The sequence below is a fragment of the Chelonoidis abingdonii genome, chromosome 6 (genome assembly GCF_003597395.2).
Source record: "Chelonoidis abingdonii isolate Lonesome George chromosome 6, CheloAbing_2.0, whole genome shotgun sequence".
Taxonomy (NCBI): domain Eukaryota; kingdom Metazoa; phylum Chordata; order Testudines; family Testudinidae; genus Chelonoidis; species Chelonoidis abingdonii.
Window position 1 is genome coordinate 31,203,615 of NC_133774.1, and position 218,033 is coordinate 31,421,647.

Sequence of the window (218,033 nt, forward strand, 5' to 3'; positions counted from 1 at the left end):
AAAGAGAAGAGACTGCAGCAGACATCGGAGCACCCTCGCAGAGTGAATGGCTCCTTCCATACGCTGCCATCAATCTTTCTGCCAGTCGTAACAGGAGCATTTATGAGCTGTAGAGCTAGATGCTGTGGTAGCTTGCTGGCCTGAAGAAAACAGCATGACATAATGAGCCTATTCAGCTTCATGCTCCCATTCTAGTTTCCTTCCAGCACACACAAGCAGATAAAGAGCAGTTCAGAAATAGCAAGTCGAACGCTTCTATATCGAGTATCCTTAGGCATATCTCTTTAATGTCTCCCCAGTCCACTTGGTAACGCTGGTCTGAGCAAAAAATCCCCAAGCCTCATCAGCTGGGGTTTTGAACTAGTTTAAACGCTGCATTTCTCGAATCGCGCAGTCAGCAAAGAAACAACAGAACACCGATTCCGCTGATCTGCCTCACTCGCGCGGTCTCTGCCGCACTTCCTGTCAGGACTTGCTGGCTTAAAGCGCAGGCCGAACTAAACATGTGTTTGGAACTGACTGCTGTTCATCAATTAAAAACGAACAGTGGGAGTAAACCTCACAGCTGTTTGCGCGGTACAATTACCAGCATCCAAAGCGAGATATACCACAAAACTACAGTACATTCAGAATCACATTAAAACTTTATTAACGAGTAAATTAACAATAAATAGCTTTATATTTTTCCTTAATTCCAAAAGATCCCAAAGTCTTGATCCTGCACCCCATAGGAAGTTAATCATAAAACACCATTGATTTTAAGTCAAACCTGGTCCCAAAGTGATTACAATCAAATATATAAATCGTCAGAGGGACGTTAGGCTCTTCTGCATACTGAATGTTGGTTGGGTCCTGCAGCCCTTTATCAGGGAACAAACGCCCTGTGTCAGTAAGTAAGTGGAGATTTGCTTAGTGAAGGCTGCAGGTTGCGTCCAAACTCGTGAGTCAAGGAACTAAATTCAGCCGCAAGTTTAACATCACAGGCTCCATTGATTCAATGGTGGTGCCATCTCCTCTACAAACCCAGGGACTGGACTTGGTCCCTGGAATGTCCAGTCGATGAAAATTTGACTTTTGGAAAAAAAAAAATTCACTTCGAATTGTGATGAAGCCAAAACGTCTGTGAACAAAAATTATGAAAAACTTAATCCAAATTTTTCAGAAGCATTTCAAGTTTGATAAAAAAAAGTGTTGTTTTGCTACGTAATAAATGTCTTCTATCAGAAGTTGTATCCAGTGTTTATGTAACTGTGTTTGTCCCAGGATATTAGAGAAACCAGATAAGCGGAGGTGCTTCTTTCATTGGACAACTTCTGTTGGTTGAAGAGACTAGCTTTTGAGCTCCACAGAACTTCTTCCGCTTGGGGCTGGGAAATGTAACTGCCAGAGTATCACCACAGCTCAATAACAAGGTTGAACAGATGGTTTTGGCATAAGTAGTAGCACGTACAGTAGAACCTCAGAGTTACGAACCACCCTCTGGAATGGAGGTTGGTTTAATTCAGAAACTGTTGTCAACTGAACAAAAAGTTATGGTTGTCTTTCAGTTACAACTGAGTAGATTGATTTAACACAGTTTTGAAACTTTACTATGCAAAAGAACAATGCTGCTTTTTAGCCATCTTAATTTAAATAAACAAGCCACAGAACAAATTTCTTTATTTGTCAAATTTTTTCAACAACTTTTCCTTTACTTTTTAATAATTTACATACATTTAACTGTACTTTGCTTGGGGCTGGCAGCGAGGGTTTCTCTGCTGCTCCTGATTGCATATTTCCAGTCCCAATAGGTGTGTGGTTGACTCGGTAGTTCGTAACTCTGCTGTCATCAACTTGAGCGTTCTAACTCATATTCTAAGGCGATCCCCATTCAAGGTACAATGGCCCGTTAACCTACTGTAGTCCTAGCACAAAAAAGGAACAGATATCCGACGTAATAGAGTAATTGTAATAAGCATAAATCCAGTGTCTTTATTAAGACCAATCGATTCTTAGTGTCTAGCAAAGTCCATTATTCTAAGCCTAACAGGCCATGACTTTTGAAAGTGTTGTGCACGATTCCTCGTGAATCAGATTAGAACAATTGCTTTGTCCAAAATTACTTCACTGACACCGTGAATAAGATGGTTTTTGTTTTTATCATGTCGCTGCTGTGCAGCTTCAACTCCTGCAGGCACCCTATGCATTGCTCGTTTCACTCGACATAGTTGTTATGAGGGCACTCAGATGGCACTGGATAATGGTAATACACCATGTTTCGCGATAGGCATGTCTCTCTTCTTTCACTGTTACTTATCTTGAATCATCTTAGGTTGAATGTTATATCTAATAAATAAGCAAACATGTGAAATATGATATTAATAATTTCATAACTGTAAAAGTCAAAGGAATGGAATCAAAATGATAAAAAATAAAACAAACCAATGTTGCTTTATTGAGCACAAAACGAGCAGTGAAACAATTGTTATCACCTTCCTCTCCCATCACAACTGTTCGTCAGAATTGACACACACGCACAAAACTTCCTAGGTGAAAGAGCATTTTCAAAATAGAAAACCTGGTCAGTTCCATTTTTTCAGTCGTTATAGCAGAACCCACGTGCCAGCAACGCAAATATCAGGAGAAGTTTTTGTAATCAGGGCATTCCAGATGCACCTGCCACACTTGCAGAGATGCGTACATTGTGTTTAGATAGAAGGGACGCTATGTTCAACTTTGGGTTTTGTTAGTGCATTAACTATATGTACGTAAAAAACACTGGTTACCTGTGTGCCACTGCCATTCATTGACACGATCACACTGAAGAAAGTAGCGAGTAAGATAAAACAGCATGCTAACAATACATAGACACGCACGTAAAGGCCCAATTAACTAAAGTGTGCAGTGTTGCCAGAAAATCTAGGGAGGAGTTTAGCAAGTCCTCGCATAGTCACTTTACTGACTTCAGTGAAATTATCAGAGGGAATTTTACGTGTGGATTTAAGTGCTCTCTTACATGAAAATCGTAACCCCCTGACTCCAGTTGGAGTGCAAGAGCTCCTATTCTGAAAATTACACCAGGCATGCTCAAGTTGTGCATGCATAATCAGTGGTCACGTTTGGACCTTATCTTGCACTGTAACTCAGTTTCCCCATTGTAAAACGAAATATCATATTTTCCACTGCACTCAAAGGTGTGTGAAGCTAACATGCACAAACGTGTTGTGAGGTAAGTCCAGGTATTATGTGTATTGAGGAACTATAGAGAAACACCTACAAATGAGTACAAAAATCAACAAGGTAATTAGATGTTTGCATTTAAACAAGGTTAATGCAGGTACAGGTCTGAATGCTGTGGCAAGAAGGCAACATTAAGGCAACGAAGGAAGGGAAGAGAACAAAACAAAGGGATCAAGGGAGCAGGACAGGATTAATGCAAGTGAAGAGATAAGGGACACAAACAAAAAAACATCGTCTTGCAACAGGTGAGCAAAGCCACCCGAGGGATAGAACCTCACTGGATTATAATTTATAATACCTATCGACTTAATTTTCTAAAAGTGCACCAAAAACACAGTCAATAACAGCCATGTGTATGAAGAAGGGACGATCAGTGGTAAAGCACAACATTGGCACTCTTAAGGAAGGTTCATTGTAAGCTCTGCCCTGACTTATGAATTGACTAGGCGGCAATTAACCCCACCCTAGAACAAAAGAGTAACACCACTTCAGAAGGTGGGATTTGGCTTAAAATTTATGTTTGTAAAAGCACTAAGCATTTCTCTAGAGTTTTCCATAGAGATCTTAAATATTAATAATTAAAATAAAAAGTTTAAAAATTAGAATAATACTCGAGGCAAAGCTTAGAAACTGCACACAAGCCTGGTACATGGGCGTGTGTAGAAGTGACCCCAGGGGAAGAATCCTGCCCTCCAGGCTTGTGAGCAGCAGTGTGTAATGGGACATATGTCGCAGGCTGCAATTAAAACCCACAGCTAGCCCATGGCCAAGCAGACTTGAGTTGCAATGCCAGGCTAAGGGTGATTTAACTGAGGTGTGATGTTTGGGCTCCAGGCTTTTTAGACCTGCGAGGGGGGAGGGTCCCGAGAGCTGGGTGACCGTGAGCAGAAGGTTAGCTGCATGGGCAACAGCCGCGTGTAATTGCATGTTTAACATATCCAGGAAGTCCTGACATGTCTGAGGTTGTTATTGCAAGTCAGTGAACCAAACACTTTCCCTTCCCTGGTTCTTCAATCCTTCTATTACTGGAGTGCAGGCAGGTGCCTGAGGAGGCTGTGCTCTGCAGACGGCATTGGGTGCAGTCCCATTAGGACTCCAACATCTGCTTCAACACCAGAGTGAAGTTTGAACAGCTTCCGAGGGAAGTAAGTGGGAAAAGACTACGGATCTTAAGACTAAGCATTGATAAGTATATGAGGGGATGAATATGATGGGATAGTTAATTTGGGGCAATTGATCTGGATTATCAGCAGATAAGTCTGCTTAATGGTCTGTGACGGGGCATGTTGGATGGATGGCGATCTGAGTTAAGCCAGAGAAGTCTTCCTGGTTGCTGGCTGGTGAGTCCTTGCCCACATGCTCAGGGTTTTAGCTGATCACCATATTTGGGTCGGAAAGGAAATTTTTTTCCTCCGGGCGCATGCAGGGGCCCTGGAGGTTTTTCCGCCTCCTCTGCAGCGTGGGCATGGGTCCTTGCTGGTGGATTCTCTGCAGCCTTGAGGTCTTCAACACAATTTTTATGAGGACTCCATAACTTATCAGTCATAGGGTTAGGGGTTGTTATAAAAGTGGATGGGTAAGGGTTCTGTGGCACCTGCTTGTGGCAGGAGGTCAAGACTAGATGATCAATGTCCTTCTGGATCTACGAGCTATGATCATCCAGGGCTCTCCACACACACAAAGTTTGTGGGCAAAAATTTGGCTCATATATGGACCTAATCAGTCACTTATTATGACAAATCCACATCTTGCAATGAGAAACTCATTAAATATTAGGTCTGGGCCCTGCAAAGTTCAGATATAATGATTCATGCAACTCGCGGTTAAAGCCGCACCACACCCACAACCCTTGGGTATGAAGAATATTTCAGCTCTGTCTCCCAGCTCCGCCACCTCTATCCCCAGGACCCAGGAAATGAAAAGTTGTTTTTTCTATGCTCAAAGCTGCTTTTCAACTCCAGCAGCACTAGCCTGGCTGAAAGGTAACTGTTCCACGCTCATAGTGAAGAGGCAACAGTGAAGGCCAATCTACAAATTTCAGTCAAGGTGCGAAAATATGTCACTTGCTTAGAAACAATTATTTCATCAACATATTCCTCACCTTTTGGCATATGTCTCATTTTCCCACTTTGCTTTTATTCTAAAAGTGGCAATACAAAGGTATATTAATTAAATGTAACAGGAAAGATTTTCTCAACTATGTCCAGTATTGTTCTCCAAAAGGATTTCTAACCTTCACATCCATGAGCATTTTGTTTATAAATATAAAATTCAATAAAATTGAGAGAAACGTTATACAATAATACATATGGATTATAGAGGGGGTTTTCATCCTGAATCGTGGTTCTGTTGAATTCGCTGTCAAAGCGGGCATTGGTTAAAATGTTTATTGTTTTGATGGCACTGCCAGTGAAAATTGTCTAGATCTAGTGTAAATAGGTTCTTGGGAGCTGAGCCCTGAGCCACATCTGCTCCCAATCCCCTCATGGACAACACCCTCAAACACTGGCAGAGAGCAGGAGAAACTCCACATCCCCATTACAACCGCAAAGCAGTGCTCTGGGCACGACTCTCGTGGAAACCAGTGGAGAGGAAAGTGTGAGCTGCCCAAGGTAAAGGCAGAAGCATGGCAGTGCATCACCAGCACAGATCCACCTGCCTAAGCCTTACATGTGTGGGAGGAGCTGGAACATCAAACAGCTCAAACGTACTGTGGTACAGAGCAAAACTCGACTCTACTTGAAGACTTTGAACTGGGTGCTGTGATAGGGAGTTCTGACAAAAGAACGGACCGATACCAGTCAGAACAAAGGTCCATCAGGTACGTCTACCGACAGTGGGCCATGCCACGGTGCCTATACCAGAGGGAGGAACCTAATGGGGCAATGATCAAGTGATCTTCTCTCCTGCAATCCATCTCCATCCTCGACAAGACAGAGTCTAGGGACAATCCATTCCCTTACCCATCGTGGCTAATAGCCATTAATGAACTGTAACCTCCATGAAATTTAATCCAGTTCGCTTTAACACTGTTAAGTCAGCCTTCATACACCTCCTCAGTAAGGAGTTCCACAAGTTGACTGTGCCTGCGTAGAACTTCTTTTATCGTTTTAAACCTGCTGCCTATAATTCATTTGGTACCCCTAGTTCTTGTATTATGAGAAATAAGTAAATACTTTTCCTTATCCACTTCTCTCCAACATCACTCATGATTTTATATAACTCTATGCATTATCCCCCTTAGTCTCATTCTTTGTCCAAGCCTGAAGAGTCCTATGCCTCTTTAACTTTCCTCATATGGAGACTCTTCTCCAAACCCTAATCATTTTAGCTGCCTTTCTGAACCTTCTCTAGTGCCAGCATATCTTTTCCTGAAAGAAGGAGACCACATCTGTACGCAGTATCGAGATGTGGGCATACCATGGATTTACATAAGGGCAATAATATATCTCCTGTCATGTCTCTAATCCCCTTTTTAATGATTCCTAACATCCTGTTTGCTTTTTTGACGCTCTGCACACTACTGGACATTTTCAAGAGAACTATCCAACGATGAGTCAAGATCTTTTTCCTGACTCATTGTAGCTAAATTAGCCCCCGATCATATTGTATGTTATAGTTGAGTATTTTTCCAATGTGCATATTTAACATTTATCCACAAAAATTAAATTTCATTTGCCAATTTTGTTGCCCGATCACTTAGTTTTTGTGAGATCTTTTTAAGTTTCTTCACAGTCGCCTGGTCTTAAACTATCCTTGAGCAGTTTAGTATCATCTGCAAACTTGCCACCTCACTGTTACCCCTTTCTCAGATCATTATGAAATAAATTGAATAGAATTGGTCCAGGCCGACCTTTGGGGGAACAGCCACTAGTTACCCTCATTCTGAGAATTTAACATTAATTCCTACCTTTTGTTCCCTGTCTTTTGTAATCAGTTCTCATCCATGAAGGGACCTTCACTTTTATCCATGACCTTAATTTACATAAGAACTGTTGTGAGGACCTTGTCAAGGCTTCCTGGAAATCTAAGTACATTACGTCCCACTGATCTCCCATTGTCCAGTTTGTTGACCCTTCAAAGACTCTAATAGATTAGTAAACACGAATTTCCCTTTACAGAAACCTGTTGACTGATTGCTCAACAGTTTGTTTTCTGTGTCTGAACAATTTTATTCTTAACTCTTGTTTTCAAACTAATTTGCCTGTACGCGACGTTAAAGAAAAAAAGCTTACCTGGTCGTAATTGGCAGGACCACGTCTAGAGCCCTTTTTAAATATTGGTGTACAGTTAGCTAACTTCAGTCATAGCTAACTTCTGGATTGTCTTGAGCTGTATATATCTAACTTATTAATTGCAAGCCACATCTACTTGTGAAATCTACCTCTGTTGGCCTGTCCTCCCCATGTTGGATTCTCAGGTTCCAACCGTGCAACAGTTCATCTCTGACAGTCATTTAAAAAAATGTAGCACGTCAGACTTTCTCTCTACCTGTTGATATTAATCCATAGGCCAATGAGTTCTAGTTAACAGATGAGTCACATGGCTGAGAAAAAGGCTGGGATTTAAGATTAACTATTATGTGCTCTGCATGTATGTAGTGGGGTGAGCACCTGCTCAGCCCTGAAGGGGTTGGAAATAGCCAGGGCCAGCTCTAGGCCACTCAGCGCTCCAAGCATTGCTGGGGGCAGCAGCTGTCCAAGGGGCGCACTGACAGCTCTATTATTTTTTTTTTTGTGCTTGGGGCCCCAAAAAGCGGAACCAGCCCTGAGCAGAGGAGCTGCAGGGTGGGGGCGCGGGGAGGCCGCAGAAATAACCAGGAGGGCGCAGGAAATACTGCTCCACTGCTGCCCCATGCTCCTAAGCGCCTGGCTGCCTGGCTTCCCCCGTCCCGCCCCGGCTTGCTGTGATCAGGAAGGCTGTTTAGGGCGCAAACTGGGAGGAAGGTGGGAAGCGGAGAGTGGGTTGACGGCGGGCCAGGGGAAGACAGGCAGAGCGGAGGGAGCGCTTGCGGCGGTGGCGGATTGCAGGGAAGGCCAAAAGTAACGTTGGGGGGGGGGGGCAGAGGAACCATTCCCCGCCCTCCAGCTCACCATCAACGCCTCCTCCCTGAGGAGCCATGCCACCGCTCCGCTTCTCCCCGCTCCCTCCCAGGCTTTCCTTGGAGGGACGGAGTGGTAAGAGGGGAAATGCGGCACGCCTGCCAGGACTAAAATGGTTCAAAAAAGAACTAGATAAGTTCGTGGAGGATAGGTCTGTGATGGGCTGTCATCCCGGGATGCAGTCTGAGAGCTGTGGAAACCGCTGGGCCCATCTAACCACTCAGCTGGGTTGGCCCTGCTCATGCTACTTTGGGGACACAGCCAGCCTAACCCAGGCCGTTATCACCCAACATGACAGCAGGTGGCGTCACACATCCAAACTGAGCTACCTGAGAGAGCTGCTTCACCCAAGCCACTCAAATACATGCAACAGACAGCAGCCAATTTCCCAGCTTTCCAGACTCACACCCCCCGCTGGAGTATAAACCCAAAATTATACCCTCTTGCATTGCACAGGGAACTGTACAGCACAAGGTCACAAAATTTCCTCCCTCCCTCAATGTGAAGAGGAATATGCAACAGCCTTTGCCCTTGCGTTATGATTCCCACAAATTTCACTCCAACTCACTGGTTAAAATAAAGCACAAACTAGTTTACTAACTACAAAAGATGGATTTTAAGTGATTGTAAGTGATATTAAATAGATCAAAGGAGATTACCTAGCAATAAACAAAAAATGCAAACTAAGCTTAATATATTAGATTGGATATGAACAGCAGATTCTCACCCTGAGAGATGCTACAAGCAGGCAAGAAATTCTTAAGGGGCCAGCTGCACTTGCTTTACAGCTTAGAATCCCCAGGTGTTTGATTCACAGGCTAGGAATCCCTCTAGCTTTGGTCCAGCACTTCCCCCAGTTCAGTGTTTGTTCCTCAGGTATTTCCAGGAATCTTTTTGAGTGGAGACTGAAGAACACCAGATGATGTCACTCCCTGCCTTATATAGCTTTAGCATATGGTGGGAACCCTTTGTTCCAAAGCTTTGTTCCCAAACCAGTCTGTGGAAAAATACTAAAGTGACCAGATGTCCTGATGTCATAGGGACAGTCCCAATATTTGGAGCTTTGTCTTATATAGGTGCCAATTACTCCTCAACCCCCGACCTGATTTTTCACACTTGCTGTCTGGGCACCCTAAAAAATATTGACATGCCAAGATAGAGTCCAGAGACGTGTGGTCGCATCACATGACTTTGTACAGTCAGAGCAGCCATTACTCACAGACTGTCTGGAGCGTTCTCAGGAAGCCGTCCCAGGTGGGAGATAAGCTTCTCCTGAGGCCTATTGTTTTTTTCTATTGGCCCATTGCCTTGAATAGGCCCTTCTCCACCCACTATCTAGACTGAAAGCATCTTGTCTAGTGGGCATTACCCAGGTGTAACTACATTTGAACTACAGACACATAGTCACTATTCATAACTTCAGATACAAAAAATATACCTGGCATACAAATAGGATAATCATATTCAGCAAATCATAAATCACCAGACTTGCATAAAATACATTATAAATATAACATAAGCATATAATCATAATATCACTGCGAAGAATATGGGGTGCGGTGTCACAAGGTCCATCAATGGCTATTAGCTAGGATGGGAAGGGATGGTGTCCCTAGCCTCTGTTTGCCAGAAGCTGGGAATGGGTGACAGGGGATAGATCACTTGATTACCTGTTCTGTTCATTCCCTCTGGGATCCCTGGCATTGGTCACTGTTGGAAGACAGGATACTGGACTAGATGGGCCTTTGGTCTGACCCAGTATGGCCGTTCTTATGTTCTAAAGGAATTCAGTAAAAATACTGGGCAGGTCTAAAGATAACCCACCACAGATAGTTAAAAATTGATTAGCCACCAATAAATAAAATAACTGTTATGTAACTCAAAGATAGTAAAGTGGATATAGCTTCAACCTCATCCGTTATACTCACTGCAAAAGACAAGTGCCATCTGTGATATTCCAGATAATAGCAAGGAAACATTTTTGGAGGACAATGGGGAGTATTGTGGGAGATGGCAGCTGGGTGGCCTCTGATTGCCAGACAGCACATCTTGAGAGAGGTCTGTCAGGTCCTAGCCCCGCTCTCATTCTCTTAAATTAAATTCTATCTTGTGGGTGGACTGGTATAAACATCCAACATCCAGCTGTCCCAAAATGGGGCAACTAGGAGGGTAAAGCAGGAGGTGAGAAGGAAAGAAACAACATCTACGAAAGATGGGGAGTAAGAGAAAAAGATAGGAGGACAGACAAAAACATGGACTAATAAATATCAAACAAACCTACCAAGATAGGGAGAAGGGGATGAGCTTACACTTGTTGTGGGAATGGTCAGTACTTCCTAATTGTTATACAGCATTTTGAGCCCACAGTATTAGGTGTCTTAGTTGTATTTCAGTCAGCTTGATTACATGCCATTCAGAATTCTGTTCTTTCAATAAGACTTAGACTCATCCTGAAACTGAACAAACCTTTAGCTGCATTATTGTAAAAACAAATGAGTGCTATCATGAAAGGACTAATGCAATTCAGTAAATCAGAAAACAAGAAGGGGATGGTAGACAACTTCTAGCCCTTCTAGTCTAACCAGATCCATTAACAAGATATTATTGAATTTTATTGCACCAGGAAATCCGCTGTGCAGTAAGTGAGGAAACAGAAGGAACATAAATTTGATTTTGAATCACAGTGGATCCAGGATATCTCTGGATCAAGAACTGAAACTGGCAGTAATAATGAAAATAACTTTATGAAACAAGCTCAGCTGGAGTTTTGGTTTGGTTTCAAGTTGTAGCAGGGAAAAGGACAAATGATGAAGAAAAGGAAGAGGGTAAAAAATTAAAATTTCTTGGCTGAAGAGATGTAACTGCTCAACAGAGATACTTGGCCAAATCTATAGAGTATGTAAATTGACATAGCTCCAGTAACTCAAATAAAATTATGCCAGTTTACACCAGCTGTTTCCCTATTACCACATTTGAAAAATTAATTAGTCAGAGTTTGATTCTTCACTGCTTTCCACCTTGTCAGGTCATTTATACCTATGACAAGTGAGTGCCCAAAGGGTGTAAAATACTCCACAGTGAGAACTGCATGGACACTGGTGATGATACTGCACCAGCATAAACAGGAGTAATTCCACTGAAGCCAATGACAATGGTGTTAAATGTATCTGGTGAAATGATGTTAGATCAGAATCTGGCTGTGGTGGAAGTGACATGCTCTATAATAATTTATGATTACTGTACAGTGACCAGGTTATTGTGGTGTTTACTGTATGGATTATGATGATTTAACTGACTGTTGGGAAAACAAGCAGGAAATGGGAAAATGGCTTGAGAGATGCCCATCTGCCAAAACTTAAGGGACAATGCAAGAGCTATTCGTTTTTATGTTCTGCCTCTGATCTTCTGCAGAGCTCACCTATCTGGTTTTGGGCAGCAGAGTCCAATCCTGGGAAAGTAAGAAGACAAAGGATTTCTGAGTACTGTATCAACAGACACAGGAAGGTAAATGGGGGAAAAGCAAATACATTTATTTAGCTGCTGTATTTTATGTCATTTATAATTACTCAAGAAAGCAACTATATATGTTAAGTCATTTCCAAAAGACTGAATTGTTTTTGCTTGTTTGTCCGTGTATGTGTAAAATGTGGAAACTACATATACAAAATAAATGGGGTGCTTTTCAAGACTGAATCCTACTTTATGAGGCGTTATTTTTAAAGTACCAGTGTCAATGCAGTTGCAGTCACAAATTGTATACAATAATTTGGTCATCAGGAAATTATCAGAGCCATAAAATCATTTCCTTATGGTTGAACTATTGCTGGTTTTACATTTTTCCCAGTACAGTACCAAGAACTGCATCTCTCCCACTGAAGGTTATTAATTTGACATTCAATTACAATTTAGTTGGCACAAATAAAGCTATGGCAACCATTCTGTGTTTTTATGTTATGAACAAACAGGCTATTGGACAGCTGCTGGAAGCTTTGAATACCTAGGAATGCAGGTTTTGCCAAGGACTATTTAAAAATGTTCAGTTGAATTTCACTGAATTTTCATTTTGTTTGATGTTAGTAGGATTTGTTCACTAACTTAACACACTTAAAGTACAAGCAAATATTCCATCTGAGAACGGGAAGCAGAGCCCCAAACTAAGGGAGCCCAGGCAGCTACGGCCCTTGGGAAAGGAGCAACAGCCAAATGGCCATTAAAGATGAGCTCATTAACATCAATTTTGCAAGTGAGAACATACAAACTTGTCATAACAGCCCAAAGTCTGTTGGAATACTTATGAATGTGCTACTTTTCTGTTAATAGCCTAGATGTCCAGCCTTAATACCTAGCTTCACGTTGCTAGGATTGTGACAGAGTGTGGAATGGTCGGTTGATTGTCGTTTATAGTGCCTGTGATATTGCAATACTGTGCAGTAGCTTCAGGGACCACTGTGGTATATTTATGAATTATTTATATATGACTGTGTTCTACTCCATGGGGGAGGATTACCGCAACTCCACAGAGATTATTAAACAACAGGGATTACCAAAGGGATTATTAAACAACTCCAGAGAAGCACCACCTTTTGGTGTAGTTTATATAGAATCATAGAATATCAGAGTTGGAAGCGACCTCAGGAGGCCATCTAGTCCAACCCCCTGCTCAAAGCAGGACCAATCCCCAGCTAAATCATTTTATATATATAAAATCTATATCTATAGAGAGAGAGAGAGAGATACACACACACACACACACAGGTACTGGTTCGGACTGGGTTTTCCAAAACTAGGAAACAAAAAAAAAAAAAGGTTTTTGGTATAAAAGGATGACCTGGAACTGACTTGCGGTCTTTCTTTGATTCAGGAGACAGGACCTTTGGTCCTAAACCGACCTCAACTCTGAAGAGCTCGAAGGGGTGTTGGCCTCCCAGATTCCCCACGTGCAAGTTGGGTGATTTCTGGTACGTTCAGCAAGAGTGCAAGAACTTTTTATTGTATTTTTGTTTTCTCTGTAATGCTTTTGTCCTATGAATAAATATACTTTGCTTTGGAAGAACTGTGTGGTAACTTGTAATGTCTGACCAACACTGGTCATTGTGCTCAGAGAAAGCACAGCCCAGAGTTGGTCTTTAGCAAATTGGCTTGCTGGGGCTATCACAGTGTATGGGAGAGGGCTGTGCAGCCCTTAAACCCCAGTCAGAAAGGACTGGAACACAGGGCTCTGCCCAGAGACAGGTGACTGCTGGAGGCTTGAGACCTGGCTGGGCACTCCTGGAGGGAGAAATGGGAATACTCCTGGGCATTGAAATGTTATGTCCTTCTGAGTCATCTAAGGCCTAGTCTATAGTAGGAAATTAGGTTGATATAAGTACATCACTCGGGGTGTAAAAATCCACACATCTGAGCCATACAGTTAAAGCAGCCTAACACCAGGCACAGACAGCACTAGGTTGACAGTAGAGTTCTCCTGTAGACCAAGCTCCCACTTCTCATGGGGATAAAGTACCTACACTGACAGGAGAAACTCCCTCATCGTTGTAGGTAGCGTCTGCACAGAAGCTGTGCAGCTGCACTGCTGCAGCATTTTAAGTGTAGACAAGCTGTCAACAAGGCTTATAGCTACTGGAAGATGCACCTCGTCTCTAATCTCCGTCTCCTGGAGGAATAATGTGCTGTTTAATAGATGTGGTGCTACAGGGGAGAGGGTTAGGCACAGATGCCAATGTTGGCAGCAGGCTCACGGGCGGCCAGTGAACTTGGGGAGGCTGGCTCCCTACCCTTGGCAAAACAAAATTAAAGTTAAAAAAAACAGAGCAGGAAACTTCAAACAAGCTGGAAATACTTTATCACGGGGAAGGTTTTCGGCGGTGTAATGCCTGCGACTCGGGCACCGCTCAGCCAGACGGGCAGCGATGGGCTGGTGGAGCGGGACGAGAACGGGGACTGTGCCCTGTCATGAGACACGTGGACCTTCGCCAGGGAACAGCAGCCTCTGGGGCACATCTACCCGCCGTCCCGCTTCCATAAAGCAGAGTCCGCCGACACGAACAAGGGAACTGACCTGGCAAGGCGGGCGGACGACCCCGCTGTGAACCCCGCTTCTCCTCCGACATCCCGCAGCTCCCAGAATGCAACCCGCCACACCATTCCTGGCGGCAGACTACAACTCCCAGCGTTCCCCGAGTCAGCTAGTCCCAAGCGTCCTGTTGCGCTAAAGGTCATCTCTTCGTCACTTCCGGTTCGCGGTGCAAGCCGGGAATGCGAGGCGCGATTGGTCGGCGCCAGCCCCGGTTTTCGGCGAGCTGGGGGAGCAGGAAGCGGCAGAGCCGGCGAGACGGGGCGAGGGGCTCCTCGCGGTGAGTACCAGGCGGAGCGCTCATCCCCCTTCGGGGCGCGCGCGTCTCCAGGGTGCGACCCCGGCCGGGAGAGGGATTGAAAAGGGATCGATTTAATGCGCGCTTTGATGACGTAATAACGACTACACGGTCCGAGGTGCCGCCAAGTGCCTGGTTCGGGGTGTTCCTTCCGCCCGCATCGCAGTGGGGGCCCGGCTGCACCCAGTTCCCCCTCGTAGTAGCCTGGTAGCCCGTCGTTTCTCGCCGACTTATCCGCCACCCGGACGCTCTCCACACGCCTAGGCCTTCCGCCTTCCCCAGTGTCTGGCTCTTAGCGAACGCCCATTGGGTCTGTGTCCTGCCGTGGTATCACCCACATCCCTGTGATTGGCTGGATTGTATTTGATTGGCAGCAAGATTTCCCTATTGGGGGCGGGAGGCCATGTGACCAGCACTGGGCTGGGGCGCTGAGGTTCGAACCTTGTGAAGCTGTGGTCTTTGGGCACGTGGCAGCCCCGCCTTGCCCTGCTGGGCGTGAGGCAGGGGTGACACGTGCCCTCCCTGACAGTGCTCATATTACTGGGGGCGCAGAGGGGACGAGACGCTCCCCTCCCAACTGTGCTTCTGCGCGGGGGGGGGGGGTTCACGACATGGAGGGCGGGAGATGTGTCCTGTCCCACTGTGCTCCGTTCCTGCTGGGCAGTCACAACAGAGAGGGGATGTGACCTGTTCCCGCTACCCTTACCGTACTGCATCCCTGCTGCAGGGTCACAACGTGATGGGGACCTAACACATCCCACCTTGCCTTATGCTCCATCCCTGCTGTGACATTGCCACACAGAATAGGACATAATGTGCTTCACCATGCTCTGTCCCTGCTGCAAGGGGCATAGTCAATTACCTCCTGCCTCACCCAGCTCCTGCCTGAGGGGAGATGATGCAGAAGGAGTATGACACCCATCTCCCCTCTGTATTGCCCCCCCCCTTAGGGAATGAAGTGAAATATAGAAAGCTCTGTTCTTCCCTGATTTAGAGAATTTACCTTCAGAACAATGAGCTGGGAATAAGCCCAGTTTGGAAAGTTTTGGGGGGCTTTCAGACCGTTTTGAAGATAGGAAGCATTCTACCTCTTACCCCCCATTATGGAGATCACTTAATGTTCTTTGTTTCTGGGGATACTTTACATATGTTCTGCATTTTTGCACTTTGGTATCGCTTGGGGATATTTGGCATATAGTTTGAACTTCCACAAGAGAGAAACCTGGTGTACCATGTAATGGACAAGAACCTTCCAAAGCATGCAGTGAAGCATGGTTTCTTTGAGGTAAATTCACTGGTGATGTAGGTTGGTGAAACTCCATTAGTTTCAGTGGAGTTGAGACTGCTTATGACAAAAATTAATTTGTTCCCATTGCTGCATTTTTTTCAGTTTGTAAATCTCTGCTGACCTGCAGCTATAAAGATAAGAAAAATAGTAATCAAATACAAAAAAAAACCCCAAATCCAAATGTTATAATAGTGATCTGATGCCATGTGAGGAAAAGAACATTGTCATTACTGTCCACTCAGGCCAAACATGATGAGGCAGCGGTAGGTAACCTATGGCACGGGTGCTGAAGGCAGCATGTGAGCTGATTTTCAATGGCATTCACACTGCCCGGTCCTGGCCACCAGTCCAGGGAGCTCTGCATTTTAATTTAATTTTAAATGAAGCTTCTCAAACATTTTAAAAACCTTATTTACTTTACATACAACAATAGTTTAGTTATATATTATAGACTTATAGAAAGAGACCTTCTAAAAACGTTAAAATGCATTACTGGCATGTGAAACCTTAAATTAGAGTGATTAAATGAAGATTCGGCACACTATGGTTGCCGACCCCCGTTATAAGGCATTACTATTGTGTTCTATCGAAGTGGTAAAATATGCACAGAAATAAGGGGACAATGGTGTTAAAAAGGGGCTTTATTATTTGTTATCTGAGTACAGCAAAGGAACCGTTTCTTCTTCACTTATCAAGCTGTCAGCTCCCTCCTCCGATTGACCCATGATGCCAGCCTATATTGCCCACTTGCTAAATTTTCAAACAAGAATTTCTGTGCTTTCTCCCATGCTGCCCCTTACACTTGAAGGAGTTTCCCATATACATGTGCAAAGTTACTTCGTTGTCCTTCTTCAAAACCCTCCTTGTATCTCTCCTTTTCCATGATGCCTGTGGGTATGAGACCCATCTATCACGCTGACCAATATTGTTTCCTTCTATTTCCCCATCTGTCTGCATCCATCTTTTGGCTCTTCTTTTAAACTTAGATTGAACTCTTTGGGGCAGGAATTGTCTGTTTTGTTTGTACTGCACCTAGCACAATGAGGTCCTGGTCCATGACTAGAGTTTCTAGTAGTAGTAATAATAATAATAATAATAAAAAGTGTTATAAATTTACACCAGCACATACATATTTGACAGTAAGTGTTTACTTAAGTTATTCTGAGGTGGATTTGAACTACAAATTACTACAAAAGATCTTCAGTCGGACTACTTTGTGGTGAGGTTTGATCAGATCATACAAGTTAAGCACTAGTAAGTAGGTACTTGTTTGGGAGACTTCCTAGCAAAACCTGGGTAGGGCGACAGAGAGTTGACACTGATTTTGGAGTCAGTACTCAACACCATGCAGCTTTGTTGAGGAGATACTGCACTGCTGGAGATGGTTCTGCAGATGACAGAGAAAAGTCATTAAAGATTCCATCATGTGTTTTGTAGCATGAAGCACTGATGCGCACCATATATCAAATAGACTAATTCAAATCCTTATTAGCTGCATATGTAGTGCAATGTATAAGGCCCAAGGAGACTCCTGGTAGTTTGTGTGAGGACCTGCAAGCTTCAAAGTCTTGTAGCAGCAGCCTCGCTAACTTGAACTAATTTCCATTTCTGAGATAAGAGTAGGTGTAATCCCTGTGTAATACACTGCTGCATTTTAATAAACAGTGAGAGAGAATCTTAAGCACTTGAGTCATAGAACTAGAGATGCAACTGCAGCTGGTAGGAAGACCGCTGCGCCCTAGAATAATCTCCACTTACTGCATAGACACCTCAAATTGTATAGAAATAGGATATTTTTAGCGCCATTACTTAGTTTTTATAGATTTTCCATTGTCTCCTTTGAGTCTGGGAAATATTTGTGTCAGAAAAACCACTGTCACAATTGGCACTAGTTGGCACTGTTACTGGCAGTGTCATCAGTTTGTAAGGATTGAATGAGCATGGAGAATGGATTAATCTCTTACTCTGAGAGGTAGTCCGCCTGATGTGAGGGGTAGCTTTCACTCCCACTATGTTTACTGGACGTGCTCTTTGGATAAATCAATGGCTTTTGGCTTCCAGGGCTATTGGCCTGACACCTCTCACATAAACTAAAATCACACTTTTTTTTCTTTTTTTATTATGTATGAGCTGAGTTTTGCAGATTATCTGTACTTCCTTTCACAGGAGTGGTGATAAAGAGCATAGTTTTAGCTTTAGTTAGCATTTTATCTGTATATTTCCACGCTTCCACCTTGGAAAATGAATAATAATTTCACCCTGTCAGTTAATTCCATTTCTATTAGACTGTGGTCTAACAAGAAAAACTGCTGTTTGGAGAATAAATGTGATATCCTTGGTGTCCTGTCAAAATTTCTGCTTTGATCTTTCATGTTGTCTACCTAAATTCAATTTTCCCCCTATTGGTACACTGAATACTTCACTTAGTATTCCAAAGTTTTGCTGTGTGCTTGTTATACTGTTGCTGTGCTTCAACTCAGAGGTTGCATTTCACTGGTATCATTTGGGATTTGGGCTCTTTCAGGAAGAAGGTCACTATCAGTTTACCTATCTGCTGTGTTCTTGAGTTTACCTGTGAGAGACACAATGATTTATGAAAGCCACGACAGACATGTTATTAACGAGGATTAGGAATAATGCAAGTCTTTTCCAAAATAATTTCAAAGCATTGTATTACTTTATGATAAATTATCACTTGCTATCAAATGCATTTCAACCTATGGAAATAAATCCTTCATAAGGTGTGAGTGTGATCACCTGGCTTATGTAATTCACAGGAATTGGGGTACTCCTGACAACTCTGAGAACTAGTAATGGAAACATGGAGCTTACTTGTCAGACTGATTCTTAACCGGTGAGGCTTGTACTATTACTCCATGAATGAGGAAAAGATACAAAAAGTTTGGAAAAAGCAATTTCTGGAGGTTAAACTGCTTTTGAATATATGGAAGTTATAAGAGCTGGGATTTGAGTTTGTTTCCTGTGGTTTTACATTAGCAGAATCCTTGTGGCATTTTACCATTCCAAGTTGCCTGTCTATTATGTATCTTAGTTTCTACTACTTATAATAGACATAGTGATAGCAAACAGAAATAGATTTATTTAAGCAAACATTTTTATTTTTTTCTGTTTTGAGTTGGACATATTCTAAATAGGGCATTTTCCTTAAACAAACAAACAAACAAAACCAAGGAGGGATCTGTCCTATGGAGAAATAGGATAGCAACAGCTTTCCACCAACTTGGCATCTGCAAAGCCTAATCCTATGCCTTGAGACAAAATGTTTCCTTATCATAACAATAGAGTTTTGTCCTCAGGCTTCCACTACACTTTTTTATTTCCATCCAACTCCTCTCCAAGACACAAGCACGTTAAATACTTCCTCACCTCCAGCAGCCATGTATGAGGTCTTGTCTACACTTGAAATGCTACAGCACTTCAGTGTAGATGCTACCTATACCAATGGGAGGGGTTTTTCTGTTGCAATAGGTCTCAAACTGGGGGTCACAAGGTTATTACGTAGGGGATCGCAAGCTGTCAGTCCTCAGCCCCTCATTTATAATAGTGCTAAATATTTTTTTTTACGTATTTTTGATTTATAAGGAGGGGTCACACACAGAGGCTTGCTGTGTGAAAGGGCTCACCAGTACAAAAGTTTGAGAACCACTGCAACAGGTAATTTACCTCACTGAGAAGCATTAGTTAGGTCAATGGAAAAAAAATTCTGTTGATCTAGTGCTGTGTACAAGGGGGGTTAGGTTGGCTTAACTGTGTAACTTGAGTATAAATTTTTCACACCCCTAAGTGATGTAGCTGAGCTGACCTACCTTCTTAGTGTAGATCAGGCCTGAGAGTTAGCAAGCTTGGTAATGTCAGATGGATAGTAGTGGGTAGGCTCAAGGAATCGGCTCATGTTCAAAGGAGGAGGCCCTCTGATTCTGGTTGAGGAAAACTACGCATTTAGATTAATTATGAAGACTTTCTTCTAATCTTTCATGGAACTCTGGGGAGCTCCACTTTGTGCACCCACACCATATGCTTCTGTCACAGCAGCCACCATGATACTGGAGCAGGCAATGCATCTCTAGTTTAATGTAACATACTCTTCCTTCTGTTGTTGTCCCACATGCTATTCCCCCAGGTACTTAACACCTAAGTACAAATTAATCACAAACTATAGATATGAAGTTTCATGAAGGAAACATCTTTGATGTGACTATTGCCTGGCATCCTATCCCCAAGCAGGAGAAAAGGTACAAAGACTCCATGAAGACACATTCAAACTTGGTATCTTTGTCTTCTGTCTGGAACCAATTGTTCTTTGAGCTGAATTAAATTCACTCTAAAGACATTAAGTTCCTGCATTGGTTCAGATTTGCTTCTGAAGAAAGTTTGGGGCTGCAGCAGAGAGCTTTCCTTTCGACGCCCTTCAGTAGTGGGAGTCTTCTTGAGAACTCATTTTATACAGTTCCACAACTCAGAAAAGCCCTAGGTTAGGTGCAGAGACTTATTCCGAATTTCTTTGCTGCTGTACCCCACAGAATATTTCTGCTTAAATAGAGTCTTAAAGGACTTAAGAAGGAGATCCTCCTCTCAGATTCACGTGGTTGAATTGAGCAGAATGATTTTATACTTCTAACATATGGAGAGCTCCCATGGACCTCTGTGTGAGAGCCACATCTGTAGGGGGAATAGAACATCACAGATGGGTACTGCCATGCAGATCTGAAAGAAGAATTTTGCCTAAAGTTATTTGGTTGAAATGCTTGCAGTTGTAATTATCTGGACTGTCTCTCCAAAGATAGTAACACACACCCAGCGGATTAACATCCATTGTCCATGTTTTAGGGTAGATTTTCATGATCTTTTCTGGTTGGTGACCCCTTAAAAGTCAAAAACTTTCACAGCCCTCTTCCACTTACTGTAAAAGTATCAGATAAGCCTGTATGACTTATTTGTGTGTATATTTTGAGAGGTTGACAGAGAATAGTAGATCCTGAACGGTAGGGTTGTGCGGGAAGTGGGAGAGTGAGATTTTCTTTGCTTTAGATAGTAACCAAATTTTCAATTCTTTGCAACTCCCCTGAACTCATAGGTGAAGAAACATTTCCTTAATGGATACCTACTTCCTTCATTCCTCTACCTTCTTTAAACATCTTCTCTTCACTGAATAGAAAATTAACTTAATCTGTGAGAGTATTGAAGAGCCATTCTGCCATCAAATGGGTTAGCAGAGTTCCTCAAAGTAACTGTATCAAGATGCTGGTATTATCTTGCCAAATTTTTGCTGAAATTGTGATAATCAGTTATGCCCCCGCCCCTTCTGATTGCTTTCAGGGAGGCAGATTTCTTTCCAATTTATAGAATGAAGAAGTAGACTTGCAAAAGTTTTAGTCTCTAATGTCTATAATAAAGCCCTGTTTCTTTTTTGTTTACCGTAGTACCTCCTATCTGCTAGCTAAATTGCGGTACACCTATTGTTGATCTAATCTGGTAATTATTAACAATCGTATAACTCTATTTCATGGCCCTTTTTTAAGCACTGAATTTAATTCAAGCATTATGCTAATTAGTTCATGTTTGTATGACACATTGAAGATGTAAAACATTGAGTACTGCAATATTCTTACTTCATTAATAATCTTTTGTAGACTAGTCCATTCACTATGGAAGCCGAAGAAACGATGGAATGCATTCAAGAATTCCCAGAACATTATAAAGTTATTTTGGACAGACTGAATGAACAGCGTGAGCAGGATCAGTTTACAGACATTACTCTGATTGTAGATGGTACGTACGATCATACTGAATCTGCTGATATGCAGATACTTTGGAATTCTTCATTTTGATTGCCATAGATCAGACAATTGAAAATAAAGCATCAATGTATTTTATTCTCAGCCTTCACTGAACACAAACTAATGTCTTCCAGTTTTATATAGCAGTACTACAAACTGCAAGTAGACTTTCATCCTGAATGATGTAGAAGATGGATTCTTTCCCTAATTTTCAGATGTTATGCTGAAATAATCAGCAGCATTGCATAATAGTGGTGTTTGTTTACTAGTGTTCATAGCAAAACAGAAATTCAAAATTGGATTTCTTAATGCTTTGTCTAAACCAGCCTAGGCAGCAACACTTACGCCCACCATCAGCAGGTGTAGATAGAAGTGGGGGGAATAGCAAAACTCTTGTAACCTCATTTCCCGTCTTTAAAAGGACAGTCTGGTTGAACTCAGTTCTTTTCCTGTCCCTACCAGGTGGAGATAATTCTCTGTTACCAAAGAACTAAGATTTTTGTTTTGTTTTTCTATCATCTTTCTTTTGGTGAATTCCCTGCCTATAACCCAGTCCTTTTCTATCAGGATTAGTGTTTTACAGTAGAGTATTTAGTTTAGGGTTTTTTCCTTCCCTTTTCACTCATCTGAGCTCTCTGAAGAGAGGAGACCGCCTAGCTTTGGTGTGTTTGGCCTCTTAAGCAAAAATGGTCCCACATGTAAACAGTCCTTTGATTTTGATGTATCCTAATAGTCATCATTTGGTCATCAATACCTACATATTCTGGTAATTGGAACCTTCTCTTTGTTACATGGAAGAAGTTGAAGCTCCGACTTTGGGTGAACAGACCCTTCTATCCTTAGAACTAATGGAAATAAAGTGTGACTGATGTCTTATGAACCATTCTTATTAATCTGAGTTAATAGAGCTTGTTTTCCAAACAAGGAGTTGGATATATATTGATAGAAACTATTTTGGAATAATAGTCCTGTTTGTCAATTGTGTTTTATTAATTATTTCCAAATAGGTGTTAAAGATTCTGTTGTGGAGGGGGTTGTGTTTATGTTTGTTGAGACTTTCATACCCTGGAACTGGAGGACTCTTGCATAACTCAGCCTGAGGAGAAGCAATTAAACATGCTGAAAACTATATGGGTCAGTGAAGGCCCAGGAAAATGTCTGCAGTAGCATGCCATGCAACAAACGGCATGCTCAGATTGCAGTCTGCTACAGTGTCTTCACATACTGAATTCTGCAGCTTCCTTTATTCTGAACCCATTAGCATCTAGCATGAATGCATGTATGTTGACTCAAAACATTTGATTTTTATCCATTTCCTTTTAGGTCACCATTTCAAAGCTCATAAGGCTGTCCTTGCGGCCTGCAGCCAGTTCTTCTACAAATTCTTCCAAGATTTCACTCAGGAGCCTTTGGTAGAGATAGAAGGTAACCTGTTGATATGACTTGTATGACCAAAATACTTATAGTTCTGTAATGTTAGTGATACAGACTAATGTGCAGGCTTTAGTGGTACTAATCATCGTGTGAAGACGTAGCTCCATGGTGGTTGTGAGGTAGCTAATGCCACCAGAAGGCAGCTTCTTTCAAAGATAACATCTGAAGGAACAATTTTGAGGAGAGGCTTTTTTCAGTGGCAGTAGACACACGATGGAGACTGCTGTCTCTCTAAACTTCAGTGCTAGCCACTTTAGTAGAAGGGGACTAGCAACCTTTCCAATGAGGAAGATAATGATATGTTTTACTTTATGGCACCCATAGTTCTACTGTTAAACATGGCACAAACCTGAAGAAGCTGCGTCAGACTCCATTGCATGTAGCTGTAGACTTTCTGAAGCCTATGAGAACATCTCATGAAGTTGATCTGCAAAACCCAATAAGCAGGACATTGTGAACAAAAATCTAGATGGTGAAAGATTTGTTAGCAAAATTTACTGCTTATCCATGTGAAATGTAACAACTAAAATCTGAAGAATTGCAAAAAAACAATATATATTTACTTCTAAACAGGTGTAAGTAACATGGCATTTCGACATTTAATTGAGTTCACCTACACAGCAAAATTAATGGTCCAAGGTGAAGAAGAAGCAAATGATGTTTGGAAAGCAGCTGAGTATCTACAGATGTTAGAAGCTATTAAAGCACTTGAAATCAGGTAAGCGTGTAGTTTTTCCATTCATATTCTAGAAACATGGAATACAATATCTGAGGAAGATTCTTGGCAGGGTTGGTTGCCAATATTGTGCGGCACTGTTTCTTCTCCTCCTGGAACCTGAGTAGTAGCTATAGAGTCCTCATCCACCTCTTCTTCCCAAAGTCTGTAGCCTCCTCCTATGAGGGTGGGATGGAAACCATAAAGGGTAAAACTGAGCCTCAAACTCTGTGAGCTGGAACTTAGTGTCAGGGGACATGGCTCGCAAAGCCTGAGAAGGTGTGGGGAAAACAAAGTACAGCCCTTGGGTGCCCTTCCCTTCTCACTGCTCTCCAGAGGACCTTCTCTGCCTTCCCATTCTTGGAGTTCTGCTGTAATCTTCCCTTTGGCTATATGCAGTGTTCCTCTCTGTATGAGAAGTAAGCCCATGACAGCCACCCCTACTTCCCATTCTGGAATTCACACAGGAGTTTCTGCAAGCTTGAGGAACATAAGAAGGAAACAGCAGCTTCCCTTTATCCCACCACAAGGGTCTTTTCCCCACCAGATAACATTTCATTAACATTCAGCATAGTGGAGAGCATAGGCCTATAGTTCCTGCAGTATTAGTATTTACACTTACTGTATTACTTTGCTTTATAAATAAATAAAGCTTGGTCACACTGCAGACTAGAAGCAGGGTTTTCAACGTCAATATTTATTTTAAAATATTTGTCCTGTGCTTAAACTTTGCTGCCAATAAATATAGGGAAGAAGTATGGTCTTGTGGCAATAGCTGAGATTGGAATCAAGACTGCACAACTTCACTCTTGGATTGAAAAGACACTATCAGGATAAAAATGCATATAAAAAAAGGGCAAAAAAGTTACTTATATTGCAAATAGCTAATATGACTACAGTAGAACCTCAGAGTTACAAACACCAGAGTTACGAACTGACCAGTCAACCACACACCTCATTTGCAACCAGAAATATGCAATCAGACAGCAGCAGAGACCAAAAAAAAGAAAAAAAAATCAAATACAGAAATAAAGGGAAAGTAGCATTTTTGTTTTTTATAGTAAAGTTTCAAAGCGGCATTAAGTCAATGTTCAGTTGTAAACTTTTGAAAGAACCTCCATAACGTTCTGGTCAGTTACAAATGTTTCAGAGTTATGAACAGCCTCCATTCCCAAGATGTTTGTCACTCTGAGGTTCTACTGTATTTACAGTTCCTTTACTTAGTACAATTCTCTCAGCTTGGAAAATAGAGAGAGTGTAGTAGAGTTTTATTTAGGGCCAGTTTCAGGATCTAAGGCAATAATGTATATGTTACAATAAAGTTGCAGTAAAGAATAAAGTTGCAAGGAAATAACTATTTGCTTTAAAAAAACAAAAAAACTTGTTGAGTAGTTTTAGGAATATTTTAATCTTGGATTTAGTTTGTTCAGAAATAAGCTTTTTACAACATTTTGGCGCCAAATTTAACTGGACACTATCTAGTTAATTTCACTGTTTATCCATCTCTAAACAAAGTGTTAAGGCAAAAATAATAATTTATAATGTTACTAAAGCGGGGCAGAATTTTTCAGATGAAACTTTTTTCACTGAAAAATATAGCTAATGGGTTGATTAAAGCATTTTGAAAATTCATATAAATTTTGGCAAATTGTTCCAGCAAAAATAAAAAAAAATTGGGAATGTTGAAACAAACCATTTCAACATCAAAAAGGAACATTTTGATTTTTCAGGCTACATTCACAAAGGGATTTGGGCCCATTGATGGAGGTGACATTGTCCTCCTTATGCCATATATTCATTGGAGCAGGCATGGCACATGGATATTCCCCCTCCTCCCAGGTGAGTGCCCTAACCACAGGCCACCACCATCACCACCTCCTCTGTTTTTTGAATTCCTTTGCTTTTTATTAAAAGGCCCAAACAAAATGTTTCTGACTTCCAATTCACTGAAAATTCTGGAAACCTGAACTGATTTTTTTTTGTTCTGAATTTTCAGAATTGCCAAAAATCCATTATTTGCACAGCTCTAATGTTACTATGAGCTAAAGTCCTTTGGCTTAAATGGGAGGGGAGTGTGGAGAAGGGATGCGTTGTGAGTTCCTTACCTCACAGATCTGCTAGAACTTGCATTTATTGAGCTTCAAGTGATACTAAAAAGCTCCTCTTTCCTCAGGCATTTTTAAGATACTGTTTTCAATTTTATATGGATTTTATTAGTTAAATGTTATATCAAATAAAGCAAAGTACATTTAGATTCTCAAATGAAATGTGATGCATTTATATCACACATTTATGGTTTAAGGCCTCATTAACATTTTATATAAAGGGGAAAGGGATAGGTTGGCCTTCGCTCTTTGCTACTCTGTAAGAGAGCTGGATGCTCTTCCTTATCCTGGCTTCTTACTTGCAGGCTGGGCTGTCAGGAATTAGGGTTGTGGTAAGGAAGTGCCACTTTAACACTCCACCATGCCAGCACTTACCCCTATGTTATCATTCTGTGGACTTGGAACCAGGACTTAACCCCTCTCCTCCTGCCGCAACCAAAATAGTTGAATTGGTATACAACTGAGTGTGGACCAGTTCTAGACACCACATAAATCCCACCCGGTTGCTATTTTGAGAACTAAAGTCCTCGAGGTGGCCCTTCGCATAGGGGTGAGTTTCACATTTAGTGCTGGGAGGCTTCGGTGCGCCGGTACAGTATGATGGATTTTGCGCCTCAGGCCTTGCAAACCAAATCCCACCACCACCATCTCCTGCTGGGTCCTTTTGGCTTCTCCACTTGTGTTCATCTACAGCAGCCTGATGTTCCTGGGATCCAACACCTTTGCTCATGGCCCTGGACTGAGGAGAGGTGTAGTTTTCACAGACATCTTACCAGTTGCAGTGTTTTCTTCTCCTTTGGGACAGAATGCATAAAATATGTGCACAACAGTAGTTCTCTTTAAAAGATGACTTATTAAAATAGAGAAAAAAAGTGGAATTACACTGTTTACTCAATATCTCTAGATTAACACTTCACATAACCTAAACTGGATGAAGCATTCTGAGCTCAGTTACAGAGGTGATGGACAATCTTTTATGTTTAAAGACAGCTCTCTTCTTTTACCACCCTGTCAGAGATTCAACCCCACACTCTCTCCTAAGAGAGACAGAGTGAGTTCCCTCTCCTCTCTTCTTTTTGACGTATGTGGTCCTGGGATTGGTTCATTACCATATCATGTGAGGTAGTCACCTTTTTCCCATTTCCCCCATTGGAGTTTCTCTCCACTGAAGCCTCGTGTAGCATTTTCTAGGGCCTGAGAGTTTTTGTCTAACCGCTGAGACTGATTGGTTTCTGATGGGCCTGTCCATTCATTGTTCTTGTGGATGGGTATTAGATCAGTCCAGAGTGGGTGGAGTATTTAAAATCTAAAACAAAACCTTGGTCATCTCACTTAGTTATCTGGACCATTGTCCCTATTTTATCCTCCATCACAGGCCACACTCCATTAGCCCTGATGGTTCAGCAGTAGAGATTATGGATTAAGGATTAGTGCATTCCTGAATCTACAGTGTAACCATCTGCATGGTGTTTCACAACATGCATTCTCTTCAAACACTTTATTACTGATTTATTACATATTTTGAATAATCTCGTGTAATTTCAGTATATTGCAGAAATTATTATGTAGGTGGTTTTGGATCCTTACTATATTATATTACACACACTTTACAGGAACAAAGAAAATTCATCACCACTAGAATCAAATTCAACACAAGGTAAAAATAAAACCAAAAAGAGGAAGATAGCTGAAACCTCCAATGTCATCACAGAAACATTGCCATCTGCAGAATCAGAGCCTGTTGAAATTGAAGTGGAGATTGCTGAAGGGACAATTGAAGTGGAAGATGATAGCATTGAAACCCTGGAAGAAGTAGCTTCTGCAGAACAGTCTATAAAGTATATACAGACTACTGGTACATCAGACGAGTCTGCTTTGGCTCTTTTGGCAGATATCACCAGCAAATACCGTCAGGGGGAAAGAAAATGCCAGATCCAAGAAGAAGTTGACAATGCAACTGATCCTACATGCAAACAGGTAGAAGGTATTGAAATTGTGGAACTTCAGCTGTCACACATGAACAATTTATTCCACTGTGAGAAATGTAACCGTTCATTTAAATTGTTTTACCATTTTAAGGAACACATGAAAACACACTCCACTGAGAGTTACAAATGTGACATATGCAATAAAAGGTACCTACGAGAGAGTGCATTGAAACAGCACCTCACCTGTTACCACCTTGATGAAGGTGGAGCCAGCAAGAAGCAAAGACCTGGCAAAAAAATACACGTATGCCAGTACTGTGATAAACAGTTTGACCACTTTGGACATTTTAAAGAGCACCTTCGGAAACACACAGGTAACATTTCTGTATTTCTAGTATACATCTATTCCTTTGGGTTTGGGTTTGCCTGTTTTGTGGGACTGGTGGAAATAAGAGGGGAGCGTGTGCAAGATTTTTTTACAAATATTTTTCTAATGCTATATACAATCATGAGACTGAATAATGCTAGAAATACTGAGCTTCTACGCGTGAGCAATCTATTTACATAGCAGTGAATGTAGATCTTAATGAATGCAACTTACTTAAAATATTGACTCACAAATTTCACTTAGCCACCTGCTGAAAAATAAACCTCCTAAAGAAATAAATGTGTTCTTAAATTTAGTATATTGTATTTGTTTCAAAGAAACAACATGCAAAGAGTGACGCTCCTCTGAAAAAACAAGTATCCAATTCAGGAATAAACTTGTGGAAACAAATTAACTTCCAGTTCATCAAAAAAAAGTGATATTCAGTAGAAAATTCATCTGAAAAAAATAAGTCCACTAAGCAAACCTACTGCACTGTATCATAAACCTGCAAAAAATTCTTAACAAATGCCTATTAATATAGTAGTTTGGGTAAGAAAGTTATGCAAATATAGAAAACACAGTAGAAAATTAACTCTTTTTTGACACTTGGTATGTGATTACTTAACCCAGTGGAGTTACACAGATTTAAAAAAGTCCTGTGTGACTGAGATCAGAATGTTACCTTTAGACCACAGTGGGTCATTACAGGAGGTAACTTTTGCTTTTTAAATTACTGCTTCATTCCCCCTCCCTCCCTGTACAGAGATTAAGTGCCTCTGCCATGCTGCCTGTGGTCCTGCTGTTAAAAGAGTTACATTTTTATTACTTTACCATATTTGCAGTATTGAGTACCATACAAATACTTTATTAGCGCTGAGAACGTGTGACAATTTGCATGGGCCTTGGTCCTTCAAACACTTAAGCATATTTGTAACTTTACCCAAATGAGTAGTCCAGTAACACGTTAGTGGGTAGATGTGGGGTAGCAGAACAGGTCTTCCAATGCTGTTATTCTAAGTTCTGACCTAGAACTTCTTTACACCCTTATGTGAGATTCCTGGCCACTGGAGTAGTGGCTGCACTCCTGTCTACTTACAACTAATGTAGAAAGGTTTTGAAAAAAAACCTCTTCCAATTCCAAGCAGTATGGAGAGTGCTTCCATTGAACACAACTCCATCTACACTCTTTTTGCCACCACGCACTGCTGAGCAGAGACATCAGTGGGCTTGTGTACACCCTTCTATAGTGTGGTAGATTTCATCCATTATGACCAAGCTGTGTATAAACTGATTATAGGTTTCTCTCTTGGAAAATGTTCATTACAGCTTTAAGGACAATATTTGGTCAAATTGCCAAAGTAGCAGGTATGTTGTTACACCTAGGCCTGGTCTACACTGGGGTGGTGGTCGATCTAAGATGCAACTTCAGCTTTGAGAATAGTGTAGCTGAAGTCGACGTATCTTAGATCGAATTAAAATTACTTACTTTGCGTCCTCACGGCACTAGATTGATGGCTGCGGCTCCCGGATCGATGGCTGCGGCTCCCCCATCGACTTTGCTTCCGCCTCTCACGCTGCTGGAGTTCAGCAGTCAACGGGAGGGCGATTGGGGATCGATTTATCACGTTTACACAACATGCAATAAATCGATTCCCGATAAATCAATTGCTACCCGCTGATCCAGCGGGTAGTATAGACGTACCCTTAGTTTGGTGTTCTAACAAAAGGGCTTAGTTTAATGCTATTATACAGCAAGTATGTAGAAGGCATTTCCCATTTATTCATTACTGCCATATCTTTCTGAATTTTTACATTAACAAAATAATTATTAGAAGGAAAGCAAAGTTGGAATGTAAAAAAGAGGCAAAGTAAAAGCAGTTAAACCTTTATGTACGTTGTGCTCAACTGGATAGTAGCACTCCACTATTGTCCATTGAGATCCGTAGAAAGACTCTAGTTGATTTCAGTCATCTTTGGATCAGGCCTAGTATTTGGAGAGTAGAGTGTGGCACATAGTATAAAAACTGAATTTGAAGCAGAAGATGTAATTTTATCCCCAAGGTATTTAACACTAATGTCATGCATTAACGGTGACAAGATAAAGCATATATAATGAAGTGACAAATTGACTTCAGCTGCTACAAATTAACAAATTTCCAATTAGTGCTAAAAACTGCGTACAACTTAATTGTGGAAAAAGCATTTCCTTTCTAGGTGAAGTTATAAGGTCAGCCATCAGCTGTCCTTGTCATAAGCTTCTAGAATGTGCTCTATGTATCTCTAAACCTAAACTGTTTTTGTTTAGATTAATCCTGTAATGCACTAACTTCCAAAATTGTCATGGTAACTTACCAGACCAGGAAAAAGAATCCACTCACTCATCTCCTCTTTTATCATGATTTCTGATAAAGAGAAAATAATGAAATTTCAGTTGCCCATCATAAATTGCAATGGAGTAGACTTTTACTGAGCTAAATTAAAGCAATGTATGTATGTATAGTAGGGCTAATTTGGTACGACTCAGAATAAGAACAGTAGTTATTTATTTGAATGAAAAAATGTGGCTTTTGTACCCAAGAGCAATTAACTCATTATTTTTGCCTAAGCATGATCTTGCTGCAAAACATTGGGGTCAGCTGACAAAAAGAGGGCCTGAACACCTACAACTCCCATTGCCTTTACTGGGAATTATGGATGCTCAGTGTCTCTCAGCATTGGGATCTTCCTGAATTATTAAAATAAATAAAATTGATGGGGGTCTCTAAATCAGTTTTGTCACTTGATTAACAAATGAGAGTTAACATAGTCAGATGCACTGTAACTAGGATTGAAAACTTTTTCGAGAGTTTTTGTTTGTTTGGGGTTTTTTTAGGACTATTTGAAAAATACTAAAAGATTTTTTTTAAATGACCCTATTCATATCCTGTATTTATGTATAATAGCCTTCTAAAAGAATTTTGTATATAAAAAACTCCATAATTTCTAATGCTAATAATTGGGTAGGGCAAAAAAGATAATGCACAAAATTGGGAGGAAAGACAGGTAATGAACAAAAGGAGGAAATGAGATTTAGAGAAGCTTTATAAATTTCTAATCATGGTGAAAATATTAAAGACAAAAAATAGTTCCTGCAACCTGCAGCCAACGGGCCGAACACAGTTCGTCAGGGTAATCCGCTGATGGGCCGCGAGAGAGTGTTTACATTGACCGTCCACACACACGGCTGCCTGCAGCTCCCAGTGGCCACGGTTCGCCGTTACTGGGCAATAGCAGTTGTGGGAAGTGGTGGCCAGCACATGCCTGCAGCCCACACCACTTCCGACAGCTCCCATTGGCCGGGAACAGCGAACTGTGCCCACTGGCAGCTGCAGGCGGCCATGCCTGCAGACAGTCAATGTAAACAGTGTCCTGCAGCCCGCCAGCAGATTACCCTGATGGGCCGCAGGTTCCCCACCACTGCTTTTTGTGGAAATAGATCATATCCAGGGAAAGCTGGTGGAGAGGGCTAATGATACGGTAACAAAGATTAGACTTCTTGAAGTACAATAATCAGTTTCTGTTTCTACTTCAATAGTGAATCTATATAGTAGTCATAGCACAACGAGTACTCTGTCAAACTTGGATAAGATTGTCCATAAAAGCATGTGGGGAAAACCTAACAATTTGTGAAAACTTCAATTAATATTCCTAGAAACTCTACTTTATAAATAGTGTCACATATGTTTCTGAGAAATCCAAAATAACTGGGTTCACCACTGTAACTTTCCACTAACTAGACCTAATTTAAATATTAATGCAGTAACAATGAGCAAGAGCATAGTTCTAGTTTGACTTGACAAGCAGGTTGCAAACTTTTTTGGGGGGACTGAGGGGCCATCAGACTTCGCCACAGTTGTTCATGATGTTGTCATCTTGAGATTATTACTGCAGTGTGCTGTACATAAGAATATACTTGAAGACTGTTAAAGAACTTCAGATATAATAGAATGAGACTGCCCACTTATTGAGCGGTGGTTTGCTCCGGGCGCACGTGTAAATGAGTCCTGGATTTGATTGGATTACAGATGAAGTTCAAAGTGTGGATTTGGCCTGATTTGATTTTGGTCTTGGTTTCCACTCTGGAACTTACTTTTCTTTCCTACATATCCTCCTGACATTGCTTCTGCAAAGTCCAGAATTGTTGACCTGCAAGACTGATGGCAATTTGCTGCCAGGGGACTGCAGCGGAACAGAGGTCCCCTGGTGTAGTCTTGGCACAGGGCCTAGGCATAGGTTATCCCTGACCCCCAACACATCCCCTGCAATCCATATAACTTTTGGGGCTGAGGATGAATAATGTGCAGATAGTTGGGGTCAATTCCTTGTTTCTCTGGGGTTTCCAGTCCTCCTACATAAGAGACTATTTGGGCTAAAGTTCGTATGCCCAACTCTGTGTCCACTGCCATTCTTGTCTGATTAGAGATCCTGGGATTTTGATTGTATGTTGATCGTGAACAGATTCCAACAGTTCCTGTGAACATTAAGATTTTACTCTTTAATAATTCACTATTTTTACGTAATGGTTTCCTTCTGATTATTCTTACTTTTACTGTGGTTCTCAGTCCCATTTTTAAAAGTGATTTAGGCACTCCCTGGGACTAGCACTCATAAGTCACATAGGCACTTTTGAAAATTTTTGCCAAGTGATTGACGGCCATTTAAATTTCAGTCCTAGCTACAGTAACTGCAAATGCTGTTTTACATGTAAATGTCTTATCTTCTTTGGAATTTTACTGAACAATTTGTTTCAGATATTCTAGAATCATAGAAATGTAAGGCTGGCAGGGACCTTGAGAGGATATCTAGTCCAGGGGTCCTCACACAAATATTTTGGGGGCCCTAGAGTGTGGCCACCAGCTCCTGCTGGTGCCTGCTCCAACAATTAAGTATTTTAGGAAAAACTTTAGGGAAAACAAATAAATATCCACATATACCTGTCCAAATCGTTGTGATTTATTTGTGTGTGGTGGTTGGTTGGTTGGTTGTTTTTTTTTTTTGTTTTTTTTTTGAAGACTCAGTAATAACAGCAATGTGCAGTTGCCTCTATTCTTTACTGGATCTAAACAGAATAGAAACACAAATAAGGTGGTTTTTCTTTTTGTTGTTGCTTTTTTTGGTTGCTTATTATTTTTAGATTTGCTAGCTAGTAAGTCTGCTGCTGTGAAAAGTGATACTTTTATGTTAATATTACTTTTCACAGCTTCCTAGCAAGCTATTAAGTCTGTTGTGAAAAGTGATATTAACAACCATACAAATCTAACATTTCACAGCAGATTTACTCAGCCCAGGCAAGCCTGGGGACAAATTAAGCCCCGGATGGGTAGGTGGGTAGGGAAGTATTGGGGGTCGGGGCAATGGTGGAATAGATGGGAGGATGGGGGAGGCAGCAGGTGTCAGGGCCAATGGAAGGGTGAGCCGTTGGCAAGCAACCACTGCCATGGGGCCGGGGTCGGGGGCCGAGCCCAAAATCCCGTGGCCAGTTCCTGAAGCTCCGCAGCTAGATCCAGGGCTGAGCCCAAAGCCCTGTGGCTAGACCCCAGAGCTGAGGCCGAGCCCGAAGCCCTGCAGTCAGGAGACAGAGCCTGCCACCACATGGCTGAAGCCCGAGGACAGAGCAGGCAGCAGAGGCCAGATGAGATGGGGGAGGGGTGGTGAGCCCAGGGTTGGAGCCCACCACCACGTGGGCGAGGGATGGAATCTGAAACCGCACAGATGGAATCTTGGCCTGCAGCAAAGTCCGAGGTCCCTGGCCCAGACAGCGAGTTCCACATCTGGGAAGACCGGGAACTCACCATCTGCCTGCTCCTCCAGAGTTTGTGTCTCCGGGAGAAGGGCAGGGTCCAAAGTCCTGCTGGGAGGCCTGGGGGGAGGGGCCACTGCTCCCCCCCCCACCCTCCAGTCACCATCCAGGAGGCTTTGGCCACAAGAAAAACCCCTGGTGGCCACATGCAGTGGTCATATTTGAGAAATACTCTAGTTCATCCTCTAGCACTGAGGCAGGACCAAGTTAAACCTAAACCATCCTTGACAGATGTTTGCCTAACCTGTTCTTAAATACTTCCAGTACAAAGATTCCACAATCTCCCTTGGAAGCCAGAATTTAACTATCCTTGTAGTGAGAAATTTTTTTCCTAATATCTATCCTAAATCTCCCTTGCTGCAGATAAAGCCCATTACTTCTCCAGATCCACTAAAGATAGGACAAGAACAATTGATCACTGTCCTCTATATCAATGTTTGTCAATGACCAGTCTGTGGACCGGCACTGGTCCCTGAGATTTCCCTGACACAGTTTAGGAAGGCAGTAAGCCAGTGCTTGGTATAAAAATGTTATACAGAGCACTGTTTTTCAACAGCTGTCAACTTATTTGAAGACTGTTATCAGGTTCTCAGTCTTCTTTTCTCAAGTCTAAACATGCTCAGTTATTTTAGCCTTTCCTCATAGGTTAGGTTTTCTAAACCTTTTATCATTTTTGTTGCCCTCCTCTGGGTTCTCTCCAGTTTGTTCACATCTTTCCTGAAGGGTGGTGCCCAGAACAGGACACACTACTCCAGCTGAGGCCTCAGCAGTGCTGAGTAGAGTGAAATAATTACTTCCCATGTCTTAGGTATGACTCTCCTATTCATACACCCCAGAATGATATTAGTCTTCTTCCAGCTGCATCACATTGTTGGCTCCTATTCAATTTGTATGCCACCATAAACCCCAGCTCCTTTTTAGCAGTACTGCTGCTAGTTAATTATTCCCCATTTGTATTTGTGCATTTGATTTTTCCTTCTAAGTGCAGTAATTTGCACACCTCTTTATTGAATTTCATTTTGTTGATTTCATACCAATTCTCTATTTGTTAGGGTCTTTTAAATTCTAATCCCATTCTCCAAAGAGCTAGCAACCCCTCTCATCTTGGTGTCATCTGCAGATTTTATAAACATACTCTCCACACCATTATCCAACTCACAAATGAAAATAGTGAATAGTCCTACCCCCAGGATAGACTCCGGCAAGACCCCACTAGATACATCCTTCCAGTTTGACAGTGAACCATTGAAAACTAGACTTTTGTCAGCAAGTTTCATGGGTGGATTATCTATTGAGTTTCAGAAAATACCTTCTTATTTTAATTTTAAAATTTTCCACTTTTTAACTTCATTGCATGCATATAATTTCACTTCTGTGTGATGAGAGAGACAAATAGGAGCTCCTGATGTCTACCTTCATTGAGACTGATGTTCTTTATGTACCTCAATCCTAGCTTCTCTAATTTTTTTTATCCTTTTCATGCTAAGTAACAGCCATCTTTTGAATCTCTCTTGCTGTGCAAGTCTCTAATCACGTTTTTAGTCACTGCTTCTCACTGGATTTTTTCTGCTGTATCTGGTTGAAAATGAGCCGATCAAACTGTACGTAGCTGTCATAAACAGATAGCTAAGGGTTAATATTTCTTTTACCTGTAAAGGGTTAACAAAGGGAACCAAACACCTGACCAGAGGACCAATCAGGAAACAGGATTTTTTGAAAGCTCAGGGAGGGAAGTTTTTGGGTGTGGGTTCTTTGTTCTGTCTGTGCTCTCTCGGCTCTGAGAGAGGATCTCTCTACCTTCAGATTTTCTAATCTTCTGTTTCCAAGTGTAAGTACAAAGGTGGTAGACCATAGGTTTTTATATTGTTTTTGTATTTACATGTGTATAGTTTGCTGGAATGGTTTAAATTGTATTTCTTTTTTAATAAGGCTGTTTATTCATGTTTTCTTTTAAGCCAGTAACCTTGTATTATTGCCACCTTGATACAGAAAATATTTTTATGTCTTTTTCTTTCTTTTTATAACCTCTTGGATTTTTTCCTAGTTGGAACTCACCAGGGAATTGGTGGGGAGGAAGGAAACAGGGGGGAAGGGAAAATCTCTTGGTGTTAGAGTTGCAAAGCTTGCATTTGCAGGGACTCTGAGTGAGGGTGAAAAAAACTTGATCTCTCTGTTTTGCAATTCAAGGAATTGAAATAGGGTGATCGTCCAGGGCCATCCAGGGAGGGGAAGCCTGGGGAGGAAAAAAAGAGGAGACAAGGGGAGGGGGTTATTTCCCTTTGTTGTAGACTCAGGGCATCTGAGTCTTGGGGTCCCCCAGGGAAGGTTTTGGGGAGACCAGAGTGTGCCAGACACTGGCAATCTGGCTGGTGGCAGCGCTATCAGATCCAAGCTGGTAATTAAGCTTGGAGGTTTCATGCAGGCACCCACATTTTGGACGCTAAGGTTCAAAATTGGGACTTATGCTTATAACAGTAGCATTGAAGGTTAGGATAACTCGTGGAATTTGTTGCTCTTGTTGTTTTCTCCCCCTCTTCCGAAATGGTCTCTGCTGCCTGCTCAATGTATCTTATGGTCTTATTTTCTGATTATCGCTGCATATTGGGAGATGTCACTCAATGAACTACCCATAACAGCACCTAGATCTCTTTCCTGGAAGGTTTCAACCAATTTGTTAAGAGGAGCCATACTGACTTCATGTAACTCTAAAACAAAAAATAGTCTTCACAGTTCTTGGTACATGATGAATATTTCTGTATGTTAAACTGGACGTGAATGAGTAATGCAGAGTTCTGTAGGGTTATTAGTTCCAGTCAGTGCTTGTATTTCATCTCAGCAAATCAAGATAATACTTGAATGTAACCAAGCTCTTATCAAAAAATTAGCTTTTCATAAATCTAAAGATTCCATTTAAAATGTAATCAGCAGTTATGTCAAATTCATCACAGCTCCCAGCTGTGGAAAAATTAATCTACTCAACTATTGTTTTCTTTGCCCTTGTGGTTTCTGTATAAAATGCATTAAATGAAGTGGCAGTTTCTATTAGAACAATCCCAGTGACTGCCTCTGATACCTTTAAAAGATTATATTCAAATCTTTAAATTATATTTACCAAGTTACTAAAATCTATCTACACACACACAAAAAAAAAACCTAGCTCCAATAGAATTGATCTGTTTTCCTATACCTCTATAAATTCTTATCTGTCTTAACAGGTGAAAAACCATTTGAATGTCCAAATTGCCATGAACGTTTTGCTAGAAATAGCACACTCAAATGTCATTTGACAGCCTGCCAATCCGGTGCTGGAGCTAAAAAGGGAAGAAAGAAGCTGTATGAATGTCAGGTATGTAATGGAAGCAACAGGAGGAGAGAGTCTTGGTGGAGGAGAGGGGAAATTTAAACTGTTGGATGCCAAATAATTTTATTTTTAAAACTACTGCAGTTGTTTAGATTAGAGAAGTAAGAAATGTAGGCATTGTTTCTCTTACTGCCAGCACAAGGGTGTGGCTCCCACTGTTTAGTCATAGTGTTTATGTACTGTAGTGGATACCATTGTTAAGACCAAGACAAGTCATCACAATTATTAACCATGGCTCTTTTATTATTAAAGAAAGGAAAAGAAAACATTAAGTAACTCACATGACCGAACAGAAGTGATAAACTAGTTATTTCCATCACAAGGTCTACAGTATGTCTCTCTGTAGAGACCTTTTAACAGAGATTATGTTCTTGAGAGTGAACCACTTCTGGAGGGTGCTTTTTCTCTTGGTAAGTTAAGACTCAAGTATGTTGTTTCCCAGAACTGTTTTAAATCCATTCGCTAGCATATCCTTAGATAGGCAAAATAATTTTATTTCAGGGCTGGCGGATTTTTTGATAAATAACCAGTCCATTCATAATTGGAAAAGTAAGCAATCTTAACTACCATATATACTTGATCATAAGCCGGTTCGTTTTTATAAGCCGACCCCCCCCCCCCCCCCGATGGAAAATGGAAAATTTTTGTAAACCATTCATAAGCCAACCCTATAATTCAGGGGTCAGCAAACTTTGGCTCCTGGGCCATCAGGATAAGCCACTAGCGGGCTGAGATGGTTTGTTTACCTCAAGCCTCCCGGCACACCAGCAGCTTATCCTGATGGGCCAGGACAGCAACTGGTGGGGAAATTTTGGGGGGGAGGAGAAGCTGGGAGTCAGGGGAGTAACCCCAGCGACCAACCCCCAAATGACCCCACCCGTAGCCCAGGACCCCCACACTCTCTCCATCCCTTCCCACCTTATCTGGGGAGGGCCAGGGGAGGATGTCTCTGACCTGGCTGGAGCTGCTCTGGCAAGCTGGGCAGCACAGCTGCAGCCTGCTCTGGTGGGCCAGACTGGGCAGCGCGGCTGCAGCATCTTTCAGCAGGCTGGGCCGGGTGGCATGGCTGCAGTGTGCTCCGGCGGTATGGCTGCAGCCTGCTCTGGGGGGGCGGGGCCAAGCGACACAGCTGCAGCCTGCCAGCCCCGGAGTAGAGCAGTGTGGCCAGAAGAGGAGAGACTGGCCCCGCCTCTTCCCTTCTGGCTCTGCTGCCTCTCCTTGCTCCCCCTGTTGGGGGGAGGGGCTGTGTCCCACCTCTCTCTCTATATATACTCTTTCATAAGCCAACTCCCTTCTCTGGTGCTTCCCTTCTTTACTAAAAAAAAATTCGGCTTATGAATGAGTATATATGGTACATCCTAGGAAATAAACAAAAATATTTAAATTAGTTACTTTGTATAAGCCATTTAAGGAGTTATTTGAAAACAAGCCAATTATGAACATTAATAATCCTAAATCCAATTGAATCCAACTGTTTCGTCTCCTATTCAGGAGTACGTGGTATAAACTTGATTAATGTGAGAAACTACTAGTATTGTAAGTTACAACAGCATTTCAGTATTCCAACAAAGTCATCACAAAAGAGTTTTAAATTAAACCCTTTGACAGTGTCTTAGTTAACTTCCTCTCACCAACCCACATTGAATTCTTGGGGAGCTTTTCCTTGGGTTAGTTTCATCTTTACTCCTGAAGACATTCTGCACCAAAAAATTAAAAATTCTGCCCACAATATTTTAAAATTCTGCAAATTTTGTCAAATAAATGTGGAGGCTTCAGCATGGCATTGGGAAGCATAGGCCACTGTCTGCACAGAGATGGGAGATCACCCTGCATCATTCCCCTGGGATGCCTACTCAGCAGCGAGGCAGCACCCAACCCTGACACAGCGCAAGTACTGGGCCTGCTCCGGAAACACCCCAGGGCCCTGCCCTTCTGTGCCACGTGTACGAGGTGTGGGCAGGCAGGTTCAGCAAGGCAGGATCCAAATGTGGAGGAGCTTAGTGTGCAGAGATCCAGGTGTGGGTTGAGAAGGTTCTGTGTGTAGCAATCTGAGTGCAGGCAGCTCAGTGATATGGGGGAAATCTGGATACACAGGGGCTTGTTGAGGGGTTCTGGATGCAATGGTAATGGGACTCTGCCAGGGGGTCCTAGTGAAGCTGGTTTGGGCTCAGCGAGGGGGGTCTGGGTGTGAGGGGGATGGACCTCGGCAGAGAGTCTTGGTGTGGTGGGCTCAGTGGGATGGTTCCAGATTCAGGGGAAGAGGGGCTTCCTGGGATGGGTATCCAGGTGCAGCTGGTTGGGACTTGTTGGGGTGGGGATCCGGGTCCAGGTGCAGGAGAGTGGGGCTCATCAGGGGGGTTCTAAGTGCGGGGGGGGGGGGGTTTGAGCCTCAGCAGGAGCGTTTGGGTATAAGGGTGGATGGGGGAGCATCTCCCTGTATGGGCACCCTGCAGCTGAGGAGCAATGGGCACAGGAAGCGGGCAGGGGGAGTTTTCAGAACTTCCTGCTGCTGGCGGAGAAATCTAGGGGTGGGTCTGACCCGGCCCCAGATGCCGTGCAGGGGAAGAGGAAGTCCTGTCCTCCCCAGCCCTGCTCGGAATAGTAGCTGAGCCCAGCGCAGGGTAGGAGCCAGCAGCTGGGTCTTCCCCAGTCCTGGCCCCAGCCCCGCAGTGATTTATCTCCCTGCCATCTGCCCTAGACACCCGGAACATGCTGCTGGGGAGGGTTGCATGATTGCTCTTGTGGCTTCCCTTTGCTTCCCCAACAGAAAGTCATTTTTCTGTGGGGAAGCAAATAAATCAGCAGGGGACATAAATTCTGCACATGCGCAGTGGTGCAGAATTCCTCCAGGAGTATGTCTTCAATCTTCTCTGTTTTTCTTATCTGTGGGTGGTAGCTAGCTTGTGGAGTATGGTGCTGTGCTTGAGTAGGGTAACCGGGGAGCAGGGGTGAGGGCAGCTCACTTCTGAGTGTTTGGAGCACTTTGGAGTGCTCTTCTTCCTATTTCTACAAAATTATAGTAGAAAACTCCTCTTTGGGTCTTGTTTAGATTCAGGGTTGGTTGCTGTCACCCTTTGATTAGCTTGATGCATTCATTAATGGCTTAGGTGGCACATTCAGCTCCTGAATATGCTTGTGCACTGCCATAAATTAATTCCCTAATATAAAAATTCTATACTTAAATGGTTTCTTACATTAGCAATGAATTTAGCATCACATAACCTTGCTTTATTCTATATAAAACATCTTACTATTCTACTCCTGGTGGAATTCTGTGCCAAAAAAATTAAATTCTGTGCACAATATTTTAAAATTCTGCATATTTTATTTGTCAAAATAATACAATGTAATCGTGCCAGTTTCAATTATTTTTGGTCATTTCAAAGTATCTGTGAGCAAGTATGTCTGCAACAATACAGACAACAACAAAAATTCAGGAAATGTTTTTTGACAAATAGATTCCTTACTAGCCATATGAACTCTGAGTAATAATTTATTTAAACTACAATACAGAGCCAGGTTTCCCACACCCCTCAGAAGCAGTGCAAAGGTTTGGGGGAGTCAAGGGTAATGGAGGGAAGTAAATTGCTGGGAAGGAGCCTTGGTGTGAACTTGGAGGGCTGTTGGGTATGGATGGGAAAAGTATGGAATGGGTGTTTTGGGGGGATGGGGAGAGATTTAGGGAGCTTCCCCTATGCAGACCCTGGCTGACCGCTAACCTCTCCCATTCAGTCAGGCACATCTGCTCCATCCTCATGTGTCTCTGTGCCCTCACCCAGCCACTCCCCTGTCTCTATGTAGCTCTGTACCCCTCCCCCCTCACCATGTGTCTGTGCCCTCACCCAGCCCCCCATCCCTATGTGTCCCTGTACCCTTCCCCCAAGCCCATGTGTCTCTGTGCCCTCACCCAGCCACTCCCCCATCCCTATGTAGCTCTGCCCCACCTCCACCTGTCCCCACATCTCCCTCCTCCCGTGGCCCTTTGCCTCCGCTCTCATTCAGCCCCTGCCTGCGTCTGTCCTCCCCCACTAGCCCTTTTCCTGACCTGGCCTGACAAGCGCTGCAAAGGTAGCTCGCTCTCTTCCCTCGCTGGCGCTGCAACTTTGTTCTATCCCCACAGCACCCTCTGGTGGGCAAAAGGTGGAACTGCAGCAACATTCTGGCAGAAGCTTTTTTCTGTGCAAAAAATTAGAAATCTGCAGGGCTCATTAAATGTGCGCACGCACAGTGGCGCAGATTTCCCCCAGGAGTACTATTCATATAACAATGATATCAGGCAGTTATGTATGAAAACTTTCATTTAAATAAAAAAGATGCTTTCATCTTTTTAAGTGGAATGATGAGTTGGAAGTATTCAGTATTTTCTGTAAAACACTTCCTACTATACATGTTCTCCAGGTTTAAAGAGTGGAGAATTCAGTGCGTTTACAAAAGAAATCAGTTTCAGTAAGTTTGAGGTGAGTTTAAACTCAGGTTTTTCTTAGAAAAAAGAGGTGGGGATTGCTGGTATGGGCTCATTTTACAACCTAGATTTATGGCTCTTAATAACACACTTTACATTCCTTTTTACAATTAGGTTTCTTCCTAAAAGTGTTTTTGAGGTTTGTCTGCTTGATGTTTGCTTGTCCTTAAGAGAGAGAAGCAGAAACCTTCTTCTGGAATTTCTTTGATTAAGTTTAGGTTTAACATTTGGTAATATGCCTACCTAAATGTATGCATTTGTTGTATTTCCAATCATCCTGGCTGTAACATTCTAGTAGCTATAGTTTAATCTTCAGTAAATGTGCAAACCAACTTTGTAACAACCTAATACAAATAAGTTTTATAATTTTTTATTAATATTTTTGCATCAACATTGAGTTCTCTTCCCCCCAATCCAAAAATGGTCACCTGGTTCGTGAGTTGACTGAGCTCAGAAGGTGGGGAAGGAAATGAGAGAGGGGTAGTATATCTCAAAGAAGTACTGCAAATAATATGGATACAGGTGTCATGTTCAGAGTTCTGTCATGATATTCAGACAAGAAATGTCTAGATCCATAATAGTGTCGTTTTAAAACAAGAGTACTAATAAGGATCTTCATAAACATTTATTAATCATCACAACTCTCCTGAGAGGTAGGCTAAGCATTATCCTTTTACTGAAGAAGAAGCAAAGGGAACCAGGCCCTCTCCAGTTAAGCACATGCCTCACTAAGTACTCGTAGAGTCCTGTTTAAACTCATGAGATATTACTGAACTTTTGTTGCTGTCCTCTTTAAACGTGCAGTTTACTTATTCTTTGTTTACTAAGTCTTACCTATGTCACATAAACTTACAATAACCTCATATGCTATGTATGTAGCATAGGTAAAAATGCTGTCATATATGCTCAAGGGTCTTAGCTACCCATCTGTATTACATATGAAAAAAACATGATAAAGCACTCAAAAATTAGGAAATGCCAGCATTAAGGTTGCCTATGCTATCTTAATTGACGCCATCTGCATTATGATGGTCTTGAATTACATGGTCACATCATTTTTCCATAGGACCCCTGCCTCGTTCAGGGCATAAAATGATTGCTGCTCGTTTCATGAGAAGCTGTTCAATATTTAGTCTTCTTGTTATCAGTGTGTGATACTAGGCCTTATTTGCTGCACACTATTCAAACAAACCCTACTCTGAATATGGAATTAATACATTTCTTCATGGGGTTTTCTGCAGTGTTCACTACAGTATCTGAGTGCTTCCCAAATATGAATCTATTACATCACCCCTGTGAGGTGAGGGGTTGTATTATCCCTGTTTTACAGATGGGGAGCTGAGGCAAAGAAATAAAGGCCTAAAATATCATATCCATTAATTTTGGATGCTCAATATGAGACTAGGAGGATCTCGCTTTTCAGAGTATTTTAGTGTTATACAGCACTTTACATGTTCAAAGCACAGCTCCCACTGACTTCAGTTGTAGTTCTGTGTGCTCAGCACTTCTGCAATCAATCTCCAGGATATCAAGCTGGGCACCCAGAAAATGAGGAACACAGTGACCACTCGTGAATAGTCTGGTTTAAGTGGCATGACCAGCATTTCATAAAACTCTGGTGTAGTCAGGGATAGGATCCAGTTCACAAAGGCAACATTAAACTGCCTTACCCATAAGACCATCTTTTCTTTTACTGCAACTCCTGTCTCATTCCGTATACACCTTCCAGCTTCTGTAACAAATAAGCTAGAGAGGTCCTACACACAACATTCTCCTACACTATACAACCCTGATTCATCCCCAAACCAAGTCCATCCTTTGCATTAAATGAGGTTGGAGTCCTGTTGTAAAAATAGTATGTGATGTAATTAAAGACCATGTCATAATACATTTGAACAAAGGAGCTGAATTAAGATTGCTTGGGTGATCTTAATTGTGGCATTTCTTAACTTTTGAGTACTTGACTTTTTTGAATAGTCAATTGCTTGACCACTCTTTAGTTTGTTATTAAATATATTCAAGAGACCAAATAACCAATATCAGTCAGGTTTATTGCTAATAGTTAATCAGAGTCTAGTCAGGAAAAAGTTTCTGTACAATGCCAGTCTCCAGGAAGCTATCTTGTGCAGCATTGTTATATTCATCTTGCACAGAAAGTGTGCTCCCAGTGTTACACTCCTAAAGCTATCTTTTTATACCCTACATGGTTACAAGTAAAAGGTACTGTGTACGTCAATGTTGAGCAACCTGCAGGCCGCATGCAGCCCATCAGGGTAAGCTGCTTGCAGGCCATCAGGCATTTTGCTGACATTGACCGTCCACAGGCACAGGCCTCTTCAGCTTCCAGTGACCATGGTTCGCTGTTCCTGGCCAATGGGAGCTGCGGGAACTGGTGGGCCACAGGGACATGCTGGCTGCCGCTTCCCGCAGCTCCTATTGGCTGAGAACGGCAAGCCGTGGCCACTGGGAGCTGTGGGGGGGCCGTGCCTGTGGACAGTCAACATCAGCAAAACGTCTCGCAGTCCGCAATCAGCTTAACCTGATGAGTCGCAGGTTGCCCACCACTGATGTACATCATCTGAAATGAGATTTAACCAATCAACTTTCAACCAAGTTTTTTCTGATACTGTGGTCTGCCTCTTAGTTCTTTGTTCTAAACATAGGCATTCCAAGTATCAATGGGCATGATAGCACCTCCTAGGTTTGTACTAGGGTAGAACAATCACATGTCTTGTCCTCTTCCATTGGGGCATTCCAGTAGTGGCCTGTGAGAATATGTCCTCCTCCTGACAACTTTCCTATCTACTTAAGCCAAAGCTTAGTTCAGCTAATACAAGGTGTTATGGGATAATTTAGGCTATATAATTGTTATACAATCTGTGCTTAATGTTATTTGTGCTTAATGAATGTTAATTGTATAAGTGCAGATATAATACACATTCATAATATGACATACATGTGTATGCTAACCAGCATATATTGGTCAACACTTTACAATATTCTTTTAGCATAGTTTTTGTGTATATTTTCCTGTTTTGTAAACTAACTGAAAAAAACAAAAAATCCACTATATAGCATCAGTTGACACTCGAATGATTCATCAGTAGAGTTTGAAACCTTTAGATTTACTGCACAGACCTCTGCCTCTTGAAGAAATGGAATAACTGATAGCAGAAGTAGTAGGTTGTCATCCTGTCATATAGACCAGCATGAGATAGGAATGGGCCACTTTGCCAGTGTGTTTCACAGATATTTGCTGATAGCAGGGGAATGGTGAGACTCAAGAATCTTGAATTTCTTTCCAGGCTCTGGAGGGGAGTATGTTCTGACATGCACAGATTCTTGTGCCTGTTCCCCTCCCCAAACGTGACATCTTTTCCATCTCTTCCTCACTTCTGGCTCCTGTCTCATTCTCTTTCCCTACCTAGTACCAGTCTCTGCCTCTTGGACTTATCCTCCTAGTTTCCTTGCTCGTCCAGTCCCAGCTGAGAGGATAGAGCATGCTCAGACGCCCTGGTGATGGTGCATGTGCAATCTGGTCAGTTTTAGCCGCTGTGAGAGGCTTGCATGTGCTCAGTGAGGATAGAATCTTCTTTGATTTTAGCCATTAAAATGAAGCCTCTACTGACCATTGGTGAACTGTGACTTTTTCCCCCACTCTTACAACTTGGCCAAATTTGGGCAGATTTTCATGAGGATGACAAAAGGCACATCTTGGACACACAAGCCACCCCCTGCCAAATTTCAGGTCCCTGCTCCAAAGCCTGGGGTGATAGAACTTCACAAAGAAAAAGTCATTAGAATTTTTAAACCTGGACAAACGATGTACTATTCCCTAGCTGGATTCTTGGAAACAGCTGAACCACTTTGGCTGAAATTTTCCAAAAAAGTCAACCAGCGACAGCGGCCCGCCATGGAAAATTTCAACCCAAATGGCTAAAGTTTGGCAAAGTTATGAGCAACTGAAAACAGGATCTTATGATGCAAAGCATTGGACAACCGTAATAACGCTGCCAGCCCTGCCTGTAATATCATTTTAGAAAAAGTGCAACATGCTCGGTCTATCTGTTTGATAACTTTCTCACATAACATTTGTACGTATCATTTCTTCATGCAGTATTATAAACCAGATAGCCAGAGCTCTAACATAAGATCTTTAAAGGGGGAGGTGGGATTCAATATCAGAATTGTATATTTTTGTTAAACTGGGGAACATTAAAAACGCAGCACCAATCCGTAATGCCATGGTTGTCTGCATCTTTATGTATATGCACAAGGCCAGAACTAGAGAGGCACTGTCAACTTGAAATATAACCCCGAGTTCTGCTGGTTTTTAACAACCTGGATTTTTTTGGCTGATGTCCATGTAACTTGTTCAATCATAGTAGCAAGAAACTACATGGTAACAGTCCTTAAGCTTGATCCAGAATATACAATGTACTTTGCTTTATCAGGTTTTTGTTAGCATTATTTAACATATTACATCTTGTTGTTTCAGGTATGTAATAGTGTATTTAACAGCTGGGATCAATTTAAAGATCACTTGGTAATACACACAGGTGACAAACCCAACCATTGTACCTTATGTGATTTGTGGTTCATGCAAGGCAGCGAACTGAGACGGCATCTCAGAGACATTCATAACATTTCAGAACGAATAGTGACAGAGGAGGTTCTTCCAGTGGAAGCCTTGGAAACTGAACCAGTGACATCAATGACTATTATAGAACAAGTGGAGCAAGTCCATGTACTACCAGTAATTCAGGTACAAGTGGATCCAGCACAAGTAACTGTGGAACAGATCCATCCAGATCTGATTCAAGATAATCACATGAAAAGCGAACAGATGGACAATCTACAAGAACAGGTACAGATCAGTTATGTAGAAGTGGAACACATTCAGACTGAACAAGGTGCTGATGTACAGATGGAAGAGCTACATGTTGAACATGTAAATCAGATACAAATGGAAGAGGTACAGGCAGAACTTATAGATGAAACAGATCTAGAACAAGTGGAGTCTGAAAACATTGATCAGGGAGAGTTGGAGAGCGAAACTGGTGAAATAGGTGATGTGGAGACAGTTAAAGAAGATCATGAACAAGCTGAAGATTTAAAAACTCAACGAATAGTGGACACACAAGATGAGCAAGTGGATGATTAGGACAAATGACTGTACTGTGCAGGTTTAAGGATGAAATACCAAATTATTTTTGTTAATTTCTACATTGATTTTTGTACCAACAGTGGTCGGCTCTCCAGCTCTCCATCGCTGTCCTTAGGAAACCAGAAGGTGGACCAAATGTAGGATATTTCATATACAATTAAAATCATCCTATTGTACTTTAAAAAGAACTTTTTCCCTTTTCATGTAATGCCACGAGAGCAAAAACTATCCCAGAGATTGGCAGCTTTATGAGAAGTGTAATAGTCTGTTGAATAGACTGTCATTTGCCCCATATGCATGCAGTTGTTGTCAGTGAGAGACTTCACCCCTCCCATTTACAAGCCCTTGATAATATACTTGCAGAGGAAGAGAGTGTGTGTGTGTGTGTGTGTGTGTGTGTGTGTGTGTGTGTGTGTGTGTGTGTGTGTGTGTGTGTGTGTGTGTGTGTGTGTGTGAGAGAGAGAGATGGCAAAATGCTAGAATATGGGGATTCTAATGTATGCATGGATATTTAAGGACAGATGATTGACCCACTTAGAAAACACACAGATGTTTGTCATCCAGCAGCAATAGCAGCAATTCTCAATATACTTTTTTCTAATATCAACAGCCTTCTTTCAGTCCAGTTTGAAAATGCCAGACTGATGGTAACAAGTGTTGTCACTAAAGTTCTTGGAATGCAAAAAGTCTTGTGCCTTTTCAGAATTGACTAAACTTCCACAAAGCTCCTAGAATGTTTGAGAAGCTAGACAGTAAAAGGCAATGTAGATAATGCTATAGTGCTTTATATTTTTCTTATAATTGTCAGCTACCAGCTCTTGCTTTAAATTTAGATGGGGGTAGAATGGAGCAAATTACACATTGTGACGATTGTTGAAAGGGCCATTTACAATAGGAAAAAATCAGCTGAATCCATGGTAAATGGAGCGGCTGAAAGATTGTACCATCTTACCACTTCAGATTAAAAATGAATGCATTTAAAAACAGAGAAAATGTGTGTATGATATATCAGGTTCCTGTTTTGAAATGAAATTTTCTCTGACACTTGACATAAAGATCTTGTGCTAAAAAAAGAATTTAAAGCCATAGGTATGAGTGCTAAACTGTGGATTTAAAAGTAGGAGTGTAAATATTTTAATCAGTATTATTGAACAATAAAACAATACCAACCATGAAAACTGTGACATTACTTGCTTCCGTCACTATATTAGGAAACAAGTGTTTTAGTTTGAGTACTTGTACTGTACAATATACACAGCAGGTAACAATGTAATTCAGTTTAGTTCTAATGTAAAACATTCCTACTCTTTGCAGTGTAATAAATAACTGTTGGCTAGATTGTGATCTTGGTAATGGCAGTGGAGTTAGTGCAGATCCACTTTGACAGAATAACCCATTACTACATGCAGAACTTCATTAAAGGATGTTGGCTTGACTTTTCAAAGGTGGTGGGTACTTTCAGCTACCAATGACTTTAGTGGGATTTGGCACTTTTGAAAATCAGACCACTTTTTCCTCGTATCTGAAAAGGAAAACTTATACAGATGATTTCTCACAGAATTCTAGCAATCCTGCAGACCCCAGACCTATCTTGTTCATTTTCCTGAAAGTGCAGAATTATTCCCTCTAGTATGCTCTCAAGTGCTTTATCTAGTCTCAGTCTAATGCTTGCTATCTGCCACCATTTCCCTTGAGCAAATATTCCACACTAAACAGGATATATGTAAGGTTCTGAAAGATAACATGGCACAACATATAGTGGGTGCGCTCTTTCTATTTATGCTGCTTTACACCCATAACATTATAATTATCTCTTTTTTAAAAGAGGGGATAATCAGTGGGGTTGTGTAGATACAACTGAGGGCAGAACTTGGCTTATTGCTTTTCACAAAAGAGTAGAAAAAGGAGTCAATCAAATCTCCAGTTTAGGGTTTCTGTCAAATCACTGTAACCAGCTTCCATTAATTTTTAACTGAAAGTAAGTCACTAATTTTTCTAATGTAAATGTTAGGAATATTAAATCTTAGAAACATTAAATAGGTAAGCAGTTAAAACAATCTTCAGAAGTAATCTTTTTGTCAGGATTTGTTAAAATACATTGGTGCAGGAGCTTTTAAAATTGTTTTCTAGTAACCACCAGAAAAAAAAAAAAAACAGTAGAGACAAAAATGAATATTTATAATGGCAGCCTAAATATTGATTTGTTTTGTAGATATTTATGTGCTAGTGCCAATGACTGTGTAAAAATGGCAAAGTGTTATATATGATCAGCATGTGCAATGTAAGGAGTCTCCTACTACTGCTAACATGAATTGTGTGTTTTTAATTAAAGACTGTAGTGGAGAAGTTTGAAATGAAACTAAAATGAATTCAGGTAAATTGTTGGTCCAGTGTAGAATCAAAATGTGTACAGTATCCAGCAGTGAATTTTGGAGAAAGAGCCTACACAGGTAAGAGTTGTGGAGAGGGGTTTGTCATGCACAGAAAGCAACACGAAGTCCAGAGGTAAATTCTTCGAGAGAGTGTAGTGTGTATTTACCCTGTAGCAGGCATCCGCTGAACACCCACCGGCAGCAGATAGTTTACTAATTTATAGAAACCAAAGGCTGGTCTTGCATGAGTTTGTAGGATGTGTAAAAATGACCAGGGCTGCTATCACTTCCCTAGGTCATATGATGCCACCTACCTATATCCTTCAGTCACTCCTGCTCTCTAGACACACATTGCTCACATTCCTGTTTATCCCCCAGCATATGCTCTTTGCTAATCAACATGCTCCTCCACAGGGTAAGGAGCAGATCTCCAGTGGGACACCATGAAATACCTGATTCAGTGGTGGTGAAGCAGTGCTCTAGCAATAGAGGCAAGAATCAGAGGGGGGAAAAGAAAGGGATTGGTTTGGATGGGGGAAATTTGAGTGGATAAATGTACAGAACAAAGGGTACTCCTACTTACATTTTTTCATAATGTAAGAACCAAGAAGACACATGAAATAAAGGCAGCTAATTTTCAAATTAAGGAAAGGAAATACACTTATGTAATGCATAATCAGTATGGGGAATGGATTAGCACTAGAGCTGAGTTAAAGAACCTAGTAGAATTCAAGAAAAAATTGACATTAATTTGGAATAACAGACCACAGTCATATTAGGCTAAAACAAAAACTGATAATTGAGGGGAGTAGGCAAAAGTTCACTTGAGGGAAGGTAATCCATCACATCCCTCTGTCAGATTTCTTGTATCCTCCTGCAAAGTTACAAAATATCTGTACTGACCGCTTTCAGAAATAGGGTACTCAACTGGATGGACTACAGTGTGACCCAGTATGGCAATTTGTGTTACTATGTAGGGACAAAGGAAGATGGGAGAAGAGAGAGATGTCAAGAAAAAATCTGCAGAGGCATCTACCTCAGCTTGAAACTCCAGTGATTTCCCCCACTCCCCTCAAACAAACTTAACATAGATACAACAGAAAGAAGGGGTGGAGAATATATGTAATTAAAGATTATTGTAATGCAGAAGCACAAGGACTCTGAATGAAGATTGCGCAGGCAACCTTAATTCTGGTATTTTTTAATTTTTGGGGGCTTGACTTTGCATCCTTGATGTTCTTTTAATGTAAGGTTTCAGGTTGGTGGGGGGTTTTTTGTTTTGTTTTATGTAACTTCCTGGGTTTTTAACGAAGCAAATAGAAATTCCATCATAGTAACACCCGTATGATTCTGTGGCAGGGTTGGAACCTTGAGTTCCACAGTACAGACCACTGCTTGATGAAATAAGAGTAATGCTAGCAGCAGTAGGCTATTATCCTCAGTGTGGGCCAGTCACTAGAGGGCAATGAGAGCAACATTTTTCCACCAAGTTTCACAGTTGTTTAGTGACAGCAAAGGAATGTTGAGACTCAGGAAAGCTGAGGTCCAGTCCAGTTCTGAAGGCAGTGTGTTCTAGTGGTTACTGACTCTTCTGCCCCTGTCCCTCCAGCCTGTCCTTCCTACACCCAGAGCTGTCCCTTGGGTAGGGCAAATCGGGGCAACTGCTCTAGGCCCCTTGCTTTGGGTGGCCCCACGGGCCAGTGCAATGGGCCAGCGCAGTGGGTCCTGGAAGAAATGAATCCATAACTTCTGCCCCAGGCTCTGCACTCCCCTAGGGCTGGCCCTTCCTAGCTTTTTGGCCCAGCCTTCCCCATGACCCTACTCCTAGGAATGGCTCCTCACAGCTCTGAATTCTGGTCAGGCTGTTTCCTTGCTGCCTGGCCTCAGCAGATTGGCAATGGGAGCACAGGAGAAAGAGAATTTCTCTGCTTTCAGTTCTTGTGCCTAGTGCTATAGCAGTGCTTGGCTGTTAGGAGGAGCAATTCCAGGCTAACTCCTGCTTGGCTCCTGCAGGATGCAGTAAACTGAGCATAGATGGAATCCTCTGAGTATTTACAGGGCCGGTGCAAGAATGTTTCACATCCTAGGCAAAACTTCCACCTTGGGCCCTCCCTCCCCCGGTGCCCCTGCCGTGAAGCACCCCCTCCCTGTGGCAGCTCCCCACCCTCTGCCCTGAGGCACCCCCTTGCCCCAGCTCACCCCTGCTCCATGCACGAGCATGAGCACCCCGAGCACACCGTCGCTGCTTCACTTCTCCCATTTCCCAGGCTTGCAGCGCCTAAGCTGATTGGCGTTGCAAGCCTGGGAGGCGGGAGAAGTGAAACAGCCATGGCGTGCTTGGGGAGGAGGTGGGGCAGGGGTGAGCTGGGGCCGGGAGTTCCCCTGCGTGCTGCCCCCGGCCCCCACTTGCTGCAGGCAGCCCTCCCCACGCTCTCCTGCTCTATCTTCCTTCGCCTATATGCCGGCAGCAACTGGGGTAGCCAAAGATCCGGCCGCCGTGGTTGTGGCCAAAGAAAATGGTGCCCCCCCCCCCAATCCTAGTGCCCCAGGCGACCGCCTAGGTCGCCGAAATGGTTGCACCGGCCCTAAGTATTTAGCTGCCAAACTTTTAAGTCTGAGCATGTGTGAATTGAAATTTTCACAGGGTCATAACTTGGCCTGGTGTACTGTTCTTTTCTTTTAACCCCAAAGTTTAATACATTTACGAGCAACTGAAAACAAGGTCTGAGAAGGTGTTGGACAACTTTAACTGAAAGCATCACTAACTGCTTCATCTATAAAATATACACTACCACCATTTATAGAGCCTCAGCAAGCAATCTGGACTTAAAACTTCAGCAGATACTTGTTACCAGAACTCCTGAAGCTATTTGGGGTAGGAATCAGAAAAGAATGGTAGACTTACAAGACTTCTGCAACATAAAACAATCACTCTTTTGTGGATGCCGTCTAAACCCTCTATTGTATTGTAAATACAAAGTGAACTACATGCACCTGTAACTATGTGATTTGTAGCCCTACTCAGTAGTGCAAGAATCCTGATTCTGCATACAATGCAAGTGTGAATGCCAATTTTGTAAACTCAAGTTGAACCCATGAAAACGAGGCCACAATTTGGAAAAAAAATTCTCTTTGCCTGAGTTTCCTTATCTATAAAATGGGGCTAATACCTATTTATCCAGGTTAAGGGATTGTTGCCAGGATGAATTATGTTTTTTTAATGAAAAGTATTATTTATTATTAGACTGTTGTGTTTTGGGTTCCCCGAATCAATGCTGATCTTCAGTCCTAGTCTCTGAAACTCCTGATGAAGCCCACTGAGTTAAGTGATTGCAGGACCATGACCACCGTGTTACCCCTTGCCTAGAAAGCGTTGCCTGTGTAACGTAAAGCGAGCGAGCGGAGCTGTCCAAGGTTGTAGAGGAAAACAGCGGCTCGCTGGCTAATTGCATTGTAGTTTCTTAAAGCACCTATTCCCCCACCCTGAGTAGCTCTGCCCTAGAAAAAGATGCCCCTGATCTTGGTCCTCCTTGATCCAACGCGTTTCACCAGCTGCCACCCTGGGCTTCCCGCGCGGCGAGCGCACCGCAGCCCTGCGGTAGCCAGGCTGGCTGTGCGGTACGCTCCTCACCCGGGCCGCCTCCCCCAGCCCGGGGGCCGCCTCCCGCTGCCGCCAATCAAAGCCGAAGGGCGCTTCCCACGGCGGAGCGGGTGCACAGGCGGCTGGCTCCCCGCGGTGCTGCTGCACGGGGCCTCCCCGGGCTCCGCTTCGCCATGCCCCGCGCGCGGCCCTCGGCCTTCCCCGGGGGCTGCTGCTCTAGTAGCTAGCTCGGCCTTCCGCTGCCCGGCGGCCTGCCCTGCCCAGGGCCTGCCCCCTGCCGCCCGCCCTCCGTCCCTCGCATCCCCCTGACAGCTCTGCTTCCCTCTTCCCCGCGGCCTGCGAGCCAGCCTGGTGTCCCCGGCCGGCAGGGGGCGGCAATGAGTGGGCGCTGAACCGGCCTGGGGCAACCCTGCAGCCTCTCTGCGCAGGTAAGGGGGGAGCAGCGCTCCATTAGCCTGGGATGCGAAGTGAGGATGGGGGGAGCAGCCCCCCAAGTGGAGGGAAGGTGAGGAGGAGGGCGGCTGGAACGGAATGGGTGTGTAGGAGAGGTGCTAGGGGGTGTGGGTGTAAATGGAGGGGCTGGATATGTTTGGAGTAGAGGCAGCAGAGGCTGTGGGGGAGCAAAGGGGATGCATGGGAAGATGTTGGGATCTAGGAGTTGTCAAGGATTTGGAAGGATGTGGGGCGAGACTGAATGGAGAGTTTATGCTGCACCCTGCAAAACTTTCAGATGTATTTCAAACAATCCATTGTTTTATGTTAGCATATTGAGATGTAATTAATTAAAATAAAAAGTTTGATGCCCAAACATCCCAATATTAGGGGCTTTGTCTTATATAGGCAGCTGTACCCCGCAAAAAACAAAATGTCCTGCTTTTTCACACTTGCTATCTGGTCACCCTAGCTGCCCTTTCAGGGCTTACTGAGGTCATTGCCTCTAGCATCCCTGGCTGCAGCATGTTCCACAGCCTGTATACCAAGCCAAGTGTTCCTAGTGCTTGTCAAGTCAGAGGGAGACAAGGTAACCTCTTTCATTGGACCACTTTCTGTTGGTGAGAGAGACAAGCTTTCGAGCATACACAGAGCTCTTCTTCAGGTCATTTCTGAAGTCATGTTTTTCCTATGGAAAACTTAAAGGAGACTGTTGGCCGTTTTAGTTCTGCAAAGCATTTTTGAGATGTTCAGTCATCTGCAGTCGAGGGCCCACTTGCTGTGGTGGAGTGTGACAGCTGCTTTGCACTGTCCCACTGGTACAAAGCAGCCTAAAGCTGGCAAAACCAACCCAGGTGGGAGGGTGGAATATCTCCCTAGCATAGGGGGAATTATCTGATGGCATAGAGCTGGCATAGTTGCTTCTGTCCTGTCCTTCTTCCCTGATGCTGACTTCAAGAGTATGATCAAGGTTTTCTGGGATCTGTAGAGTAGTTATGGACTCCCCCAATTGATAACAAAAGGTCTGAACCGGCACACAGCGAGCCTAGTATTGGAGGACCGCAAAGGCCACCTTTTGCATGTCCTCTTCCTGAGCTGAGCTGTGTGTCCCTCAGACATAGTTGAGGATCTGGGCCTATAAATGTATCAAAGAAGAAAAGTTTGCTTATGTTGTAGCAGCGGGTGACTGCAGTGATTATAGTAGAGTTATTTAATAGTTTCCATTCTGAACCTCTTTCTTCATCTTACACCTTTCTGTAAATTCCACCTTTTGGGCTGAAATATCAGGGCATTGCCTCTGCCCCCCATTGATTTTCTGTGCAAAATATTTGAGCAAAAACTGTTCAACTGTATTTGAAAATGAGAATGAAAATACTACTTTCCTCACTATTAAAATGGAACAGTACCACATTTGGAATCTGAACCTGAAATGTGACATGCAAATAAACCCACTTGAGGAGAAATGCCTTTGAGTGTTCCTGGGAAATTTGGTTTTGATCAAAAATTGTTTTTTCATGTGGCTGAGTTAAAACTCTTAAGGTCACATCCTGCTCAGCCACACATTGACTGTTTCTTGGGTATTGACATAGAGCAGGATTATGAGAATGAAGCTAATGAAAGAAGAATGAAAAACAATTGCAAGATAATATCTGTGAGAATCTACAGTTGGAGGGGAAATGGCACTGTATATTGTCTGTGATGCAGTATATGATTTAATTAAGGATTATACTGTAATACATACAAGGGGGGGAGTAACTTTAGAGTGCTTAATCATGAATCTTTAATGGTCTAATGTGGTATTTTTTGTATGTAATAGCAATCCTTCCCCCTATGTTTCTATTTTAATTTTCTTAGTCATGTAAAATAACTTAGGGGGTGAACCAAAGCTCCTTGAAATGATTGGAAAGATTCCCACTCACTTCAATAGGCATTGGATCAACTTCCTTTTGTCTGTTCATCTGGAGACTCTTGACCATGGAAATACTTTGTTGTTTTAGTAGTTGTTTGGTGTTGTCATGAAAAAAAAGAAAGATCTGGAGTAAAACCTTTTTTCTAAAGGGTGCCTAACAATTTTATATCAAATTTCTAATGACTCACATAAGACTAATACCTTACTCCACAAGTAGTCCTGCTGATTAAATGAAACTATTTTATGCAATAAGATGGCACTCTAGTTCTCAGATTTTTCTTTCACAACTCTGAGGTTGTGTTATGAATCCTCCTCGTTAGGCAGAGCAGGATTAAAAGTAAATATTGTCTACAACAAACTGACAAAAATATTTTTCCCTTTGCTCTATGCCAACCTGAGTTTTAAAAAAAAACGCTGCAAAGAATCTAACCATGGGTACTTAAAAAAATCTGTACAGTATATTCCCACATGCTGTGCTTAACTTTAGAATCTAGTACTATAATCTATAATAAACACATTTCTAGGCTGCTCAGTTTTCATCTACAATCTAAGTACTTTGGGGTAGCATTCCTTTATCTTTTATAGAATTACTGATCTTTTTGGCCCCTGTAAACCAGATAAAATTATTGTTCCCCTGACAAGATTTGCCTCTTCTGTTTCTGCAAGGTGACTGGTATATACATTTCCTTTGTATTACAGTACATGATATCATAATGAAATATTTCTACATTATCCATTTGTATCCACATTTATCCATTTATAATAGATATACTGTCTGTGCTTGAGTCTTTATTCAGCACTTTCATTCCCTTGCTCCTTCCTTGCCCCTGACATTTTCTGAGTTACAGAACAATTTAGGAGACTGGCCAATTGCATTCAGAGCAATCCTCATTCTGAAGAGACATCTAAGCAGCTTTCTTTGTTTGTTGCTTATACTTTGTTTTTACTGCTGTTCATATGGAGAAAAAGAAAGTGCACCCCAATCTCTTCAAGCTATCTGTGATGTAATGTTCCAGAGAGTTGACAGAATTTCAGGATTTGTCATACAAGTACAGTGTTCTGACGTTTGAAAAGAAACCCTGCTATTAAAAGTGAAGATAAAGGGCCAATGTCAAGATGGTGTGTATTAAAAATTATTTCTTAAACCACTGCAGATTATTAAAGCTGAATTTTTTTTAAATTGAAATTGTAAATCAGAAGTAACTGCATTGAAGTTAATCAAGTTATATTTGCATAAAAATGATGTAAATGAGGCAAAATAGGGCCCCTAATTTATGCGTTTAGGCCCTAAGCCATCAAAGTATCTATGCACATGCTCAGCTTTAATGATGTGAGTAGTTCCATATATGTTAATGAGACTAAGAACATGCTTAAAGTTAAGCACATGGTTAAATGCTATGCTGGCTTGGGGCATTATTAAAATTTTATATATGTAATTGGTGTATATGGCAGCATCTGATTGATGCAGTTATTTACAAGAAAATAGCATATCCCCGCCCAAGAGATTTAAAATCTAAGGCTCTGATCCTGCAAAGACGTACACAGAAGTTTAACTTCACACACTGTGTGTAGACTCATTGAAGTTGTGTGTGTGTGTGTTTAATAATTTAATTTTCCCAAGGGTAAGAGGGAGGATAGAAGAGGGTACAATATTATATTAATACTATACAAAATTATATTCTTTGTATGTCTATAATGTAACAAACATTATTCAATCAAATAAAATTTACTTTTAGTCATACATACGTACATCCTCCCGCACTTCCTATCAGTACCAATTCACTGGCACACTTCCAAAAAGCAAGACCTGGTTTCTTGATTTGTTTACAAAATATATTTTTATCACTTTTCTTAAATGATATTTTTAATCTTAAATAGTTTATCGTCTAACATTTTCTGAGATTCAGAACAGTTTCAGAGACTGATCAAGCCAACTGCTAAAGTTGGAAGAGTGTAATTTTCCACTATTTATTTACCCTGACATTTGTATATAGTATGGGCCAAACTCTGGTAGCTTTTCTCCCATTGAGAGTTCTTCAGTAAGGAAGACTTTACTTAAAAATAGTCCCACTGACTTCAAGCAACACACATGATGATGCCAGTCAATTAGACTATTTGGGGAAGAAGGTAATATTCATTGTAAGGGTATCAGAAAATGGGTTTATATAAAAAAGGTCTCATGAAGGCTGCTATTTCTAGATTTTCATGTACTAGTTTAGGAATTGTGAGTTTGGAATCTTATTGTATCGTGTTTAAAAACTGCAGAAGTAATCTTAAAGTTTTCTTTAAATTATAACATCTTTGGGGCAAGGACTATCTTTTTGTTGTGTGTTTGTACAGCATCTAGAACAGTGGGGCCCTGATCCATGATTTGGGCCTCAGCGTGATACTGCAGTGCAAATAAATAATTATGATAAACTATGATGAAGGCAGTTAAATTACACCAGGCATGAATCTACCCCGCTTAATGTGGCGGCATCACAATAAACAGAGTGTATATCCTTTTGCTTCTAAGGTCAGGTTTTCCTGTGGGCACTATTCCCCCCATAGTAGAGTTTTCTGGACTTTGAAATAACATGTCCTCTTGAACAAGTATGTCAGCACAGGCACAGGCATAATCAGATGTGACATATCATCCTGGGTGAAGTGCTGAGCCAGCAGGAAATAAAAACAAAACAGTGGATTATTCTGAGCTATGTTTTAAAAATGTTTGTTTTTCATTGGAGCAAATATGAACATGAGCGTATAAATTGTAGCCATACTAATAGGGAATAGAGGAGAGTCCCATACAGCTGGGAACAGCACACACAGCATCTGCATGTACAGCCTTGGCCTCTGGCAAACTACTAAAATTAAAAAATTTGGGGAATTGACCCCCCCACACCTTTTGCATTTTTAGAAGGGACCTAAACCATATCCTTGATGCTCGCCTCCAATAATGGAATTATCTTGTAGAAATCCTATGGGGAGAAACTTACAATTTCTCATTCCCTAGGTGGGTTTTCAGTGTGTAGGACCAGAATATTCCTTAGTGCTTGTATTATGCTTTAGTATTTCAAAGCATTGTACAAACATTAATGAATTCAGTTTCTCAACACCAATGTGAACTAGGTAAATATTTATTATCTTATACCAATGTGATAACTGAGGCACAGACATATTCAATGATAAAGGTTATATTAAAGCTCTACAGGGAGTCAGTGGTGGAACTGGGAATAGAACCAGGCATCCTGACTCCCTTTCTATGGCTTATGAACAAAACCCTTTTTACCTTCGATGAAGCCAGGATATTGGAAGAATTAGAACTCTGCTCTCTAGTTCTCTGAGTGGGAAATAGATACCCCTGTCCCTTGGTTGAACAAGCAAGGTGCACCTCTTTCCTCATAATTTATGTCAGGAGTACTGTATTATTTCTAGGATTGTCAATTAATCACAGTTAACTCAAGCAATTAATGCAAAACAAATTAAATAGTTAAAAAAAGTCATGATTAACTGCAGTTTTAACCACACTGCTAAATGGTAATTAGAATACCTATTTAAATTTATTATAAATATTTTTGTATGTTTTTCTACATTTTCAAATATTGATTTAAATTACAACACAGAATACAAAGTGTACAGTGCTCACTTCATAGTATTATTTCTGATTACAAATATTTGCACTGTAAAAAAGATAAAAGAAATAGTATTTTTCAATTCACCTCATACAAGTAATGTAGTGTGCTCTCTTGTATCATGGAAGTGCAACTTACAGATGTAGAATTACTATTATTATTATTATTATTACAAAGCTGCACTTAGAAACAAAACAATGTAAATCTTTAGAGCCTACAAGTCCACTCAGTCCTACTTCTTGTTCAACCAATCGCTAAGACAGACAAGTTTGTTTACATTTATGGGAGATAATGCTGCCCGCTTCTTATTGACAATGTCACCTGAAAGTGAGATCAGGCATTCACATGACACTGTTGTAGCGGGTGTTGCCAAGTATTTGTTTGCCAGATATGCTAAACATTTGGATGCCCCTTGATGCTTCAACTTGTAGGCTCTAAAGTTTTACATTGTTTTGTTTTCGAGTGCAGTTATGTAACCAAAAAAGTCCTACATTTGTAAATTGCATTTTCATGATAAAGTACTTGTATGACATGAATTGAAAAATACTATTTGTTTTGTTGATCTTTTTTTAGTGCACATATTTGTAATCTGAAATAATAATATAAAATGAGCACTGAACACTTTGTATTCTGTGTTGTAACTGAAATCAATACATTTGAAAAGTAGAAAAACATTCTGATTAGATTTATAAAATAAGAGCCTGTCTGAATGCTCTATTTCAAAATACGAATAATCTCATGGAAGTGAATTATAAATATACATATCAAATAATAACCAAAGATCTCTCTTTCCTTCCAATGTTGCTCTTCTCACCAATTGTTAATTGCAATGCATTTGCAAGTACTTTGCTATTTATTAAGGTCTAAAGGGAGCTAGAGATTATACCTATCTAGATATCTGAAATAATATACCTATCTAGGTATCTGAAATAAAATCATCCTAAGTATGTCAGTGCTGGTGAGAAATCCTGTTAAAGATACATGGAGACAGACTTGTTGAGAGATGATTGGCAGGATACATTGTCTATTGGTTGTCGTGACAACCATGACTCCATGCAGCTGTAAAGCGGCATTTTAATCCATGCAGGTTAATCTAGTTTCAAGATTAGCTCATCAATATCAAGCCACTAAATAACAGGTGGGTTAAATGCCTTTTATTCTTTTTCTTAAAAAAAAACAACCGAAAAACCTATACAAATAACAAATAAATTATATGACCCAAGAAGGTATTTACACTTTGAATTAATTTGTTAATCCAAATTATTATTATTATTAATTACAGCAGTAACCAAAATGTGCTAGGTATTGTACTTATATATGTGAAGGCAGAGTTCTCCCTCGCCCCAAAGAGTTTAATATATAGAATGTCTAGGGCTGGGGATATGCATAAAATCTACTAGAAACATGGTGAGAGAAATGATGACTGGTTTATGTCTTCTTACTACCATGGTTGCCTGTTGTTTGTTTTGTTCAGTTATTAGATTTTTCATACATGAAGGTCTGGCTCATTTCTTATAGATGTCATGGCAGAAGTGGATGTTGAAAAACAATTTGATATCCTGATACAGCACAGCACATAACCATATGTTTAACTTCAAATTTGTGAACAGTTTATTTCAGTGGGACTACCCACATGCATAAAAGTAAGCATATATTTAAGTGCTTTTTCAAGGATAGAATGAGGAATGGCCTGGTGTATAAGCTCAGGAAGAGTGCTCTGTTCATAGTGCTAGTAGAGAAAAAGGGGTGGCAGGCAACATAACAGATACCATCTAATCAATAGGGTGGAGCAGAGTTATGTAGCACCTGGAAGGCCAGGACAAAAAACTTCAAGTCAAGCGGCTCAATTTATGTGATGAAAATTGAAAATGAAGCACTTTGTTTCCATGTGAAGCAAAAGAAAATAGGAGGGTAAGAAAAGCTTCTTAGACTCATTAGTCTGGTGGTTTGGCAAAGCTGCAGACTTTGGTAAAGTTAGAACAGCCATCTAGGAATCTAGATTCTTGGGTTTATTCCTGTCTCGGTCACTGGCTTGCTTTTTATCCTTGAACACATCACTTAGGCCTTGTCTACATTACGGGTGCTACAGCGGCACAGCTCTGGCACCGTACCTGTGCCACTATGCACTGTATTGTAAATGCACACTACAGCGATGGAAGGGATTTTCCCGTTTCTGTAGTAACTCCACCTCACCTGTGGGTCAGCTGAAGTATTATTCCATTAACGTAACCATGTTTACACTGTGGATTCAGGGGCTTTATCTATGGTGCTCTGGGGGTGTGGATTTTTCACACCGCTGAGCATGGTACCTATGTCAATCTGAACTTTTCAGCATAGACCGGGCCTTAGTAGCTCAATTTCCTCATATGCAAAGTGGGTATATTAATACTTACTGTACCTCACAGGAGTGTTTTAAGGCTTTATTAATGTTTACAAAGCTCTTTGCAATCCTTTGGTATAAAAGACCCTGCAGATATGTACGTCGTTGTTCTTTGTTATGTTTATTTTATTAGTTAATAGTCTGATATAACACTGGCACTACTTAAAAATGATCTGAGCTATCAGCATGGTCTTGACTATAATCAAAACAATTGAATATAATAAGCATTAATAATTTAGGCTAAATACAACCTAATTTTCTGAAATGTAGAATACGTATGAGTTTTTCAATGAGATAAAATGTATAAAAAGTTTGAAGAGTCTTCTATTCTTTTATTCAAATCATTCAAGTCAATGAGTGCTGATTCTTTTTTTAATATTTTTAAATGTTTATCATGGAAAAGTAAGAAAGTTTGTCATCCAGAAAATGAATTAGAAAATTCAGTTGTCCTTGGAGGCGCGATTATAACAAATTTCCTATGAAATTCATTAATTAAACTATAAAGTATGGACATTTTAGTCTTGTTTTAAGTAGAAATCTCAACTCAGCCTTAACTGTTTTCTTTTTCTTTTTAAATCTAGCTTCATGAAGAAGAGGAAGACAAGGGCCTATATTTTGTGTGGCAAAACGGCCACTTTATGCCACCCCATTGGTGTAAAGAAGCCATGAGGGACCCCCACAGAATACATAATTAAAGCCATAGAGCAGTTCTCCATAACAACTCTATGCCAGCCCTTCTCCAGTGCTGCTCTATATTGTCCATCTGGTAACTGCCCTCTGTGGCTTGTTCTGCCAGCATAGAAAAGGTGGATCATATTGCATTCCAGTCACACTTCAGCCTCCTTCTACACTGGCGGTGGGGGACAGCGTAGAGTCACTGTGCCAGCTATATGCTATATTGAGAACCACCTTTCAGTGGAGGGATTCTGCAAGGACCATTTAAGCCCTCCGGTTATGGCCACTTTATACGGTGGAGTGTCTGTTTTGCCATATTGAAACTGAGCCCTTGTTTTCCTGTCTTCAGACAAAAAAAATCATTTAACTGAAGACAAGGTTAAAAGTATTGTCAGTCCAGGAGGTGCAAAAGTAGGAACAGAGCACTGAGGAATTTAGAACAAGGTCCCAGCTTGAAGGGGACAACTCACTGTGGATAAGGGTGGCACAACTGCGTCCATGGCATGTAGATCATTTTGCAACATCAGTTACATTAATTGTTAGCTTTTTTAACCCAAGTAGGTGTTCCGGGTTAGTACTGTTAGGTGGAGAAATTGATGATGGAGTCAGGTATTTCTTTGGTACAATCCTGTTTATTTACAATGTATGTACAAAGTCCTGTTTCCCTGAACAAATCAAATGGCAGGAGACTGTTTCTTTGCTCACACTTCCAAGCCTCTTTCAATCAGCACTCTACCCAAAAGCTCTCTCTCTCTTAGCTTCTTCTCAGGTTCATGGTGCAAGTGCTTCTCCAGGGCTTCCTTTCTTCCTTCTCTGTGTGCTTCTGTGTTGTTTCTGCTGCTTTTCTCCACACACATCCAGCCACTCTGCATTTGCATTCACCCCCAGTGAAACCCGTTTGCCTGCATAGCTGAGATTCTTCGCCACCCTTGCATGTGGCCTGTATTTTGTGAGAGGGCTCCCATTATCTCAACTGTCTGTTCCATGAAGGAGCTTAATTGTATTTTTACATTTATCCTGAATAACAAATGATTGTCACACACCCCAGCTTCAGCAAGGTTTCACCCAGCCTGCAACGCAGGAACATAAGAATGGCCATACTGGATCAGACCAAAGTCTATCTGGGCCAGTATCCTGCCTTCCAACAGTGGCCAATGTCAGGTGCCCCAGAGGGAATGAACAGAACAGGTAATCATCAAGAGATCCATCTCCTGTTACTCATTCCCAGCTTCTGGCAAACAGAGGCTAGGGAATCCATCGCTGCCCATCCTGGCAAGTACCCATTGGTGGGCACAGCAATATATTTCCCAAGGCACATAATTTAGAGCCATAGAGTGAAATGGGAGTTTTTTCCTTGACCTCAATAGGGCCAGGATTTCATCCATAATTTCTTTTTTGCCATAAGAAAAGTTTTGTTTTTGAATGGTTTATGTTGTCATAATCCAACAGTATTGTGGAGTCATTTTACAAACAGTACAGTTCAAACTATATTACTCTTTATGTTTCAGACATGTTAGTGTAGAATGTCTTAATTTTCCATCCATTTTACTTGAACAGAATTGATGCTCAATGCAGGTTTTAATGATAGGTTTGATCTCTTATAAGGTACCTCCTCTGCTAAGTGACTGTACCCCACTGGATTTGTGATGTGCTGGTCAGTGTAATGACCAGCCCCTGTGCTTGTGTGCAAGCTAGAAATCCTGCCCTTATGCTGTACTCTTCTCCCTATAACCCCTGTCCTGAACGGGGTAGGTTTTAATCCTAGGACTCTTGTGTTCTTGTTACAATTAAAGCAAATGTGACTTAGGCCACGTCTACACTACGGGATAATATCGAATTAGCTAAAATCGGTTTCATAAAACTGATATTATAAAGTCGATTGTGTGCGTCCACACTAGGTACATTAATTTGATGGTGTGCGTCCATGGTCCAAGGCTAGCGTCGATTTCTGGAGCGGTGCACTGTGGGTAGCTGTTCAGTAGCTATCCCATAGTTCCCTCAGTCTCCCCCACCCCTTGGAATTCGTGGGTTGAGAGCCCAGTGCCTGATGGGCGCAAAAATCATTTTCGCGGGTGGTTCTGGTACAGCCTCCACCCTCCCTTTGTAAAAGCAGCAGACAACCGTTTCGCGCCTTTTTCCTGGGTGAACTGAACAAACCGCATAAGCACAGCAAGCATGGACCCGCTTCAGATCAGTACGCTAGTGTGACGTTAACACCCGCGATTCTCGTGCTGTCTATGGGAACCATGAACTGCAAAGGCAGGAAGGAGGAGACAGCTACGCCAGCTACGGTAGCACGGCGACCGAGAGCGATGAGGACATGGACACTGAATTCTCACTAACCGCGGGCCCTGCGTTTGGAGCTAGTGCTGGAATGGGGCAGGTTCAACCATTGAACGCCAATTTGGGCCCGGGAACAAGCACGACTGGTGGGACCGCATAGTTTTGCAGGTGTGGACGATCGCAGTGGCTGCAAAACTTCGCATGCGAAGGGCACTTCTTGAAATTTGTGACTTGCTTTCCCTGCCTGAAATGCATAATACTAAGATGAGAGCAGCCCCCCAGTGAGAACGAGTGGAAATAGCCCTCTGGAATCTTGCAACGCCAGACAGCTACCGGTCAGTCGGGAATCATTGGAGTGGCAAATCTACTGTGGGGCTGCTGTGATGCAAGTAGCCAAGCAATCGTTAAGCTGCTGCTATGAAGGTTGTGATTCTGGGAAACGTGCAGGTCATAGGGATGGCTTTGCTGAAATGGATTCCCTAACTGTTAGGCCATTAGATGAACCATATCCTATCTGGCCCGAGACCAGCGGCACCCATTACAAACTGCAAAGGGTCTTTCAATGCGTGCTGCAAGCATGTGGATCACAAGGACGTTTCACCAACATCCACGTGGATGCCGAGAAGGGTATGACGCCATGTCTTCAAAAGCACAACTCATTTAAATGGCTTAGCAGGGAATATTCCCAGACCAAAAAAACAGTTGGAATGTTGAGATGACTGTCCGTTATCCTGGGTGACCCAGCCTACCTTGATGCCATGGCTCATGAAGCCATAACACAGGCAGCCTGGACAGTGGTCAGAGCTGTTTAACACAACTGAGCAGTGCAGGATGGGTAATGGCGAATTGCCGTTTAAAGGGCGTGGCAATACTATTACTCGCTCAGACTCAGCCCAAACCAAGTCCGTTTGTTATTGGCTGCTTCTGTGTCCACAATCTCGTGGAGTAAGGGGAGACAATGCCGGGGGGGAGCCTGAGGCAAACACTGGCCCGCTGATTAAGACAGCCAACACAGGGCGATAGAAAGGCACACCAGGAGGCGGTGCACATCAGAGAGCCTTGAAAACGAGTTCAGCACGGGCCAGGTACGGTTGACTGCTGTGTTTCCCCTGTGAACCCTCCCCCTTGAATGACTCATCCTGTAGCAACCCCCCCTTCCCTTAACTTATAGCTTGCTGAAGGAAAAAGTCAGTATGGTTAAAAATCATGTATTCCTTTATTAAAAGTAATTATAAAAAGAGGCAGGAATACACGATCCCTGCCTGCTGTGGTGGAGGGAGGATAGGAGGGAAGAAAAGGCTATAAGCACATTTCAAATGTAAGCAGCTTTGTGGACGTCCATGGGGGTGGAGTGGGCGGGTGCATAAAGCTTCCCCCACGCCGTTTTTACATCGTCTGGGTGAGGAGCATAGAACATGGGAGGGTTGAGGGTGGTTCACAGGGGCGCGGCAGCGCACTCGTGACCCGCTGCTCTTCCGAAGATCCACCATGCGTCGGAGGATATATCATATGAAGCAGCAGCTCAGCGTTGCATCCCGCCACCGCTAATCTTCCTGCCTACACCTCGATCTTCCTGCCGCCACCTCTCACCTCGAGCGTCTCTCATCCTCCCGTTCTGGCACTTTCCTGTACTTTCTAGCACATCCCTTCCACTCATCCTGATGACTCTTTCACTGCCAGGTTACTTCCAGTATGATTTTCAAGAGAATTCATCTCGCGGTTCCTCTTCCCTCCTCTCGCCTTAATCTGTGAGGCTAGCCTGGGATGGTAGGGAGGCGGAACAACTGTTGCAGCCTGCATGGGGGAGAAAAACTCAGGGAGAAAGGAAGTAATGTTAAAGAAGATACATTTTACGAAACAATCTTGTAACCTTCACAGTGAAATAATACTATCCACCTTACATTAGCACATGTGAATTACATCCACAAGGTCCGCATTTGGCCATCGACTTAAGTATATTGAGTGTCGTGGCCTCTGGGTTTGCAAGCAATGCTCACAAAAGCCAGGTCCAGGCCATCATAATTCAGCTTCCATGCGGCCATGTATAAGTTGCTTTCTGTTTGATCTCGAAGCCTTATATACACAGTGTCCCACTACGATCCCCCTTGTTCCTGTTAAGAGGAAACGCAAGACAGCCACCCCCTCCTTTACTCTACCACCCACCCACAGGCAAGCACATAACATCTATGACATGGCAACTATGTAATCACAGTAATCATCCCTCCTTCTTTCCCTTCCCCCGCTCGCATCCGCCAGGAATCCGCCAGCCGTGGGTAGCTGGGAAGAATTCTGTTCGCCAAACGCAGAAAAAACTCAGACGCTAAATCGCTTCCACTCCCTCCCCCCAACTTTGCTATACGTGCACGGAAAAAGATTTGATTTAAGTCGTGATGCCACAGTAGGGTAGAGGAATGCGCCCATGTATGAATTGCCCCTCAATTAAATTCCTGAAATTTCAATCCATGGTTAATCAATGACATGATATATAATCTGCTCCTGAGAATCAACGAGTGAATAGAGTGCAGAACCGCTATCGTTCGCAATGCCGCAAGTCAACTATGCAAACATGACGCACAGGGCTGCCTCTTGATGAAGCACATGATACCCGAATACTCCCTATAGACAACTTATCTATGAGTACATAGTACGAGAAACACAGTGTCCACAACGGGACCTGGATAAGGCTCCTTGCCCAGGAACTGCTGCCACAAGGCTTTCTGAGTACCCAAAGAGCGATTCATGGAGATTGTTTGAGAGATTTCACTCCATCCCCCAACATGTTAACGAACTTCACCTGTAACTTGACTGGCTGCGAATGCATCACAAGCCCGATGGCAAATCAACATTAAAAAAAACACTTGTTTTAAAACCATTTTGATATTCAAAAGGTACACTCACCAGAGGTCGCTTCCATGGCTTCACTGTCTGGCTAGTGGCTTGGGTTGGTGGAGGTAATTCTGGGTCACAAAAAGCTCCTGGCTTTGCGGCTAACGGAGTGCTGTGTGGCTCTCAGCAAGCCTCTTCCTCCTCTTCCTCTTCCTCCTCATCTTCCCCCTCCGCAGAATTCCCAGCAGGTTGATATTACAACCCCACCTCACTGAATCCACGCCCAGGGGTGGGGTACTGGTGCCGCACCCCCTAAAATGTGCATGCAACTCACAAAATAGAAGTGGCAGTTTTCAGCCCTGACCCAGACTTCCGTTTGCTTCTGCTGGTTTCTGGTACGCCCCTGTCTGAGCTCCTTAACTTTACTCTGCACTGCATTGAGTCCGCTGCGGCCTTTCCCGGTCATAGACTTTGAAATTCTTCAATATATTTTTTCATTTCGTCTTGTCGAACCGGAGTCTGTTAGCACTGAAGTCCTCTCCCCATATAGCGATCAAGATCGAGTAACCTCTTGTGCGGCTCCATGCTGGAGCTCTTTTCGATTCTCAGGAGACTGCATTGTTACCTGTGCTGATGAGCTTAAGCGTGGTCACCTGTGCGCGGTGAGTCTCTCCAATGCTGGCCAAACAAGAAATTGAAATTCCAAAATGTTCTGGGCTTTCCCTGTTTACTCCGCCAGTGCCTCTGAGTTCTGATTGCTGTCCAGAGTGGTCAGTGGTGCACTGTGGGACACCTCCTGGAGGCCAATGACGTCGATTTCCGTCCACACTAACACTATTCCGAATTAGTAATATCGATTTTAGGGTTACTCCTCTCATTTTGTAGGAGTGCAGAAATCGATTTAAAGAGCCCTTTAAATCGATTTAAAGAACAATGTAGTGTGGACGGGTGCAGCGTTAAATCGCTGTTTAAATCGATTTAACGGCGTAGTGTAGACCAGGCCTTAAAGGGGTGACTATATTACTACTTATATCTCTTTCCAGATGCTGTAGGTTATTAAAATTTCATGCCTTGGTGCCCAATTTTATGATTGCTTGTTTATTGTTTCATGTAGCACCCTTTGGTGAGAACTCTGCATGCCTAATTGCTTAAAGAGCAGGTAATTTGGGCAATAGTTTTCTTTTCTTTAAGGCACTGTATTTATTAATGATTTAATCCATTTCTGAGTATCTATTCTGCCATGAGTGCAGGGGACTGGACTAGATGACCTCTCAAGGTCCCTTCCCGTTCTACGATTCTATTGCTAATGAAGTAATTGTGTTCACATTATATAGATGCATGCGCACAGACACCATAATCCTTTCTTTTTTTATGTTTTGTATTTATGACATTTTAAAATATACTAAACACAATCCAGAGTCTAGTAATCGAGAAGATGTTTTCTCCCACACACTCTCTATGCCTCAAAAAAAGTAATAATGAAAAGATACAACTATCCATTGCTTAATGACTTCAGTGTGCAGAGATAGGAGTTCAGGAAAGAAAAGGTTTACCTTTTAGAACAGAGAGCAAGGAGTGGAAGGAAGAGGTCTATATCAAGTTTAATCTGGGCCTATTTTATACTCTTCAGTAATGCATATAGCCCGGTTGGATAGAAAAGCTATTCTTCAGTGTCAATGGGCAAGTACCTCCTCCTCTCTTTTTACATTACTCTGTTGAGTCACCTGCAATATGTTCTCTCAGGAAGCATGGACTTAAGATGAGTCAGGCAGTAAATCTCTTGAGTGTTAGTAATTACTCTCTCAGCTGTGTATCAGAATTGGCCTTTTTGCTGCTTAAACATGCTGAAGGCATAGGGTTGTGGCAATTTCATCATGGTTATGGGAATTTTTCAATGTCTCTTTCACTGTGATACCCTTCATTCAAATGCCCAGACTTCACAACGCTAAAGGCTCTATGGGCAAGTTGCCAGGAATCCAAGTCTACAACTGATTTACATGTAAATGCATTGCACACTTATGGCACCATAAATAAACACTAAATAATAATCATACTACATGTGCATGTCTTTTTAAAAACAGCTAGTGCTCATGGGCATATCCTTGTACCTTCCTGACAGAGCAATACGAACTTCTTCCTGTTTGAATTCACCAACAATAAACCCTTACCCAACACCGTGCTGTTACAGCACAAGGAAAGCTGCATTTCTCATTTTAGGATGCTGCAAGCCATATTTGTCACTAGGGACTGATCTTGCAGGGTGCTGAGACCTGGAGCTCCCGTCAGTTTAAAGGGAGTGGAGAGCTCACAACATCTCTCAGGAGGTGTTCAGTACCTTGAAGAATTGGCCACCTAATAAACATCAAAGGCAAGCATCTATCTAAAAGGCATCCTAATGGAAACTGTGTGCAGCCACCCATTAGATAAGCAACTGTGATTTATATCATTTTAATTTTGAAAAATAATGAGAGCTTCATGTGAGGAGGAGTTTTATCTTAGTAGGAATTCAGTGGTAATTACTCTGACATGTTCTTGCTTCAGTACTAAGGATTTCCTTTTCTATTTTTCTCTCAGGCCTTCCCACCAATTCCCTCCCTACTCACCATTTTATCTCCCCGCTTCATTTGGCTGCTAGATGCCATTGAAACAACTGATGTCCTGCGAGGTTAAGAGAATGTTGCAGGGACTCCCTCCAGAGCCAAAGAGCCAGACCTCTTGTAAGAGGCAGGGTTGGCAACTTTCCCAGACACAGATTACATCCCCTCTTTGGTATTCTTGGCCTCTTGTGACCCAGCATTTGATGAGCTTGTGAATGCTTGTTTGGCAGAACAATGGAAGTGCTGATTTGCTTGGCCACCACAAACTGGTCCCACATTTTACATGAAAATACAGACTTCAAGAAAAAATATATAAATTGCAGGTTGTGAGGTGAGACTAAGCTGGGCATTGCTAATATTCATTATACATATTGGACATGTCAAAAGAAGCAAATTAGTGATTAGTTTTATTTCTAAATAGGTACTGGGATCATCCCAGCCCATATCCTCACAGAGAGCCCTTCTTGCAGTCCTTTGGCTGCAGGCAAAACTCCTGATGACTTCAAAGGGAATTTTCTTATGTGAGGACTGTAGAATCTGGCCCATAAATGCTGATGAAGAATTGTTATAATTAGATTGAACTGAAATCAGGTGATTAGATCATCCTTTTGGAAACTGTGTGTCTGATGGCTGGAAAGAAACAGGCTTGTGTGTGTGTGAATTACAGTAAATCATAACACATAACATAAATCACAACATGAATCGAAGGCACAAAAGGATAGTTTCAAGCAATAAGCTCTCTTAGAGCTCTGCTTCTTTTTCACTATCCACAGGGAAAAGGCAGTCACACTACCAGCACGGGCAGCATCCGTCCTTTTGTCATCAAGTAGCAAATCTAGTCCTGGTTCTCTCTCTATCAGGTTGCCAGTCTATAACTAGGAAATAGCTCCCTTTACAAGTATGTTGGAGAACATCGTTTCCTTCAGAGAAAACCCTGTTTTGGCAGTTCTTCATTCTTCTTTGACGTCTTCTGCTATCCTGTGTTATCTGCGAGCTTCTGATTTTACTAGTTAAATTATACTTTGCTCCTTCTTAGAGACTCTTGTGTGAATTGTAAATCCCTAATTGGTTGTATGGTTCCCTGAATACTTGAAAGAGCTACAAACATGCTGAGCTTTATTAGCCCACTGTCACAGAATGACCTTTAATGAAAAGGTGCTGTAACTGTAAATGCCACAAAATCCTGGGATTAGTAGTATAGCGTTTTTCACTAGTAGAGCTCAAAGTGCTTTGAAAAGGAGGTGAGTAGCATATCCCCATCCCTCACTCCCTGTATTCAAGTGAAGAACGATGATTCAGAAGCTCTGGCAGGATCCATAGTTTGACATTACTAGCCAAAGGGAAGGAAACTGGGAAGCTTCAGTCTTGATTACGAACAGGAGCAGAAGGAAGAATCCCAGCAGGTGCCATCTTTCCATGATTGGTGGCTTTCCTTGGCTGTCATGCACTCCTATGTATAAATCTGGGCATCTAGACAGTAAATTATATAAATTAAAAAACCACTTAAGATACATAATTCATGAATTCATGAATATATATATTCATGAATTATGTATCTTAAGTGGTTTTTTAATTAAAATTTAGGGTTAGAATAATGCATATTTTAAATACCGAAAAACCAGAATTGTATACAGGTATGTTAAAAAAAACCTGACCAAGAACTCCTTCAGTCACAGCCTGTCCGCTCACTCCCATATGACATCTTTGGTCCTTTAGTATCAGTTAATGCTGAAATAAAGGGAGCATGCACTTTTCTTGTGTACTGTATTCATACCTGGGAAAAGCTTTCTTTCAGCTTGCTGTTGTCGTTTAGGACATCTTATAGATGATCAACTGTTTGTTGTCAAACAAGTGTAATTGACTGGAAAACTACATGCGAAAGAGAATGATCAGATATTCTGTAGTAGTTTGGGAACCCATATAAACTCAAACTCAAAACTAGGGCTGGACAAATGGTTCAGCACAGAGATGAAGTTGTTGCAGGCTGGAGTTCAGCAGATTGTAACCCGTGATATATCTGTGTTGTGATATGATGCCAGTTGTGTCATTACACCATCTCATTGGAACAACATCCCGCAAGAGCCTACACTCTGAGAATTGAGCCCTAAAGCATGAAGAGAGGAAGGTCAGTCCCTTCCCCAGGCTGCAGGCTTTCTCCGCTCTAGAGCTGAGATTTAGCAGGTAGGCATTATGACATCATGATAATTAGTCTGCACTACATTATTGCAAGGAGTGTTGTACTGTTAAACCAGTTTGTCAGTCAGGATTTCCTGAATGCTAAACCTGGCTTGGATACTGATTCTCTCTGCAGTCTTAGGCAACTCTGTCAATCTCACTACCTCTTTTTCCCTATCTGTAAAATGAAGATAACTAACATATCTGCTTGTAGTGCCAATCTGAGGATTAATTAGTGTGTTTTAAAGTATTTCAGCATACTCAGTGCTAAGTGGTGTGAGTAGGCACAAAAGCATGCTTACATTTTATCTGATTCTCATAACAAACACATCCTTCCAAATAGCTGGATGATCTGTTGGACCCATTTAAGAGAGGCTGGGGGAGGGGGAGCCTTCTCTCTATTTTTTATTAGGAGTTATTTCCATCATTCTGTCTTGCTTGAAACGGTATTTCAAAAATGTCCAAAATTTAATATTCTTTTTGTTTTTAATTTCAAAGAGACTTTTGCTGAAACTTAAGGTTGGGATTCCTAAAATGGGGCTGAGGGAGTTAAGGGCCCATCTCCCACTCAAAGTAAATGGGTGTTAAGAACCCAACTCTCTTAGGCCCCATTCAAAGTCCAAATCTACAGGTATGTCTACGCTACGAAATTAGATCGATTTTATAGAAGTCGATTTTTAGAAATCCATTTTATTCAGTCGATTGTGTATATCCACACTAAGCGCATTAAGTCGGCGGAGTGCGTCCTCACTACAGTGGCTAGCATCGACTTACGGAGCGGTGCACTGTGGGTAACTATCCCACAGTTCCTGCAGTCTTTGCCACCCATTGGAATTCTGGGTTAAACTCCCAATGCCTGATGGGGCAAAAACATTGTCACGGGTAGTTTTGGGTACATGTTGTCAGTCTCCCCTCCCTCTGTGAAAGCAACGGCAGACAATTGTTTCACACCTTTTTTCCTGGGTTACCTGGGAAAACACCATATCACGGCAAACATGGAGCCCACTCAGCTCACTGTCACTGCTGCTGTTGCATCAGAGAGGCTTTGAAAACCAGTTTCATGACTGCCCAGACTTCAGTGTGACAGTTGTGTTTCTCTTTGATACAAACCCGCCCCCTTTGTTGATTTGAATTCCATGTTAGCCAACCACCCTCCCCTCTTCGAAATAAAGTAACTATTGTTTTGAAACCATGCATTCTTTCTTTATTAATTAAAAAAAAAATGAGATAACAGACAAGGTAGCCCATGTGGGGTGGGGGAGGAGGGAATGACAAGGCCCCATTGCTTATTGTAGCCACACCAATAACCAAACTGTTTGAATGACAGCCTTCTGTTGCTTGGACCATCCTCTGGAGTGGAGTGGCTGGGTTCCCGGAGCCGCCTCCCCCCACCCCCCGTGTTCTTGAGCGTCTGGGTAAGAAGGCTATGGAACATGGGGAGGAGGGTAGGCAGTTATACAGTGGATGCAGCAGGGTCTGTGCTCTTGTTGGCTTTCCTGCAGCTCCAAGAGACACTACACCATGTCCATTTGCTCCCCCATTAGCCTCAGCATCATGTCCTGCCTCTGCTCTTCGCGCTCACTTAATTCTTTCCTGGTTTCTGCCACTGAATTAAGCAGTGTCCTATCAGTGCAGAAGGACTGCATGAGCTCGGAAAACATGTCATCGTGAGTGCGTTTTTTTCACCTTCTATTGTGCAATAACCTCAGGGATGGAAATGATAGGGGGAGCGTAGAAACATTCAACGCTCTACGATTCTGGGGGGACTGTACGATCACCTGTGCTGCTGAATTTGCCATGCTAAACAAACAGGATATGAAATTCAGAAGTTCCCGGGACTTTTCCTGTGTACCTGGCTAATGCATCGGAGTTCAAAGTGCTGTCCAGAGCGGTCACAATGGAGCACTCTGGGATAGCTCCTGGAGGCCAATACCATCAATGTGCATTCGTACTACCCCAGATTCAACCCGGCAAAGTCAATTTTAGTGCTACTCCCCTCACCAGGGAGGAGTACAGAAGTCGATTTTAAGAGCCCTTTAGGTCGATGTAATGGGGTTGGTTGTGTGAACGCATTCATTTTTAAATTGACCTAATGCAGCTAAATTCAACCGTAGTTTAGACCAGGCCTAAATGCTTTGGGACAACCTTAAAGGGATTGCAGTTGGTTTCTAAGAAAGCCCAGGATTTACTTTTAAATCTAGAGTGAAGCAGCCAACGTTAGCAAATTTGCTGGGGCCTCACTGATGCTGAGATACGTGCAAATGAGATTTATATGCTAGTGTTAAAACAAGTTACTCAGGGAAAAAGTAAAAGGATTTCCTTCTCCTAAATAATGAGGCTGTGCCTATGAGCCAGGTATCAAACTAGTAACCTTATGCTCACATTCTGAAGATTAAGGAACCAAGTTCTACGTGATAGTCATGGGAAGGGTATAAAGTTTTTTATATATATATTTGCAAATGGTTCACTGAACCCAGTTATTTTTCTGAAGGTAAATATGTTCAAACAATTTTTTTCTGGATGATATGTATTTTGTTTTGCTGGAAAGATATCAGAAAACACAAAAGCTGACTATGTTGGAAGGAAGAGAGAACATCATGTGAGGAGAAAGTTAATATGCAAATTAACATACAACCACTAAAACACAGTAACCATCTCTACTGCAATCACTGCCGTGCATCTTGTTTGCATGAAACCCTTTTTCAGTACATTGCCTTCAAGCCCAGTGAATCTGATTAATGTGCACGTACAGAAATTGCATCTTATCTCCTTTTCTAAGAAACAAGACAATATAAGCTTTGGAATCAGATTTTTTTCTATTTTCACCTGATACATATACCCTAGATTTCTAACTCTTGGGTTGAATCACTAGTGTGTTATTCCAGTTTTACATTGGTGTAACTAAATTAAGTTCAGTGAGGATACACTGAAGTCAAACTTGAATAATGCAAGGGTGAAGCAGATACTATGCTTCTACCATACTTGCTTAATAATAGGTCAAAATAGAAAAGTGCGGAAAGAGAACTGTTTAATTTCTGGCTTATCTCCATCAACTAGAATACAAGGTAATGGATGGAGAATGGATCCAATGTCCATTAAATTCAAGGAGACTCTTCCCATTGACTTCAATGAATATTGGATTTGTCCCTAAGTGTGTATGTAGTGACTCCATAAAGCAAGAAACCAGCACAGTGTGGAAGCAGGCATTTTTTTGTTTGTTTTTTGTGAGGTCTACAATCTATAGAAACTTCCAGTTCTGTTATATATTTAGCAAAATTCTTCTGAGTTATCCATAAAACGTGTGATCCACTGCTCCAGTTTTGACACTGAAACAAACTTCCACAATAATGGTTTCACATTTCTCTGGTTTTCTTTTTTAATTCTCCCTCTCACTTTTTAATCTGTAATCACTCCTGGATGTTCTCACTGTGAAACAGAATTCTCATGTTATGTGCTATTAACATCAAAATCTTGCCTAAATAGTTACCAGAAATTTAAACTTATGCTGAGCCTGACTTTCTTTCCTTTAATCCTATTGCATGGAAAACAATAGATTCTGCAAAAGACAGCACAACAAAAAAGTTTCTTAACTTTTGATTGCAGATTAAAACACAGTTGCCAGAGTAACTGTTGTTCTTTGATTGGATCGTTTGTATGGATCTACACTCTTGGGACAGGTGCAGCTAGGCGTGAAAACTCAGAATCTTTTAAAAAGCAGTGCCCCTTCGTCCTTGTGTAGATTTCCAAGCATATAAAAAGGGGGAATAGGGACTTGTCCTAACTGCCCTCCAGTTCCTTCCATTAATTCAGGCCTTCTTAACCCAAAGCTCCAAAGAAATGGAAAAGTGGATCGATACAGGTCATAATCTTGAGAACATGACAGTTGCTATCTGTTTCACTGAGTTTTAGGGCCAGAAAGCGACCTATTAAATCATCTAGTCTAACCTCCTGCATATCACAGACCATTAATTTAACCCAGTTACCCCGGTATTGAGCCCAATAACTTGTGTTAGGTTATAAAGCATTTCAGTGCTCAGGAGACTAAACTGATAGATTCAGGAGAGACAAAGGTGCCACCAGCCCAAGGCCCTGCAGGTGAGGTAATCCTAAATGATTCTAGCAGGTGATCCGTGCTCTCTACTGCAGAGGAAGATGAAACCCTCCCCCCCAAGTTCCCTGCCAAACTGACCTGGGTAAAAATTCCTTCCCGACCACAAATCTGGTGATTAATTTGATCCTGAGCATGTGAACAAGCCCCACCAGCCAAGTATCTAAAGCCTGGTCAAAACTAGTAATTTACTTTGGAATAGCTGCGTCTCTTAGGGGTGTGAAAAATCCACACCCCTGAGAGAGACAGCTATACTAACTTAACCCCCAGTGTAGACCAGAGCTGGATCAGCAGGAGAATTCTCCTGTCAACCTAGCTACCATCTCTCAAGGAGTGGATTACCTACACCAATGGGAAACCCCTGCTGTTGGCATAGACAGAGTCTTTACTGAATAGGTGCGGCTGTGCCTTTGAAGCATTTTAAGTGTAGACAAGTCCTAAGAAAAAGGATTCTCTGTGTAGCTCAGAGCACTGGTCCACCCCATCGGGTGTCCTGTCTCCAGCTCTGGCCAATCCCTAATGTGTTAGAGGAAGGAAAAAAACTAGCAAACAAAATACATCTGGCCAATTGTGCATTAGGCGGGGAAAAAGTCCTTCCTGACCCCGCACATGCCTGGCTGATGCCCTGAAGCATTAAATTTAATTATAGTCATTGTATTATTGAAGAGCTGCAAGTATTATGAGCTTGTTAGGGGCAGTGCAGAGCTTTCTGTTCCTCCCACAGCCTGTGAACAGAGGGGATGAACCAAGGAATTCACAGATTCCAAGGCCAAAAGAGCACACCACAGCCATCCAGCAGACCCACCCCATCCCCAACAAGTCACAGAATTTCTCCAAGAAGCTGGATTAAAGCATATCTTTTAGAAAGATATCTACTCTTGGTTTTTAAACTTCAAGCAATAATGAGTCCGCCACCATGTCCCCTGGCAAGCTATTCCGGTGTTAATTACTCTTACTGCTATTTCAAGGTTGAATTTAGCTGGCTTCAACTTCCAGCCACTGGATCTTGTTATGGTTTTGTCTGCAAGATTGGAAGGGCCCCCACTATCAGATATCTCTTGTGTGTGTAAGCCCCTATACACACTGATCAAGGCTCCTCCCAACCTTCTCTTCTGAATAAGCTGAATAGGTTGAGCTCCATAAACCTCACATTACAAGGCTTGTTTTTAAGCTCCTGGATCATTTTCGTGGCTCTTTTTTGAACTCTCTCCAGTATTTCCACATCCTTTGTGAAGTGCAGACACCAGACCTGGACACAGTATTCTAGTAGAGGTCTTACCAGTGCTGTGTATAGAGGCAAGAGCACTGCCCTATCTCTGCTCGCTATTCCCATTTTTCTGCATCCAAGCATCCCATTGGCCCTTTTTGCCACAGCAGTGTACTGAGCTCCTATTTAGGCAATTATGTATGATGACCCCCAAGTCCTCCTTCGAGTCACTGCTTTCCAAGAGAGTCTCCCATCCTGTAAGAATAGCCTTCATGTTTTGTTCCCAGATGTATTCCCTTGCATTTGACTTTTTTAAATTGCATTTTGTTGGATTGTGAACATCTAGCTAGGTGGTTCAGATGAGTCTGTAACAGCACCTTGTCAACCCCACCCATCTTTGTGTCATCTTCAAACTTTACCAGCAAAGATTATATATAATCATTTAGATTGTTGATAAAAATATTAAACAGCATTGAACCAAAAATTTTTCTCATAGCCATTAGGTGATCTGATCAGATGACATGGACTCAAGAGCCAGTCATATGCAGATGATCACCGCTCTGTTTATCATTCACCACATGTCCATACCACCATCACCATGATGGCCCAGGGCTTGGACAAGATCAGCGCATGGATGAAGAACAGCTGGCACAAGCTGAACTCGAGCAAGATAGAGGTGATGATGATGAGCAGAGGACAGCATTTTGAATAGTCCACATACACAGAACAATGTCCTTTGGCTGAAGGTGCACATCTAAACAACAGACTGAACAGACCTATTGTGGAAGTGCTCTTTGATTCCTCACTGCTCCAAGCTCTCACATAGAAGCTCCCACACATAATACTTTCTGCCATCCCTAGGTTGCTAGAAGACTCCATCCCATCCTGATAGATTATGTCCTGGCCTCAGTTATTCATGCCTTCATCATCTCTTGTCTGGACTACAGCAATGTGACATACCTGGGCATGCAGCCTTCAGCCCTTAGGAAATTCCACCTAGTACAGAATGCTGCAGCATGTCTCCTCATTAGCGTTGGATTGTGCAAACTCATCAAACCTCTCCTCCAGTCCTTACACTGGCTTCCCGCAGACCAGGGGTTTCCAAACTTTTTGCTGGCATCACCCCATTTTCATTAATTATTTCCTCTTGGGACCCCATTTTGAAGAGCAAAATGGCAATCTCTGCACAGCGTGATATCACTCACTGTATGTGTGAGGTCACATTGTGTGAAGGAAGCCATTTTTCACTACAAAATAGTATCCTCCACATAGCGTGATCTTGTACGTATGGTGCATGCGAGGTCATGCTGTGTGGGAGTTGCTATTGTGTAGAGCTAGCTGGCATCCTCCATGCATCGTGACCTCACACACAGCATGTCAGGGTTTCCTCTCCACTCTGAACTCTGGTATACAGATGTGGGGACCCGCATGAAAGACCCCCTAAGCTTATTTCTACCAGCTTAGGTTAAAAGCTTCCCCAAGCACAAATTCCTTCCTTGTCCTTGGTATCGCTGTCACCATCAAGTGATTTAAACAAACATTCAGGAAGGGCCACTTGGAGCCCTACCTCCCCCAAAATATCCCCCTAAACCTCTACACCCACTTTCCTGGGGAGGCTTGAGAATAATATCCTAACCAGTTGGTTACAAAGTGTGCACAGATCAAACCCCCTGGGTCTTTAGAACACTGAAAAACAATCAGGATCTTAAAATAAGTTTATTTAAAAAAGATAAAAGAATCACCTCTTGAAAATCAGGATGGAAGATAACTTTACAGGGTAAGAAAAAGATTCAAAACACAGAGGATTCAAAACACAGAGGATTAAGGCAAAACTTTAAAGTTACCCCCCAAAAACCAACCCAGGAATAAACCTCTCTCTTAACCTAGAGAAAATTCACAAGCTAAAACAAAAGATAATCTAACACATTTCCTTGCTATTACTTACTATATCTGTAATATTAGATGTATCATTTCAGTAGGGGCTGGATTACTTGTTTGGTCTCTCTCTTTGTCTCAGAGAGAACAACAACACAGAGCACAAAGCAAAAACCTTCCCCCTCAGATCTGAAAGTATCTTCTCCCCTTATTGGTCCTTTTGGTCAGATGCCAACCAGGTTATTTGACCTTCTTAACCCTTTACAGGTAAAGGAAGGATTTTATGTTACCCTTAGCTGTATGTTCATGACAAACCATGAGTGCAAGGTCACTCTGTGAGGAGCAAAGTGACATCTTCTGCACATTCGGGATTGCAGCTACCCCATTCGCTGATGGCGCAACCCCAGTTGGGGCATGACAGAGGATGAATATAAAGAAATAACACAAGAATGTAGGGACAAAATTAGAAACGCCAAGGCACAAAAAAAGATCAAACTAGCTAGAGACATAAAGGGTAACAAGAAAACATTATACAAATACATTAGAAGCAAGAGGAAGATCAAGGTCAAGGTAAGCCCATTACTCAGTGACGGGTGGGAATAATAACAGAAAATGTGGAAATGGCAGAGGTGCTGAATGACTTCTTTGTTTCAGTTTTCACCAAGAAATTTGATGGTGATTGGACATCTAACATAGTGAATGCCAGTGAAAATGAGGTAGGATCGGAAGAGGCTAAAATAGAGAAAGAACAAGTAAAAATTACTTGGACAAATTAGATGTCTTCAAGTCACCAGCGCCTGATGAAACGCATCGTAGAATACGCAAGGAGCTGACTGAGGAGATAGCTGAGCCATTAGCGATTATCTTTGAGAAGTCATGGAAAACTGGAGAGATTCCAGAAGACTGGAAAAGGGCAAGTATAGTGCCAATCTATAAAAAGCGAAATAAGGACAACCCAGGGAATTACAGATCAGTCATCTTAGCTTAGTTTAGCTTAATTTAGGCTAGGTGTACACTGGGGAGGTGAGGTTGACCTAAGATATGCAACTTCAGCTACGCAAATAGCGTAGCTGAAGTCAGAGTATCTTAGGTCAATTTACCTGGCCATGAGGACGGCGGGAAGTCAACTGCTGCTGCTCCCCCGTAGACTCCACTTCCACCTCTCATTGTGGTGGAGTTCTGGAGTCGATGACAGAGCAATCAGGGATCGATTTTATCACATCTGAACGCGACGCAATAAATCAATCCACGACAGATCGATCACTATCCACCGATCTGGCGGGTAATGTAGACATACCCCTAGACTCTCATTGACTTCAATGGGCTTTGGGATCTGCCCACAGTGCTTTCTAGCACCTAACTGGGATATTGGTTTAATCTGGCCCAGGGCCTGTCTACACTACACAATTAAGTTGATCCATGTTAGGTGAATTTACAGCCACCGCATGTCCACACTGCCCTCCATAGGCAACATGTATGGGGGGGCATGTGGGGTCAAATGCCCCCTAGATTTCTGCTTGGCCTGCTAGAGGGCAGGGAGAGGGGCTCTGTCCTTCTCCCGCTGCTCCTACTCCCCAACCCTGGGCATGTTTGGCTCCTGTCCTTAGCAGCTGGGCGCTGGCAGCGCATGGAAAGTGCAGGACCGAACTGCTTCTCACGCCAGCTGAGGGTGGATGCTCTGGGTCACTCCTCTGTGCAGCACAGTGGATGCCTGTGAGAAACTTGCTGGGATGCAGGTACAGCCTGTCCCCTTCTTTCCCCATTTGGGCGGCAGCTGGCTCCCAGCTGGAGCCCTCCGCCCACTTCAGCGTGACAGCCCAAGCTGTGAGCCTGGCTTTCTTGTCAATGTCACAGCTGCCATAGCAGCAGTCTAGCTCATAGCTGTGAAACTGACAAGAAAGGCTGGCTAGGAACCATGCTGTGAAACTGAGCTGGGCATGAGGCTCACAGCTAGGACTGTTACCCAATGGTGGGGAGCAGTGACTCCAGCTGTAAGTCTGGTGCCCACTTAACAGCTGGCGGGGGGAGGAGTGGAAGCTGTGAGACACATGCCAGGCTCAATTTCATAGCAGGGAGGGGATCAGCCTTTCTTGTCAATTTCAGGGCTCCAGCTGTGAGCCAGGTGGCAGAGCTGAGCTATGAAATTGACAAGAATGACAGCCAACAGCTGATACAAGTAATGCAGCATCTACAAGGACACTGCTTTTCCCTAACTACACCAACATAAGCCCTATGCCTCTTGTGGAGGTGGAGTTATTATGTTGATGTAATAGGGCACTTACATTTGTGACAGGTAGGATCACAGAAACCCTCTTGGGAGCTGCCAGCCGATGTGCCCAGACTACCTCTGCTCCCACTTTCCCTGCCAGTGTAGGACCCCAGCACTCTGTCTTGCTGAGCCAGACACTCCCATCTGCTCCAACACAGACCCAGTGTCTGAATTACTTGCCCCAAAGCTGCGGGTTTACCTGAAAGCAGCTCATATAAGTGTGCTTGTCTCTAACACTCAGATGCCCAACTCCCAATGGGGTCTAAACCCCAATAAATCCGTTTTACACTGTATAAAGCTATATAGGGTAAACTCATAAATTGTTCACCCTCTGTAACACTGATAGAGAGAGATGCACAGTTCTTTGTACATACTCTGAGTTAACTAATAAGTAAAAAGTGATTGTATTAAATACAGAAAGTAGGATTTAAGTGGTTCCAAGTAGTAACAGACAGAACAAAGTAAGTCACCAAGCAAAATAAAATAAAATGCACAAATCTGTGTCTATTCAAACTGAATACTGGTAAGATCCTCACCAGTTCCAGAATGCTCCCTTTTACAGACTAATCTCCTTTTAGCCTGGGTCCAGCAATCACTCACACCCCTTGCAGTTACTGCCCTTTGTTTCAGATTCTTCCAAGTATCTTGGGGGGTGGAGATGTTCTCTCTTTAGCCAGCTGAAGACAAAATGGAGGGGTCTCCCAGGGGTTTAAATAGACTTTCTCTTGTGGGTGGAGACCCCCCTCCTCCTTCCTATGCAAAGTCCAGCTCCAAGATGGAGTTTAGGAGTCACCTGGGCAAGTCCATGCATGACTCACAGTTTTTACAGGTAGCATCCATTGTTTACCTTAAATGTTCTCAAGCACACTTCTTATGTGGATTGGAGCATTCCAAGATCCATTGTCCTTTAAGTGTTTCTTGATTAGGTACTTAATTTCAACATTCCTTTCTCCAGGAACTGACCAAATGTTCTACTAAGGTTATTTAGAAATCAAGCCAGTACACAGCCAACATTCATAACTTCGAATAATGATACATGCATACAAGTAGGATTAATACATTCAGTAGATCATAACCTTTGAGATATGTTACATGGCATATGTAGCATAAAACACATTCTAAGCATATTTCCATAAAGCCTTATGGGAGGTACCGTCACAACATGCGCAGGAGCAAGGCTGTAGTGTAGACACTGACATAATTAGGTCCATGTAAGACAACTAACTCTGTAGTGTAGACCAAGGCTCAGAAGGAAGAACGCCACCTACTGAATTACAGGTACCACTACTTGCAGCTCCCAGATTATGCTTAGAAATCCCTCATCTCATTTGATCTCATTGGCCTTGTGTGACCCTACTTAGCTGTGAAATGTGAAGAGGTTATTCACCCCTATTTTCCAAATTTTCACCTGTTCACAGATTCAACCTAAAATCCCAGTCAGATTGAAAATGCTGATATATGTTTAGATATATGCAGCCATTGCTTGTAGTACTGAAATGAGCATTGCTTTTAAACCCACCGCAATAAGTGGTTTAGTTCTTTGCTTTAATATTTAAAGAAACAGAATTTCCACTCATCCTTTATGTTGCTGTGAGCATGTAGCTTTGTGCGAATACATTTTAAACAGCTATTCTACTCACCTGTGACCTCAGCTACATCCACACCTATGGCTTTCATAGGTTGTTCTCCAGTTTCTAATTTAGTAAATAACAAACTTTTTTTAGTGTTGTATGTTTCTAAACAGTTGCCACCATGTTAACTTTATATATTTTTTTAATATTATGACATTAAAACCCACATGGTAAAAAGTATATAAAAAACTAGTATGTATAATCGCATTGCATATTTCGTCAGATTATTTTCTCAGAAACTAAAGTGAAACTAATGAGGTTTTTTTTTCCTTGATTTTTGTTTTGTTTTGTTTTCCCTTGCAACTTCTCTCCATCTAATTCTGCTCCACTCATGCAGCTGCCTTTCCGTGTGTTGGTGGCAGGTTGCTTTGAAAAGGCACAGCATTAAGGAAATCCAGGATGGATTAGTCAATGAATGAAGTGCCAGAAGCACTGTTAATATCTATGTAAAAATAGCTTTGGCTATTTCAGAACTTCCATCAAGCAGTATTAGCTTGTAGATTCTACTGCGCTTAAAAGACTATGCCTCAGTTCTCACAATTTCTTTTGAAGTCTGGATTGTTAGCCACAACTTTTATTCAAGATCCTGGGGAGGAAGGGATTCCGAGTGACTTTTTAAAAAAAGATTTTTACACAAACTTTTGATATTGGGTCTGTGGTATGATCAGTGGTTCTGCAATTACAAAATATGGCTTATAACTTCATCAGGTAAGTGCAAATATCAGCGAGAATAAAATGTAAGGATCTTGAGTGTTTGTAGAAGAATTGGAGGTGAAGTACGGTAAATTTAAACATACTAGTGTGAATCTCTTCTATCCAGAAGTAAGTGTATACCATTCATAGGCTGATCAATAAGAAACTTTAGTCTCCTAAAAATAAAGGAACTGATTTTGATCTCACTTGTAACTCCATAGATTCAGTCAATGGATTTACTCCCAATCTGCACTCTTACAAATGAGATCAGAATCTGGCCCCAAACCTTTAGGAAGAGATTGTATTTTATTTTCAATGTAAAAGTTTAAACAAGTAGCATCTGTCCTACCCTCTAGAAAAATATACCTTCTGTCGGTTTTTATTGTTGTCTTTTTTGTGGCAGTTCAAATACTCTATTGTACAAATTTAGCAGCTCCAACATCCTTTGGAATAATATACATAATCTATGTGTTTAATTAGAAATGGCTGGTCTCCTACAGATTACCCCATTATTGCAAGATATTCAGGCTAGTGTTGCTCTTTAAGGATGTAAATGTGTAAGAGTCTTCAGTTTACCCAAAAATATTATTGGACCTTTGAGTTTCTAGGCCAGATACTCAGCTGTTGTAAATGGGTGTAGCTCATTGAAATCAATAGAGCTGCAGCTATTAATAGTAGCTGAGTATCTGGCACTCTGTTTTGATTGATTTTGTTTTTTGGGCACTCCTTTTTATTGTTAATCAAAAAATCTCATTCAGATAAAGCAAACTGTTTTATTGGGATTTTTAAAGTGTGGCATGGGGAAACTGGATGTCTGTAGGGATTGGTACTGGAATATGGAGCATTTAGCCTTTAGTTACTGCTCTAGTTTATAGGTATATCTAACTGAATGCCATTCTAGCTTATAGCTGTACCTCTGATTGGTACTTTGTGATAGTCCATCTTTGGCAATGTGCAACAGTGACTCTTTGGTGGCCAATAGAGAAAAAGTTTTTGGCACTCCTGCCCCTACCCCAGAGCTGCAGAGGAGAAAACACGTGCACATACCTACAGCGCCCCCTGAAAGATAGCGCCCAGAGTGACTGCTCTCCTTGCCCACCCTAGAACTGTGTAAAGTAAGTTTCAAGGTCTCAGTCCAGCCAGCAGGTTCTACATCACAAAACTCTTGATATTTAATTGGAACCTTTTGGAATCTGAACCATGCTCAAACCTTCAAAAGTGCTCCAGCCAGGAGAGAGTGGAGGCACAGTGGCAGGGCAATGTGGGCAAGCTTTCATCACTGCTGCATGTGCAGAACTTGTTCTGTGGATAAATACAGGTCTCCAGTCTCTAGTGCCATCAATTCAGCATCTCTTTGAAAAGAAGTAAAAAATGTCAGATGTGAGACTTCTGTTGAACTTATGACTGAGCAATGTTATATATTTCAGTATTTTCCTAACACTGGAAAGTAGAAAATTAATGTTTACGTCCAATATGATGAAATGAGACTAGTGTCCTCTTGGAGGTCAAATGTGAAATTATATGTTTATCAATGAGAAGGTGCAGTATTTGATCTGCCTGCTTGGACATTATTAGAAATTAAATGGGGAGGTTAATCTAATTCTTTGATGGATGGAATTTATATTATTATATAATAAATGGTGATCAGATTCTGATAATCTTTTCTCATGTTGAATTGTTCCATGAATAGCCCCATTGAAGTTAATGAGTCTAATTGTGAGGCCCTTACCCACAAAGATGCTCAGTTATTCAGATGTAAGCAAGGGGATTATTGTCTGGACCACTGGGACTACTTGTGAAATCAGAAACTACTCAACATAATTAAGGCTATCAGAATCTGGTCCCTAAGAATGGAAAGGCAACAATTCAAAAAATGTAGTGGAAGTCATCTTCACACATTGATACTCACCAGATAAAATAATAGTTTCTTCCTTCATTCTCCATTCACTGCAATTCTTTCTTCTTTTGAGTATTAGTCATTATCTCCTCACTCTCCTTAAAAAAATTTTCCAGACAGGTCAATCAGCTAGCATAGCAGTTGTCATAAACATACAGCTAAGGGTAGCATAAAATCCCTCCTTTACCTGTAAGGGGCTAAGAAGCTCAAATAACCTGGTTGGTACCTGATTAAAAAGGACCAATAAGGGAAGAAAATACTTTCAAATCTCTAGGGGGAGGTTTTGTTTGTGCTCTCTTTGTTGTTCTCTCTGGGACAGAGAGGGACCAGGGCAGGAAAAAACATCTCCTAAAACCCTCCCTGAAATAAGCATCCAAGATTACAGATATTGTAAGTAATAGCAAGGAAATGCGTTGGCTTATCGTTTGTTTTAGCTTGTGAATTTTCCCTATGCTAAGAGGAAGGTTTATTCATGTTTTTTGTAACTTTGAAGTTTTGCCGAGAGGGGAATCGTCTGTGTTTTAAATCTTATTACCCTGTAAAATTACCTTCTATCTTGATTTTACAGAGGTGCTTCTTTGACTTTTTTTTCTTTATAATAAAGTTCTGCTTTTAAGAACCGAATTGGTTTTTAGTGTCCTAAAACCCCAAGGATCTGGTCTGTGCTCACCTTGTTTACCTATTTGGTTGATATATTATTCTCAAGCCCCCCCAGGAAAGGAGGTGAAGGGGATTGGGGGGATATTTTGGGAAAACAGGAACTCCAAGTGGTCCTTTTCCTGAATCTTTATTTAACTCACTTGGTGGTGGCAGCGATACTGTCCAAGGACAAAGAAGAATTTGTGCTTTGGGGAAGTTTTTAACCTAAGCTGGTAGAAATAAGCGTTGGGGGTCTTTCATGTGGGTTCTCACATCTGTACCCCAGAGTTCAGAGTTGGGAGGGAACTCTGACAGCAGTGCATTGCATAATGCCGAGAAAAGCCATTCCAAAGAACTTGGGAGGCAACATGGCATTACTTCCCTTGCAGGGAACACTTAAATATTTAACATGCACGCACATTAAGTTGCACAGTTATTATTCATTGCTAAACCAGCTGCTGCTTCTGGGGAGCAAAGCAAGCTATACCTTGGTTTGCTCATTTGGGGGAGTGTTTTTCATTGTCACATTAAAAAAATTCTAATCAGATTTGTTTTTACCAACTCCAAAATTTCCAAGCATAATCAGATCTCAAGTCATGGACATAGAATTCCTTTGAAATTAAACTGCTTCTTTGATATTTGTTTTGTAGGCTTTTAAAAATGTACAGAATACCTAACCATGATAAGGTCTGAACTTTTGTTTTTAATCTCTTACTATGATGTTTTATTAAATATGCCTAAATTTAGCTCAGGGAGGGCCTGGGGTGTGAAGTCCTCAATCACAGAAGAGGTACAGCTTGGGTATTAGCAGCACAAGCTTCCCCTCACTACCTGTTAATGTGTCCCAGCCCTGCTATAGAGGCATTATCTGTAGAGATGAGATAACAGTTCTAGCTAGCTAAGGTACTTAGGTGGATCCTATTACCGTAGTACTGGAACTTCTGACAATCTTTTTAATATATGTATCCTCACTATGCCCGTGTGAGGTAGGGAAGTACTGATGTTCCCGTTTCACCGGTGGGGAACTGAGGCACAGAGGGACAGACTTTGAAAGGTATTTAGGCACCTTAGGATGTAGTTAAGGGACTAGTCCGGTTTTCAAATGGGTGTTTAGGCACCTAACTACCATTGATTTGAAACCAATGGGAGTTAGGCACCTAGGCTTATTTGAAAATCGCACCGGGTACCAATCAGCATCTTTAAGCACCTAAAAACTTTTACAAACCTGGCCCAGAGAGACTTCAATTGAAGTCAATGGGGCTTAGGTACCTCACTTGCTGAGAAGTTTTTGAAAATCCCACGAGACGCCTATCTGCATCTTTAGGCACCTAAATACCTTTGAAAATCTGGCTTTGAGTGTCTTGCCTGAGGTCACACAGGAAAGTCTGTGGCAGAGCAGGGAATTGAGTCCAGGTCTCCCAGGTTCCAAGCTAGCACCTCAACTACTTCCTCTCTGTTCAGTCTCTATAGCCCCTTCAGCCTTTGGACTCCATATTGCTACATGGTCCCTGTTAGTTCTAAGCACCAACCATGGTGATGGTTAGTGTGATTTGTCCACTAATAAGTATTGGTCTGAAACCACCAACTCATTTTGTGAAGGCAGTTGAATGACAATCAGTTAATAACAACTTAATACTGGCCTGGGATGGAATAAGACCCCAAGATGGGAAGGACTCTGTATTTAAGATGACCATATATTCGGTTTTAGTGGGACAGACCTGGTTTTTAATATGATATCCTAGTGTTTATATTTACATCCTATGTTTGTATTTACATCTATCAAGCCATGTAATGGCAAATTAGGAATATTGGGACCACACTATCTTGAAATAACACCAATATGAAAGAAAATAGTTGTTTTCTCTTATTATCCAGTCATTGCAAATCACTGCAGTAAATTAACATTGTATGTCTTCTTCTTCTCCTCACTTGCATTGTCTGTTAAATGCACTATCATTTCCTTGAATAAAAACTGTTCTTATTAAAAGTTAAGATTCTTTTTTAATAGAAGCTAAAGTGTCCAATATGTTCTCTACCTGAATGATTTGGAATGGACTCATAGAATTCTATAACTTCCATTTGTTCTGAAATGTCATTCTTCTTCCTGAGTCCCTGTTTTCTCTTTTGAAGCCATGGGCTAAACTAATGCCTGGTATAATTCTAGAGATATAATGGAGCCAGGTGTAAGTTTGGTCTATTACTTAAAAGGCTAACAAAGACTTTTATTATATGTCTGTTCCCTTTTGGATATACGTTTAATAGAAGCTACTTTTATGTTACAGGAGCAATTCCACTGCAGACTGACCAAGGTACAATTTAAAGCAAAAAGCAAAATGACTGTCAAGGTAAAAGTTTGAGGAGAGTAAAGGACATTTTAAAATGCAGTGGACACAGCTTCCTTTTATTAAAATTAGCCCCGGGCCCCCACTGTGCCACTGACCGGACTTTTAACAGCCCAGTCAGCGGTACCAGCCGAAGCTGCCAGGATCCCTTTTCGACCAGGAATTCAGGTAAAAAAACAGACCCCTGGCAACCCTACTGTGTGAGCTATTGTTGGTTGCATGATATCTCTACAACCTTTGGTCTACAGTCTCAACACTGCCAATATGTTATTGCTTTGTAAAGCACCTTGGGAATTTATAGTGTAATAAGTGTATGGTCAAACCTGAGTACAGATATCACACTTGTCAGCTAAACTGCACACATGAAATATTGAAAATAGAGCAGGTCTGAGCCAGTCCAGTAGAACACAATGTCATACAGTCCCAGTGTTCTATGTCTTTAGTATGAATAGTGCTACATGAAATGATGTTCAGGATTTTTTCAGTTCCAGTGTTACCTGGAGTTATCTAAACCCAAATCTATGGTAACTAATCTGTTTTCCAGGCAGTGTCAGGAAAGAAATTAGTGGGGGATGCAGCACCTCCGTTTGATAAATGATTGGTACACACCAGAGTGCTTCCACTCAAAAATCCTTGTTTTTATTGAGTACAAATCACATATCAAATCTAGCAATACTCTAGAAGCACATATAGTTTCCCAAAGTCTAAGGTGGTGTTGAGTGACAGAAGCAGGATTCCAGTGGCCAGCCTTTCTCCTCGCCGCTTGGGAGTTTGATGCCAGTCTCCTTGCTTGTAAAAAATCTAAACTTCTACAAAGTACACTGTCTAACCAAACTCTGTGTAGATTTTCTCTAAACTGGGCACACGACTATCATAATGGCCCCAATAGGCTAACAGTCACCCTAGTATCAGCAAATAAACATGTATTATTCTACTCATCAGCAAAGCAACTTTAACAAAAAAATTTTTATAGACATAGGCACCCAGACCAAGGTCAGTTTTCCACGTTCTCCCCATGAATCTGTCCTTTCACTGTATCTATCCTGTTTATAATAGTACAGCTTTGTGCAGCTGTCTTTGTTCTGTCTGCCTAAGCCAAGGCCAGATTTTCTGACTCTGTGGCATCCTCACTTCCAATTTTAAGTGCATAAGGTGGCTGCAGGATATATCAAATCTAGGTCTCTCATAACACTGATAGCTGGCTCTATGGATCAGAAAATAGTCCAGAACCTATGTATAGCTGCCATGGTTGTTCCATCCACTATAGATCCAGGGACAGTGCTGAGCCACAGTGTTCTCATTGCTATGCTTCAAAGGGAATTGCAAACATTAGTTTCTTCTTCTGCTGATCCAGAGCATATGTAACGGAGCTGCCTTACCGGTAGCTAGGAATTGCATTCTGTGTAACTGGAAGAAAAAATCAATGCCATCAGTAGAGAAGCAGATGCATGTCCTTGATGTTTGAACTCCTGGAGTAGGCTATTTATAAAGTAAAAAGTTCTCCTGAGACTTTTGAGAAAATACAGAATCCTTCTTGTGGCTTCATTGCTCAAGTTCATGATGATGAATATTGATTCAGAGGGGAGAACATTTGTTTTGTAAGAATATTTAGCCTAAAGGTTTTTAATATTTTATGACAGGTTTCAGAGTTAATATTTTGTGTCTCTTATGTTTTCCTGTTTGGATTGTTGTTGATGATAATATGTGAGTCCATAAGCATGCTTTGTATAAAGGGCCATTTCTATGAAAATGATTGGATCTGCGTAAAACTATGCTGTCTGGTTGTCTAAATTCAAATAATTTCAGTTTTATCTCCATGCCTCTTACCACCATCCTCCTTATCTGACTGTTTTTAAATGGTTTTTGAAATACTATCTTTCATGCTTCAATAGTTCAGAAATAGCTAAATAGATTTTCTTCAAACCTTTCAAAACAATTCTGAGCCAAAAAAAATCTCAGTCCGAAAGGTAATTTGTGAAGAAACTGAAGAAATTGAAAATCGGGCTTGAATTTAATGTCCCATCTTGGTTGTAGGCATAGTGTGACTTTCTTGTAGTTCCTGTGGAATAATCCATTGTATTGTTTTCAGACAAAACATTTTTATCCAAGCGAAAAGGATAAAATGTTTTGAAAATCAAGACAAGAAAAGTACCACTGAGAATTTATGCTAGACAGGGAAATTAAACTGCAATGCAGTGTTATAGCCAAAGTATGAATGGCTGCAGGATAGGCAGCAGATTCAAGTGTGTATGTGCACCCTGGCTGATCCACTGTCTTCAGGCACTCATCAGAATATACCCATCATTTTGCAGGGTGGGTATACTGTTGTGTACAATGTATGAAATTCATCTTTGGATAGAAGACCCACACAAGGGTCTATGTACCATTTAAGTCCTCAAAATAGGGGTTAAGTGGGATTTAACTAGATCTCAACTAGATCTCAATGACATTTTTTGACTGAAACTTTTTTGGCAAAAAATGCAGATTCAGCAACCTGTCTGGGCCAGGGGATGTGAGTGTCTGGGCCGTTGAGGGCCCCACAGCTGGCCTCTGTGGGCTAGGGGACGTGAGTGTCTGGGCTGGGGAGGGCCCCACAGCGGGGCTCAGTGGAGGAGGAAGGGTGAGTGTCTGGCCTCCCTGGGTGGGCTGTGGGGATGAGAGGGCAGAGAAACAGGAAATGGGTTGTAATAAGGGTTTCTTTAACTCTCTACTCTGGGTGGGAAATTTGTGTGTGTTTGTATTGTTACAGACATTCTTCCTGACAGGTATTTTGTAATAAATTTCCAAAATAATTGAAACTGGTATGATTATATATGGTTATTTAGACAAATTAAATTTGGAAAATTTTAAAATATTATGTGCAGAATTTTTTATTTTTTGGCACAGAATTCCCCCAGGAGTAACATTAGTAGTTTGTTAATGCACTTTGATCTAGTCCTGTTTCAAAGAGGACTAGATCAAAGCACATTAACAAACTGTTAATGCACATCAGCAGGGTTCACATGGACAGTTAGTCCACGGCAGGCTAACGCAGGCAGGGTAGATTCACACCCTAGTTTGCCATGAACTAATTGTTCATGTAGACAAGCCCATACATTCAAGCCCAGAAGGGATCATTGTGATCATCTGGTTTGACCTCCTGTATAACAAAGATCATCGAATTTAATAATTTCTCAAACAAATATTTTTAGAAAAACATCCAATCTTGATTTAAAATTTATCAGTGATGGAGTATCCACCATGACCCTTGGTACAGTGTTTCAACGTTTAATGGCCTTCGCTGTTCAGAAATGTACACCTTATTTCCAGTCAGAATTGTCTTGCTTCAACTTCCAGCTACTGGATTGTTTTATACCTTTCTCTGCTAGAGTGAAGAGCCCATAATGAAATATTTGTTCCTCATGTAGGTACTCAGAAACGGTGATCAAGTCACCCCTTGCCCTTCTCTTTGTTAAGCTTGTGGAAGTACAGAAAGAACTGACAGGGATTTGTAGGGGATCTTCATGCATGACAGTCTCTGTTAGCAAGAGTTAGGCTAACTGTAACCCTAATAACACGAGATTTGTAGAAGCAAGGATTGTGTGAGGCGAGTGGAAAAGAACTATGTGAGAAGTTGTTTTTCGACCTTGTGTAGATAATACAATATGTAAACTAGTGTCTCTTAAGTGAGAAAAACAAGATATCAGGATGACCTGTGTAACAACAAAATGCAGCTGTTGCTTATTATTGTCTGTAACAAAAGTATAAATGCTTGCTGTAATTGTTTACCTGTGGAGAGCTGTCTAGGAAGGGGAGACCCTATGTCCTAGTGCACTCTCTCCCTGTTGTAGCTACTAAACAGAATAAAGTATCTGACTCTGCTGCACCCAAACAAAAAGCAAGAACTGAGTTTTTCTCCAACAAGCTAAATAATTTGGGGTCCTTGAGTCCCTCAATATAAGACACGTTTTTCTAATTCTTTAATGATTCTTATGGCTTTTCACTGAACTCTCTCCAGTTTATCAACATCTTTCCTGAATTGTGGACATCAGACTGGACACAGTGTTCCAACAGTGGTCACACCAGTGCCAAATACAGAGGTAAAATAACCTCTCTATTCTGAATCGAGATTCCCCTGTTTGTGACCTGTCCTTTTAATTATTTACCATTCCCCCATTTTCGTGTTGTCCACAAACTCTCTGCATCACTTATTCATGATGAATTTGTTTTTTTCCAGGTCATTGATAAAAATGTTGAATAGTGTAGGTCCAAGTACTGATCCATGTTGGACCCCATGAATGCACACCCACTCAGTGATGATTCCCCATTTACAATTACCTTTTGAGACCTAACAGTTAGCCCGTTTTTAATCCATTTAATATATGCCGTGTTAATTTTATATCATTCTATTTTTAAATCAAATGTGTGTTACCAAGTCAAGTGCTCTATAGAAGTCTAAGTATATTATATCAATACTATTTCCTTTGTTAATTTGTAATCTCATCCAAAAAAGATAGGCTCCAAGGATGTTTTAGTTTGACAGGATTCATTTTCCATAAAACCATGTTGATTGGCATTAATTATATTACTTTCCTTTAATTCTTTATTAATCGAGTCCTGGATCAGCCACTTCATTATCTTTTCTGGGACTGATATCAAGCCCCAGTGTCCGAGGAGTTACTGAAAATCAACATTAATGGTCCAGCAAGCTCCTCAACCAGCTCTTTTAAAACTTTCAGGGTGCAAGTTATCTGGACCTACTCATTAATAAATGTCTAACTTTAGGACCTGCTGTTTTAACAATATCCTTAGTTACTGTGAGAGTGGAAAGTATTTCATTATCATCATATGATATGATTACATTATCTGTTTTTCCCCCAAATACAGAACAGAAATACTGATTGAACACGTCCACTTTTTCTGCATTATTATTGATAATTCTATCATTTCCATCTAGTAATGGACCAATACCATTAGTAGGATTCCTTTTGTTCCCAGTATACTTAAATAACTCCTTATTGTGCTTAACCCTACTGGCTATAAGATTTTGCCGTGTATTTCTTTGCTTCCCTTATCAAATGTCTACAGTTCCTAGCTTCTGGGTTATATTCCTTACTATCAACTTCCCCTTTATTTCATTTTTATATATTATTTTTTAATATTTTAGCTGGCTCCACTTCCCCTCTAAACCAGGTTAATTTTTAATGGGCACAGCCTTCTTAATCAATTGTGGCTTTTTGGGTATCAAGTAAAGTGTTCTTAAACAATTCCCAATTATCATTCATCTTTTTCTGATTAAACGCTTCCTCCCAGCTGATTTGTCTTGTAATTGTTTTCAGCTTTGTGAAATTGGCCCTTTTAAATCTCCAGATGTATATATTATGTGTTTAGGCTTTATTCTGTTTGCATATTATAAATATGATTAAGTCATTATTGCTTATACCCAAGATACCACTAATTTTTAGTTAATTTCCTCTTTATCTGTCAGAGTGAGGTCTAATGTAGATTTCCCACATGTTGGATGCAACACTTTTTGAGTTAGCAAACTGTCATCTATAATATTTTGAAAATTCCAAGGATGTTTTAGTTCTGGCACCATGAGACCTCCAGCATATGTCACTCAAACTGAAGTCCCCATGATCACACAGCTTTTTTTCCATCATAAATAGGTACTTAAGGAGCCAGTCATCCTGTTCCTAGCATGATTTGATGGTCTGTAGCAGACACCAATTAATACAGCGTCACATGCTTTATCTGTTAGGACATTGGTCCGTAAGTACTCAAGTCATTTTCGTCTGAGTTGTCAGTGACTCAGAAATAGGTAATACTATTTTAACATAGAGTGCCTCTCCCTTTGCCCACTTGATGCTTCCTAAATAGGTTATAACCATTGATTTTAACATTCTGATCATACAGATTACCCCACGAAGTCTCAGTAATACCAACTAGATCCAATTACGCTCATAAATGAGCAATAACAATTCCTCTTCTTTGTTCCCACAGCTCCTAGCATTGGTGCATAGGCAATTAAAGAATTTCTTCTCTTCATGTCGTTTGATTAATTTTGTTATGAACATCTTGATATTGTGCTAAACGAGTGCTCTTATCTTCCTTCTTTTTACCCTCCCCTTTTGTTATTAGTTTACCCGCCTCCTGACTACGCTAGCCTGCTGCCCCTGAGGAGATTGGTTCCCTTTCTGTGGAGGTGGAGACCATCCAAACTATTCAGCCCCCTTTCCCCATAGAGAATAGACCAATATTCCATAAAACCAAAGCCCTCCACCACTTACCTAGCCAGCAGTTCACTTCAGCGTCCTCCTGCTTCTGTCTTCCTTTGTTTGTGGGACAGAGAACATTGCTTAGTCATTATTATTCTTCAGCACACTTTCTGAGTTTCTTAAAGTCCTCTGTTATCTGTGAGATATCTTGTGATGCAGTGTCATTGGAGTGTTCTCTTCTTAAATTGCTTTGAAACTTTCTGTATGTAGGAGTTGTCTTCTAATCTTGACCTTTAACAGCATATGGTACTGCTCTAGCACCGGTGTCTGCAACCTTCTGCAGCCTGCTCAGCTCACGGAGCTGATATAACGTTGGGTTGGCTGGGACCTTAGGGTCTTCACCACATAATTATTTAAAACTATTAATTTTTTTTTATCAAGTATCCTCAAACTGAACACTCATGTAAAGAATGTGACTAGTTTGCTCTACACGTTTTAGTTAGAGAATAGAATCCTAGTCAAAAGTTTGAGTCTGAAGTGGATAATCTGTGGAAACCAAGGATGGTGCAATTTAATCTGCCTCCTGACCCCACCCCCACCAAAATGGGTGAGAAAGGTCTGACACTAATGACTAGTGATATCTGTAGTTAGGCAGGCAAAGCAATTAAAGCCAGTGTTTATCCTGTAATTTATGTGGTCTTAAAGAGTTGCCTGTCATTTCCTACCGATGGAATTTCATTGGTTTGTAACACTGTTATGGCTCCAATGACTTGTTAAAACTCATGTGTAATGCTTTCTCACCAGCAATAAGTTGGTCTAACACCCATCTCAGAGATGTCCATTTATTTTTCCTGATGGCCCTGTGACCCTGTATGACCCAGTCTACTTTCAATCTTTCATTGAAGCTCAGAGCTGTTTTGCCAGCAGTCAGTAAAGATCATACAATATCTGACTTTCCCTTGACTGGCCTCTACTGAAGTCAGAGTTTTACTAAATAAGACAAATACCTTCCCTGTTTCCAGACGTTAGAAAGAAGTTTTGAAGAAGGGTTTGTCCTTTGTGTGATGTCAGAGGAGAACTTTATATCACTGCTGCCCTTTATAATATGAGCTGCTGACTGATTTCAGCACTCTTCTACCATTTAAAAAGCAAAAGGATTTTGAGAAGCAGATTACTTTTAATATATCCTCTCACTAATTCACATTAAGGAGGAAGTATTTTTTTTTTCAAAGGATGGGCAGATCATTTAAGATTAGTCTTTTATGCCCACTGTTGTGTCTTCTGCTCTTTACACAACATATATTATATGAACAGGTTGCTAAGTATATATACCATACATGGACAGCCTGTGTATACACACTGCTTCTCTGGCAGGGTTTGTGTGGCTTCTGAAACATAGTGAGGGCCACTAGAAGGCTTATAAACTATTTAAAGAGACACTAACCAATTCTTTATACACTGCACCTGCCTATAAGTTGTTTCAGACAGGCCTTTTGCCATGCTTGAATATGTTTGGAGCAAGGAGGGTGGGGGTTTAAAAATGTATGCCTCTGTTATATAATGTTGATTCAAAAATTCAGTTGGGAGCAAATATGATGAGGAAGACCTAAGCAAATCTCACTGGGGATGGCAGCCTGTGACCTTACCCAGTGTACAATCTGGACTGTTCTCCAACCTGGGGTGCCTTTTATTCTGCTTCACTGTGAGAGGAACCCTTCCTGGCCTCCTCCCACACAGCCCCCAGCATGTAAATTACCCCCAGCTAGACTGCAAGAATGCTTCAGGCAGCCAGCCTGCCACCCTTGAATTACACTGCAGAGTGACACCAGCAAATTCCCAGCCCCAGACTTTCCCCCAGAAATGTGTGTCTTGTACTGTCCAGTACCCTCCTGGACAATGAAAGCTCATATGAAGTCCATCATTTCATTAGTAGAAAATGATATTCACAAACTTTGTTACTACAAATGGAGTTCCCCAAACACTTCAGTCCAAACACATTCTGGCTTATGCAAAACAATAAAACATGTTTATTAACTACAGAAAGATAGATTTTAAGTAATTACAAGTAATGAGGCATAAAAGTCAGTATTTGGTTACAATTAAATAAAAAAACGCAACTAATAGCTAACTTTACAAGCTAAAGTGAATTGAAAGCAAAGAACCTCTCTCAGCACATGTTCTAGCAGTCTTACTGGCTGAATCTTTCAGCCAGGATCAACCTCCAGTCCAATGATGCTTCTTTTGTCTTTCAAGTGTCATTGATGCCATGAGTAGAGATGAAAAGAGAGATTATTGTGTCCCTTGTTCTCAATTTTTATAGTTATTTTCTTATTTGAAAATCATCTCCAGCTGAGGTTCAGGAGATGGAGAGTCCTTTTGTACAGGAATTTCCAGCTGTTCCATTGCCATTGAATGTTCTTCCTGCCAAAGGATGGTCTCTTAATCAGGTGATAGTCCTTTTGATTTTGTTGACACCTGGTTGAGGCATCAGTTTACCTTTTGTCTCTGAGGAACTGGTTTGTGCCTGCTTTTCTAAACTTGGAACATGTCTCAGTAAAGTTCTGTAGTAGAATCTTATAACTTTACATACAGTGTTGCCACACATATTTTACCAGAACAATAATGGCCAGTAAATTATGAGTTTTCAGATGATACCTCGCAGGACATACTTTGTAAAAAATGCATCATAGTCTTATAAAAAGGGTGAACGTAAGGGTACAGACTATCACACAGCCCTAAAGTTCATCTTTAGATGGAAGGCCAGTAGGAAGAGTGTGTTAGCCCACAGTGGAATCTGTGAGCCAAATTGCACTGGACTAGATTGGTAAGATTTTAACAGATCTGTGGACAGATAGGACTTCAGTTAGCACCTTAGCCACCCAAAATCCACAGAAGTGAGCAGGGATAGAACTTCTGTCCTTCTGCTAACACACAGGCTCCTAACACAAGATCTAAAAATGAATCTTATTGAGGATTCAATCCTGCAAGGTGCTGAGCAGTCTGGCCCTGATCCAGCAAATTGCTTAAACGGATTTCCCACTCTCTTCAGTGAGCTCAGGAAGGGCCCTTTGCCCAGTGGTGATGATACTTGGTTTACTGAAGGGGCTTCAAATTCGTCTAGGGAACACTTCCTTCTAAAAATGAAGGGCCTGGGCCTGGCTGCAGCCAGAGAGCATTGTGGGTTGTTTGGTTTTGTGTTGTGTAGATTCATAGAGTATAAGGCCAGAAGAGACCACTGGATCATCTAGTCTGAATACCTGTATATAACAGACGGTTAAATCTTATACAGTTCCTCCTGTACTGGACCCAATAATTTTTCTTTGACTAAAGCATAACTGTATTTGGCTAGCACATATTTTCCAGAAAGGCATCCCTGCTTGATCTGAAGACATCTAGAGATGGGGAATCCATCATTTCCTTTGCTAGCTTGTTCCAATAAAAATGCGTGCCCTATTTCTAATTTGAAGTTGTCTGGCTGCAGTTTCCATTACATCTGCGCAGTTACCTTAATGAACCAAACTTGTAATTTCTTCAGAGAATGAAATCAGGTTTTTTTGACAAGACCTATTTTCCATAAAACTATGTTGACTGGATTTATTATATTTCTATCCTTTAATTTTTCATTAATTGAATCTTATATCAGCTTTCCATTATTTTGCGTGGGAATGATGTCAGGCCAACTGGCCTGGTCATTCCACTTGTCCTTTTAGAATACTGACACAACATTAGCTCTCTTCTAGTCTTCTGGAATTTCCCTGGTATTCCAAGATCTATAAACAATTAATATCAATGGGCTAGAGAATTTCTCAGGCAACTGTTTTAAGACTCTTGGGTGCAAGTTATCAAGGCATTCTGATTTGAAAAATGTTTATCCTAGTAAATGTTGTTTAACATCCTCCTTGGTTATTAATGGATTGGAAAGTATTTCATCCTTGTGTGATAAGAATACATCACCCTGCTTCTTTCCAAATACAGAACAGAAATATTTACTGAACACTTCTGTCTTTTCTGCATCATTATTATCAATTTTAGTATCTCCATCTAGTAATGGATCTATACCATGGTAGGATTTCCCCACCCCCTAATATACTTTAAAAAATCCTTTTTATTGTCCATAACCCTGCCAACCATGGATTTTCCCCTTGATGTCTCTAGCATCCCTTATCACTTCCTAATTTTTAATTTATATTGATTTCTGTCTATTTCTCCTTTATTCCATTTGACATATATTGCTTTTTGATTTCTAATTACTGTCTTCACTTCATCACTGAACCAGGAAGGGATTATAGCCAAGATGTCCTCTTTCCTAAGTGTGGAATCATGGCTTTTCGGCCATCTAATAAACTCTTCTTAAGGAACTCCTAATTTTCATTCACATTTTTATCTCTAAACTATTCCTCCCAATCAACTTCACTCATTTTCACAACAAGAAATTAGCTCTTTTGCCCATTGTACCCTCCCTGCCCTCCACATTCCTCTGATTGGAACTGTCTTCCATTTGCACATATTGGATGTAATATTACTGACCCCGAGGCAACCGCCAACTTCCAGTCCAGTGATTAATTCATTTTCATACCGCTTGGCACAGCTCAGAAGGGATGGCACAAAGATGTTCTTATTGTTCCCCTAATTCTAGGTTGTTTGGGTGCCAGAGTGGGTCCCAGCATGAGTTAAGACAGTCTGAAGGCTGCTCTAATTTATGCAAGCTATCTACAGCCCAGTGGGTTTTCTTGTCAGCCATGGATTGATGGGGCACAGAGATGGACAGTGCTCCTTTCCCACTTTTCTCAGGAAGGACTGACTCCCATTGAGCATGCTATATAATAATAAACAAAAGTCATGTACTGTACATATGACATATGCTGTGAAAAATACACAAGATCAGGGTAACTACCAGGAGGTAAAACCAGAAAATTCTCACTGAGCGGCTCCAATTCAAGGACACAGAGATTAGCCAAAGCCAGGTACTCTGCTAATCCTTCCTTAGCATCGTCCGTCTTATTCTTGGATAAATTCTTTGCTAAACAAATCCTAGGTAACTGGTCTAATGAATCTGCTTATTAAGACATTTCTTTTTTACATGCATGCCAAATGTTTAGGATTTCCAGCTTCCTGAATTAGGAAAACCTTCATTTTATATTTTTAGTGAACTGGGTTGTATTGGATAGTGGAATGTGGGATGGGTCCTCTCTAATTAGAGCAGGCCAGAGCCAATTCTGGAGCCCAGTACACAATACACATAGCCAGACTATGCATAATGGTCTCTGTGGGATCAGTGGAGAAAGGAATCATCTTCCTCCAAGCCATGAAGCAGCAGGAAAACCACCCCATGATCACTACTGCATCTTCAGGACAGCAGTCTGTCTGCATGCCCCTTATATGGGAGAGACTGGCTAACAGACCTCCGTGGCCATGTGGCCACTCTCCACTCCATGCACTGCATTTGTAAAGGGCAATTCTGTTTATCCTAGGGTGACCAGATGTCCCGATTTTATAGAGACAGTCCCGATTTTTGGGTCTTTTTCTCATTTAGGTTTCTATTACCCCCCACCCCCGTCATGATTTTTCACATTTGCTGTCTGGTCACCCTAGTTTATCCTGTGAGCTCTACATCAGAATATTCAATACACTACTAGAAGTTTCACTTTCTATTGAATCACAGTGTTGAATTTCTTTCAGTTACATCAGTGAAAGCCAGGATTAATGTTACGGGCTGCTTTAAAGCAGATCTTGCCAACAACATCCAGAAATTAAAAAATTGTTAAAGAGATATCACTTGAGGTTTAATAATTGCTATATGAAATGAAGACAAAATAATGGGTATTTTTCTTAATATTTTCGCAGCTGGGTATGAGTGGATAAAAACAAGTCTTGTGTGTGATGCATAGTCCTTGTGCTGTTTGGTTCTCTGTACAGTGTAAATATCCCTATCTGTGGGCAGAAATGCCATTGACACGAATGGAAGCCACATACATGGAACAAGTCCTGAGGAACATACTGTGCAAGAATAAAAAAGTTCTCTGCAACAACAGCAACGACAAAAAATAATGATCCCAGCCTGTGCCCCATGTCGAACCAGCTGATTAGATTATTCCTGGTCCTGACTTTTGGCAGCAGTCATTTTTAGACAGTTGTGGTAAGGTAAGTCAAAGAGCGATCTACTGGTACACCAAATGTAGACCAGTTCTGCTGCATGTTTCAGTCATTTTCCTTTGAGGAAGGTGTCTAACTCATGTTTAGCATTTGCGTTGTAGAGATGGAAGATGCTCAAAACTGTCTTAGTCACAGCTTGTGGATAAGCTGTTCCAGGACTTTGAAGATGACTCATAGCAGAGAGATTGGTCAGTAGCTTGCCGCATTGTATGGGTCCTTTCCAAGTTTTAAGGGACAATCACTTTTATTTACATTCTCCAGGTCCTTGGCAGGTCACCCTCATTGACAACCTAAATCAGGAATTTGGATAACCATTTGATGGACATTGGTTCCAAGGTGTTTCGGAAACTCTGGTATAATGTTGTCATATCTTGCTGCCATTCTGGGTTTGATGTTGCTCAGTACACTGTCTAATTCAGCACAGACGAAGCCAGAAGTCATTGAAAACCATTTGTTTACATCCAAGAGCAGAATTTGGCCTAGAGTCAATTAATATACACCTCTACCCCGATATAACGCGACCCGATATAACATGAATTTGGATATAATGAATTGGATATAGCAGCTCTCCGAGGGGGGTGGGGGGCTTCGCACTCCGGCGGATCAAACGATGTTCGATATAATGTGGTATCACCTATAACGCAGTAAAATTTTTGGGCTCCCGAGGACAGCGTTATATCGAGGTAGAGCTGTACAATAGTCACAAAATCATGTCTATAGACTTATTTTGAAAACATTTGTCTTCCTTACATTTGGAGGAGTGGATGGGTTTTCCTGTGCCCTGATGTATGCTTGTGATACTTGTTAATGTGAGGTACATGTGCACATTGAGGGTGTGTCTATACTGTAATTAGCATAATAGCTAACTCGGGCTCAGAGAACTCGGGCTCAGGGGTTTTTTAATTGTGGTGTAGATATTCAGGCTCAGGTTACAGCCTGAGCTCTGGGACCCACCGACTTTGCAGGGTCCTAGAGTCTGGGTTCCAGCCCAAGCCAAAACATCTACACCGCAATTAAACATCCCCGTAGTCCAAGCCCAAGTCAGCTGGCACTAGCCAGCTGTGAGTTTTTAATTGCAGTGTAGACATACTCTAAGGGGCCAGCAGACTGCTTTGATTTGACTCAGTGTTTGGGTATGAATCAGAGAACTGTTTGATGTTAGGGTCTGTGTATACTGTAGAGTAAGCATCATCGTTCTAGGAGGTTTACAGCTTGACTGGGCAAAGCATTAGATAATCAGCTGTAAAGATCACGCCTGCATGGACGGGGTAGAGGATGTATCCAGCTCCATTTTTTTGTTATTCTTTGATTGCAAGTTAGGGGCATAGTCATGCTATTACATTTTTAGCAAAACTCCCCAGGTGGACAGTGTTGCTTGCATTTTTTGGATTTAAACAAGGCACTTAGCAAAGTTTGAGGACAAACATTCAGCAACAAGAGGTTTATGTGGCTTGTTCTGGCTACCTCAGTCATGAACTGAACCAATATAACACAAGAAAAAGAGCAAAATTGAGCTGCTTAAAATACTTTCCCTCCGCTTAGAAGAACGTGCTGTGTGGTAACACAAGAGAGTTTTTGTGATGGTCTCAACAGATCTGGTACCTCTGCTAGTGTGCTTTCACTTCCTGTAAAAGCTAGGCCTTCAAAAATATAAATAAACTAAGGAATCAGTATTTTCTCGAATTACCCAAATCTGGACTGCTGAATTTGGAAAGTGGAACCAGTGTTTTCTTATTAATCCCATCAAAAACTGCTATTTGGAGTTCAGTTCAACTCCTAACTTGGTTCACAGTAAGTAGAGGGACAACTTCTGCAATAGCAGAAAGAAGTCCATTTGGCAGGGATCAGATAGCTAAATCTTAATCTCTTGCTCTCTGGAAAATACCTCCAGGATCCTGCTATCTTTAGAGACTGTGGTGAGGGACACTTGTGAAGTTAGCCTGCCAGACCTGTGATCTCAGAAGGAGGGGAGCCAATCACCAATGACCTCCTAAAGATCTCTGTGGCACCAAAAGTCTGTACTGTATTAGGCCATCTCATGTGTTCTTCTGTATTTACAGTTTAAAAATATATCTGTGCAGAAACTGCTCCATTTTCATTATACAACAAGCACATTATATGCCGTGAAATTAAAAAACAGTGACCAAAGTTTTCAGACCAAGTGTGACGGTTACGGCAATTTCTTCTTCTAGTGCTTGCTCACGTCGATTCCATTTTAGGTGTGTGTGCACCCTTGTGCACAGTTGTTGACGATTTCTACTTTAGCAATATCCATAGGGCCAGCTGTGGCGCCCTCTGGAGTGGCACTCCCATGTGGCGGTATATCAGGCACTTCTGGCCCTGTGCCCTCTCAGTTCCTCCTTACCACCTGTGATGGTTAGTTGGAGCACCTTGCCTTGCTTCGCAAGAGCAGTAGCAGTTTTTCCATTGACTTTGTTTCATTGTTGTTGTACATAGTTTCATTGTAGTTAGTTGATAGTGTTAGTTAGTCAGTGGAGTCTCAGTTGGGACTTTTTATTTAAACCCTGTGCGTCATGCAGGAGGCTCATGCCGATCAGTGAACCTCACGAAAGCTGTCTTCAGTGTCTTGGAGAAAGCCATAGAAAAGACAAGTGCTGCATCTATAAAAACTTTTGCCTGCAGACTCAGAAGGAATGAGATATCTGCTTGAGGGCGTTATTGTTGGCAGCCGCTCTTTGTCCGGCGTTGGAACCCTCCACCGCAGCACCCACACCCAGCATTTTGGCCTCTGTGTACAGTGTACCACCAACACCGGACTCAGCCCAACACCGTTCCATCTCGCCTGTGCCTAAGAAGAGGCAGAAGAAGCAAAGCCCAACGGCACTGAAGGACAGAGGGGCTTCAGGCAAAGGACCTATGTCAGGCGATGCATCCACTATAGGGCTTCACGGGGATACCGCCGAGGTCGGACCCCCCGAGCCTGGCCAGGGACCCGCACCCCACCCCAGGCAGTGGCAAGGACTCCCAGCTAGTTATGGGGCCTTCAATGCCTGAAGTGGTTCTGGCAGCTAAAGAGCAAGGCCAACTGGCACCGCAGGTGCCCAAAATGGCTCAGCTCGCGGCACCAAAGGGGAAAACCATCGGGGTGCTGCAGAAACGTAGACTGGCAGAACACTCCAAGTCACCGGACCGCAGGTGCAAGTCCCCATCACTGTGACCTCGGACCCCAGCACCACAACCTAGTTCCCTGGCCACATGGTATGCCCACATCTTGAATACTGCATTCAGATGTGGTCTCCTCATCTCAAAAAAGATACACTGGCACTAGAAAAAGTTCAGAAAAGGGCAGCTAACATTATTAGAGGTTTGGAATGGATTGTATATGAGGAGAGATTAAAGAGGCTAGGACTTTTCAGCTTGGAAAAGAGGAGACTGGAGGGGATATGATAGAGGTATATAAAATCATAAGTGGTGTGGAGAAAGTGAATAAGAAAAGTTATTTACTTGTTCTCATAATATAAGAACTAGGGGCCACCAAATGAAATTAATGGGCAGCAGGTTTAAAACAAATAAAACGAAGTCCTTCACACAGCGCACAGTCAACCTGTGGAACTCCTTGCCTGAGGAGGTTGTGAAGGCTTTGAGTATCTATATACTCATCCCCCTGCAGCATCGCTGGTCATGTCTGCGATGAGTGAAAGGGACAGACAGGACCACGTCAGCAGAACACCAAAAAGTAAAGATGCCAAAAGACTAGACTTGTTTGGCAGGAAAGTTTATTCAATGGCCAGCTTACAGTTTATGGTCTCTAATTACCAGGCCCTGCTGGGACATTATAACTCTAACCTGTGGGACTCCCTTAATAAGTTCACAGATGCCCTCCCACAGGATCGTGCCCAAGAGTTTGCCGCGTTAGTGAGTGAAGGCACAGTGGTGGCCCGGAGAGTTCTCCAGATGGTCACATTGGTGGTGGCCATGAGACACAGCTCCTGGTTGCAGGCTTCTGGGCTGTCCCAGGAGAAAGCAGGCCACTATCTAGTACCTCCCATTTGAGGGTTTGGGGCTCTTTTACAAGCTGACTCCAGGCTCCCTGGGCTCAAGGCCTCCCGAGCCACTCTCTGCTCCCTGGGCTTGTACACCCCTCAGCAGTCCAGGAAGCTGTTCCGACCTCTGTCTCCTCCTCCTCCATGCAGTCCTGGGAGGTCCCGGGTCAGGCTCCTACAGGTGGAAGGACAAGGACAAAAGGGCCTGTAGGGAGGCGGTGTGGTTCCCCGGTGCCCCGGAGAGGTACGAGCTCTGCTGGACACCAGAGTGGGCGGAGCCAGAGCACTCCCAGCCTGCCCCCCAGAGGCCGGACAGGAAGTATAAGAGCCCAACCCCAGAGCTCACTTGAGAGGCAGCCACTGGAGGCCAGACACCTCTGGCCCAGCTCCCACTGGGGAGACTCCAGCAACCAGCGGCGGACCTGGAGATTGGCCTGACCGGCTGATACTTGACAGATCAGCATGTGGGAGAGTCGCTGAGCCTACTCCTCCCCAGCTACAGAAGAGTCGCTGAGCTTACCCCTCGCCAGTTACCCCGAGGATCCAATGGTGATCGACTCCCCTGAGGACACCACCTTGCCCCAGGTACCTCCAGAGCGGGAGATGGGAATTAGCATGAGTCTGGCTGCAACACTTGCAGAACCCATGTCAGTGTGTTGCAGCCAGGATCCCCACTGACACAGCAGCAGGCCTTTGGCCACGGCTAGGGCCACGGGCTGGGACACAGTGGAGTGGGAGTGCCTGTGTCCCCCCCTGTAACCCAACACTTGGGTGCCATCTCCCCCTCTCCCAGGCCACTCGCAGCCTGAAGCCTGAGTGTACTATTTACTTCTGTTTGCTGAGCCCCTGCCTGAGGGCCTGATCCTTGAACTACTTGCTGCCCCGCCCTGACCCAGGGCCTGGGCTTAGTAACTGCTAACGGGTACCTCTGTTTGCTCAACCCCTGCCTAAGGCCCTGAGCTGTGACTCTTTACTGCCCCGCCCTGAACCAGGGCTTGGGCTTGTTGTCTGCTAATTCTTACCTGTGTGTGCTCAGCCTCCTGCTGGACTGCTTGCGCCAGGACTCCTGCGGCCCGACTGGGCCGTACAAGGACTAAGGGAGGTGGTGTGGTTCCCTGCTGCCCGGAGTGAGACGAATCCCAATAAACCCTCTCTACAGGGCCTAAGAGATGCTTCCTGTCCTCTTCGCACTTGGCTGCCCAACCTGACCCTTCCAGAAGGCAGGGAGGCCAGAAGCAGTCATTTTGAGGTGCGCTCGAGGACGATCCCCCAGCCAACGTACTGGATCCACTCCCCTCCTTCCTCAACCACCTTTGCCCTTTCCAGTCAGCCTGGTCTGGTATCACCTTGGACCGCTGAGCGTTCAGTACAGTTTTTTCAGGATACACCCTGCAATTTATAGCCAACCATCCCTCCCAGTCCCCTTCCCTGTCCCTCTTCAAGGATCTTTCTCATGAGCAACTCTTCGTTCAGGAGGTTGAAAACCTCCTGCGCCTGGGGGCAGAGGAAGAGGTTCCTCGGAATAGAGAAGGAAGAGGATTCTACTCCTGCCTACTTCTGAAGGCAAAGGGGGGGGCCTCTGACCAGTCCTAGACCTGCATCACCTCAACGAGTCTTTCAAGAAGTTGAAGGTTCACATGGTCTCCCTGGCCTCCATCATTCCGTCCCTGGATCTGGGAGACTGGTACGCCTCCCTCGATTTAAGGGACACACATTTCTATCTTCCCGGGGCACCAGCACTTCCTCCGTTTCATGCTGGGCCAGCACCTCTTCCAGTTCACGGCGATGCCCTTTTGGTCTCTCATCAACCCCAAGAGTCTTCACAAAATGTCTAGTGACAGTGGGTGCTTACCTGCAACGTTGGGGAGTCCAAATATACCGTACCTCGATGACTGGTTGATAAGGGGCTGGTCCCCAGATCAGATGTGGAGGCATCTTTATCTGGTCTGTTCCACCTGTCGCGACCTGGAGTTGATAATAAACAAGAAAGAGTCAATGCATAGAATTCATCATAGCAGTTCTCAACTCCACTCAGGCCAGTGCCTTCCTCCCAGAGACTTAGTTCCAGGCCATAGTGAATCTCATCTTGGGCCTATGGACCCACTCGCTCACCACCACCCACACGTTTCTGAGACAGCTGGGCCACTTGGCAGCATGTACGTACTTGGTCTGGCATGCACGACTCCGCCTCAGACCCATACAGGTGTGGCTGGCATTGGTCTATGACCCCAACCGGCACAGCATGGACTGAGTGGTCAGGATTTAAGACAGTGTCCTGTCATCTCTCATCTGATGGCAGATCCCACGTCGGTGATGGAAGGAATTCCAGCCTCATCAGTGGACCGTGGTCTCCAACACCTCGGACCTGGGCAATCTCAGGACTCAAGGTTGTTGGTCCAGATCGTTCCCTGCATATCAATATCAGAGAACTCAGGTCGGTTCGACTATCACACTGCAAAGTGAGAAATGAAGGCAAAGGACACTGCCTAATGTACTATGGGCTGGGGGGATGGGGGGACTTTTGCTCATGGTCAGTTATGTTTAAATCATGGTTATGATGTTTTCCCAAATTAATGCCAGGTTCCTTTCCCCTTTTCATAAAAGTTTTCTCTGCTATACACAGACTCAGTGCTTGCAAGTGGGGGAAGTATTGCCTCCTAGAGGCACCATGGAGTGGTGGTTAATTTTCCCAGATTACTGGGTGGGAGCTCAAGCCGATTCTGTGTTGTATTGTTCAGAGGAACCCCTGGATATTGAATCCATCCCTTGTTGCTGCCAACTCCACCTAGCAGAAGGAATTACAGATGCCAATATATGGATTTAGAAGCCTATGTTTATGCATCCAAGTCTGAAAAATATTGACCTACATAGTATTTGCAAGTTAAAAATATTTTCATTGTTGGCTTTCTCCTTCTTCTGTTCATTCTAATGTGATGTAAGGCTTGAGCCGAGCCCTCAAATGCCGGTGGCGTCACTGATTGAGGGTGTACATGTTTGAATAATGGGGTCAAACACTAACATAGCAGTGCTGGCTTTGAAGATTTCCTAAAGTTTGATGCCTTCATTCCTTTTGTCTTGCTGGTGGCTCTAATAGCACTAGTATTGTTTCTTAGCAATGAGCTAAATCAGACAGACAGCAGGCTGGCCAACTGTTGTGGATCACTGAAGTATTTGGGGAATAAGTTGCCCTTCAGTACATGTGGCTCCTGGCTGTGGTAATGTCAGTCTCTCAGTCTGTCTGTCTCTTTCCTGAAATTAGTATTATTTATTATTATAGGCATCTGGGAAGTACCCCTCCACCACAGTATTTGGGTGCATTCTACATCAGTGGTTTTCAACCTGTGGTCTGCAGACCCCGGGGTGGGGGGGTCCACAGACTATGCCTGAGGGGTCCATGAAAGGTTGCCATTACCATAAAACAGTGGTTTTCAACCTGTGATCTGCAGACCCTTGGAAGTCTGCAGACATTATCTAAGATTTCCAAAAGGGTTTGCACCTCTATTCAAAATTGTTTAGAGCTCTGCAATTGAAGAAAGGTTGAAAACCACTGTTCTACATGATTTAGATTAAAGAGTAAGTCAACATTGCCCACAGATGAAGAAAATATACACCATTAGCTCCTGCAGCACTGAAATAGCTCGTCTTAAAGGACTGAGGAACCCTAGCCAGTGGGCTAAGTGCCAGGAGATTGCAGGTCCTGCAATTAGCAGGAGTGCTGGAAAAATAAATTAATTTTAGGCTGTGTTCTAAAAATGGCCATCTTTGGGCTCAAGCAAATATTTAGTAGGCGTAAATTGCAGAAGGACCTGGTGCTAACAATGCCTTGACCCAGTTTCCTCTTTGTCTGAACAGACAGAGAGCTCTGGGTTAAAGCGTTCTCATAGCCATGATATTGAGCTTCCATATACACCCCTCTAGCTGGCCTCTCTTTGCCCATAATGAACATTACACAAGAACTGTTCACATAGGTCTGTCTGACAGGCCATAAGAAGGATTTTCTTCAGCTCTTTGTACAGCTGATTGGTGCAAAAGCTTAGGTAATTCTTGCAGAAAATGGCCTTTACTTTTGAGTATCCTCTGTGTGCCCCATCAGTATAAGTAGGCTGATTCTTTCACACAGGCTGCCAAATGAGCTGACAGGCATAATAATGAGCTAGATTTCTGTGGTTAATTTTCCTTCCCATTAGCACCTTAGTGAATCTGTTTTTGCATTTCTGGTTTCTGCTCTCTGACTCCAACAAACATAATTTTGACAGCAAAGCAGAACTTCATGTTGGCAGCCTCAGATAGCAGAAATATCCAGGGTAGAGCCTGGGTGCTGAGGGGAGCATACTTAAAATGGTTTTGCACCTCTGTTTAAGGACCCAGTGAGTGCTTTTTAAAAGGGAGCAAGCCCTACTGGTGCAGCATATGCTCTGTCCCCAGCATCAGACCTACAGCTGATTCTGGGTGGGCTGGGCCCTAGCTATGCTCCATCTAGGGTATGTCTGTGCTGCAATTAAAAACCTGCAGCTGGCCTGTGCCAGATGCCTTGGGCTAAGGAGCTGTTTAATTGTGGTGTAGATGCTTGGGCTCAGGCTGGAGCCTGTGAGGTGGGATGCTGCCAAAGCTTGGCCTGCAGCCCAAGCTCAAATGTCTACACTGCAATTAAACAGCCCCTTAGCCTGAGCCCCACAAACCCAAGTCAGCTGGTACAAGCCAGCCATGGGTGTTTTATTGCAATGTAGAGATATTTCTAGTCACTCCTTATTCGGCATCCCTGTGTTAGCTTGTGCTCTCATGTGCTCCTGAAGTGCAAGCCCTGACACCCTGACTGCTCCCATAGCACTTGCACAAGGGAAGGAAGGGTGGGTTATCTGTGCCCTCTCACCACTCTTGTGCACCCACGCCAGAGAGTCAGAACCTAGTGATGAATAGCACCTATATTGCTATGATATAATAAAGATTTTGGTTGGGTTACTGTCAGGAGTTTAATTAAATAATAATACCTAGTTCCTACTGCACATTTCAGCTCTTTACAAAGGAAGATGAGTATCATTTCTGGGGCACAGAGAGGTGATGTGGCTTTGTCTAAGGTCTAACAGCAAAGCAGGAAGAGAAACCAAGTCTCCTGACTCCCAGTCTAATGCCTTATCCACAATACCTTCCATTTCTCCACCTATCCCCAGTGGCACAGGGAACTTGTCTTTGAGCCAGCCAGCTTCATCCTGCAATATATGCAGGACATGAATGATAACACCCCTTTAAATGTGATACCTTAGATCTGCCAAAACTCAAGGCCTTGAGTCATTGGGGCATCTTCACCATCACAGACTCCACATACTTAAAGTGATAATCATTTTGTTGATCTAATTCTATTTAATCAGTTATGTAAGGATATTGCTCCTGTGTCTGTGTATGGGCAAGGGAGGCTAGAGGCAGCCGTTTCTTTAACATTTCCACGCCTTCTGTGCACAAACTGGTACTGCTGGGTATACAAATGATTAACAGTGTCTGATAAAATTCCTCTTCCTGCCCAGTTATCAGCAGGTAGAGAGGAAAGAACATCTTACTATTATCATGTTAAGTGATTGCTTGTAAGTCTGTTTTAGTACAAGCTGTAATTTGTATATGTGTCAAAACCAAACAGTGTGGACTGTGGAAATAAAATTGGTAAATGATCTATGCTATAATGTAACTCAGTGAAACATGAGGCTATTTGTATAAAGGGTTTAATGACTTTCTTCATCTCTCTTCTTAGGAAGACAATGCGTCTTGCAAAATTTTGAGAAGGCTCAAGGCTTTAAAGAAGGCTCGTCTAAATAAAGGAGGGTTAAAGTGACATTGCAGTTACTTAATCCTGTGCTTTCCTTCCATGTGACTCGAAGAAGACTGAGGTGCAGCTTTTCTTTTTCCAGTGCACAGATTATACTGCTCCAACATCCTCCAGCAGCAGTTCTGCACATCAAAGTAGCAATGGAAATTAAACAAATCAGTGGCAAGCATTTTACAGCAGGGCTGCAAGGTAAAGGTCAGGCATTTCCAAATCACAGTGAAAAGCTTGCTGGCTGAAAAATGAATCAAAGGAAAATCCAACTTTCAGCTTTTGGACTGAGCCTTGAACCAAGAAGGACTGCATCAAATCCTACCGAAGGTTAGCTGTTCGAAAGGATCTGAAAGTTTTTGGACTTATTCAAAGTAGTTATTGATCTACCAGTCTGAGGTGTGCATGTCAGTGTTTTCAGGGCAGCAAACTAGAACCTGAAAGTTAAAGCAGTGTCAAATGTATTGCATCTGTTTGCACTCCATTGAGAATGGATGCTTTGCTTTTGTATATGTACAATTTACAGCTTTAATTATCAAGCCTTTTTTATCTTACAAATAAGGTTTTAAAATTGCTCACTGGAGGTTAAAGCCAATTGGCTTTTAATTTTACTTCTGATTTTGGCTAGAACCAGCAATATATATATGATGGCAAATTTGGTTGTTAAGTCATTTCCACATTGATCTTTGGACCTCTGGCAATTTTTGTTCAGGTTATCACAGTTCTGTTATGTCCAGGATTGTATTCCACTGGAACAGCTTGTTAAACCAAATGGAAATGTGATTGCTCTGTGGACTATGACAACAAGCTATATGAATGGCGGAGATCTTGGAAACCACCGATATGCCAGATGGAATCGTGAGGACAGCGGAGAGGACTACGGGCGGGCTGAGTGCTACGGAGAAGATGAAGAGGGCAGGAAGCGCAGGCTGACCCCATTTGAGAAGCTAACCCAGGATATGTCCCAGGATGAAAAGGTGGTGAAGGAATTAACTCTGGGGAAGAGGATTGGATTCTATCGAGTGAGAGGGGAAATAGGGAGTGGGAATTTCTCACAAGTGAAGCTTGGAATTCATTCTCTAACCAAAGGTAGGCAATGCCGTTTGCAACACATGTTATGATTGTGGTGATGCTGTGTAGATATATGGTGCAGGGTTCTTTGGAATGAAAGGCAGTGTGTGAATCCTACATACCTATACAGTTGTGGCAACATATATTCATAGGCAGGGACACAGGTAAATGCTTAGGACTAGATTATCCCTTACCATTGAAAAGGGGAAGGATCTTTCCTCTGTCTAGCACCTCTGTGCCAGATTCAAGGAAAATTGCAGTCTCTGTGTTCCAGGGCTTGCACAGGCTGCATCCCTTGGCTTCCAAACACCCCAAATAAAATGGAGCCTTGGGCCTGCCCCCACGTCTCACAATACAGCTCATTAAAGAGTGGTTCTGTGTGCACATACCACTGAATTCTTTGGAGCACTTGGAGGGATTGTGCCTCTCCCCAGCGTCCTCCTGATCAGTATTGCTCTGCAACCCTTGCTCCAAACCAGCGGAGCTAGTGTTAGCAACAGCAGGAATTTTTTACAGATAATTTCCTTAGTGTAGGCAAGGCTGTTGCATACAGGTAACGATGAGCCTGCTGGGAAATGTTATGTGTGTTTTGTTCACTCAGTACTTTATTGCCCCAGCCACAAGTGAGGGAGATGGGAGTGGCCTTCTAGGAAGAGACAGCCTAAGAGTAGCCGTTCTCAGAGAGGAATGCTAGGAGCATCCAGGCCTGGGGAGAGACTTCAGCTAGGTTTTCATAATTCACAGATTTTAAGGCCAGAAGGGACTGTAATGAGACCTGCTCTAACCTCCTGCATAACTCAGACCAAAGAATTTCACCCCGTAATTCCTGTGTTACTTCATTTTGAATTCCTTTTATGAGTAAAGCCAAACTCTCAGAAGGGGGAAGTTTTTTGACCTGCTGCAGCTTGTGTGGGCCCTGTATGGAGCAAGGTGGGAAAACCACCAGCCCAAACCGCACTGAAGCCAGTGGCATCTGCAGCAATGTGAGAGCTGAATTAAGCCCCAAATGTCAATGCTAACCTCAGCTTTCCTTCTTTTTCGTTTTGAGTGAATGTGTCCATTTTAGTCCCTTTTTGTTGTGAAGTTAGCCCCCGGCACTAGGGTTGTATGTCTGCATGGTGAAGCCACAGGTTGCTGTCTTTGCCACAGTGCAATGTGACCAATGCTACAGCAGCGAACAATAGCCCTTTTGGGGAAAACAGCCTTTTCAATTGTGTTTTGGTCAAAGCCAAAGGTCTCAATTTTTTCTCTTGGGCACCATCTTACTATTCTTGCTTCCTGCACCAGTCCACATGAGTAGCTGGGTACCCTTAGAGCATCTAGCTCTATAGCAATGTCTACACTGCTATTGAACACCCGTGACTGGCCTGTGTCAACTGACTCGGGCTCACAGAGCTCAGGCTACAGGACTGTTTCAGCAGTATAGATGTTTGGACTCAGGCTGGATGGAGTCCAGGCTCTGGGAGCCAGTGAGCAGGGAGAGTCCCAGAGCCTCAGCTTCAGTCCTGGCCCAAACATCTACACCACAATTAAACCAGGGCCGCCCAGAGGGGGGGCAAGTGGGGCAATTTGCTGCAGGTCCCGGCCTCCTCAGGGCCCCCCAAGAGTACAGCTGAGGCTCCCGCCCCGGCCCTGGCCCAACCCTGCCTCTGCCCCTCTCCTGGAGCCTCAGCGCATCCAGGAGCGTCCCTGAACAGTGGTGCAGCGTGGCTATGGCGGGGCCCCTGAGCTCCGCCCCGCTCAGAGCCGCATGGTAAGGGGGTGGGGCTGCAAGCTCCAGGCCGAGCAGCTCCTCCCCTTACCATGTGGCTCTGAGCGGGGTGGGGCTCAGGCACCACCGGAGCCACGCTGCACCGCTGTTCAGGGACACTCCTGGATGCCACGCGCTGAGGCTCCAGGGTGGGGGGGGCGGGGTAAGAGATTGGATGTGAACTGGGCGTTGACTAAGGCGAAGGGTATCCCGGGACAGGAGAGGGCAGAATGGGAGGGCAGACATTTGGAACGGCTGTGAGGCTATAGATCGTGGTAGCGTTCTGGCGGGCGCTCAGGACCCAGCGCCGAGATCCTCGCCGCTAGTCTATCGGGATAGGGGACCCCAGCCCTGCAGATGCCCAGTGGTGCATCTGGGCGTCTCTGGGACCGCCGTACTGAGCGGTGGCCTCTGAGGATTTGGCTGATTGGCTTGATACTAGACGAATGTATGTCTGGGGGGGAGGGTGGGACCTATTCGTGCCCAAGTCGACGCGAATGGGGGCGGCGACGGGTGAGGGGACAAGGAGCAGGATGGGTCGGGATTCTGAGGGGGGGGCAGTTGGGGCCAGGAATGGATGGGGTCGGATAGGGGCAGAGCCAGGCTGTTTGGGAGGCACAGCCTTCCCTACCTAAAGCTCATTCAGCAATTTGAGGTTGCAGAAGAGCCAACCTTAGCTTCCATTAGGGCTTACCATCTCTTTCACTTCTCAAATGCCAAATTATATCTATATTTAATTTCAGTGCCAAGAGAGATTCATGTCAGGAGAGGTAGCTTCATTTAAAATTAGCCACTAGGGAGGGATCACATGAGAAGAGCAATATCCACACCACCTAGCTCCTTCCCAACCCTACTAAGGGAGACTCCCTCCCCTGCATTCCTGAGGCTTCAGAGGATTAATTCAGTGTTCTCAAACTTTTATCCGGGGTACCTCTTCACACAGCAAACCTCTGAGTGCGACCCCCTCCCCTACAAATTGAAAAAACTTTTTTATATATTAACACTATTATAAATGCTGAGCAAAGCGGGGTTTGAGGTGAGGCTGACAGCTCGCGACTCCCATAATAACCTTGTGACCTCCTGAGTCCGATCCCCAGTTTGAAAACCCCTGGTTAATTAATGTTGCACTCGCTGTGTCCATTCACATGCATGTGCTATTTGAGCATTTCAGTTTTCACAACATAGGCTCATCCCAGATTCTGGAACAAGCTCAAATGCTCAGTTCATGGAGTGTGTACATAAGTTATACTAAAGACAAATCCACTAACCAGGATGGGTAAGAGATGGGGTCCTAGCCTCTGTTTGTCAGAGGGTTGGAGATGGTTGACAAGAGAAGATCATTGATCATTACCTGTGAGGTCTACTCCCTCTGGGGCACTTGGCATTCGCCATTGTCGTAGACAGGATCTGGGCTGGATGGACCTTTGGTTTGACCCAGTACGGCTCTTCTTATGTTCTAACCTAAATGAACCCAAAGTATTGGAGACAGACATGAGTCAAAGGAGCCAGCAGAGTATCAGAAACCAGTAAAAATCTCTGACTGGATGGGCTCAAGGTTTGGTCACAAGCTGAGTGGTTCAAAAGTTTGGTATTTTTTAAGCAGAATTTTATGTTTCTTTAAACAATCAAACACAGCAAGCACAAATATTTGGCCACACACTTCTGAACCTCAAACCATATTCAGGTTTTGGCAGACTAATTTCAGCTTTTCAATTAAAAAACACAACAAATTTGAAGAAAAGCAGACATTGTCTGTGATTTTTTTTCTGCTTTTTAAAACTCCCTAGTTTTCGATCCAAAAAGTTTACCGGAAAATATTTGCCAACCCTTTAGATAGCTTTAGTGCTTTTAGCACTAGCTGATGCTGAGAACCAGTGATTACCTTGTAAAGAATATTTTCTCAAAACTGGTTTGTGCCAAATACAGAAGTTTATTTCCCAGATGCCCGGGGGGGGAGGTGGTTGGGAGCTTTAGATGGTGGGTATATTAGCCCTCTCCCTCAGGCCCCTGACTGTAATAGTAGTATTGCAATTTTTTTTATGGAAGGGGCCCCTGAAATCACTTTGCCCAGGCCCCCTGAATCCTCTGGGTGGCCCTGAATTAAACAGCCTCATAGCCTGAGCCCCATGAGCCCAGGCCAGCTATGAATGTTCAGTTGCAGTGTAGACGTACCCTCAGCAGCAGTTGCGTGTTGTGCAGCAGATCTTGCGGATGGTCACTTTTCTGTGTGCACAGGATGATGCCTATTTTCTCCTTTAGGGAGAGAGTCATAGAATGTAAGGCCAGAAGAGATCACAAGGTCGTCTAATCTGACCTCCTGTATATCACAGGCTGCCAACACTACCTGGCACCCACACACTAAACCCAACAACTGAAATTAGACCAAGGAATTACAGCCGTCAGGAGACATAACTGTTATGAGCCACAAACTGTGATAGGCACATTCAAGCAAGTTGTAAATGAACCCTGTTGAGAGTGTAGCCAAGGTCTGGGTGCACACAACCTTTGGATACGTGCGAGGTGCACTGATTTGGAAAAGAGGATTCAGTTTGCCAGGCTGTGTCTGCACCGCTCTACTTCCGCCTTCCCCCCTCCCAGTTCTGGCAGGCCTGAGAAAGGTGGAATTTAGTAGACAAGAAAGCATCAGTGTCATGCTGTGTAGGGCTGGGGGGGGAGAAAGGCAACAGTGCCCCTCTACAGCCTCTCCACAACTGTGACTCCAATTCCTAGACTGGACTAGGAGCTGTGACTTCTGCACAATCCCAACATAGGGAGTTGTGTCCACTGGATCTATGTAACTCTGCCCCTTAATGTCCTGTCCACAATGGTGAATTCAGAACAGGCCCTGGGCCCACTTTTGCTACAGTCAGGGATGCTGAGGCCCTCTGTGTGTCCACTCTCTAGCTGCCAACATCCAGTATAGCAGAACTACCATAGTCCACTACAGCGGAGGCCTGCTACAGTCCATACATTCTTAGGTGAATGTCACCAAGGTATCAGTTATGCCCCAGGTTTTAATATTTTCTTACACCAATATTCTCTGCTGTGCATTGCAAAATCAAACTGCACACTGCAAAGTAGCTGGGGATCATTAGCATTTATATTGCAGAACTCACTCCTGGTGGAATGGTGCCACCATGCTATGACTTCCAAATCAACAGCTGCATGAAAACTTGGAATAGGGGCTATTACTCGGTCACTCTCAGGAGTCATTTATTGGCTGAGATGCAAAAAATGCTAAACTGCATCAGCTTTTAAATTCAAGATTCTGGAAATATATACAAAGAACAGGCTTTAACAATGTTCATTGTAGATTTCTAGTCTTTCTAATTTCTGGTAAATAAAGAGTAGGTACCACAATCAGTGGATGCTGATTTCTGCCATGTGACAAAGGTAAGAACCTTTTGAAACACTGATCTGTGTCAGGTGACTGGTGCAGGGAAACAAAGACAAATCTCTCACTGTGATTCCTGAATGTCACAGCTTTAGTATAAAACCTATGACACACATATGTAAATTTCAATTAGGATTCAATCAATGTTCATAAAAAAGAGTTCACTCTACCATTGCCTGAAAACAATGGGAAGAGACACCACTTTCCCTCTCTAAGACGTCTCGTTTTTCCCTGTGCTCTTCTATCCCTTTCTCCTCTTTTTGATCCTCATTTCCATCTTTCCCTTTCCTTCTTGTATTCACTCTCCATCCACTCCAAGAGATGTTTTAAAGCCCCAAGCCCTTCCCACTCTGACTTTTTATTCTTCTCTTCTCTATACATATACAGAATACATACATATTCTAAAGGTTTGCAAACCCTCTATCTTTCCCCATGCGTGAGGCTTTTGTTCTATTTTCTTAGCTCTTCTAGTGCCAGTGAACAGTGTATCTGCTTCATGTGACCCACAATATGTTGCTTGCTTTGTTGGTGTGATCAGTGAGTTTGCTTTCCAGGGGAAGCAGTATCTTGTCATTGATATTAAAAATGTTGCTCAATCACACAGCAATAAAGGGAATACCTAGGAAAGGAAGAAGCAGGGAGGACATCAGGGTCAGAGGTTGGTCTGGGCCCGCATGTATGTTACTGAATCCTGGAGAGATATCACTTTGGCCTACAAATAGGGCTTGCTGAAAATTTTCCACTGAAGCTTTGTATTGATGGAAAATTGGGGTTCAAGTAAACAAAAATTTTGTGGGAAATCTGCTTTCCTTGAAACACTTTGGGTTTTTTTTTTCACCCCAAAGCTGAATTTTTTTGGGCTCTCTTTAGCTGACAGTTTTCATTCTTTAATTTTCAACCCTAAAGGGGTTACAAATTTTGATGAGAAGTCAACATTCTCCGGGGGGAGAAGAATTTTTCAACTAACTCTACTTATTAGCTCATATGTTCTCATAAATTAAGCAGAGTCAGGTCAGGTTAGTATTTGGGTGAGAGACCAATACAAAAACACTTACATCCTTCAGAAAGGGATGTTAGTAATTCCCCACCTTGCTGAACCAATGCGCCATCATGGTGTTAGGTGGCACTGGCCTGTTGGAAGAGTTGTCTTTTGACTAAGACAGAAATCAGATGTCCAAATCATTTATGGCTTATAAAAATTCTCATGATCTTTTTGCAAGAGTTCTGGTGTTACCCTGATGTCCTGGTCAAATTCTAATTATATTCTGCTTCTTGAAAGTCCACTTATTATTAAAATTGGAAATAATGTTACTCTTCACTCCTGTTAAAAAATGCTGAAAGGTTCTTTTGCTCAGCAAGGACAACAAAACAAAGATCATTTGGTGTTTATAAGCCAAACAAGTTGGAGGTGCGGGAAGCCAAAAAAAAAAGAAAAACCCACCAAAAAAGAGAAAATGATATTTTTCAAAAGTTAAGACAGAAAATTTTCAAAACGCTGTGGGGCTTAGTCTCCTTTCACTTTACAACCATGTAACTGCAGCAGCATAAGTGAGCTTATGTCTGAATTGCACCAGTGTGAGAGAAGAATCAGGCACTTCAGCTTTAAAATGCCTTTTCGGTTTTTTTGTTTTTTTTTCCAATGTTCTCAGTAAATTTGTATCCTGTAATGAGATGTGGGAAATGTACTGTGCAGGGGGATCAGTTACTTTAAAAAAAAAAAAAAGTCCTGCAAGAGGCTGAAAAATCAGCTTATAATAAGAAGTACGCTTTAATCTTAACTGCCATAATAGAATATCAGTCACTTTAGTATCTGAAGACTCATACTGGTCATGAAAAACGATATACTGTAAGCTTTGCGTATGACAGTAATTGTTGCCCAGTAAAACACCAAAGTAATAAGGATTCTCTAGATTAGGATTTTTAAATTGCTCTCGTGAGTGTAAGGTATAATTATATTTCCTCACTGGGGACAAGGTGGATCAGGCAGTTAATAATAGGATAAGAAGCCTTTCACGTCTAGATCACCAATCTGAATCCTGCCAAGGCCGTTATTAACCATAAGTTAACATTGGATAGCTGGTGTGTTGCTTACATGAAATGATTTGGTGATTTCTGGCTGTTTCAGACTGCGCAGGATTAGTCAGCAAAAAAGGACTTCACAGGTCAGAGTAGGGCAGTGGTGGGAAGCTTGTCCTGCCTTGGCTCATGTTGCAGATACTTGTTCTGTGCATTTAAAAAGAAATTCCTCATATGTTGGACTAAAATTGCAGCATCTTTTAGAAGCATCACAGTAACTAATGTATATAATTACAGTTTTGATATCTGGATGGTTTTATGCATTTTAAATTACTAGGAAACATAAATGATGCAAAACGTGGAGGTTTCTTAACCTGTACAGTGACAAATTTGTATCTGTTAGAATGATATTTCACCCAGACATGATGCAATAATAGCAGTATTCAAGACAAAGCTGTTTTTTTCAGATTTCTTTATTAACACACACGTATTTTCCGTCCCCCCACCCCCCAGGTAATGGCCTGCTCATGCTACCATTGACATAACTAGGGGCTCCTGGATGCAGGAAATGGTGATACTTCTGTTACCTTAGGATCCAAAGTGCTGAGTTCCTAGGTACAGGATTTTGAGCTATAATGAAGATTCAAGGTTTTAACTTTTGACCTAACTCAAAATTTAAGATGATTAATTGTTAGAAAATGAATTGACTGGGGCTAAAGTTGCACTTAAAGTACATCCTGGCTTCTTTGTTGCTTTGCAAAGCAATTCCTTCCTGCCCGTTCTAAGCTTTGTTTCAGACATGTACATCAGCAGCAAAGATTAGACTCTGTCTGATACCACAGACAAGCTTAAAGTAACCTTATCTTACAAAAACGGCAGCTTTAATTTCCAGAATGATCCTGATTCAAAGGAGGGTCTGAGAAGAAAAGTGACTGGGGGAATAAGTGGTGAATAAGATTCCTTAAATAGTAATTGGACCAACAAGAAAGTTAAATGATGCTTAAGCCCCTGCTCTAATGACTATTTAGGCATTGATACAAAGTGGAACAGCTGCAGTAGGAAAGAATAAGAGAGCCACACCCCACTACCCTGGTGGTTTGAGCATGTAACTCAGAGGTAGAAGAGCTGGATCAAAGTGGCTGCTTCTCAGCAGGGGTCTTCTCCCATGTGCTGAGTGAGTGCTCTGAGTAGTGGGTTATTCTAGGAAGGCACCACCTCCTTCTTGGTTTTTGTGAGAAAGGGCTGCTCGGGCTTAGGCTAACTTTAGTGTGAATCCCAAATCAAGGGAGATACCACTCTCACTTTCAGTGGTGGGGCTTAGGCCCCGTCCTTTTCCACAGCATTTCTTATAGATTAGCTTACATTGCTCCCTGCTCAATATGCTGACTTCTGTGAATCCCATTCGTAGGCACCTAACTCTCCCTATGTGTTGTATAGGGACCTGGGCAACGAACTCAGGGCTGTGGATTCCATTAGGCTGCAGGGCATCTAAGAGGTAGGTGCTGCAATGCTGAGTCTAAGCCCCGTTAGGGATTTAGCCCCAGGTGACTTTGGGTGCCTGCAGAGAGTAGCAGCATTTGAGTGGTGGTTTTGTGAATGCCAGTGGCGCCTAAAGTGGCAGTTAGGTGCCTAAACCCCCCTTGCCAATTTAGCCCTAAGATTCTAGCCTCTTGTACCAACCTGATCATATGATAACATACATTGTTGAGGCAGGTGCAGAATACCAAAGGGTTAGTCACCCTTGTGAATGGCCAGACAATGGGCAAAACAAAGAGGGATAAGCAGAAAGAAATGTGATGGATCCCTAGCAAGTAGCAGTGATTTTGCCAGTGTTTGCATCCAAACCAGTTAGGCTTTTAACAAGCTTATCTTTGGGGTGTTTCCACTGCCCATTTCCGTTGCAGTAGCTGTCCATGCTCCAGCTATTGTTGTAATTCCTGCTTTTTCCACTGAAGCCTCTTGAAGCCACAATGGTTAGCTAGTGGACTGAGGCTGAAGCACCCATGGAAAAAAATTAGTAGGTGCTGAGCAACCATGGGCAGCCATGCTCCCCTCCCCCCCCCCGTGCCTTTGCCAATCAACTTCTCCCTCTCCCTCCCAGTGCCTCCCGCTCACCCATGATCAGCTGTTCGCTCGTCCACGATCAGCTGTTCCGTGGTGTGCTGGGGGGGGAGGAGCAATGGGGCACACTCAGGGGAGGGGGGCGGAACTGGGGGGGAAGAGGTGGGGTAAGGGGTGTGGAGTGGGGAAAGGGGTCAGCGGAGCCTGGGGCAGAGCGGAGCTGGGGGGTTGAACACTCCTGAGGCCCAGAGGAAGCTATTGCTTCTGTCTCAACGTATAGGCTCTTTGGGACAGAGACCATACCTTCCTCTATGTTCGGCATTGTAGCAAGCACAATCATAGAAAGGTAAGACTGGAAGGGACCTCGACAGGTCAGCTAGTCCAGTCCCTCACACTGAGATAGGACTAAGTATTAGCTAGATCATCCCTGACAAATTTGTCCAACCTGTTCTTTAAAACCTCCTTTAGAGTGACTAGATGTACGGATTTTACAGGGACAGTTCCAATTTTTGGGTCTTTTTCTTATATAGGCTCCTATTACCCACTACCCCTGTCCTGTTTTTTCACACTTGCTGTCTGGTCACCCTAACCTCCTTTGATGGAGCTTCCACAGCTTAACTACCCTTACAGTTAGGATGTTTTTCCTAATGTCTAACCTAAAATTGCCCTTGTTGCAATTTAAGCCCATTGCTTTCTGTCCTGTCCTCAGTGGCTAAGGAGAACACTTAGATGTGTGCATGCCGTGTGCACAGTCAGAAAGTTTTCCCTTAGCAGCTCCCGTTGGGTCAGCTGTGATGCCCCATGGAGTGGCACCTTCCTGGCACTGAATATATGCCCCTGCCGACCTGGGCCCTCCTCCCTTCCTTCTTGCTGGCTACTCCGACAGAGGGGTTGGAGTTATGGAATCGCTGACTGGAGCACTGCTCTGCCAAAAGCTGCATCATCTCTGGCTTGCTGGATCATGGTGAATGTATGCACCAAGGACCAAGTTGCTGCCCTGAAGATTTCTTGTATTGGGCCCTGGGCCAGGAATGCCAACAACAAGGCCTGTGCCCTTGTGGAGTGTGCCGTAAGTGTCGAGGCTGGTATCTTGGCCAGCTCGTAGCACATGGAGATGCAGGATGTGATCCAGGAAGATATTCTTTGAGAAGAGAGCAGGAGACTTTTCATCTGGTCTACCACTGCTACGAGCAACTGGTTCGATTTCCTGAACGGCTTAGTGCATTCAGTGTAGAAGGCTAGTGCCTGCTGAACATCCAGAGAGTGCAGCCTCTGCTCTTGGCTAGTGGTATGAGGCTTAGGATAAAAAACAGGCAGGAACATGTAACACAACCTTAGGAAGAAAGACTAGGTGAGGCCTGAGTTACGCCTTATCCTTGTGGAAAACCGTATAAGGTGGGTCGGAGGTGAGGGCTTTCAGCTCAGACACCCTCCTTGCTGATGTAATGGCGACCGGGAAGTCTACCTTCTACGACAGGTAGAGCAGGGAGCAAGTTGCCAGTGGTTCAAATGGAGACCCCATTAGTTTGGTGAGGACCAAGTTAAGATCCAGTGCAGGAACAGGCTGTCTAACGTACGGATGTAGCCATTCCCTTGAGGAACTGGCCAACCATGGGTTGGCGAAGACGGAGCATCCAGATGCTCCCAGGTGGAAGGCCGAGATAGCAGCGAGGTGTACCTTTATGGATGATGCTGCCAGGCCTTGCTGTTTCAGGTGCAGAAGGTACTCTAGGACAGCGTTTCTCAAATGAGGCCACCGTGGCCACATGCGGCCATCAGGGGGTTTCCCTGCGATCACGACAGCTTCCTGAGTGATGATGGGGGAGAAGCAAAGCATCTGCCCCGCCACTCTGCCTGCCTGTTCCTCCTGGATGCACAGCCCTGCATGGCCCCTGGAGACAGGTGAGGCACAACACTGCAGGAGCACAGTGAGTTCTCTACCTGCAGCGGGGCATGGAGGCAGCCCTGGGGCGATTGGGAGGCGGGCTCCAGCGGTGGGACTGAGGGAGCCTGGCTGTGTGGACCAGGGTTCCAGCCATGAGGCTTCAGGTGCCAACACCTGGCTCCGGCTGCAGGATTTCAGGTGCTGACCCCCAGCTCTGGCCACGCAGCCCTGGCCTGTGGCCATGGGGCTTCAATTCAGGCTCCAACCCCTGGCCACGTGGCAGCAGCCTCCAATCCCCATCTCTGGCCAGGTGGTGCCAGTCCTGGGACCCCATGCCCCTATCCCATCAGCAGTTGCTGGCCCCGGGCAGCAACCCCTGACCCCAGCAGCAGCCACTGGCCCCAGGCACCAAACCCGTCGTGTGCTCTGACCCCCAATCCTAGCCACTGACCCCAGGCGCCAACTTGTAGTCCCAGCCCTGCGGCAGCAGGCGCCAGCTCTGGATGCCAGTCCGCAGCCCCAGGCACACAGCAGCAGGTGGCGCCATCCCCCAGCGCCAAGCCCTGGCGCCAGGCATGCGGCATCAGGCACCAATCTCTGGCACCGGGTGTGCTCTGATCCCTGACCCGGGCACACAGCACTGAGTGCTGGTTTCAGCCTCTTGGGGATGGGCACTGACCCCTGGATCCGGCCACACGGCCCCAGGCTCCAGCACCCAGCTCCAGGGTCTCACTGCGTGGCAGTGGGCATTGGCCCTGGGATCCAACACTCTGCCCTGGAGGTGGAGCGCTGGGCTCTGGCCATGGGTACTGACCCCTGGCTACCCAGCACCGGGTGCCAACCCCCAGCATCAGCTGCGCAGCTGCAGGCCTTACCACCCACACTCCTCTCTCTTGGCCCCACATCAATATCCCCCTCCCCATCACCCCTGGATCCCACTGCTTTCATAGATCATATTATCACAGAATATCAGGGTTGGAAGGGACCTCAAGATATCATCTAGTCCAACCCCCTGCTCGAAGCAGGACCAATCCCCAAATCCCTAAATGGTCCCTCAAGGATTGAGCTCACAACCCTGGGTTTAGCAGGCCAATGCTCAAACCACTGAGCTATCCCTCCCCCGTTTCCTTCCCCGCATCCACCCCTCCATCGTCCAGGCCCCCACTGCCTTCCCAGCCCACATCCATCCCACCATGTCCCCCACTACATCTACCTCTGATCCCCCCCTCAACCCAGGCCTTAAATTGTCCTGGCACTTGCTGAGTAAAGTGATATTAACCAACATGCAAATATCACCTTTCACAGCCTTCCACATAGCTACTAAGTGTCCTGTTAAAAGTGATTGATATTACTGTGTAAAGTGATATTTGTGTTTGTTAATATTTTTATTATTGAGTCTGCAGAAAAAACAAAAACTCTACATGAATAAATTACAATTATGTGGATGTGTATATGTGCTATTTATTTGTTTTTCCTAAAGTTAATCAAGCATTTTAGGAAAAAGTGTCAGGGTGGCCATCAGCAAGAGTTGATGGCTCCACTCTGTGGCCACCAAAACACTTGTTGCGAGAACCCCTCCTCTAGGATGAGCGATATAGGTGCCTGCAGTGGGGATGTATAATGCTGGTCACACCAGCAAGTAAACCTTTTCCACTTTTGCAGATATGTGACCCTAGTGGAGCGTTTCCTGCTGCCGAGTAAGACCTCCCTTACCTGTTCCAAGCACAGAATCAATATGGAGTTCAGCCATGAAGCTTCCAGGCAATGAGGTGGACGATGGAGGTTGGGTGATGAAGATGACCATGGTCTTGAGTTATCAAGTTGGGGAGGAGTGGCAACGTGATCGGGGCATCTACTGATGGCTCCAGGAGTGTGGTGTACTAACATTGGCGAGGCCACACTAGTGCCAGCAGAATTATCTCTGCCCCGTCCCAGGGGACCTTGAGTAGGACTTTGTGCATGAGGTGGATCGGGGAAAAGGTGTACAACAGACCAGCCACCCACCCACCCCAGGTAGCAGGAATGAGTCCATGATTGAGCCAGGACTGTGTTTCTGTAAGGAGCAAAACATTGGGCACTTTCTTTTGCTCTGGGTGGCGAACAGATCGACCTGGGGAAACCCCCACCTTTGCAAGATAGAGTGTATGACATCCGCCTGGATGGACCACTCATGATTGCAGAAAGATCTGCTGAGGTGGTCCGCCAATGTGTTCTGAACTCCTGGTAGATAGGATGCTTCCAAGTGAATGCAGTGGGCTATGCACAACTCCCACAGCCGAAGGCGTTCCCGGCCTAGGGGAGAGGAACAAGTTTCACCCTGCTCATTGATGTAAAACATGGCAGTGGTGTTCTCCATCATAACTGCCACCCCCTGGCCTTGTAGCCAGGCCTGAAAGGTTCTGCGTGCTAGTTGTATGGCCCTCAACTCCTTGATATTGATACGGAGCGCGAGCTCATCCTGAGACCATAGGCCCTGCGTTTGGCGGTCTCTCAAATGCACACCACATCTCAGAGCTGATGCATTCGTTACCAGGGACAAGGAAGGCTGGGGAATGTTGAAGGGTCTCCCTTGCACACTGTTGGAAAGTCAAGCCACCACTGGAGGGACTCAAGTACTTGCTCTGGCACCATGACTGCTAAGTCCAGGCTGTTGCGCCCTGGGCGATAGGCTGAAGTGGCCTGAGCCTCAGTCTGGCATGCTGGACCAAGTAAGTGCAGGCTGCCATGTGACTGAGACTCAGGCATCCTCTTGCTGCAGTGGTCAGTTACCGCCTGAGGCCTTGAATAATGTCTGTTATGGCTTGGAATCAGGTCTCTGGCAAAAACGCTCTTGTCTGTACCGAGTCCAACACTGCCCTGGTGAACTCAATTCTTTGGGTCGGGAACAAAGTCGACGTGTTCACATTGAGGAGGAGACAGTCTGTCGAAAGTGGATCTGACTAATTGGTCTTGAGACTCCACATCCTCCCTGGTGAGGCCCCTGAGCAGCCAGTCGTCGAGGTAGGGGTATACCTGCACCTGCCTTCTTTGGAGGAAGGCTGCTATGACCGACATGCACTTGTTGAACGCTCAGGGGGCTGTCAACAGCCTGAAGGGGAGGCCTGTGGACTGATAATGATTGTGGTCGACGACAAACCAGAGGAATCATCTGTGTGCAGGCTGTATAGCTTTGTGAAAGTACGTGTCTCTCATATCAAGGGCAGCGTACCCACCTCCTGGATCCAGAGAAGGGATAATTGTACTGAGGGAGACCATGCAGAACTTTAACTTTACCATGAACTTGTTGAGTCTTTGCAGGTCTAGAATGGGTCTGAGACCTTGGCTCTGGGGATTAGAAAATAGCAGGAATAGAATCCCTTGCCCTTGAGCTCCTGAGGAACCTCCTCCACTGCTCCTATGGCGAAGAGCGCCTGCACCTCTGGGATAAGGAGTTGCTCATGAGACGGGCCCCTGAAGAGGGACGGGAAAGGGGGGGGTGTCAAGGTTACTTCCCCTCTCTGAACTTTAGGGTACAAATGTGGGGACCTGCATGGAAACTTCTAAGCTTAATTACTAGCTTAGATCTGGTACACTGCCACCATCCAGATTTCGTGTCTGGAGCACTTTCTGTCCTCCCAAAACTTTCCCCTCCTGGGTTGCCTTGAGGACTTCACCAATTCCCTAGTGAACACAGATCCCAAACCCTTGGATCTTAAAACAAGGAGATTAATCAGGTTCTTAAAAGAAAGCTTTTATTAAAGAGAAAAGTAAAAAAAATCATCTCTGTAAAATCAGGATGGAAAATATTTACAGGGTAATCAGATTAGAAAGCCAGAGGAACCTCTCTAGCCTTAGGTTCAAAGTTACAGCAAACAGAGGTAAAATCCTCTCAGCAAAAAAGGAACATTTATAAGTTGAGAAAACAAAAATAAGACTAACACGCCTTGCCTGGCTATTACTAACAGGTTTGAAACATGAGAGACTGATTCAGAAAGATTTGGAGAGCCTGGATTGACGTCTGGTCCCTCTTAGTCCCAAGAGCGAACAACCCCAAAACAAAGAGCAGAAACAAAAGACTTCCCTCCACCAAGATTTGAAAGTATCTTTTCCCCTCCATTGGTCCTCTGGTCAGGTGTCAGCCAGGTTTACTGAGCTTCTTAACCCTTTACAGGTAAAAGAGACATTAACTCTTAACTATCTGTTTATGACAGGGGGGCAGCAGAATTGGAGAGAATATCCCACTTCTACCATGTGAAGAACCCAGTGGTCCAGTGTTATTTGGGACCAACCATGGTGGAAGTGGAATAGACAGTTAAAAAAGCACTGGGAAAGATCCGGTGTTGAGGCAGGTGCTCCATCCTCAGGCGCACCTTCAAAAGGCCTGCTTTGAGCCTGACCAAGGTTTGGTCAGGCCCTGGCCCTGCCCAGCAAGGGAGGGAGAGGGCTTGCGCCTGCCATTCCTGCCCCAACGTCTGTAAAAATCCTGCTTTAGCCGAGGAGGATATGATCATTGTTGTTTCAGTAGCAGTAGCCTGGCCCTGCAGCAGGACTTGTGCTGGAGTCATCTCGGCAGCAAGCTGGACAGGCAGTGGGGCTTCTGTCAACGTCGTCTCGGATCCCCAAGGTGTAGGCCGGTCCTTGGATGGCTGAGGTGCTCAGGTCTCAGAGGCCACTGAGCGAGAGCCCCTGGAGAGGGAACCCTGGGCCTAATGGTAAGCCCAGGGGGTCCAAAAGGGCCATTGCATCGGAGGCTGCCACTGGGGATGCCATGCCATCAGTGTCTCCCTCTGTTGCCAGTCCAATCTGTGCCTGCTGCGGCAGGAATAGAAGGAGTCCCCATCAGAGTCGGACGAGACCGATCTCAATCGTGATGACCATGGTGGCGTCGAAGGATATTGTGCTAGGGACTGGTGTCTAGGTGTCCGAGCTGGGAATCTGGTGCGGCTAATCGGTGTCGAGAGTACAGTGCTGGGGATCGGTGCCGCTCCGCTCGCAGTGCCAGGGATCTGTGCTGCTCCTCTTGCAGTGCCGGGGATCAGTCCCACTCCTCTCACAGGGCTGGAGAAGGGGAGCATTGCCCCACTGGTGCCAGGGAGCCATGCCCGGAACCCGGTGCCAGAGAACAGTGTCTTGACGACAGTGATCAGGAGCAGTGCCAGGGCAAATGGTGCCAGACTGGCGATGGTGATCTCCTCAGCATGACCGGCTTGCCTCTAGACAGTGCCGGACGATGCAGCACTGGAGGCTCATCCCTGACCGCCGGGGCTGGGGGGCTGTCATGTCACTGACATCCCTGGTGGCTTCAAAAGTGTCCAGTGTGGAGGGCAGCTCTAGCTCCTCTACCTGACACTGCTCTGAGGAGTCGCTGGCCACTGGATGCAACAATTCCCTCAGGGGAACCGAAGTCAATGGCACCAATTCCTCCTGTTTGAGTACCAAGTGCTCCTTCGCGGGACGCACTGGGGGTGCGCCTGCTGGTCCTGCTGTCTTCAGCACCAGGGAGCGCCCCCTGTCAGTCTTCCTATGCTGCTTGTGTGGCACTGGTGAATGGGAGCAGTGCCAGGCCAAAGCTTGCGGTGCCAGGGAGCGCCGATGGTGAGGGTCTCTTAGGCTAGAGTCGTTTCTCGGCACCGTGTCACATACTGAGGCCAGGGCACTCCGTACGCACATGCTCAGTGCCTGGTCTTGACGATCCACGGCATGCTGGGGATGAAGATCGAATTCCATCAGCAATTGCTTCAGTCAGAAGTCTCACTCCTTTTTTGTCCCGGGGCAGAAAGCTCTACAGATTTTGCACTTATCTTTTTTGTGTGCCTCCTTCAGACACGAGTAGTGGGGGGTCACTCGTTGGTATTGGTTTGCTGCAGGCTCCATAGAGTTTGAACTCTTGAGCTCGTGGCATGCCCCGGAGCCCAAGGAGGGAAGGGTTAGGGATTGGGGGGGAAAAAAACCCCACTCCCCAACCTTATCTACCACTATATACACTATTACTATTAACTAAGAACTGAACTACAACTATCAGAAAGTACATTAAGGGAAGCAATTGCTAGGTAGGCGCCCGTAGTTCCAATGACAGTCACCAATTGTAAGAAGGACTGAAGAGAGGTTGGGTTGGCAGGGGCATATATTCAGTGCCATGAAGGCGCCACTCCAGGGGGCTCCACAGGCTATCTAAAGGGAACTGCCAAGGGAAAACTTTCCAACGACTGTGCACACACCTAATTGGAACCTATATGAGCAATCACTCGTAGAAATGAGATTTTTAAATGTTTTCAGTTAAATGAGGATTGTTTTGAAGTAAGAGTGTTGATATAAATATTTGTTTGCCTAATGCATTCAAATACATTTTTCTTTCCAGAAAAAGTAGCAATTAAGATTTTGGACAAGACCAAGTTAGACCAGAAGACTCAACGCTTACTGTCCTGTGAAATTTCCAGCATGGAAAAACTGCATCACCCAAACATTATCAGACTTTACGAAGTGGTGGAAACATTGTCGAAACTGCACCTCGTCATGGAGTATGCAGGAGGTGGGGAACTCTTTGTTAAAATCAGCACAGAGGGAAAGTTAGCAGAAATGGAAAGTAAATTAATTTTCTCCCAGATTGCATCTGCTGTGAAGCACATGGTAAGTTGTTTTTCTGTAGGCCTAAGTTACCTTTTATTACTTTAGCAGACTTCATCTATGTATTTTTGTTTTGCACCAAGTAGGAGTAGTGCTAATGAAAGGTTCCTGAAAGGCAGCGCTGGACACTAAAGTCCCCATAGAACAGATACCCCCATGTGCAGTGGCAATGTAGACTTCCCCACATCACTGTTCTTCAGCCTTTGTCTAGGGCTACCGCTTTCAGGGAGAGACAGTACTGCTATCTCCATGCCCATTCAACTCTTGGCCTCTCTGTTTAATGCCTTTGTGGTGTTTTTTTCCCTGCTATTGTCACCTCTTTGGGTATTGGACTGAGAGCACAAAACTCATTTCACATACAGCAACACACCAGTATGACAACTTTCCTTGCTCTTGTGCAGCACTCTCATCCACATGTGAAATCATGACCCAGGTCTTACATCTGTAAGCACACTGAAAGAGGTAGTCTATATCATGCCAGCTATTGGAACCAAAAATCAGCATGTTAGAGCAGGTTTCTGTTTTTGTAGGTAATGGAAGTGCTAATAATGGAGAGAGAGAACACAGCAGATGAGCATAATGGCACTTGTTAGCACTGCCTTAGTTTTAGAATAAGTGATAGTCTAAAAAGTGATCATAGTCCCACTTAGAAGATCTTTAGGGATCAAACTCAACCCTGGCCTAAACTTCAATAGAAGTCAATGGGAGTTTGGTCTGCTTTTTATCAAGACTAAAGACTAGAGCAGGGGTCGGCACCCTTTCAAAGTGGTGTGCCGAGTCTTCATTCATTCACTCTAATTTAAGGTTTCGCGTGCCAGTAATACATTTTAACATTTTTAGAAGGTCTCTTTCTATAAGTCTATAATATAGAACTAAACTATTGTTGTATGTAAAGTAAATAAGGTTTTTAAAATGTTTAAGAAGCTTCATTTAAAATTAAATTAAAATGCAGAGCCCCCCCAGACCAGTGGCCAGGACCCGGGCAGTGTGAGTGCCACTGAAAATCAGCTCGTGTGCCACCTTCGGCACGCATGCTTAGGTTGCCTACCCCTGGACTAGAGGCTGCTCAGGTATTCTCCACAGAAACATTCAGAAGAGATTAAAGGATGTTCTGTTTGGATACAGGATAGGCCTTTATGCACTATCGCATGCCTTTTGGTATTAAAGTCTATCCCCACACAAACACAGTAGTAAGATGGAGGTATGGTTAAAAGTAGTTATCAGTAACGTAAAGTAAAAAACATGGAAGATTATGTGTTATAAACTCCTTAAAAGAAATCTAAATATTAGAGTTAGGAAATACAGGTAAGTTGTTCAGGTGCCTTTAACCGTACAACTAATGATTAATGCATGTGTTGTTATGGTGTCAGATTACACTAAAAACACCTTGCATCTTTTTCTCCCCCACTTCTTTGGTGTTAGCACAGGGCAAAATTAAGTTTGTTTAGGCACCTTAACTGTGCATTTCCATACTTTACATCTAGACTTTTCTATTCCAACTATAGGGAAACAGTGGAGGACGTCAGACCCACTGTATGGTAACTTGGCAAATGTTGACTTTTTAAATGGCAACTTCTGTACAGCAAAGATACAGGGAAAAAATGAGCTGGAAAAGCCTTTGCATATTATGCCAATACTTAGTTTGCTTTCCTTTTGCTCTGTAGCATAACAACAATATCATTCACCGGGACTTGAAAGCAGAAAATGTATTCTATACCAGTAACACCTGTGTGAAGGTGGGAGACTTTGGATTCAGCACAATAAGTAAAAAAGAGGAAACTTTAAACACTTTCTGTGGGTCTCCTCCTTATGCTGCCCCTGAGCTCTTCCGAGATGAAAACTATGTTGGTGTTTATGTGGACATATGGGCGCTAGGCATCCTTTTATATTTTATGACAACTGGTACAATGCCATTTCGTGCAGACACAGTGGCCAAACTGAAGAAGTGCATTCTTGATGGGACATATAGCCTGCCCCCATCCCTTTCAGACACTTGCCAGAAACTGATCAGAGGAGTTCTTCAGCCAGTCCCAACTGCACGATACTCTATTGAATGTATTATGAAGAACGAATGGATGCAAGGGATACAGCATCCAAAAGCCTTGGACCCATTTAAACTGGATCCAAAGTATTTAGCAGAGACTAGTACCCTCAAAGAGGAGGAAATTGAAGTGAAAAATACCTTGCAAGATTTGGGAATCACAGAAGAACACATTCAAAATAACCGTGGAAGAGATTCTCGAAGCTCAATAACTGGTATCTACCGAATTGTTTTGCACAGAGTGCAAAAGAAAAGAGCCCTGGAGACTGTTCCTATAGTCACGCAACCAGAACCCAAAGAGCAGGATTTAAAGAAAGGTCACAGTTCACACCGTGGTATCAGACATACATCCAAGTTGTGTTCAATTTTATGAATTGCATATAGCAGACTTTACATTCAGTAACTTTAACAAGGGGTTTTATTCATTTCACAGTAAGCTTTGATGTTACATTTTTGTAATTTTTAAATAAACCAAAACTGCCTTAAATCTCAAAATGTATTAGTTCATCCAGAGGACTGATTTGCTCAAACAGACTTGTTTGTGTTTGCACTTCGGCCCACAGACCTCACATGTAAAATGGAAGATATACTAATTGATTAACAAATACAACTTGTTTAATAGATGTTGTCTTTTAATAATTGAGTAGAATTACTCAATATACTTGGGCTGATCTTTTAGGACAACTATTTATAATATGTGGCCACTTGCAGAAATATTACGTTATTAGCCTGCTGTTAAGTCACAACAGTGCAGTAATCTAAATGACTGCCAATTTGCAATGGACAAAATCTGGTTATTTAAAGAGACTGATTCCTGAACAGCTGTGAATATTTATTTACAAGGACTCTATAAGTATTACTTAAGACAAGACTGTTTGTTAGGTATTAAATGTTAGAGCTTCATTTTTAGCTATTACACCTTGACAAAGAAGCTCTAACCGTTTTTTCCTCTCTCATCATTAGTCCAGGATCAGCTTTTGAAAAATCCTGAAAATTGCTGTAATGTATCACAGGTTATCCTGTATTTAAAATCAAACCCTAACATGATGCTCCACTAACTCAAATCAAACAATTTGTCACCTTTATTTTAGTACCACTGTGAGAAATGCTGCGACTCCTGGGTCCACTCAGCTATGCTGCCATCTACTGGAACTTGTATGGTCTGATCATTGAGTAAATTAATAAGTAAGGCTATTATTTTGTCATGAATATTTTTAGTAAAAGTCATGGGCAATGAACAAAAATTCAAGGAAGCTGTGACCTGTCCTTGACTTTTACTAAAAACAGTCCTGACAAAAGGGAGAGGCAGGAGGGTCCACCACCCTGCCCTGCTGCATGCAGTGGCACGGAGCTTTGGCCCTTTGCCCTTGCCCAGTGGCTGAGAACTTGGGCGGGTGGCTGGGAGCTGAGGGGGTCCCCTCCTGCAACTGGACTGCTGAGGGAGAGAGTCCTGCCGCTGGCAGCAGTGGCTGGGCTGCTGCAGGGCCCCAATGTTATGAAGGTTGGAGAAAGTCATAGAATCTCTGACTTCTGCTATGGCATGACAAACTTTAATAAGGCTACAAGTAAGGAGATGAGGCATCAAGAATGCAGAACTATGGCATATCTAGCCCTGCTCCAAATGAAGGCCATGGGCTATTGCTAACAGGACCAGACTCCAAGTTTATCTGGCTTTATAGATTCAACACTCATGTTTTTGCATAGGGTATTAAGGAAACATACCATAATGCAGTGCTTCTGGCTCATGTTACTTCAGCAGTAAAGATTAGCACCAAAAGCCAAAAGGTTTTGTTTTTGTTTTACTTCTAATGGTCACTGGTATCAAAATCAGCCACCAAATACTACAACCCATGCGCAAGAGTGGGATAGGGTTGTTTCGGGAGTTTTCTGACAGCCTAGTCTCCTGTAGTAGTGGTCTCCTTGCCTTATTCACATTACTATGTACGCTTTTAAGAGACAGTTGCCCTATGCAATCCTTGTGTGTAAGACAGGTGACAAAGATACCCCAACTTCTGCTTAAATCAGAAGTTTTAGGCTCTGCTCCCCTACCTCAACTTAAATGCAAACTGTAAGAAAGGTTTCCCAATAGTTATACCACTAGGAGCTGGCACAGTTAAAATAGCTACTTTGACAGCTAGAGGTAAGCCCCTGTTAGGCTAAGTAAAAACTGAAGTTGCACAGCTGCCATTAGTAATACAAACGGACAACCAGACCTTAAGTTCAGATGCAGCTTTTCCATATTTACACTGGCATGGTGGGTTTTTAAATAGCTCTTTTTCTACATTAAAAATGAAGAGGGGTAGTTCATTTGCTTTTATGTAGTAAAGAGGAGCGTGGATTTTTTAAAAAAGTAATAGGAAACTGCAGTCATCATAGTCATAGATGAGTGCAGAGCAAGTGGGCAGTCAAGAAAAATTAAGTCTTTTTCAAAACACTGAAGGAAAGGGGATGGGAGAAAAATTGTTGCAGACTACAGCTGTGTTAGAAGTGGTTTGGGTTTAAAGAACAAGCAGTACAGAACAGTCAAAGATACAGTCCTAAAACATGATTCTAAATGGTTAGCATGTCAACTAGACAGTCTGATTCATTTTCCTCTTATTATTCCACTATAAAACGGAAAAGTGAAGCATTTATACTAGAAAACCTGCATAGGTTGGGTTCCCTGATCAGTAACCTGTGCACTCTCCAGTGTTTGCTGGGTCATTAGATTCTTCCTAATCCATTTAAGACATGTATTCCACATCAGTTCAGCATTGCACCAAACACCGTTTTGAGTATCTCTAAAACTTTATTTACAAAAGCAGCTGCTTCAGTGTTAGTGAGGATGGCAAGTTAATTTTTTTGTCCCAGTAGTTCTTTGCCTGTCCATTGCCAGCAATAGACTTTATTCTGTGATAAATTTGTCTTCTGGCAGCAAATAAGAGTTGCTCTTATGAAACTAAAAACCCAAACACTTGGAAAAGTATCTTCATGCATCATTTCTCCATCACTTTCCGTAAAAGCACTTAGACCATTAGTCCACATCAGTTCATATTAAATGAAATTTTAGAAAGTTGACTGTACAAGTCCAACAAAAAAAGTTATCAAATCCTCATGAGTGACGTACGGTGTATTATACAAACACGACTTTACACAAGAACCTGCATTTCACAACATGTCATTTCTGCAAGTTTATATTAGACAATTAAGTTTTGAAGTAGACAATGAAATAAAACTAAACAAGAGATTGAGTCCTGTACATTAGAACAATTTAAATATATTTTACAAACTAGCAAGGCTCTTGACAGCTCAGAATGGTCTCCCCACTAGTTTTGGGCATTTGCTCCTTGCATGATGAACAGCTTTCAGACTAGAAACATGGAAAAAGGTTTGTGTGTTTTTTTGCAACAGTCTTGTTACAGAAATACAAGGGGAGTGTGAAATATGAAATCAATCATGAGTTCAGAGTTAAAAACTGTCATTAAGAAAAATACAGTAGAAGAGCCAGGAGTCAAGGAGGAGCTGTCACATCTTTTCCCTCTGTGGTTTGTCAGTTTGAATGAACTCCCCATAGTATTTGGAAATTGAGGACTAGAAGTCTGCACTCTGATCATTCTGACAAAAAAAGAGTATTAAACCTAAATGCTTTTAAAAAGGTGCCAGATTGAAATAATTAAGGAATTAAACCCTTTGACAGATGCAGCTTTCTTCCCACTGCCCTCCCAAGAACTGCTCAGTGGAGGGACAACAAAAGACTCCAACTTCATTCAGTCCGTGGCCTCTGCTCATGTTGCAGTGGTGGGCTTTAAGGATGTGGCTAAAAGTGATGTGATACGGGCACTGGAAGTTAGATGGAGACCAAATCTATACGGTGGTCACAGATTTTTGATCCACTTAATACCTATTCCTATCTTAATTTTTTTAGCCGGGGAAGAAATGGGTATATTGTATTTAGAAAACTGACTGCTTATTGTCAATGCAGTGAGGACCCCAACATTAAAAACCAAAGTGACTTCTGAAAAAGAGAGAGAGAGAGAATGGCTTTTGGTCAGTTTTTGGAGAGAGGAGGGAACCCATTCATTTCCCCCCCCCTCCATTTAGAAAATTTTATTCCCAGGGTGAGTTTGTGCATGCACATTTAAACCTATTTCAGAAGGTTTCACTTAAATTGGGAAGTCAAGCAAAATTCCAGTTTTTCTGTGTCCACTTACCAATTACAAGATCTTGGTACACCCATTCCTGAATTTTTATAAAACCACACCAACATCCAGAGTTATGAAAGCCCTCAGAACCTTTGCCTTTTTCTTTTCCAATACATTCATGCTTTAGTGTTATGAAACCACATTAAACAAAGCCTGTCAAGGAGTTTAAACAGTTTTCCATGCTCCAATTAAAATATTTCTGTACAGTGAAATTTAGATAATATTTAATCCCTTTTCCTTTCCCACCACATGCCCATTTCACACCTCACAGAGGTATATTAATGCTCTCCATTAGAAACAGAGACAGCAACAGCTTCAGATTCTGTGGTTGCAGGGATTCTTGGCACTTTCTTAGCAGGGCTCGGGATAAGCTGAGGAGGAAAGAAAAAAAAAAAAGTTTTAAAAAACAGAAGTTTCCAGTTCCTGCTTAGATTTCATTGCTTCTTCCTAGACTCCCAGACAAAATTCATGCTACACTAGTTAGAAAGTTTGGTTTTAGGTATTCACGTTTGATTGGATGTTTCTGCAGTCTTGGTTTATATACAAACTGACTCAACCTCTCTTGCACCAAAACTTACATTCTGCATGTGGGATTTTTTTAAAATGTCTATCTTTGATTTTTTGGCTCCTATTTTATCTATTTTAACAAATTAGATGGAAATAAGTTAGCAGCCCCTTGTCCTCCTTTTACAGGGGATTTGCACAGTGCCACCATATAGAAATAGTTTTGCTATTTACATCAATTATTAACAAAAATACAGAATTTTCACCTCATGAACTATGCTTGGATGAACAACCTCAGCTCCTGCTTCCAAAAGCCCATCACCCAGCACTGGACGTCGAGCATAAGTTCTTCTGTGTTTTTCATCCACTCGCACTAGGTACCACGTTCCCTCAAAGAGATCATCCACTGAACACTGTGGAATGTAGTTGGCTGTGAGGAAACCAGTAAAATACTGTTAACTGATAGTTGATGGTTAATAATGAGGAGTCACTTTAAAGATGGTAAGGCATCTTTTCTTGTGCTATATATTTATGCCTGCCTACTGTAATTTTCTCTCCATACATATGAAGAAGTGGGTCATAGCCCATGAAAGCTTATGCTAATAAATTTGTTAGTCTTTAAGATCCCAAAAGGACTCTTCATTGTTTTTCTGAAACAGACTAACACCGCTATCCCCCTGAAACTCGATGGTTAATGTTTATTGTAATATTCACTGCCCCTTTCCAAAACTGCAATAGCAGAAGAGCATGTGTACCAATACCAAAAGTATGGCCTTCACTTTAGCTCAAATTGTGCCATGAACTGCTGCAGTGCTTGATTGAAATTAATGTAAAACTAGGAAGGTATGAATGCCCCGGACTTCGATCCTTAACTGAATTTGTGGATTTGATAACAATATCAGGAATTTACTTTGTTAACCATATTGTAATTTACTTTATATGGAAAATGCTTTTACCCAAGTGATGCGTTTCCTGTCTAATCTTCATGTTTTCAGCGAAGACATCTGGTGCAATACACTTCCTTGAGTCAAGTCTTGTTTTCAGATCAGATAGGTTAGCAGTTATTTTATCCAGAGAAGAACCTGGAACACACAAGACCTCCACTAAGTCAGTGCTAACATCATAAGTAAATGTCAGTGCACTAGTATTTCAAAAGGACTTCTGTACAAACTGGAAGACTATAGTTGTATTTTAATATGCAATTTCCATGATCTCTTGGACACAAGATAACATTATTATAGCTTTAGTCATTATAAATGACAAAAAAAGTTATAAAGCTAGCCTTTTGAGAGTTAAAACATGGTGAGACAGCATCTCAAAATTTAGTCTTTTCCCAATTGTACAGAAATATATCTATCACTGTTAGCCAGTCTGTTGCACTTCTGCTTATACCAGTGTTTTAGTGTAGCTAACTTTTCAGGTGAGCTGTCTAAATGAGAAATGCTATAGTCAAATTAACTTACCAGGTGTGGCATCCTGCGTAACTCTAATGGAGTAGAGTGTAGCAGCAAAACCAGAGCCATAGGAGAACACACCAATTCTTTGTCCTGCTAGCTGCAGTGGGGAGTACCTGTACATCAAACAACAGTTAAGAAGAATTAAGAGAACTACGCTTAAATGCCAAATTTTAAATAACCAAGTGTGATATTTAGCTTTCAGGAAGAGGCCTGCTAAGACCAGAGATTATTGAATAGCAGCTCACATCTCGGACTACAAGTCACAGTTCCTATACATAAAACAAGTGACACAAAGAGTGATTCTCACTTCTCATGGTGAGACATTTACACATTGCATTGCCTGTATTAGACTCTATGCGTCTCAGGGAAGGGGTCTTCTCACCTTCTAATTGCGAAGTGCCACATACATCTACAGCACTATATAATGATCTTTGAAACAAGATTTAGGACTCTGCGGTGCAGCTACCATCAAACTCATTTAAATGAAACATTACAATCCTCAAGTTATTTGCTTTTTCCATGCCTAAAGCGTATCACCACCTCTAAGAAAACTAAAAAGCCCAGGCCGAGTGAAAGCTGATGCTAAAGAGTGGGCTTGCTAGAGTTCCCTTTGGTATTGTCACAGGCTCAGTGGCTGCACCACAGCTGATGCTAGCTGGAACTGTCTGCAAAGAAACAAAGGAAGTTGCTCTTGGGTATGCTTGTTTTGGTGGCAAAGAGAAGATGTCTTAATTACTCTCCTCTTAACTTTTTGGGAGCATGGGAGAGGGGTGCACTAGTAAATGAGAAGTTTAGTCAGTGGCTAATTAGTTTGGATAGTAGGGAAGCAGCTATTTCTGGATGCAACTCACGAAAGATGGACGGATGAAGTACAGTAACTCCTCACTTAAAGTCATCTCGGTTAATGTTGTTTTGTTTCGTTGTTATGTTGCTGATCAATTAGGGAACATGCTCATTTAAAGTTGTGTAATGCTCCCTTCTAACTTCATTTGGCAGCCACCTGCTTTGTCTACTGCTTGCAGGAAGAGCAGCCCATTGGAGCTAGCTGGTGGGGGCTTGGAACCAGGGTGGACCCACTTCACTTGCAAGACTAATGTATCTAGAGCACTTTGCTATACTTATGTTTGGGTTTAAAAAAAAAAACAAAAAAAAAAACAAAAAAAAAAAAAACACACAAAACAAAAAAAAAAGATTGTTGCCTGAACTTCATCCAAGGGAAAAGATTTTTTGGGGATAGTTTGTTTTGGTTACAGTAAAGCTGTTGAAATGCTCTAGAAACATAACTTATTCCCAAGAGTTAACAGGTCAAGTCACAACTTTAACTTTTCTGGCTTTATACTTACTGTGCTAGAAGAGAAGCAAGGCAGCCATAGACTGAAGGGGTGTACATGTTTCCATTTTGATTGGATAGAAGTAAAGAAGCTTTGGTTTTCTGATTAAAGAGTTCAGCACTAGCTTTCAGAAAGGCCTTCTCCACATCTCTGTCAAAATAGGTATCCTCCAGTTTTACATCCCTATTTAAAAAATAATGAGGTTTAGAAACGGCTGCTACTCACTGAAACAGCTGAAAGGGAGAAACATACAGGATATGTACCACATTTTAGATTCCCTTCTTTCCTTGGACTAATTAAGTGATAGTAGCAGTTCTCACCTGAAAGCTTCCAAACCACTATAGATACCATTTTCTGTTTTAGAGTTCTGGTCACTAAGAAAGTCATTCAACAACAGTCGAGCCACAGATTTCTGTACAAGTTTACAGTATGGAGAATGGAAGATCATGAAGCCAAAGTCATTCAAAGTAAAGTCTCTGTCACTTCCTTCTGGAAAAGGCAAAAAGAGGCACAGTAAGTTGTAACAATATGTGTACAATTGCTCACTTAGCCACTTTTTTTTTTTTTTTTTTTTTAAAGACAAGCTGTAGTATGGTAGCATCCAGGAAGTTACTGTAAAACCTAGCCTTTGCTGGCAAGTCACTAGAAGCACTGCAGTTATTTGCATTTCAAAATATAAGAATAAATAAAATAAAAGAAGTTCTTCTGATAACAACTGGCAAGTTGTGCCTGTATTGTAAATTGATGTATGGTTGTGGTGCTACATAAAAAAAGAATGGTATTTTGGCACATTGGTAAGATTTAGCAGAGGCAGGAGGTAGTTATTTATCTCCAAAACAGTGATGCTCAATAAATATGAAACAAAATGCTTATATTTATTCTGTATAGTTGTTGAACAATTGAATAGAAATGTCAGTGTCACAGGATTAAGGGATCATTAAAAAAAGCAATACACACTTACATCCTGCTAGGCAAGTTACATTGGAGGTAGAAACTAGCCGAAGTCCTGGTCACAATGTTGCTTCCCTGAGGTTTATTTAATATTTATTTAAAATTTCCTTAGGCTGGATATACAGATATATGCAGTTGTACATATATTGCATTCTCATTATGTGCTATGGCAAATAGAATTGTAGATTGCCACCGATGCCTGTAAACATTTTACAGTAATACATACCTTTTTGCCACTGAGCACGGATTTTGTTGCGGTAGACAAAATAGCAGCGATCTAATGCACTGAGGTAGCACTGAATAGATAGTTTACCATCAACTACAGGATATTCAGACTCCATATCTGGCTTATAAAAATCATATGCATGCTGCATGTGGGTCCCACGCAGTCCTATTTAAAAAAAAAAAAAAAAAAAAAAAAAGGGCTTAAGAGAATCACTTTATAAGTCAACCTGAATACATGTCACCCCAGGTTAGTGGCATGCAGATAAAATTTGGTGCTGGCCAGACAGCTTAGTAGTGCACTCTCTCATCCATGGTGGTTTGACATACAGCTCCAGATCACTCACTACCCAGGTGAGAGTGGAAGTGCTGGCAAAACACCAGGCTAGATTCACAAAAGGATTTAGATGCCTTAGTCCCAGAATCAGGCCCCAGTGTGATCCACAAAAAACTTTCACTTCAGCTGTTGCCAAACCTTCTAGATGTCTAAACTCAAGTAGCACCTGAATTTGTGCAGCAGAAGTTCCCTACATGCCTATGTTTCTGTTTGAGCATGTGAACTGCAGCCCCACTCTGGATCTTTTGACACCTAAGCCCCAGTGTGATTCATGAACTGCTGGAAAAGAGGCATTTCTCGACCTAACTCCCCTGTGGGGTCCAACTCAGCAGGTGTCCTCAGACCTCACCTACCACATCAGGCCCATATAAGCAGGCATACACCAATCAGGCATTGGGGATAGGGGATGACTCCCCCATTACTTTTGGCCCAATGGTTAGGGTACTCACTGGGGTTGTGAGAGACCTCAGTTCAAAGTCCCTTCTCCCCTCCTGGTGGAGATAAGGGATTTGAACGTGGATCTGGCCCCTCTCAGGTGAGAGAACTGGACATACTATTTCAGTTGAAGCCTAATCAGCACCGAGTAGCACTTGCTTACAACATTCATGCTAATACATCCCAGAATGATGTTTTCTTTTTTTGCAACAGTGTTACACTGTTGCTGACTCATACTTAACTTGTGGTCCATTATGACTGCCAGATCCCTTTCCGCAGTACTCCTTCCTAGACAGTCATTTCCCATTTTGTATGTGTGCAACTGATTATTCCTTCCCAAGTGGAATACTTTGCATTTGTCCTTATTGAATTTCATCCTATTTACTTCAGACCATTTCTCCAGAGGTGCCTAACCCAGGTTTTGTTAATCCCAGTAATTTTCTAGGCTCCTAGAAGTTGGGGTGTTGAAGCGTAGTGACACTATGCTTAAGATCCTTCATGAATCTAGCCTATCCTGCCTGTAACAAGTTGATTTTCATCATTTGACAGCCTCCCCGGTGAGAAAACTGTGCTGACAGGCACTAGACTAGACAGTGCAGCCCTTGTATTTCCCTTGGTGAAACTCTGAAGGAAGGCAGTCAGTACCTTCTACTCCACTTGCAGGTGAATCCCGCCAGGAGCAGCAAAAAGTCCAGTCTACATCGAGATAGAAGGTGCAAGTTCTAACACCAGAAAAGTTAATCTGACTCCCTGGAGGCCTGGAATGACAGTAACTACAGTACAGGACATCCTGGAGTTGAGGGTGTTCTACAGGTCTCATATATGATATCAGTTTTAAAATCTTTCCACATGACACTAACCTCGCTCAAAAATTAAAGGAGCATTTGGACCAATTAACATAGCAACAGCACCAGCTCCACCGGTTGGCCTGGCATTTCCAGTGGCATACACAGCTATGTCTCCAGCAACAACAAGAGCATAACGACCTGGAAAAGATAAGAAATAACTATGGAAAGAACTATGGGAAACTTCATTTTTAGCTTGCAATGCTTAGTTTTTCAGTTTACAGGAAGAGATGGTTGCAGGATTGTGCGCGCTCTAATAGCTGACACTTCTCCAAATTTATTTCTGCCTTTTATTTTCATTCCTTGGAGCATTCCAGATTTCCAAGAAAAGATCAATGATAAATAGGTGTCTCAGAATCACTTTGTAAAGCATATACAATACATCTAATTTCACATTTACACAAGGTGTAACCTAGATATGTAAGTCATCTTGGAAATAAACATTTTCTGTCTAGCGTATTTCCCAGGAAACCTCTCTCAAGTCCAGTGTTTGTTTTACTTAGCATTTTTTAACTACAGAAAGGAAATCTTATGAAGTATTTTTAAAAGGCTTGCTATCCAAGCCTAAAGTTATGTGCTGTGTATTTAAGGTGGTTACTAGGAAGACTACTGGACAAAGACTTAAGATGTAGCTTTCGAACAAAGACACCAAACTTACCATCCCAAGAACTGGACTCAACCCAGTTAACAGCATTAAAGACAGCAGCAGTGCCTCCATAGCATGCATTTGTTGTGTCAATCCCTTCGACATCTGTATTACCAGAATCTTCAAAGAGCTGCATCAGGACAGTCTTCACAGATTTTGACTTGTCAATGATTGTCTCTGTTCCAACTTCTAATCTCCCAATGCAATCATAGGAGAGACTGTTCCTCTCCATAAGCCTCTGTACCACAGTCAAGCAGAGCGAGTTGATATCTTCTCTATCTGAGCAGAATCCCATCTTCGATTGACCCAAGCCAATGGTGTACTTCCCAGCATCCACACCATCAAATGCTTCCAATTCTGTCTGGTCAACATACTGAGAAGGAAAATAAATCTCCAGGGCAACAATTCCCACATCTTTTGGCCAACAGGCTTCAGCATTCACAGGAAGAGACCCAGGCATTGTTGTAGAGCTTGAAGGAGGAGAAAAAAACAAAACACCACCAAAGCTTATTTATTTAGACACATTCACTTTAATAAGTAATTGTGCAGTAGACTTCTAATTTCCTAAAACTCCTTGAAAAACTATTTCCTACATATTCTCTCTAATGCTGTTTGCTATGACATGTCCTACCCTCTCATTCCAATATGGGAGTACTCATCTTCCTTAGAGGTGCACTTTACAAATATTTAACTCCTCGAAAGATATTATCCTTTTTTTTTTTAAACAATGTAATTAAATTTAAAATTAAGGAAAAAAAATTTAAGTTTCTATTTATGTATTGCTAGTTATTTATTTTCTCCCCATTTTATTAGTGGATGCTTTGTACTTGTTTGATTTCATAATTGTCAGCTGAATTTCTGGTCTGACATCACTAAGAATTTTTGTAATTATTAAAAATACAAATTTAGTCCCTGAGGATGCAAACACTTATGCGTATTAATAAGCCCACTGAAGTCACCTGGATGATTCATGTGAGGATAAGTCTACCAACAGAAGGTGGCTACAAGTAGAGGTCTGCCATAGAGATCTAGGCTCAGAGGTCTACCTATAGGGCAACTACTACATGTAGAATTTTTTTTAATTGAAATCTAGGCTAAGTAAACATGACACAGAATGTAATTATGCTGGTATTCCAATTTGTCTACTCAGGAGCAGAAACCCTTTCAGTTAAGTCACTTCTTGAACAATGCAAATTGGGATCTTTGCAGTACTGATGCCACCTTTATTGTTGAAAGTGCTTCCCTGATAAATTAATAACATGAAATTGTCACTGCAGTGACAATAGGTACCAATGTTTGAGATCTTGATCTTTTGAATTGCACATCCCTCCTGGAGACCTGTCATAACCCCTTACAGGTACTTGGATCAAGATGTGCATTGTGGGGAGGGACCCATCAGCTCTCAGTGTCTGAAGAAATAAACATGGGACTCCGTATCAGGAAGACGACCAAAGCAGCCAATTCCATGAAGGCCTTTGGATCCCAGTCACCTGCCTATACACTGCCTGTAATAAATAAAGTGGGGGGATAACTCCCTTTAATGGATACCCAGCCAGCCAATTAGCTGTAAAATCCCTCTTGGCAGCTATTCTTTACATGCTTTACCCCTGTAAAGGGTTAAAAAGTCCCCCAGATAAAGAAAAAAAAAGTGGGCATCTGACCAAAAGAGCCAATGGGAAGGTAGAACTTTTTAAAATTGGGAAAGAAACTTTCCCTTTGTGTCTCTCTGGGCTGAAGGGACAGGGCAACCACACTATAAGCAATTAAGCCAGGTATGATAATAAGTCATCAGATTGTGCCTAGAACTACTTATCTGAACTTCAATGTTTAAGTAGATCAGAATGTTTAGCTAGATGTGATTAGAGTTATTTCTTACTGGTTTGTGGACTCCTCTGTGCTAACCCCAAATGCTTTTGTTTGCTTGTAACATTTAAGCTGAACCCTGAAGAAAGGTATTTTGGGTGCTTAATTTTTGGAATTGCTCTTTTAAAATTTAGCAGAAGCTTAAGTTCCAGATATATTTTCTTTCTTTTGGTTTTTAATAAAATTTACCTTTTAAAGAACAGGATTGGATTTTTGGTGTCCTAAGAGGTCTGTGCATGTTTAATTAGCTGGTAGCCACAGCTAATTTCCCTTGTTTCCTTTTTCAGCTCTTCCCCAGAGGTGAAGGGTGAAAGGTCTTGCGAGCCCCACTATTAATAAATAACTCATACCTAGCTCTTTTATAGCACTTTTCATCACTGTTCTCAGAGCACTTTACAAGAGGAATCAGTGTTATTAACCCCATTTACAGAGAAACTGAGGCAGAGTGCTGGACTTTCTTGCTCAAGGTCATCCAGCACCCCGAGTTCCTGAGTCCAAGCACAGCGCTCTGTCCACTAGGCAACATGGCACTCAGACACTCTAGTCAGTATCCAGCCTCAGGGTCCTTCAGACTCAGGGTTACTGGATGCCCCAAAATGGAGGCAACACCCCACCCCTCCTCTGCCCGCCCGTCCCCACAGACACTGCCATGTGCAACGGGCAGAAAAGAACAACAGCTGCACAGCACCCAGCCTCCCCACCACCTCCCACTCCGCACCCCCCACCCCTTCCCCGGAGCCATGCGCAGCACGGGGCAGATCCCGGCACATGACAGCAGCGGCGAGCGCGAGGCCCAGAGCAGCCGGAGGGGGCCCGCGGGCTCAGATGCCCCCCAGCAGGGCCCGGGAGCAGCCCCCGCCTAGGATAGGCAGCGGCTCCTCAGCCACCCCCGGGGGCTCCCGTCGCCTACCGCGCCCCTCCGCAGCGGCCCCCTAGCTTACACGTTACGGAATCCCATCGCCGTCCCGCGCAACGGGCCGGACGGGCAGACCCGAGTGCGCAAGCGCGCACTCGGCTGTCACTCAAATGCGCACGCGCGCTCTGGCAGCAACCACGCGGCAGCCCCCAGCAGGCTACTCCACCCCTGGTAGTGCTGTGACGTAGCGCCGCTTAGTGCTGCAGTGCAGAGTCTGCCCTGCCCAGTCCAGCCCGCGCGCGGCAGCGAGCACAGCGCCTGCTCCTTGGGGGCGAAGGGCCGCGAAGTGCTGCCCTGTGAGCGGGCAAGCGCAGGGCCGCGTGGGTGAGCAGAGAAGCCCCGGTCCTGCCCAGCAGCCTTCCCTTTATGCGGGGTCCCGGGAACGGAGAGACACAATAATAGCCGCCGCCCCAGGGCTAGGCAGGAAACACCTGAGGTGGCTGCTTCAGTTGCAGTATCATAACCAATGAAGTTAATCTGAGGTGTGATTATTGCTAGTTGAAAACATTACCCTCCCACATCTGGTATTTCAATTGCAGCCTGTGGGTCACCACACCTGAGCTGTGTTGTGAAGTAGGAGGGGATCCCCAGCTAGCAGAGGCTGAAGGTTTCCCTAGCAGTAGGACCCACAGTAGAGGAAGCTTTTTTATTTTGATGGAAATAGAGGCTATGCAGTTTCCAATAAAAAAAAAAGAGTCATCCACAGGAACAACAGACAACAGCACCAGTGGAACGCCCAAATGTTGCTTACTGTGTGCAAATGTGATTGCCCCATTTCAAAAAAAATATATTGGAAGTGGAAAAGGTTCAGAAAAGGGCAATGAAAGTGATTAGGGGTACAGAATAGCTGCCATCTGAGGAGAGAGTAATAAAATGGGGACTTTTCAGCTTGGAAAAAAGAGATGATGGGATATGATAGAGGTCTACAAAACCATGACTGGTGTGGAGAAAGTAAGGAAGTGTTGTTTTACTCATAACAAAAACTAGGGGCCACCAAATGAAATTAATAGGCAGCAGGTTTAAAGCAAGAGGAAGTATTTTTTCCACACAACACACAGTCAACTTCTGGAACTGCTTACCAGAGTCTGTTGGGAAGGCCAAGACTACAACAGGTCAAAAAACACACACACACACAACACACCACTAGGTAAGTTCATGGAGGATAGGTCCAGCCTATTAGCCAGGATGGGCAGAGATGGTGTCCTTAGCCTCTGTTTGCCACAAGGTGGGAATGGATGACATGGGATGGCTCACTTGACAATTACCTGTTCTGTGCACCCCCCCTGGAGCACCTGGCACTGGTCCCAGCATGGCCATTTTTATGTATGTCCAGGATGTAGTGCTATGCTGTGAAGTGCAGGCTACACCTGGATCCTACAGACACAGGGGGTGTAGATGAGTCACCACTGTGTGTAGTAGGAGCAAGGATCAGCATCTTTTCCCCCTCCCCTGCCTTCCTTCCACAAAGGAAATAGTAGCCTGACCTGAACAGGCTAGGATGTGACAAGGTAATTAGGCACAGTAGAAGTTAGAGGTTGGCTAAGTCTATGTTGCTCAAGCTTTTTGATACCAGGGACTGGCTTGCTGCTTTTCTAAACACTATAAAGGGCATTGAGATGTTGAGAAACACTGGGTTAGGTCCCTGACCATCTAAATAAAAAGGTGTGGTTCCTGCTGTGAGGTGCTGGCACTCTCCATTAGACACAGAGGGCAAGTAGGAATAACCAGAGAGGGAAAGGCTGAGATATAACAGGTTACAACAAGACTTTTTTGTTTAGCTGAAGTGAATTTATGTAGTAACACCTACCTGTACTGTGTGATAAAGAGAAGGCACAGACTAGTCTTTATGAGAAAGTTGCATGGATAGAATTCAATTTGTTAATTTAAATCTATAGTGCCCCATTTAGGCCTGATTTACATTAGATGGTTAGATTGACATAAGCTGCTTCACATTAACCTAGCTGTGGAAGTATCTTCACTTAAATTTGGCTCCTGCCCAGAGAAGTGCATCTCTATAAACTGCTTTAGAAACACTACCTCTGAGCATCCCAGAATCACAATCAAGGTAATTAGGTCTATGCAATGTAGTGTAGACACTACATTGCTTATGTCAACTGTTACTAGCCTCCAGGAGCCATCCTACAATGCCCCGCATTGACAATACAACGGATACAAGCACTCCTGGTGAGGGCATGCGCTGTGGACACAAAGAGCTAAGTGTACACACATAAAAGCAATTTAATGAATTGTGGCTGTAGGTCAACACAATTTTGTAGTGTAGATATGGCCTTCGGCCATGATCCTGCAGCCATTTATACAGGTTCTTCATTTAAACTACTTAATTTGAATAGTCCCCTTTAAGTCAATAGTTCTGCTGGAAGTATGTGTTTGCAGTATTAGGGTTTTAGTTTAGAGTAAGACTGCAGAAGCATGCCCAGGCAGCTCTGCATGCTGCCCTGTCCACAGGCGCTGCCCCACAGCTTCCACTGGTCACAGTTCCCGGCCAATGGGAACTGCAGCGGTGGCGGCAATGTGCGGAGCCCCCTGGTTGCCCCTACATGTAGGAGCCAGAGGGGGGACATGCCACTGCTTCTGGGGGCTACATGGAGTGGGGCAAGCCCCCTATCCCACTCCTCAGCTGAAGTGCCAGAGTGGGGCAAGCCCCAGACTTTGCTCCCCAGTGAGAGCTTGAAGGCCAGATTAAAATGTCTGGAGGGCTGTAGTTTGCCCATCCCTGCTCTAACTCCTACTACAAGCATTTCCTTCAGGAATGGAATGAGGCCCATTAACAGGAAAGTATGGGTAGGGTTTGGAAGATTATAGTGCTGCTTGTAATGTTCCTATTCTATGGTAAAAAGACTTCAGCCTTCATAAGTGAATGTTCAGCATCTTTCAAACCAGCTTTATTCAAAATGACAGCAATATTAAATTAAGTCTAACTTTTGTATTTAATAGGCCTGGAAGACAAGATGACATAACTGATTCCAAAACTGATGCATGTAATAACCCTTAGAACAAATCTAAAACAGGCAGCCAAACGAGTTCTTAGAAAGATTAATGCCATCAGTATCAAAAGGAATTTGTGGCATTGATGATGATTAGTTATGTTCCCTCACGCTACTGGAAGGCCTTTTTTAAAGAATCTCTCTGAGGCATAATGTGCCAACTACAACAGTCCTTGCCTTGGTTGCAAAATGCTACTAGCTCAGTTTTTCCATAATGGGAGACATATCATATGGTGGCACACTGTGTTTTTTAAATTAGAGCAAGCTCTGCTAGTTTGCTTGAGATCATTCTCTAGACTTTTCAAATTATTTTTATAAGAATCGGCTGAAAGCTACAAAACAGAATAAGAATTCATATCTTTGGTTCTTGCAGGCAACACAATTGGTCATTCACTTTTTTCCTTTTATTCCTGAAATGTTTCATAAATAAAACACTCAATAAAAAATTATTTTCATTTCCAAATACTGCTATGATGAATTTGATAATCAATTAATATGATCTTTAACTTAATGTAGGTCCTTTCTCCACCTATTTCAAAATACATTTAATCAATGTGCATTGAATACGGCATGTACTACGCACTGACCAGACCACAAGTTGATATTTCTACCAAAACATATCAGAAAGGTTATCTGCAGATATTCAAAGATTTTAAGGCGGCTGCTGTTAAACCATGAAGTGTTTATGAGGTACAGCGCTCTTCTGGTTACAGCTAAGGTTTTAGGCAGCAATATGCATTTATAAAAAGAAGTGTGGTGCATGTACAATTTCTCAAGAGAAATATTCTCTCTTCCCATATCAGGTTTTACATTGCTAATGTAGCAAATACAGGATTTCAGTTATTAAAAAGCCCCTTGCATAGTAACAGATAAGCTCAATTCTGTGATTAGGTTTGATCCTGGGCACTCGCCAGAGTTAGAAGAAAAGCAAGGGAGACACTTAGCAAGCCTACTATATGATCAATGGTAAAGAGGGCTGAAGTAAGGAGAAGAAAAAAAAAATGGTTTTGGGACCTGGAGTTCTGACCACAATGAAGTGGAGCAATAGCAAATGTATTTAATACATATGCAAGGCTTATAGGATAGGAAGAGTCAGTGACATTATCCACTAAAGTCATGCCTTGCACTCATTCCTGCTTTTGGTTACCTGGTCAGTTCAGTTCCTGAATCACTGAAGCCAGATACATTTCTGGAGTTTGTGTAGAAAAGACATTCAGGGGAAAATTCAGCTACGTTTTAATGTGTGACTGAATTTTAGTAGGACAGTGCCTCCGACTCCTGTGATTTATTTCTTTTTCTTCTTTAAGACATACAAAATCCCTTCAATTTTCTGCCTCCAAAAGCCCCATACTTGTGCAGGCAAAATTCCCAGTGACATCAATGACATTCATACCCAGGTGGATCAAAGATACAGTACGACAATCTATAGAGTTTTATTAGCTGAAAAGCATTCTGCAGAGGTTCTGGCCGCACAAAAACCATGCAGTAAAAGACTGTCCTATACCTTACAGTGGTAGCCATTGCGGATAGTAGGGCAGTGACTGCCGTCCTCTACGCCTGTACAAGCCTGGCACATTTTATATAGTACTAGAATACACAAAACCACCACCATCGCCTCGTTGGCATATAGCCTTTGTTTTCATAGTATGTCTCTTCCTTGATCCGCTAGTGAGGGATACACTAAATCTACGGGGAATGCCTTTTACTGTCACGTCCCAGTACCTGGGTACCTGGGCTGGACAGGCACCGCGTGATGAGCCAGCGCCCGCGGTTCTGATGCCCCGATTCCAGGGGACCGGCTCCTTGGCATGCCAGACACGGAGAGTCCCCATTTAATCCAGCCACAGACCACGCAGCCAAACGCAGGGCAGCGCCCACCCCTGTCTGTGCGATGCAGCTGGGCGCCCCTGGCCCGCCTTGCGCACGCCGGGCAGCGGAGATGTGACACGGCGCTGACGGATGGCACCCAGGCGCCTGCACCCAGCCCACCACCACAGCTCTGAGCCGCTCGCTCCCCTCAGTCCCTGCCCAGCCCGCCGGGGGGCTGGTCTCACTGAACGCCAGGCAGCCGCCAGCCCCGCCGCACGGAGCGGGACGGGGGCGCGGATCTCGCGGGTCCCAGCCCCGCGCGGAGCCCGATATCTCAGTCTCGCCCCGAGCGAGCGGCTGCGGTGGCGAAGGATGCGCCTCTGCCCAGCTCTCACCTGCGTGATGCGCCAGTCCCCGACAGCCGCTTCGTTCTCTCTCCCTCAGCCACTGGAGTAGAGGCGGCGCCTTTAAACCAGCCCCGCAGCCCAAGCAGCCGCTTGCAATGTGAGCGGCAGCTCGTCCGCCCAATCAGAGTCCCCCTATCGCCGGGTTCCCTTTTGTCATCACTCCCAACCAGTCAGCGGACGGGGAGGCGTGTGGTGCTGGCGCATGGTGTGAGAACGTGACGCGACCTGGGCAGATTGCTGTTCGCCAATGGGAGCGCGGCTCAGGGAGAGGCCGCCCAGTGGGAACCCCGCGCAGGGCCCAGCTGACCAATGGGAGGCGTGCTGCCGACTCCCGGGCAAGGGTAGTGTGGCCGCGCGAGTCCCTGGCGCACAGAAGAGGATGTTACCTAGCAACGGGAGTGAGTCTCAGCCCAGGCAGAGGAAAAGCAGAGCCTCATGTTACCTTAAGGGGAGAGGCGCGCCCCTGGGGGGGGGGGTAGGGGAGGGGAGCTGGGGGAGCGCTCATAGAGAGGCTGCTATGGGGGAAAAGGGGAAAGACATAAAGGTGGACAGGGTCAGGAGGTGACAGGCAGGGGGATGGATGGAGGTTCTCATGGAGATGGATGAGGCACAGGCTTCCTTAGGGAAGGGATGGACCAGAGACTCCCAACGGCAAGAGGAATAGCAGTGGGTGGGGGAGGAGACAGGTGCCAAGCATAATTTCTGTGAGTTTAACATTAGGATCATTAGGCACCTAAATTCACTAAATGTTATAGGCACCTAAGTCCCCGTTTCGATATGCAGAACTTCTGCTGAACCCTGTAGGTGCCTAAAAATACTCAGAGTCTAAGTTTTTCAGAGTAAAGGTTCCCTAAGTGTTTACGTTCTTGCCTTTGGGCCTGCCTACTGCTGCTTCCCTTAGGCATCCAAATGCCTAGATCCCTGCCTAAGCCCCAAAGTAATTTACAAACTGGGGGAAGACAAGTATTGGCAGCCTAACTCCGTGCAAGACCCAGTCTGACATGCTTAGAGGTTATCTATCAGGTCAGCACCCAGCCATAATACTAGGATGGAGAAGAGGTGGTGCACATACCATAACTTTTAACCCAACAGTTAGAGCATTTACTGGGAATGTAGGAGACCCAAGTTTAATTCTGCTCTTCTCTGCCTGAGGGTGTGAAAGGATTTGAACTAGCAGTCTCCTGCTGCACTATTTAAAAGTGCTCTCTAACCCCTGAGCTATGGGATATTCTAATGTAGCATTCCCTCAGTCCCTCCTGTTGAAGCTGTTGCACTCTGGATATATAATGAAAGAATGATTGGAACAGAGGGACTGGACCCTGGGTCTCAACTCCCTGATGGACTACAGAGTCACGTTCTCTCCCAATGACTGATCCACTGTGGATAAATACTTAAAGAATCATTAGGCAAGAGAGAGAGAGAGAGAATGACTCCCCAACTTTTGCATCAGTGGTAAACATCCATGCAAGATTCAGAATTTGTAATACCGCTCTTCCCACATAAATTACATATCACCTAGCTGTTGCACTAATATTTTTTCCAAATGCAATCTTCTGGTTCATTAGTCCAAGAACTGAAAACAACTGAGGTGCAAGCTCATTGTGACACTAAGCACCCCTGTATTCACACCCAACATGCTGTTGTAATAATCTTTGTACAAAATACGCCTTGTGTGGTATCATTTGAAAACTAATAACTCACTGATCATTAATATTCTTTCATGATGTACATACATGGTGGGTCTCAAGAGTTATGACCAGGTATGTCGGGGAGCTGGTAAACAGGTCTGCACTAAACAAAGACATGAGTTTTCCCTAGCTAGGAGTTGCTTCAAAGTATTTTGAAGGACAAGGAGAATGTATTTACATATCATGTAAACAGACCCATCAAGCTAACAAGGAACGGAGGCAAACCTCAAACTAACACACGGAGGAAAAGACAGCATGGGGTCTACATCCAGCAGGAGAGAGAGAAGCTTGGTCTGGGTTTTACTTTTCAAATAATGCATTGCAAAGGTTTCCTGGACTAAAAAGACAGGGGAGGGCTGAACCTCAACTGATAAATGATTGTATACAATATTACTGAATTTATATATTTTTAAGCCAGAGTTGGGCTGTAGGCAGGCTCCTGGGGTCAGAACTGTTGAACTAGACTATCGGGCATAAGGTTGCCAACCCTCCGGGTTTCGCCAGGAGGCTCCTGGAATTGGGCTCTATCTCCTGCTACTGATGCCAAACTGGGAGATTTTAGGCTGCTAAAAGTCCAGCAGCACAGCAAAGGTAAAGCCTGCCTGTCTTGGCCCTGCGCCATTCCCGGAAGCGGGTGGCACGCCCCTGTGGGGGGACCAGGGGTCTCCATGCACTCCCCAAGTGCCGACTTCACAGCTCCCATTGGCCGGGAACTGTGGCCAGTGGGAGTTGCACGGGTGGTGCCTGCAGGCAGGGTCAGCACATGGAGCCCCATGCTCCCCCTCATCGCCCCAAGGGCTGCAGGGACATGCTGGCTGCTTCCAGGAGTGGCACATGGATGGGGCAGTGCACGAAGCCTCCTGGCCCCACTTACCTCAGGTGGCTCCCAGGCGGCAGCACAGGGGCTAAGGCAGGCGTTCCCCCAGGCTCAGCCCAGAGCCTCTCACACTCCAAACTCCTTTGCCCCAGCCCAGAGCCACACCTCCTGCATCCCTGCCCCAGCCTGGTGAAAGTGAATGAGGGTGGGTGAGAGCAAGCGATGGAGAGAGGGGGTATGGAGTGAGGAGGACGGTGGCCTCGGACAGGGGGCGGCGCCTAAGGGAAGGGAGCAGAGCACGGTTGTTTGTGTGATTAGACAGTTGGCAACCCTAGTCTGGCACTCCACCACTCATCCTGGTAGGCTGGTTGTGAGCAGCCCAGGTTGGGAGCTACAGCAGCAAAGCATTGTGTAACACCCAGGGTTACAGGGCTGTTGTTGACACAGTCCCTCACTGGTCTGGGTTACACCCTGCACCCAACTCTGTGACATTCACACAGAATTTTTCTATTTTCTGTAGGTTCCTTTGGTGGACTTAGTTCACACGCATTATATGGAGAAGATCAAATTCCATTTTTAATTATGTTCCATAAATAGGTAAAAAACAGAAACTTTCATTCAAAAAAGTTTAGATCAGGGGTAGGCAACCTTTCAGAAGTGGTGTGCCGAGTCTTAGTTTATTCACTCTAATTTAAGGTTTCGTGTGCCAGTAATACATTTTAATGTTTTTAGAAGGTCTCTTTCTATGTCTATAATATATAATTAAACTATTGTTGTATGTAAAGTAAATAAGGTTTTTAAAATGTTTAAGAAGCTTCATTTAAAATTAAATTAAAATGCAGAGCCACCCGGACTGGTGGCCAGGACCCGGGCAGCTACTGAAAATTAACTCGCGTGCCACCTTCGGCATGCGTGCCATAGGTTGCCTACACCTAGTTTAGATTCTGAAAATACCATGCAGACCACAGATATATCTTGCAGGTTGTATTATACCTACAGGCTATATGTTTGACAACTCTATTTCAGTTTACTTCTAAGAGGATGACTGCCTAGTCAGAAACATTAATTTTTTTCATACTTTGTTTAGCTTTTAAAAAAAGAAAAAAGGAAGCCTGTTTTTTCAGTCTGGACTTCAAAAGTTGTACCTACTTCAGCATCTCATCATATACTTAAGTAATGTGGGTTCCTTCACTTTCAAACACTTTAACTGATATGGTTACAAATTCTCATGTGCCTGTCCAAGAAAAACATTAGACATTCAGCAAGAGTAGAGTAGTTGTCATCGCTGAATTCAAGAAGAGAGAATGATGTTTTTTTGCAGTTCATGGATGCATTGCCAGCAATATGTGCAGTTTTGTTGTGCAGTTTTAAGTGTTTTCTTTTCCAGTTTGGGTTGAATCTTTATGAATTTCATTTGAAAGAGGTGTTTTCAATGTGAGATAGAGAGCTGAGTGCCAAGTAATTTCAACTCAAAAAGACTAAAGTTACAACCTAGACCAAGAGGAACAGAGATCAGGAAGTCCAAATTATTAATAATTGTTTCTCTCTTGCTCATTTAAGTCATGGCAGCTCCGAAGGCATGGAAAGAAACTTATAGAGGGAAAACAACAGCTGACAATCCTTGCGCGCTGTTTTTCCCTAGATTGCCCTGGCAGACGCCATAGCCCGGCAACCATGGAGCCCGTTCAGCTTTTTTTTTTTTTCCGGCACCGTATGTGTACTGGATGCCGCAGACAGAGGTGATACTCCAGCGCTACACAGCAGCATTCATTTGCTTTTGCATGATAGCAGAGATGGTTACCAGTCCCGTCTGTACCATCTACTGCCGGAGTAAACTGGCAATGAGATGACGGTTATCTCTCCCCTCTGTACTGTCTGCTGCTATCATGAGTCCCCTGGCTGAGATCGGCCGGGGTGCAAAGCAAACTGGGAATGACTCCCCGAGTCAATTCCTCCTTTATGGTTTCTAATCCAGTCCTGCCTAGAATAGGGGGCAAGTGTACTAGAGGACAGTGTATCAGAGCAGCAGCTGCTCCGTGTCAGTATTCACAGGGGTGCCCTGCAACAACCACCGTTGCTTCCCCTCCCCAACCTTCCTGGGGTACCGTAGGCAGTGTCCCCCCCCATTTGTGTCATGAAGTTATAAAGGAATGCAGGATAAGAAACAGAGACTTGTTAGTGAGATAAATGAGTGGGAGCAGCTCCGGGGCTATGACTAGTCCAGGCGAGGACAATAAGCGGTGCGGGGGAGAGGAGCCGCATGCTGCTGCTATGACAGTCCAGCAGTACAGAATCTTTCTTTACACAGGAAAGGGAGGGGCTGATTGAAGCTCAGCCCCAGTCTATGATGAAGACAGTTACTAGCCGTTCTGTCCTATCTATGGAAGTGACAGGAATCATCCTGTTTTTACCCAGGCGCCCCCATATCAGTTAAAAGATTGGAGTACTCAGGGGTTCATGAGGACAGTTACCAGTCCTACTGCACCATCTGACACCGAGAGGGAGAGGAGCAATACTGCTCTTCACTGCTGCAGATCGCGTCTACCAGCGCATTCAGTACACATAGGGTGACATTGAAAGAAGTCAAGAAATGATTTCTTTCCCTTTTCTTTACGTGGTGTGGGGGAAAGAAACTGAGGAGCTATTCCTGAACCATGCCAGACACTGTGTTTGAACCTACAGACACTGGGAGCTCAGCAAGAATGCAAATACTTTTCAGAGACTGCTGTGGACTGTGGGATAGCTGGAGTCCTCAGTACCCCCTCCCTCCATGAGCGTCCATTTGAGTCTCTGGCTTCCCGTTACGCTTGTCACGCAGCACTGTGTAGCCTGGAGATTTTTTTCCGAACGCTTTGGCATTTCATGTTCTGTAACAGAGCTTTGATAGAACAGATTTGTCTCCCATACAGCGATCAGATCCAGTATCTCCCGTACGGTCCATGTGGAGCTCTTTTTGGATTTGGACATCGCATCCACGTGCTGATCAGAGCTCCCCGCTGGCAAACAGGAAATGTAATTCAAAGTTCGGGGGCTTTTCCTGTTACCTGCCGCTGCATCGAGTTAGAGTTGGTCCAGAGCGATCAGTGGTGCACTGTGGGATTACTGCCTGGAGGCCAATAACATTGATTTTCGTCCACACTAACCCTAATCCAATATGTTATATCGATTTTAGCGCTACTCCTCTCGTCTGGGAGGAGTAGAAGAAATCGGATATAAAGTGCTCTTTATATCGATATAAAGAGCGTTGTAGTGTGGACGGGTACAGCATTAAATCGATTTAACGCTCTTTAATTCGATTTAAACGCGTAGTGTAGACCAGGCCTTGTTGTAACTATACCAGTCATCAGCAAGTGGGAAAAGTGCGTTTAGGCACTCTCCTCCACAGAAATGTCGCTCAGCAATTGTCTATTAGATGGCTTTTCTTAAATGTTATACACAGTTTTTGTTTGTAGAGTCTGTTTTATTTTGGAGAAGGACCAAAGGCAGATCCAGCTATGAATCAGTAATTTCTCAACACAAAATTTCAGGAGATGAAGACAGAGGAATCCAGCAACAGAGAATATGCAACATAAATAAAGTACACGGACAATCACCTGTAACATCCTTTGTCTGGCAGACCTTACTCCCTACACTAGAATTGGCATTCCATTATAACATTGGGCCAAATCCTCCCATTGTATTTCGCCCTCAATACAGCAGAGCTGTTTTTGGAAAACCTGTTGGGGTGGTGGCCCTGCAGACTGGAACATGCCCTCTCAGGCAGGCAGGTTCCAAACCATAAAAGAATTGTTGCATCCTCAAAGTGCTGAGCATGTTGGGTTCATTGACAAAAACACTCCTGATGCCTAGCAGAATGCCCCATGCCCCGTCTGCCAACCAGAACTTCATGGAACCTCCCACAGGCCCATATTAACCTCTCCATTTGCTGAAACACCCATCAGTCATCTTCCCTCTCTGGGAAAGAGAATGGGAATAGTTTTTTGGGGAGGGTCCTCTTCTCTGTTTCACTGCTACTCACCTGGATGGGATTGCATCTCCAGGGCGTCTTGGGTGCCTTCTCTCCCCTTGCTTGTGGGTTCTAGAACTCTACTCCAAGTGACTGCTGCTGCCTGCTGCCCCTGCTGGAGTTGCAGCTTTACCACTCCTCATTCTACCTCTACATCCTCCACTCTTCCCTTCTTTCACAGCCTGCCTCTGCACACCATTGTCTTTGATCAACCATGCTTTCTTGGTTTGCATGTACAGTGTCAGGAGACTGAATGACTGCAGGGGAGGAAACAAATCAAATGGGCTCATAGAGGACCTAGGACATACCTGAACCAGCTTTGCAAGACAGGTGCATAGGTCAAATCCTGTGAAGAGCTGAGCACCTCCTATAGAACATCAGTGGGAGATGAGGACACTCAGCAGGAACAAGCCATTGGTGGAGACCACTTACTTACACAGATTGATAGGAAATCCAAAGAGGGCCTGAAAGCCACCATAACTCTGGACAAGAAAAATGCCTAGCTCCAGAGGGAAGAGTCCAAAGATAAGTGTGACGACTGGCAGCAGAACACAGGCCAGGGACTACTCATACGACTGCGGGAACTAACAAGGTACATTATATAGAGCTCAATCATACACTGAAGTAAATAGGCATTGAGAGTACTCAGTACCTTGCAGCACCGGGCCCTACAGCATCACTTTCATCTAATATGTTCAGTATATTCAAGCAGTTATTCAGGTCCAGCCCTACTAGTGGGCGACATGCATGACATCCCAGGGCACCGTGGTCAAGAGGGTGCCGGTGCCCAGGCAGATTAAGAGGTGAGAGGCCTGTCAGCTGGGCTCCACTAATGGATGGCTTTGTTGGCCCACGCAGTGTCCCGGCTCAGCAGAGGGGACAGGCAGGTAGGACCAACTCTCACTGGGGAAAGGCTGAAATTGCAGGGGTGTTGTTGCAACTTGCAGCTGGGGAGGGTCTGCCCCAGGGTGAGCTGTGGGAACTCTAGCAGGCACAAGGGAGCACCCTGCAGGGGAGGCTGGGGCCAGGTTTGGCCTTGCCCTGGGGCTGTGCCATGTGCCAGTCCACACTGGGCTGGGTGGGGCAAGGAGAGCGCCAGAAAGAGATCTGCTTCTCCCTGGTGTCTCTTGCGCTCATCCCGGGCTGCGTGGTGCAGCCCACCTGCCAGAGCAGCCAGTCACCTGCCCCCAAATGCCCATGGAGCAGGAGCGGACAGGGCATACTTGGGCTAGTGGTGAGCATCCTGGGGGCATACAGCGGTGTCTGGGGTTGGGCAGTGCTAAGGAATGGAGGCAATGGGGCTCTCTGGGCAGGTTTCTGGCAGCTCAGGGCAACAGACCCCATGCCAGGTGTGTGCTGTGCTGGGCTTCAGTTTATGCCTGACAGTGCTGCCACCCCGCCCCACACCCCCAGCGCTTCACATGGCTGTCAGCCCAGCGTTCCCTGGTGCCCAGCGTTCGCTGGTGCCAGAGGCTTGGATGCTTCAGTCAGCCAGTGCTGACCATATGGGCTGCCCGTGCCTTTTGCAGTGGTCTCAACTACAGATGAACACAGTCCCTACTATAACTTAAAAAGCTTCTCCAGTGAACTCAAGATCTGTGACCATACTGTGTATCTGTACTTAAACTCAGAGAAAGGGTACAACAGTGCAGCTTTGCCCAGGTTGCCATCTTCCTTCAGGCTGGCCCTGTAGTTATTTATTCAAGTCAACCAATGGAAAATGTGATGTAGAGCAGATTTGTTGCATACATCAGGCTCACATCTGTATAACATAATATAATTTACAACATATATAGCTATGTCATTCATGTTTACAACATATCCCATATTCGGTGGTCTCAAAGTGGTATTTTTATTATATTTAGCATATACTGAACATGCTGAAAACATACTGCAAAAATAGCTTTTTCAAATCATGTACATACTGTGGCTGAGGCATTTTCCCTGGCCTCGGTCTGTGTTGTGGGCTCCATTTAAAAGGGTCAGATTTCTAAAGGTAGTTAAGTGCCTAAAGATGCAGATAGGCAATTCTGAAAAGCCCACTAGGTTCCTAACTCCCATCAAAATCACTGGTATTTTGGCATCTATGTACTTTTAAAAAAGACCATTAGGCTCCTATTTACATCTTTTAAGCACCTAAATACCTTTCAAAACTTGCCCCAGGTGACTATTTGTACCCTGGCTAAAGGTTCACCAAGCCAGAACTTTTTGTTCCTTCTGTCTCAATAAACAAAGCTCAAAGTTTGTAAGCACCAGATCCTCACCTCTGATAAAGATCCTCTGGAGGCACCTCTCCAGTTGTACAAAGGCTTTAATCAGACAGCTGAGGATTTCCCCAGCATGGTGGAATTCTCAGCTGGTGTAAAGCTGACTATGCCAACTTTGCTCCACCTGCTCCCCCACCTTGGTGTAGAAGGTATCCAATGGGAAGCATTTCCAGGTGCATCAAGGGTTGGGGAACAATCCTGGGCCAGTAGAACATTTTCTAGCATGCGTAGGTGAGAGCTATGGCTGCTCTAAATTGTGCCAGAGGTGGATTCAGCCCTCATCGTCCTAGAGGACTGGAGGAAGAGTAAAGGTGGCCCAGAGCTACCATCCGCGCTGCCCCCACCCCCCCGCACTGAATTGAGGATCCAGTCCTTAGTTTTTTCTTACCTATTGCTATTTCAGATGTGAATCAGTTTCTTCCAGCATTGTGCATGTCAGCAGCTGAAGGAGCTTGGTTGTTATTTAGCCGTTTTTATTTTGTTTTGGGGAGACCTGCTTGCTTCTTGTATCTACCATCCTACATGCTTTATCATGTGTTAGTAGTTTTAGTTGTTTGTATTAATAATAACTGCAATGTACTTTACCCAGTCCCTTCCCTCAAGGAACTAACAGTCTAATTTTAGATATGCTGCAGTGAGAACAAAAACAACTGGAGAATAGAGAAAACAGTTATAACACCACATTATGGTAATTTAGGGTTATTATAGGTATACCTTGATAAGCATAGGGCTCTTATTTGATTTTAAATCTCTACCTTCCTTCACTCATTACTTCTTCTCTCACGTTATGTTGGGGCAGAAAGATTGTGTGTGACTGACATGGCTTAGTATTTCTAGGCTGTGTGGAAGTAGTAAGTCTTCAGGTCCTCTTCCTCCTCATTCAAAACCCTCGTGATGATTTAAGTCTGGAAGGCTGCTCCACGCATTAGGAGGCAGCAGGAAAGATGGTAGTGGAAGGAGGGACGTGTCATGTCTAGCAAGGCTGGTGTCACTGGCAATACTGAGATGATGAGGTGAGACAAAAGGAACAAGATCAAAGGTGTAGGCTGGGGCAAAGAGGTGCAGGCCTGTGATGGCCAAGATGAGAAGTTTGGTACAGTAGGCAGGAAGAGTAATGAAACTGGGGAGGTGATCTTTGCAGCAGAATCTTGGACCCCATAATTTTGAGCCTGAGGAGCAGGGAGGACAATGGTATTGCCAGCAAAAATGAAGAAAGTTTAGAACCAAAGAAAGCTTGACATGGGGGGAAGAGAGGTCATTTTTGGCATCTTGAGCTTGAACTGGTGGCAGGCCATCCACAATGTTATGTCAGAAAAACAGTCAGATACACAACTGAGAAGCAGAAGGCAGGTCACATGAGAAGAAATCAATTTGTGAGCCAGCAGCAAAAACATCATAGCTGAGTCTGTGCAAGCGGAGAAGGATAAGGTATAAAGAAGAGGAGGGTGCCAAAGGCAAGACCCTGAGATAAGCAGAAGAGGGGGAGAAATTGCCTAAGGAGTTGTTAAAGCAGCAGTCAGAGAGTGAGAAGGATATGAAAGCCAAGTCAGGAGAGGGTGTCAGAAATTAGAAGTATTGACAAATACAGAGATATCAGAGGATGAAGCGGAGTGAAAAGCACAAGATGTGGCCAGGAAAATATTGTCATTCCTAATGCATCAACTTTTGCCTTTATCTGGCCAGGATGATTCCCAAAGAACAAGATCCTTTCAAGATGCATATTAAAGGTAGTAAAGGATGTGTACAGCTGACATCTGTCACTGCTCACTCTAGGAATTTAGACATTTGGAAAACTATTTTTAAAGCTGTAATTGCAAAATGTTGAGCAGTCATTGTATGTGAACTCATAACCAAACATTTGTCTATTGCAGAGAACACAATGCAGCATTCACAGGTAACTCCATCCTGGGGTTGTTTCAGCACGCTACTGCTTCACCACAATTTGATTTTTCCTTTTGGTGTTCTTTTTCTTCCCAGAATGAAGATTTCCATTTCTTCTATGATTTTTTATTCTGCTCCTTTTCATCCATTTCTTAACGGTTTTATTATGGGAGCTTACACATAACTTCTTGTGCTTTACATGAAGGCTGCCAGAAGAAAAAGAAGTTATGTTGTCTATTGCAAAACTCTTTTTTTTTAAAAAAAAAGAAGCAACTCTTAAAAGGTAACTAGCCATATTTGAAAGCAACAAAACTACTCTCATCTCAGGTTTTGGAAGACCAACTTTTGATCACCATGTTATCTTCCAAACAGAGCTAGGCACATATCTAATTTTTTTTCTGTTGGCTTGTTTGCTGTCAATACTGCAAAAATAAAAAAAAAAGTTCAGTTTGGTTTGAACCATACTCAGACATTTTTGGCTAATAGAGGAAGTCCATTTTGGGTCAAATGCAATGCTCCATTAGATCTGAAATATTTTCTTTCTGGGCATTTGTAAAGGACTGTATTTTAGGAGAATGAAGTAGTGGTGATGCCATCAGGGCTTTGGAGCTGTGCTCTGGCTCCGCTCCAGTTCTAGGCAAAAACCTGCAGCTCCACTGCTCCAGAGCTGCTCCGCACTCCAGCTCCGGGCTCCGCTCCAAAGCTCTGGATGCTACCCTCCCATTCTAGCTCAGTAGTTAGGGTCCTCATCTGGGATGTGAGAGGCTGAGGTTCAAATCACTGCTCTAAAACAGCGATTTGAACTAGGTATCCCCCATCCCAGGTGATTGACCTAACTACCAGTCTACAGAGCCATTCTCACTCTCTCTGGTCCAATATTATTCAAGTATTTTATCACAAGTAGGACATCTCCCACAGAGAGCTTGAAACACATCCATGCTGGAATACCCTGTATCCAATGAGTAGGTCACCCAGCTGGGAGGAGGAGACCCAAATTCAACTCCTTGCTCCAATGACTAGTAAATTCTTTATAAGAGGTAGAAGAGCTTCAACAGCACACATTGAGATCTAGCTAGAATGACCTGGGAGGGGAGTCCTGGGTTCAAATCCCTTTTCCAGAGCACAGATTCAAAGCTGGCTCTCCCACATCCTAGGGCAGTGGACTAAAGGGATGAGAGGGGCACACACACCTCATTTTGTGAACAGTGCCTAAGTCTCCTTGTGAATCTAGCCCATCCCTCCCTTTTTTGGCCAAAACTATTCAATGAATTTAAATCAAATTAACAAATAGTTTTGGGTCAACCAAAACTGCGTTTTTCAGTAAACAAACTATTCATCCAAAACGTTTCTTCCAGCTTTACCTTCCAAAGCAAAAGTAGCTTTAGTGCATAATTACTCAGTAACTCCTGACCTGAAAAAGTACAGAGCAGAAGGGAAGCATCTTTGCTGAGGCTGAAGATAAATACAGTGCAAATTAGTGCATTGGGAATGAAGTGACACAGTCAGGTCTGTTCAAGTGTTATAAAAACAAAAGACTTACAAAGCCGAAGATGAACAGGAATATTTCCACGATTTTTAATTTATTTGGATTTTAAGCACTCCCTTGAGATACTACTGACCAAACATTGTGTTATTTTGCTAGTACATGACAGCAAAAAGTGAAACTGAATAGGAATGACTATGAAAAAGAAGAAAATCTGATTTGCTAAGTTTATGCTCATTTTCCATGCTGAGTGAAGTGCAAAAGCAACAAAACATTAATGGTGAAATATAAATTAGTTTTTAAACAATTAATTCAGTTTTAACAATCAAAGGTATAATGCAGGGAAGGAAAGTTTTTAAAATATACAGGGTCTGTTTCTCCACAGTGACATCAGTTTTATGCCAAAGAAATCAATGGCGTGATACTGGTATAAAATTGGAATAACTCAGTAGAAAACCAGGCCCAATAACTTTTATGTATGTCTCTTTAACATATGATCACACAGAACTCCACTTACATCACAGCTGGTATGTTGCACACTCCATCATCTTTCTGGATTTCAAATTTTAGAACTTTTCTTAGAAGTCTTCTGGGTACATGGTGCGATACTTCCGTGCAACAGTTAAAGGATACCAGAAATAGAGTAGCTGAAAGAATCAAAGGGGGGAAAAAAAAGTCTTCAATGTTGAAATGAATGGGACATCGTGTTGCCCATTTTGTCAAATCCATCTTGTTTAGTGAAAGATTGCAGTCTTGAGATCAGTCAGTATTTCTTCCTCCCAGGTCTTATCACCACCTCTACCACCACTCCTTCAGGTATAGTATTTCTTCCAACTATCCCTGTGGATTTGTATTTAAATACCATCATCAGGAGATTTCATAAATAGCTTACGCTTCTGGAGGGAGAACTCTGAAAGCAACTGTGATGCTGGTAAACCAAGGCTATAGGTGTTAGCTAAGAACTGACAAATTCATCGCTGGAAACCAAACCAGTTCACCTATTTGTTAGTTTTGTTCAAAATAGGTATTAGTCTTATAAGAATGTATTTAGTGTTTAATTCTATGAAATGCTTGTAAATTGCTGTATGTGCTAATCTCACTTGTTATGTCTGTATTCAATACTACAAAGAAATATGTAAGTTTTGCTTTTTAACTTTGAAAATATTTGCTCTGAACTTGTGAACCCAGGCACAGGAATCATCCCCCTGCCCATAGAAAAGGAATATCAAAATCAGATGGGCCATCAAGGAACATCACAATACAAAGGATTGGTTAACGGCCCTGTCACACTTTGGAAATGCTATGTGCCAGGGTGGCAAGAGCCTGAGGACTGTCTGTTACTCCACAGTAAGGGCTTGGCTACACTTAAAACTTCAAAGCGCTGCCGCCCAGCGCTGCACGTACTCCACCTCCTCATGCGGATTAGCTTGCAGCGCTGGAAGCTGCGCTCCCAGCGCTGTGGCACTGTTTACACTGGCGCTTTACAGCGCTGTATCTTGCAGCGCTCGGGGGTGTTTTTTTCACACCTCTGAGTGAGAAAGTTGCAGGGATGTAAAGCGCCAGTGTAGCCAAGGCCTAAGACTGATATAGCTGTCCAGGAGTTCACTTTTGTTACTGGGTAGGTGAAATCTAATTATAGACCATACCACCAGTTTGGATGTCCATCCTGCTGTAGACAGCCTGCCCTGAGGTAGGTACTGACTGTTGTGACCACAGTGTGACAGCAATCGCTAATGACTGTGTGTTTGGGTCTGATTTTAAAACTGATCTTGCAGAGGCAAATCAGGATCAACAGTTTCAGTCTTTGAAGCTGCCACTGCTAGTACAACTGTTTTGAGGGCTTGAAGCCCCAGGAATGAAGCTTGGCTCTCAGCTCTGGAACCACCTTCTGCAACTACTCTCCTTATCAATCTGCAGACAGCTTCCCTGGCTCACAAACCACCTAGAGAGTCAGAAGAGGCTTGTTGATGGAAAGGGGAAGCATGTATTTTGCCCCCAAGATGATATATCCTTGAGTTATAAGACTGAGGGGGTGCAGTACTAGGATAAGCCTGTATGCCCCCCTCTCCAGTATTTCCCTCTAATGGGGAGATTGAAGGGAGAAGGGGTACTGCAAAGTGTTCAGTGGAGATCAGGAAACCCAGAGAGGACATGTAAAACGCCCCCATTATGGCCTGCTTGGACTTGGGAAATGTACTTCCCTTCCCCTCTCCTGGGATCCCCTTTATTCAGTATCATTCAGCTCCTGCCAAGGTCTCTTTTTGCTCACCCACAAGGTTTAGTGTCCCACAGGCCTCCTTTAAATTCTGGCCTTCCTGGCTCATAACTCACCCTTCCAGTTTAGAGGTTTCACAGCCCTCCTTCCTGGGCTGTGTTGGTTGACTTCTTTCCGCCAGCCTCCATCTCCGACTGGGCTTGGAGCTTTCTTTTGATTCCCCTGCACAGTCTAGTCAGGATCCCCCCTCCTGCTCTGTAGAATTTTTGTGTTTTGTAAAGACCCGGAACAAGCATGGGCAAATAAGGAGTAGCTTTCTGTAAGACATCACTCTGAAGGATATAGGAGTGTGGGATATTATTGTGATTTCACAATTAAAAAAAAAAGTTTAGGAAAAGGGACCAGGAGGGGTGGGGTCTAGTTAAGGAGCCCACCCTCCTTGCTAAATTGGTAGTTGACCAAAGCCTGCTACGACCGAGGATATATTCACCTATGCAATTTTTCTCTGACAGACGGGTAGGAGCAAGGACTCTAATCCTCCCCCTTATGGCCCAGCACCTCTCTGACCAGGGATGTGTATAGCTAGACAGTTTGTACAAACAGTTTATATCTGTATAGTTTTCCCTGACAGATGGGTCGGAGCAAGGACTCTATTCTCCCCCTATTGCCTGGCACCTCTACGACCGGCGGTGTGCACACCTGAATGATCGATCACTTTATACATATAAGATACTTTTTAGTAGTATTTTCAACAATCACAGTGCACATCTTCCCCTTTTCGCAATTCTCCACCAAAAATGTTATGCTTATAGGAAGCACATGGGATCTTTTTCAGGGGAAAAGGCAATATAGTGCAGTGCCTGAACTAGCAGAGAGACTTGTGCCCTCTTCTTCGTGCACCCAGGAGGACTTGCCCTTAAGTTTGATTTTTGGTTCCGTCTAGTCCAGTTGCTAAAAGAAAAGAAAACTGAAGTTTGGCCTGGCCTTTTTCATTCCTACAGGCATTCCTCCCTCCTCCTCCTCCTCCCATGTTTTGCCTGCCTCGGTTGCTGTCAGCAGCACAGACAGCAATCCTTTTCATTACTGCTTCATCCAGGCCAGGATTTAGACTCAGGCTACGTCTACACTACAGGATAAATTCGAATTAGCTTAAACTGATTTTATAAAACGGATATTATAAAGTCGATTGTGCGCGTCCACACTAGGCACATTAATTCGGTGGCGTGCATCCATGGTCTGAGGCTAGCATCGATTTCTGGAGTGGTGCACTGTGGGTAGCTACTGTAAAATAATGAGGCCAATAATGTCGATTTCCGTCCACACTAACACTATTCCAATATAGTAATATCGATTTTAGCATTACTCCTCTCGTTTTGTAGGAGTACAGAAATCGATTTAAAGAGCGCTTTAAATTGATATAAAGAGCAGTGTAGTGTGGACGGGTGCAGCGTTAAATTGATTTAATGCTGTTAAAATCGGTTTAACAGTGTAGTATAGACCAGGCCTCAGTGTGGTAACACAGTCACAAGCTGTATTTCTCAACCAGCAAGCTAGAGCTAGTGGCTGTGTGGGATTAGCAGCTGCAGTGGCAAATCCCCAGTTTCTTGCTTCCTCTCTGTCACGAGGGACGTTGCCCTGTTGGTGTAATTATTTCTACAGATTATATTATCCATGTTGATCCTTCCTCTTGCCTGGGGACTTTCACCAAGGAGACATCAACTGTTTGTTAGAGGCTTTGTTCCCTTTATTTATAAATAGCTGAATCATACAATCATGCAGAAGAATCCATCAGACGGCTATCCAAGAAATTCAATGCAGTTCCTCACCATACAGAGCTCCTAATTTATGATGACAGACCCAGGGAGGAGCAAGGAGTCCTTCGACCACATCTACATCCCAAAATTTGCTGGAAAATCCCAGAGATTTTGCACCATCCAGTTCCAAACCAGTATTTCCTGGCCTTTCCCATGACAGCAAAACCCACTGAGATACTGTGCCAGTCAATACCTGTGGTCAGTTTTCACCCATCTCTGACAGGAGCTGAAAGCCACTTAGGGAGGATTTTTTGTTATGAAGTCTTGCTGGAATTTCCAACTGGAATTCTGCACTTTTTCCAAGGCATAAGAACAAAGGAAGAAGCAATAGCTTCCCAGCTCTGGCCACCCTCCAACTGCTGTCAAGAAGCTACATTTCTGGGTGGGCCATGTGATGGAGGAGGCAGATAGGCACAAATGAAGGGGTGAGGGAAGGAACGGGAAGAGAAAAGCAAGGAGGAAACTTGAAGCAGGAGGTCAAAATATGAAAGCAAAGGAAGAGGAAAAAACCCACATCTCCCTCAACCCTCTGGTTGGACCCTGGCAGATCTCCCTGTGTGACCCCAGTAAAGCCCAGGAGTGGGAACCCAACCCCCCAATTTTATCTTTAAACATGTAACCTCTAATCTACCTCTTTTTGCAGATCTCACTTCTTTATGTGATTGAGCTACTCTTTTCCCAGGCAAGCATTTCCACATGTAATAAGTTTGAGTTCAGAGGTCACTTAAAATTTTTGCTTTAGAAAAGTGATTTAATGTTTGCAGTGTCCCAAATGTGCTAACGTTCTTGCAAACACATGTAAGACTCATCCCTGCCCTGCAGAGGTTACATTCTGATCCTGCAAACACTTACTACTGAGTATGACTTACTATGGGACAATGAGACTATAAACCGCAGTAAGCACTCCTTTTGGTACAAGCAGGTGTTTGCATGATCTACTTGCATCATTATAATTAACTCAGTTGATTAAGTGTTTGCAGGATCTGGTCCTAATTTAAAAACGTACAGGATCACATAAGTAATTTCTACTTTGAAATATAATTCTCCTCCCTTGCCCATTCATGTTTATTACCATTTGCTTAACTTTAGTTGCTTAACTCACTCTTTCTCGCTTTACGACTGGCAGTTTGGTGGAAGCCTTTACCACTTATTTTTAACCCTTCCTTATTTTCAGTATATTTGAGGGGGTAGCGAGGTGGTTCTTATTTTCTACAAGTTTTTTAAAACTTTTCTTTTTTGTATCTTAATTAAAAATTAATTATTGTTCCAACCCTTTACCATTTATCATGTATTTGCTAATCCTTAGCAAGTAATAGTCCCCCAAATGTCTCTTCCTTTGGCTGGGGCAGTACAACCAGTGTCTTAAGTCACACCCCAGAATATCCAAAAGACACAACCAGCACTTCTCCAACCTGAAATGCAATAAACCAATCTGAATCCACTACCTTTGAAATTCTTTGAAGATTCCTTATCCATTACGCTGCCTTGATTCATGAGACTGCACAGGTATTATTTTGGCCACCAGAGGGCTCTCGTGTAGTCCACTGAACAGAGGTCAAATATACGAAAAACCACAATGAAAAGAAACCCACATAAAATTGAATATTAAGAGCCAGGTCTTATTCTTACATCTGTGCTACACCACTGAGGTAAATGTGGTGTAGTGGAGACAGACTTTGGCTCAAAGCCTATAAAATTCCTACTGTATTCTCTAGTTCCAAAATGGGCTAGTATGTTTGCTAGACTTTAAGGAAATTTGCCTTTAATTACTGATTTGTTGTTAAATGCAGAGTCTGTTTGCCTTAGTCACCTAATTATTTGTCTCATACATACTGATCCATCTGGTATACAGAATAAAAGAACAAATTTAAGAAAACTTCCTCTTTGCCGTTATTTGAACACCCTACCCCCTAGCGTGGAAGCACAGGCATTCCCAGCAAGTACATCCAGATTACAGCTCACGCAAGCCTGTGCCATCCAACAGGTGCAGAGGCCATTTTGGCAGGCTGGAATTTTAAGGCACATTTTACCCATTTGTGACATGATCCTGCAAGGTGCTGAGGGCTTGTCTATACACAGTTAGTGCATAGCAAGCCAGGGTATAAATCTTCAATGCCCTAGCTTGCTGGGCACTAACTGGCTGTCTGAACCTGTTACCATGCACAAAAAGTTCTGCAGCGTGGTTTGATGTACTGCTGTTTAAAACTCTACTCTCGCTGAAGTCAATGGGAGTTGAAAACACTCCATATTTCACAGGATCAGGCTCTTGAATTGCCCCCTGAATTTGGTAAAGATTTTAACATCGCAGAGTTTAACAAGTTTATTTTGTAATATAAAATTACAAGGAAAACAATAAAATATTGACTATATGGGCTAGAAAATTCAAACAAAGTATGTGGACTCAACTCATGTATGCACCTAGCATAGCTGTCAGTAAGCATGATGCAAGATGGGAGATTTAATCTATTGTGCAATTTGCTACAGTTAAAATGTGAGACGATGAAAATCAGTTTTTCTACATTTTAGCTATAAAATCCTATTTAAACTTGGCACCTATCACACACAGTATACATGACTTTAGAAAGTGCTGGTTAAGTCTGCAAGTAAAGTGTCCTAGAGACCCTCCTGCATGTGAGTAACTTCAATCAGATGTCAGAGGGGTAGCCGTGTTAGTCTTAATCTGTAAAAGCAGCAGAGAATCCTGTGGCACCTTATAGACTAACAGACGTTTTGGATCTGACAAAGTGGGTATTCACCCACGAAAGCTCATGATCCAAAATGTCTGTTAGTCTATAAGGTGCCACAGGATTCTCTGCTGCTTTCAATCAGATGAATTGTCTCAATTGCTCTGAAGTGCAGTTAAAATGGTAGCATTTATTGTCACAAATACCTTGTTGTACTGATCCTTTCTAAAGACCTGGCACTTCCTGTTTAAACCATTTTACAAAAAAAAAGTTTCCCATTCTAAATATCCAACTGCCCTTGATTTTACAAATGGTAATTAGCTAAAACAGAGTGAAATCCTACCCCCAGTGAAGTCAAGGAGAGTTTTGCCACTGATGTCAGTGGAGTCAGGATGTCATGCTTAAAGTTCTCCCAGTTTTCTGTATAGAAATTAAAACCAAAAGTGATAATCTCCAATTACTCACAATGCTATGGATATAAAACAGCTCCAATTCCACACAAAGACGCTTTGCCTTATGTTTTTTATTGTTTTTTTTTTTTAAAGATAAACCTATTATAAATGTAGCAAAGAGATAATGTACAGGATGACTTACCCTCAGATGTTTGGACAACCACAAATGCAAAAGCAGCAAAGAGAGTGACTAGCTTCAAATCCATTCCTTTCAACTGCTGCAGCTCTTCCTGTAACAGACCAGGTTGTAAAGTACAGGAAGGTGATCCTACCTCCTGGACTGCAGTAAAAGAAACTAACTTTAAAGCCCCACCCTTCACAGATGTTGCAAGTGGGCTTGAACCTGCAAGGTACTAAGCAGTCTGGCCCAATCTAGCAGAACACTTCAACACATGCTCAAAGTTTTATTGACTTTAATAGGACTACTCACATACTTAACTTCAAGCATAGGCTTAAATACTTTACTGGATCAGGCCAGAGTATTCAGAATCTTGCAGAATCAAACCCACTTCTATGTTCTTACTTCTCTATTTCTGTGATGGACCTGGCAGCTGCCAACGCTTTGGCATTAAAGGTGCTAAATAACTGTGGGTTAAGAAGAACCAAAGAATCAGAGTTTATCATTGCTTTATACAATTCACATATGAGGGCCAAATTCTGTTGTCAGTAACAAACATGCAACTCCATTAAAGTAAATGGGCCAAATTCAGCTGTGACACAAACAGGCACAACTCCAAAGAAGTCAGTGGAGTTGCGCCAGTGCTGAATTTGGCCCATTTGTACAGCGAGATTTTGGCAAACCAGTAAAGTGCCTGAAACCACTATCGCTTATTGCTAAAAGCGGTCAAGTCAGCAGGCCGTAAAGTGGCCATGCAGCAGGCTTAGCTTAACCAAGACAGGAGGGGAGGTGGTTTTGGGTGCCACAGAAAGGGCAGCTTGATCCTGTGTCCTTCCTGATAAGAATTATGTTGAAGTTGCTGATACATGCATTTTAGAGGCCTCAAGGTTGCAAACTCTGGGAAAACCCCCTCACACCTAGTTAATCAATAATCAGAAGGAAACCTCCTGCTTGACCATTGAAACTGCTTGCTTAACAAAGTTTCTTTAAGAGTATGTCTACACTATGAAATTAGGTTGATTTTATAGAAGTCGATCGTGTATGTCCCCACTAAGTGCAGTAGGTTGGCAGAGTGTGTTCTCAATACCGTGGCTAGCATCGACTCACGTAATGGTGCACTGTGGGTAGCTATCCCACAGTCCCTGCTGCCCATTGGAATTCTGGGTTAAGCTACCAATTCCTGATGGGGCAAAAACATTGTCACGTGTGGTTTTGGGTACATGTCGTCAGTCTCCCCTTCCTCTCTCCCTCCTTCCTTGAAAGCCATGGCATACAAGTCATTTCGCGCCTTTTTTCCTGGATTACCTGTGCAGATGCCATAGCACAGCAAGCATGGAGCCCGCTCAGCTCACTGTTGCTGTTGTGAGCATTGTAAACACCTCGCGCATTATTCTGCAATATGTGCAGAACCTGGCTAGGAGATGCCAGCACAAGGACGGTTGTGAGGAGGACATGGACACAGACATTTCTGAAAGCACGGGATGTGGCAATTGGCGGCACTGGGCTAGCTGATACAGTGGAACACCAATTCTGGGCCCAGCAAACAAGCACAGACTGGTGGGACTGCATACAGAGCCAGCTCCAGGGTTTTTGCTGCCCCAAGTGAAAAAAAAAAAAGTCGTGATCGCAATCGCCGGTAGTTCCACTGCTCCGCTTTCTTCTTTGGCGGCAATTTGGTGGCAGGTCCTTCCCCCTGAGAGGGGCCAAGGGACCTACCACTGAAGAGCCCAATGTGCCACTCCAAGCATGCGCTTGCTCAGCTGGTGCCTGGAGCGGCCCTGACCGCATAGTGTTGCAGGCATGGGATGATTCCCAGTCGCTGCAAAACTTTCACATGTGTGAGGCCACTTTCATGGAACTGTGAGAGTTGCTTTTCCCTGCCCTGAAGTGCAGGAATACTAACATGAGACCTGCCCTGACAGTTGAGAAGCGAGTGGGATAGCCCTGTGGAAGCTTGCAATACCTGACTGCTAACGGTCAGTTGGGAATCAATTCAGAGTGGGCTAATCTACTGTGGGGCTGCAAGGCAAGCAGTAACCTTCTGCTAGCAAGGTTAGTGACTCTGGGAAATGTGCAGGTCATAGTGGATGGCTTTGCTGCAATGGGGGTCCCTAACTGTGGTGGGGCAATAGATGGAACCCATATCCCTATCTTGGCACCGGACCACCTTGCCAACCAGTACATAAACTGCAAGTGGTACTTCTCAATGGTGCTGCAAGCACTGGTGGATCACAAGGGACATTTCACCGACATCAACGTGGGATGGCTGGGAAAGGTGCATGATGCTCACATCTTTAGGCACTCTGTCTGAACAGCTGCAAGAAGTGATTTACTTCCCAGACCAGAAAATTACCACTGGGGATGTTGAAATGCCAATAGTTATCCTTGGGGACCCAGCCTATCCCTTAATGCCATGGCTCATGAAGCTATACACAGGCAGCCTGGACCGTAGTAAGGAACAGTTCAACTATAGGCTGAGCAAGTGCAGACTGGTGGTAGAATGTGCATTTGGACGTTTAAAAGTTCGCTGGCCCTGTTTGCTGACTAGGTTAGACCTCAGCACAACCAATATTCCCATTGTTATTCCTGCTTGCTGTGTGCTTCATAATATCTGTGTGAGTAAGGAGGAGACGTTTACGGTGGGGTGGGAGGGTGAGGCAAATCGCCTGGTGGTCAATTTTGAACAGCCAGACACCAGAGCGATTAGAAGAGCACAGCTAGGTGCGCTGTGCATCAAAGAGGCTTTGAAAACCAGTTTCATAACTGGCCAGGCTACAGGTGTGACAGTTGTGTTTCTCCTTGATGCAAAATTGCCCCCTTTGTTGAATTTACTTCCCTGTAAGCCAATCCCTCTCCCCCCTTCGACCACAATTGGCAAAGGAAATAAAGTCTCTATTGTTCTGAATCCACGCATTATTTATTTATTTTTTAAAAAGTGAGATCACTGACAAGGTAGCCTGGATGGAGTGGGGGAGAAGGGAAAGACAAGGCCACATTGCTTATTGTCGCCACACTACAAATTTAAACTGTTTGAATGACAGCGTTCTGTTGCTTGGGCCATCCTCTGGAGTGGAGTGGCTGGGTGCCAAGAGCCTCCCCCTCCAATGTTCTTGGACGTCTGGGTGAGGAGGATATGGAACTTGGGAGGAGGGCAGGCAATTGCACAATGGATGCAGCAGCGGTCTCTGCTCTTGTTGCCTTTCCTGCAGCTTCACCAGACGCCTGACCATGTCCATTTGCTCCCATGTTAGCCTCAGCATCTCCTCCTGTGTGTTCTGATCATGCTCACTGAATGCTTTCCTGCCTCTGCCATTGTATACCTCTGTGCATTCAGCTGTGCCCTATCAGTATGGGAGGACTGCATGAGCTCAGAAAACACGTCATCGTGAGTGCATTTTTTTCACCTTCTAATCTGTGATAACCTCAGGGACGGAGATGATACTGGCAGCATAGAACCATTTGCACCTGCAGGGGGGATAAAAAGGGAGAGTAAAATTTAAGATACATTTCTGAAAACAAAAGGGAGACTTTTTCACAGTGAATCAAGAAATTCACAGCATGTGCTTTAGGTACAACATCGCATTTTGCCTTTTATATTGAGCTCTTGCTGGTATGGTGACACATCACACGTGGCTGGGCAACAGCATTTGGTTTCCAGGCAGCCATGGTAAGCCAAAGGGTATGCGGGGTTGGCTTCTTCCACCTCCGTAACATCTGGGAATGGTTTCAAACTGCAGCACCCTCTCTTCCCATAGCAAGCAATGCTGGTTGGGTTTGCCATTTAAAAGGAGGGGGCTGTAGTTTTGGGTTGGACGTGGCTAATCTCCAGGATGATCCCTTTTAGCCAAATGCAAACAGCCCAGCATGAATGGGGTCCTTTTACTGTTCCCTTACAAAAATTTCCCTATTTCAACCAGATGACCATGAATGATATCACTCTCCTGAGACAGACAGAAAAGTAAAGACCGAATGTTGCATGAATGCGACCATAACCCTGGACCATTCGCTGCCATGCTTTGTACTGCAGTGATTCCAGACTACTTGCTACTGGCTTGGAATGGTAAAGTGTCCTACTGTGGAGGACAAAATAAGGCAGCCCTCCCCAAAAATCTGCTGCAAAGGCTTTCAGAGAACCTCCAGGAGAGCTTCATGGAGATGTCCCTTGAGGATTCCTGCTCCATCCCTAGACACATTAACAGACTTTTCCAGTATCTGTACTGGCTGGGAACGCATCCCAATTTTTCAGGGCAAATCAAACATTAAACACAATTGCTTTTAACCGCTTTTACAAATGTGCACTCACCAAAGGTGCCTTCTCTGCCTTCAGGGTCCGAGAACCCACTTTGGGAGGGTATTGGCTCCAGGGTGATGAAAAGGTCCTGGCTGCCAGGGAGAATGGATTCTCTGCTTGCCTGCTGCACATTCTCCTCTTCCTCCTCTTCCTCATCCACAAAATCTCCTCCATGTTGCAGGAGACTCTGCCCTGGCAGGTGTCCATGGATAGTGGTGGGATAGTGGTAGGGTCCCCACCTAGAATGCCATGCAGCCGATCATAGAAGTGGTATGTATGGGGCTCTGACCCGGAGCGACCATTTGCCTCCTTTGTCTTGTGGTAGGCTTGCCTGAGCTTCTTAACTTTCATGCAGCACTGCTGTATGTCCCTGTTGTAGCCTCCCTCCACCATACCATGTGCTATTTTGGCATATATATATATATATATTAGCATTTCTTCTTTTTGATCAGAGTTCTGCCTGCACAAATCTTCTCTGCATACAGCAATCAGATCCAGCATCTTCCATTCACTCCATGCTGGAGCTTGTTTGTGATTATGGGACTGCATGGTCACCTGTGCTGCTCAGCTCGTCACAATGACCAAACAGGAAATGAAATTCAAAAGTTGCCAGGTCTTTTCCTGTGTACCTGACTAGTGCATCGGAGTTGAAAGCACTGTCCAGAGTGGTCACATTGGAGCACTCTGGGATAGGTCCCGGAGGCCAATACCATTGAATTGTACAACGCTGCATCTGCACTACCCCAAATTTGACCCAAGAAGGTCGATTTTAGTGCTACTCCCCTCACTGGGGAGGAGTATAGCAGTCGATTTTAAGAGCCCTTTAGGTCGATGGAATGAGATTGGTTGTGTAGCCGCATTGCTTATAAAATCAAACCAATGTAGTTAAATTCAGCCTAACCCTGTAGTCTAGACCAAGGCTAAGTGACATGTCATTGTATTACTTAATGTGTAAATAAGGGGGAAAAGGTTGAGGTAGTTGGACGGGTCTCTCCCTCTGGATGCATCTTGTGTTCCCCACCAGGAGATAGGTTGCCGTTGTGTCACTTGAGAGCCACACTCAGTTTCGGTAATTAGTGAGGGCTGGGGGTGTTTTACTAGTCTGTTGCAGACGTGTGTAAGTGCTTGAGACTAAGTAAAGTTTAGCTTCAAGTGAGAACACTCGTGTTGTCCTGTTTGTGCTGGCTGTCAGTCAGTCAGATGGCCATCTCCCTCCAATTTATTTCCTGACACCACCTTGTACAGAGTAAAAGTTACCAAGAGCTTTGGGTTGAAAGAACCCCGGGTAACACATTGACTTCCAAGACGTTGCATGGCCATAAGTGAGGGCAGAATTGGACTGCCCCAATTTCACCCTACCTCTTACTGCCTTTCTGAACTGTTAATAACAGCAGTAACTGAACTAGAGACCAAAGTTACACTGTAGGAGCACGTCTTCTCTGCCACCATAGAACCAGAGCATCCCGGGTGAAATTATACTTCTGACATCAGTCTGTTCACATTCCCTGCACTCTTATTTCTGAACCAAAATATAGAATTTCCATTTGGTGGGGGAACTAGGGGTGGAAGAGAAGAATATTTTGTGGCAGCAATAGAACATCCAATCTGAACAAAAAGTGGGGGTTTTTTGTTTGTTTTTTGGTGAATCACTTCAAGCTAAACTGGGAGACTAGTTTCTTTCCATATTTCTGTGGGTTGCATGAAAGAAGGCCATTTCCTGATGCTTGCACATAGAGGAAGTATTTGCCTACAGAAAAAATCTCCTGATCTAACTTTCTACCATTTCTGGTGCACAAAATGTTCGGACAAATAATTTGAAACAGTTCATGCTTAATCACCACTTGTGCAGAATGATATTACTGCACAAGGAGGAAAGCAGTGCTGTACCTGTTCAAGAAAAATGTTTCCTTTCCCCCTTGCAGTTAGAAGTTGCCTACTTACCCCTCCCTCTCAGGTCTTTCTTGAAACTTAAATTGAACAAGAACAACTAAATTTAATAATCAGAGGGGTAACAATGTTAATCTGGATCTGTAAAAAGTGACAAAGGGTCCGGTGGCACCTTAATAAACTAACAGACATATTGGAGCATAAGCTTTCATGGGTGAATACCCACTTCGTCAGAATACCCACATGCACCTGACAAAGTGGGTATTCACCCACAAAAGCTTATGCTCCAATACGTCTGTTAGTCTATCAGGTGCCACAGGACTCTTTGTTGCTAAATTTAATAAGATTCTTATATGGTGCCCATCACTGGTCAACAAAAACAGGCAATCTGTGAAAAAACTGAAGAGGAAGTCTTCCCACCTACCTGTTAGTGCCTCTCCTCTGCTAAAATGTACCCATTTGCCAGTCTCTCTCCAGTCTTGTAACACCACCCTTCTCACCTCCCTGTGCCTCTACACCCTTGTTACAATAAACACTTCCAGCTTCTTAAGCTCTTCCTCTCACCACAGTGCTGCCATCTGCTTCGCAGCATCTCTTGTCCCCTCTGTGTTCCCACAGACTTCTTTCTCCCTACTACACTCCCCTACCCTTTGCACTGCAGTGGCTCCAGGTTTACTTCTTCCTTCAGTCTTTTAATTTGAGGTCACAAGAGCTGGTTGGAAGTTTCCCAAAAGAACGTTACTCTTGTCAGAAACTGCCAATTCACTGAAAGCAAAAAGTTTCGTGGAAACGGATCAGTTTTGATGACATTTCGTTTTCAAAAGAGAACACATTTGATTTTTCATTTTGAAATGACATTTTATATTATGAAAAAATGTAAAATGTCAAAATTGGAAAAATACTTTGATTTTTTATCAAAACAATTTGATCTGAATTTCCCACCCCCCCCCCTTTAGAATTTCATTTTTCTGGACACTTAAAAAATTGTTATTGTTCTGTTTCAAACAGTCAAATTCAGGGAACTTCTTATAAAATGGAAAATCCGCTTCCTGCCCAGTTCCAGGTGCTGATTTAGTAGGCAATCCCTATTGAGCAAGACACAGAAGCACACAAAACCTATGTGGAAATATGTGTACGTCTTTCTTAAGAAGAGAGATACAATAGAGCATGTTCATTTACTTTTGGCATGAAGGAAGTTACTTACGTGTAACTCAGCAAGTGGATATGCACAAATCACACAGCGAGCACCTGCTCTGTAATACTGTTTGTGCAACAGAAGCCAGAAAGGGACTTACAACATTTAGAAACCTTTGCCAATCTGCATCTGTACCAAGATAAGGACTTGCAGCAGTTTTGTATACATTTTAGCTATTCTTCACCATAACACACAGAGAAACAAATGACTGAATAAGAAGAAGAAACCTGATAAAGTAAATGTTACAGCATTAGTCCCCAGGTTAGGAACTTGGTTGTAACAGATTTAAAGGAGGTTCTGTATGCCAGCTGCTGGACATAGACGGGCCCCTTGGGTGCTCTCTAGCTCACAAAATAACTAAACAGCCATGTCCTTACACAGAGTCACCCGTTTGGATCAGGATCTGAACTTTGTGGTTCAGGCCTATCTTTAACGTTAATGCTAAGGATCTGCCCCAGCTCCTGTTGAAATCAATAGCAAAAGTCTGATATCAGTGGGAGTGGAAACAGATCCCTGCACAACGGGTTGCAATAGAAGAAAGACAATGGAGGACCACATTCTCAACAGTTCCATATAGCATGAGATCAACAGTGTTTTCTGCTCATTACTCAGATATACGTGCATCTCCAGTGTTTTCAAGAATACAATTAACTGGTTTTACTTTTCCGCAGGGATACATTTTATTTCTGCTAGCAGATAGAACTACTGCATGCAGAATAAAACCAACTGCTTCGAAAGTGTTACTAAGATTTTGCTAAAGTTTCACAGTATCATGTTCTTGCAGAGTTTGCAAAGCCATTTTTCTGCCCAGCCCTCTCCTGGCCAGTAGAAGTATACTGAGTATGTTATCCCTTTAAAGGAATATGCACACAACTTGTTACCCCAAACAGAGTTATCCAGACACTTCAACTTGAACACACTGCATTAGATAAAACAATAAAACAAGTTTATTAATTACAAAGAGAGATTTTAAGTGAATACAAGTAATGAGGCACAAAAGTCAGAAATGGTTACAAAAAAATAAAGATAAAATGCTTACTGGTGCCTAATTTAACTCTAGTAGATTCAAAGCTAAGTTTTCTCACCACATGCTTTCAGAAGTCTTACTGAACAAACTCTTTAGGTCAAGACCCTTCCCCCAGAGTCCAATCGATGCTTCCTTTGCCTCTTCAGTGGAGTGAAAGCAATGGGTCAGGAAAAGAAAGAGGGGTTCCTTGGGGTGTTTGTCCCTCCTTTTTTATAGATTCAGTCCCTCTCTTGAAAAAATTTCCAGCTGAGACCCAAGAGACAGAGTCTATGTGGAAGGATGTTCCATTGCTGTTTTTTTCACCTGTTTGAACTCATTTCTTGTCCCTTCCTGCTTGCTGACTGTTTTCTGCTTAAATGCAAATTAAGGCAAGCACACATTCTTTTGTTTAGGACACACCCGTCTGCCAACTTCTGTTTGGGCAAAGCTGTGGGGTTTGGAACATGTGTTAATAACACCATAGGGGAATCTTATAATTTCACAATGCTGCCACACATATTTTACTGGGACTATACAGACCAGCAAATTATGGGTTTTCAAATGCTACCTTACAAGGTATACTACGTACAAAGATTATTACAATAGTGCGTAGGGTCTGAATGCAGGGATATACTCTGTCACAGAACCCTCCTCGCCTTCCACCACTCCCTTCTGAGTTAAGTTCTGTATGTGTCTATAGTCAATTTAGATTAATTAAGCTCTTCAAGTCAGGGGCTATGTGTTTTAGCTTGTTTAATGTGCTTTGTAAACTGCTATGTACATTGATGGCCTGTCTACATACACACAGTTTGCTCTGCAAGATCCCAGCCAGTCAAGATGACCAGTTTTCAATGTATTCACCTTTTTCCTCAACAGGTGGCATTAGCTTATAGCAAAGTGAGTGATCAAGACATTTTAGTAGGTTTGCTAAACAGATGGTACAATAAGGCAATCAAAAAGGTAGGCCGCTGCCTACATCAGGGCATTCTTGCTGGAATATTTAACAATAATTGACTGTGCTCAAATACTAGGTGGTTAGTTGACATTATTTGAGTGGTCAATTGACCAGCTCCAAGCCTAGGCTGGCAATGCTTTAGTTACAATTTTGATTAAGGGGATGTAAATAATCTGTTGGTATGTTGGCTTGTGCTCCATACGATGCTAAAAAGAAATCACTGAATGGCAGACAAAAAAAATATCCAGCAATTGGATTCTAACCTGGTACTCATAACAATTGTCATGGGAGTGGGGGATGGGAGGAATGAAAAGCAAACATTTAAACTCTACATCAAGTCCTTTTTGAAAGTTTTAATATTGTGTGTGTGTAAATGGAGTGCTGGTGAGGGGGCCAGATTCACAGCTCTTTGGATCTGAAGCCTTTTCTCTTTTGAGCACAGGGAAAAGCAGCACAGACTTCCCCACGCTGCCATGGGTAACGTGCCTCAACTTGGAACCGCAAGAGTGAGAATTGTTAGCTGTGGAACTGAACTATCTGTGGTCTCAGGCTTCCAACAAGGATGCTAATTAGTGCCAAAGAGGATGTGGACTCTTGTGTACTAGGTACAGAACTGAAACTACCAGCTCATTGTAATGAGGCCATGAACAGCTGTCAAATGACAGTTTTTGGTCACTACTAAATTAGGTAGGATTTGAACCAGTGACTATGAGAAGAAAGGTCCCAGATCCCATTGCCAGTCACAATTACTTCACCATTTTACTGTCCTATTAGAGCTAATGTTAATCAGCTGACTGCTCTCCTTATTTATGTTCCAAAATTACTTAAAAGCAATGAGCAGACAGAGGTGTATAGCTTACAGTTGTGTCCTGCCTTTTCCAGACAGTCCTGCAGTTATCCCTCTACATGAGAGGGCTGCTTATTGTGTTCCCACACAGCAAGACACCTCCTGCAATCCCTCTGAGCAGTGGTGCTTCACCAATGCCTACAGCACCTGGTGAAGTAGAGAGCTGACTGGAGGAGCATCACCGGCAATGCATGACAATAGGGAGAGTTCCCCTGCTCAGCACTCCACTTTGCTCAGATGTTTCAGGAGTGTAGTTCTGGGTAGATGCCCTGCAGGAGCAGGATCCTAATGGGCAAAGCATACTGTTTGGACAGTGATAGAGACTACAACTGGGGTGGCAGAAGTACCCGACAGAGGCCAAGAGAGGGTTTGGAAGTGATCAAGGTAAAAGCAATTGGGGATTGAGCCAGGAGGAAGGTAGAGAGGGAAAAACAGGTCGAGCCGCAGAATGCTGGAAAGGCAAGGGATAGGAAAAAAGGGATGTGTAGAGTACAGAGAACAATGGGGGTGGGGAAGGAATGGAGGGGGCTAAGAGCGTGTGGGGTAGGAGAGCAGAGACTCAAGAATGGAGGATAAAGAAATATCCTGTTCATAGAAGATTTTAATTGCATATCTACTCACACACAAGCACAAAATGATACAACCTGCCTCTCTGGTATCTATTCAATTCAAAGTCCGTAAGGAGTTGATATCTGGACTTTGATTAAATTTCAGTTCCTCAGACATGCTGGCAGCCTCAACAGCTCCCAGAACTCTAACCATGTTTCATTTCAACGATTTTCTCAATGTTTATAAGGAAAATATAAGCACCTGCGAACTGGGACCTGTGGCTATTCATGTGAAGCAAAAAGAGTAATACTGGTGTTAGCTAAAAATGGGCACATCTCCAATCTGACATTTAAAAGCAACTCAGGCTGAGCTACTACCAAGCAGATTTGGAACAGCAGCATCACTCACTGCATAAAAAATTGAAGCAAAATGAAAACTGGAGATTAAAATAGCTTCTCAGTCCAAGCAAAGAAAACTTTCCAGGGTTACACAAAATGGCTGACAGAAACTAGATGAGGCAAAAAAGGCTTTGTGTCTCTGGTTCTAGAATCTGGAAAACCTACAGTTGAGATTGGATCCCAGTAATATTGTTTCCCAGCTCCAACTATTTGAAGTACAATCACAAATTAAAAATGAGATGGTGGAGTGTGCTGCTACCTGAAAGACAAAGGATTTGTGGGGCAGCAGTAGGAAACCTTGGTGATATCCTTTAAGAGTAACCTTGTCAATAGACTCCAGAGCCATACAGCTGGCCTTGGAAAGAACCCAGTGCCTGGATACAGGTCCTCACTATTCACAGGCAGAACCAAGAACACTGTAGCTTATATTTTGTAGTCACAAATATAGACTATGAAAATGGAATAAAATTCAATAGCTACAAACTTTCCTATGATTTAAGGCATTCTTCTTGCTACTATACCTGACACATTCTTTTAAACAAAGAACGTAAAAAGCCCTGCCTGCATGACTGTGGGTTTTATTTCCATAATCTGGACTACTTCTCTGAAGTAGAAAGAACGAACGAAAGAACAAAAGAAAGACTGGATGAGAAGATAGGAAATTAAACATAAACAAACCTATGTTGACAGAACATTACTAAGCTGCGACATCAAGCTCTCAAAAGGGCACTGAATGGATGGTGCTCATTTAACAATCAGCTGTTCAATATTTTGTTTTCTCATTGTTCAATATGTGACCTCCATGCCTTATTTAGAGCACATAATTCAGACTCTGCTCTAACAATCATTCATTTCTTCATGGGCTTTTCTAGGGTGTTCAACACTATAATATCTGAGTGCTTCACAAATAATCTATCTTCACAACACCTTTGTGAAGTGAGGATGATGGGAGTTGAGGCACAAGATTACAGTAAAAAAATATCCACTAACTTTGGGTCTCCCATTTGAGATGACAAGGACCTGATTTTTCAGAGTACTTAGCATTATATAGCACTACATATGTTCAAAGCATAGCTCCCATTGACTTCATTAGGCATGGAGTGTGCCCAGCCCTTCTGCAAATCAGACTCCAGTGTATGAATTTGGGCACCCAGAAAATGAGAAAAAATAAAACCAGTAGATCTCCTGCGAAAAACTTGGTTTAAGTGACTTGCCTAGCATCAAACAGGAAGTCTGTGGTAGAAGCAGGTTTGAGCATTGGCTTGCTAAATCGAGGGTTATGAGTTCAATCCTTGAGGGGGCCATTTACGGAACTGGAGTAAAAATCTGTCTGGGGATTGGTCCTGCTTTGAGCAGGGGGTTGGACTAGATGATTTCCTGAGGTCCCTTCCAACCCTGATATTCTATGAATCTAAGTAGGGATAGCATCTAATTCTCCTGGGTAGCATTCAACTGCCTTTGTTAGAGGGCTTTCCCTTCCCTGGTTCTTGTCATGCAGAAGTTCTAAGCACAGGCAATGCAGTTTGCCTTGAACGAAAAACCCCAATAACGTATTCCGAAGTCCTTCACACTAGTCGGGCTTATCTCTACACACCGATAAGAGTTTTCCCTTTCCCCTACTACCTCCCAATTACAGTTCTATACACTAATAGAACCTCTTCTTCTTCTTCTAACCCCTAGCTCCACACACCAATGGAACTCTCTCTTCCCAGTATCCTGTTTCCAGCTCTGATGCTGTAGAGCATTTACCCTGTGTCCCCCCTTCCCAGCTCTGACACTGCAGAGTCTTGCCTGTGTCCCTGTTCCTTATTCCCCTATTCCCAGTCCCCCATTACCATTCTCCTTCCCACTCCCATTCCCCATTCCCTTTCCCCCTCCTTCTTAGCAGGCCCAAACATATCTGCAATGCACACCCTTAGTCACACCTGTTATAACTTATGGTCATGTTCCGTTCTGGAGGGTCAGGAATTGAGGTCTTCATCCCACCTCTTTTGTACCCCAGGGGAGGGGTAAGGAGTGAGGCTGTGCTTTGGTCAGGGTAGGTATTTCTCTGGTCTTAGTGTTTTACCTCTCCCCCACCCCCAAGCCCTCCTTGCCCCTCCCAACTGGCTGCCTTACCTTGCTTTGAGATGAGGAGTCAAATGTGCGCTCATATTTAAAATTTTTGTTACAGCTAATGTTAAAAAATTATTAAATAGATAAGTTGAGAAAAGAGTGCCTGTACATCTGGGCATAGTGCTTAAATTTTGTATTTGTGGATAATCTGTTTTTAAAAGTCATATGATACATAGAGCACAATCAGCAATAACCCACATTCAGGTGAATAGATTTAACAGTACAGTTTAGATATTACAATCTGAATACTTGGGTACATCACTCATGAAAAGTTGTACAGAGATTTGGTTGTGGAAAGCAAAATATTGAGTGGAGACTGTCCCTCAGTAATTGAAAATTAGATAGGTTGTCCATTTAGATAAAAAAAACCCACAGTCCATCAGGAAAGTATTTGGGTTACTTTCCAGATTGTGCTTCTCATAGGCACTCCAACTCATTCCTCCTGCTATTGCCGATGTCCAGTGATGTGTTCTATGTAGATGTCCCTTGACCACCTGACAGTGTCTGACACCATGAGTTGCAGTATCAGCCGAACACAGCGTTGACCAGCTCCACATTCTCTCAGCATTCGCTCGTTACCGTGGACCCATACGCCGATGATCAGCACATGAATTTGGACCTCATGGTCCCCTACCTCTCAGAGTGTTGGCCAGAGGGGCATATTTTTCCAGCTTTTGAGCTTGGGCTTCATGAAAGGCTGGCATCCTGTTTCAAAAGGCACTGTGATGTCCACCATGATGACCATCTTCTGGTCCTTGTTGGTGATGACAATGTATGGTCGCAGTTGACTGTTGGTTCCAGGGATGGCAGAGTTTACAGCAACCTTCCCCATGGGTGGTGGGATGGCTCTGGCCAGGTGATCCTGGATGGCATTGTGTCAAGTTCTCAAGTGGGGCTTGCAGCTACACAAGACATGATGTAACCGCACTTCCTGCATCGCTCGTCCTGATTCCCATGGCAGATGGCTCCATTCAGTGGGACACAGTTGAGCTGGGCCCAGTGGATGAACCTCAAGTTGGCAAATCAGGTGAAGCTGCCCCTGGGGATGAAATTGTTGCTGAACATCACCTCAAACATCACCTCAAAGGCCTTGCCCTGGTCTGGCTTCCATTTCAGGTTTTCCACGTATTGGCAGTGGATGGCATCCTTCAGGGTCCTCTCCAGCATGGTTCTAGCTCTTGGAATGATGATGGTGCACTCCATGTTCTTCACCTGTGGCACCAGGACTCCCAGCTCCTGGTGTTCCTCAGACCATGTCCAGTGGCAGCTGATACACTTCTCCAGTCATTGCATAGTGTTGCGGGCACGAGTTCAGAGAGAAGCAAAGTCTCCCTTGCCTCTTCCAAATTCGCCTTCCAGCGAGCCGCTCAGATAGGTGACTACATCTTGGCTGGAGTGGCTCCTGGCGATTCACTTCTTCATGGCATCCTGCAGAGCACTTTCTGTGATGTTCCTCACCATGGCGTCTGGGCATGTCAGAAGGCGTGAGTGATCGCTGTAATGTCACAGAGATCACCCATACTAGGGACGATGGCATCGCCCTGCCTGTGAGAGATGTACTCCAATTTATTGCTGGCCCTCTGGGGAAGAAACATCCACTTCTTCACCAGCTGCCCAACGGAGTGGTCTGCCTTGTTCAGAGGTACCTTCGCCATGGCACATCCCCTCAGAACAAATGAGATATGGGGGATCAGGAAGGTGTTCAAGGCATTGATCTTCTACCACGGTGTCAGTAGGGAGGAGTCAATCCTTGCCAGGATCCTCGTAGGATCTCTGCAATGGTATCCTCAGGTGTCTGCTGGACACGGAAACCCGTCATCGTGTCGAGATGTTGGTATGCTTGCCCATCCTCAAAGATGATCATGGCTTCACTCTGGATCTGAAATGGTGTTGCCTGGACCGAATCCCTTCTACTGCCATCGATATGCAGGGATGCACATTTCCTGGCATTGAAGCGGAGTTCCATCCAGTTGGCAGCCTAGCTGGTGATGTCAAACATTTGTTGGAGACTCGGAGTTGTAAGCAATCAGGACCAGATTGTCTGCATAGGCCAGGATATTCACTCTGTTACACTCCCACCATACCCTGTAACACTTTTAGCTCCATCCCTTATCTGTCCCATTGTACTAAAAGCCCCATCTGGTTGTGGGAAATGCAACACACAGCATCTTTGTCCTTCATACATATTAGTAAGGAGGTAAGAGAATTAAAAGTCAAGCCCAAAATACTATCTCAGGCTAACAAACAAACAGCCTTAATCTTGAAACCATTCTCTCTTTTTGCCATCCCCTGACTCTTTCATGACACACCTTCCAACTTTTTCAACAAATGAAGAGGGGTTCAACAGACAACTTTACCTCACAACCTTGATTCATCCCCAGTGTAAGTCCATCCTGTGCACTGAATGAAGCAAGGGATCTCTGGCAAAAACAGTATGTGATCATGCAGTTAAAGACTATAATAATGCATATGCACAAGAGGCTAAATTAAAGTTGCACAGCCAATTTTAATTCTGGCACTTTCTAACATTTGAGTGCTTGATGTTCAAATCTTAACAATGCTCTTTTAACATAAGTTTTTGGTGTGTGTATATAGCATTTTACAAGCATTAATCAATTATTTCTCAGAGGTCTACTGAGAGCTAGGTAAGTATTATTATCCACATTTTACAGTGAGAACCTGAAGGAGAGAGATCAGGAGACTTGGCTATGGCTACATAGGGAGTTGGTATAAGAGCAGGGATTAGAACTCAGCAGTTCCTGCTTCCAATGCCGTAGCTCAGAGCACTGGACCATGCTTTCCTATTAATTTGTAGCCAGTGTAATAAACTTCAGTAGGAATAGAATCATGCAGTATGATTGCTGTTGCTGCTTCATTGGAATGTGATGTTTCTCATATAGCCCTTACCAAACAACTTATTTATGAACATCGAGCTGATTTTCATTCATTCATTTTGCCACACACCTTCCCAAGTTATATGGCTCTATGTAGTACAAAGGACTGGCTTTTTCACAATCATTTCTTCTACCTCTCAGTTTTGCAATAGATCCATATCTCTTTGTATTATTTTCTCTCCAGTCTTTCTCTGAAGTGTTGCAAATCCATATCATACAAATCGGAATATGAATTTACTACTGTCTCTCAACAACTCTTTACTCCATAATTTCATCCAAATCTATCATATCAGCTGGTGAGAAGATGGGAACTTCTGTTCAGGATACAGTGGAAGACTGAAGGGATGCAAAAGGGCCAAACATTTTCTAGCAATTTACCTGAAGCTAAACAAAAACCAGCACTGCTTCCTTTGTTTTCAGACACATATACAACACATACTCTTTTTAAAGAGGTACATAGCCTGAGGCCAACCAAATATATTACCATTCTCTTCCAGAGAATTACATGTACATAGATACAGTTATCCACTTTAAAATGTTACTTATAATATGTAAATACCAATTTTTTCTCTTCAAAACTTAAGTGGGCTTTGTGATGGACCTAGGCACTGGGATTAATTTTATCATCTCTTTATATACAAATGTATTGATAATTAATTGCACATTCTTTATGTTCAGTATGATAAGGTATCTCCTCCGCTGTAAAAGTTTACACAACTACTAGTTTACATGTTTTACAACCTTAAGCAACAAATGTCAGACAAGAGGTGAAATGCAAAATTGGTTTGATGTTAATGTGTAGGAAAGTAGATAAGCTTTATGCAAATTGTTTTTATGGGTACTTCCAGGGACACAAAAGTAAAACAACACTGTAAACACTAGACACCTCCGATCTATACAGCCATGAAAGAATATATCCTCTGATTGTCATGGGGTGAGGGAGGCAGTAAAATAGACCATTAGAAGTGCTAATAATGCCCCAATAGCTCTAGAGTTCACACTTTGGTAGAATATTAACATAAATTACAGTCCACTCTGGTTTACATTAGGAATTACTCAAATATTCTGTGCATCATTGATTGGAAAGGGACTAGAACCACCTGAGCACTAAACTTGCTCCACCTGAGCACTGAAAACAGTCTGCAGACCACAACTTTGGCAGCTTGTCAAAGGAGGTGGAGTCTGATCTGAAACCCATTAAAATAAATGGAAGGAGTCCCATTAATTTATCTGGGCTTTAGATCAGACCCAGGGAGAGGAGTGGTCTCTCATGTTGGCAGGTCACTGAGCAAGCAACAGGGAGTCTTGATTTCTTGTCTAAACTGGTATCTTCAACGACATCAATAAAGTAAAACTTAGGGAAAGTTCAGAGCTGCCCAGAATGAGGAAATGTCACCAGGGAAAAAACCTACTCTCTCCCTTCAGTACAAAAACATTCCTCCTTTTGAGATACTTCCTTGTTTACCTTGCAGCAGTGGGGAACAAGTGCTAGCCAGCAGTTCATTAACAGGGCTTGCATATAAGGATTCTGTAACTGTTCTGTGCTTTTGCACTTGATCATCTGAAACCTTTAGTGTAAGCAATTTATATTATGCGGTAAAGTAAGCAATTTAACTAAGCAGCCCTTCAGCAAATTGGGAATGTAGAACAAATGGACAAAGAAAAAAAGAACGAGGGATGAATCTCTGTCCTTAATACCCGATTGGATGAAACCCCTCTTTTTAGTATCATTTGTCTTTTCCTAGAAAAGGTATACCTATAGCCTACTGCGTATGCTTTTTAAAGAGATACTGATGTGCTGCCCATCTGCTTAGTGTGATATTTAAATAATAATTGTGTCACCCTATTGTGAGAATGGTTTCAAGAATGGGTCAGAAATTTTTCTTCTTTGCAAAACAGTGCCCATAAATCATCCAGCATAAGCAGAGCGAGTGAGAGACACTATAACTGCTGACTGTACAAGAATTCTGGGGAAAATGCACTCATGGGACACAGTCTTGGTGAGTACGGAGTCCCAGTTTATTAGATGGATATGAAATCAAACCAAGAACTGGTTAAAAGAAAAAAAAAATAATCCTGTGGCATTTATCAGAGTATGTTTGAGACAAACAGGTAGAACCTGTTTCCTCTTAATCCAGCCACAGCAGGATTGAGCTATACATATTAGAATAAGCTTTTCATGGTAACTGACCACTCATCTTACTCCATTCAGGCATTGCTTCAGCTGCAGAAAAGTCACAGGGAAAAAAGTCACTGACCATTGGGTTAAAATCCTTTTCACGGGATTTAATGTCAATACAGCATCTTTTAATACTCCAAAGACCTTTCTTAGGTTCATAAACTCAAAGGCCAGAAGGTTCCATTGTGATCACAGAACTGGGTGACTGTGTCTCAAAATGGCTGATAAAATCAGATAAGTGCTAAGTAATGCATACTGGAAAACATAATCCCAACTATATATACAGAATGATGGGATCTAAATTAGATGTGAACACTCAAGAAAGAGACCTTGGAGTCATTGTGGCTCAAAACATCTGCTCAGTATGCAATGGCATTCAAAAAAGCTAACAGTGTTAGGAATCATTAGGAAAGGGATATATAAGAAGACAGTAAGAATCATAATACCACAGTATAAATCCATGATATGCCCACATCTTGAATATCGTGTTCAGTTCTGGTCACTCCATCTCAAAAAAGATATATTAGAATTGGAAAAAGTCCAGAACTGGGGAGGCCAGCTAACTGTGTCTCAGGTGGGGTTGGACCCATCTCCCTTTAAAGGGTGTGATGGGGCAAGGCCAGATGGCTACAGTAAAGTACTGAGAAACAGGTATGTTAGTTCCAGGCTAAACAAATCCCTAGTACCCTGGTAACGAAATGGCAGTTGCTCCAGGTTAATCAAGGCACTTGGAGCCAATTAAGATCTTTCTAGAAGGCAGTAGAGATAGCTACTTTAATTAGAACACCTGCAGCCAATCAAGGCAAGGCTAATCAGGGCACCTGGGTTTAAAAAGAACTCACTCCAGTCAGCAGGAGGAGCCAGAGGAGAAGGAGCGTGTGTGAGAGGCTGGGAGCAAGAAGGCAAGGAGCTGAGAGTGAGAGAAGTATACTGCTGGAGGATTGAGGAGGACAAGCGTTATCAGACACCAGGAGGAAGGTCCTGTGGTGAGGATAAAGAAGGTGTTTGGAGGAGGCCATGGGAAGTAGCCCAGGGAGTTGTAGCTGTCATGCAGCTGTTACAGGAGGCACTATAGACAGCTGCAATCCACAGGGCCCTGGGCTGGAACCCGGAGTAGAGAGCAGGCCCGGGTTTCCCCAAACCTCCCAACTCCTGATCAGACACAGGAGGAGCTGACCCAGACTGTGGGTTCCACAAGAGGGGAAGATCACTGAGGAGAACAAATCCGCCAATAAGCGCAGGACCCACGAAGGTAGAGGAGGAACTTTGTCACAAGGGTCAATCACCTCGTGACAATTAGGAAAAAATGATTACTTATCTTTCATGACTGTTGTTCTTCGATATGTGTTGCTCATGTCCATTCTGTGTTAGGTGTGTGCACGCCCATGTGCACAGCTGCTGGAGATTTTTGTCTTAGAAGTATCCATAGGGCCATCTCCAGTGCCCCCTGGAGCTCAGTGCTCATTCATCGGTACATGGGGCACCGTGGTCCCATGCCCTCTCAGTTCCTTCTCACCGTCAACTCCGACAGAGGGATAGGTGTTATACCAATGTAATAAAAACCAGCAGGATCTTATTAAGAGGGATAAGGCAAAGATGCCACATTTGTTGTAAATATAATAATAAAGCAAAAGATAAAAGTAAACAACGTTGTTTGACTATTTATTCCTATTACTGCTTATTCCTTATTCACACACACATATATATTCATTCACACAATCATTCGTTCAAATTCTGTATAGGTGTTATAGTTACCAGCCTAGAAGTTGCTCATGCCAAGTTACTGGCCAGGTATCTTGGTCATGAGGATGGAGCAGAGTCTGTGTCAGGTGCACCTGATGCTCCTGGAGGTTGGCAGCAGAACCAGAGACTCAAAATCCTCAGTCTCTAGAGTCCATACTTATAGGAATTAATTCCTATGTTAGTCTATGGGAGCTGTTTCATCCTGATGTTGCTGACTCAGTCAGTGGATGGAACATTACTGGTGGCTCCACACTGTCCAAAGTCTGTGTTTCTCATCCTTCCAGGTGTCAAGGTGGATCCCAGTTTACCCTCTGGGGGTTGTCTTGTGGTCCACTTGACACATTCTTCAGCCGATGGATACTCCCTTTCTAGGCTGGCGCCTCCCTAACCATTCATGTTCATCAAGCATTCATCAACATACATTCCATATCTTAACCATATTTTAATTTACTGTCTCCACCACTTTCGGAGTGTGTGCTAATTTATAATGAAGTGAAAGTCACTTAACAGCTTATAGCGTTTGTTTACATTGTATCAATTACAGCTTAAGGCTCACAGCGTTCACTTCAAGAACAAAGTCAATTAACTTGTTTGTAAGTTTTACATAGTAATAGAGTATCTTTCACAGGACAGATACAATCAATGTTTTCTGCAGACAGGAGCTTACAAGTTTTAACGGAAGAACTAAAAGATTTTTGTACTTGGTGAAACTGGGTGGTCACTGTCACTTGGGGGAAATCACTGTTAGTACCTTCTTTAATATCCCTACATAGGAGGGTGGGTAATGGAATGGACATGATCAACACATCTCAAAGAACAGCAGCTATGAAAGGTAGGTAGCCATCTTTTCTTCTTCTTCAACTGCTTGTTCATGTCAATTCCATGTTAAATGACTCACAAGCAGTATCCCTGGAGGTGGGTTTGGAGCTCAAGGACGTGTTTGCAATACTGCTCTACCAAAGCTGGTGTCGTCCTGCGCCTGCTGAATGATGGTGTACTAGGGTGCAAAGATATGGACTGAAGACCAAAGGGCAGCTCTGCAGATGTCCTGGATCGGTACCTGCGCAAGGAAGGCCACTGACGAAGTTTGCGCTCTGGTGGAATAGGCAGTCTGGTAGAACGGTGGTGACACCCCTGCTTGTTCATAGCAGAACTTGATGCAGGCAGTTATCCACAAGGAGATTCTCTGAGAAGACTCCAGCAGACCTTTCATCTTATCAGCCACTATGACAAAGAGGTACGTTGATTTCCAGAAGGATTTTGTCCTCTTGATGTAGAAGGACAAGGCCTGCATAACATCCAGAGAATGTAACTGAAACTCCTCGTTAGTCTTGTGAGGCTTTGGAAAAAAGACTAGTAGGAAGATGTCCTGATTATTGTGAAACTGACACCACCTTAGGTAAGAAAGCTGAACCTGGTCCTTGTAAAACACCGTACAACGGGGTTCAGACATCAAAACTCTGATCTCAGAGACCCGTCGGGCTGAAGTGATTGCCTCCAGGAAGGAGGAGACCTTCCATGAGAGGAGCAGCAGAGAACAAGATGACAGCAGCTCAAAGGGGAGACCCACGAGCTTTGACAGCTCCCAAGGAGGGATAGGGTCATGAACTTGCAAGTATAGCCTTTCCAGACCTTTCAGGACTCTCGATTGTCATGTCATGCAAGAAGACTGATCTACCTTGGACCGGATGGTGGAAGACTGAGACGGCTGCCAAGTGAACTTGATTGACAAAAGGGCCAGGCCTGGTGGTTGAGATGAAGCAGTTAGTCTATGATGGATTATAGTGAGAACCAGAAGGGAGAAAAAGACTGTGGCCCAAGGCTGAACAGGTGAAGCGTTTCCACTTAGATATGCAAGCTGCCCTGATGGAAGGCTTCCTGCTACCCAACAGGATGTGCTGGACTTACATTGAGCAGATCTTCCTCCCTTTCCCCTGTGTTCAGCCACACAGAACCACCAATTCAGGTGCAGGGACGCTAGGTTTGGGTGAAGCAGACAGCCTTGGTTCTGTGAGAGCAAGTCTGGTCTGAGTGGGAGCGCTAACAGGGTTGTTATCGAAAGTTCCAGCCACATGTGGAACTAGAGTTGGTGCAGCCATGCCACAGCTGTCAGGTTTATCTTTGCCTTGTTCCGTTTGACCTTCAGGAAGGCCTTGCGAACCAGGGGTACTGGCAGAAAAGATGTAGAGTGGTCGGACAGGGAACATCTGGCGAGCCCGCAGATCAAGCAAAATTGCTTGTGTTTTCTGTTCTGTCTGGATGCAAATAGGTCCTCTTGGGGAGTCACCCACCTCTGCAAGATCACATTGACAACCTCTGGGTGGAGTGACCACTCGTGGCAAGAAGAGAAGGATCTGCTGAGGAGATCTGCCACACATTCTGGGCACCCGGGAGGTGCAACACCACGAGATGAATGGCATGCTGCTCACAAAAGTCCTATAACTGGAGACTCTCTTGACACAGGACCGATGAGCAAGCTCTACCTTGCTTGTTGGTGTAGAACATGCAGCAATTCTGTCCATTAGGATCTGCACTACTCTGCCCATCAGAAACACCTTGCAGGCCAAGAGTATCGCTCTGAGTACCCCGACATTTATATAGAGGGAGAGATCCTCCTGGGACCAGAGACCCTGCAAACTGAGGTTGTCAAGGTGGGCTCCCCACCCCAGATCCGAAGTGTCTGAGACCAATGTCACTGATGGGGATGGGGCTACGAAGGGAACCCCTTCCAACACTGATTATGAGTCCGCCCACAAAGTCAGGGATGACAGGTCCTATAAACTCTATTCTCTGAACTGGGGTCAGAGTTGATTTCTGTTTGTTTATAAGCAGGCCGAGCTCTTAACAGGTGGCTCATACTAAAGTGAGGCTGTGCTGGACTCGTGATCTGTCTCTGATAAACCAGTCATCAAAGTATGGACAGATCTGCACGCTTTGACATCTCAAGTAAGTGGCCACCATCACAATGCACTTTGTGAAGACCCTCCAAGCAGATGATAGGCCGAAGGGCAGTGCCATGAATTGGTAATGGTGCTGACCTATCATGAATTGGAGGAATCTTCTGTGTCCATGGAAAATAGAAACAGGGAAATAGGCATAATTTAAGTCGAACGTGGCATACCAGTATGCTGGATCCAGAGAGGGAATGACTGAGGCCAGGGAGACCGTGCGGAACTTCAGCTTCTTGAGATATTAGTTGAGGCGATGCAGATTTAGGATGGGTCTGAGGCCCCCTTTGGCCTTTGGGATTAGGACACATTGGGAGTAAAACCCCTTCCCCTTCAGTTCTTGAGGAACTTCCTCTACAACTCCTACCCATAGGAGCGTTTCCACTTCCTGCATGAGGAGTTGTTCATGAGAGGGGTCCCTGAAAAGGGACAGGGAAAGGGTGTGGGAGGACGGGGTGGAGGACAACTGCAGGGTGTATCCAGCTGTTATGCTGTTGAGCACCCAATGAGTTGAGGTAACCTGGGCCCATGCAATGAGGGAAGAAGATAAACAGTTCAGAAATAAACAGGGGGAGGGATCCTGAGGTGCACCCTTCAAATGCCTGCTGTGGGCCACCTGGCTGTTGTGCAAAGCCCAACTGGGAGGTCGAGGAGGATGGAGCAGGTCAGCAGAATTTACAGCCTCTGTCTCTTTTCTTATATGGTCCTTGCAAGGTGGACCCGAGAATCTAGGCTGTGGTGGTGGATGGAAATGTCTCCTACTGTCCAGGCCTAAGGAGCACACGGTGGCCCTGATGTCCTTCAGGACGTGCAGCTTGGTATCTGTCTACTCTGAAAACAGAACATGGCCCTCAAAAGGGTAGGTCCTGGATAGATTGCTGCACCTTGTAAAGACTGCGGCCACAAACTGTACCACATGGACACAGCTGAGGCCATTGACCTGGCCCCCAAATCAACTGCATCCAATATTGACCAGTGCCGAGGAGATGGAGACCAACGTTGTGAGGCCAGGAAAAAGGCTCTGGCTACTGTCTAGAACTTGTCCATAATGACCAGAAATTCTTGCCTCGAATCCTGAGACAAAGAATCCTTAAACTTGGCTAGATAGTCCCAGATATTATAATTATCTCTCCCCAGCAATGCCGGAGTTGGAGGCTGGCTGTCGAATACATTTTTCTCCCATACAAGTCCAGCTTATTGCATCCTTATTTTTGTGTGTGGCGCTCTTCCTGTCCTGCTCATTCATGGCAGACACTACCAGAGACCCAGGGATGGATGAGAGTACAAGTACTCATAATCTTTGGCCGGGACATAATACTTCTTTTCCTGCCTTTTTCAATTTGGAGACAGAGAAGATGGGGTCTGCCAGAGGGCCTTGCCCAATTTCAGCACCACTTCGTGAATCGGCAGCACAATCTTAGAAGTGGCCACAGCCACCAGCATGTCAGAGAGACATCTGTAGACTCCTTCAGCTCCTCTGCCTCTAATCCTAAATTTGAGGCAGTTCTTTTAAGGAACTCCTGGTGAGCCCAAAAATCATCTGGTGGGAGCTGGTGAGCAGGACCAGCGACCGCCTTGTCTGGAGATGATGAGGACAATGGTAATGCTGGGGGAGTGACTGGAATCCTCTTGAATCAGGGTAACTTCCCCCAGAGCCGAGGTCTGCATCTTGGTACCGGCATTGGAGTCAGGCTCCTGCATCTGGGCAGGCGGGCAATGCCATGATCTGCTTCTCAGATCTGGCTGTTGTTGACCTATAGGAGTAAGGCCCTGGTATCAGAGGAACCCCCCACAGGTTCCAATATTGCCAAATGTGCTGGTCATTGCCCTAGTGGCCAGACTCCCACCACAGGGCCAGCACTGAAGTCTGGTGCATACAGCGACCAATGCTTCTATGGTTGGGGAGGACTCCTCTCTTGGAGACCATGGTGGGGCTGTCAGTACCTCCCTCTGCCAGCTATGATGGGGAGCTGAGGAGTCGTGCTGGAGGGAAGGGGGTCCTGCGATGTGGCTTTGTGGATCAATACCATGGAGGCAGGGATCAGTGCTGAGATGGTGGAGAGCGTGGAGGAGTGGGGGATTGAGGAGTCGGGACCAGTGCCGGGGTCGGTAACCCATGACGAGAGGTTGGCAACCAGCGCCAATATAACAGAAATCAACATTGTGAGGCCAGCAATACGTGTCAGGGAGCCAGTGACTAGGAACGAGCAGGGATAGCTTTATGACCCACAAGGCCCCAATTGAAATACTCAGCGGCAGTCCAGGGTTTCGGCGGCATTTCAGAAGCAAGGGGTCTGCTCCAGGTCTTCCGCAGCACCGAAGGACACCCCACTGCTGAAATGCCACCGAAGATCCCTGGAGCGGGGCCCCTTAGGCGTGGGCTCAGGGCCCTCTTCAGCGCAGGGCCTGATTCTGGGGAATCGGTGGAATCGGCGCAAAGCCTGCCCTGGGAACGAGGAGCTGGGGATGGGGGGGTCACAGAGTTGGAGACTGAGGTTACGGCGTAGGAGACCGGTGCCAGAATGCTGGGGACCACTGCCAGGTGAGTGACCATTGCAACAGTGCCATGGGAGGGGTTCCCCTTGGAGGGGCCCGCCTTCACTGACTTCAAAGTTGAAGGAAGGTCTCGTGATGTGGATGGCACTGGTAGGGCTATCAGGTCCCTGGCCACCTAAAACACCTCCGGTGTCGAAGGAGCTAACAGGCGCAAGGGCCCCCAGGCGCTCCCAGGAGTTGGTAGTGGTTCCTTTTTGGGCTTGAAGCCTTAGATGGAGATACTCTATAGATGGCAAGTGGCCCGGCTCAGGTCCTTCTCCTGCCACCTCTTTATCTTTCTTTGGTGTGGGGCAGTGCTCTCGTTCAGAACACTGCCTTCCATATCACTTTCTCAGCATCAGCGATGGTGAATGGTGTCATAGTGAGCCCAGTGCTCATGGAGCACTCTGTACCAAGGTCGAAGTGCTCGGCACTGAATTGGAGTGGGATGGCTCCAAGGCCAGTCTAAGGGCCACTTCTATTAACAGGGCTTTTAGGCAAATATCACATCCTTCTGTATGCACTGCCTGAAGTGCCTATAGATCTTGCACTTGTTGACGTGTGTCTTCCCCCGGCCCTTTAAGTAACTTGGGGTGGGGAGGGGGTGTTGCTCACTGGCATGGGCTTGTGACAGACAGCACGCAATTTGAAACCCAGAGACTGGGTCATGCCCCATTCCTGAAACAATGTCCCTGATGGAACCACTATCTATCCTAACTTATCTAACTAACTAACACTAAAATATAACTATATACATGAATTGTATAATGAAAAAACACTAGGAGCTCTTCCAAGTGGCAAGAGAGAGAGGAGTTCCAGCAACCATCATGGGTAGCAAGAAGGAACTGAGAGGGTGTGGGTCTGGTGGCACCCCATATACTAGCACATGAGCGCGGGGTTTTAAGAGGTGCTAGAGCCAGACCTATGGATACCACTAAGAGAAAACTCTTCGGCAGCCATGTAAATGGGCACAAACACCTAACACGGAACTGACATGAGTAAGCACTCTAAGAACAACTATTTTTAGACAGAAAAATTAGTTTTCAGAAAATTTTCCATGAAAAGCAGACACTTCTTGTGAGAACTTTCATTTATTATTTATTTTAAATAAAAAGATCACTCAAAAAGTAAAGTATTTTGGCCAAAAACTGAAATATTTTGCTTTAGAAATGCTGCCATAGTGCCTAATGAGAGTTGTAGTTCAGTGATGTTATATCTCCATTCTCTATGGGTCACGCTTCCTGGCTGAACTACATCTACAACTTTCCTTTTCCAAAATGGGGGATGTAGTCTGTTTTGGGAGACTGGCCTGTAGAGGAGAATAGAAGCTTGAGGTATGCAAACTACAGCTCTCATGAGGCATTGTTTTCAAATTGAAATATTTCAATATTTGAATTTCTGCTCAAAAAGTTAAACTTTTTGTGGAAAAAAACCTAACTTTTCAACCTCTCTACTCACTATGTATTCACCTCCAAACAAAACCAAAGTGTCTAAAAAGTACTCCTAGAAAATAACCTGTGCAAGTTATCAGTGTAAAAGAAGACCACCAGAATTTTCTAGGTGCACTACAAAAACACCAATGAAGGTTTATTAAAAAATATGCTGACTGAAAAGATAATTCAATATTTTGATTCTCCATTGCTGTTAATGGAATAGCTGAAATATTAAATGTGAAGAAAAATATTTGACTGAGCCTTGGCATTTTTGGGATCTGCATAGGGAGTCTGTATGTCTGTTCTTGACCGTTAACCATTTTTGTAGAGGAGAGTGCTGTGTAATGAAATAGATTAAGTCTCCTCTCAGTTTTGCATGTCACAAATGAACTACTGGTCTCAACTTAACTCCTGCTGGATAGTGTCCACATCATACAAGCAACTGACAATCTACAGTTATTTGGGAGTTACTGCTCACAGTTTTGCCCTGCTAAGAGCAGAAAAATCAGAGTTGCTGGAGATTAAGACAAAGAGCAATCTTCCTCGACTGGGAGAATTTGCAGATCTACTGTACTCAGGGCCGGCTTGGGGCAGCAAAAATGGTAGATCTTGCCCTGACTGTACTTGCACTGTGGGCCTAATCCAAAGCCCAGAGAACTCTGTGGGAGTTTTCCCATTGACTTCAGCGAGCTTTGGCTCATACCCTACAATCTAGCTTTAGCCAGTGTTGTCACTTCTCATTTGACGAGTGCTACTCGCACGTCTTTACAGGTAAAAAAACCCCACTCATGCAAGCAAACTGACTCTTGCTGAATTTTCAGTCACTTTAAAGCACCACAGACTGCATAACCCCTATTCCTTATATTTGAATTTAGTGTTGAGACTTATGATGCAAACTATAATTATAGGTACGATGTTATGAAAGTTAATCTACATCAGTAAAATAGTCTTTTAAACAGTGTTGCATTCTAACAGCAAATTAGCACAGGTAATCACCATTTTCAAGAAATATATTCCACTTGCCCCTGAGGAAGCACCAGTACCTACTACCAACAAAATTAAACCACAGCTTTTTGCAGAGAGTACTACCATTAAGTATCAGTACCACATATGCACTGTTGGCCCCATATTGGTACAATTTAAAATACAAAAAAGCTGCATCTAATACTGTGGAGTAATGAGCTTGTGACATTGTCTGGACTGGCTCACAAGGATGAGTGCCAATCTCAGGGCAGACTGTTGAGAAAGAGGCAGGGGTATGCACAGACAAGCCCCCCAATCAGTGGTGGCACAGAACTCCTCTGGGCTGGAGTGGGGAAAGTGAGCTCGTCCGGCCCCGGGCTTGGGGGGATGACCGCTCCACCAGCCCTGGACTAAATCAGCTCCTCTGGCCACACGGGGGCAGAAGAGAAAGGGAGGGGAAAGGAAGGGGAGCCAGCTTCTCCAGCCACAGTGGAGAACTGGGGGGAAGAGAGGCAGCTCCTCCGGCATGCGTGGGAGGGGAAAGGCAGTTCCTCTGACTGTGGGGGGCACAGAAAGTGCCCCCTCCAAAAGCAGCCAAGTTTTTATTCCTGTGAATGCCCCTGGAAGTAGGGCATAAACCCCAAATTGATTGCGAGTCCTATACTTAGATTTCACCAACCGAGTAGCAAGTATGAACATCTCAAGCACTCATTTTTATTTCCTTCTTCCAGAGTTCAAACTGATGGGAGTGTTCACCTCTTCATAGCTCTGTGTGTGTGTGGAAGGGGAGCAATCAAAAGTCTGTTCTTTCGTGTTTCACAATGGCTCATTAGTTTTCAATGGGGCCTTCTTGTGTGCAACACCAGCATTTTACATTAATTAATGCTTCTTTCTTGTTTGGTGAGTTACACAACTACAGTGGTTTAAACTGCAAATACTCAATATAACTTTACACCATGGGATAGAAATAATATAAATGAGATTACTACATGCAAAGTCCTGCAATCATTTCATAAACACTAACCACATTCTTAAAAACACAATATCTATTTTAACAATGCTAACACACTTGAGCCAAACTGGTTTCCAGCTATGCATTTGTCAATGTTCAGTGAGGCCCAGTGGCCTTGGCATGAGCTGGCACTTGGTATGCCGGTGTCACAGAGGTCAATAAACAGTTTCACTTTACCAACTGTAATGCCCAAACCTTTTTTGTTTTAAATCCCAGCATATAGCAGGTCTTACCTTAGTATTATTCATTCATTATATCAAATAGTAATCTACCATCTTTACATGAATACTTTACAGATCTACCTTGTGCTACACACACGTGTCTCCTTTCATTTAATCCCACATTTCAACTTGTCTCTCCAATATCTTCACCTGGATATTTTTGCCGTTAAAATAGAAGTTTAACAAGGCCAAAACTGAAACTCTTACCTCTCTTTCAAAGCCATGTCCACTCTTCCCATTCTTTGTCACTCTTGAATGAGTTACCATCATCCCAATGACTCAAGTCAAAACATAAAATCTATCTTTCATTCTTTCCTCTCCCTTGACACAGACAAGCTGTGTTCAAATTTTGATGTTCCTTCCTGCATAAAATTTGTAACAAACATTCTCTATTCACACAACCAGACTGCTTACTCATCATCTGCTGTCTTGACTAGTATGATTGTCTCCTCTATATCTACAGCCTCCCTATCTCTCACATTGCACCTGCTGTTAGAGAGCTTATTCCTTCACTCTCCCACTTCCCTGGTCCTTCTCGCATGAACAGAGAGCAACACTACCCAAAGTCCGAAGGTGCAAACAATTCAGTGTTTATTGGGGTGAATTTCCAGCAAGCTTAAATCCAAGTTCCTTTTCCCTTACTTTTGAATCCCAACTTACTTCCCGTTTGCCCCTAATTTATATAGTAATAGTCACAGCTATACCTTAACCAATCATTCTACTAAAACTTACCTAACCAATCCTAACATATTGTAACATGATTAGCTAACCAATTATATCCCACCACCTTAGTTTACACCCAGCAAAATTAATTATACAGCAGACAGAAACAATCACAGAACCAGAGACCATGCAAATAAACATACAAAACAATACAGAAGCAAGGATTTCACAACTACATCTATACAGATATACAGGTTTTCCAGCTGTGTCTATTGATAAGTGAGTTCTTACCAGACAGAAAACTATCAAACTAAACTTCCTTTCACATCTTCTTGGCTCTTCCCTTTCTCTGGAGGTGATAGATCGGATCACCTTCCTAACAGTCCCCGATTGCCTTATTTCAATATGATGAAACAGGGCCTTAAACTGTCACAGTGAGAGAAGGCCCTTACACAGATAGAATCAAAATCATTGCCTTTCTTTTATACCTCTGTAACTAGCTAAGTGATAAGAATACACCTAAATTCTTAAAAGTATAGGCCTTTGCAGATAGGCTTGAATATCTGTATCCTAACACTCACTCTCTTCCCAGTCTATATAAAATGTAGCTACCAAATTAATCTTTCTTGCTTGTTGTTCTGACCATGTCTATCCCCTTCTGAATCCCTCCACTTTCTACCCAATCTATCCCTAAATCTTTTTGTCCCAACTTCCAAGGCCCTTTGTAGCTTTGCCCTTCCCTGAATGTTCAAGTTTGTTTCTTCTTGCATTGCTTCTCTGCTCCACCACCAATGCCAGTTTCAACTGCCACTTAGGCACACCTCATACAAACAACTTTGGATTTTTTTATTACTCCTTATGCTTGAAATGCCTCCACCACAATTTATATGAGGGCCTCAAAAATCTCCTTAAGACTCATTGATAGTCTTCTTTTTACAATGCTTACAAGAAATTATTAGTTTGTGGAGGAGTGTCACAAGGTGTCCTGGCCCTGTGAGGAGAAACTGTGGCATCAGATAAGCCCAGGTCTGAGGAGTTAATCCACCTCCCGAAAGTACATGTAGTGCAGTTGATGTGTACATAGTCAATTAAAAATAAAATGTATGTATACACAAAGACAACAGATGGAAAGTGATAACTTGAGTATCAAGCCTCCAAGAAATGCAAGCGGGCTGAGTTGCAATAAGCAAGCACAGTCATCACTACCTTTGTCAAACATCTTTAACAGTGTTATAAGTAAAATAAAACTGACTTGCAGTACAGTATTCACTCTTATGGCCAATTTAGAGGACTTAAAACAAAGTTGACAACAATTAACAGATACCAGTGTAATATTTAAAGAAAATCCTATAATTACAGATTTCCTCCACTTAAAGAATGCAAACAACAGGATTCTGTAAATGCCATTAGGATGGTGATAAAGTGAATGGGAAAAGATGCAATACATTTAAGAGATTGATTCAGCACATTTTAACCTGACAAAACTCTACCTTCATGGTCCCTTACAATATATGCTAACTACTTAGGCTAAACAATCTGTTAAACCTTGCATTTTGCTGAGATGCTGGGAATATTTTACCCAGATCTTAAGAGCTATGTGTAGCTCAAAAGCTTCTCTTTCTCACCAGCAGAAGCTGGCCCAATAAAAGATATTACCTCATCTACTCTGTCTCTCTAAAACTCCCACTGACTGTTTTCAGTACAAGTTTTGCCTGAAAAAAGGGAGGAAGATCGTGCTCTGAAAACCAAATTCTACTTTCCACTGCACAGGTGTAAATTCCAAGTAAGGTAATACTAACAGAATAGAATTTGGCTTATGGTGAGTATAATTTACATAAAAAGGAAAACTGTAGGCTGATTCTATTAGCTTCCGTTAACTGAAGGCTCTCTGATACATTTATGTAGCTCATCATTCCCTAAAATAAAAATGAAATTATTACAATGCAAATGCACATTTACAAGCTCCAACCAGGGCCGTCCTTAGGATTTATGGGGCCTTATGCACTATTATTAACCTGGTACCCCTATGCCTGATGGAAGCCCGGGCTCGCATATGTATTTTAGATAAGGGTGGGCTTTTGAAGGCTTAATTTAAAAAAACCATGTGTCTGAAGATCCAAGCATTTAAGGCTAAAGATGAATACTCAGATTGTGCATCTAAAGATCTATGCAAGGATTTTTTTAGAGATGTGATTTTATAATCTTCAGCAACACACTAACGAAATATTTTTAAAGTAAATTTTAAACTAAAGTCCTGTAGACTAACATGTTCTGAGTAAATATTACAGTAATGCACAACTGTTTTTGTCAGTAAATTCAGAAACTGACAGGATATAGCTGGAGGTTGACAAATGGCTTCATTACACTTGAATGGCTCTTTAACAGTTTCAGTGATGTGCTAATAGGTCTGGCAGGCTGGAAGCCTTTTTCCCGCTTAAGTACTAGATCCCCTCCAGAGGAAGACTCACCAGACTGCAGCAGCCAGCAGTGGTGGGAGGCTGCAGGAAGGGTCAGAACAGGGATAGGAAGAGGTGGGAGGGTAGACACAAGCATCCAAGGGGTGCCCCAAATTTTCAGGTGCCCTATGCAGCTGCATATGCTTAAAGATGGCCTTGGCTCCAACCTTGACAATTTCAACACAATTAAATTCTCTTTAAAAGTATTTTAAACACATGGTTCCCCTCTCCTCAACTGCTTTTTTGTTTCCAGGTAGGAACATGAAGTAGCTTTTTCATCGTCAAAGGAAATGCTATTCCAATAACTGGTGAATGCTTGAGCCTGGATAGTTAACAACATACTTAATTCAATTTAACTCAATACATGAAGACACAGCTTTGGGCAAGGCAATGATCAGTGAACTGTCATAATTTATCACAGATTAATTTAAGGCACAATCAGTATTAAAGTTCTTTAAAGCAAAAATTGTACCAGAACCCATAAAAATATCAATTGCATTTTAAAATAGAGTAGCATGTAATTTCTGTGGGGATGTATGTCTTATTTTCTAGTAAGGCCACTGGATAAGTAAAACAATTGTTATTTCCTATACTATTTTCAGTGAATTTAAGACTGGTGCACTCTACACATTTATACTTACTGTAAAGAGTGCAGTAAATTTCAAATACATTAATTATGTCACCCACCTTGTCTCTCTAATATTCTGGGACCAACAAGGCTACAACAACACTGGATTCAAATACATTAAGTTACTTATAGAGTGAAACACTTTCAAATAGTTAATGCAGTCAGAAAGGCCTTTGTCACCATCTGGCTGGACTACTTCACTGCAATCTACCTGCACATAAAGCAGTCAGCCCTCAAGAAATGACAACTAGTACAGAATTGAAAGTGACATCCTGTCTTCTTAGCAGCCTGGCATACCACAAGCACAAACCTGTCCTCTTCTCTCTACATTGTCTACTCATAGAATACAATGTCATATTCAAGGGATTGATCCTTATCTTCAAAGCTTGCAATGGCCTGAGTCCAAGTTACCTAAAAAGTTGCCTAAAGCTCCAGATGAGAAGCATGATTTGACACGCTTTTCCTCAGCAAAACAGATTTGTCTACCACAAAGGAAAAGCCTGTTTGTGCAGGAGATAGATCTTTCTTGGGAACTGGTCCCAGACTGTGAAACAAACTCTTGGTCTAAGAACAACCACAATCTCCATCACTTTCCATGTCCAAGTGAAAGGAGAGTTTTTCTGACTTGACCATTGCTAATACAAAGAGATAGTGATGTGCACATATAACATACTGAATTTCTTTTTAATTCCTCGGGACAGGGAGACTAGAAAGAGCCACATGTGACAGACGATATTTATGTTGCTTAATGCACTTTTGCAGCTGCGAAAACAAGTTCACCATTTTTTAAACATTTAAGATGTCCACAGTTAAACTAAAATGACACTGTTAAGTGATTTCTCTCTCCAGCAGTTTAACACAGAAGAAGAGAATGAGGAATACTTGTGGCACCTTAGAGACTAACAAATTTATTTGAGCATAAGCTTTCATGAGCTAAAACCCACTTCATCAGATGCATGCAGTGGAAAAGACAGTAGGAAGATATATATACACACAGCAGACATGAAAAAAAAGAGTGTTGCCATACTAACTATAATGAGAGTAATCAGTCAAAGTGGGCTATTATCAGCAAAAGAAAAAAGAATTGTAGGTGATAATGAGGATGGCCCATTTCCAAGAGGAGGGAAGAGGTTATTCACCCCACGCAGTGTGGTTTGTTGAGATATATCCCACTATGGGTGTTCCACTCTTGGTGCATGTGCCTTGATTGGAGATTTTCATTAGCAGTGTCCATTCAACCCACTCATGCACCACTGGTATCCTTTTGCCCTGCACCGAGGCTGTATGGGAAACCACTCTCTTAGTTCCTTCTGCACTACCGAATCTCGGAGGAAATTCCAAAGAAGAGGGGAAAGAGGATAGGTACTGGAGCACTTGTAAGAACACACATCTAGAAGAACCACAGTTACTGCACAGGTGAGTAACCTTCGAGTAGTGTCCCTATGAGTGCTCCACTCTTGGTGACTCCTGAGTGTCCCCAGTAGGAGGGGGATTTTGGAATGGAGTCCATCACAGAAGAGAGACCTGCATTGCCAACTGCAGCATCATATCTGGAGACATTGACCAGGCAGTGTCTAGAGAAGATATGTAGCGAAGACCATGTAACAACTCTGCAGATCTCTGAAATGCGAACATTTCTAAGGAAAGCCATAGATGTAGATCACGCTCTACTCGAGTGCACCAAAAAGCTGATGGGGATGAAACATCGACAACGTGGTAGGAAACTATAATACACTCAGAAATCCATTTAGAGAGTTGCTGGGTAGAAATGGCAGAGCTACTGAAACAAACTGTCTATTGGATTTACAAAAAGGCTTCGTTCTCTCCAGATGGAAGGATAATGTCCTCCTCAGATCTAGAGTGTGGAGAACAGTCTCCCAGTTAGAAGTATGCAGTTTTGGAAAGAAAACTGGCAGATATATGGTCTGATTCAGGTGAAATGTGGAAGTTACTTTAGGGAGAAACCTGGGATGTGGCCATAAGGACACCCTATCCTTGGGAAATATGGACAACACATCTTGGTAAGATTGAGATTTGAGTAGTCTATCCTTGAGTTAAGGGAATATCACAATAGCCTGACAACATAGATAAGCAGCCACTACCGATAGAACCTCCAAGAACATTCTTGGAGCTGAGAACAAGGAGCACACAATACTGAAAATGATCTTGGTTTACTCTAATCGGAGGAATCTCTTGTGAGATGGGTGCATTGCTATATAGAAGTACATGTCCTGGAGGTTGAGAGCCAAACAACAATCCCCTGAATCTAGAGATGCAATTACAGCCACTAGGGCCACCATCCTGAACCTCTGGGATCTCATAAATTTGTTTAGACATCTAGAATTGGTTGCCACACTCCATTCTTCTTTGGTATAAGGAAATAGTTTGAATAGAAAACCTTTCCCCGGTACTGAGCAGGTACCAGTTCTATTGCACCTCACCTAACAGAAGAAGAGTTTATTTGCTGCCTTAGCAGGCGCTTGTGAGAGGGGTCCTTGAAGAGGGACAGGGAAGGGGAATGAGGAGGGCGAAGGAAGGAAAGTAATGTGAATGGTGTAGCTCAATGATATTACTTCCAGCACCCATCTGTCTGAGGTGATACAGTCCCAGGCATGCTGGAAACGGGAGTGTATTTCCAAATGGGGGAAGATGAGCAAAACAATGAAACTGGCAGGCTAATGAGGGAGGGAATTCGAACCTTCAACTGTCCCATCAAAACTAATGCTTTGATGATAACACCTGTTATGAAGCCATGTCAGATGGAATATACTGTCTCTTCCTCTGGAACCTGCCTTTCTTCCTGGGGTTCTGCGGGTCTCTGGAATCTGGTGATTGTACACGGTGGGATCTTAGTACCATTTGTGATCTGTTGAACTTACATTGGTTTGCAGGAGTACAGATGCCTAACAAGTGTAATGTGACCCTGGAAAATATGTAACGACTCGTCTGTGTTCTCTGAAAACAACTTCCATCCATCAAATGGGAGATCCTTGACTGGGAAGCCAGACAACTGTAGCCAGGAAGCCCTATTCATCACCGCCGAGAAATAGAATGGGCTTTGGTGTCTGCAGTATTGAGCGCTGCCTGCAGCAATGTTCTTCCCAATAACTGTCCATCAGCAAAACTGGCCTCAGATTGTTCCCTTTGATCTAGAGGAAGATGTTCAATAAATGACCCATATTTCATGTAGCTGGTGAAGTTGTACTTGGCCATCAATGCTTAGTAATTTGTAATGAGTAATTGCAGCATAGCCAATGAGTAGGCCTTCCGTCCCAGGAGGTCCAGATGTTTTTGGTCTCTGTCATATAGGATGGATTTATAATGGTGTTGTTTGCTCCACTCGGTAACCGTATCAACAACTGGAGAATTGGGAGGTGAGTGAGAGAAGAAGAATTCAGAGTTCTTGGTGGGGATAAACTATTTCTTGTGGGACCTCTTACAAGTGGGTGTTACGTAGCCAGGGTTTGCCAGATAGCATGTTCCAGTAGAGTCTCATTAATAGAGAAATCAACTCTAGAGGGTGTTGGAATGTAGAATGTCCAACAGCTTGTGTTCGGGCTCTCCAGCTTCCTCAAGAGGTATCTGCAGGGAGTCTGCCACCCACTTAACAAGGTCCTGGATTGGCTATTGAAGGAAGAGGAGGCATCAGGGCCTCATCTGGCAAAGAGGACTGAGATAGTGGTTTGAAACATGGCTTCTTTGTCCACTCTGGCCTCCTGCTACTCAAATGTTTCCTCTGTCGCTGTGGGGGAAGCAGCTTAGTTCTCCCTATCATCCCAGTGGGATAAGGTCAGACCCTAGAAAACAGGTGATAATAGAGGTCCCAGCATGGCCATACAAGGGAGGGGGTGGCATCCAGGGTTGTTCTCACCAGGAATGATGAGATCCCAGAGCATCTTCCCTGCCCCTTCAGGAGAAGGGGTTAGGGTCAGGGTGTACTGGAGAACCCTGCACTAAAATGGAAGCAGCAAAGGGTAGGTCATCAACAACATCCTCTTTTTCTAATGGAGGAATTCCTACAGAAAAGGGGGGCAATGGAACTGGAGACGCAAAAAGATCCAGAGACCAAGAGGTTCTTGGTAGCAAAAGATGTTCACTAGCTACCAGCAATGGAGACTTTGGTTGAACAGTCACTGCCAAGTCTCTCTAGTATCTGAAGTCCTGTGGTACTCAATGACACTGTTTATCCTTGTCCAATGGTACCAGAAGCTTAAGGTGCTTTGAAGCTGTGATTGAAGAGGTTGGCAGCTTACATGATATTGAGACACTTGGTAAGGGCATCGAGAGATGAGTCAGAGTTGACAGTATAGATCTTCTATGTTCGGTGCTGTCTCCAACCAAGGGTGCCAGGGTCTTCCTAGAGCCCTGTTTAGCCTTAGAGCTGTGTTTTCTAACATCCCCCCAGAGGGAGAAATTAACCATCCCCCCTCCTTTTCCCCCACCAATCCCTGGTGAGTCCAGATCCAATCCCCTTGGATCTTAAAACATGGAAAAATCAATCAGGTGTTCTTAAAAGAAAGCTTTTAATTAAAGAAAGAAAACATTAAAATTGTCTCTGTAAAATCAGGATGGAAAATGCTTTACAGGGTAATCAGATTTCTGTAGACCAGAGGGTCACCCCCCGAGCCTTAGGTTCAAAGTTACAGCAAACAGAGGTAAAATCCTTCCAGCAAAAAGAAACATTTACAAGTTGAGAAAACAAACATAAGACTAACACGCCTTGCCTGGCTAATTACTTACAAGTTTGAAACATGAGAGACTGATTCTGAAAGATTTGGAGAGCCTGGATTGATGTCCCGTCCCTCTCAGTCCCGAGAGCGAACAACAACACAAAGAACACAAACAAAAGACTTCCTTCCACCAAGATTTGAAAGTATCTTGTCCCCCTATTGGTCCTCTGGTCAGATGTCAGCCAGGTTTACTAAGCTTCTTAACCCTTTTCAGGTAAAACAGACATTAACCCTTAACTATCTGTTTATGACAGGGCCACACAAGGCTGTTTGCAGAAGCTCAGCCTCCCCCTGCCTTTGATACCCACTGCCCATTGCAGCATTTGTTGCATGTAAAAGGGAAAGATTCACATGCTGTGCAAAGCACTCCTAAAGAAGGTTCCTCTTTTCATGCCATACTGCTCCCTCAAATTTTCTTTCCAAGGAGGGTACTCACTTTAAGACTTTTAGGTTTCATGCTAAGCAGAATAACTGCATCAACATTCTTCTCACAGGCCTAATTACCATATTATACTCAAGTGGTGCTTAGTCTTCTGCTTCTGAGAGAGGATTGGCGGGAAGTAACTCTTCAGAATGGGGTGCAGTATGCACAGCTGCATAGCACAGGAGGTCTATGCAGCCCCCCATGAGTCAGCAATAGCAGAGGTAAATTTAGAGAGCTCTAAAATGCAGAAAACACAGAAGTTGTTCTTTACTGTTTGTTCCTATTATTTTAAACAAACCCAACTCTACAGTTTCTCTTCCATAAAAACAACATCTCAGGCTAGATCTTCAGATGGTGTAAGTTGGCATAGCTCCACTGAAGTCACTAACTTACACCAGCCAAGAATCTGGCTCCTTACGCCTATAAATAAATTGGAATTTGTTGTTTTAAGAGTTTTTAAGGAAGAGGTTGATGCAAATATTTCACAACTTATAATGCTACCCACTAAAACCTAACACACACAGTTCTATTTTGGGGATTTTCTGAGAGATTTCTACAGAATGAAAAAGGTTACTTTGAATAAGCTCATGGTGCACATTCCTGCCGTTGTCATGAATTTGCCATATACAAAATTGCATTTTCCCAGCATAAAATAATAACATTACATATAATGAGGTGCTTTTGTTTTTAAGTAGAGGAACAATATTATATTTAGTAGAAGCTGCTGCAGCTAAAAAACTTCACAGTAACAGGTAATAGATACAGTAGTAAACTCTTAATACAATAGCTATATTTCTGGAGTCATTTCAATCTTCTTAGGATTTAAACTGAAAATTCTTTAAAGCTTATACTTTCCTGCAGCAAATAAGCCTTTAACACAATTGTTTAAATATTAGATAAAATTATTAATATTTATTAGTATGAAATTACAGAAGGTTTGCATTATTTAAAAGACACAATACTCCTAAACTAATTATTTTCTCTTTGCTAACCAAAAATCCCAGATAAGAGTTTTTTGGAAAGTGAGTATCAGGCAATTATGCAAGAGAAGTGCTTGGAATAAATTTTACTAAATAGCAGTCACTGTTCACACTTAAGTGTTCCCAAGACAATCATTAGCACATCCTGAAAAAACAAATAGCATTATTTTTCCAGCCAGCTGAGTACAAGAAGTTAGACTCAAATGGGGTAAACTAACAAGTTACAAAAAACAGCTGTTAGATATTTCTCAGAATGGGTATACAGCACTGAATTCTAATACTTAGTACTTTTGTAGCGCTTTGCATCTTCAAAGTGCTATGCAAATGTTAATTACAGAAAAAAAGTGGGTGCTCAAAGGGAGAATGTATTTCCCAAAGTGGAGGGTGACCAGAAGAACGGCACTACTATAGCAGAGATAATAGTAGGAGGAGGAAATTTAAATATTTAGGAATGACTGAAATTTATATATTAATTAGCTATTACAGAACTGACATTGAAGACTACAGATGTCATGAAGAGGATGCCTGGAAATTATATCAACACCATTAAGACAACAGATTTCTGTAGCCACAAATAATTGATTCTGGAATTATAAATGGCTCGGTGGCTTCAAATTACCTAATTTAGAAATCATGAGGAATGCACAGGGATCAACTTCACTGTAATCTTCAAAACAAGTGACTTCCAAGGACTATCATCCTTAGACATCAATGCGAATTCCATGTTTTATAGACATTAGTTCTCCGGTCCCTGTTAAATACATAACAAATGAACACAGATGAGGTAAAGATGCTGTGATTGCCACATAAAACCAGTATGGCAAGGGAGCAGTTTTTCCAAATGGACAGATCCAGAGGCCATGACGAATTCCATCACGGACATGGTGAGAAGTCCAGGATATACACAACATCCAGGGAAGAAAGCACCATGAGTCCTTAAGCCTGAAAAGGTGCATAATAAACTTTAATGTCACAGCCACAACAGGAATCACAGTAGAACAATGAAGAAGTGGTCTTTGTGGAAGAGTCAGAGCAGCCTGTGGAAAGGAAAAATACAGTTGGCAATCAACATCATCATGAGAAAGTAAAAATGCTTCTCGGATGTTTACAGATGAAATATAAAGTGAACAAAAAACATTTGCTTCCCCCAGAAGTGCAAATAGAAACTGTTTTCACTATTATCTTTGTTCATTTCTCCCTCTCAGGATTTGAGCCAACTGTTCTTATCTAGTATGCTGCTGCGGTGAAATTCAATATACGGCATATAAAACAATTAACAGGAAATACACAACTGTACAATATACTATTGTCAAAAAAACTCAAAATGCACCTTGTATAAAACTAAATTTACTGTGCTGAAATACATTAATTTGTCAATATTAGATATACCTTATTTAATCATAGAGGTAATTTCTAACAAAACAAAATGAACAAACTGCAATTAAAAACACCCACCAGCTCATTTTGCTGTCTTCTTGGCTCAGTATTCCTTGTTTATGGACAAAGAACATTTTCAAATGCTAAAAGTTGTTTACGTATATAGTTAAGATCAACTTCAAAATTTTTAAAATCAATTGTTGGCTAATAACCATTACACTGAACTTACTTAATATTAACTCAATTCAACAAGATGATACTGGCTTCTGTTGAGGTATTTATCAAGATAGAATAATAAAAGTGTGAGATTTTGCTTAAGATGAGATCAGATGGACTGTTTGTCACAAGAGGATCAATAAATGTTCACCATGTATGTATGTATTGGGGAAGACATTGCAAATATGCCTATTAGAAATACCTAGAACTTTCTCCATTATGTGTGCAGCCATACATTTCTTTAGCATATCAATTTTTTCAACTAATATTCTAAAAGGGAAAGAAAAATAGCAGTTCAAAAGAACTACTGATCTCTCAGGCAATCAGGAAGCAAGGATTTGTATCTTCATTGAATAGCTTGCAACATAAATTCAGGTAGAACTTATTAACAAGGCAGGATGTGTTCGCTCTAATGAAATGACTTGAATATAACCCCTCCGCACTCCTGAAGAGGATTTTGGAGCAACTAAAGAAGAAACCACCCATAGAGAATCTTTCCCAGGTTTTACATAGAGCTCACTGTATGCTAGGATAGGACTTCGGGAGTTAATCATTGCTTTGTAACTATCTATGTAGGTTAAAACATGATCAATAAAGTTAACACATATGTACGTTTCAATATAAAGTCTCCGTACTTTGATTTAAGGAGCTCTCAAAAATCTATTAATTTTGGTAATTGTTTTTATAGAATGTAATCACACTCAAAAGTCCTAGATGGGCACTCAACAAATTTAAATAGAAATTAAAAACATAATACTATACTAGACCTCAGAGCAAGTTAAAAACATAGAAACTGTGTCTTGCCATATGACTGTCAGCCTTCAATAGCAAGAATGTTCTTTTTCTATATAACAAATGGTAGTGGCAAGGTTCCAAAGAACTGGCCCCTCAGTCCACATGCAGACAGACCACTAGCAAAAGCTGATCAGTTATCATAGAATAATAGAAGATTAGGGTTGGAAGAGACCTCAGGAGGTTATCTAGTCCAACCCCCTGCTCAAAGCAGGACCAACACCAACTAAACCATCTCAGCCAGGGTTCTGTCAAGCTGGGCCTTAAAAAACTCTGAAGATAGAGATTCCACTACCTCCCCAGGTAACCTATTCCAGTGCTCCACCACCCTCCTAGTGAAATAGTGTTTCCTAATATCCAACCTAGATCTCCCCTACTGCAACTTGGGACCACTGCTCCTTGTCTGTCATCCACCACTACCGAGAACAGCTGAGCTCCATCCTTTTTGGAACTCCCCTTCAGGGAGTTGAAGGCTGCTATCAAAACCTCCCTCACGCTTCTCTTCTGCAGACTAAACAAGCCCAGTTCCCTCAGCCTCTCCTCGTAAGTCATGTGTCCCAGCCCCCTGATCATTTTCATTGCCTTCCACTGGACTCTCTCCAATTTGTCCAAGTCCATTCTGTAGTGGGGGGCCCAAAACTGGACGCAATACTCCAGATGTGGCCTCCCCAGTGCCGAACGGACGGGAACAATCGCTTCCCTCGATCCGCTGGCAATGCTCCTATCAAGTTATTTAGTGCTTTGTGGTGATCAAGAAAGAGTAGGCTGTACTGTGTGATCTCTTCAACATGACCAGCTTCCTACAGAAGAAGCTTGCATATGCAGGCATCAGCAGAAAAGGATACAGGGTTAAACAATAGAATACCAATTGAAATTAAATATTTTTCCTCATTTTCAAATCTATTGGATTTAAATTATAACGGAATACAAAATGTTAAGTGCTCACTTTATTATTTTTTAAATTTTTAATACAAATATACAATACAAATATTTGCACTGTAAAAATGCTAAACAAAAGAAATAGTATTTTTCAATCTCTCATACAAGTACTGTAGTGCAATCTCTTTATCTTGAAAGTGCAACTTACAAATGTAGGGGTTTTTTTGTTACATAACTGCACTCAAAAACAAAACAATGTAAAACTTTAGAGCCTATAAGTCCACTCAGTCCTACTTCTTGTTCAGACAATCACTGAGACAAACAAGTTTGTTTACATTTACGGGAGATAGGTTGCCTGGTTCTTATATACAATGTCACCTGAAAGCGAGAACAGCCGTTTGCATGGCGCTTTTGTAACTGGCATTGCAAGGTATTTACGTGCCAGATATGCTAAACATTCGTATGCCCCTTCATGTTTTGGCCACGATTCCAAAGCACATGCTTCTATGCTGATGCGGGAGAACTGTATGTCTCCTGCTTTGTTTTACATGAATTCTGCTATATATTTCATGTTATAACAGTCTCGGATGATGACCCAGCACTTTCACTGCAGATTTGACAACACACAAAGAAGGTACCAATGTGATATTTCTAAAGATAGCTACAGCACTCAACCCAAGGTTTAAGAATCTGAAGTGCTTTCCAAAATCTGAGAGGGATGAGGTGTGGAGCATGCTTTCAGAAGTCTTAAAAGAGCAACACTCCGATTCAGAAACTATAGAACCTGAACAACCAAAAAATAAAATCAGTCTTCTGCTGGTGGCATCTGACTCAGATAACGAAAGTGAACATGCATTGGTTCGCACTGCTTTGGATCGTTATTGAGCAGAACCCATCATCAGCATGGATGCATGTCTTCTGAAATGGTAGTTGAAGCACGAAGGGACATATGAATCTTTAGTGTATCTGGCACATAAATATCTTGCAACGCCAGCTACAACAGTGCCATCGAACACCTGTTCTCACTTTCAGGTGACACTGTAAACAAGAAGCAGGCAGCACTATCTCCTGCAAATGTAAACAAACTTGTCTGTCCGAGCAATTGGCTGAACAAGAAGTATGACTCAGTGGACATGTAGGCTCTAAAGTTTGACATTGTTTTATTTTAGAATGCAGTTTTTTTGTACATAATTCTACATTTGTAAGTTCAACTTTCATGAAAAGAGATTGCACTATAGGACTTGTATTAGGTGAACTGAAAAATAGTTCTTTTGTACAAAGCAAATATTTGTAATAAAAATAAATATAAAGTGAGCATTGTACAATGTATTCTGTGTTGTAATTGAAATCAATATATTTGAATATTTAGAAAACATCTAAAAATATTTAAATAAATGGTATCCTATTACTGTTTAATCGTGATTATTTTTTTTAATCGCTGGACAGCCCTAGAAAAAATAAAAATTTATTTCATATAATTGTTATAGTCTGGGCTAAGTCTTGTTGAAATTGGTGGTGTAGCAGCCACCTTTCATTCACAGATAAGTGTAAAGAGCTACTGATCTCATTTATGAAATCAGGTAGCTGAAACTACAGGAGCATCACCCAAAACACAGGCACATGGCAAAGTCTGTGTAGAAGCTGAACCATGTGGCACAAGGGGATTTCCCTGGGGACTGATACAGTGAATGCAGAGGATTGACTGGTGGAGCTGGGTGTGAGCATGACAGAGAAAAATACACAGAAAGACACAAGCAGAAAGCCAAGGAGACATCCATAACAAGCACTGGGAGCATGGCCCTGAGAAAAAACTTACAGAGAATACTTTTTGGATACAGTAGAGAACATGCTTTTAGAATACAGTGGTGGCTGAAACTAGGCATGGAACTGTAAGTAGAGAAACTCTTTTCTGATTCCTATTGTGTTCAGTGAAATAGGACTTGGTATATTCTTTGTAAATGAACAGAACCGCATCCAAGAAATATCTGATTCCATCAATAATTTCTCTTCCTAACAACAATGACTTGAGAGATCCTGAATTTTGGAAACTGCTCTCAAGTCAAAAAAGGGATAGTAATGCTACACAGAATTGATCCATTCCTAAATGAAAAAAAATCATGTTTGTAATTTTTGTTGATTCAAATCTTTAGTGTAAAAGGATCTCATACCTGAGTGTGGGCTTACTCCAAGTGCTGACATCAGTGTTAAAAGTAAAGGATATTCCATTATAAGAATTCCTGTCCTTCACATGAAATGTTAAACTGAGCAGCTATTCATCAACAGGTACCCTGGACAGTCACAACTTTCCAAGGCATGTTTCAATAGTAGTAAATGATAAACCTACTGAGCAAAATTCTCCATGACTAAACTATTTATCTACAGTTAATATATTATCAACACTTAAGTCATTAGTCTGACTTATCTAGGGAATGAAATGTGCCGCTTAAAGCAAAATTTTGTAACAAGAATGAGTAAAAGGTTCTCTTAGATACTTTTAGGTACTTCAGGAATGCCCACTTCTAATAGTGAAGAAAATACATTATCATGCTACTGCTGAAGTTAATGGTAAAGTGCCCACTGACTTCCAGTTTATGATTAGATCCTACAGATTTATGTTGAAGAAAGAAATTAACAACATGACATCTGACCAGTGTCAGAGGATGTTATTCTTTATTCCTTTCTTCATTAGTGGAGGTACTTTTCATTACTCAAATCTTGAGGTGAAAAGTCTCAGTATAGTTCCTCTATGCTGTAGCTAATGAAAGAATTGTTCGTCACAATCCTTTCATAAGCATACTGTTTTTCATTAACTATTGTAATACTGAGTGTTGAATTTTCATAATATATAATAACTGTCAGAGTTGGAATGTGAAAAAAACAAATACTCTTCTACTAGACTACAAAAGAACAGCAAGGACATTTAAAAATAAATAATCATTCACAAAAGTAGATTCAAGCAGAGTACTGTAGTTGTAAACAGGAATGATAGCACAAGGTAGAGTATTGTACATGCAAATATTATCCTTTCTGCACTGACATATACTGTTGGTGAAAAGAACAGAAGTACTTGTGGCATCTTAGAGACTAACATATGCTCAAATAAATGTTAGTCTCTAAGGTGCCACAAGTACTCCCGATCTTTTCGCGGATACGGATTAACACTGCTGCTACTCTGAAACCTGTCACTGCTGGTGAAGTCTGCCATCTACTGGAAATAGTTAAGAAAAAAAGACTTATTTTCAGAATATTCCTGTTTGAGAAAAAAAGCTCAGGATAGCAAATAGATTCTTTAAAAAATAAAAATAAAAAAAACAAAAAAAAAACCTAGATTTTTTAAAACAATTAGTATTTAGTGATTCACATATACAAAGCAGGTTTTAAAAAATAAGTGGATGTACAGATGACAAGTGTTCATTAAAATAAGATCTAAAATAAATTCTATTTAAACTGTTTGACTAGCTTTCAGGTTGTCCATGTCCCAGTTTCAAATAATGAGTTAAGTGTCCTCGGACAATTTTGTGGTTTTACAATATTTTTCTATTTAAAAATCAAAAGCGTTCTGCCTTCTCTGTGATATGAAAGTCCCACACAAACATACGGGGAAACTGACCATCCAAAGAGTACAGTCAAATGCACAAAGTACACAAACTGAAAAAACTGAGTATTTCCCTCTCTAATCTTTTATTTATAGCAATTGTAGGTGTATCCTGCAACAACAGGAGGTACAATATTTTCAAGCACAAGTATGATTTTAAAATCTGTTACAAATAATAGTGCTTTTTACACAAAAAGTTCCTTACAAATTTAATTTAAGAAAATTCCATTTTCCCAAGCTGAAACATTTGTATATTGTTCTTTACTTTCTATTAGATTTAACTAATGTGTTACATAGAATACTCAAATCTGGTTATCTCCAACAAGGCGGGCACAAGAACTTTGTTCTGACAGAAACAGCCCTGAAAAAAGATCACTATCTATTATACAAATATATTCCCTAATATTGTTGTCATATTTACTACTCTTATTAATCCAAAGAAAATCAACCTAGTGTCAAATCCTTCTTGAGTACCCCCAGTGGTAGTTGGCTACAAACATCAAATTGTTGATTAAGAGTGAGATTTTTCAAATGCTGGTCTCCATTTTTCCGCCACAATTTCAAGCACAAATAATTGCAACATACAAGTGACTTTAAATGTTGCCTACAAATAGCTGTGGTCCTAAAATTACACCTGTAATTATTTACCACCACCACCACCACCTCCTCCTCCTGCAGCTGCAAAACAGAGCCTTAGCTAAGCTTAATTTTCAATCTGTCAATGCCTAAGCTTATTTAAACTAAATAACAGTTGGACGTTCTGTCATCTGGCTGCTTTTACTACTTATTCTAAAAGAAAAAAAGGGACAATTCCATTTAAATAGACACAAAGTGTATGAAGCTGCACACAAGTGTAACCTGGCTAACAAAGCAAGTGATATACCAATGTTAGGAACTATATGCATAGAATCTCTAGAACTTAAATATCTACATCTAATACCACACATTTTTTAAAAGAGAAAAAAATGCCATGTTGGGCTTTTATACTTTAAATTGCAGTGAGATGTAAATGAATTTTTACACATAAAATATAGCTTTTTATATATGTTTTAAAAACATTTAAACGAAACCAATTAAATACATCAAAGCAATGAGACCTCTAACTGCAAACTTTAGGCTCCAAGAGCTTATATAGTGTTTAGAAGTAGGTGGAAATGCAAAAATAATTAAGAAAACAAACTAAACTTTGATCTACTTTGCTTACCTGTAATGAAAGGGAGCGAGCTAGAAAAAAATGGTCGACATCAATGACAGAAGAGAGAAAACCAGCTAAAATGACTTCACTAAAGTCACTCTTCTTCCTGAGCCCAATCACTATCACCCAGGACCATATTCCCACCATACCATGCACTGCATTATCAGAGAGAGCTCGGAGCCAGTCGTGTTGCTGAATGAAAGAGAACTGCAGAAGTCGGTCTGCTATGAAGCAGAATATTCCCAATCCTAAACTGGAAATAACTGAAGCTGTGCTGAAAGTTTGGAGAAGAGCATGAGCCTTTTCAGTCTCAGATGCCATAGCAAGTAACATGTCACTGTACACAAGATACCATCAGGATACACGCAGCCCATTGTCCTTTTAATCTTCAGTCATTCTGTAAATTATCAAAGAGAAAAGTCTTAATGAAGAAGTGTCAGCTAGCACTAAATACTTGTTAAACCCAACTCTATCTGCAGCTGTAATAAAACATATCCTAATGGAAAATTCATTGCACAAAATCTAAGATTCTCCAGAAATATTAAATACAATTAATTTAATTCACTGACCCAAACAGTATGGCTCCTAATCACAATTTTTGTGCTGTTTTAATGAGAATAAACAAACACTTGAGTACACTCATGCTTTGACTCTATCTTTTGACATTTCCAATTTCATAAAACAAAATGAGAGGATTTTCCTGCAATATTCAGGACAGATAGCATCATGAAGCCAATATAGGCTTTGTCTACACTTACAGTTTTGCAGCGCTGGCCGTTACAGCTGTGGTCGTACAGCTGTGTATGGCCAGCGCTGCAGTGTGTCCACACTGACAGCGACCAGCGCTGCAGTGTGTCCACACTTGCACCAGTTGCAGCGCTGTTGTGAGTGGTGCATTGTGGGCAGCTATCCCACAGAGCACCTCGTCCCA

The 218,033-nt window shown here is 43.0% G+C and overlaps 5 protein-coding genes and 1 pseudogene across 15 annotated transcripts in view; 3 read left to right on the forward strand and 3 right to left on the reverse strand.

Annotated features, from left to right (window-relative positions):
• The first annotated feature begins 9,769 nt into the window (after positions 1 to 9,769).
• On the forward strand, positions 9,770 to 48,337 carry ZNF131 (zinc finger protein 131). Of its 4 annotated transcripts, XM_075066931.1 has the most exons (8): positions 14,601 to 14,674; positions 21,632 to 21,770; positions 23,102 to 23,203; positions 23,786 to 23,930; positions 27,646 to 28,009; positions 28,112 to 28,334; positions 37,385 to 37,515; positions 46,491 to 48,337. In XM_075066931.1, exons 2-8 carry the CDS (start codon positions 21,647 to 21,649, stop codon positions 47,154 to 47,156), a joined length of 1,755 nt encoding a protein of 584 aa, XP_074923032.1. In that variant the 5' UTR covers positions 14,601 to 14,674; positions 21,632 to 21,646; the 3' UTR covers positions 47,157 to 48,337. The 4 variants fall into 4 exon arrangements, with proteins under 4 accessions (XP_032636700.1, XP_074923032.1, XP_032636701.1 ...); XM_032780809.2 differs by having other exon boundaries at positions 9,770 to 14,674; positions 27,646 to 28,334; XM_032780810.2 differs by lacking the exon at positions 14,601 to 14,674 and adding an exon at positions 18,762 to 18,834 and having other exon boundaries at positions 27,646 to 28,334.
• A 5,138-nt stretch (positions 48,338 to 53,475) lies between these two features.
• Positions 53,476 to 132,035, forward strand: NIM1K (NIM1 serine/threonine protein kinase). The gene is made up of 4 exons (XM_032780820.2): positions 53,476 to 53,560; positions 110,779 to 111,930; positions 129,356 to 129,624; positions 131,286 to 132,035. The coding sequence occupies exons 2-4, from the start codon at positions 111,639 to 111,641 to the stop codon at positions 132,033 to 132,035; spliced, it is 1,311 nt and encodes a 436-aa protein (XP_032636711.1). The 5' UTR covers positions 53,476 to 53,560; positions 110,779 to 111,638.
• A 27-nt stretch (positions 132,036 to 132,062) lies between these two features.
• Positions 132,063 to 150,613, reverse strand: HMGCS1 (3-hydroxy-3-methylglutaryl-CoA synthase 1). Of its 5 annotated transcripts, none has more exons than XM_032780818.2 (11): positions 145,376 to 145,446; positions 142,584 to 143,041; positions 141,941 to 142,066; positions 140,313 to 140,477; positions 139,456 to 139,624; positions 139,148 to 139,318; positions 137,811 to 137,917; positions 137,304 to 137,429; positions 136,614 to 136,777; positions 136,108 to 136,214; positions 132,063 to 135,256 (listed from the first exon to the last, which is right to left on the reverse strand). In XM_032780818.2, exons 1-10 carry the CDS (start codon positions 145,390 to 145,392, stop codon positions 136,122 to 136,124), a joined length of 1,596 nt encoding a protein of 531 aa, XP_032636709.1. In that variant the 5' UTR covers positions 145,393 to 145,446; the 3' UTR covers positions 132,063 to 135,256; positions 136,108 to 136,121. The 5 variants fall into 5 exon arrangements, with proteins under 5 accessions (XP_032636709.1, XP_032636707.1, XP_032636708.1 ...); XM_032780817.2 differs by having other exon boundaries at positions 134,431 to 135,656; XM_032780816.2 differs by having other exon boundaries at positions 132,063 to 136,214; positions 145,376 to 145,448.
• On the forward strand, positions 145,792 to 145,899 carry LOC142047070 (U4 spliceosomal RNA; annotated as a pseudogene).
• An 8,118-nt stretch (positions 150,614 to 158,731) lies between the features above and the next one.
• On the reverse strand, positions 158,732 to 199,570 carry CCL28 (C-C motif chemokine ligand 28). 2 transcript variants are annotated; one of them, XM_032780830.2, is made up of 5 exons: positions 199,375 to 199,458; positions 185,597 to 185,657; positions 170,021 to 170,108; positions 163,231 to 163,360; positions 158,732 to 161,436 (listed from the first exon to the last, which is right to left on the reverse strand). In XM_032780830.2, exons 1-5 carry the CDS (start codon positions 199,404 to 199,406, stop codon positions 161,274 to 161,276), a joined length of 474 nt encoding a protein of 157 aa, XP_032636721.2. In that variant the 5' UTR covers positions 199,407 to 199,458; the 3' UTR covers positions 158,732 to 161,273. The 2 variants fall into 2 exon arrangements, with proteins under 2 accessions (XP_032636721.2, XP_074923037.1); XM_075066936.1 differs by lacking the exon at positions 185,597 to 185,657 and having other exon boundaries at positions 199,375 to 199,570.
• A 7,956-nt stretch (positions 199,571 to 207,526) lies between these two features.
• Positions 207,527 to 218,033, reverse strand: part of TMEM267 (transmembrane protein 267) — a 31,272-nt gene continuing 20,765 nt past the window's right edge. For all 3 annotated transcript variants that reach the window (XM_032780827.2, XM_032780825.2, XM_032780826.2), the window contains exons 2-3: positions 217,112 to 217,499; positions 207,527 to 210,085 (exon numbers count right to left, since the gene is read on the reverse strand). In XM_032780827.2, the coding sequence (XP_032636718.1) occupies positions 209,750 to 210,085; positions 217,112 to 217,435 (660 nt within the window). In that variant the 5' untranslated portion in view covers positions 217,436 to 217,499 and the 3' untranslated portion in view covers positions 207,527 to 209,749. The remainder of the gene's footprint in view (positions 210,086 to 217,111; positions 217,500 to 218,033) is intronic.

Excerpts from the sequence above, each read along its gene's own strand:
- ZNF131 (XM_032780809.2), top strand. The coding sequence starts at position 21,647 with ATGGAAGCCGAAGAAACGATGGAATGCATTCAAGAATTCCCAGAACAT. Across the intron at positions 21,771-23,101 it reads CATTACTCTGATTGTAGATG|GTCACCATTTCAAAGCTCAT; the intron begins GTACGTACGATC and ends ATTTCCTTTTAG. Across the intron at positions 23,204-23,785 it reads GCCTTTGGTAGAGATAGAAG|GTGTAAGTAACATGGCATTT; the intron begins GTAACCTGTTGA and ends ACTTCTAAACAG.
- NIM1K (XM_032780820.2), top strand. The coding sequence starts at position 111,639 with ATGACAACAAGCTATATGAATGGCGGAGATCTTGGAAACCACCGATAT. Across the intron at positions 111,931-129,355 it reads AATTCATTCTCTAACCAAAG|AAAAAGTAGCAATTAAGATT; the intron begins GTAGGCAATGCC and ends TTTTCTTTCCAG. Across the intron at positions 129,625-131,285 it reads CATCTGCTGTGAAGCACATG|CATAACAACAATATCATTCA; the intron begins GTAAGTTGTTTT and ends TTTGCTCTGTAG.
- HMGCS1 (XM_032780816.2), bottom strand. Across the intron at positions 137,918-139,147 it reads CTTGCTTCTCTTCTAGCACA|GTACTCCCCACTGCAGCTAG; the intron begins GTAAGTATAAAG and ends TTTGATGTACAG. Across the intron at positions 136,215-136,613 it reads ATCCAAGCATAGTTCATGAG|CTTATCCCGAGCCCTGCTAA; the intron begins GTGAAAATTCTG and ends TTTCCTCCTCAG.
- CCL28 (XM_032780830.2), bottom strand. The coding sequence starts at position 199,406 with ATGGGAAGAGTGGACATGGCTTTGAAAGAGAG. Across the intron at positions 163,361-170,020 it reads GGTTGTCCAAACATCTGAGG|CTACTCTATTTCTGGTATCC; the intron begins GTAAGTCATCCT and ends TGATTCTTTCAG. Across the intron at positions 161,437-163,230 it reads TGCAACATACCAGCTGTGAT|CCTTCATGTAAAGCACAAGA; the intron begins GTAAGTGGAGTT and ends TTCTTCTGGCAG.